This window comes from Hyalella azteca, unplaced genomic scaffold (genome assembly GCF_000764305.2).
Source record: "Hyalella azteca isolate HAZT.00-mixed unplaced genomic scaffold, Hazt_2.0.2 contig3653, whole genome shotgun sequence".
In the NCBI taxonomy this organism is placed as follows: Eukaryota; Metazoa; Arthropoda; class Malacostraca; order Amphipoda; family Hyalellidae; genus Hyalella; species Hyalella azteca.
Window position 1 is genome coordinate 358437 of NW_025933895.1, and position 258930 is coordinate 617366.

Here is a 258930-nt window from a genome sequence, read left to right on the forward strand (position 1 = left end):
ATTGTGGGTCTGTCTGAAGGAGAAACTGTAGCTATGTTTGAGAGTGTGAAGAGTTATTTGGAAAACGTCCGGAGGTTGGTGGAAGGTGGGAAAGCACAGGTGCTCGTACCGAATGTTTTAGTACATCGTTTCTGATTTTTGGATGTTGATAAGTATAACTGAACGTTTTAGTCTTTTAGGATTTTAGTGAATATACATATTAATTGATTTTTTCTTAGCAACTGTGAGGATTTAGTCATTTAAACTACAAAATAGCGGTTATCCCGACATTACGGATGTAACTTTATTGCGGACCGGAACTTACTACAGACGAGTTATTTTAGATATTAAGGTTGTTGACTTTACAATCTGTCTCTTTCTGATCCATATATCATTTGTACGTACTGATTGCCGCTGTAATAAAGATAATGTGGGAACTCGTGATCTACCTCCTGTGATGTGTCAAAGCTGATGTAGAACACAAAAGAATTACTACAGCTGCCGAGTGCGACGTGAACTTTTGATTTTTTCATGCAACGTGAACGATCTAAAGGTCTTGACCAGAGGTCAGCACGCAACCAATTCCAGCTAGCAAAGCAGTGGGGAGTTTCTACCGCTTATTCGCAGTAATTCTGTGACTAATGCAGCCACCATTGTGCGATTTGGACAATGCACGGTCTTTGGGAATGAACGATGACCCATGACAGGCACTCAGCTAGCAGCTTAGTAGGACCAAACTTTATCATGACTCGGAAAAGTTGGGTTGGCTGCAAGTGCGTTCGGCTAATTTTCTGCAAAAGTTTTTAATAGAGCTTGTTCGACCGATGAGAAAGTAGTCTGACATGTCTCTGACAAACATGACTCCACAGTTTAACCACAATTTCTGTCGAGTCTGGTTTGGCACGCTGCGGCTTTCTTTTTTGCATCATAAATGTCAAACTATTGTCGAACATTATCCATTGAACTTGACTTGTGCAGCAAATATAATTAAAGAGCTAAAAATATAATTAGTGTGATTATTATAAATACTAATATTAGGCTAGAAATAGTCCCAGAAATAGTTTATAAGGATGCATAGAATGTATACTATTGAATAGTGTCAGTCAAAATTGTTCGCTAACCTTCAATAAGGTATTTAATAGCGGGAAATTTCCAGCTCAAAATGTATTCGCTGTTGTGACTGCAATATTTCTTTTATGCACGTAATTTGAAATGGAATTCTATACCAGGATCATGAAATTATGTTCAATGTTTGAACGCAGTCCACATTTTAAGTAGCATTAGATTTCTCTAAATCTTTTTAAAGTCGCTGATTGTTGTCTAGCCTTGTGCGTGATTTCATTTATCCTTACAATGGTTGAACATTCTTGACTTGTTATCGTTAACATTTATGAAGAGTTTATATTTGCGTGAAATTATTTTATTAATGTTAAATCAAAGTAATGAGAAATTGCTCCATCGGTGCTCTGAAGACAATCTCAAGTTTTGGCTTATGTGATGATTTGTTAGCTCGGATACTCCAATTAAATAAAAAAAATAATTAAATTAAATGTGACAATCTCAAGTTAGCTCATTTGAAATAAAATAATGATTTTGTTTATTGTGTCAATATTTTAAATAAATAAAATCTCTCTTTCACAGTTAATTAAATAAAATCGCCGTTTCACTCAAGTTTCAGCAACTAACATTCCCATCCTCAAGACAAATGGGTAGTGGATCCATTTATCCACTTTCATCCACATTTAGTGGATGAAAGCTGTATATTTATTAACGTAAACAACAGATTTCCCTTCAGGATACAGGTCACCAAACCTCTTATCGAATTATTTGCGATGCCTTAATGAGAAACTTTGTATTTATATGCACAAAAATTACTGACATCAGAGAGTCGAGGCAACTTCTTTCAAGCCATCACTACGACTTTTACGCATTCATTTTAAAAATATTTCCTTTCGTAAATATGTCAAAATATTGACCTGAAATTATATATTTTGTTCAGCACAATTAGGAAATCGTGAGCATATTTGTGCATATTTTGTTTTGCTTAATTTTTGAATTGTGCTGCACAAAGTGTACAACTTCAGGTCAATATGTTTTCATATTTACGAAACGAAAAATTTGAAAATGAATTCGTAATTGTGCTGAAGAAAATATGCATTTTCACCTCAATATTTTTAACATTATAACAACCCACTTGCCGATCTAAGACAATTCTAATTTTGATTTATTTTAATTGACCTTACGGAGTTGGCCTGATTCATAAACAGACCTTTCTAAAAATTTTAAATTTTCAGATGGTTCTCTAGGGGCGTTTGCAGTGTAATGTTTTGCTAGTCGGACGGTAAATAGCCTGAATTTTTGAGAGTTATAATGATATCATCCAAACGAATACTTCTTCCATAGCTTCCGTCTAGATTGACGTCTCTGATGCCGAGAACTTTCTGATATTTTTAGTGCTGGAGTCTAGTGATTGGTTCATTAATGCTTTAACTCGGATACTCCTAATATTGAGAAATTTTCGGTTACAACGGAGAATGCAAACATGGTGATCATAACGCTGCTGACGGCCGCTATGCTTTCAGTGGTACAGGAAACTCAAGGCAGTTCCAGTGAATACATCTCAGTCCCTGTAGCTGTGGAAGAACTTCTTGCAATTGGCGTGGCATCGAAGAACTACTCTGGCATGAGTGCCATCCGCTGTGCCGGCGTGGCTGAACAGAGCGGCATCTCCGACCCAACTCTGTGCGTGCACAGGACCAGCGGGCAGTGCCTGCTGCTGAACACGGCTTACCCGGTCTTGTTCAACCGAACTTACTCGGGAACCAATAGTTACAAGTGTTACGTTCGTGAAGCCAATAATCATTCAGTAGGAGTTGGTAAGTTGAAGATACTCCGTCTTGCCTGTCATTTTCAATTTTTTTCAAGCCGCACATTAGGACGTATATACTTTTATCGGTTGTCTTTTTCACGAGATATACTTGATTTATGCTGCTGCGCTTACCATTAGGTCGATTTTTAAATTTTATAAGTTTTAATTCATTTGATAAGATTTAATTCATGAATTTAGAATTCTCAAAAAATTTTTCTTCAGATGACGGTAGATTAAAAGGCAAGGTTCAGGAAGTAATTCTTATATATTAACGACGTTTCGAATGCAACAAACATTCATTTTCAAGTTAAAGAAGCATTACAAATTGAAATTTTGATGGAAATAAGTACATAATATAAGTAAATAGGAAACAACATTAAAATTTTGGACCAAAAATTACTCGGAAAATTCTTTCAGAGTTCAGACAAATCCGGTAGTCAGAAAATAGATAGCTGGAGTCCAATCTGTAGAGATGAGGGGTTCAGCTATCGCCGGTCGGTTGTTGTCGGGCCACTGCTTGATCACGAAGCTGGTAAGTACCTTCAGAACAATGCGAGTGACGGTCTGGTTGTAAGCTTGTCTCGCGTGGTTCACCTGCCCTCCAGTTTGAAGGTAGCTAACGAGACAGCGGCTCGGTGTCTTTATTGTTAGTCCAACTTGTCCGATGTTGTCTAAAATATGAACAAGTCTACAACCTTCTTTAGAGCAAAATTTATCGACTACACCGGCCTTTCGGATAACTCCCGCGTTTTTGCAAGGGTCTTTGTTGCGTTTAGTTTGAAATTTGACATTGTTGTCAAGAGTGTCACAAAGCCTGTTGAATTCATCGACGATTTTGAGATGAACTTGCTTGTTAATAATGCTTTGAGACCTGGTATGGTAGTAAGCTTGTCTCTGGTAGGAGAAACGGCTGTTCAATGTCGCAGTCACTCCAATAACTCCAATGTAATCCATAACGCGAAGAAGTCTACAACCTTCTATGAAGTAAAATTTATAGAATACACCGGCCTCTTGGAGAACTCTCGCTTTTTTGCAGGAGCCGTTGTTCGGTATAGTCCGGGGTTTGACTTTGTTGCCAAGGGTGTCACGGAGCCATTCGAATTCATCGACGATCTTGACGTGATGCTGCTCGATTGTAATACTTTGAGACCTTGTCTGGTTTTGAGCTTGTCTCTGGTGGTAGGAGAAACGGCTGTCCAATGTCGTAGTTGTTGCTGCAATCACCCGAATGCAATCCAAATAATGAAGAAGTCTACAACCTTCTTTGGGGCAAAATTTAAAGATTACACCCGTCTCTCGCAGAACTCCCACTTCTTTGCAAAGGCCATTGCTCAGTATAGTCCGGGGTTTGACGTTGTGGTCATGGGTGTCATCTGAAGAAGAGTTCCACTCACTGATAATAGAAATCAACTAAGTCTCTGGTCATCGATCGCATATGTGTAAGCAAGTAAATCCTGCCATTTAATATTAATTTCTCAAAAAAAAAATATATATATATATTTATTTATTTGTGTTCCTACAAATGCGGAGTTCTAGCTTCCTTACTCTTCAATTATTTATATCGTTCAGTAGTCGCTCCAGACCAGATTTCGAACACTCAGGTCGAAACCACTATTTTACGACGCAGTCAAATTAAAAATTTATCGCCGACTTATCACTGATGTACTCTCTTCGTCTATAGGCTACCCAACAGTACCCTGTTCAAAAATATCGTTATTCTTTTGATCGGTTTAGTAGTAAGCAAATTTATAGTAGGAATCAGTAAGTGTAAATGAAATCAAGTAGACCCGGTTTTGAACAATTCAATTTAAGATCATGGTGTGAAAAGTAGCACTAAATAAATTCATACCGTGCATTCATTATTTTTTAAACTACTCACATGAATATAGCCAACGCAGCTAGCCGATGCCAACTTATCTTAACGTCTTTACTCGCAGCCCCACCCTGTCCGGCCACCTTCGACTGGGTTGCGGACGTCGGTTGTGTGGTTTTGGTAAGGAACAGCCTGACGTACAACGTCGCCCAGGCCTCGTGCCCTGGAGGCTCCCAGCTCGTCTCCCTCTACAGCGACAACTTCCAGAAGCTCGCTGACTACCTCTATCAAGAAACATTCGTGACAAGTATGGGATTATGCAATTTTTAGTGGCTTTTTCATAAAAAAAAAACGTTTGCGAATTTAGCTTCAATTAATTCTTAAGATAACCTAACATTTGAAATAAATTATAATTGTGCTTCCGTGTCAACTTTCTAGCTTTTTTTCATTTGACTGGAGGTGTAATTGATGGTACACTTGCAAATCGCAACATTCCGTTATGTGCAAGCTCAATTGTGAAACTCTTCAAAAGCATCTTAATATCATGTTTCTTTCATGACGGCCGGCATTCCAGCCGGCAGATACTACGTGGGGGTTCACCGCTACAACCTCGTGTGGACTTGGCGCACCGGCCAAGTCATGTCTGGCGTGCCTGGCACGGAACGATGGGGAGTCGGTGAACCCAACGAAAACTCGGACTGTGCAGACCTCGTGTTCCATTATTCTCGAATTCCTGAGTTCTGGGACATCCCATGTACAACGACCTCATGGTATGTGTGTGCACTGCAATGAAGAAATACAGTTGTCAAGTAATTCCAGGCATAGCTGTCCACTTTTTAGCGGTACCAAAGTGTTGCAGCGACCAATTAAACGAGACAGTTCTAGTAGTTACAATGGTGCGTCATTTATAGAGACAATAATGAAGTTTAAACATGAGCATAATTGGAGCAGACAAGTTCAAATATGCAAGAGGTTTGCGTAAAACATAGCTGTAGTGAGAGGAACACGAGCGTACAGACAGTTGAAGTAGTTTAGCTATGGCCGGGAAGATAGTGTTGTGATCATACACGCAAAAGTGCAAGTGAGTTAAGCCCAACAAGGGATAAGTGGCATGTACTATGTGCACATAACACTCACGTATCACTCATTTTTTGTAGTTTCAATAAGCTAATAACAGATACCGGTTTCCAAAAATGGCTGCTTCCTTCATTGAAGCAGTATCAGTAAGTGTAAAGGAGCGGTAATAGAAGATACAGTGCAACAGTGATTGAAGGTGACGCAAGTATAGTGTTGCGGTAATGAGAAGTGCAGTAATGCAGTAGCTACAGATCTTTACTGTGAGGGAGGAGCCACAGTGAGGGAGAACTCCGTCTAGTAGTAATCGCAGTACTTGCTTGAACTTGAGCTCCTGAGATACAGTAATGAAATGTTTCATGATGCAATTATAATTGACACAGGTAAAACCAGCCAAGTAGTAAGTTGTAGGAGCTGGTATACCATGTGGCACTAGGTGAGGTTGACAATTCTAAACCACTGTCATGCTTCCTGCGGATGAGAATGTGTAGCGTCTAGTATGATGCTGTTGGTTCTCTCCAGTAGGAACACGAGCCCACAGATAAGCTAGAATAGTTAAATAGTAGCATCAAGTTATCAGTTACGTGTGACTGCCTTCCGTCCTGACGACTGGGCGGCTATAGTACATGCTTCATATGTGTGTTTGGTTGCCCTGCCATAAGACGTAGCACATTTCGGCGTTGGCTTTACTTGCTGCATGAGCGCAGACGTTGCGGGATTTGCTCGGCCTGCTTTACAATTTATTGCTGTTGTTCATTAGATGTGATACTCCTACGTACTAGCAATAAGTTTAGTGTATGGAAACACTAGGTGAATGTGACCGGTCCTTCACTGTTTTGGTGCAATTACGAACTCGATGATCTTCTGGAAATTTCGTTCCCTCAATGAACTTCTCGAAATTTTGTTTACTCAATGAACTTCTCAAAATTTCGTTTACTCAATGAACTTCTCGTAATTTCGTTAACTCAATGAATTTCTTGAATCAAATATTACGTAAGAAGAGCAGCTACACCTACTATAGCCGCCTCTCCCATTATGGCATATTCCACTGTGTATCTGTACTGTTTACCCGTACTGTATACTGTTGCTTATATCCCCACTGTATTAGCACTTTACGTCTTTTATCTATATTAGTACTCCGTATCTACGCAAGCTTCATTACAACATATTTTTGCACTATTGTATCTGCACTGTTCAATAAAATATGTATCCGCATTGAACCTTTATTCTGGTGAACAACTCTGAACTTCGACGACATAGAAACGAAATTCATGATCAGGAGGCGTATACTCTACCGATCGATGACAGAGCGGAATATAAAAGATAATATCACTGTTATTTCTACAGTTACACTTCAGTTTTACCGTTTTTACCTCAGTCTCTAGAAGGTAAATTTCCAATCGAGTAGTTTATTTCGATTTGTTTCATCCTTCTCTTCCACTTCGAACAAGGCATCAGCATCACCACCTCCACTCAGAGTTAGATCGTGCTTGACTCACTTAGTTATGGTTCCCACTGTATCGAAAAATATTTTTGACGGGAATTGTAGAATTGAATTTAAATAAAATTAGTTAATTAGTATTAAAATTAATTTAATTGTTGAACTAAACTGAATTAAAATTAGTTAAAAAGTAATAAAAATTAATTGAATTGTTGAATTCAATTGAATTAGGATTAGTTAATTTGTATCAAAAATTGAATTTTTGAATTATAATTAGCATCAACGGATCAAAATACATTACAACGAACGTTGAATCCTTAAATCGATTTTTGATATCCCTTCGTGCCGATAAAATTCAGAAAAACATAATGATTACTCTGGAACGTCTTCGATAATATGTCAATCCTTTAACTTGTTGTAATACATAGAAACTATATTCCTCAATAATTCCTTGTTGCAGACTCAATATATATAGGGCACTGCCTTGAAAGGATTCGATCCATTATTGAAAATCTATGTTTTTCATACTTGAAATATAAATATCATCATCTTTTTCTATCAATTTCCTTCGATGCAAAGACAAATTATGGGAGGTGAAAAAAATGATATTGATTCTGGGTAATATTATACACTGTGCTCAAGATATTAATCAGTTCCAATTTGAAGTTCACTCGATTTATGTACATGCTTAATAAACTTTGATACTTTTATTCAAGAGTGCACTCTAATTTAGGAAAAGTGATTTCTACCATTCAAGTTTTAATTTTTCATGAACGGTATTAATATCAAAAAGTTATTTCATCACCTTTCGTGTTCGAGAGTTATCGATTCGATCTTTTAAACAGATTTTAACAGTAAAAATAAATTAATCTAATATAATTTGGGATCTAATTTAAATCTAATTTAAATAATATATTATTTGGGAATATGAAGGTTTTCAACACATTCCGGTGTATTAGTACTTTCTTATTTAAATCAAGCTTTCCGGTTAATTATAATCAGATTAATAATTAAATGACATTCGTTTAGAATCACTATATTATGCTCAAGAGCATTTACTCTGAGGTAAATATCAGCATTTGTTTTTGATAACCGCAATTGAGTGATATATTTCCAGTCTGATCAGTGTCAGTTCATGAAATTTTTCAGCATCCAATAATGTCGATCTTGTGAAATTTGTTACTTTTAATTTTCATTTTTTTGCCGGTGCCAAAATATTGTGTTTATATTTATCATTGTTTCTTCAAGAAAGTTATCTGGTTCAAAAATTTTTGTTTAATAATTACATGATATTTCATAAACTTCTTAAACACGTGTAAACCTCTGATGCAAGCTTATTCTGTTCACTCCAGTAAAGTGGAGAAACTTGAAATTGTTTCTAGAATAAATGTATAAAATCTTATAATCTTAATAAATAAATCTAAAAAAAGCCTAAAAATAGGGAATTTCTGAAGAAAACTATGAGTTAAGAGCTCCACTAAAAATTTGGGAAAATTATTATTATAAGCATTGAGCAAATGTCTAATGACACTCGAGTTCGTTTTTTAATTATGCTTTTTGGAGAGATTTTCCACCACCACACCCACAAATCCTCACGTTCATAATAAATCATGAAATATAAACTGAATGAGAAAGAAGAGCTTTTAGAGGCTTCAGGCCTCTTGCATGGCGAGTTAAAGGATAATTTTCTTGATGTTGTAGCGCTGTTATTTTCAAGTGTGGAGAAGCGCCAAATAACTAAATAGGAAGTAAAGGTGTACATATTTCTTGTTACTGTATTTTTATTTGTAGCTTGGTGGCCCTGAAAAAAAGCTCAAGACTCGGGCCTTCATATCGGCTAGCTGCCACGCAACACACGTTCATTAGAGAAGGTAGGAGGAGAGGAGTTTAGGAGGGTCAGGTAGGAGCAACATTGGTGCAGAGGTTAGAGGAGTGGGAAAGTTCGTGTTAAAGGGTAAAATGAAAATAGGGGAAAGTAAGGTTTAAGAGGGAATTTACTCGGTCTACATTGTTGTATCCCATTCATTGCACCGCCGTCTTTGAATTGTATCCGGAATAACTATCCACCGCTTATTACTCGTAATCACCATGCGCCGCATGACTCCGTGCTCTCCAATTCAACGTGAATAATAATTAATTATCATATTATTTATTTAGAAATATTTTCACCGATAGCCATTGAATGAATAATTTTTGTAGGTTCTGAACTGCCTCATGTTTAACTTACGCAAATATATGTGGTTGGCTGGTTGAAATCAACTGTATAAAACTTGCCAACACTATTAATAATATAAAGCTCATTTAAACGGTATAACACCATGAGATTCGTCGCAGCGTCATCGTTTTAAGCGTCATCCTATAAAAATCAACATAAGTGGCTACTCTAGAGTTAAGTTCAAAGATAATTTAATGTACTGATTATACTATTTATTTCGATATTTACACTTATATACATTTCATATTCCACCCATTCCTTTATAATATATACTATTTAATTATTTATTTCGTATTACCGCAATAACTTATTTCACTTCCGGGACCTGAACTGAAATAAAATAAAATAATCAACATTTGAAGATGATAGAATAGCATATAAATTAAAGATTCCACGCACCACGGCATTTAATACATTTAATAAAGAAAACATAAATCAGTGCTGGGCAGAATTTTTGTCATACTTTTAAAGTAATTTTTTTCCATGCTGAAAAAGTTCATCAGGGTCCAATGTCCATCAATGCACATCGAAGTTGTTACCGGAAAACACAATTTGAAAACAGACCAACTGTTTCCTCCGAAACTCGTGACCCTTTGAGCAGTTTGAATGGGCGTGAACGAACTTTTTGGGTCAGATGATATTCGGTGTAATCATGAAGCCCATCGCTGAACTGCAATTCTTAAACGGCTGAAGCATCATCTATAAAATTAATGTGGCCACCGCGCAGTTGGTAGGGGGGTGAGTGAATTGCTCGAGTAAGGAGAAATTTGATGTAGGGTCATGGAATTTATTACTTGAAATACAATTATGAAATGGCTGAATTGTTTCCCATCAAACTCATAGCCCCTTTCAAAAGTATCAATAAGAATAAAATTTTTGCTATAGAAGATGTTCGGTGTTGAATAGTACAAGTAAAAAATTATAAAAGTAATGCTTAAACAGCTGAACTAATATCTAGAAAACTTGTGTAGCCACAATTCAATCATTTGATATGTGGATAAATTGTTTGTTCCAGGTGATATTTTGTGTTGAAAATTATTACTAAAAACTAATAATAAACGGCTGAATGGACACCTTTGAAAATTGGAGCACTCAATTGTGAAATGGCTGAACGTCAATTACGCACCGATCTTGCAATCGCTGCGCAATTGGATGATGAATGCATTAATAGAGACGATTTGCAAGGGGCTGGCCTAAGAACAAGCGAATTAATCGATTGACGTCTCGTTCAAACAATCTAGCGTGTAGGTGTGTGAAGTACCAGCAATTCCGCTTGTCGACGTCTCTTTCTATAGAACAATATAGATAACAATAGATGAATATAGATGAATATCTATAGCTATAGATATATACATATATAAACATAAATATCTATGTAGAGATAAATAAATATCTAATCAGCATCATTTATTTACTTCTGCTCGATCGAATGATTCAGACACATTGATATGAACGTTGTAGTGTCGTGTCTTCACGTATATAACTTATTTGAGACCGATTCTACTGCCAACATGATTTGTAATACCATTGTATTTTGTGAACAATTGCTACAATTGTCTGGAAATATCCGAGTTGATGTTACCTTTATTAAGTTAATTTAATTATTATTGAAATTGAATCATTTAGTCCATAATTTATTGGATATACTCTCTTGCTGAGTGCAGTTTGTTCATTTTCCCAGCATTTCCAACTGTCGGGAAAAGTAATAAACTTATTCGTGGAGTTGCCGCCCCATCTGGCGCCCAAGATGTCTGACACCTCTGCCGATGAAGAGAATTAACTCCAAATAATTAACGCTTGATCTTAGTTACTGCGTTCAATGTTAGTAGGATGAAAATTTCACAGTTACCAACTGTTTAAAATTACAGAGTTGTCATCTAAAACCTGTTATTTTCAATGGTAATGCTTATTGAGGAACCTCCGTGATGGTTTCATGGCTGAATCTTCTTGTGATTTATTTGTTGGATTTCCAAATTAATAAGATTATTTATATTATTAGTCTGCTTATATCGCAAGTTCACAAGGAATTTAAAAGCAAAGAAAACGCCAAGAAAATTCACCATATCGATATTGAAAACGTTTCGGAGTCCAGCTCCATCATCAGTTCGACTAAACTAAGCATTAATAAAATCAATTTAAAAGTCAAAATTTAAAGACGGACATAAAACCTAAACAAGACCTAACATTATATCGAAATAATAAAATTATTATCGGAACTGGAAGGAAAAAAATAACTGACTTCTACGAGCTCGGCAATTTTGACAGTGAAATAATAACAAGTGATGAAAATATAATCAATTTCACGTCCCATAAGATAACCTCATAGCTACAAGCTTTTTTTGCACCATTCTGACCTGAGCTCTCATACGATACTCGTGTAATAATACACCATATTTCAATTAATAAATCTTAATCTTCCGCCCACCCATTCTTAACATCGTCAATGCTATACATATTAAAAATCTGGGAACTAAATTAAAGTCGTGATACAAAGGACGTCTGGCGCTGAGCCATTCGATCGTTACCTGTTGTCACGGTTATCGTGATAAACAAACTCAAACAATGGCAAATTTCAAACGATTCATCCACATAAAGTGTCGTACGCTCTGAATAATTTCTGTATACTTTGCCAACAGTGAGATATTATTCGCGTCAAATCGATGAATCAGGCTTATTTATGTGTGTTCAGGCCCATCATAAAGATAAATACTAATCCAAATCAACATAATTTTCTCAAGATTCATGATTGCAACAGTGCCACTAAACAACACTGTGCATTGATTTACGTGGTTTTCTGCCTTCTAATTGTCTAGTAGTATATGAGTTATCGGACAATCAGTGTTATTTTCGTTACCGAATGTCATGGTCATATATTTCCTGTATCCTATTTCATCCTCATTAGTTCCATGACTATTCTCAATATTTAAAACAATCGAGCTACATGTGTTTTTTATATAAGAGAACGCGTCAAAATTGAGTGATCAGTTCACTCGGACTTCCACCCGGACGCGGAGGCGTTCGTTATTATCACTATAAGACTGATTTTAATTCTCACACGGCGTGGTATGACAACACTTGGCGTGTCACTTCAATTTCATTATTTGCTATAAACGTATTCCAAGGCTATTTGTTGTTTCCGCTCTGAAATTTTTATATTAGTTATTAAAGCTATTATTCGCGTTTTAATTTATTTACTTATACAAAATAACTATAGCTAATATAATTGAATCTTGCATTATCATCATTCCGTTATGAGTGTAACTTTTCCTGAGATGTAACACATGCTTATTCATTTAAAATGCTTGAATCCGTTGCCAGACTTATGTTTGATGTTCCTTATTCACTGTTAGTCTCATTTAGTCGATGAAATAGTGCATTTTGATTGCCGTTCTGTATTTGCTGCATCTTAGTATTTCACCTTATTAGTTACACCTCTAGGTTAAAGGCCAATTAATGCAGTCCCTTCGTTAAACGGACAATCAATTTATTAAGTTAAACTTTCAAGTTCTTCACTCATTCCGTCAAATTGTAAACTCAGATTTTAAACAGGTATACGCACTCAATTCCGCTTATACGTTCACATTTTTTTCCATATAAATTCAAGGCAGCGATCACGAAGACCATAGCGTGATTTTATTGTAACAATTTTATAATTGTTCTTTTCAACCGTGCGATTTAGACTTTATCGAAGACTTGAAAATTCAAAGATGAAGTTTCTTAAAGATCACTTTAATATATATACGTATATATAAACCTAAAACTTAAAAACTGAGACATGGGGATGACAAATGGTATTGGATTTTACACGAAAATTGTAACCTGAAATTACTCTGAATATAATTTTAATTCACTGACAAATCCAGTGGTTTGCAATTGTTTTGACAAAGCTTGACTTGGTTTGATCAGTTTTCCAATAGCTTTGATGGGTTTGTAGACAGGATTTGATAGATTAACCCGGGAGTCTCCGTGATAGGTTGACGATGCTGGTGTAACATACGTGAGGTACCGCAAGACGATGCTGGTGAAAACTTGGGGTACCGCAAGACGATGTTGGTAAAAGCTTTCGTCGTCGGCTTGCAGTTTTGTTAGTCTGAGTGAGAATCATCTTATTTCGTCTTCATTTGTTAATTCGTTGCTGACGCTCAAGTCATTGTTGTCTGTCTGTTTTATTTCTGTCGTAATTGTAGAAAAAGTCGTAAATCTGTGATTGAGGAAGGTGGCGTCGATATCGTAATTGGCTTTCAGTGATTTGGAGAGAAAGGAACTGAATCCTTTCTCCTCTGGCAAGGCGGGCAATGTGTGCTTCAACGATTATTCTTCTCAGTTAGAGTATTGTGTTGGATTACATGTTCTCTTTGTTGCTGTTGTTTGTGTTGTTCTGTACATATTGTTCGTGTTTTCATTCGTTTGTCATTGGTGTCTTGGTTCATATATGAGTGGTGTCCTTATTTAGGTGGCGGGCTGTGTGGTAGTGGTGCATATAAGTGGACAAGGTGTTCTAAAAATTTGTAGCACTTGCTGCAGACGAGGATTCGAGTTACATTTTCGTGTTCCTACTGTTTGAATGTGATTCTGATTTTGCACATGGATGAACTGCCTTGTTATAGGATGCGCGATGCTAGCGAAGCATCAGTCAAAAATATTTCAAGATCTTGGATTCAACTTTTAATTTTAATCATGCTTCGCATTTAAATTGTGCTTATTAATCGTCGTAAGTGACAATTTTTTAAAAATAAATAAAATTTACAGCACCTAGACCTGCCAAAAAGCAGGTAGCAAAGTGTTAGATGTAAAGCTAGTTTTCCTTATCAGATGGCGTCGATCACTGCGAGTACATTTCTTGGGACGGTGTTCTAGAACTTTGTCTGTATTTGTCAGCTAAGTTTGTTTTATTGTCGTATCAAAAATTCAGAAGAAGTTATAAATAATTTTAATTAGTTACTTAGATAAAAGGCGTCGTATTGGAATCAAAGCAATGAAAGGCGATAGTATTTTAGCAGGAAACAAATATGACGAATTTTAAATTGAAGACCTATCTTTTCATTTAATTTAATATTTTTAATAGCAAAAAAGACTGATTAAAGATATATGTAATATCTACTGTTGACCTCTTCGCATATACTCTATGATAAAGCAAGCCCCATTGAAGATGGAAACTGTGGAAAAGTTGATCATGAAACTGCTGGCTTTCATCGTGCTTTCCGTAGTGAAGGAAACTCATGGGATTTCTAGTACTTACACCTCGGCCCCTGTGCCTGTGGAAGAACTTCTCGCACTTGGCGTGGCATCGAAGAACTACTCTGGCGTGAACGACGTCCTCTGCGCACTCCGGGCTGCTCTGGACGGCATCCCCTACCCAACTATGTGCGTGCACAGCACCAGCGTGCAGTGCCTGCTGCTGAACTCGACGTACCCGGCCTTGTTCAACCGAACTTATCCGGGTTCCAATAATTACAAGTGTTATGTTCGTGAAACTTCGTATCATTCAACAGGAGTTGGTAAGTTGAAGATACTTCGTCTTGCCGGTAACTTGCAATTTTTTTCAAGTCGCACGTTAGGATGTGTACGTCTATCGGTTGTCTTTTACATGAGATTTACTTGATTTATGCATTAAAAAAATGTTCATTAACATTAACATAAAAGTGCATTAACAAAAATAAATGTTGCTTGTTTAATTCCCAATCAATAAATGTGTTATTCGTTTTTTTGAATGCTGAATTTTATTATTCTGTTCGAAAAACACCGTAAAAAACGATCCCAACGGCGTTACAGTGAACGGCTACTTACCGTAAACTGAACGCTGGGAAAGTTTTTTGGGAGAAAACGGTGCGTCTGTTTTTTGTATTTATATAACCTTTTCATAAACGGATTCGTACTAAATAATCAGTTTTTTCGAAAGGCATAATAAACAACGAGAGAAATTAGGTCAAATATTGATTCACGGAATTCAACATGGAAATTGATACTACTAATATGGAAACGAACTTCAGCTTAAGGCGTCTTCCTAAGATGTCCAATGTTCGTCCGTGTTGGGTAAACATTAATAGCGATTATTTTTCAACAGAGTAGTTCTGGGTAGCCCTTAGATGAACAAGTTGTGACCATACAGTCGGTGATGAGTTTTTAATTTTGACTATGTGGTATAATCGAGCTTTCGACCTGAGTGCTCGTGATGTGGCCGACAAATGTTGGCCGTCAAATATTGCCATGATTGTCTCTCACCAGAGATTGCCATGATTGTGTCTTACCAAAGATTGCCATGATTTTGTCTCACCAAAGATTATCATGATTGTCTCTCACCAAAGATTGTCATGATTGCCTCTCACCAAAGATTGCCATGTTTTTGTCTCACCAAAGATACAAAAAATAAAACAGCGAAAAGAAAACATGTCAAGACATCGTAATGATTATGCAAAATGATCTTACTAAAATTTTGCGCAAGCACGATTTTAGCACATGTCACTGAATGTTCTATGAAACGCTTATGGCTACATGGATCTGTCTGATTTTTGGTGGAGAGATGCAAAAAAACATAGGAAACAAATCCTGTCCTTTCAATTTTTTTAACTCTATTACTTTTCGAGTAACAGCCATTCAAAGTTGAGTATCGTTTTTTTGGGACACCCTGTATAGGTGCATTACTCTGCATTATGGACAATTCATTGATGATTTTTAGATTAAAAAGTATTTGGTTATTGATAAATATATTTCTTGATTAGCTCTTTACAACTTTCAAATAAGGGATAAATGACAGCAACTTTAATGATTCTGTAGTTAATAATGATTTAATAAAATTTAAAGACACAAATTAACAATGCAGACATGTGATGAGATGCAGGAAATAAAATTATGTGTAGCCGTATATTACCAAAAATATTGTGGATAAATGTGTGTATCTGAAGTGAGACCATTGCTTTGACCATTGTATTCGAGATACATCCATAAAAACGAAGTCCCCAGCAATGTACGTCACTGCTATATCTCAACAACAAACACACAAACGATGTCAGCAACCCAGTCGAAGTTGTAGAGCTGCGCGGTGCGGTGGTGAAAGACTCTGTCTCGCGCATCCAGTGACCCAGGGTTTAAATCCTACTGAGGACAAGTTCTTTCGGGAACTCCACTCAAGGCTAGCTCAGCGAGTCAGTGTTAATGCACTTATGCAGGAAATAATATTTCGTCAAACGAGGCACTTGAGAAACTGAAGAGCTGGGGCAAATTCAGATCAATAAAAATGTGTTTCTGATTTGCTTGTGATCACACAAATAAAGGAATAAATATTTATTTGTAAAACATAAACAAATACACAGTGTATATATTATTACAGTCTCTTTCTCAGATATACATTTGCTCTGGAGAACTAAACGAAATTTTTTTTAATAACTTAACTCAGTTGATGTATTTTATTACATGAATTTTATGGGTCAAAACTTCAGCAATTATCACACAATTTGTTATTTGAATTTTATCCATATAATTATTCCATGGCCAATTACCCTATATTTCTAGTTTAGTATTTGAAATTCTATGATCCCATGATAGGTCGAAACGTTGGATGCTCTGAAACAAATTGAATCCACCCTTCCATGTGTGACACATTCAGCATTGTGTCCCCATCAGTCTTATCAAGCTACAATTGCTATTATTATTAATAATGAACATTTATTTGGGAATAATAATTTACATAAATATTGTCTATTAATCGTTCGGAGCTTTAAGTTTTGACGTACGATCAATTGGCCTAGCAGCCCTAATTGAGACATTGAAGGAGAGGGCTACTCCAGTTAAATAAAGAAGTGTTTAATCTATTGCTCTTTCGTGACTGAATGAGGTATTGCTTTATTAAAATATTAGTTGATTGGTAAATAATTTATTTATTATTAATTAAGCAATACATTCAACACTCATATTTATATAACTGAAGTAGCCTCTCCCTTTCAATGTCTCATGTATGGCTTGTATGCCAGTTGATGGTACATCAAAACCCAGAGAAACAATTAATCTCAGAACAATTAATAGAAAGTATTTATGTATATTAAAATTCCCAAATAAATATTCATCGTTAATAATATTGGTAGTTTTAGCATGATAAGTTTAATAGAGTAACAATTGAATGTTTCACACAAGGGAGAGCAGGAAAAATTTGTATCAGATCCCCAACATTTTCCTGTAACCTGTGATTACAGAATTTAAATTGATAGAGTAGAAATATTTACAGCCCTCAATAAAAACTATTTGAATGCCACAAAAATTGAAGCACCAGATCCTAAAATTAATACAATTTAAAAATGACAATTCGTTTCTCCTCAACCTCGGTGCTCAGTGTGAGGGGTCCATCCACATTACTGTAATAGACTTTTTCTTCAATACCGTCACTTTGTTCAGTGCTGGGTATCCTGAATAAAATTGTCGACCCTATTCTCCCACACTGAGCAGGTGAGCATATAAGCGTAGGGCAATATTTGTGTATTTGTGTAGCTTAGGATAAAACTATGGATGTTGGCATTTATGCTGATAAAATTTAACTAAGTGAAGACAGATCAATATAATTGCATAGTTATTAATTTGGGCTTGTTTCTTGAGCAGGTCAGATCTTTAGGACTGAACCTTATCCCACGAGTTCACATACTAATTTATATTCACGTATCCACTCGTATCAACTTACCTATTTATATTCACTTTGTACTATTGTCAATGATATTCCCTTGTATCCTATATACTTTAAGCCTGTAACGTTAACTGTAGTTTATAAATGCAACCTGCCTACTTGAATTTGATTTGCTTACCCCCTAAATATAATTTCGAACCGACGTTCCCTGACACTCAGAGTTCAGCAATTGTCTGATGTCAGTAATCGAACGACGCAACTCTGTCTCGAAATATCAACACTCAAAGAATATGACCATGGTTGAACTATATAAGGTTAACCCACGAGAAGTTCCGTCTTTCAGTTCAGTTTTCTCGTTACGTCACTGAGATCGAGAAACTTAAACAAACCCATCTTTCCCATGACAGATTGGTTGACTGGTTTGATCGCATTTCGGGGATTGGTTAATGCCCATGACGTCACTGAGATCAGTGACGTCACAGGCGAATAACGAACTACATCCGCCTAAATGGGCTTTTGAAGGGTCAACCTAGTTCAACCATGGAATATGACAACATACATTAGCAATTTAAGTGAATAACACACGATGCCTTATCGTTTGTACAAAGATTTCAGCCGAATACAAAAACTAGTATTAAGCTATTAACCAACATAATTTTTTTTAATTTAGCTCTTAAGCGATGTCTTCCACTCAAGACCTTCTAGATCACTAACAAATCGCCGTTATAACCATATTGTCCAGATTACGGTTAATAGCGCCAAAAAATTACTGGAGATGTTTTTCAACCGTTTTTCTAACAGTGCAGCTTTCTAATTCTTCAATTACGTAGTCATATTGTTCAGACCAAGGTATAAACGGCCAACATTTGTCGGCCACATCACGAGCACTCAGGTCGAAAGCGTGATTATACCCCATGGTCAAAATTAAAAACTTATCACCGACTGTATGATCACAACTTGTTCATCTAAGGGCTACCCAGAACTACTCTGTTGAAAAATAATCGCTATTAATTATCAGTTTAGAAGTAAGAAGATTTGTAGCCAGGATCGGTCAATGCAAATGCAGACATGCAAAATTGTTTTGTTAGATTCAATTAACAATCATGGGTGAAAAGCAGCACTAAAGTTCATACCAAGCATTCGATAATTTTTTGCTCTACGTACAATAAAATAGCCTACGCAGCTAGCCGATGACACTTTATCTCACCATCTTTACTAACACTCACCCTGACCGTATCCCTTCAACTGGGTTGGTATTGCCCAACCTGTGAGTGGCAGCTTGGGAAGGGAGTGGGTGATAATCGTTGGTCCCATTTTGATAGATAAATTTTTCTCAGCCAGTTCCACGACCATCACTGGCTCGATGACCTGCCAGGACCATTATATTGCATGACACAACACCCTGGACAAGCCAGGTATTCGTTTATCAACCAGAAATGAATGAATGGCTGAGCTAGCCAAGAGTTGAGTTACCGAAAGAACTTGTCCTCAGTGGGATTCGAACCCTGGGTCGCTGGATGCGAGAGACAGTCTCTCACCACCGCACCGCGCAGCTCTACAACTTCGACTGGGTTTCTGACATCGATTGTGTGTTTGTGGTTGAGATAGCTGTGACGGGCATTGCTGAAGGACTTCGTCTTTATGGCCATATCTCGAATACTGTCATACAATGGTCTCACTTCAGATACACACATTTATTCACAATATTTTTGGTAATATACGACTGCACAATTGCGTTGCTATCTTATAGTTTTATCTAGCCTGTCTTAAAAAAAGCATTAACAAAAAATTGAAGGGAGGAAAACCCGAAGTTCAGAAACGTCTGAACGAAAACAGAATACTTAAACGCAGTTGGCATAAACGCATTACTATGAATGATTTTTACTGTTTTGTATAAATTGATACTATTCCTTAACAACATTAACCTTTCCTCACCTAACCACAGCCCCACCCTGCCCGGCCTCCTTTGATTGGGTTGCGAACGTCGGCTGTGTGGTTGTCGTGGAGACCGCCGCGACATACGAGGTCGCAAAGGCTTCGTGCCCTGGGGGCGCCCAGCTCGTCTCCTTCTACAGCGACAACTTCCTCGAGCTCGCTGATTACGTCAAGCAAAAATCGTTCCTGCCAAGTATGGGATTACGATTTTTTTAATGGCTTTAGTGTAATTAGTCTGTGTGCGCGAACTTGGCTTCAATTTTTTCGTAAAATAACCTACCATTTGAAATAATTACAATTGTACTTCCATGTCCAACTTCCATGTCCATGTTTTCGTTTGACTGGAGGCGTAATTTATAGTGTGCTTTCAAATCGACACATTCCGTTGTGTGCGAGCTTAATAGTGAATCTCTTCGAAACCTTCCTAACATCATGATTTTTTCATGACAGCCGGCAGACCTTTTGGCAGCTACCAAGTGGGGGTTCACCGCTACAACCTCGTGTGGACTTGGCGCACCGGCCAAGTCATGTCCGGCGTGCCCGGAACGGAACCGTGGGGAGTGGGCGAACCCAACGAAAACTTGGACTGTGCATACCTCGGGTTCCAGTTTTCTCAAATTCCCCAGCTTTGGGACATGCCATGTACATCGATCTCATGGTATGTGTGTGCACTGCAATGAAGAGAAATGCAGTGGTCAAGTAATTCCAGGTTAGCGGCACCAAAGTGTTGCAGCGACCAATTAAACGAGGCAGTTCTTGTAGTTACAATGGTGCGTCATTTACAGAGACAATAATGAAGTTAAAGCAGGAACATAATTGTAGCAAAGACAAGTTCAAATATGCAGTAGTTGCTCGTAAAACTCATAGCAGTAGTGACAGGAACACGAGAGTACAGATAGTTGAAGTTGTTTAGCAATGGCCGGTAAGATAGTATTGCGAGCACACACGCAGAAGTGCAAGTGAGTTAAGCCGAACAAGGGATAAGTAGCATGTACTATGCGCTCATAACACTCACGTATCACTCATTTTTTGTAGTCGCAATAAGCTAATAACAGATACCGGTATCCAAAAATGGCTGCTTTATTGATGCAGTAACAGTAAGTATAATGGAGCGGTATTAGAAGATACAGTGCAACAGTGATTGGAGGTGACGCAATTGCATTGACGCAAGTTTAGTGCTGTGGTAATGAGAAGTGCAGTAATGCAGTAGCTACAGATCTTATAGCGTAGTCATTGGAGATTTAGTGTTGCCGTGAGGGAGGGCTCCGTCTAGTAGTCATCGCAGTACTTGCTTGAACTTGAGCTCCTGAGATACAGCAATGAAAGATTTCTTGAGGTAATCATAATTGAAACAGGTATTGCATCTCAGAGCTAGTATACCATGTGGCACTAGGTGAGGTTAACAATTCTAAACCACTGTCATGCTTCCTGCGGATGAGAATGTGCAGCGTCTAGTAAGATGCTGTTGGTTCTCTCCAGTAGGAACACGAGCCCACAGATAAGCTAGAATAGTATAATATAGTAGAATAGTAGAATTCTAATAGCATCAGCAATAGTAGCATCACGTTATCAGTTACGTGTGACTGCCTTCCGTCCTGACGACTGGGCGGCTATAGTGCATGCTTCATATGTGTGTTTGGTTGCCCTGCCATAAGACGTAGCACATTTCGGCGTTGGCTTTACTTGCTAAGCGCCGACACTGCGGGATTTGCCCGGCCTCCTCTACAATGTATTGCTGCTGTTCATTAGATGTGATATTCCTACGTACTAGCAATAGGTTTAGTGTACGGAAACACTATGTGAATGTGACCGGTCGTTCAATGTTTTGGTGCATTACGCACTCAATGAACTTTTCGAAATTTCGTTCACTCAATGAACTTCTCGAAATTTTGTTTGCTCAATGAACTTCTCAAATTATGTTTACTCAATGAAATTCTCGAAATTTCATTTACTCAATGAACTTCCCGAAATTTTGTTTACTCAATGAACTTCTCGAAATTTAATTTACTCAATGAACTTCCGTATTTTGTTTTCAGATTTTTCAGTAGACATTTTTATCAAGAATTAGCAATGCGGGACGAAATAATCGATCACATATTACGTAAGATGAGCAGCTACACTTACTAGCCGCCTCTCCACTGTATATCTGTCCTGAATATTTTTGAGTATTTCGGTACTGTTTTAAAACTCTTTTATATATATATTAGTACTCCATATCTACGCAAGCTTCACTAAAATTCCTTTTCACTATTGTATCTGCACTTTTCTGCACTATTCAATAAAATATGTATCCGCATCGATTCCTTATACTGGTGAATAATTCTCAACTTCGAAGCCATTGGAACGAAATTCTTGATCATGAGGCAAATCTTTTTCCAATCGATAACCGAGTCGAATATAAAAGATAATTTCACTGCTATTGGTACAGTTACACTCCAGTTTTAAAAATTTTCACCTCAGTCTCTCTAGAAAGTAAATTTCCCATGGATTACTTCATCTCGATTTGTTTCATCCTTCTCTTCCATTTCGAACAAGGCACGAGCATCAGCACCTCCACTCAGAGTTAGATCGTGCTTGGCTCCCTTGGTTATAATTCCCAATGTATCCAAAAGTATTTTTGACGGGAAATGCAGAATAATATTGAAATAAAATTAGTTGATTAGTTTTAAAATTAATTGAATTGTTGAACTAAACTGAATTAAAATTAGGTAAATAGTAATAAAAGTAATTGAATTGCTGAATTAAACTAAACTAAAATTAGTTAATTTGTATTAAAAATAATTGAATTTTTGAATTATAATTTGCATTAACGGATCAAAATACATTACAACGAACGTTGAATCCATAAATCAATTTTTAATATCCCTTCGTACCCATCTATAAGAAGAACATAATGATTACTCTGGAACTTCTTCGAAAATTTGTCAATTCTTTAACTTGTTGTAATACATAGATATCTATATCCCTCAATTCCTTATTTCACACTCAATATTATTAGATTTAGGTATAAGTGTATAGAAAACGAACAAAGAAAACGACGAATCTTTTATTCAGAAGTCCAGGCGAAGTGGTTAACATCGTCCAATAGTGAGAAGATAACGGCAGAGGTTGCAAATACTGTAGAATAAGAATAACATCACTATTGGAACGGTAATTGTAGGGCATATAAAACAATATTTGCTTTCAAATGGAATGAGTCACTAATACGAGATTTAGGCTCTCTCAAGTCTTACCGCAAAAGCGACGTTGCAGGATAACGTTATTTAGATTTATGTATGGAAAAAAGAACAAGTAGCAGGTTTCGAGTCAACTTACTTCGTAAGTTGAGGTGCGGTGATTCTTATCTGGTGAATATGAAAGGCTTGCTTAGTACAATATACCGAATAAAGTCTAGCTAATATCGCAGCTAATAAAAGTTTTAGCAAACACAATCAGGAATGAATTTATTAATACATACCTATTTGTTACCAAGGATGGCAACCATTGTAAGAGTTCTCTTGTTGAGAACAATAAGAAGTGAAAAAAGAGAAAATAGGGTAAGGAGTGTTCCCTCACAAGTCACGGTAATATAAGGGTGAAGTTAAGTTAAATGCATGCAAGCATGCAAGTTAAATCCCACAAAGGGCCTGAAGAATTAAGTCCATAAGCTCCACGGAGCCAAAACCTACGGGTTCAAAGAAGGCTCATAGCCAATAAGCAAATTGTGACGAGCGAACACAGGGGCGCAAACATGCAATTTAATAACTTAATAAAAGGAAAACACATTCGCACAAACACAAAATCAGAAAAAGACAAAAAGATTTCACGAATGAAGCAAACGGTTCCAGGATCTAATCCGCACAGTCGTAAGTCTAGTTCATCACTCTTAATGATAAGGCAGGAGGCAGACGACTTCGCCTACTTATAAATGACTGTCGACAAGCGTAATTATAATAAAGGTTTTAACAAGTAAATAAATTTTAACAATATGGCACTGTATTGAATGTATTTGTCCCATTATTGAAAATCTATGTTTCATCATGTTTGAAATTAAAAAGTGTTATCATCTTCTTTTATTGAATTTCCTTCGATGCAAAGACAAATTGAAGAAGGCGAAAGGATATGACATTGATTCTGAGTAATTATCTGGTTCCACTGTGCTCAAGGTATTAATCAGTTCCAATTTGAAGTTCATTGCCATGAGCTTAGATTTTGTACATACTTCATAAATTTTAATTCTTTGATTCAAGCGTGCGCTCTTATTCACAAAAAGTGATTATCACTATTCAAGTTTAATTTTTAATGATCTTGAGTGCGATCGAAAAGCTTTCTCTTCACCTTCCGTGCTCTGAAATTTTCGATTCCATCTGTTAAGCGGAAAGAGGTTAATTAAAAAGAGGTTAATCTAATATAACCTGTGATTAGTATAGAAATTCATAGTATCTCAAAATTGTTAATATATGTAGAACCGTTGAAGATTGATTGAAGCCGACGGTTTAAAATTCAAAACAAAGCGGGTGTAGGACGCCTCACGCGGGTAGCGAACGGGGCTATAAAAGGAGTGAGGTAGGAGAAGAGGCAGCTCAGTGCGAGTCGGCTAGCGTGCCGAGAAGACATCGTGTTGTGTGCGGAATTTAGATCACCCGAGTCTGTGCAGAAATCTCGTGTTGGAGATTTTCCAGGACAACAGGGATAGTAGGAGACGTGTTTGATAGCAACAAGAGAAGAATCAACCAACCGCGAAGAAACCTATTTCCGCCGAGATAGTTAGAGTGGAAGCTAAAGCCACGTATTACAAGAGAAAATTCACCCAACCGAAGAAACCTATGTCCGCCAAGATAGAGTTTTATTTCGGAAGCCAGTATCTACAGCAAGGAAGAACGCATCACCCCAAATAACACGCACACCAGGGAACGCGGACTGAAGAATTTCGATTGTTAATCTTCGCAGTCGCTTAGCCTTGGAAAACTCGCCATCCGCTGCGCCGTGGGCCCCACCATCTCCAAATTTTCGGTGATGTACTCCGGGAAACTGTTAGAAACTATCTTATTTTCCGTAGAGTCATAGAAATGAAATAACTGGGTAGATAGGTCGGGATAGGATATATTTTGAGCACAAATACTATATCGGGAAATTCCCCTGTGTAACTCTGTCTGAGCTGTATATTTTGGTGTGGCAGTATAGGACTATATTTCGTGTAAATCGTGTCTTAGCTTTGCCGACTGTCCGATTGTATTAGACTAGATTTTTCTATAATATAGTAACTATAGAATCTATCTCCATGTGTTGTCATTGCTCCTTTGCTAACTAGTTCGCTGTTCTGACCATGAGAACCGTAAATAATTGCGCCGTTTACCGCCACTCTGGCAAAAGTCAACCTGGCCAATTCCTAATTTATATCAGAAGATAGAAAATCGATGAGTTAACTCAATAAATTTAGGACGAAAAGTGGTATTTCAGATTTAAATTCGTGGCCAAGTAGAAATGATTAAAGATCTCGAAAAGAGGTAAATAATAGTGAGAATTAGGAAGTCTTCGACTTTATAACAAACTATTCACAAGTCAAACTATTCACCTGGATTACTGGTTGGCATTCTCTATAATTTTTTTAACATGGTTGAACGCTCAAATTAGTTGAATTCGTTGTGTAAACCACCCTTAAATACGGTCAATATACCTGTATAACACCAAAGCGGACAATTTTTGCATTAGAGGACATTAAATTCAGTATATTTGTTCTAGATGACAGTAAACCAACAGAGTACTTTGCCTATTGTGAGGATTGAAATAATCTATTATAGAGGGAAATGCAGGTTTATAACACAGCAGGAGAATTTTTTATTTTAAATATTTAATTAAGCCTTCCAGTTTATTTTGTAATTTAATTTTCATAAAATTTACCTTCAAACATAGTATTTAACTTTTTCCTTTTATCGTTTATCACAAAGCTGGTGCAATTCTTTGCTGGTTCAAGTTGTGCAATTTTTTTGCTAAAACAATTATAGTTTCTTATCATTATGAGTAGTAGATGGTATTGTGGACCAGAGAGACATTTCCCGTTATTGATCACAGTGCAGCTGCTTAATTGACCCCATGGCCTGATGCACGTACAGTGACGCACAATATTTCTTGTACAAACTGTAAGAAAAATTGAGTACACTGTGAGAAAAAAAACGGTCCCACTGGCGTTCTAGTGCCCGGCCACCCCGTGAAAAAAGTGTTTCGTCGTTTTTTCAGATGTTGTACGGATTTCTACTGTTAAATTGGAATAAAAACAGCGACGGTGTTTTTTCACACGCCGACCGGTAACTAAAACGCCGGTAATAACGTTTAATTAACGATGATTTTTCAAAGTATACGTTCTTTAACCTGCAAGTAACACGTTTGCATTGAAGGGCTCAATGGAAACTTATTAGAAATACGTTTTCAGGATAGAAAAAATATGTAATTAAATTATAATATATATACAATATTCGTGGTATAATAATGTACGAGATGTTTGAAGGCATAAAACATGTAGGAAAATGATATTATAATAAAGTTTCAACAGATTTGGTAATCACGTTACAACGATGTATGGTATTTGCCGCATGTTGTCTACATGTTTTACAAATTTACAAATATTTTGAAAATATTAAAAAAAAATTGCTTTCAAAATGTGGAAAAGTGCTGAAGATATATTTAAAAAATGAGAGCATGGAGAGTATTCTGAAATCTCTGCAATAGGCTAAAAATGCCATATTAAGTTTATAAAATAGATTGGAATGAATCCTCAGTCAACAAAATAACTTTTTCTGATTTAAGTTAATCTGGGTTCCAGGGCAATCATCATAGAACAAAATTTGGCCTGAAAAATAAACTTTCCCCACTTAATAATTAATTTCCTAATTTTCCCCACATAATAATTACTTTATTTACTTTCCCCACATAATAATTATTTTCCTAATTTTTCCACATTATAATTACTTTCCTTATTTTCCCCACATAAAATAATTATTTGCTAATTTTCCCACATAATGATTACTTTCCTAATTTTCAAGTTTTCATGACCTCCCCTTTAATTATTTTTGTGAGGAAAGTTTATTTTTCAGACTAAATTTAGTTCTATGATGATTGATCTGGAACCCAGATTAATTCAAATCAGAAAAACTATTTTGCTGCCTGAGGATTCATTCCAATCCATTCTAACAACTTTTTATAACATTTTTTAGCTGGTTAGCCATATCAGAGTCACTGAGTGGAGCGACAAAGATCTATATAATAGAAGTATTCGTGCCAGAACCTCGCCGTTAATTTAGGGTTTGTTGTATGATCAAGAACACTAAGCATAAAGTAGAAACTAATCGTGAGTGCAACATGTAGAAGGCTACATGTATACGTGTTGCGTGAGTGCAGCATGTAGAAGGCTACATGTATACGTGTTGCGTGAGTGCAGCATGTAGAAGGCTGCATGTATACGTGTTGCGTGAGTGAAGCATGTAGAAGGCTACATGTATACGTGATGCGTGAGTGAAGCATGTAGAAGGCTACATGTATACGTGTTGCATGAGTGCAGCATGTAGGAGGCTACATGTGTATGAGTTGCGTAAGTGCAGCATGTAGAAGGCTACATGCATACGTGTTGCGTGAGTGCAGAATTGAGAACAGTAGCCTCCATGAATGTACGTGTGTAGCGTTGTAGCGTGAAGGCAGCATGTATTATGCCTGTGATTGTAGCGTGTCGTGTAGAATGCATCAGACGAGATTATAGAATGAATTTTGTTATCTCCTAAGGAGAGGAATGCAAGCCCAGTCGGCATGTCATGTCACTGACTATTTCAATGTTCTTTTCATCGTATATCATGAATTTAAAATTATATAATGATTTGCATATATCATGAATTGCATCCTATAATGAAACCCAGTGGGCCCTAAATATGGCTAAAACACGGCAAGCAAAGAAAAACAAAACTTTATTCGTTAACAACCTTCTGATCTTCTTATGCATCGCTCTGAAGATATACAGCAGTGAAGGTGGAAGAACATTCTTTCGTGTTTGAACGTCGAGGAACTTTAGACGTCACGTAGTAGCTAGTTTTTACGATTCACAGAGCAAACGAACTCGGCCAACATTCGGTTGAATTCGAATGTATAGTCACCATAGATTGCCCGGAGACTAAATGACGTCTCAGGTACTTGCCCTCAACCCTTTGTTTGATCTAAGTTTTAAAATATAATGTCGGAATGACACCACAAAAAATTGGCGGGCAATATATAAATTCTGCTATGGTACGATCTGCATTTAATTCTGGTACGATCTGCATTTAACTGAGACAATCAATACATGAAACCAACCAGTTGGCGTGGGGCCAAGACGATGCCCAGAGCCAATGAATATCTAACTAAGCACGAACAGCAGTTTTTCTAGATATCCAGTGAATTTTAGGTCACAGCGTTGTCGCTTCACACATTTTTGCTGACAAGCGCATCAGTGTGTTTGAGGTCTCTACCGAACGAGGATGTCTTGTTTAGGATTTGGAAGATCCCCTTAGTTTTTTACGTTGGTCATAAATTATTATGTTTCACTACAAACCTAGTTTTAATGCAGCATGATGTCTATCAATTATTGTGTTAATACTTATGCTAACACTACTATAAGTACTTTCTACAATATCGATACACTCTTAGTTGAAAATCGGGCCAGTTGTGTCAGAAATTTTTGTAAGGATTAGACCGTCATGAAATCTGGCTTCTGTTGCGTCTATTAGTTGAAAATATCGTAGAAAAAATTGGCGATAAGAGTTCTTCTGAACTCTGCTTGGATGGTAATGTTTAAAGGCAGCTGAGTCAACTCTAATAATTCCAATCAGTACTGACATTCTATCGACTACTGACTTTTTACCAACTATTGATAATTTATCATTCATTTTTTATCAATCTTATTTGATAATGGCAGAGGTGACAAATAAAAATCCACTACAAATGGTCGATCTTTCTTTTATGTCTGTCGGTATTCTTAACTCAAACCACACGCGCAAAAAATTCTCTGAAAATAAGCCATGTCGTAGACTCAAGAATGTTTTGGTAGTTGAAATTACTTTACTTTTCTTCAGATACTCCCATGATGAGGGAAATTTCAGAGATGATGAAAAATTGGCAAATGATGCTCATAACTTTTCTGGTGCTTGTGACCCTCGCAGTGGTGGATGGAATTCTAGATTTTTCCACTAAGTTCACCTCCATAGCTGTACCTGTAGAGCAACTTCTGGGACTTGGCGTGGCATCGAAGAACTACACTGCCGCAACCGCCATCATCTGCGGGATGCGGTCAATGAAAAGTGGTACCGGATTTTTGACCATGTGCGTGCACAGGACCAGCGGGCAGTGCCTGCTGCTGAACTCGACGTACCCGGCCTTGTTCAACCGAACTTACTCGGGGTCGTCGGATTACAACTGCTACATTCGCGAACCTTTTGCCCGTTCCTTGGGTGTAGGTAAGTTTAAAAATGCTACGCTTAGTTTATTTCTCAAAATTTCGTATGCTTCCGACTGTTTGCACGCTATGAAAATTGTTATACGAGACTCACAATTTAACTTGATTTATTGGATAAAATTTCATATATGTTTACTTCAATTCAAGCAGTTTTTCCTCGTTTAATTCTTCGGCTAAAAATTGTAGAACTGGGTAAAATTTGACCAATATTTATAGATAAAATACATTCGTTTTAGCTCAAACAACTGAGGAGTTCTATCTCTCAGGGTTACTCCTCGAAACTTAAAGCTCAATTTGCTCAATGGCATTCCTCTAATTCTAATAGACACTACAAGGTGTTCTCGTCAGTTGCTAGTTTAGTTCGAAATTTGAAATCATGTAAAAAACCAAGTGAATTCGCCATAAATTCATAAAACGTCTCGGAAACCAGATCAATCACCAGTTGAAAAAAAATCTCACGAATACAAATATAATCAACAGTACAAATCAAAATATTCTATGAAAAATTGAAGTTATAAGAAAACAAAGGAACATTAAAGTCTAACGATTTACAATTTCAAGGGGATGATAACTATACGCGTTATTGAAACGATTAGGTTTCGGTTTAAAAAAATGCAGGGATTCTTAAATCTTAAAATTCAGTTGAGTTGCAACCCAGTATCTTGAAATTTCTCTCAGTCACACCCTATCAGAATTCGGGGGGTGGTGAGCTTCTGAAATAGACGCGCCTTACGCGCGCCCGGCGCGTAAACTAGCGGCTCTTTGTGAGCCCTGGTTATACGAGCGGAATAAGCGCCTGATTAGAATCTGGTCTATTCCTTGGCAGCCGTGGGTCGAATTCGGAGGTGGTTAGCTTCTGAATTAGACACGCCTGAAGCTCACCCGGCGCGGAGTGTTCCTGTGAAATTTTATGAAAAATTATGGATCTGAAGAATTGTGAAAGTATGAACTTAGGCAGTGTCGAAAAAGTGTTGGTAAACCCAAGCCATAATTCACACCAAAAACCGTGCTACTAGCATCATAATAGCCTTAATTGGCTAATAGCAATTAAGATAATACTCACCTTAATTTATATGCATGAAGTAAGATAATTATCACCTCAATTTAATTGGCTGAAGGTAAGATAATAACCTAATTGATTTAATTCCCTGAATACAAGGTAATTGTCACCTTTTTTAATTGGCTAATAATAAGGTAATACTAAAATTTTTTGTATTTGCTAGTAGAAAGGTAATAACCAATTTCCCACATTGAGCTAGGACCGAGGTAACAATCAATTTCGTACAAAGCATCAACGGTAAAGTCGTAATAAAGCAGAATATTCTCCATCATTATTATGCATTTGGTGCCGCTTAGGACAGACACGTCAATTGGCATGGGGGTCCGATTAAATTGGTACTTCTGATAATTTGAAGAGGTATGCCACTTGGTAGTTGATAGTATTTTAACGGGAGAAAATCCTCTGTTGCTAGGACTTATTTTCAATGTCTAAATAAGTCCTAAAAATTCTCAGTGCAGGAATTTATTTTTGACTGTTAATTTTTATTTTGAAATACTGCCATGTGGTACTGTCTGTTTCTGCAACACCGCATCCGCACCTCTAAATAATACAGTATTAAATTACTGTAACTACACGTCTATACTTTATACCATATATGATTCAATCACTTGACTCAAATAAATTCAAATTATGTCATGTGATCATTACGAAACCATTTCAATGTAAAATTATTGAATTCAATTTTTTCGATAAAAATTAAAACTTCACTAATATATTGGCCAGTAGCCAGTGTCGACGATTCATCGCTCAAATCCAACCTACAGCCCCACCCTGCCCGTCCACCTTCGACTGGGTTGCGGACGTCGGCTGTGTGGTTGTGGTTGAGAACAACGTGACGTACGACGTCGCCCAGGCCTCGTGCCCTAGAGGCTCCCAGCTCGTCTCTCTCAACACCGACAACTTCTTCAAGCTCGCTACCTACGTCGACCAAAAGTCCTTCCATCCATGTAAGGGATTGTGCAGAAAGTATCAATTTCATAATTGTGCTGTGAAACGCATAAGAACTTAGTTTGAATTTCAACACAAATTAACCTATGAAATTTCCGCACTTGAGCTTATTTTAATTAAATAATTTCTGGTCCAATTAATAAGCTTAGACTGATATAATTTTTGGTGAATGTTCAATTCGAAAAGTTCCTCTTCCTATGTGTTTTTTAATGAAACCCCTCCTAACTAGTGTAATAACTTACTTTTTCTGTGTCAGCTGCCAGACCGTATGCCTACTATCACCTGGGGGTTCACCGCTACAACCTCGTGTGGACTTGGCGCACCGGCCAAGTCATGTCCGGCGTGCCTGGCTCTGGAGTGTGGTGGACTAGCGACCCAAGTAAAAACTCGGACTGTGCAGTCATGAGCTTGAATGTGAATTTGAGCCCCAGCTTGGTAGACCTGGATTGCACCTGGCAACTTGGGTATGTGTGTGCACTGCAGTGATGACGAGAGTGCAATGGTAAACAAATGTCAGATACGACACCGCAGTGCACAGACACAGCACAGCTGGCAGATACATTAGTGCTGTAACTCCTGGTACTACAGTGTAGGCTGGTGCCGGAGCTTAGCGCAGTTTCCCCTCTCTACTTCTTTGGTCGATAATATCTGAGGTCCATTATCGTAATTTTTTTCATAATTGGTCATATATAATACAAATTTTCATTAGAGTGCAAACTTTCCTAGCAAGGTTTCTTGTTTTTCTTTTTGACCAATTCAAATTCGACGCGTAACTTAGTGTCGTTTTATCACTCGACATCTTGTCGTGTGTATCGTGTTTATCAGGCGACATCATGTCGTGTGTGACGCAATTATCAGGCAACATTGCGTCGTGTGTGGTGTATTTATCAGACGACATCGTGTCGTGTGTGACGTATTTATCAGGCGACATCGTGTCGTGTGTGACGTATTTATCAGACGACATCGTGTCGTGTGTGGTGTATATGTGTGACGTATTTATCAGGCGACATCGTGTAGAGGGTGACTTATTTATCAGGTGACATCGTGTCGTGTGTGACGTATTTATCAGGCGACATCGTTTCGTGTGTGACGTATTTATCAGACGACATCGTGTCGTGTGACGTATTTATCAGACGACATCGTGATGTGAGTGTCGGGCTTATTGTGCTACATCATATTGTAAAAAATGTTTTGGCTGTAAAAATAGTTACACTAAACTTGACAGGATAAATTAGTGAAATATAGCTGCATTCACAGGTTCAATGGTGCAGTTCTAAGCGGCATTAGTGATCTGAACCCCTTTTATTTTGAGGCAATAATGAAAGTACATTGGAAGAAAATCATTCTACCTTCAGTAATAGGAAGAAATATTGGCAGCAGTAACGTGTAAAATGAACGATAGTAATGGGAAGAAATATAAAACATTATAAAATGTGTAACTAAAGAGTAATGTCGTGTAACAGCAGCGTAACTGACGGTAAAGTATAGGAGAGTAGTAACATTGATTCAATACTGTATTATTTAAAGGTGCAGGAGCGGTGTTTCAGAAACAGAAAGTACCACATTGTAGAAAATTCAGATACTGCGTTGCGGTAATGCCAGATACCATGAAGGAACAATGAAAGAGACATTGGTGCACTGAGGACAAGTACCATCTAGCAGTTATTTGAAATTTAGTTAATCAATGGGAATAATTGCTAAGTCTCATAAATGAAGAAGATTCAGTAGAAGCAGATTCGATGGGGCAGTGATAATTGACCCTTTTATGTGGTAGAGGTTTATATATTTTGGCAGTTATAAACTTACTTCGTGTGGGAACGATTGGAAAAAACGAATTTAATGTGAAATCTATCCAGATTGATCGTTTCTAACTTTTTTAGACCTAGCATGCACAATTTTGAATTGCGTATACTCGCTAATTTTTTGCGTGTTCTATTTCATGTGTAGCTGTACTGAAGCCATCCCGTAGCGGGCAAAAAATACGCTAAAAGATACTGAAAAAATATTTCGTTAACAGATATTTATTTGTATCGAAATTCTCCGTCGTTAGCCACTTTTTTTCGTTAATCAATCGAAGCCTTCGCTATCCGAAGTTCCATGTATTTATATGATATTAAGCGGGTCGTATTACTATCGTGCTGCAGTAACAATTAGAGATAAAGAATCCGCCTGGCCATCCTCATGAATTATTGGTAAGAAAAGTACAAGAGCAGTTATAGTTCAATGTGCCGTATATAAAAATCAGTGCCACATATACAGAGCAGGCGTTGATATTCCCTGTGGTTGCTCCAGAAAGTCAATGTTGAATGGACCGTGTCAGTCGTTGATATTCGTTGCATTTGCTCCAGAAAATCAATGTTGAATGGACCGTGTCAGTCGTTGATATTCGTTGCATTTGCTCCAGAAAGTCAATGTTGAATGGACCGTGTCAGTTGTTGATATTCGTTGCATTTGCTTCAGAAAGTCAATGTTGAATGGACCGTGTCAGCCATTGATATTCGTTGCATTTGCTCCTGAAAGTCAATGTTGAATAGACCATGTCAGGCGTTGATACATCGCCTGGGCAGTTGGAAGGCAGGGTGGCTTCCTTCATATATTCTTACTATTATTGTTTGTGTTTCGGACGTGGCAGTCCCAGTCTATGACTACCGTGCATCTGCCCTCAGTTTTGCCAGCTGATGCACGGTGCTGTTGCTTGCTTCTTGTGTCCAGTAGCTTCAAGGCCACTTTCTGCTTCATTTCGTGTTGATACTGTTGAATTACTGCGATATTCCCTTGTATTCGGATGTAGGTATAATGTAAGGTAATGTTGTGTGAATTTGGTCACCACGTACTGCCTTTTTTAAGTTAGTACCATATTCCTCAAATGAAGATGCAGGTTCAGTGCCTGGTGACATGATAATAATGTAAACTAGTACTAATTTGTTCGCAAAACTGATTTTTGAACGGAACAAAAAAAAAAGGGTTTTGTGTGAACTTTTCGTCATTTCAATATGTGTACAATACATCAGTTAGGTACGATTCATGATCTGTGGATTGGATTGATTAGTCGATCTGAGTTGAAATTGGTGTTGTTGATGTTCCCCGAGTCCCGGTCACGCCGCGAAACCCGCGCCGCGCAGGAAAGCCGCCACCCAAACCAGCCCGGACCGAAGCAGCCAGTGGAGGACCGGTGAGGGACCGGTGTTTGCAGGTGGACCAGTGTTCGCAGTGGGGGACCGGGTTTGCAGGTGGACTTGCGGTGCGGATGAGTTGGTCAATGGGAGGCACAACGAGCAGCAGCAGTTGCTGGGATAATGTTTGAGCTTTGGAAGCGAGGTGCTTGAGTTTGGCTCGATGCCATCGAGCAGAAGGTAGAGTTACAGGGTTCTGGCAACCAGGTCTCCAGGTCCCCATCAGAAGAAAAAAGAACCGTTGGCCCAAGCCAACTGAGTAGCGCCACCCAGGACGCAACACCTGGGGAGCCATCTCTCCGCGAATACCTAGTGGGGTTGAAATGGGGGCTGTGTTGAATTTGCGAGGTTAAATAGACTTTAATGCTATTTTTTGTGTTGAACTTGTAATTCGAATATTTTGTAGATGTGACTACTACTGTTTGTCTAGTATTATTTCGCACAAAATATTTTTTCATATTTTTCTTGTTCAGAGCTTGTAACTTTATTCATGTTTCGCCCTTTTACTTTATAACCCGAAGGAAAATTTAGTTACGCTAGGTGCTCCAATTATTTGCGTGACAGTAGCCTTATAAAGGTGGTCCAACATAAAAATAGTGTATATAGTTGAAACAGCTATAGTTTTTGTCGGGGTCTTGTACAACTAATATACGACAATCAACCTTATGCACTTACAGAGAATTTTTTATAACATAATAGGATGTAATATGCAATAAATTCCTAGAGAGGATTCGTTTAAGAAATATTTGATCTGAATTTGTTAACGTCGATTCGGTGTTATTGTGTATTTTTAACTTTATTTACGTATATTTTTCATTTTTCAAATTGATTCTTGTAATTCTAGCACCTCAATTTCTATAGGTACTTCTAAAACACGCTCAGTAAACGCTCAATAAATATACTTGTTTTCCTAAAAGTTTATTACTGTCACCATTAACGAACTTGCACATGATCATTGAAGGCTTTTATTCTGAACAAAACTTTTGCATATACAAAAATAGTAGCTTATACGAAAATAGTTGCCTATACGAAAATAGTTGCCTATACGAAAATAGTTGCCTATACGAAAATAATTGCCTATACGAAAATAGTTGCCTATACGAAAATAATTGCCTATACGAAAATAGTTGCCTATACGAAAATAGTTGCCTATACTAAAATAGTTGCCTATACGAAAATAGTTGACTATACTAAAATAGTTGCCTATACGAAAATAGTTGCCTGTACGAAAATAGTTGCCTGTACAAAAATAGTTGCCTATACGAAAATAGTTGACTATACTAAAATAGTTGCCTATACGAAAATAGTTGCCTGTACGAAAATAGTTGCCTGTACAAAAATAGTTGCCTATACGAAAATAGTTGACTATACTAAAATAGTTGCCTATACGAAAATAGTTGCCTGTACGAAAATAGTTGCCTGTACAAAAATAGTTGCCTATACGAAAATAGTTGACTATACTAAAATAGTTGCCTATACGAAAATAGTTGCCTGTACGAAAATAGTTGCCTGTACAAAAATAGTTGCCTATACGAAAATAGTTGACTATACTAANACAAAACTGAAAATGTATGGTTTCATACAAAACAGAAAATATATGGTGTCATACAAAACTGAAAATGTATGGTTTCACACAAAACAGAAAATGTATGGTTTCATACAAAACAGAAAATGTATGGTTTCTCACAGAACAGAAAATGTATTGTGCCACACAGAACATAAATGTATGGTTGTTAGATTGGTGAGTTAGAGAACATTAATGCATGGAAATGGACTCCTCGCTTGATGTTTCATATACAATATATACGACCTCGTTCGACATTTTCGGCAAATTTCTATCGCCATTTACAATTTTCAACCTATTCGAGAAGAACAAAATTTAAATTCTTAAAAAATTTTGCATCATTTATACCATTCAAATCCATACGTATAGTGAAATTATGTGTTTTTGTAAGAGCCTTAATCAGCGAAAGTGGCTGCACGTCACTGCCCTGCACAAGTTATTTATGTCGTGCCGAAATCGCGGAATTGCCGGTTCTATGGAATCGGTAGCCAGTTTGCTGAATTTGTAGAATCAGCATTTCTATACCATAATAATGTGGGGTTAGGTCAGTCAGACAAGTTCTTTTCAGCGCATTTTCTCATTTATGGAAAAATACACTATTGTGCTAGCCATGTCTGTCCGTCTGTCTGTCCGTCAGTGACTTCACGTTTTCGTCGACGAGAAAATGCGCTCTCTGTCACTCACTGCGGTGAGTATGAGTTATATTTTTTCATATTTATATATAGAGAAACTTCACCGAACATGACCTAACCTTTTCTGACTCTAACTGTCGATTTATGTTCTATCTCTAACTCTAACTTCCAATTTTCTGAATCAGCAACGAAATGCTGATTCTACAGATTCGGCAAACTGGCTGTCGATTCCATAAAATCGGCAATTCCGCAATTTCGGCACGACATATTCAAGACGCTCTTCACAAAAGACTGTGTCGCACGGAGAAGCTTCGCTTCTCCGTGCGACACAGTCATCAAGCTAGGTCGTGCTATCTAAAAACCTATACCTCTAATCCCTGACTCCGTCAGCCAATCTCTGACAGCCAGCAGCTTATTAAGCTAAACCCACCAAACACAGACGAAAAATCATCGCTACGTGTGCTCAGGACTATGTGTACTTAGACTGCCACGTTTACTTGAGCCACGACATGCAATTAGGTCGCTACGTGTACTAAGGCTGCTACTTGGACTTAGGTTTCGACTTGTACATGGGCCGCTACATGTGCTTAGACTGCAACGTGTACTTAACCCACAACGTGTAATTAGTCCACTACGTGTACTATGCCCACTACGTGTAATTTGGCCGCTATGTGTACTACGTACGGCTGCTACGGGGCCTTGGGTTTCGACCTGAACTTAGGTCGCTACGTATCCTTAGGTCGCTACGTATCCTCAGGTCGCTACGTGTCTATAGGTCGCTACGTATCCTTAGGTCACTACGTATCCTTAGGTCGCTACGTGTCTATAGGTCGCTACGTGTCCTTAGGTCGCTACGTGTACCTAAGCGAGTTTTGAAAGTTTGGCTCCAGCCAATTTTTCCGTAACCTCATTTTTATTATTTAAATGATAATTCCCTTAATTTTATATGTTCACTACGGGCTCTTGCTTTAATATGGCGACATGCGTGTCAGGGAGTCGACGCTCAATTGACGCGCCCAAGACGACGGGTAAACTTCACCTTCTGGTATCATGGATACGAGACCCGTTGACTTTTTTGCACAGGTCAAAACGAGCAGTACAATCATGACTTGTGCTATATGCAGCACAATCACGACATGGGCTATATGCAGCACAATCATGACTTGTGCTATATGCAGCACAATCACGACCCGTGCTATATGCAGCACAATCACGACCCGTGCTATATGCAACACAATCACGACCCGTGCTATATGCAGCACAATCACGACTCGTGCTATATGCAGCACAATCACGACCCGTGCTATATGCAGCACAATCACGACTCGTGCTATATGCAGCACAATCACGACCCTTGCTATATGCAGTACAATCATGACTCATGCTATATGCAGCACAATGCTATTATCTTATAAATGCGTAGGTTAGGCACACGTAAAATATAAAACTGCAAAAACAAAAAGTGTTTAAACAAGCGATCGCCTATTATATTGATGAATGTATTACAGAATACACTGGGCTGCAGTTCGCACTTCGTATACCGTCGCTCTTATCAAGTTGCTGCCTAATTCTAATTGAAAAATTAGTATTGAAGCTTTGAACAAAAAATGAACAATTGACCTATGAACAAATATGAAGTGAGTCGCCGTGGAAGTGAGAGGCCTCTTCATTTTCTATTCATCCCTCCTCAAACAGTCAATTATTCTCACCGATCCAAGAACCGAGCCCCAAAAAATCATTTAACTATTGTCAAGAAGAAAAAATGATGACAATAACACAATAATCGTGATATTTTATTTATTTTCTAACTTATTTTTAAGAATATGAAATAGAACATATATATATCGGTCTGGAAGAATGACTTATATTAATTTTGTTCGGTAATAGTAGAATTGCACTCCTGTTAATTTTTTGAAAACTGACAGCGGAATTCAAAATAATTGAAATTTTAAATCGATAACTAAATCGGTAGCGGAAAACTCTCTAATTTTTTTCAAAAGTCATTGCCAGCCTAATGTCGAAAATATGGATTCTTTGAAGTGGACAAATTTCGATTGTAAGAATAATGTAAGCCGACTTCAAAATATTGCCAGTGAAATTTTCAAATTTAAGTTTCGATTATTAAATTCACGTGATACTTCTTAACTTAACTTCTTAAATTAAGGAAAATTCTCAATTTATAATCACGTTACTCAGTATTTGCGCAATGCATGCATTCACAACCTACCGAGGAGCCGGCACTCGAAGAGATGTAATGACTTCCGGGTCAAACAGACGTCACCCGTTCGAAGCGATAGAACATATACGCGTAAACGAACTCGTACAATCCTCGTTTAGAACGGCTCCAGTGCGATAATTTTTAACATTTATACATTTTAACATTTAATTCGCATATTTTAATTTCTTTAACGAGGATGTTGGTAGTTTTAGATAATTGATTAAGATTTGAAATTACTATAATGTCTATTTTTATACTCTAGACTGTTTTTGAATGAACGATTCTAATTAAACGAATTAGGTCTAGGCAGCGACGTCATTTTGCCGCCCTTGCCGAGTACGGCAAATATTTATACGGAACGACTCATGCCGTTTTATTTATACGGCACGACTCATGCCGTTTTATTTATACGGAACGACTCATGCCGTTAATAAATATGCCTAGCTGAGGCGGGCAAAATAAATAAGCCATGTTCATGACGGGAAAATTAATATGCCTGGTTAAGGACGGCAAAATAAATATGCCGTGCTGAGTACGACAAAATAAATATGCTTTGCTGAGGGCGGAAAATAAATATGCTTAGCATATTTGTTTATGCATTTGTTTTTTTTATTTATAAACGTCCACTTTTATTCGGTTTTCCATGTATTTCACGGGAAAATAAATAAAACGAGCTCTGGCTCCCTCTTTCTGTTCGTCTGAGCTCTGCTCCGGAAATACATGGATATGAACATGCAACAACATTCACTCGTTTCTGGAGAAACCACGAACGTTGGGCTGCCACCTCTCCTGGTTGCCTCGATACGCGTGGCAAACGAACACAGCCAATAGCGTGCCAATACATCGGAATGTTCCATCAGCGCTGAGCTTCCGATAGAAGACTTTCAGGTAATTTACCTCAGCTTTGCCAACAGATGCATTAACCGTTGTCATGCAAATTCTTTTCCGAATACCAGGCAGCTTTGGTTACTGTTATGATCTGAATTGAGGAAAATATTAAATCAAATGGCGTGAGCCAAGGTCAATACTATCCAGCAATTAAGCAAGCCAAATGTTTTAAGTCCCGAGAAATACTCCGTCAATGAAGCTAACCTGATGGTGTGTGACCATCTGTTTGAGACTGAGACCAATGGTATCAAGAAATGAATATCAAGCTGAGCACGAATATTGACTTAAAAAGATCTTCCGTTTAGCGATATCAACACACACATCGACTGATATATCGCCATTACCCTAAATACATTGCAGTTATTAAGCTGAACATTCCTTCGTGTCTGAAAAGATTGCAAACCACATATTTGAGGTCGCTTTACCTCCACTAGTTGTCATGATTCCCCAAAACTCCTTTGTGGCAAGGGTCACTGAGACACGGAATCATTTCTGACACGGAACAATGAAGCATTAAGTATCAGTGAAGTACAGGTCCCTTCCTGACGAAGACGTGCATGCTGTTTCTTGTTCGGATCAACGGCTTCCGTTTTTTTTGGCATTGAACCACGATAGATGATTTTTCAGATCATTTGTGTTCTGCTGCAATTTCATTTTAAAATGTGAATTTGGCGACACTCATTACATATTATCTCCTTGAGTTGACGGTTAATGAATTTACGGTTAATTTGACGACACTCATTCCATATGATTCCCTCCTTGAGTTAACGGTTAATGAGTTGACGGTTAATGTTATTTGCCCGTCTGTTAAGTGGACGATAATTATTGTCTGTCAAAAATATTATTTATTCATTAATCTTATATTATTATTTATTCTGGACGATGATTAATAGGGGCCTATATAGTTTAATGAGGTTGTAAAAAAAAGAATTTTGTATTAATAATCGGTGGAAAATATACACTGTGGGACAAGTAAGGCTTGAACATAAGCAAGCAAATTGCTTAAAATTTTTTTGGTTAAAAATTTGAACCTTTTTAATCAATAAAATTTTCATTGGAAAAATATTTTGAAAGTCATCTTACATCAAAATGTTTTTGAAGTAATTGGCGTTGTTGAAAAAAATGCCAAATGGGCAGTGTAAAATTGGAGGGATAAGTTTGGTATAGTTTTAAAGTACATAATAGTGAAATAAATGAGGGAGCAAACTGGCAAATATCAACAGTGAATAGAATCTGACCGGAATGTTTAAATATAACCATTAGTATCCAGTAATTATCGGGCTCTGTTGTAATTTTGGCATCAAACGAAGCGATCAAATTAAATTTAATATCAAAATAATCATTAAATAGAATATAAATTAATTGAATTGCATTAAACCTTGGAAGAGACGAATGACCTGCAGCGAAACCCAATGATAGGAATCGATAAGAAAACGCGAGCGAAAAATAAGCTGTAGTCACGTTCGATATATTGCTTATCCGTGATATAAATTGAGTGTAATTCACTAGTGACAGTAAGCCTTGATTCTCTCATTTAGTCTTGATTATCTTTTATTTGCTTTGATTATCTCAATGATGCCTTGATTATCCTTTAATTGTCTTGATTATCTCATTGATGCCCTGATTATAATTATCCTTTATCGCCTTGATTCTCTCATTTAGTCTTGATTATCTTTTATTTGCTTTGATTATCTCATTTTTGCCTTGATCATCCTTTATCGCCCTGCTTATCTCATTGATGTTGCTAATTCACAAAATTTGGCCATGCAACAATTTAAAATTTTCTCCAGGACAGTGGAAAAGTAGAAATTTTAAAAGATGTATTAGACACATGTGCAATGTAAGATTTATGTACAATTATTTTTACAATTATTATTTATTTATGATGTTATTGATGTACAATTGATGATATGATATCATTTATGTACAATTATTTTTTATGTTTTTATTTATGTACAATTAAATTTTAAAAATATGCTGATATGTGTTTAGATTCAATTTTAGATTTTGATCCAAATCGTTAAATTCGAATAATTGGGTGAAAACAACAGACATTCTTTTTGTTCATCTGACTTGTTACCGGCAGTGGTACCCAATAAAATTACGTAGACCTTGAAACATTTTTAATCTTTTTACAGCGGGTATCAGCAAGTATTAATATAATAATTGAACTAACTACACAAAAAAAATTCTGAAAACTACAGTACGATTTAGAAGTGATCATTGGTAAAATTGCTTGGACCCTCAATCTCTGTTCTGATATTGTACAATAAAAATGATTAGTGTTTTGGCGATGATGGAAAATATACGGTTGGTGATTATTTCGTTGCTGGTGTTTATGATACTTGCGTTGGTGGAAGAAACTCTGGGAATTTCCGCAAGGTACACCGGCATAGCTGTGTCAGTGGAAAAACTTCTCTCACTTGGCGTGGCATCAAAGAACTACTCAGCCGCAACCGCCATCTACTGCGCGGCGAGGGCAATGCTGAGCGGCACAGGCTTCCTAACTCTGTGCGTGCACAGCACCAGCGGGCAGTGCCTGCTGCTGAACTCCACGTACCCGGCCTTGTTCAACCGAACTTATCCGGCTTCTAAGGATTACAACTGCTACATCCGCGAGCCTTTTTCCCGTTCCGTAGGCGTAGGTATGTTTGACAAATCTACGTCTTGTACACGTCTCCAAATTTCGGTGATGTACTCCGGGAAACTGTTAGAAACTATCTTATAAAAACTGGGTGAATAGGTCGGGATAGGATTTTATGTGTACTCTGTATGAGCTACCTATTTTGGTGACAGTATAGGACTATATTTCGTGTAATCGTGCTCTGCCGACTGTCTCATTTGAATTAGACTAGATTTTTCCTATAATATAGTAACTATAGAATTTATCCCCATGTGTTGTCATTGTTCCTTTGCTAACTAGTTCGCTGTTCTGACTTTTGAGAACCGTAAATCACGCGCCGTTTACCGCCACTCTGGCATAAAGTCAACCTGGTCAATTCCTAATATTTATCAGAAGGTAGAAAGTCGATGAGTTAACTCAATAAATTTACGACGGAAAATGGTATTTCAGATTTAAATTCGTGGCCAAGTAGAAATTATTAACGATCTCGAAAAGAGATAAATAATAGTGAGAATTAGGAAGTCTTAGACTTTATAACAAACCTACAAACCAAGTTTTATTCAGGGGTGATAGGTTAGTTTTTTCCGGGCACTCGGTACCACTGGTAGTTCCACGACCATCATTGGCTCGCTGACCCGACAGAACCATTTGGTTGCATTACACAACACCCTGGACAAGCCAGGTACTCATTTATCAACCAGAGTTGGATGAATGGCTGAGTTGACCATGAGCTGAGCTTCCCGGTAGAACTTGTCCTCAGTGGGACTCGAACACGGGAGCTGGGTGCGAGAGACAGAGTCTCTCACCACTGCACCACACAGCTACTCTCTCTCTTCAATGGTGTAGCTGGAAACAAAATTTTGATGAGACAATTTTATTCAATTACTAAAATTTGCCCAATAATACTTCACAATCTCGTTTAGTATTTAATGGTTGATGGATATGAATAAGTCATTTTAATATAATTTCTCACCGCACACGAGCAAGCTAAATTTATCAAAGTGGATTTGATATAAGGAAACTTCAACGAATTAACGAACACCCTAATATTAGGACTTTTGATACTACGAACTGGAAATCTATTTGGTGGCCAGTACACCCTGTTGCTTGAATTACTTTGCATTATCATGCATATTGATTGCGATGACACAAGTATTTGGTCATATTTGTCGTTTTATATAACAAAATGACAGATAATTATGGTTTCGTCGCATGTGCTGTTGATTAATCCGACAATCCCTGCGCACAGCCCCACCCTGCCCGGCTTCCTTCGACTGGGTTGAGGACGTTGGTTGTGTGGTTGTGGTTGAGAACAACGTGACGTACGACTTCGCCCAGACCTCGTGCCCTGGATGCTCCCAGCTCGTCTCTCTCTACGCCGACAACTTCTTCAAGCTCGCTACCTACGTCGACCAAAAGTCCTTCCGGCCATGTAAGGGAGTCTACATGTTTCATCATAGCCAATGGCTGTAGAAGTGATTTTTAGAATGTCGAACTGATGATGGAGCTGGACTCCCGAACGTGTTCAATATCGAAATGGTGAATTTGCTTGCCGTTTTCTTGCTTTGAAATTGATTGTGAACTTGCGATTTAAGCAGACTGATAATATAAGTAATCATAGCCAATATATTACAGTTAAGCGTATAAAAACTCATGTTGCTGCTCTTACTTCTGTGTACTGTCAGCTGAGGTATGATTGACAGAAATTTAACGCTTTTTATAGTTTATCTGTACAAATATCATATTAAATTAATTAAATTACACTTTAAATGTCTCTTAATGTGTGAAAAACATTAATCATTACATTAAAACCATATTGAGACCTCTATCAATCGTTTTGCAATATCATTATGATATTTTCTCCTGAGCCAATTTACAAGCTACAAGATTGAGGGACACATCATTCGATTCGTAAAATAATACCTTTATAATGATTCTACAAGTCTTTTTTCTGATTTATACATTGTTTGGATTAAATATTGTAATAACTAGGGGGGATAAGGGAAAATGAAAAAAGTCTTTTAAAAAATAGAAAAAAAAATTTAAAGCCGCTATATATTTCCTTTATAAATTTCCTCTTGATGTTGTATATTTATATTTCCTCTTGATGTTGTAGCATGTAAATTGGGAGATAGATTTATACGGGTCCACTTTTATGCAGGTTTCTATGTATATTACGTTTTCTTTCATTTTTTCTAAAAAGTCATAGTATAAAAATGTTTGTCTTTTAATGATATACATATGCATGCAAAGTTTCTGAAAGATCGGTAATTTAGTTTGGGAGATAATTTCTAGGAGAACCCCCCTCCTTAAAGAGCCAATCTAACCCGCAGCTGACGGTAAATTAACTCCTTCAGCAGAATTTATTTCACGTATAATTCAATATCTTCCTGCAATCTTGTATTGCACAAGCGACGAACTCGTCGCTTATGCTTTTTGCATACGTTTGTGTTTGATTATTTTTTTTTATTCTTATCAGCTAATGGGCAATATACCTTCTACCACGTGGGGGTTCATCGCTACAACCGCGTGTGGACTTGGCGCACCGGCCAAGTCATGTCCGGCGTGCCCAGCTCAGAATTATGGTATCCTGGTGACCCCAACGAAAACACGGACTGTGGAGCCATCAAGTTTGATGTGGCCAAAAGATGTGGCCTCCATGATCGACGTAGCGTGTACGTCATCTGGTTGGTATCTATGTGCACTGCAGTAAAGGAAGGTTCAGTGGTAAAATAATATCAGGTACAATAGTGCGCGACGAGTGTTACATACATAAAATAAGGCAGTAATGTCAAGTCCAGCGAAAAAGCGCATAAATGACACATACAGTTCTGCAGTAATGCTGGACACTAACAGTGCAATAACTAGACACAAGTCGCGTGTTTATACACGAGATGTTTTCATGTGTTGAAAGCACCCAAAATTCGTTAATTCCTCCTAAATAGTGATAATTATACGATGAAAACATGATTGTCGAAGCCTCGAAGATGTTCTAATACAGCATGTTCCTGTACGAGGGACCTTTGAACGTGAAGTTGGTGCAATTCCAAAGGGATGGAATAATGATCAGGGGCCGAAATAAAGAAGACAATTAATTGCTAGTTTGTAACTCAGTCAGCCAATGACTGACCGCTTTGTAAACTAAACCCAACAATCAGACACAACAATCATCCCCTATGCTTATAGTTTGACCGCTATACATGAACCTAGGCCGCTAAATGTAGTTAGTCCACTATGTATACACAGGCTAATAAAATAAGGCCGGTAAATAAGGAAAGGTGAAGTGAAGTGGTGTCATGGTAGATCAATGGTGATACATGAAAAAGTAATGGGATCGAGAGAAGAAGTGACACCTGAAACAGTAAAGGGAGTAAGAGAAGAAGTGACACATGAGACAGTAATGACAGTAAGAGAAGCAGTGAAACATGAGACAGTAATGGCAGTAAGAGAAGCAGTGAAACATGAGACAGTAATGAGAGTAAGAGAAGCAGTGACACACGAGACAGTAATGGGAGTAAGAGAAGCAGTGAAACATGAGACAGTAATGGGAGTAAGAGAAGCAGTGACACATGAGACAGTAATGGGAGTAAGAGAAGCAGTGACACATGAGACAGTAATGGGAGTAAGAGAAGCAGTGACACATGAGACAGTAATGACAGTAAGAGAAGCAGTGACACATGAGACAGTATTGGGAGTAAACGCAGATTCGGGCGGGCATCCACAATTATTAGAGTGGATCACGTCAGCACAAGGTAAACCGGAGAAAGCGAGGATGTTCTGATGTGGGCGAGCTTCCAACATGCGGGAATATAGGCTATCCAAAAGGGATAATGAGGAAACAGGACAATTGATAATACAGTAATCGAAATTTCTATTTGCAAAAGGGTAGAAAGGATGAAACGCACGTGCATTGTTTAATAAATAGTGAAATGGAACAAAAAAATCATGAATATTGCAATAAATATGACTGACTATAAGTTAGACCTCTTTGACCAAAGATGAAGACAATTTGGTTCGGCTGGGCCCAACCGCTGGCGTTGTCGGCTTTAGTTCACATATTGGTAAGGCGGCCGGCCAACAAGACTAAGGAACTCAGGGTGTCACACACGTGAACCTAGCCAAGGAGCGCAGGACTGGTAGACACGCTGGAAATCATTATATCAAATGGCCCGCCAGGGGAAACATCCAGTCACGCTGGTAAACATTTTTTTATCATTCAACTTCCATGAACGATCGTCGAGGCGGAAGGCAGAGCTAGTGGCAGGACCTCTGGGTCTGCCGTACTCGGTTGACTCATCCGGCCAAGTTAGACGACCAGAGTAGCGATAATTCAGATCTTGGCGAGAAGATAACTGGCGGACTACAGTGCCGGAGGTGAATCCAAAGGGATGTCTCGACAGACCACCACATGACATCCGCGTCTAGCCACGCCCGTTAAGAGAGGCGGCTCAATCGAGAGTGAGCCGACCAAAGCTTCACGTTCAGTTTCAGCTTCGAGTAATGCGTCGGAATGAAAGAAACGCGAGGACAGTCAGAAATTAGGGCCGCTAGATTTCGAGTAGATTTATCATGATGAACTCACCATACGCAAGGCTATTCACCTACGATTGGCTTGAATTTAAAATTCAAGGCAAATTATTTGTTGTAATAATTAACATAAATCGTATACAATTAAATTCTTGTTAAATTTTCCACCTATCAGTAAGGTGGCGTTCTCACCTAGGAAGAAACTTTTGATAGAAAACAATGTCAATTAAGTAAAATAATTTGTTACCCAAATGTCAGGTATAATATGGAAGTCTATATATTTAGTGGTAATGGAAAGAATAGTTCATTGTTGACGTATAGTTTGATACAATGAAGCACTCATAAACAGGCTATAAATTAAAGAAGCATATAATCGTGCACAAACTATTTAAATGTACCGTTCAAAAAGTTTTTAACATAAAGCAAATAAAAAATTTCCAATTGCACGTGCCTGTTTTTCGGCATTTATTTTCCTCACTGGCACCTCTAACCACCATGAATTAGAGTTTCGGCAACGAAAGTTTATTCACGGCGTCCTAACGTTAAGGATTTCAATTTAGGCGGCTTTATTTGTTGTGTTTTATAGCTGTTTAGTTAGTGTGACATTCCTTTGTGTTATTTTACATGCCTAATAATTTAATGGTAAATGTTTATAAAGTATCTCAATTTAACCTATGTTTGACCTTTCATATGAGAACGTGCACAGTTCGAAAAAACACGCAAAAAGGGCGAGTTTTGTGTGAACTTCTCGGATTTTACCTACTAGCCATCAACCCATTAGTGACGTCTTAGACTCCACCTACTTAAGCCATGAACACATTATTGACGTCTCGGACTCCACCAATTTAAGCCATGAACCCATTAGTGACGTCTCGGACTCCACCTACTTAAGCCATGAACCCATTATTGACGTCTCGGACTCCACCTACTTAAGCCATGAACCCATTAGTGACGTCTCGGACTCCACCTACTTAAGCCATCGACCATTAGTGACGTTTGCTCGACCCATTAGTGACCCATCGACCCATTAGTGACATTTGCTCTTTAGCGCCTGGTTGACGCTCCAGGAATTTGAATTTTTAATTTACGTATAAGGTTCACGTTGTGATGAAAGACTGACAATTACGCTGCATTTGTAGACTTTGTGAGACTTTTTAGTTTATTGTATCTTTTTACTCTAAACTTCTTATATACCTGGTATACCTGAGTGCCCGTTTTAAATTTAATACGTTTTTTTTATAATTATGTTAATTATTTTAATCCTAATTATAATTATAAGATTAAAATTAAAATTTTATAATAATTATAAGATTTTAATACTTTCCCACTGGTTTTAGGAACTACACAGGGAGGAAATTGTCTTATCTCTTATGAAATGTTACAACTATCTACGCAAAATCACATGCTTTAACAATCGGTGTTAGAGGAAACGATTGAATATAATGTCGAGTGAATGACTTGTTGCACTTGTACTGCAGTTTTAATCATTACGGAAGGACCTGCTCATTAAATAAGATTTCCCTGATGTTTATTTATAGGAATTTCTTATTCGTGAGTAGATTCTACCTTTAGAGCACTAGTATTTTGTGGTATCTTATGTAATTATAATTTTGCAATCACTTAGTAAAGCTTCAAACTGTATGCTCGATTGTTTACGGAGAACACCCAATTTTTTACGACAAAATGAAACACGTGATGTTCGTAATTGTATACATTTATAATAAATAGACATCCCTTACTTTAAAACCTTTAATTTAGAACAAAATTTTAAAACAAAAACCGCGGCTTGTGGGATCACCGACTGAGAAAGTTATTGTATCGTGGACAAAAACACTTCAAGTTGCTGGTTAAGATAAGAAAATATGCCCGTGTCTTCGTTTGAATTGATACCGCGTTATTATTATTATTATTCCACGAAGAGATTGTCGTGGCGTCTTGTTCACATCGAACTTCGAGGGCACGTTACAAGCGGCTTAAAAAGACCCGAAAGGATAAAAACAGATGACGTCTATGCTAAAACAGAGGGCATGTGCCAAGACTGATGACGTCTATGCTAGAACAAACAACATCTATACCAAACCAGTAATATGCATGATAGATTAGATGACAGCTAGGCCTAAGATTCAAAGGCTCTACGGAAAAGTTCTGTTTTTAGGCGTCGACGAAACAACGGCAGCGAAGAAGCAGATGTCACCGATGCTGGCAGACCATTCCATGTTCTGGCCGCAGCGACCGGGAACGCTCTGTCGCCGACGGTGGACAGACGNCAAGGTCATGGGTTGGTAAAGTAACGTGACAGACCATGCCGAAGGCAGACAGCAGATCGTTCAGCTGACGCGCCCATTGGTCGTCGGCACGATCCAGTCGAACATTAAAATCACCAGTGATAAAAATGTGATCGGTGAGGGTCACAAGTCTAGTGAAAACATCGCTTAATTCAACAAAAAAATCACGTGTGAGAGCAACTGATCCGGGACGATAGATGACGACAGCAACACATGCGAACGAGCCGCAAGCGACCGTGACACAAAGCAGCTCAAAGGTGGTGGGTCGGGCGCCGATGTCGAGCCTGGTCAGTTTCACGCCGCAGGCGACGGTAGCCAGTCCGCCGTGATTCGTCACTAGGGTGTTGGGCTGCGCACGAGGCGTTCTGTACAGCCAAAATAATACCGTCAAACGGGGTTATAAGGGACGGTTTTGAGCATTTTTTGTTAATAACTTCTTAACATGAAAATTTTCATAAACGAGTTTGGGCTCATTTAAAGGTCTTTGAAAGGGCTATCGGATGGCATCTCCAAAAAATTCCATATGCTATTTGCAAGGTGCTAGAAGCAATATAAAATCTCCTGAATTGATCTGGAAACGGGGTAATAAGGGACACATGAAATAAAACTTAATTTTAAAACGTTTGAAACATGCAGAGTGTACTCATTTATTACTAACAGTACTCTAAAGTCCTCTTTCTTTGTAGATGATGTAATTGTAGGATAAATGACATTTTCTGTGATTTTTACTTGTTCTTTCTTTTTTATAGGATGTTACCTTATCCATACATTACCATATTATTGATGTGATATTACAATATTCATGGGCATGCCATTGAGCATTGACAACGACCTTGTCCACTGCATGCTTCATATTAGTAGCCATTTAGCAGTTCTTCTGTATCTGTAAGCTTGCAGGATGACTTTTAATTTTGCTCAATTTTAATCAAGTCAAGTGATTTCACTATAGCAAAAAAGATTGTAATAAACATACCTGGAACAGGAAGGAATATTTTAGTGACAACCATAATATTTTTGGAGAAATAAATCATAGTTTAGGATAATTACTTTTCATTCTTTGTTGCCCAGTGTTCAATTTTATTCGGTAGAGTTCTCCGACCTTACGGTCGACGCCGTAGCTTATTCCTCTGTATCGCAACTCTGTATTACCACCCCGTATACAAGATACGTTATCTGGACTGCTCTGTATTACCACCCCGTATACAAGATACGTTATCTGGACTGATGTGTCTTACTTATCCCTCACTACCTTAGTCACGTAACCAGATCCTCAGGTAGAGCGTAATATAATGAGTTCAATATCATAGTTTATAGTTAATTTACAACCTGTGATAGAGATCTAACTCCGTGAGCAAGAAGAGTCCTGACCGCACTTATTACGATCATAAGTGAGATTACAGCTAAAGTTGCATAGAGTAAAGAGACGTGCTTATGCAAAAACTTAAAAGCTTTTTAACCTATACATATAAAATAAGCAATCTCCGGTGAGAAATGTCTGCCTCTGCTCTAATATTTCAGGTATCGGCTGCAGTTCTAGGGAATAAAAGTAGCTGCATGAGCAGAGCTGGTCGGCTTCTACTCGGTCCTGGACGGTGCAATTCTATTCAATCTAACCAATTAATGCCTTTTTAATGAGACGAGCCACTCACGCAAATAAGTTCATTTATCCCCGCATAACTCCTTTTAGAATAATGATTTAAATCAATTCAATGTTTTACCGCTTATTGCAACGATTGAACTTCAATGTTACTCTAAAAGTTCGAAGCCCGCATAGGGTTTCCTAGTCTCCGGAGCATATGCTGGTTTTCATGCGCCGTAATGCAAACATTGCGCTCTCATGAAGCTCTATAGTATAGAAAGAATTAATTGATATCCTAGGAAGGAATATCCTCTTCAGTACGGAGGGAACGGATGAATAAATTTATATAATTCTTCAAGCCATTTAATTTCTAACTAACAAGAACTAACTACTAATCTTCCTATTTCCTTGAAATATTTTTGATCAACATGATCCGAATGTTACACATATTTTTTTTTGCTCGAATCGCATCCCCCTAAACGATATTCTTTGATATCTGCGTTTTTACTCGCATTGCTTCTCTACCAAAAACAATACAGCTTCGCTCGATGACATAAAAATTTTTCGATTTACGATCCCCAAATTCATTATTACCTCTTTTGATTAATTCATGTCTCCATTAGAAATAATCATCGCAATATTGAGTACTACTAATATCTAATAAATCATGATCATCTGACATCAAACGTCAACATTCCATTTATCTATACATAGTTTCATTCTGAATGAACTTTAGTTGTGACGACGTTTTACGAAAAAAGAGAGCTCAACGACTGCATGGAGAGATAAAGAATCATTTTCTCATTTTTAAAGACACTGAATAAATTACGAGTTTATTTTCATTTCGACCTGTTCGGAGCGGTCATAGACCCGGCGAGTAATTTAAATGGCAAACGTTCATCTTTAACTTATATTTAGAACGGGCGCCACGGGCTAACTTTCAGTAACTGGAATGAGATTAATGCACGAAAAAATATCCCATAGTAATCAAATAAAACAAAAAACCGATGAATAATTAAAGAATTTTGAAATTTAAACTCGCTTTCAATTGCCTATCTTAAGAATATTTTTAACGTGGAAACATTCTTTTAACAAGAACAAATACGTACGGACCTGCTGGTATACGCACTCTATATTAGTGAAGAATCGACAAATCTAATTTAATTTCCATCGCGTGTTTATAATTTTGCCACAACCATAAACAGTTTATGATATTGTTTTAAATTGTATTGAAGCATTTAGCGTCACCTGTCTGTACACAATTAGGTTAACACAGTTTAGGAACGCTGTTAAGTAAAATATTGTCAATCCCGAAGTTGTCAATAAACATGGAAAACAATTTTCTCATAGCTCTCCTACATTAAATCTCAAGCAGTTAAGTATGTAACCACTGGTGGCCCAGTGGTTACAGTTCAGAGTACCAAGATTGGCGCAGAGAGGCGCGGGTTCGATCCCAGCTCTGTGCGCCAGTTTCTGGTCAGACTCAGCGAGGAGGCCGGGCGGTTAAGCACAGCAGAATTGTAGCAGTGAGTTGCGATATATATATTATTTTTTAGATTGGAAGATTAAAGTAGACATTCATGTAGGGAAGGTGAAACATAAAAATAACTGTGTAAAAATAACTGTAAGCAAACTGAAACATGAAAAAAATACCCGTAAGTGGTAACTGGTAACAACTTAACAAGTAACAACTAACATGTTGACACTATTAACAGGCTGAGGTTGACAACATTACACCGAAATCTTTCGTACAGTTGTATTCTGTAATTTATATTATGTATGTATCATGCTGTTTTTAAATAATATTTAATACTATTAAGTAAAATCTAAAGGCTTTATATATAAATGTAGCGGTAGCGCTGTAGCAGCAAAATCTCGTATCGCTACTTAAATATGTAGCAGGCGCTACCGCTACAATTGCTTAAATGTAGCGCCGCTACGGCTACCGCTAATGAAAATGTAGCGGCCGCTACATGTAGCGCGCTACTGCCCACCTCTGACTATAGGAAGGCAACTGATGGGGTGGACCTTGTAGACCTTAAGAACCAGAGAAGCGGAATCAATGAACACACTCTTTAGGGCTATTGTGCTTCACGTGCAGTTTTCGCCAGCAAGTGCCGTTCATTGATTGCAGGAAGCCCTGCGAACTTTCACGCCACGGATCAGCTAGACGAGAGAGCTTGGATACTGCCGGATGTTGAGGCTCCAGGATCTGTACTCACTGGCGAAGAGATGGTAGATATTATCATACAGAACATAGGAAAGTTATAATCTGTCTAGCCAGAAACATTGTGAACAAGCCTTTTAGGATTACGATCTATTATAGCGGAACAAGAGGAAAACGTTGCTGAATTCTCACAATGTATACAAGGGCAGCGGCTCAAGAACAATTTCTGCGAGAGAAATCACGATTACTTTCCGTGACGGGATAAAGGCTGTTTACAGAGGTGGGCAGTAGCGCGCTACATGTAGCAGCCGCTAATAGCGGCCGCTACATTTTCATTAGCGGTAGCGGTAGCGGCGCTACATTTAAGCAATTATCGCGATAGCGATAGCGCCCGCTACATATTTAAGAAGCGATACGAGGTTTTGCCGCTACAGCGTTGCCACTACATTTATAGATAGAGCCTTTAGATTTTACCTGATAGTATTAAATATTATTTGAAAACCAGCATGATACATTCATAATATAAATTACAGAAGAAAACTGTACAAAAGATTTCGGTGTAATGTTGTCAACCTCAGCCTGTTACTAGTGTCAACATGTTAGTTGTACCAGAGGTGGGCAGTAGCGCGCTACATGTAGCGCTAGCGGTAGCGGCGCTACATTTAAGCAATTGTAGCGGTAGAGGTAGCGCCCGCTATATTTAGAGCATGTAGCAGTAGCGCTAGCGGCCGCTACATTTCAAAGTAGCGCTGCCCAGCTCTGCCTATAGTGAAGCCAATACGCTGCTGTGTGGCCACATGGCTTCGATACTCTTTGACACTCAGAAGGTCATGCAAAACTTACTTTTCTTTGAATTCCGTTCCGTCCTATGCCAGATAATGCATTGTGTTCCATCTTTAATTCAGCTGCGACTCCACAATTCAGTCTTTCAAACTTGGCTCCGTTGCATTTGGTTCACTCGGATCTAGTGACGTATTTCTGACAGGACTTCTTGCAATCTCCCTCACAATCCATCCTGTACTTAATCGTCATTAGTACCCTTATGTCGTCAGAAAACTACCATGATAAATTCGGCAATTTGAATGAGGAAGAGGATCAGATTTCTTATTCGGTTACTCCATTACTCATCTTCCCACTTGTCAGGAGGCACCATTAAGCGCCACCTGAATAATAATATTAGTTTAACCTGAGGACAGGGATTCGTTGAAGAGGTACGTGAGAGATAAATAAGATATGTAACAACTTATCGTGATACTGGGAGGTTATACCCGAGACTCATTACAGAGAAACATACAGGTATAGGCTAGGACATGGACCGTTAGGTCGGAATAGCTCTAACGAGTGTTACATGTCAGCGTGCTTGCTAACAACTGGTGGGGACTTATTAGAGTGCCCAGCCCTTTTATAGACTTCGTACTTCCGCCCACAGTGGGGTTCTTACTCACGCTGACTGCGCTGACTTACTACACAATAGTTATTACTATATAGACTATTACTCATGTCTAGTACTTTTCCATCAATCTCTATCACGTCTAGTAAATATTACGCCTCAATTACAGAAGATCCAATCTTAGAATATAATTATAATGAATAGAGTGGGACACCTGATTACTTCCTTACACACCCAGGAGTGAAAGCTTCCATGCATGCACTCTGTCTATTAGGAAGTTGTGAACTCACGCCAAAAACCTCCATTCAATTCCAGCAATCTCAATTTCTGAGAACCATGCCTTTACCATTTTTGACGAAGTCTACTGCACTAAATACTTGGTGCAAAATACTGATCCAAATACATGGCTATAAGCGTTCGTGGGTATTTTCCTTTCCACTGCATCTACGTATGTGAGGATCTGTGTCCTAAAATGAATAAACCGGTGTCTAGGTAAAACAATGTCCCGAAGCTGATTGCTTTAATTTCAGTTTTGTTTGCCTCTAAAAATTATCTACGGATTCACCTCTACTATTCTCCAAACAATTTTGAACTATTCGAGCCTAATTTTAGCTTCTAGATATAAATTTGCAAGTACATTTCCCTCTTTATAAATTTGTTCTCTATCGGTAAATTTCCCAATCGTTGCAATGTAAAGTGAGAAACAGAGATTTATGCGTCTTCGCACGAAAAGAGTTATTGAACTCTCGGCTGCCAGAAATGAATAGATGTTCTTGGAATTCAACCGTTAGGAGACGACGAGTCTAGAACCCTGTCACAGCCCTAATAATTCACGACTCTTTTATGAATAGCATTAATATAAATTCACCATGGGGCTGTCTTGTACAAAAAATCATTAATTTCCGGACTCAGAGCTGGCATAAGAAGTTGACTGCAACAAACAAGGGCCTGTAAAATTACGAGCCCGTTCTTCTTGATTATGTTTGCGTAGGCCTCTGTCTAGCGCGGGGCAATTTAATTTGGCGGATTTTTGTTAAGGTAATTAGCCGGCAGACAGATGCCCTATAAGTGAGGGCGCTTGACACGGAATAATTTCCTGTTTGATGATGGCATGGAGTTTTCGTACCATCATTGCTGATTCATAGGATTTTTTGTCCAATCAACGTTTAGTTTAAGGGGTTTGCGTGTCATCAATGTTGAGTTTCAGTAATTTTATTGCATCATTCTAGAGCTACTGAAATTTACGTGCCATCAATGTTGAGTTTAGCAAATTTTCATGACTCCAATGTTAGGCTTTTTAACTTTGCGTAATTACAATTTTTTGAAGTTCACATGACTTCAACGGCTATAGTTTTTAAAGTTTAACTCCGGTTAACAACGTCTGGTTAAACTTCAATGTAATGTTTATACCTCATCTCATTCGCGGAACGTTCGTGCTTGGCTATGTTCAAAGTTTATTGGCGACTAGATCCTTGTCCCTTAATACCGGGCTAGTCTCAGCAGTATCTTATTTGGGAAAGCAATTTATTTTTCAACAAGATTCTTGTTCATCGATTAAAACATACATTATATTCCTACATAGTAACTGTTTTTAAATTGAACATTCAGAATTCAGATATCTAAGTAATAGTTTGCGTTGCTTTCCCTCAAAAAACGCAATAAAGGAAAATTACGAAGCCATAAGTCCAGTAACCAACCAATCAGGCTTGCCTCTGAACCCGCCAATAACAATTGAGGTCGCAGAATTTCAACTCCTCTTATCTTCTACGATGACCATAACAACTTATGAGGCATCAGCCACCGCTCTATGGATTTATGGCCATCTCTAAGCCGTTGTTTTATCATGGGCTTAATGATGGACATAAGGAGCAGATAGTTGTCCACCGGTTGGCCATCTTCAAGTTCTTGGTGTAAATGCATGGGCTGATCGAGCGATAAATCTTGTATGCCGGCACGGGTTCCATTATATACAAACAACATTCCAAACCCGAAAAGAAAGCATGATGAATAATAAAAACTTTTTATTATCACATGAACAATACAAACATTTTAAACAGGGGGACCTAGTTAAACTAATGGTGTACAAAATTGCTGTGCAATTTAAAAACTTTTATATTAATACCAATGATCTTGTAAAGATTACAATTCCAAAAGCACTCCCACGCCGTGAATACAGCATACGCTTGAATGTTGTAATCGCGCCCATAGTAGGTTAGTAACTGATTACTGGCCAGTAGATTCCTAGACGCCACTCATCCCAGACCAGACCTATCGGTCTGCGCAGCACGGCCCATGGCAGCGTAGCAGTTTTGACTGGGGGGTAGCTCGATCGCACGTTAGGCTTGCTTTTATCATGGAATTTCTCTCCGTGTCCTGAGCGCATAGCACACACGCAAAGCAGCGCAGCCTTCTACAACGCAGCGCTTGGCCTGGCTTGTCACTTGACTAGGCGGTTGGCTATGGGGGAGCCGAGAAGTGGTGAGGGACGATCTGCGCACTGATGGCCTTTAGTTTAAGGTGAGAACACGGCACGGCTCCGGGAGTGCTATTGTTTCTCGTTCAGTATGGAATACTTTCCGATCTTCTGAGCACGATCCATTAAATTAAAAGCTTCATTTTCTGGTCAATTCACATTTACAATTTGGAATTCTAATCTAAATTTATTCTGTAAGATTCTTAATAGATCAGAACTCTTTATGTTTTATTTCTACAGACGTGAAGTGGCGCTAAAGGTGGAGGGTGCCTGGAGCGGAGTCTGAGTCAGGGACCTTGGAACTTGCCAAAGAACTCGATCTTTCAATAAACTGGTGCACTGTTTCGACTCTTAGTTTCACCTTCCCCATAAATTTAGTGCAAATGGATACAAAACAAAGAACCATGTTTGAGTCTCCATATCGGTTGCTACTTTAACACTTCCTATCAACACGATGATAGTGCGCTGCTTTTTTTGATAGTGCAGCAGTTGTGGCGTTAATTTATTTAATTTCTCAACTCATCACATTCCATTTAATGAATAAAAATATATTTGGAAAGATTGATTTAACCCATCATCAAATGCAATAATAACAGCTTCACAATATTAGATTCTGTACTAACTCACATCGATATTACTATGGTATAGAACCAAGCATTTATTGAGTTCAATTATGCGATTCGCTTTGAGTCATCAACTCAATTTTTCGATTTGAACGTTGACTTAGGATGAAAAAACTCTACGGAGAATAGATCCCGCATTTAATTTACATTGTCATCATGCGTTATGACTCCTTGGTCGCAACTGCTGTTAAGTTAGTTCATTTAATCAAAAAATTATGTTTCATTATATATGAATAAAGTTTTACTAGGAAAAGCCAAATGTAAATAATTGTGTTTGGTTTTTTGCTAGAAATTAAAAAACGTTTCACTGCCATTATATATTTCAATGCATTAGCGACAGTATCTTCAGTGTCGAAAATGGTAGATGAAAAATGAATCTCAAAAATTTTGAGTGGATTCTTCCTAAAGTTCTCCATTTCAAGTGGATTTTGTTTAAATCAATGCATCTCTAAAACCTTTTCCTTTTTTTATTTTCTTTTTTTTTCTAAAATAAATTAATTAGGACGGTTGGAATATGAAGCAATGGGTCTAACAATAAATTTCATGAAGCTATTTCCATCACACAAATTCTTCCGAAAACCACATGAAATTTCGAAAACCAGTTTGTATCGCTTAGGCATCTGATAGGCTGGGCAATATTTGGAGTTTTTCATTCACGCGCGCTGAAACGCAGAGCGTGGAACAGCCGCTGACAGCCCGAGCTTCAGAGAGAAATATTGCCGTGTATCGCGTACTGTGATATTGCAATGAGCTTGTCGGGACAATATCATACTTGCAATATACAGAGATAGAGTTGGTCTCATAAGGAAGTTGTTTTATTTGTGTAAGTGAAGAACTAGTAAAAATAGTACCCAGTAAATGGTGGATATGATGGCTGTTTGTCAGGAGATTCACCCACAACCTCTGAAAACTTACTCAAAAATCTTACACGAAAGACGTCTACGAAATGAATGTTTCTGTGAGTGAATATTGTAAAAATCTAATTAAGAATCACGAGACGAATATCAATAAAAAATTTACGGATGAGCAAACTAGGCCGGAAGTCATTATTGCGATATGACAGTGCGACATGTTAGAGAAAGAACATGAATGGAACCAGAAATATACATAGAAAAAAACGACGATGTCTGATATACATGTGAACTTATTAGTCTTACCATTCTATAGGTAAAATAAAACAATAATTCCGATGCCGTTACCAATTTTTATCAAAATAATTATTTATTTCGATAAAAATTTATTATTATTATTATTATTTGTATTTATTCTTAAAATGTTATACAAATATGTACATTTTTTATTTATATTTCTATATGTTACTTCTCATTATGATTTACTATAAACAGGCTCACCTTATTATCTTTTATTCAGATATTCAAATTACAACTAGTACTAAAAAATGCCACTCTGGCATGATGCACAACAAAGATGTTGAATCTCTTGCATAATGGCTGATATATTACAACTCTGGCATGACGCCATGGCAGAAATAAAATAACTCTGGATTATGTCATTGCTTATTCCCATAATCATCAAAGTGGTCCTCCCCAAATAAGTTCCAGTTGGCTGTTCGCCTATTATACAATAATTATTCATTAAATGTTTATTGAAATATAAGAAGCTGAGCTTACGGCAAAAATGTAGCAAGTTCGACCAACCTTTATCGCCAAAGCTTAGACATCAAGAATTTTGGTACACGAAGGTGGATTGATTTTTCTAATTAATGACCTGCCTCAGTTATTATGAACTATCATTGAATTCCTGTCAGACTATTTAAGATTAAAGGGAAACAATTTCCGCCAAAAAAACAGTAACCGTGAAAAAATTACTTGAACAGAAAATGTCTGGACATGGCATCAAGATAAAATTACGTGCACATAACATGAAAATCTGACTGTTTAAAAATTTTATCACATACACAGAGATACGAAAACGTAAAATACCGGCTATAATATAACTACATTTGCTCTGGGTATAATATAACTACATATACTGTAACTACTTCTACTATAAAATTCTCCACAAGCGTTGCTTAGCAGCTACGACGAAGAGAAAAGTCCAGCTGCGAACATGGAGAACAGTGAATTGAAGTGCTCGACTAGAAATTTTCTTAGAGCACGTAGTTTATATTTAAATCAAAAGTTTAAAGTTGACCCCATTTCCAGTTTTTTACAGTATTTTAATTTCTACTGTATTGTTCATAAGTAATATTCCCTACCGCAGTCTATGCCAGTACGCTACGTTGAGGGAAAAGTATGGACAGAACCGGCTCGGCTCTTGCACTGTAAAGACCTAATAACTACTGTTCCCATTATGGACCTGGCGACAGGACCTGTGAGTATTCTGTAATTAAATGTTTTACGCGTGACACCTCACGAATGAAAAATGAATATATTACCTTGATATCATTCTCTTGCATGTTGTGCACTAGGGCTATCTTGTTTCAGAATTTTGTATTTTCGTGAATAAAAGCTCTAAATAAGTCAATTCGAGTTTCGCTTACTACGCAAGTTATTTATTAAGAAAACATATATTTATTAGACAAGTCTAATTTTTGGAGCCTTGTGTAAAATCTACATTTGCTATTTCCAATACAAATTTTGAGACCAAGACCTAAGATACCTATTTCGGGTCCTTTATACAACATTCCCGAGCTCCTATTAATGCCTGTGTTTCAGGTGTGAATTTCATTGCTTTAGTTCGACGTCTCCATACAGCATTTGGCAACATCATAGCATTATTTGGATATTATATCACTTGAGTTATACACTTTAATCCTCCAGCTATACACTTTATTTATACAGCTGGACACTTAATTCCTTCATTATCTCACTTGATTCCTCCAGATGTACAAATGATTAGTACAGGTGGACACTAAGTCTTGATTCCTCCAGCCAGACGCCTGATTCCGCCAGCTGTACACTTGATTCCTCCAGTCTAACACTTGATACCTCCAGTCGTACACTTGATTCTTCCATCATCCAGCACGACTGCACGCGGATGGCATGGCTATTGTGAGACGGCCAAATTATAAACTTAATTACAAATATTTCCATTATTTGTATTATGTCATGGAAAAAACAGAAAAGTTGAGTGCAAGCTAATTGGTTGTTAATTGGTGCGATGAGTGCGTCAGATCCTTGTTCGCGTCCATGGTTACAAATATTTCAGCTATTTTGAAAGTGAAGCTTTCAAAATTGGCTTTGTTTTGAGAGTTTTCGCTCATTTAAATTCGTATCACAATTTTTGTGTTAATTATTTGCGTTATGTTATAAGTAGGGTAGTTATTATTATTCTGCAAGCAATAGAAGTTCTAATCTTTATTTTGTTCGCGATAAATATAATCTGAGACCGATCTTCCTCTCCAGCCTGATGCAGTTCGCAAAAGTTTGATACTGGACTTTTTGCCAGTGGTGACATGGCTTACTTACTGAAGTTGCCAGTGGTGACATGGCTTACTTACTGAAGTTGCCAGTGGTGACATGGCTTACTTACTGAAGTTGCCAGTGGTGACATGGCTTACTTACNGATGTTGCCAGCGTTGACAGGACCTACTTACTGATGTTGCCAGTGGTGACAGGACCTACTTACTGAAGTTGCCAGCGTTGACAGAACCTACTTACTGATGTTGCCAGTGGTGACAGGACCTACTTACTGATGTTGCCAGCGTTGACAGGACCTACTTACTGATGTTGCCAGTGGTGACAGGACCTACTTACTGAAGTTGCCAGCGTTGACAGAACCTACTTACTGATGTTGCCAGTGGTGACAGGACCTACTTACTGATGTTGCCAGCGTTGACAGGACCTACTTACTGATGTTGCCAGTGGTGACAGGACCTACTTACTGAAGTTGCCAGCGTTGACAGAACCTACTTACTGATGTTGCCAGTGGTGACAGGACCTACTTACTGATGTTGCCAGCGTTGACAGGACCTACTTACTGATGTTGCCAGTGGTGACAGGACCTACTTACTGATGTTGCCAGTGGTGACAGGACCTACTCACTGATGTTGCCAGTGTTGACAGGACCTACTTACTGATGTTGCCAGGATGTACAGTAACGCTGAGTGTCTGGCACTGGAAGTAACACTCAGGCGGAGGCTCCAGCGTCCAGGTTTTACTGCCACGAATTTGCGCTTGCCAGGACCGCTTGCCGACGTGGTCGATCTGAGCAGAAGAGAAAACGCTTTGCATTAAATAAAAATGTTTTTATAATCAATACAGCACAAGCACAACTCCGAGTACCTGTTTATTCCTGGAATAATCACAACCCGTCTGATCTGTTTAAAAAATTATAATTTGTTTGAATTTATTTCAAGTGAATTAGACTGTAATATGTCCTTTGGCGGACCTGTAAAGTTCCGAAACAGAAAACGCATTATATTATTTCTGATATTGAAGAATTTATAATTTTTAATGTTCCTAAATAGTAAGTCGTGGAAAAATAGCGTAATCCGTCATCGAAAATTCGATAATTTGGCTCAAAAGAAATGAGATTTTTAGGGAGTCTCTGAGACCACATGGGCCTTCACTGCGAGGCGGCAACCGCGCAGCTGTTGAACAACTTGCATACAAAGAATCTTTGGCGTCCATGCATACATTATTGATAGTTAAAGGAGTGAAAATAGATCTTTATTGAGTGATTTGATTTATCAGCTACATTGGAAATGATACCTAGGGAAAAAAAGTACATGGAGACAAGAAATTAAGATCAGAGACTCAATTATAATGCTCGGATTTCAAAATATGTAAGAAATCCACACAAATTTTGGTTCACGAGATTAGGCTGAACCTTAATCTACTCTTCAGATGTCGCAAGTATCCTAACTTTATCAAATGTTAAATATGAGAATCATCATAGTTAGCCATGCAGTGGCACGATCATTTTTATGTAATTATTTTGCGTACAGACAAGCTTGCGAGATCGCTTCATCTCTATAACGTAGGGAGAAATAATATAAAAGCTGGTAGCGGTCGGCTGTTCCATATTTTAGTGGCTGTCAAAACTGACATTCCGTCTTTTATAGCCTTCTAAATTTTGCTAAAAGTTGAAGTCATTATTTTTACGAGTAAAATTAGTTCACAGTTTCTCGTCTCAGCCGAAAATCGTACAAAAGAACTGCCTCGCTAATCCTAAAACTTTTGACATATATTAGAGGGAAATTCGTGCGAAACTAGTAGGCCTTGCGCTGTTCGGCCGTTTATTATAGGTCATCAAAGTCTGCAGAGTGGCCTGTTAAAAATTAAAATTATTGTTATTGGTCGTAATTTTTTATCTTGTTTGAAAAAATATAACTCTGTACTCACTGCAGTGAGTGACAGAGAGCACATTTTCGCGTCGACGAAAATGTGGTCACGGACTGACAGACGGACGGACGGACATGACGAGCACAATAGCGCCTTTTTTCCATAAATGAGAAAATGCGCTAAAAATTAATCTGGCACTACTTACAACTTAGCTGCTAGGCTTGTATCAAAAAAAATCTTTTGGTTGAAATTGCCATGATGGAAATAATTTTCTGTTGGCTTTCTCTTGAATGATTAATTCTGACTATCATGTCCGATGATTTACCACCCAATATGTAATTGGTCACCTTCAGGTCTTACCCATTATTTATAGAATAGTACAATATAGTTAACAGTTATTACAATATTGTTAAGAACAACAATCAAGTTTTCACTTCATTGATGTAGTAAATAGTCATTCTACAATTAATAAGTGCGGTGATTGAATTTATTATACAATAAATTGAAAAATTAGGTATACCTATATCTGTGAATTAGGACTTCTTCTGTAAAAAATGATACCAGATTTTTAACTGATTCGAAAGTTTTTCAGAATCGGTAACAATCTTTATTATAAACTATCAAATTAGCCCGGCGTTGCCCATTATATATAATCATATCAATTTGAGAATCGTGTTAATCTGAATTACGATATCACGGTTCCGGTCATCCTGAAACTTCGTCACCCCTAGTCCAATTTTTAATTTTGAAACTGAAGCAGCGTAGTCAAAGAAAACCCATTCAAACCTAACTCGAACCTTTTAAATTTCGAGTAAATTTTCACTCATCAGAGCAGAAATCTTCCATCAATAATGAAATTCCACCTAATCAGGCAAATTTATGTTTCCTTTGCCAGGCTTCAAATTCGCAAGAAAGACGCACACGCAAGAAACCTTATAAGAATGTAAGTAGCCAATGAATAGAAAAACGAGTACAAAATCTACATTTTACAAAGCCTAAGTGAATGCATCTCCCAGTTGGAAGCATCCTAAGGCCACATTATAAATTCGATGTCGAGTAATTGCTTATTTCAAGTTAGCTTGAATGGCTTATTTCAGGTTATCTTTAATTGCTTTTTTTTTGGGCATCTAGGTAACTTATAAACCCTAATTAAGATATTTTTAATGCAGTCATTAGTCAACGTCCCAAACAGCGCTGTATTAACCCGCTGTTTCATCATATAAAAAGCCTTTCAATGGACAAGATATTCATAATATTTCTAGAATAAAGCCGCAGCTCGTGGATTTTAGCGAGTTTTGACCTATAACATATGAATTTTTGTTTTTTATAGCCGGGAAGAAAGTGGCGTGAGCTCGCCTTTGTTCGAAGAGTTGGGGGGAAAGTCGGGCGACCTTGTCGACGTGCGTGACGTTGCGGCACATGGCGCAGTCCACGACGGGACGGAAGATGTCCTGGAAACGGTCCGGCAGCTCGATGGTGCACTGCAGGCATGAGAAGATAATTGATAAGTGAATAAATAATAATGGTGGTGAGTTGGGGCAGTTTTAATGAACTTCAAAATATTATTCATGGTTAGGAGAGTCTAAGAGTGTCGATGAAACGAATAGTGAGCTGAGTTTATATCTATGTTTCTGGTCAACCGATCATTACTACGTTGTGAGTGAGTAATGATAACTTGCTGAAGCACCGATCATTTCATAGCACAAGATGAGCACTTGAAAACTTAAGGTCAGGCAATTGTATGCATAAATTTATAGGGAGTTACGAGAAAACTCCCTTTCGAAATTACAACGTAAATATACAATTAATAGACAAAATATAAATAAATATATGTAAATATACATATAAAAAAAAAGCTTAGCTTGTAGGAACATTTCCCTCCGAATATTGAGTGCACCGTAAATATATTTCACAGCACTTAATATCTACCATACTCAGTGACTTGACAAAACCAGGATGTTCGGCCAATAAGCTTCCCATCCAATAGCCTTAATTTGAACTAAACGAATTGTAATGAGCTTAAGGCCATCAAAGTCGTCTTTTGATCACGAGCCTCCCTTACTGAAAACTAGAGCCGCGTCAGAGACGCTATCCTTGACTCACCTATAACTTACATGAGTCAGAACGACCCTGTCAGAGTTAGCCCTGTGCGCCAGCCGGTTTATTTAGTGGCTATCCATTCCATACCTCCACTTCAGATGAGTCAATTTAAAATACAGATTCTTTTTATTACTCCGATTTGAAAAAAATGCGCGGAAGAATGAATAACATAAGTGGTCTTGATGTATCATTCTCGTTTATGCCAAAATAGCTTATAAAATATGATGAATAACCTGAGTTATGAGAATCTTCTTATTCCGAATTTCGTTAATAATTTCAAATCAAATCAATCAAAATTGGAGGGAGTTTTTTTTTGGAAACATTATTTAACTCAAATGCCCTATTGGAAAGCTTCGAGAAAAGTTACGAATAAAATTTTTAAAGTTTTACAATTCTAGTTCTGGTTCCGTCTACATTTCTAAAAGGACTAAATTTTTTTAAGCCAACGTTTCCTGAAAATTTTTTATTTACCTACAAAACTCCACAGTATTATAAAGTATTGCACCAATAACTTGTGAAAAATCTAAATTTTTCCATGTTGTTAAATGTTGGACAATTTGAATTCGAGATCATGTTTACATTACTAGTTGCATAATTCAAGCCAGCTAACGATGTCATGCGTCCGCTCTCGACGCTCGTGTTCGGGTCACGGAAAATAGAATCATTATGACACTCATAAAGCGAGGGTGTCCCCTCGCAGTGCTTCTGGCAAGCCCCTCACAGATGCGTCCAATTTCCGGTGCCCTCGCATTACGCGGTACGCAAGTGCAACCCGGTACCTTCAGATGACGTGATACCCTCGCACAAAACGGTATTAATTAGGTTATAACCTCAGATGGCGTGGTACCCTCGAACCGCGCGGTACCTTCGTATTAATTAAGTTATACCCTCAGATGCCGTGGTACCCTCGAACAGCGCGGTACCCTTGCATTAATTAAGTTATACCCTCAGAGGCCGTGGTACCCTCGAACCGCGCAGTACCTTCGTATTAATTAAGTTATAACCTCAGATGCCGTGGTACCCTCGAACCGCGCGGTACCTTCGTATTAATTAGGTTATACCCTCAGATGCCGTGGTATTCTCATACAGCGAGTTCAAGTGCAAGAGGGTACCCTCAGATGCGAGGGAACCTTCATACTACGCGGTACCCGCAGAAAATGCGGTACTTTCGCACAAATAGGTATCTTCGCAAAGCGAGGTACATCCTAACCACGCGTTCCGTTAGCACCACGTGATGCCTTCCCTCAGGTGATGTATGTACCCTCACACGAAACGTTGCCCTCGCGCAGCGCGTTTTCCCCTTCACAATTTGAAGCCTCTGTGTGGACAGCTCGGCTTCTTCTTAATGCCGAATTTAATTTATGACGAAGCCAAGTTGCTATACAACAGGGGTGCCCCTTGATTCTTTAACCATTCCAAGCAATGGGTCCTTAGAATACTGATGCTGCCACTTCAGACAAACAACATTTATATTGATACAGCTAATCAAAGGAACTATTCGTGCTCATGATCTCCCACAGATTTTAAAAGAATCCATATTGAAAAGTATTTAGAATTCCATCGAATTAATTGACCTGTTTTATTTGTCGTGCGGCAGACATCGTAGAATATCAGTTTCGAATATTTACGGCAAATACTGTATAAAATTTTTGAAACTCCAGTTAGCAAAAATAACCTTCACATTCTAAACTATCTATGTTACATCATACAAAGTAAAGAAAAAATTAGTTTCTAATCTTAAATAGGTTATATAATCAGTATTAAATCTTGAGGCTGTCGCTACAAATTCATTCATACAGGCTTAAAGAGGAAATCATATCATTGTAAAGTTCTGAACCTAAATGCAAGGTATTTATGACTGGCTCGACGAACCGGTCTTATTGGATGCAATACTCAGCCTATTTCTTCGAATCCAAAAGCAGCGCCGGTCCGAATGGCAATTTTTGTTTGTTGGCCGTGAAACAAAGACGGAGTTGAATTTCCGGCTCGCGTAGTTTTTGAAATTTTTTAGCCATCTCATCTTCAGATGTTTACTTGCCATCACGAATCATCTTTAATTATCCTACGAATTTGAATTCTGGATCACGCCGTGGAACGGAGCCAAATTTCGCAGCTTTGTCTTTCCTTTGCCAAACAAGTCTCTTTAAAGCCAGCATATTCAGTTCTCGATGTTTAGTCATACAATTACGATGCTTTGTTGCAATTACAATTTAAAGAGTCTCATACAATTTAAAGAGTCTCATACAATTTAAATAGTTTCACATAATTTAAGGAGTCTCATACAATCTGATTAGTCTCATACAATTCAAAGAGTCACATACAATTTAATAAGTCTTATACAATTTAAAGAGCCTCTTACAATTAAGGAGTCTCATACAATTTAAAGAGTCTCATACAATTTAAAGAATCTCATATACTTTAAAAAGTCTCATACAATTTCAAGAGTTAAAAAAATATCAGAGCCATTATTGCTGTTTGGAGTGAGTATAAGTGCAGGGCGTCGATTAGTTGACTGACCATAATGAGTGTCAATTATAGGAACGAAATCAGCCATTGGTCAAAAATAACTGAAAAAAACGGAGCCGTTGAAATGTATGCAATGCCATAAACAATTTTAGCGATGCACTGAGAAAAGCTCATGATGTGTGCAAAATATAACTCAAAATTGCAGCGGTTCCGTAAATTTCTGTATGAATTATATCAAACTTATTCATTGGAAAATGATGTAATGAGTCAAGAAATTTTCGATGCATCGGGAATAAGAAATTAGGTAGATGTAATAACAGTATTAAAAATAGTTGTCGCTTAAAAAATGTTAAAAGCAATTTAGATATTTTTAATGGGTTCAAGTTGAAGTTGCATAAAAATACTAGTGGTAAATTGAATGTATTTCCGGCGAAGAGCTGATGAACAGAACCTGGCCAGCTAGCAAACGTGAAACCAGAGATAAAAAATGCTGATGCAGCAGTTGAGCGGAGCCAAGAATGCAAGCGATTCGCACGGTCGTAAATAAATTCGCCATTTTCAGCGAGGATTAAATGGAATGATGCGACCTGAGTGTCCATAGAAACAAAAAGAATGGAAATACGCAGACTAAGTTTCCCCGACAAGGAAAAAATAATTGTAACCTAGAAAAATCCCCGCGCTTGTCATGAGACATGATCTTTCAAAAATGATGCAGAAATTCGTTATCCGGTTCCGAGTTGTCCACTTAAATCTGGAAATAAAACAAATAAAACACATTATCTGATGCGCAAAATGAAGACGACACACGAAAATTGTCACTGAAAGCTACTCTGTTGGCCGCAACAAAACATGCATCAAAGTACAACCTTTGAATAAATAATTTTGTTAACGATTTGTGTGCTGAAAGCATTAATGAATAATCAGCGTATCAAAACTGAATAGAGGTAAAGTTTGAGAAAATAATCTAAATGCATTACTATAGGAACGAAAATCTGGAATTGCGATACTTCAAGAATCTTCCTATGCATCCTTTGTTGCTAACTTGTATGAACTTGATAAAGTTAGTTTAAAAATGTAAACCGCAATTTGAACGGTAATTCATTCTCTCTACACCTGAACTTTAATTTTAAATTTTTATTTTGAGAAACTAATATTCAATCAAAATAGTTATATAATTAAGAACTTAATTTTTTTTCTTGTAAAGATTAAAAGTTCGCATTCGAGTCATGGATCAGCCATCGCCACTCAGCAATTCATCCTCCAGGACCTGCGATGGAGTTATGTCCTGCAGACCCCTTTGTTCTCTCGCTTTAAAGACATTCATGCAGCGCTCATTTCGGCCTGCATTTCGAAGTGCCACCCGAGCTTCAGTGACAGCAACGCAATTTCAACAGCGAGCCATATTCATGGGAGGAATTCAGCTTTCATCGCAAAATTCCAACCCTTTTGATTTGAAACTCCCAACAAATGATTTACTCCAAATCCCGAAAATTCTTGATATTTCTGTTTGAATTATTACTTATCTAAAAATAGAATTAGAAATCCAGGACTGATTAATTTCTAAGAATGAATAATCTCAATAAATCTGAAGTGCCAATTCGAGTGCCAATTTCAGAGAGATACACAACAAGGGCACTTGCATGCTTCCGTTCTCACTAATGCTCGGACTTGAGAGCAGGAGCTGACATTTTTAATTCCTTTAGGCTGAATTATTCAACTGCTAAGCCGGACTAGGAGTTTCCATTAAGCAGGGAGAGCAGATTAGCATTAAGAATTCAGTCCCTTGGTTATGCTGCTCGACACTGCTGGCTCAATAATAAACGTGGAAACATCAAAACATTAAATGAATATTTAAATTAAACTACTGTATAAAGAGATACCTCAAATTATACCAGAAGCTACATTAAAGCCAAAAATGTACAGATGGGAAGCACTTTTAATTCATTCAATAATAGTTCAGAGAAATTTTAGTGCACATCGAATCCTTAATTTTACGGTAATTTCGCTCTTTGTCTACCGTCACCATTTGAGTGCAAAGACGCAGAGTTTGTTTATTACATGAATTTATTCGCTTCACAAAGCTCAGTCAAGGTGATTAAACGTCTGTCATTTTATGTAATGACGGACGCTAATTCTTTGCCTGTCTAAGCTTCTTATCAGCTTGAGCTCTTCACGGTTAGATGTAACAACTGCTTAATTCAAGCCGCTATACTACAACTCGTATTTCACGGCTACGATTGAGAGAAGAATGTGACTATAGATAAACCGAGTTTTCCTAATGAAGCCATCAACAAGTTACAAATTTGGTATTATTTAATAATATGAAAATATTAATAGAGGTGTAATAATATGGTGACTTTTCATCAAAAGGTTTTTATTGGATTTGTACAGTCAATTCTTCAAGACGAATTCATGTGATATATTTTAGGATTTGCCATATTTTGCTGCTATTTAGTAGATACTCTGAATGGTTCATGTTATCCGAATACTGAGGCACTTTCTACACGTAACACTGATAGACTCATTTACTGGGCAAAGTTGGCTCAGGATGACTCACATATATGGGCATAGAGTGCATCGATATTTGGGCAAAGTCTTTTGTACTCTGAGTGCAGGACTTGTGTGGTGTAGGACCCAGCGCCTGGTAGGAGTTTAACGATATCAAAAATTTATAATACAAGAGGATTGTCTTGAAGTATTTAATCAACAATTAGCGATGAAATAGTGTAATATGTTTTTCTTTTAGCAATATTTATGCTCATGGTAAAGTAAGTGCATGGCGTTCAAACGCACTATCTTCGACGTGCCTGCTTCGCATGTACGACATGTGGCGTCGTTGTGCAAAGGTTTCACCAACGAAACTTTTCTGATATTCGTCACGTTTCTTAGTTTCAACAACTAGTTTAAACACAGCGCAGCACGGAAGACGTTCCCAGTTTTCAGTATTTTGAAGGAAGCTCTTGCATAAGAAGCGAACTTATGATAAAGACTCGTGCTTCATATTGACACTGCCACTAATGGCGTATAATTTGAGCAGCAAATTCCATGCGAAATTTTATTTCTTATGAAACACATTTGATAAAAAAATTTAAAATAACAAAATAGTTATCGGTAAAATATCGACCACGGTAAATCGTTAAATAATGAAATCCTCGCCTTTGAATGGCGGGCAAAGCGATTTTGATCACGTGACGTCAACAAAACAAAAAATATTCATGTTTGACTTTATCGTAGCAGCTGGGATTGCATGGAGAAAAGCGCTATTAAAGTATTCTTAACTACTTCAAACTATAACTTATATATAGCAATACCACGTTGCAAAGTCAAGAAGCTTTCACAGAAGAAAAAATAGCAAAAAACATTTTATTGTTCAAGACGTATATCTGTGGGAGCCACCGCTGGCTGCGGTGGCTCCTTATCCCTGGCCCGATGTCCTTCACAAGTTAGAGAGCAAAGGGCTCCTAGTTTACACAGGAAGGCCACGCAAGGATCCCCGTGGGAAGTTGAGCCCACCCCCCCCCCTCGCGGCCTGGTTAATTGATGGCTGGGCGGATGCTGGTGCAAAAGAAACTCGCGAGTTTTTGAACATAGCAAACTAACATAAATTCAATGAGATTATGTTTAATGCGTTAAAAAATGAAAATTCGTTAATTTAATACGTTAAAATTCATATGCTACGAAGGCTGTTAGTTGATGACTTAAACCTACCTTAGCTGTAGCACTGCGCTACCTCTCAAGCTGAAATTTCTGCATGCAATTTATTTGAAAACGTGGGGTTTTGCCGGATCGAACAGGAAGACACATTCAATTATTTGGATATTATTGAAGAGAAGAGTGAGCTCACCGCTAGTTCAAAATGAAATTCAGATAACCTGCGTGGTGAGATAAAGAATATTTTGTGTCTAAAGCGTGGGCATAACCAAAACTCTAAGATATCTAGATAGGTAGTTTGCTGTGCTAGGGACTACCTCTTATCAATGTATCTTGATACGGCCGTGATAAGGTTCAATTCAGACAAAACACGAGTTCACACTATATTCAGCAAAACACGTAGGTATGTACAATTGCGTTGTGCCAGGTGGTATATAGTCCTTGCCAGCGCGTAACTAAAACATCAATCAATGAATCCCGGATATTTGCATAACCTAAAGTATGGAAAGCTCTAAATGAAAATGAAAAAATTGTTACTCTGAAATATGAATAAAAGTATACTATTCCCTAACAGCTGACACGCTGGTGCCTCAAGAGCAAGAGCTGTTATTATTGCTACTTTGGTCAAAATTAAGGATATTGATGGAGGAGTATTCCAGCTAATGTGCTATTTTACTAGATCTCCATCTAAATTGCAATTTTATTGTCAAATATTACGGCTTCGTTGTTTTGATGCGTCCTCAGAGAACTTTTCAAAATCGCATGATTGGAGTGAAATGTCAGACAGCTCCGATAAAGAGATTGAAATAAATTCATTGAATATTTAATTGATGAAATAAAGATGATGAATGAATGATGAATTAACTAATTTTTATTTGATTGTATGAGAATACTACTGAATCTGGTACAGGCTCCTCTTCCATTAATTTTTTTTATTACAATCATAAACTTCGCAGTTTTGATTGATTGACTGTAAGAATCCCTATTCATTTTAATAGCAGTTTAGCCGAAAATTTCAGACGATTTCCAGCCTACTAAACGGTCATTCATTCAAACTATTTCTACTAAGAGAATTAGGATATTATCTTGAAATATTCCTTTCATAGACTGTGAAGTGCTTAGGAAAAATGAAAAAATAATTAAAAGTAGAAATCATGAATCTTTCGACGAACGCTTACGTTAAATGAGTTTATCAAGTCCAAGATGAAATAAATTCTTAACCTACCATTTGATTGCATTTATAAGCCTTTTCCCATTTTTCAGGTTGTCTTGCTTGATTCGAAATATTTTCCATCCGAAGAGCCCAAAAGGAATAATGATTAATTTGCAAGCATCGATCATTATAACTGAACCAAAACACGATGATATATATGATTTGGATCATTGCAATGAAAAATATCCTGTTTTTGAAATTGTCTTTTTTCGATTTGAATAGAAAATTTCAAGTGTATTGCCAGCGAGTAAAATCCCATTTCAAAATTGTCTTTTCGGAAACATATTTCCGGTTTAATATTAACTTAGTGAAGAGAAACTACACGGATCGAAAATCTGTGTCGCAATGAATGCAAATGAATATTTGTATCGGTAGCCCGTCTACCCTTAGAAAATAATGCAAGCGACCGCAGATTTGAAGTGTTGCTGTTCGAGTAGCTGAACTTGGTCGCTAGCTGAACTTGGTGAAAACCAATGAAAGACTTGGAAGCTTGCTTGAACGTTGGGCAAAAAACATGCAAGCAAGTATGGCGTATAAAACAATACACTGCTCAGTAGAAAGCTATATACCGAGCAGTTGAGAGCACTGCAATACATATACATACAATAGAAAGCAGTATACCACACATGCCAATTAGAAAACAGTATACTGCACAGTAAATGCACAGTTTGCTGCAATAAAATGCAGAGTCGGTCACCTGCTGCGAACATAACCCGGGCAAGTGAATGGGTGAAAATGAATCGTCGGGAAAGGGTTTGGCATTTAAGACGTGCTCATGCAGGGCGACGTCACTCGACGCAGTGAACAGGTTTGGCATTTAAGAAGTGCTCAGGGCGACGTTAGGCGACGCAGTGAACAGGTCTGGCATTTAAGACGTGCTCAGGGCGACGTCAGGCGACGCAGTGAACAGGTCTGGCATTTAAGACGTGCTCAGGGCGACGTCAGGCGACGCAGTGAACAGGTCTGGCATTTAAGACGTGCTCATGCAGGGCGACGTCAGGCGACGCAGTGAATAGGTCTGGTATTTAAGACGTGCTCAGGGCGACGTCTCTAGCTCCGAATGCAGGGAAGGCGTTCCACAGCACGCAACGTACGATTTACGTAAGTACATAACCTACAACGGACGACGTCTTTTTAACGTATACGGCGAAAAAATATATCGTGCAACTTACGGAGTTGCCTTACGATCAACGTTTATTGACGTGCGGTGTACGGAGTCAACATAACATAAAATGTACGGAATTTATATACGAGAGGCGTCTTTTTAACGTGTAACATATTATTTATATATGTGCATTGCGTCTAAATCCTGAGTTAGAATGGAAAACAGCGTTCGTTTGTGTTTATAATTATTGCAATTACATCAACGATAAACGAAGCCTTGATATATGAAAATATCTATTGATTGTTCGGGAGTCCCTAACGAATATTTAATCTGAAGTATAAGTTAATATTTAATATTTAAGCGACTCAATTAATACGATGAAAGTCGTTATTCATCACGTGATTTTCGCCCATCACTCATCAGCACTTACAACGACCACTTTTTTAAATTGTTCATGTTTCACAGCGATGAATTTATTCAGTCTCTCTTGCGAATGCCTGTTCCTGGGAGTCCCCAAAGAAAGCTTATTACTCTCGGATGTTGGAAGAGCTTCCAGCAACGGCAATGCCATGCCTTCACTCACCGCAGATTACAATACAGATTAGTTTGACTGTGCAGCAATATAAGCTTCTTATATTTTTTGTATGAAAACTGAATTGAGTTTTCCTTTAATGCTTCGCAAAGACGCATCATTTTGCATCAGGAAAGTATTTGCTAACAGTACTTTGAATTTTTTCCACCCATGTAACTTATTTGAACCATGCTAATTTAAAGATGAAGTATGCATTGCATTATCAGTAATGTGAACCCAACCTTATTTTTTATGTAAAAAAATGTATGCGTTTTTAATTTTGAATTATACACGGAGGTGATCATTTGATGTCGCTTAGCAACGCACGTTCGAAGGGGTTGGGTTCATTGGTCCTTGGCAAGCTGTTAGAATCAGAGGTATAGATAGAAATTGGGATGCGGAAAATGCTACCTGATTCGTCCATATAAATTCAAATGAATGCCCGTTTTTATCTGAATGATATTCACAAAATACTTAAACTAAACTGCACTCCTTAATTAATTACTTTAGAATAACTTCTTGTGGTCTTGATACCGCTTCCGTAATCACGTCGCCAGGTCAGGATTTCATTGAAATTTCGCCTCCTTCATCTCAAGAAATTATAAAAATAAATTATTAAAATTACACATAATAAAAGACCAGTCGCTCTTCCAATTGTTAATTAAGCATCAATTCCTAAATAACAGTTGGTCTTAAGCCATTTAATAACGTTGAGGCAGGAAATTCACAAATTTAATTAAGAATATATGGGCGGCCAGAGGTGTTGTGTGAAGGCAATTTGCGGGCAGGCTGTATAGGAGGGAAGGCTGGTACTGAGGATAAGATGAAAGTTATCAAGTGAAGACCGTGTGCGTAAGGTTTTTGCAGTGAAAGACATTTAAAAATACGAGAATAATGGGATGCAGAATGGAAAGGCACAACTCAGGACATAATACGAAGCCGGTTTTTTGGTAGATATAAAAGAGTTGTATTATTCAGACACGATGCAAAGGAGAAGGGAAAGCTACATCCTCTTGAAACCCCAACTGTTTATCTGACTGAAGTCAGCGGTACTCTTACTGGAATCTAGAGGCGAATTATAGGAACCCATGAGTCGGCCGACGATGAACTGGCGATGACTCATCCCTGAATTTCCTCTAGGCACATTGACTAAGTTTCTCCTGCTAGTGGTTTCTACTTCGTGGAACCTTCATTGTTTGTTTATGAACGTGTTTTCTGTAACATATATTGTGATTTGGCTGTAGGAATTTGTATTCGGTTACAGAGTATTATAGTCTTAGTCTTCATCAGTCTGTTGTAATTTGTTTTCAACTAGCTGAATGATTGTATTTTTTTATGATGGATGATAATTCGAATATAGAAGCGTTTAGCACTTCGGCATGCGAAATGAAAAACGCCTATAATTGTATAACCTTATATTCGAATATAAAGAAATTTGCACTTCGGCATGCGAAATGTGCTCACATATTTGTACAGATTGAAGCGTTTAGTTCATTGCTTACCCCATAGAATTAAAGTTTGACCGATTCCTTTCAATGTTTCATTTAATAAATAAGCTACACGTCCAGATGAATCCTTGATTTAGTTGATTAAGTCTGCCTTGCATTTTCAATGTCTTTTAACGTTCGAAATTTTATTTTTTTTGCAAACGATCAATATAGAAATATTTTTGAACAGGCTAGTTAGAATTCCCATTTCACCCCAATGACACTAATAAAAATTTTGGACGTGCAAACATGGTCGTTGGTCTCAGGCGGCGGCAGAACAATTTGCTATCGAAAACCGATGCCCGATACCGAAATTGATCTGAATTTCGTTTTTACATTCGTTGCGAGACAACCGAATGAAGACCTCTATTGTGCATCACTTAGGAAAATGGGTAGTTTGATATATAAAGTCTAATGATACATTACATGGATTGAATAATTCTAAATTTTTTATTGTCTCATATTTTTGCAGTCTGAGCAACCTAGGAAATAATTTGATAATTATAAATTGGTCACGATTTTGATAGTGGCGAAATTTGTAAATTTTACAAATATTACGAGTGCCAGGAATACGCCTGAGAATCATCTGCTAAAATTTATCACATTTACCCACAGATCCAGATATATTGATAACAATATATCTGTAATATATCAATAACACCAATGTTTTATAAAAAATTGCATTAAAATCGTATTTATCCAGAATCCACAAAACGGGCTCAGGCGTGAATGATTGCACTTTTTCCCCCACTTTCAGAGGCTGTTCCCATTCATCATCCAGCGCGAGTACAGTTTTTTTATTCCCAAATTCTCGTAGTTTGCAAAACGGTGACGTCATCTATCACGAACGTGACTCCCGTGTGTGATCTGCCTCACGAACGTGACTCCCGTGTGTGATCTGCCTCACGAACGTGACTCCCGTGTGTGATCTGCCTGGTCTTTTCGCCATGTTAGCGTCGGAAGCGCGTATATTCAGCGGGATTAAAGATCCAAGTTCATCTCAAAACTGACATGATAACAATACGAATGACATGAATATGTATTATGTTTAAAAGCTTTTTATACAAAGTACTTTCCAACAACATAAATAACGTTTATAGAGCATGAATTTATTCTGCGAGAAGAAAGGGACATGATGCTGGTGGTGTCCGTGCAACTGAAAGCTGAGATACGACTTGGAACTCATCGGTTGAATCCCTGTATAGTATAATATTCAAAGGAACATTCAATTCGATTTAGAATAACTTGTCCGATTGATTATAAAATTTTGTACTCAGGTTGATAAATATAGCATCAATTTAAACACCTATGCTGAATAAAGATAAATAATTGAAAAAATTTAAGTAACGAAGATAATTGTTGGAGCTCCTGCTCATTGATAAAACACGCATGGGCTTAATTTTGAAAAATAATGTATATAGAAGATGCGACTTGAACAATATTAAATAAAATCACATATATAGGAAAACATTAACTTTAAAACTTTACTGTACGGTGGCTGGACATACAACCTCGCCCAAGTACACGTAGCGGCCGATTTCTAGCTTGTGATCGGTGGGTTTAGCTTGAAACGCTTGCAGTGATTGGCTGACGGAGTTAAAAACTCTTAACTTTTTATATTAACTTTTCTTAGTCTCAACTGTTTTTGATAACACGGCTCCTAAACAAAAAGCTGATTTGGCACCGGGTGTTGTAGGCCGTGGGCATGGCTCGTAAATGCTGTGAGGCGTTTAACACGACCTGACCTCCCAATATATAAGGCGTATTTCTTTACATATAAACAAACTCTATTTACTGCGCGCAGGTTTTTGATTTTTCAGGGAATTTTGGTTTTGTTGTTCGGAATAAATACAAATGGTTCCACACAAAACTTTATTGATTAAAATACTTATAATGGAAAATTAGGAGCTTATATGGATACATTTTTTAAATGTTGACTAAAATTAAAGTTTCGACACAATAATTTATTTTGACAATTGCCAGCAGGAATAATTTTCGGTTAATGGACCAAAATCGTTATTGCTACTAGGATTAACTAATTTCTAATGATAATTGTCTTCTTAACAATTATAACTTGTCTATTGCTCTTTAAAATGGTCTGATTGCCAACGTAAACTAATTCTTCAAGAAATAATAATAATGTGTTTTCAGAGCAAGTTATTTTCTTTATTTTTTACTTAAAATATATTAACGACATCTTGCGCTCGAATTGGGCGCTTCAGGAGCAAGTTGCTTAAAATCCGTGTGACTTAGTTGTTCCATCAACTTTGAGCTTGAAAGATAATAATTGACAAAGAAATTAGCATCATAGTTCACCCTGAGACCACCGTATGAAATATTTATCATTCAGTCTTCCAGCTGTCCAGTTCCCAATGTTAGTTCTCTATCTATATTCATTAGTTTCTTTTCTTTGGCAGTCACAAGAAATTAAAAATTTTCCGGAATTTTTTTCTGGACGACTTAATTAATGATTGCTTGCGGACATTTCAATTACCCGCCTCGAGTCAAACGCTGGCATTATTTAGTGAACTCGGAAAGTTTGTTGTTCTTTCGAGCCGGAAAGGCTAAAAATGTTGCCTCAGGTCAATTGATTTTGTGAGATAAATGAAATTGCAGTTTATTTCGTAATTTTTTGATTGGATAAATAATTATTCGAAGATACCAGGGAATACAAGTTTATTATCCAAGATGCCGTGAATTTACGATCATGATATATATAAATAAGAACTGTTTAAATTGATTATGAAATTTCGTGGTTCTTTCGAGATGATATTAGTGTGAAGAAGATAACATATAAAATTAAGATATAATTCTGCTCATAATGATTTTATCGTGGTGATATTGATCTAGTCATTCACTACAATTTCATGAAGATTTTCAGGTTAACATTATTGTTTCATTGTTAATCTGTGTAAGTATTATTGCATTTCGTTCTGCAGCATAACTTTTGAGAATTTTCCATATGAGTCAAATTTAACTGCACAAGTTTTTTTTGCTCATCCGCTTGTACTGAATATTTAGGAGCGATAGTGAGGACGAGACGAGATTCGCGGATGCATGGAAAATATTCGCTGCAAAAATGTGTCCGTGAGAGCGTGTCGGCCGCGGCGCCTGAATATTTCAGTCCCCCCCCCTAGGGTCGCTCGCGTCGGATTTGAGATGTTGGGTCAAAATTCGCGAGCGGCTCGAATTTGTCGCGCTTATTACTGCATAAATTGTTGCTCCCGGGAATGGACAGATTAATCAGTGACTGGCTGATTATATACGTCCTGCTAATGGGAAAATGCCCGAGGTGATTGTGGAATAGAAATGAGAAATTACGGGCTAATTGACTACCATTATTCATAGTATGAAACAGGATTAGAACTTCGGAGTGCAGAAGACTTCTTCATTTCATTGACTGTCAGCTCAGGTTTTTCTAAAGTGTGACTTAGTGGGAGCCTAAAATCTGCGTTACTGCAGAGTCAGGACAAAAAGAAAAACTATCGGAAACTCTGAAACTTAGCCTAGCTAAAGAAACAGCCATTAATTTCCTTGCAGTTCACTTTACAACCAGATTAAATTTGCCTCAACTTAGTGGTCTTTTAAATTATCTTGCAATTATTGTAGTTTTCTGATTAGGGAAGATAGCACGAGTAATTCTTCTTTACTGCATATAAACAAAATTTGTCTGAAATGGAAAATGTAGGTTTCCCAACTGAGTAGACGATAAAGATGTTGCACAGTCAGATGAGGAAAAATATACGTCTAGGGTTAATAAAAAGATCTCTTAATTTCATGGCAAATAAAAAATCTGCCACACGCCGGGTAATTGTAAATTGTCTCTCTCTCTCTCTCTCTCTCTCAGGGTAAATAAAAAGGTCTCTTTCTCCCAGGGTCCATCAAAATATCTTGCTTTTTCATTGCAAATTCTGTTTCAAATTTCAAAAGTTTCTGTTCAGGCATCAACCCCAACCTCTTTCTGAATAAAAACCATTCACTGCGTCCACGTTTGCTGCATTGCGACATGCTGCATGAGCCATTTTTTTTTTTGTTTCATCATCAGTTTGCAAGAAAATTCCGAGTAAAAACCTTGGAATTATACGCGCGTGTTGCAGGCAGGCAGCTCATATCTAGCCTTACAAAGCAACAGAGAAGAAGACGGATGTGTTGCTTAAGCGGTTAGGTTCCGACGCAAAAAGAAATATTGCTTCTGGTGAAGATAAGATAGCGTGTGGTATTTTTTCTAAACAAATTTTTAATGTATGGATTTATACAATTTGTGAGGAATTGCTTATAACATCAATAAGAGTTTTAATCTTTAGTAAGATAATCCACCACGAAGATTCCCACCAAGCTATTTAAATTAATATTATTGATTATCTAAACGGCAATTTTATCGTCGCTTCCATAATTTACTGAAAGTTATGTTCATTTAATATAGAATAAATCTATATTCATTCTTTTACTTTAAATACACACATCGGCCATTTTTCAGCTTCCTTTAAACATTCACCATTCATGCACAGGAAAAAGAATAGTGTAATTATAACATTTTGTTTTGGCTCATAAACATTTTGAAAAGTCATTTTCTTCTGCCGATTTAATTGATTTAAAAAAGGACGTGAGATTTATTCCTTCTTAAAACAAACATTTTCCATGACACTAATTCAGAAATAGAAGTAATAAAAGTAACAGAAGTAATGAAAGTAATAGAAGTAATAGAAGTAGTAATAGTATTATAAGTAACATGACTGCATTACCCAGCACTCACCACCTCAGCGTGCAACGCCACGTTCTCCCAGGTGAGCCAGAACCTCGAGAAGTAATAGAAGTAACAGAAGTAATAGAAGTAATAGAAGTAACAGAAGCAACAGAAGTAACAGAAGCAACAGAAGTAACAGAAGTAACAGAAGACAGAAGTAATAGAAGCAACAGAAGTAACAGAAGTAACAGAAGTAAAGTAATAGAAGCAATGAGTAGCATGACTGCATTACTGCACTCACCACCTCAGCGTGCAGGGCGACGTTCTCCCAGCTGAGCCAGAACCTCGAGAAGCCGTGATGGGTGAGCAGCTCGTGTTGGTGGATGAACAAGAAGATGAGAGCCACGCAACATCCTGTCATCCATGTGAGTACAGGACGAGATCTGCACGATGTGTCATGTGCACCACATGACAACTCACAATATCTTGCATTAGTTCCTTCAGTCTCACTTTCACTATCTGTTAAATTAGCACCGGCATCCTGTTTGCACTTTTGAGATTTGTTATCATGTTTGGAATTAACGTTTCTTTTTTTATTATTTTCAATAATATCGTTGACACCGCACTTGTCCTTATTGAGACTACTAGTCGCAGTTTTGTGCGTGTGATTAAGTCTCATTAATTTCCTATATCCCTTTAGCTTGCTAAGTTTTTCAACTTCGACGCCGCTGTCGGTGATGACAGAAAGGAGCGCAGCCACGCGCTCCTCCCCCGACGACATCGCGGCGTCAACTGAAGGAAAATTTCAGACCCGACGTCTCGTGATGCCGACGCGCCGTCGCGATTGCCAAGCGCCCAAACTGCCGGTGCCTTTACGACTGCTTCTTCACGCTAGTGCTTACATTAACTCATAAACGTATTTCGTATTTAACAATAATACAATACTTATCAAGTACACGCAGAAATCTATTTCACAATTAAAGATACGTCATATGACCTATGAATTCGTGTGTGAAGTTCATTCTTGTGATTTCACTTATGTCAACCTCTGAAACTTTATTGCCAACAGTAAAAAAAATGAAAAAGTTGAAAGAAAAGAATTTAGGTCTAAGAAAATTCGTTACTGATGTAAGAAAAAGTCTAAAATAAATCGTCCAAACAATAAGGTAATTCTGAGCGAAATGCGTGACAGAAAATGGAAGACGATAAAAGACAGATTGACCGTGTTAGGATTGACCTCAGGATAGACCTCCCTGAGCCGCAGGCCAGCAAGAAAATTCGTAAGCAGGTTGGCCAGTTGACTCGTGAGAGCAGGTTTAATAACAGGTCAGATGACAGGTTCAGGAGCTTGCAGGTCACCGCATTAACCAATGTTTACTATTTTTTGAAATTTTGAATGTATGTTAAACTAGTGGTTGTGGTAGTTTGTTCAACTAGTAGTTGTGGTAGTGTGCTCAACTAGTGGTTGTGGTAGTGTGTTGAACTAGTGGTTGTTAAAAAATATATGCGTTAAATAGTTGACATTGGGTTGAATTGCTGATGAGGAATCGTTGAAGTACTGAGGTGACACATGAAGGTTTTGAAAATTTTAGGTCTAGGGAATGGTTGATGGTGAGAGGGAATGGTTGAAGGTGCGAGGGAATGGTAAAAAGTGTAGTTAGCATTGGAGGTCAAGCGAGGTCATCTGGGGGTGCGTGCAGATGGAAACACACGAACGATTCATCAGTCAACAAGTTAGTTGAATTGTTATTTGTGTTATTTTTCATCAACTTCCACTAGTTTATTGCATATTTTCCCAAGTTTGAAATTACCGAGCTTATGATTCTTCTTCTTCCTGATAATATTGCTAAATTTGCTTGTATTACACCGTACACAATTAATGTATAAAAATTCAATGGACCAAAGTGAATATAATAATTACGTGCGTATCATTATATTTTCATATCCATTCCGGCTCAATAGTACACCACAATAAAAATTAATTAAACTGAAATGCCTGATGAACATTCTTATAAAATTTTAGTTAACATATTGTATGTGATCGGGTCCGTTGATTCTTGAAGTCCGCTGTCGCAATTGTAAGTATCAACCCAACAATGTTTTCGGTTGGTAGGGGCTAATAATTATATGTATTTATTTATGTTCTATCTATATTAATTTAGGTCTTCAATTTTGCTTGGTCTTCTATACTTGATTTTTCCAAGTAAAATGAGAATTTCCAGAAAGAAATAGTTTGCTTTAATATGTAAATAACGAATCCTTTTGCAAAGTGAGCAAGAATCGCAAGCAGAAATGTCTAAGATAAGCTGGTGTACAAAGGACATGAACTTGAACTCGTCCTCATTATATATTGTCTCAATATATGCATTGAATATGCTTCAATTTCACAAATAAACAATAATTAGAATAGCTAAATTTGTTCATTTAAACAAATTTGATTGGGTACCAGCAGGTCTACTGGCCGAATTATGGCACGTTTTTGGGCCAAATATTATTAACTTATCAATAAAACTCATTCACAGGCCTCCAATCAAAGTTTTTTAAATGAACAATACGTGTGTATTGCTTATACTCATCACCGCTGGCCTCCGGAGGTCCATTACAGGTCGCCTTGAGACCCTGCGAGCTGCCCCGCAACAAAACTGACGTGAACGCGATGGGAGAAATTTTAGAGCACGGGCGCCTGGATTCGGGAGTCAGGCGAGACTGAGACGTTAATGGGAGCCGTAATTGATGGAGGAGGTGATCATTCGGGAGTCAGGCGAGACTGAGACGTTGATGGGAGCCGTAATTGATGGAGGATGTGATCATTCGGGTGTCAGGCGAGACTGAGACGTTAATGGGTGACCGTAATTGATGGAGGAGGTGATCATTCGGGAGTCAGGCGAGACTGAGACGTTAATGGGCGACCGTAATTGATATGGAGGAGGTGATCATTCGGGAGTCAGGCGAGACTGAGTGACGGGTTGTTTAGAGAGAAAACTGTTTGAACTGAACGAATTCTCTACAGAAACTTCTATTGTTTAGTAAGGTAATTATTCAGATAACTAAAACGATTCGCTTAAGTATCAATGAATATTTTAGTATAATAATAATATAATAATAATAGAACTTTGTTTGGTCGTAGAACTTTGTAAAACTTTGTTGGTCGTAGCGCCTTGAAATTCTCCGTCTGTACGTAGAACTTTGTTGGTCTTAGCGCCTTAAAGTTCTACGTTTGTACTTAGAACTTTGTTGGTCGTAGTGCCATAAAGTTCTACGTTTGTACGTAAAACTTTGTTGGTCGTAGCGCCTTAAAGTTCTACGTTTCTACGTAGAACTTCGTTGGTCGTAGCGCCTTAAAGTTCCACGTTTGTACGTAGAACTTTGTTGGTCGTAGCGCATTAAAGTTCTACCTTCGTACGTAGAACTTAGTTGGTCGTAGCGTCACATGTAGAAGTTAACCTTAATCTAAGTACACATGCTATAGTGGTGCTGATTTGACGAACGTTGAAACATGTCAACATACCCACATCAATGGAGGGTAAAGTTTGAATTAATTCCATGGAACTATCAGACGTTGAACTTGGTAACTTTTTGTAGAATGATGCCTTTCGAACGTTGAATATTATCAGGCCTATAAAGAACTAGGCTCTGTAGCTATGTTCGGATCTTGTTGAGAAAAAGCACTCCAGTATGACCTTGTAAATAAAACGCAGCCTTGTATATCCTTGTTATTAAAACGCAATATATTTTTTTACACTGAATTGTGATTTAAAAAAAAGGTTTAAATAGACATAATTTCTTTGTATTATTCATTCAATTTACCTTGTTAAGAATACACACGTCAGTAATGTCTGGAGCGCTTATTCTTAACATGATCCCTTTTTCCAAAGGAATAAAATTGTTCCAAAGAAATTGTCGAGAACTTCAATCGTATGGAGTTATTGGCTTGTATTGAAAATGCAAAATAAATGGATGCAAGTCACGCCCGTTGAAAACCATTTGACCGAAGAGATTCAAACTCCACAAATTAAAAACTTGAAGCTTGTTCTTTAGACGGCAATATAATCAGATTGTTCCCGAACTCATCACGCACCCCAGGCTGTTTTTGGGCGGCTTTCCATCGGCCACTTTAGACCCTCCTATGATTTCCATTTATGAGTAACTATTGTGATTACTGGAGGACGTCTAATTTTTTTGACCTGCGGACTAACTACCATTTAAGTCGTGATGAATATCGTTCACTTCCTAATCTGGCCTCACACGCAGCGAAGAATTGTATTTTACGCGTGACACTGCAGTAAGTGCGATATATGTTAGATATGTAGTCTCTTAGTCATATACTGGCGCTCTCTGAGGAGGGAGCTGTGCTTGCGACGTTAGTTTGTTCTTCCTATGTTCACATTAATGCGTTAGTGTTGTTGGAGATTAGAGAAATATAATTATAATTTAAATGACGAACAAGTTATTTTATTTCAGTTGGAATGTTCTCGACATCACCGCCATCGAAAGGCAAGAAAATGTTAACATGTACGGTAGTGTTGGTTATATTTTAAGTTAGCAAACCAAAATGTGAATTACATACAAAAGAAATAAATGGAACGGAATAGTTGATTCCGGTAATTTTAGTTGAATATACAAATTATAACCTTTAATTACCTAAACTTTATACATGTAAGTAAAATTTTGTTTAAACTTGGTTTAAATGTGTTTGAGATGATCGCAGGTATAAATGTGAATATTGAACAGTTAGGGCAACATGGGGCAGCGCGCCCCCCCTTTATTGAAACTAAATTTTTGATGAAGTTTTAATTGATACGAGGTGGTTCTTTGTTTTGTTTAAAGGTACAACTAATGAGGAATGTATGAAGTGAATTAGACGCCTATAGAGTTATTCATTTTTAATGAAACACTATTTTGTAAAAAGTGTCAAAATGGGCCCATTGCCCCACCCCTGGGGCAATGGGCCCATGGGCTTGGGGCAAGGCGCCCACCCTTGGTCTCCTTACCACAATTGCACATTTTTCGTTTAAAAATGATAAAACAACACTTAACAGTTAAAATAATAAAAATTTAATAAAAAATATGACATTCATTCATTTATTAACAACTCAAAAAATCATATCCTTAACTTGAAAAAATATACTCTTGGCTTAAAAAATCTATCACTGACGTGAAGAAAAATATTTCATTACCATAAAAATAAATATCCTTGACTTGAAAAATATATCCTTGCGATAAAAAATTCGTCCTTGACATGAAAAAATGTATCCTTGACTAGAAAAAATATATTTAATTGATCAGAAAAAAACTTCGTTCCAAATTCATCCATAATCCAGATATTATGTGCAGAGAATTCGTACATAATCGTGATTTCAGCCAACACCATAAAAACTCATCAACTTTTGGCTCATTGGTGTTGACTGAAATCAACTTTTGGCAAGGCAGGAGTCAATAACTCGATAAAGGGTCATAAATACGCATAAAACAATTTGTCTCAATGACCTTTTCAAAACTATGACTAGCTTTTTGAATTACAAATTACAATTCATATTGCATGATTTTTTTTATTTGCCGCCTCAAGGCAGCACGTTTAGTTTCTAGTTATGCGTATTTATGACCCCTTATCGAGTTATTGACTCCTGCCTTGCCAAAAGTTGATTTCAGTCAACACCAATGAGCCAAAAGTTGATGAGTTTTTATGGTGTTGGCTGAAATCACGATTAGGTACGAATTCTCTGCACATAATATCTGGATTATGGACGAAACTGGAACGAAGTTTTTTCTGATCAACTAAATATATTTTTTCTAGTCAAGGATACATTTTTCATGTCAAGGACGAATTTTTTATCGCAAGGATATATTTTTCAAGTCAAGGATATATGTTTTTATGTCAATGAAATATTTTTTCTTCACGTCAGTGATAGATTTTTTAAGCCAAGAGTATATTTTTTCAAGTTAAGGATATGACTTTTTGAGTTGTTAATAAATGAATGAATGTCATATTTTTTATTAAATTTTTCTTATTTTAACTGTTAAGTGTTGTTTTATCATTATTAAACGAAAAATATGCAATTGTGGTAAAGGGACCAAGGGTGGACGCCTTGCCCCAAGCCCATGGGCCCATGGCCCCAGGGGTGGGGCAACGGGCCCATTTTGACACTTTTTACAAAATAGTGTTTCATTAAAAATTGAATAACTCTATAGGCGTCTAATTCACTTCATACATTCCTCATTAGTTGTACGTTTAAACAAAACAAAGAACCACTTCGTATCAATTAAAACTTCATCAAAAATTTAGTTTTAAAAAAGGGGGGCGCTGCCCCATGTTGCACTATCAATTTTCATTATCAAGCAAGTGAAGATTTATTACAACGCTTAAAATTGAAATTTGGACATGGCATAAGTTCATACAAAAAGTATCGTAGATACGGTTTAAATCGAAAGTTAAATTAATCCGCGAATAATTTCAACGGTCAGACGAATCCGGCGGTTTGTAAATTGATAGCAGGAGACTCGTCTTTGATGATGAGAGCCTCCGCTATCGACAGTCTCGTAGTGTCGGGGCACCGCATCGTCCGCATGCCGATGCTGGTGCAGGCCTCCAACGTGGCACGGGTGATGGTCTCGTTGTGGGCCTCCCGCATATGATTAACCATATCATACCAATGCATCGCATTCAGTATCATAACAAAGTTCTTTGATTTTACCACAAGAATTCTTGACCAATCAGAACAAGGGCCAATCATTCACAGTGAAATCAGCAATTTTTGTCATATGAACTACTGTCACGTCCGAGACTCATGTTAGTCTTATTGCGGATACAAAAGGATGATTTGTAGGTACAATGTTGGTTTTGAATGTGGAGAAAATGTGATGGTGCCATATAACCGAACGTGAAATTTGTGCATTGATAGTTGATCGCATATGATTTCCTCTTAGGTAGAATTTGACCCTTTAGTAACATGTTATCAAATACATGAACTTGAATTTTCTGCATTAAAAAACGCACCTCTCGTTTACTTGCGAGGCTACGTGAAGAAGGCTTGAAACTTGTCATGTTTTCTAGTGCTAGAGGCCAAAATGAAACGTTTTTGCATTTCTGCGAACGTTCTCTAACAGGTTAAAGCCACGTTTTATTTCGGATTAATCAGTTTGTGCTCCTAATTTAATTGTTTCAAGTGAAAAAAAGAAATTAGGAGACGCAAAGACATGTAAAGCCAATGAACTGTACACAAATGTCATCTGTGGAAAATGTTCGTCATAAAATTAAATCAATCCTCCGTTTTAAATAAAGCGTTCACTGACTATTCAAATTTAGCAGCGTTGAGCACAGGGCAAGCAATACTAGCACAAACCAGTGAAAAATTAGGTTTTCCTCCACTTCTACTTGTTGAAAGAAAGTGTGATCTTGGGAAATCCAAGAAAAACTCTTATTGGTGACTCAGGGCGCTCAGGGTGGCCCAGTGGTTAAAGTTCAGGGTACCAAGATTGGCGCAGAGAGGCGCGGGTTCGATCCCAGCTCTGTGCGCCAGTTTCTTGTCAGAATCGGCAAGGAGGCCGGGCGGTTAAGCACAGCAGAATTTAATCAGTGAGTTGTGAGTTCGAGACCGCAACAAGTTGTGGATGTTCTGCGATGTTAAGAATCGGCGACAGGCCTATGGCCTAATAAACGCCGAAACCGCTATTATATTATTATTATTATTATTGCTTCTGCGAAGTTGAAAAAGGTCAATTATAATTTTTTTCCAGGGTTATTCTATTAGATATTTTGTAATACTATCATTATACAATCCAAGGCAAATTTTCATAATAAACATGAAGATCAAACTTCTGATGACCGTCTTCGGAGCAGCGCAAGCGGCGATGTATGCGTTGGTTCCCAACGACAACGCGACGTTCATCAACGATTGTTTCTCAGGCTGCAGCGCTCCACGCACTGCGTTCTTGTCAAACCTTGTAATGTGCGCATCGTTCTGTAAGCAGAATGGCGGCGATCTCTTCAGCTTCGAAAATGGTTAGTGAAGGGAATAATATGATACTATAGGAATATTTTCTATTTTGCGCAGTAGAAGAAATATTGAACAAACGTTGAATCAATTATTATGAAGAAATTTCTTTAGCACTGCGATGGTATCTACATGGGATAGAGGGTGTCCAACGAAATTTATGTGCCTGAAAGCGGCTATGAATTATGTGAATACATATTTAATTAACTTGGAAGTCAATAGGAACGAAGTATCTGTATGGAAATTTTGATTAAGTTTTAGAAGGTGGCAATGATTAGAAGTGGTACATACATATAATAGACTAAATTAATGAGATGACAACAAAAGATGAGATCCTGCTCACCATTGTCATCACTATCTTTGAGTCAAATTTGTCTCGAAGTATTATAGTTTTCTACCGATAGAACTAAATTGTTTTATTTCGAAAATTTTATTAAAGCTGTTGATTAAAGTGATGATGAAGCCCGGTCCCAATTGTTTTGAATAGATATATAGTGAATTTATTTGTGGTTTTATATGATTTAAATTCTTGGTTAATTTGCAATTAAAGCAAGCTAATGATATAGGTGCATGCTCATTTACTTGCGCTAGTCATTAAAAAAATTATTTTTAATACTTATCAAATCCGTTATATAGGTGCCTATCTCGAGGACACGCATAAGCTTTAGCATGAACTTCTGAGATGTTAAGTAAATAATTCCCTTAAAGGTTCCGTTTTTATTCATTTCAACTGTTTTAATGTTGCCTTTTGAGTGTTAGCAAGCATTATATTCAGCATGGCCTTCCGATACTAATTAGCTCCTTCGGTTCTTCGAGTTCTGAAATTTTTTTTGCTCACTTGAGCTTTAATCCAAGTCCAAACTTAGTTAACCCTTATTTTCTGGCCGATGGTAGAATAAATAACCATGAATTAGCGCAGAAATTTCTAAGATGTCCCACTCTAGGATGTGACATGTTGGAATGCCTAATAAAAATGTCATAAAAAAAGAAGTTCCAGGGTTTAATGCAAAATACATTTGTAATCGCGTTAATGAATTTTTAAATTTAGTTTACGTGTAAACATGTTGCTTTTTTGTGTGTTTCCGCATTCCTGCCTAATTTATCGCTCGAGCAGATTCATTATTAGTAAACTCGTTGAAACCAAAGGTAGTAGTTGAAAGAAATGTCATACGATTTGTGGAACATAATCTTATGATAAGTTATTTATCTATATATGCAATTAGTAGCTTCAAATTTTGTATCGACGTTACAAACTAAACGAAAAAATGAAAAACGTCTCATCATAAATTTAAAGTCATCATTTGTTTCTCAAGCGCATCTTCTTCCAAATAATTATTTAGGCCGGAAAAGATCATATATATTTTGATGCTAGGTTGTTCCCACGTAGCCTGAAGCTATGCAAATATGAAGCATTTATGAATATATGCAGATATGAAGAATTTATTAAGCTGTGCAGATATGAAGCCTTTATGAAGCTATGCAGATATGAAGAATTTATTAAGCTGTGCAGATATTGTCTCTTATACACATCTAGANTATGCAGATATGAAGACTGTATAATGCTATGCAGATATGAAGACTTTATAAAGCTATGCAGATATGAAGACTTTATAAAACTATGCAGATATGAAGACTTTATAAAGCTATGCAGATATGAAGACTGCATAGAACTATGCAGATATGAAACATTTATGAAGACATGCAGAAACATACGTTTCGACTAGAAGCATCTCCTACCTCATAAATTGGTGGATGTTCAGCACCTGCTTAGCTTCAACGTCAGTTTTGAATGAATCTGGTCAAAAAACACTCCTCAGCTTCATGAGATAAGTCAAAGCATTATAAGAATCGGCGACATGCCATAATGACCTTAACTTAAACACCGATATTTCTATACATGGTTGCCAGATTCAGTTCTTTCAAAAAGTTTTCTATAAAAAATTTATAGGGCGCGTGCCGGAGCAACATTTCTCCACCCAAAACTAATCCGAGCGGACCTAACCTAACCTAATTGGATGCTGGACGTTAGAGAGGAGGGGCAAGTGATAAGGTAGAGCCAGTCATTGGCTGCAAGAAGGTTGTTAGTCGGGGCAGCGTGAATAGGTTAGGTCAGAAGAGGTTAGGCCAGAAGAGGTTAGGCCAGAAGAGGTTAGGCCATAGTAGATGAGGCCGAATGCAGAACTGCCTGCTTATGCGCGAGCATGCTGAAGTTTTGGCTGAAGACCAACGGCACTATTATCTTTAAGCAATGTTTTACTAGTGCGGATTACGAACGATGTTCCAGCGTAGACTGCGACTTTTATCACGGAGTTATCCCTGAGGCTGGGTAAAATTATTGCATGCTGGGGCTGAGCGTTGGCTCCATGTCTTATTTGAGAGATAAATTTGTTGTTCACGGCTGGGCCCCCAAATCTATGATATATTTCGTTATTATATTTTACAAAGTGCGTAAGAAATCATTTTTGCACCTTAATATGTGGGCCTCCTTTTGCACCTGAAATGTGGGCCCTTTTTGTATGCGAACTTGGTTGTTTTTTAGGCCATCTAGCAACCCAGTTTCTATGTTATGATATGCTGTCTGTAGTGAAATATTCATCTTATTTAATTAACCAGGTGAGTGCCGGTCTGCCACGGGCACCATGCCTACGAACGTCTCCGCAAATTTTGAGCGTCGGGTCAGCAAGGGCAGCAGGGAGGTGGCGCGGGGCAAACGCGTCTCAGCAGCGACACAATATTTGCCCTAGTGAGAAATTTTCGATGGTACGATAAAAAATATTGAAATTATAGGCGCTATACTTTTATAACGTAAAAATTGATGGTAAAATTAAAATATATACGCCTAATTTCTTTTTTCAAACCATAGCATTTTAAATTAAGGGGAGCGTCTGGGGTAAAATTTATCTCGGCTATTTACGGACGGATCACTCTGAAACTTGGTACACATATGTAAAACAGAAATCTAAGACTTCTATGTTCATGTGAAATTATCGAAAAAATGAAAGAAAACGTGAAATTTTTAGAAAACGACCAAAATAGGGGGTACCCAATTTATCCGGTTCTCCTCCTAGGATTTCCAAGGTACAAACATCGAGACACATATCACCCGATGCGTAAAGACCATATCTAAAAGTTGTAGAAGGCGTTTTTTGAAATTCTCATTTTTGTGGGTGTGGGAGCATTTTTCGGAAATTTTTCGATTTTACCCCCCCCCCCTTTTTGTGGAATAAAATCCAAACTATAATGAAATTGAAAAAACGCCCTCTACACTTTTTAGATCTTTCATTTGCGAATCGAATGGTATAAGGCTCATTGATGTAGCTTCGATTGCCGTGAGAGAGGTTATCAGCTTTGGCAACCTCTCAGTAGAGGCAAAAAATATAACTCAGTATTCACGGCAGTGAGTGACAGAGAGCGCATTTTCTCGTGCATAAATCAGTTTTCATTGCGATTAGTAAGTGCATTAGCGCTAGAGATGTCGTATCTTTGATACAGGCATGCCCGCTTCTTAAAATCGACGAAAACGTGAAGTCACGGAAGGACGGACGGACAGACAGACAGACGGACATGGCGAGCACAATAGTGCATTTTTTCTATAAAGAGAAAATGCGCTAAAAACCGCCGCGCGGCACGTAACGTAGCCTAGATACCGAAAGTAAGCGAGTTGAGTGAAGTTTCAGTCAGTAGCCACGTATCTCGGTGATTTACTTGTGGTAGGGCCGTGCTGTCTGTGATGTTACTGAGCTCTAGCCCAGTGGAGAGAATATTTTATAGTTAATTTCCCCCTTTGTAATTACTGAAGGCCCCCACCCCCTTCCCCCGTTAAGGATTATGTCGTGAACGCAAAAAAGAACGTAAAGAGATGGTTCTAGTACCGTTCGATGCAGCAGAGAGTAAGCTTTAAGATGAGTATAAGAACCGGAGAATGTCGTAATTGGCCGCTTTACGTCAGACGATCCCCTTTATGGTGCCCGGCCGGGTAATTTCCGCCTTAACTTTACTGAAGGGGCCCGGACACCTCCTCCCCTTACGGGATCCGTCGCGAACGCAAAAATCAACGTACAGAGATGATTTTAGTACCGTTCGATGCGTCAAAAAGTAAGCTTTAAAACGAGCCCAAAACGAAAAAAGTGAAAATTTTCGATTTTACCCCAGATGCTCCCCTTAATAGAGGACGTAAATTCATTTAAATACCGCAACTAACAGTTAGCTTTTCAATATTCTATGGAATTCTAACCTTTAGCCTGACTCAGTTATCCAGAATACTTGGTTGATGGAAATAACGACACCTATTACCACTCCACGAATGCACCCAACGCCTGGATCATGGTGGACCTGGGAGCTTGTTTTCCAGTCAGCAAAGTTCGTTTGCTGCCCAAAGCTGAAGAACAGAACTTCCGATTCGTAGATACTCAGGTGATGGGACATTGGAAAGCGCAGCAGCTTAAGATTAATAACAATTCTGAGGTGTGGTTTGTGGTGTGAGCAAGAAAATATTTCGTAACACTATAACTACCATTTAACTACCCCGAAATTTGACATATATACTACATATCAACAAAGTTCCATATACAATTACTTTGACAGAGCAAAATGCAAGTGTATTTATAAACTAATTCAACTCGAAGTTTTGTCATGAATGTTCTAACAAGATATTGGGTATTTGTGTAGCAATTTATTATATTTAGCCATTCGACGATAAAGATCAGTCTCGCTCGAGACGTATAGACCCTTTTCCAAGTCTCGTAGTGGAAAAAGGCCTTTAGAACTGCGCGGTCAAAGCTCACCAGATCGATTTTCAAATTCGTACTATACGACAGCAACAACTTTATGTTGCGTACCATGAACTTGCTTCGCACCGCACCTCGTCCGCTTACTGTAGAGATTTAACCCTAGTTGAATTAATACATATATTAATTCAACCATGGGTTTAACCTAGCCACACTACATAAGTAGGTGAATTTCTCTGACAACTGCACTTCAGAGAACATCTCTTTCTCCGCGAACTGCTCAGACAAGAATAATGGGCAACTGAAAAAATGAAGATTGAGTCTAAACTTTGGTTGATAATATCTCATTTTCATGAAATAAATAATCATAACGCATACAACGGCATACTTCACTGCAATGAGGAAACAAAGGAAACCTCCGAACATTAAATCAATAGACTGTACAAAATACGCAGAGACTCTAAAATTCATCCTTAAATTAGAGAAGTCAAATATACACCGATATATCCGAATGTCGTTGATTTTGATTTCCAGATACAACCTCATTCATGTAGCATATTATTTGATAGTATACTTCCACCGTTTCACTATGCCGAAACCAAAATGGACCAACGCAAACGAGGGCATTTGCTAGGCTAAAAGATGAACCCGTGAACACCAACAACATTTCACAAATTCATCTACTGGGTTCCACTACTCATCTTAATCTTGGAATTCTAATACTCGTAGCTTTACAAGTGTTATATGATTTGTAAACAAATCAATATTTCTTTTTTCAAGACTAAGAGTGCCTAACCACCAGATGTGCTGCATTACTATCTTAGCTGTTCTCAGAGCTGGGCAGCGCTACTTTGAAATGTAGCGGCGCTACCGCTACCGCTACATGCTCTAAATGTAGCGGGCGCTACCGCTACCGCTACACCCACTAGATTGTAGCGAGCGCTACCGCTACAGTAGAATGTAGCGCCGCTACAATAGCGGCTACAATGGCCAAAATTAATGGAAATCTCTAAATATTCATTGTTCTGCTATTGGGATTTACTCATAAACATTTAATGATGATAAAACATTTTCAGAACATATCAATGCAACTTTATTGCAATTAACCAAACCGAACTAGTACGGGTTAGATACAGTAAATAAAAGTTACAGTTATTTTAATGTTTTACCTTCCTTACATGGATGTCTGCTTTAATCTACCAATCTCAAAAATTATCCACATATACATATAAAAAATCAGTCTTGTTTGTATATATATGTGGATTATTTTTGAGATTGGTAGATTAAAGTAGACATCCATGTAGGGAAGGTGAAGCATAAAAATAACTGTGAAAAAAAACTGTAAGCAAACTGAAACTTGAAAAAATACCTGTAAGCGGTAACTGGTAACAACTCAACAAGTAACAACTAACATCTTGACACTATAGTAACAGGCTGAGGTTGACAACATTACACCGAAATCTTTCGTACAGTTTTATTCTGTAATTTATATTATTTATGTATCATGCTGGTTTTTTAATAATATTCAATACTATTAAGTAAAATTTGAAGGCTTTATCTATAAATTTAGCGGTAGCGCTGTAGCGACAAAACCTCGTATCGCTACTTAAATATGTAGCGGGCGCTACCGCTACCGCTACATTGCCTTAAATGTAGCGCCGCTACCGCTACATGTAGCGCGCTACTGCCCACCTCTGGCTGTTCTTAACTTTCATCCGAGCGCAGTTGGCATAACGTTTAAAAAAAATTAACAAAAAATGCTTCGAATTGGGTTTTACGGGCCTTAGAAGGATTTCATAGATGGATAAATGAAATATTCTTTTTCTATGATGAATTAAAATGCTTTGAACATAAATTTGTTGATAATTAGATATTTCTTGTAGAACAAAATGAATGAAAAAAATCTTCTGCATAACTTGTGAGTAAAATCAATTGCGACCGTCGCAATTTTATCCGAAACGATCTAATTTAATCGAGTGTAACATTCATCATTGATTTTTTCACCCATGTATAAGGTTCTGCTCGGTGACGCAGCGCCCCTGACACCTGGCGACTTCAACAACTTCGACGTCGTTGGCACCATCTATGGGCCGGTGCCGTATGCGCTGCAATGGATCGAGTTAGCCCTGCTACAGCCGCGCTGCTCCCGCTACGTGACCGTCTACAAATACGTCCCTAACACAGGCGAAGAGGGTTTCTTGGAAGTCCGTGAGCTGGAAGTTTGGACAAACGAGTAGATTTGAAAAAAATTAGATCAGTACTCACTGCAGTCAGTGACAGATATCGCATTTTCTCGTCCGTCCGTCCGTGAAGTCACGGACGGACGGACATAACGAGCACAATAGCGCCTTTTAAGCGCATTTTCTCATTTATGGAAAAAGGCGCTATTGTGCTCGCCGTGTCCGTCTGTCCGTCCGTCCGTCTGTCTGTCCGTCCGTGACTTCAAGTTTTCGTCGACGACAAAATGCGCTTTCTGTCACTCGCTGCAGTTAGTACTGAGTTATATTTTTTTCCATAAATGAGAAAATGCGCTAAAAGCTTGACGCTTGGTCACGGAAATATATAAACGAGTATTTTGTACGAGTGAGCTTTAAATCTAGCGGTGCGGAATTGAGTCCTTCCACGGCCGAAATAGTCGTTACCGTTTGTGACCCCACCGTTGTGTTCGCCAGCGTTTCAATTTAGTTTAGTACTTTTTCACAGTCCTTGCCATTTAAAGGTTATTCTCATTTACTCTCTCGGCTAGGTAATTATTTACCTTTATTATATTCTCTCGCGTTATTTAACGTTATTAGTAACGCTATTGGAGATTTATTATTAAATCTCCATTTTTTCATTTGTTGTGTCATTTAGAAGATTACAAATTCAAGAGTATAGAAAGAAAAACCAAAACTATTTTCCTTTCAAGCTTTGTTTGGGGTGTGTGGCGTGTAAACCTGGTTTAACTGAAGAATATGGGTGACCTTATCGGTGCTATGTGATGCACCGTGTAAATGAGTGAGTCATTGTAAAATGCCTATACAACTATATTAGACACTACAAACGAGAACAGCGAACATTGCACTGCTGCACCGATTTACTTCGTGCAAACTAGGTCAGGATGACCCACAGAAGAAAAAATGGTAGAAAATATTGCATCTCTTACTTGGAAATTATCTTTTTTTAAATTTCTAGGTGTGTAAATGGAGCAAGAAGTAGGTAAAGGTTTTCAACGAATCATTCATTCCTCTTGAACATATAAGCAGCTCATTGACAAATTTGTATTAGGTTGGTTATTGTGTGTCATACTTGTTCAAACACCGAACAGCCTTTGCGACTGGCTTTACTAAAATATAGGCAAGCGTCCTTAAAATTTGTAATAGTTTGTTGACAACTATTTACGTTTTTCATCACAAGTATTACTGAAGTAGATGAGGAAACACGAGAAATGAACGATGAATAATATTTATCTTTCATTGCGTACATTACAGTCGGTAGTTACCACGAATAAACTTTATTGAAATCATCGGACGAGTTTCTACATGGTATATATATCTTCTCCGTACTCGCTTGACTTTAAATGTCATATTATGTTGAATGTAATATAAGGTAAGGATCGTAAGATTATATATGCCGAGTGACAGAGTCTTGATGGGTAAAAACTGTACGTGATGGACAACCAGGCGCCATTGAGCTGAATGTTGGATGAAAACTCGTTGAATAATAATGAACTCAAAGCAATGGACATAGACAGATATCAACTACCAAATATCAACAACCGATATCGGCATATCCTAGCAATCTAGTCTGTCGGCTTCACTCTCACTGCTTGTTTCTTTCTATTTCATTTATGAGTGATCGCATATATAATCACTGAAAGATACTGTGTTTAATTCTATCAATAATCTAAGGTTTAGCAAAATAGTTTATCGTATAATAGTGTGGCATTTAATGTGCCAGATATTTGAAATGGGTAAAGTACTTGCCGCTAATAATATCGTCTAATATTTCCCGCGTGTAAGCACCTATAATGTTGTAAATCTCACGATGTGTAAAGTAAACATAGATTTTCAATGATACTGTCCGGTGATCTTCTATCACCATCTAGGTTATAATACGTCACCAGCTTAGCTAGTTCTGTACCCACATGGTACTGTAGAGTCACGCTCAGTGACGTCATCCCTGTTAACGACTATATATAGCACGGTCAGTGCACCGCTCGTCAGTTGCAGCGGGACTGCCTAGCCGTCATGATGTTAGTCCGCTCCTCCGGCACACACTTGTGCTGTACCTGTCAATTCCCGTCCTTCTGTACTCACTGAGCCAGTTTATTATTATAATAGAACTAGTGTTGCCATGTGTTTCACTTGTCTTGCCTTAGTCCTACTTGGAACTATAAAGTACCCTGACCCTCAGTTACAAATCCATCAGGTGGTCACAGAACCGACCACCTGGCAATACAAGGATGTACAAGTTTCATCACTCGCAATTATATCACATTCGAGAACGAAAATGAATTAATGTGCGTAGCAAATCTTGAGCAATGATGTCTCTAAACATTTGCAAATAAAATTGTTAGGTATGTTGTGATGGATCTGTTATATATACGTTAATGATACAAAATTAGACTTTGAACAAAATTTAAACTGTCTACTATACAATAGTTGAGAGCGATTACACGTGCATGCTGGGATGAAACGAACGGATCGACGGAAGTGTCAGTTACACTTTGTTTTATTGCGATATTCTAACTCTTCGCCTATGCTATTCTATTCACAATTTTTGCTCTAGTAACAATTTTTATTCACAAAAAATTGATAATTGTGCGAAAACTAATTAACGCAAATTCATAACTTGATCGTGATTGAAAGATGGCAAATTTCATTCACTTCTATCTGCCAAGATTATTAATTTAATTCACATTTGGATTAAGTTTAGTTAATTAGTGGTACTCGGCTGCGCTCCTGAGTCCCGACTTTTGTCTTTTGTATTCATCCAGGATTTCAGGGTTGAGCCAGATATCCAGGTTGGTGGTTTGGGCCACAACGGCGCTCTTGAGAAAGACTCATACAAAATAAAGCAGGGGTTTCGAACACGTTTCAATTATTTTTTCAATCTGATTACTATCGACTGGCTGACTTGAAGAATAAATTTAAAGCTATATATGCTATACGGGGTATATATATATATATATATATATATATATATATAAGACCCCAGCATTGATAAGAAAACTACATGACCCAGAATCTGACTTCATAATGAATGATTGATACATGCGAAACGTTGTTAAAGAAATAAAAAAAGTCCCTCGGTACTCTGATTTTTGATTTACCAGTGCCAACGAAATATTTTGTTCGATATATTGAAAAAAACTAATAAGAAAATTGACAATAAACGTGTTCTCTGGTCTTCAATATATAAATATAGAATTTGTTCTTTCAAGCAAGTTTCATTGATGACCAGAGAATCCGTTTTATTGACAATTTTCTTATTAGATTTTTCAATATATCGAATGTGAGGAATTATGTTTGGCTCACACAATCGGACAAATGATTAGATTATAGATTCAGCTGATATTTATTCAAATTGGTACGAATGTACAACTGGTATTGATTAGGCGGGTTGTAGATGGAAGCTGAATTCAAATTCTTATATACTGTAGTATATAGATCCAGGATGAGTTAAGCAGTTCGACAATTTTGGCAGATAGACAGTATCTATGAAGTGGTTGCGGTATTTTAAAAATTCCTTCTTGCCCCGACGAGTCCCAGATATTGAAATGAAAATGTTTCTACTCAATGAAATGAATTAATCGAATAATAACTATGTGCCAACCTACACTAACTTATGAATCAAATAATGACGTAAATAAATAAATACAGACCTAAGATTTTGGTGCATCTCAGTGTTTAATACAGTTAGAAGGCATACAAGAAAATTAGAGGAAATCAGTTTAAGGAAGGTACTCTAGACGGAAAATAGAAAAGGACAGTTCGAGATTTTGACTTTGGAAATTTGAAGATAACGTTATTAAATCGTGGGTCACAGCTAAGGAAACTAGTTCCTCTGCCACTATCAGAACCACGTTTACAAGTAATTTGAAGTTTGAGATATAAAAAATTGAATATTGATTTGTCTAGAGTACCATAGAATAATATTGCATGCAGAGCGTAAATAATTGAATGGAAAATAAAGCAACATTCACACCAACAAAAAGATAGTGAAAAAGTAACCAGGAAGATATCTAGAATCTGAAGGTCCTGTTGCTGTGCTGGATGAAGTGAAGGTAGGTCCAGAAGTGAATAACAGAGAACTGGCTGCGTTTGAGATAAGGCACGTAGCGAGATTGAACGTCTGAATGGTATGAATGCTTATGAAGGAGTCTCTCACCTAGCGGATACTGCTACCTACTTAAACTACGTAACTAAACTGAATACAACAAAACTGTGAATGCAACATGAACAGAAAACGACATATAGCCAACAAATTTACAAACAAATACAAAAATTATCAATGGTGGGAAAAATTTCCCACACGAACAATATTTTTCTTTTGAACTTTTAAATCGAAAATCAGGTTCCGATGGACATTTTTATTCCCTTAACGACGTTTCGAATGTATCAATCATTCATCATCAAGTTACAGGGCGCATTGAGTGATGGAATTTGGATCGACATAGGTATGAAATCATGTAAATAGGATACTACTCAAAAATCAAAATAGTTATAAATAATTACAAAATCACAAATATATGAAGATAATCAAGAATTTATATATAAATACCAAAAATCTCTCCGAAAATATCATGAATACTGGAATCAAAAACTTGAAAAACACTCAGTTTTAGAGCAAGAACATGTAAATTTTGGACAATTTTAGCAGTAAAAATTGAAAAGTTTTTGATGTCAAGCACTAAAGTGATTTTTCTTGGAATACTTCTCACCGGCATTCATGAACACGCAATATTGAGCTTTCAAGGTTTTGGCATGAATAGAAATTGCCAACTTGGGGTCATAGAAGGCATGAGCATGTTATATCAGCCACTAGTGTTCACATGCTCTAAGTTCTGATTTCTAATTCACAGCGACAGTTTGATCGATTTTCGCAACCTAAAGTAAGGCATTGCCAACAGTCGAATAAATTTTTGAAGCACGACCGCAGGTGCTCCATGCAGCAGTCTTCACCACTGCATGGGCCACTGGGCGTCGAAGCTAAACACGATCCAACAAATTGCAAAGCGTATCCTTCGGTAACCTAGTAGCACTTTTTCCGTTAATATGTGCTTTACTCCGTACTATCATCAGGTTTGTTGAGGTAGTCACATCGAGCTATAGCCAATGAAATGGATTATTTGCGAAGAACTAAAAATTTTATGCTGAGAGATTTCTGAAATTGCCATCGAGACATCACCGGAACAACTTATGAGCAAATTATCATCGATGCCACGGAGTGCATGTAGAAAGAAAATTTTAATGCAGGTCTTGCCTTGAATTTCTTTAACGCATACAATTCGTATTACTTTCAGTATTCCATAGCGCTCTGAATTGATAAATAGTTTACCACGTTTTCACCGAGCCATGTTGAAATGGTAACAAGTTGCAAAATTACTACTCCATGTACTAAAATTGAATTTGGTAGATTAGATACACAAGACTTATTGCTCGTGATTGTTGAAGTCTGATTGTTTCGAGAGAATGATTGGTACTGTTGAATGCGCTAAAATCTTTGCTTCTGTATAATTTTAATGAATATTTATAAATAAATAGTTGAATAAATAAGAAAGTATGCTTGGTACTGGTGAAAAAGAAAGAATCTTTGGTAGTGATAAATGTGAAATAATCTGCACACGTGAATGGCGTCACTGTGCCAGAAGCCGCCATGCAGGTATGTAAACTCTGATGGGGAGAATGGGAGGTGGATGAGCTAACTGGCAACCTAATGCAAGATATCACCAAGGAACCCAAGCTTCCTCGACCTTATCCACTTCGGAAGCGCCTAGAGACCGTGACGCTAATACAATAAATACAATATCAGCCCTCCTCCTTCTCGTGGGTGCGTCCCCTCCTTCTCCTCCTTCTCCAATGCCGCTCGTGGCACAGAGCGGCCGCAGTTTGTGTTCGCCGTCTGTAATATGAAAAGCTGGGCTCGCTTTTCCACTATTGCAACAAATTTCAGTTGTTAGATATCCTTGTCAAACTTTCTTCGTTCTTATTTCAGATCGTCATTCTGAATAGCAGGAGTGATGAACAGAAAATAGCCATTTTTTCAATCACAGCTTCATCTTGCACAAAAATTTCATCAGTGACAACGGAGTTTTCGTCAGTTTCTGTTATAAAGATTAAAGAAATAACTTATCTCATGTCTCCTGGTAGCTTTCGCTGTCTATGTTCACATTGCGTCAGGAATTTAGAGACAAAAGACACCTCAAGGCAATATCGGCGGCCATTTGTCAGCGCGGAGAGTGACGCCAAGCAAAGCTAAATAAGGAAAACATAGCTGCGGCTACACGCTATCCGTAGATATAAGAGCTATACTTACTTGGAAAGTCTAGTAGCAGAAAATTTTTAATTTTTAGCTACGTTGTTAGCTAGTTAAGTTAAGTTATTGTGGAAGGTGAATATTCAGGTTGACATCGATGAGGAAAAAGAGAGTGAGGAAGCGTCGAAAATGAAGTTTGGTGCGCGTAATTCAGGTGAAACAAATAAAATTATAGTATGTATTGGGTGCGTCTTAACTAGGAACCTGGTGTGGCGAGCGCTTTGTATTATAGCCACTCTAAATGATCAATATTAATTCAATTAACTAGAGTTTCGAGCCTTGTTCCATTAGTGAATGGCTTGCAGAGTGCAAGACAAAACTCATGAAGTACGCTTATGTACGGTCAGTGTGATATTCATAATAGCGTTGATGTACGGTCATAATGGCGTTGATGAAATACGCTTATGTACGCTCACTACAAATAACGTTAATGAAGTACGCTTATGTATGGCCATTACAAATAACGTTAATGAAGTACGCTTATGTACGGCCATTACAAATAACGTTAATGAAGTACGCTTATGTACGGCCATTACAAATAACGTTGATGAAGTACGCTTATGTACGGCCATTACTAATAACATTCATGAATCGCGCTTATGTACGGCCATTACTAATAACATTAATGAATCGCGCTTATGTACGGCCATTACTAATAACATTCATGAGTCGCGCGTATATACGGCCATTTAAGCGACATTATAGCGCTCGGTTAGACGGCTTGGCAAACATCAAAGCTTACAGGGGCTTAATTTTGGGACCCACGTCTGTTGCTCTCGTGTAGTTGGAAAAATAAAAAATCAAATTCAATGAAGCTGAAAAATAGAATAGATCAAATGTCTGAGCAGTTAGAAAAAAATCAACTCTTGCGCAGCTAGATGGGGAAAAGATCCATTTTCGTGAAGCAGGAAAATTGAAAAAATCAAATTCCCTGATGCTGGAAATAACAAATTATCTTTCATTAAGAGCAGAATGGAAAAAATTGAAGTCCAAAGAATTTAAAAAACCGTCATCGGTGCTAAGCTAAAACTACGTAATATCACCGGATTGGCTTTAATTAAACCAGCACTGCAAAAATTCGCACAAAAAAATAAACCGTTGCAGAAGAATATGCATTTTCCAAATCAATCAACGCTCGATAAAAAAAGCGACTGAACGAACTTGGCAAACAAAAATCAATGAAATCAAAATAATTGGAAAGGGGAAAAGTTGTAAAGCTTATTAATTGGGGCGTTTTAGTTTCTAATTAATTTTACTAGTTTGCGGTATTTATAAACAGTTCTTTTGTGGTGTTAATCAAAGTTAGGATATAACTCGCTAAAAAACTCCCTATTGTTTTATTAGTCATGATGTATATGCAATGAACGTTTTTAGTGTCATAAAAAAACGTTGCTCTAACAAAATTGCTGGGGATAATTTAAAATCAAAGAAGACAGTCAAAAAATTCATTATTTCTTATGAGAGAAAACGTTTCGGAGTCCAGTTCCATTGTCCGTTTAAAAAGCCTAGAACACAGTTACATCGTACAAACAATTAGCAAACTGAAATTCAAATTGAAGATATTAATATATAAATCAGCAAATGAAAACATATAAAAATGAAGCAAACATGAGCAGACAAAGCAATTTATTTACAATTTTGAGAGAATATGAACAGTAGGCGGCATTTAAACGCGACTTTTGTTTAAAAATATACAGGGACTCTAAAATCAGCAGGTCAGAAACACCGGTTGTGGAGGCTAAAATTCTAAAATGAACTCTAAAGCCGCGGCCTATTGGCATTTGAATCCGGTTTAGGTACCAGCCTTTTTAGCTTTAGTTCTTTTCATTTCAAATTGAATGGGATTCAAACGATAATAAACCATTATTTTAGATCTTTTTGCTCTACTTTCCATGCTATGCACTCTTAATTTGAATTTTCACGCGGTACCTTTTCATCAACTGGGTTTCCGTCGCAATTGGCATATATTTAAATTAAGAAATTAGAAGTTACGAATATTTTGAGGTTATTCCAAAGCTTTTAATATGAATGCTGCCTACTGTTCATTCCCTTATTTTGGTTACGCTTCGGAGACTATGGCTAAGGAGTTGAAACCTTGTTCTCTAAATACCTCCTGACAGTAAATCTTTAAATATTGCTGGTGAATAATTGTGAAATCGGTTCTTTTTTCATGCATAAAAATACACTCCTGTGCCTATACAATCGTCCCTAGTTTATCAATATAGTTGTGCGTAGTGCGCATCTACGTGTGTCGGTATGACATTACGCAATTTTTATAATAGGCTGACGGAGCCCAAATGAAGGAGTTTTAGAACAGGAAACCTGCTTGCCTATCCCCTCATTCAGCAGTACGCATTCATGTCGAGCAGTGCAATTTCCCGGTGTCCGATAGTGATTTAAGAGTTTTAACCTCCACATCCGTTGTTTCTGACCCGCTAATTTTAGAGTTCCTGTATATTTCTAAACAAAAGCCTAGTTTAAATGCCGCCCACAGTTGTTCATACACCCCCTCCCCCCTCGAAATTGTAAATACATGGGTCTGTCTGCTCATGTTTCCTTCATTTTTATTTGTTTTCGTTTGTTTTGATATCTTCAATGAGAATTTCAGTTTGCTAATTGTTTGTACTTGTCTTTTACGTTTTTTAATTGACAATAGAGCTAGACTCCGAAACGTTTTCGCTCATAATAAATAGGAAATTTTTTACTGTTTTCTTTACGTTTAAATTCTAGATAAACTTGCGATTTCAGCTATCAAATGAACTTAAAATAGGTAACTCATGAGCAGTTGCTTCCTAAAGAAATTTTTTAGCGAAAAACTAAGTAATTTACGTTTTTTTCAAATTTGTTTTTAGTAATTTAGTAATTTTTCGATTAGAAAAAGAGCGTTTCAGATTTTTCGCTAAGACGATTTCAGACAGTTTCACTAAGAGAATTTTCTTAATTTTCGCTCCTCCGACATCGAGGATGTTTAATTCGTGTAAGGATACTAGATCAAATAATAAATAAACCTCAGTTTAATTATCGGAAAAATACCTGATCGACTATCTCTCTATTATATTTAACAGTGTTTTCCGCTATGGCAATTCTGTCTGCGGACCACGGCATCATGGATTTTAGCATTGCAAACTCTTGAGTTGGTCGTCTCTTTTGTATTCACGAGAATCGTGCCGGGGGGGAAACGACGTTTTTTTTATTTATTTGTGATTTCGCTGATATCGCTGATTTCCCAATCAGCGCAGTTACAAATTTACAACATCTCCCATCCTCATATGAATAGCGTTTTTCCTATAATACGATAGCTTTGACATTCCTACAATAGCATTGACGGCATGGTGACCGAATTATCACCGGAGCAAGATCCAATTCTTTACAAACTTCAAATTTTTATATAGAAGATATCGACATATATATTATCGCGATAACTTTTCGGGTGGAGTGAAACAATAATAGCAACGAGATAATGATCTTTGTCACATTTCCCAATTCTAAATCTGGTAACATTTCTAACAACTTTTGACGATATTTTTTCTCCCTAAATTAGAAAAAAATGTCTTCAGATTTCATCAGGTCATTTGCAGCCTTCGAAGGTTACAAGTTACCTTAAAAATGTATCAGCCATATCACCTTAATTCTAGTTTGCTCCAGAACGTCTCCCAATTTCATGGATAGTAAAACGAGGCAAATGCCAGACTTCCAAATTACAGTGTAATTTCATCAAGCTTCTATATAGTTTCAGGAACGGAGAGGAGAGCTAGTCTTAAAGGTGGATAATATGACGATTTGATGATTATTTAAGTCGTGAGAGTTCGAACGAGAAGTTTGCTTCATTCATTTTACGTATATACAAAAATTAACATAAGAAAGTCCTTAATGTTCTGTGGTCACATCATTCTGATTAAGTCAGCGAGTTTTATCAGAAAAAATCAGAAGAAATCACTTTATAATAGTCTTAAAAATTATCGCGATCAATGGTGAGGTAATAAACTAATAAAAAATTGTTGGAGAACAATTATGAGGTAATAAACTAATAGAAGAATTTTTGGTGAACGATCATGAGGCAATTTAGTAATCTAAAAATTGTTGAAGAACAATAATGAGGCAATAAACTAATAAGAGAATTGTTGGCGAACGACTATGAGGCAATGTAGTAATCAAAAAATTATTTGTGAACGATTATGAGGCAATATACTAGCAAAAGAATTGTTGGTGAACGATTATGAGGCAATATACTGAAAAAATAATTGTTTGTGAGCAATTATGAGGCAATAACTGCGATGTGAGCAGACAGAATTACCTCGCAATGAGCAGCATGCAGGCAGCGGCAATATCAGCATCCTGGCAGTTTCATTATTTCTCAAATTACTACATGATGAATAAGCACGCGGATTAAGCCGCCACTTTACTCGGCATAATGGACTATTAAACTACGTTTCATGTGATCAAATAGTCATTTGTGCTCATTAGAGTAATCATGTTCTCATAATCTTGACTAATCAGTTTAATAATATTAAATATCATCAATTCCTAGTAATGAACAAAAGGTAATTAACACCAGGCTAACATCTTTGAAATCATTTTAGCTCGTATTTTAGTGAATATAAAATTTTTTTTAATTACACATCATAATATCATCAGGCAGGGTGGCCCAGTGGTTACAGCTCAGAGTATCAGGATTGGAGCAGAGAGGCGCGGGTTCGATCCCAGCTCTGTGCGCCAGTTTCTGGTCAGAATCGGCAAGGAGGCCGGGCGGTTAAGCACAGCAGAATGGGAGCAGTGAGTTGCGAGTTCGAGACCGCAACAAGCTGTGGATGTTCTGCGATGTTAAGAATCGGCGACAGGCCCATGGCCTAATAAACGCTGAAACCGCTATTACTATTACTATTACTATTACTATTACTATTATTATTACTATTACTATTACTATTACTATTACTATTACTATTACTATTACTATTACTATTACTATTACTATTACTATTACTTTATTCTTGGATTGAAAGGTTAACCTAACCAAAAGGACTTTACGCCATTTAATCCCCTATTGAAAACTATAGCCGTATTTGGACTGGCCTGCTGTAGGCCAAACAATAAAAACCTTTGATCTATATGCGTCATTCCTGCAGAGTTTGCTTGCCAAAGCTTATATGCTCATCCTGTTAGTTAAGAGAGAGCTGCTGTTCACAGTAAATGCGCAATGTGAACAATATTGTGCACGGTACACAATGTAATCCTGTTAGTTTAGAGAGCTGCTGTTCACAGTGAAATACGCAATGTGAACAATATTGTGAACGGTACACAATGTAATCCTGTTAGTTTAGAGAGCTGCTGTTCACAGTGAAATACGCAATGTGAACAATATTGTGCACGGTACACAATGTAATCCTGTTAGTTTAGAGAGCTGCTGTTCACAGTGAAATACGCAATGTGAACAATATTGTGCACGGTACACAATGTGACTAAATACAGTCCGTCGCATATGTTGCGCTCTTTCTGGCATTATTACTATAATTATCATTAATTTAACTATTTAATCTACTAATCATTCATGTATTCTATTATAATTATAAACAGCGCTATTTTATTGAAATTCTACTTTGTATGATTATTATTTTGTCCTTATTGATAGTAAATGCGAAGTTACCGTAGGCGTATCAGCGGCTTCTTGTAAGATTACATAATCGTAGATCATAAGATTTTTTAGGATCGTCGGTTTTCTTTTCTCCTTAACTCAAGTATTTAATGCCTGTTTATCAGGATTATTGGGATCTTAACAATTTCGTCATATATATTTCAATTGAATCACTCATGGAAGGCTTCAACTCTGATTAAAAATAGCTCATGCTCAAAATTTTACTTATGAATATAAATTTAGTACCATGAACCAGACAACAAGTATTATGAATTAATTAATAAATATATATATTTATAAATAATTAATTATCTGTCACCACGCCGATGGCGCTGAAAACTTCGCTCTCTCCCAATTTATAAAATCTATCAAAGTTATTGACAACTGCCGCAGCCTCAAGCTAGCAATTAAAGAAGGCGCCGACTTCAAAAGCAAAAGTTTTGCGAGAGAATTTCAATTTTTCTACAACCAATACCAAACGATAATATTTGTTCTGTATTTTATCGAATCAGTGAGTAGAGAACAAACTCAATTTGTGAAAGGGTATACACAGTATATTTGTACATGATCGTTATCAGTTTACGTTTATCGTCCAACACACGATAATGATGGTATTTCCTTCCAATGAGAAGAGACGCTCAGTGACGGGTAAAATCTAATTAAACTTTATGTAGTTATTTTAGTTTCCGTTTGCGTAAGTATTCCATTTACATCCCAAGATTTTTTAAGTAATAATGCAAACGGCTCAGCATCTAGAATCGCTTGCTGTTTCTCATCAGGCATCTCAAGCTAAAATAACATTATTTAAACGTTGTTCGGACGTTATTTACCTGGATGATTGGTAATAATGTAAGCTGCACAAGAAATGAATACTTGCCAGCGCTTAACTTCTAAGAACCAATTTCGTTGGAGCGCGTTTCTCAGCCACGGTACCCTCGCGACAAATTCTTGGTAGTGCCACGACAGCTTCTTGGTAGTGCCACGACAGCTTCTTGATAGTGCCACGACAGCTTCTTGGTAGTACCACGACAGCTTCATGGTAGTGCCACGACAGCTTCATGGTAGTGCCACGACAGCTTCTTGGTAGTGCCACGACAGCTTCTTGGTAGTGCCACGACAGCTTCTTGGTAGTCCCACGACAGCTCTTGGTAGTGCCACGACAGTTTCATGGTAGTGCCACGACAGCTTCTTGGTAGTGCCACGACAGCTTCATGGTAGTGCCACGACAGCTTCATGGTAATGCCACGACAGCTTCTTGGTAGTAGCTGCACGATTGACGACACTACTAGAAATTAGTCATGGATGAGCACCACGCGTTCGATCTTTGTTCAAACGGATGTCGTCTGCCTGAGTTCCCGCGTGACGGTAGCACCTCCTAACTTTATCCTGCCTTCAAAAAACGTGAGCTCTCCTCCAATCACTCTCCTAGTGACACAGTAAAAGGTAATTAAATACACAGGAATATTACGGGAAACGAAAACGAGCACTTAGAAGGACTTAGACTTAGAGCACTTAGACGACACTACTGGACGCGAATGATGCATCGACACGACTGGTTTGTTCTCCTACAAACCGAACGTCGTCTGCTTGAGTGCCCGCGCGACGGTTGCAGCATAAAACTTTATACTGCCTTCAAAAGAATTCTTCTTACTTACTACTAACACTACTAAACTGCATAATAAAATTTACAAACTCTAAATTCGAGTGCAAATGGACTATAGACAAGTCGTGACGTATCTCATAACTTAAAATTTCAGGCAATTCTAAAGAAATAAATTATCTAAATTAAAACTCGTGTAATTATATTAAATTATTTATAGATATTTACACAAATGATCGTATTTTGACACGAGATCATTAACAGTTGATCTCTACGTAACTCATTTTAGATAATGGTAACGGTGATAACATAATTAATTGTGATTATTAATCAGTAACATAATCAATTTTTATGTGCTTATTACAAGATCATGATTTTATTTTTAGCATATGGAAGTAAAATGTATATTAATTTCAGATTAATTAATCTAAAAGAATGAAAAGCTAACCGACAAGTTTTAAGATAATTATTTTTTCACTTTGTTTGTTGAGTTGCCTACTCTCATTTACTTCGATCATCAGCGATGAACCCACAGTCGAAAGTTCGCCGTGCATCTGTAAAGATTGTTTAGGGAAACTCGACTGCCAAACCATCGAGTGGGCGGATCTTCCGCGTTATGACATAACCCGCAATAATCGACGTCGTTGCCCACATTGCTGCTTGACTGGGAAGTGATGCAAGTCCTCCACGGTATCCAGCAGCCGCTGCCTCATTATTTTTTTGCAGTGCTTCAGAACAAATGATGTTGCCAGGCTTCTGCAGGAGGCGCGTATTTATGTTCAGCCGCATGACAAATGATGCTCTAAATGATACGCGAGAGCGCCGCAGTGATGCTCAGACACGGTAAGTTATACTGGAAAATGAAATGAAAGATGCACTTAAAAGTAAGCGAGGTTGTGGGAGAGTAATTGAGAGCCTGAACCGGGAAAATAAGATGCCCTCAAAAAGCAAATGATAATGTTTTAAAGCAGTTGATGCATGAACAGAGTAAAGAAGATATTTCGGAAAGTAGCTGATGCAGTGGTACGGTAGCTTAATAAGAGTGATATATGCAGGGACAGAGTAGAACAGATATGTTGAAAAACTAACTGCTGCTCTGGCAGAGCAGCTGGTGCGAGGCAGAAAATTAGGCTCTGTTGCCAGTTGAATTTTAGCAACTTTCATGTCTTTTTGCCATATTTTGTGTTAACAAACTTAAATATATCTCTGCGATGGATTTTTTCGACTGCAGGAAAACGACGAATATTTGATGTAATATCTCAAGCTGAAGCTCACATGATATAAATTCGTATTCGACCACTAGGAACTTAGTTTGCTTCAGTTAGGTAGGTTCCGTAGTTTTTACTAGGTTTTTTCATTCAGTTGCCAATAATCATTCTATTCGCTCAGCCAATTTTCGTCCAGCATTCATATACTGTACTAATAGCTCAAATCTCAATCATCCACTTTTGGGCGAATTACTGATCAACTACTTCTAGCACTGCACTTGCAGATCCACACGTTCTACCCTGTTTCATTATCGTTTTATCTGAATGAATGTGCTATTCATTCATTAAATATATTTACGCTCTAAATCATTCTTTAGTACTCTAGACAAATCAACGATTACTCATTCATTTCTCACGTCTCAACTTATTTCAGTTATTTGTAATCTTGGTCTCCAGTGTTGGCCGAGGAACCTGTTGCCTTAGCTACGACCAACGTTTCCTCACCTCTTTCTAAATTTATTCAAAGCCCAGTCTTCAACTATACACTTCTATTTTCCTTCTTGAAAACCTCCCTTCTACTGATTTCTTCTATGTTCTTAATATGCCACCTTCAAACAGCATTAACTCTTAGACGCATCCCAATCGAAGGATTGTGCATCTTTTTTGATTCATTCTCGCCAGTATTGGCTTCATATTCATAACTTGGTAATTTGTATACGTAAGATTATTCCAACAATTAGTGAACGGTGTTAATTTTACTTTACAGTATCGTGGACTCATCGCGGCAATGCCATTAAGTAACTTTTTTCTGCTGGAAACCACACTCTTGGAACAACCGCCTTTTCAAGATTGTAATCATATTGACCGTTCTGTTAATTAGACTCCAGTATCTATTCGAATTCAGCCGCCTCACGAGTCAGCCAAATTAAAGCTAGTAGCACTTGCTTATCATACATTTTCAATAAATATCAGCTGAACCCACACTTGCTTCTTTGCGTCCGATTGTGCGAGTCAATCATAATTCCTCACACATTCTGATCAAACTTACCTGAAAGTTTCTTATTAATACGCTGGGACTAATTCCCGTTTAACACTCGTGATACAAGTAGAGACCATAGAGAGAAAGCAAGTTTATTCAAGGCAGGTTTACAAGAGACTGACTCGTCGGTGAAGACGAGGCTTAGCTTAATGTACAATAGAAAACGTCCTATCTTATATTTACAGGGCTAACATTCGTGAATGTTTAAGCAATGGACTTCAGTATACAACAATACCACTTGATGTGCTGCGTCCCTGGCCATGCCACTTGATGTGTTGCGTCCCTGGCCATACCACTTGATGTGCTGCGACCCTGGCCATACCACTTGATGTGTTGCGTACCTGGCCATACCACTTAATGTGTTGCGTCCCTGGCCATACCACTTGATGTGCTGCGTCCCTGGCATTCCCTGGCCATACCACTTGATGTGTTGCGTCACTGGCCATACCACTTGATGTGTTGCGTCCCTGGCCATACCACTTGATGTGTTGCGTCACTGGCAATACCACTTGATGTGTTGCGTCCCTGGCAATACCACTTGATGTGTTGCGTCCCTGGCCATACCACTTGATGTGTTGCGTCCCTGGCCATACCACTTGATGTGCTGCGTCCCTGGCCATACCACTCTATGTGCTGCGTCACTGGCCTTAGCACTTGAAAAGCGATAGGGCAACATGGGGCAACGCGCCCCCCCCCCTTTTTTTAAATAATTTTTTGATAAAGTTTTAATTGATACGAGGTGGTTCTTTATTTTGTTTGAAAGTACAACTAATGAGGAATGTATGATGTGAATTAGACGCCTATAGAGTTATTCAATTTTTAATGAAACACTATTTTGCATAAAGTGTAAAAATGGACCCATTGCCCCACCCCTGGGGCAATGGGCCCATGGGCTTGGGGCAAGGCGCCCACCCTTGGTCGCTTCACCACAATTGCATATTTTTCTTTTAAAAATGATAAAACAACACTTTACAGTTAAAAATAAGAAACATGAAATAAAAAATATGATATTCATTCATTTATTAACAACTCAAAAATTCATATCCTTAACTTGAGAAAAAATATACTCTTGGCTTAAAAAAAACCTATCACTGACGTGAAGAAAAATATTTCATTGGCATAAAAATATATATCCTTGACATGAAAAAGATATCCTTGCGATAAAAAATTTGTCCTTGACATGAAAAAATGTATCCTTGACTAGAAAAAATATATTTAGTTGATCAGAAAAAAACTTCGTCCCAGTTTCGTCCATAAGCCAGATATTATGTTCAGAGAATTCGTACCTAATCGTTGATTTCAGCCAACACCATAAAAACTCATCAACTTTTGGCTCATTGGTGTTGACTGAAATAAACTTTTAGCAAGGCAAGAGTCAATAACTCGATAAGGGGTCATAAGTACGCATTACTAGAAACTAAACCTGGCGGCAAAACAAAAAATCGTGCAATATGAAGTGTAATTTGCAATTCAAAAAGCTGGTCATAGTTTTGAAAAGGTCATTGAGACAAATCTAATGATGTTATAACACAAGACTTCACCATGGGCGCTTTGCCCCGTGACAATCGTAGGCCCGTTGCCCCAAAAGATATCATTTCAATTTATATCGTGTCAACATTTTATTTTAAAAGCTAATAGTCTAAACTTGATCTCAAAATTATCCCTATAAATATTACTTTCAAAATATAATTCACAGTAATTTCAAAAGCTTCATCTACAGTAATCGAAAACAGTTTTATTTAGCAGCAAAAAATTTTTATCTGGGCTAAAACAGTTATTCACAAATGACTTAATAACGCAAATACTTAGCAAAACGTAAATCCGTACACTTCATCCCAGTGAAACTGTCGACCGGCGGTAGAGAACACGGACCAATATCTGCCATACTTAGCGAGAAACCCGCTATGGGCCCGTGACCCGCGTGGGCTCGCTGTCCCATGTTACCCTATCCCAGACGTGTCTGCTTCAGTTTTCTCGGCCGCGTTAACCTGAATTTTTCGCGCCGAAATTTCGCCTGAATTTCCGGCTTTCAAGTTTCGTATTCAATGAATGACGAGCAGAATATCCTGAGCCCACGACCGTATTTCTCATCTAATATTGATTACCTACTTTGGGCGGCTGGAACTGCAACTTTCTACGTGCGCTGGAAGATTTTGAAGCTGGAGTCTTGTTCACCAAGGCATCTCCTTTTTCACTGGGACTGTGGAAGTATTTTTTAACCCAGAAGCTTTTAACCTATTCTACAAAGCTATACAGTCTTGACCCTATTATACAGTTATAATTTATTATACCAGAAGCTTCACTATATTTAAAATAGCAATGTATGGCATTTTGGATTAAAGTCATGTCACTAAACAATGAGTGATAGCGAAATTTTAGATCCCCAATTCGACAAATATCGTTCAGTATGGGCAAAAGTTTCGTTATAGTGGAAATGCATTTGGGCCTCAACTTGAAACTTCCCGAAGCTGTAGGCGCTAGCGAAAAGTTTTTAAATTAGATGGGGAGCACTGACATCTGCAAGTGCATCTGCCGGAGACGAGTTGCTACATCAACAATAAAGCTTTCTAAAGTTTTGAGTTCCAATTAAAGTCTTTCTGCGTGCAATCTCTGCCAAATAGCTTTAAGTAAAGAATCGCTGCAGTCGTGTTCACCCAACAGAAACTTCTTATTGTATGTATATAGTTTCACTTACAGCATTGCTGAATCTCATGATGTTCGCCACTGGCAGACTGTATGAAGCCGGGTTTTTTGTTTGTTGCTTTAATATTTAGAGTTAGTATTCCATTTTAATTTTCTTTAGATTTAGTATTCCTTGGATAAAGATCATTGATGCGCCCTTATTCTTTATTTGAGTTGAAGTCTGGATGCCGGTGCTCCATCCCAAAGAAAAATTAAGGGTGGTGCATCGATGATTACGGATGGCAATGGTAAATTATAAGATGCGTAACGGTAGGTGGTCCCAATTGCCAAAAATTGACAGTAAAATGCCAATAAATGGATTGAGTTATGAGTATAGGTGGCAGTCATCGATTAACCATCAGTGATCTATAGTGCCAGAACCATCGATGGCGCATTGCTGGGAATCTCTTGTAAGCCACCGATATCAGTTTGCCCAAACTGTTCAGTGCACGAAGGAATTTACCACTGTAATTTATCCAACAAAGAAAGAAGGTATTACGTTTTGGGTACCAGATTCACAGAAAGAAGAAAGTTTTTCACAAATTTTCTAGCCAAAGTGAAGCCACTGGGCAAGAATCAGACTGCACCTGATATAAATTGTCCGAGAAACAATGGAAATTTTTTTTGCAAAATATACAGTTTTGTAAAAGATGATGGCGAAACCAATTTTTCATGTTCACCCGATGTATTGCGTGAATTTTTTGCGAATTTTACGTGTGAACCAACTTGCTGTGTTTAAAATATTATGATCAATTGAGGCAAATTTATTATATCATCAAGTATAAATTGTATGGCCGAATAGGTACGGGTTGTTTGTTGATATTGGGTAGGGGTGTGTGGTCAAATTAAACACGACAAAGGCATATTTTGAAAATGTAAAATTCAGACAATGGAATTTTTTAAAAATTAGAAATTGAATTAGAAAATGAGCAAAGAGCGTTATGTCATAAGCATTTCGATCCTTTACAAATTTGTTTTTGAGATATTTGAATTATTATAGGTGCCGAGAGTCTGCTTACTGCAGGTTAGTTTGGGTTACGATCTTGTATTACATAAATTATAAATGATTAGCAATTAATTAATATCAAATTAATTATATTATTAGTAAACTCATTGCATAGAAAAAACTATATTGGCATTATATATGACGATAATCGGGATTCAAAATTTCAAATATATAAAGATATATATTAAGAATTTATATAGATGTTGTTTTGGCTCCATCAATTCGACGTATCGCGCTCTAAAAGGCTTCCAGGAGGCTAAGCGTCAACTATATAAAAAATTTCTTCTTTCCGCTATTAATGATTATTTTTTTTTTATTTTAACGAAGTTAAAAAAGAAAAACAAGTATTTATTTTCTATATAAAATAAAAACTTAATCAAGTATTGTTAGATATCATTAATGATTATAGACTCAAGATAATATAAACTCAAATTCAACGGCGTTGTATTGTAACTTCAACGCTGCGTTGCAATGTAACGTCTACGCGGCGTTGCACTGTAACGTCTACGCGGCGTTGTTACGCTGCGTTGCACTGTAACGCATACGCCGCGTTGCACTGTAACGTCTACGCCGCGTTGCACTGTAACTTCAAGCCGGCTTTGTGTTGTAACTTCAACTCGGCGTTGCACTGTAACTTCAAGCCGGCTTTATACTGTAACTTCAACTCGGCGTTGCACTGTAACATCGAGGTGTTGTGCAGTGACGTAAATCATTAAGATAAAATATAACACAATACACACAAATGCAGGACGAGAGTCTAACTTTAACGTCCTCCCCACAAATGGGAATGACAGTAAATTTTATATTCATGTATTCACTCATATTCACAAACTTAACAAAGTTTAGGTCCGCAGTTCGCTTTGGCAGGGCTTTAAGTGTAGCCGTCACAATATCAGGACACACTTAATACAGCGATTTCAGCGTTTATTAGGCCGAATGGGTGTCGCCGATTTTCAACATCGTAGAACATCCACAGCTTGTTGCGGTCTCGAACGCGCAACTCACTGCTTCTATTTGCTTTGCTTATGGGGAGCATATCGGTCAAAATCTATTTTCTATATTAAGGGAAGGATCATCTCCAAACCTGGTACACATATATAAAATCAAAAATGACGACTATTTTGTTCATGTGAATTTTTCGAAAAATTGAAAGAAAACGTGAAATTCGTAGAAAACGACCAAAATGGTGGTACTTTAGAAAATGTAATGCATCATACAATTTACGTGCCCAACACTGTTTGACATATCATTCGATTGATAAAGACAATGTCTAGCGATTGTCGAGCCACTTTTTCAATTTTTTTCTTGGTTCTCTTGTTATGATGATTTTTCTGGAAAATTTTGAATTTTCGAAATTTACCCCCCAATCCCCCCATTGTGCAATATATCATCCAAACTAGATGAAATTGAAAAAAATGGCGCAACAATCGCTGGATCTTTTTATTACGAATCGAACGGTATATCTCTCATTGCTGTAGCTTCAAAACTCTAGGAGGAGATAGGTTTGCCGTGAGAGCAATAGGAGGTTTACAGGAGAACGGATGAACCGCCGACTGGCGGCGCGAGCGCTATGTAAAAGCATATAACGTAGCTTGGATACCAAATGTAAGCGTTATTTCACTCTGAAGTCACTCAGCGATGCAGAGAACGACTGCATGCCACCTTCCAGAATGACAGCTTTTTGTTAACTGAGCTGCGAGGCCACAGACTGCACATTTATAACATAGTGATGTCGGCGCTGAAGTGTAGGCCTGATGTGGCCTGTCGCCGGACGGAATTATAGACACCGGACGGAATTATTCTCATAGGGTTTTGTTAAGGGGCTCTGCCACCCCCCACTCTTCGCAATCTGTCGTTGACGCACAAAACAACGTACAGAGATGGTTTTCGTACCGTTGGATAGGTCAGAATGTCAGCTTTAAGATGAGACTAGAAACCGGAGAAGTCAAAATTTTCGATTTTGACCAGAAAATGACGCAAAGAGCTGGGATCGAACCCGTACCTCTCTGCTCCGATCTTGGTGCTGAACTGTAACCACTGGGCCAACCTGCCACTTGTCATACATTCAGGACACACTTATCATGCTCTCAGGACACACTTGTCATACATTAAGGACACATGTCATGCTCTCAGGACACACGTGTCATACTTTCACGACACACTTATCAAGTTATCATACTCTCATGACACACTTATCATACTCTCAGGACACACTTGTCATAAACCCAGGACACTTTTGTCATATTCTATGGACACACTTGTCATGAAAGCAGGACACACTTGTCGTAAACCCAGTACACACTTATCATAGTCTCAGGACACATTTGTCATAAACACAGGATATATTTGTTATGTTCTCTGGACCCTTTTCAGCCTCTCAGGACACACTTGTCACTCTCAGGACACACATGTCACGCTCTCAAGACACACTTGTGAGGCAGAGCTGGGCAGCGCTACTTTGAAATGTAGCGGTGCTACCGCTACCGCTACATGCTCTAAATGTAGCGGGCGCTACCGCTACCGCTAAACCCACTAGATTGTAGCGAGCGCTACCGCTACCGCTACAGTAAAATTTAGCGTCGCTACATTTGCCGCTACAATGGCCAAAATTATTGGAAATCTCTAAATATTTATAGTTCTGCTATTGGGATTTACTCATTACCATTTAATGATAATAAAACATTTTCAAAGCATATCAATGCAACTTTATTGCAATTAACCTAACCGAACTAGTACGGGTTAGATACAGTAAATAAAAGTTACAGTTATTTATATGTTTTACCTTCCCTACATGGATGTGTACTTTAATCTACCAATTTAAAAAATTATCCACATATACATATAAAAATCAGTCTTTTATTTGTATATATATGTGGACTATTTTTGAGATTGGTAGATTAAAGTAGACATCCGTGTAGGAAAGGTGAAACATAAAAATAACTCTGTAAAAATAACTGTAAGCAAACTGAAAGATGAAAAAATACCTGTAAGTGGTAACTGGTAACAACTTAACAAGTAACAACTAATATGTTGACACTAGTAACAGGCTGAGGTTGACAACATTACACCGAAATCTTTCGTACAGTTTTATTCTATAAATTATATTATGCATGTATCATGCTGGTTTTTTCAATAATATTTAATACTATTAAGTAAAATCTAAAGGCTTTATCTATAAATGTAGCGGTAGCGCTGTAGCGGCAAAACCTCGTATCGCTACTGAAATATGTAGCGGGCGCTACCGCTACCGCTACATTGCCTTAAATGTAGCGCCGCTACCGCTACTGAAAATGTAGCGCGCTACTGCCCACCTCTGCACTTGTCATACTCTCAGGCACACATTTCATACTCTCAGGACACACTTACCATACTCCCAGGACACACTTGTCATGCTCTCAGGACACACTTACCATATTCTCAGGACACACTTGTCATACTCTCAAGACATACATGTCATACTCTCAGGACACACTTTTCATACTTTCAGGACACACTTGTCATACTCTCAGGACACGCTTGTAATACTCTTAACACACACTTAATAGCGGTTTATAATAATAGCGGTTTCAGCGTTTATTAGGCCGTAGGCCTGTCGCCGATTCTTAACATCGCAGAACATTCACAGCATTTTGAGGTCTCGAACTCGCAACGCACTGCTACAATTCTGCTGCAACCGCCCGGCCTCCCTGCCGATTCTGACCAGAAACTTTCGCACAGAGCTGTGATCGAACCCGCGCCTCTCTAGTGCGTCAATCTTGGTACTCTGAACTTTAAAGCTGCTTATATTTTACGATACACTTGGATAATTGATGATAAAGCCGGTTAACCACTGAACCACCAGTAGGACACTTGTCCTACTTTCAGGACACATGCGAAACGTACCGGGCTATCCTTAGAAAAGAAGCCTTGAGGGGAAGGATTGTGCGAAACCAACAAAAATTAAGAAATCAATATTATGCTAGATGCTCCTTAATTACAATTTAAGTTAAGATGTTATACGCATCATTTAATTCAATGACAGAAATACTTTGTGGGGATAACCTCGTGCATGGCACAGTCTTGTAGCATAATAAGCCTTTCTTAAAACCAGACTTATATGCAGGTAAAACTAGCAATATCATAAAGTTGCCAGCAATTAATTCATATGCATATATGATATATAACAGAAAATTCGCTGATCGAAATTTTGATGTAATTAATATGGACATCTTAAACGCAGTGTCTACTCTGATTTAGAGTGATTGAATAATTCAAAAATATATATACATATTCATTCATATATTAATAAAAAAACAGCTCTCACTAATGAATTCTCAATAAAAAAAAAGCAAATTTCAGTCAATAGAGAAGTTCGGGATTTTTTATATGAAAGAATCATGGAGAATAAATAATAGACAGCTGATATAAGTAGATTCAAAATTTCACATCAGAAGAACCGACTAAACGTTTCAGCTTTAATTGCCATTACCTAAAAATTTCACGATATTTTCCGGAAATATTTCCGTGACTATGGAAAAGTCGATGTTATTTCTCTACCGGATTTTCTCCTTAATTGACAAAAAAAAAATTATTGTGATAGAAGGTAGTCAAAGTTGTTATTTTTGTTGTATTTTTTGAAAAATTTGGTATGAGTTCAATAACAGAAATATGTTCAAAGCTGAAATCTGAAGGCTGGTAAGTTACAGTGAGTTCATTCACAATTTAAAGCTTTCTAATAGGCTAACTAGTAATAAGTCAAGATGGTCAATCTGAGTTAGGTATCTGACTAGGCTAACTGTTAACTGACTTCTGAGTTAGAGCACAGGCACCAGCAAAATTGGAAAAGCTTTTACTAGACTTGTAGCTCTAAAGTAACAAATTTTAAATAATTTTGTAATCTTGTAAGTCAATCATGCTTTTCAAGTGTGGAATTTGGAAAACATCTACCTTTAGTCTAGTTTAGGCAATAGGCAGAGCTGGAAAAATCCTATTTTTTCTTAAATATTATGGCTCTAATATCATATAATTTCAGTAGGTGTGAAATCTTGTTGCTCTAATGTCATGTATTCTTTGTTAGATTGAAAAAATTGTGTTTTTCACTTTGCAAACATGTTGTTTCAACATCCAAAATGTTTCCTTGAGCTTGAAGATTGCGTAGCTGTGGACTGTGGTCATGTCAGTCATAAGAGCAAGCAGATTGCAATATCATGTGTTCATTTGCCACTCAAGTAAAGACAAATAGTAGTGTTGTTTGATGCCTGTTTTGATTGCCAGGGTAAAATTAGAGATTTGGGGTAACATGTGTATACAGTATAAGAGTTGAGACTTTGAAAATAAGCTTGCAGCTCATAAATAGATTTTTATGACATAAATGTAGAATTCACTGCTCAAAGAAATGGAATCATGTTTGGCAAGCCCATAAAACCAAGGCTCAAAAAATTCAGTTGTGGCTCGCCAAGCAGATATATTCCATGCCTGCCTTCCATGGTCAGGAAGATGTGTCAGGTGCGTGGGAATTTATTTTGTCATTTTAACGACCTGCGCGGTGCGCCGTACTACGTTGGTAAAAAAATGCGCCATGCGCCGTACTTTAGAAAGCTAAAATAGTTCTACTATTTTAGTGGACAATATACGCGAGTATATTGACTATGCGAGTCGAACTGACAATAATAAAATGTAAGACATGTCCGGGTTACTTCTGACTCTTCCGGTTGTCCGCATTGTCGGATACGGAACGTACGGTAATCGTAAACTAAGGCTGTTATACATACGAAATGTAAACAGATGGTGTTCAGTCTTGCCATATGACTTTGGAGAAAATTTCTTCTAAAATAAAGATGGCCGGGATTGCGCGAACACGTGCGCGAAGATAATCAATTTTCATTACATTGCGCCAACTGTGCACAGCAATAGCTTAAAAAAAGTGAAAATGCGCGGGAAAATTCACCGAAAACATACATCATCCTGAGTGTGGCCTGCCTTTAGGTTTAGGGCTATGACTAGAGCTTTCCCAATGTTTCCAGAACCGTGGAATTTCCGCCAGATGAATTACCTCCTATCTAATTGTTAACAAAAATGCATGATCGGGCTGCGAGATTCCAAACATATCTTAAATTTGTCACATGGGAGCTGACCAATTCTGGGAGCTGACCAGCTCATTCCAACTTGATTCAACTCAACTCAATTCAACCCAACCAAATTCAACCAAACTCCACTCAATTCAACCCGACATAATTTAAATCAAACTAATTCAATTTAACCCATATCACATCATTCCAGCCCAATTTAAGCAAACCTAATTCAATAAAATTGAGTACCTAGACTGAATTAGAAATTATTAGAATGCATCAGGTTTTATTTGATTGCACTAGATTTTATTACGATGCATTAGAATTCACTAGAATGCATTAAATAGAATTAGGGTACATTAGATTTCATTAGGTTACATTAGATTGCATTAGAACGCTTTTGATTGCATTAGAAAGTATCAGATTGAATTTGAATGTATTAAATTGCATTAGGTTACATTAGATTGCATTAGGTTAGATTAGATTGCATTAGAACGCTTAAGATTGCATTAGAAAGTATCAGATTGAATTGAATACATTAGATTGCATTTGGTTACATTAGATTGCATTAGGTTATATTAGATTGCATTAGGTTACATTAGACTGCATTAGGTTACATTAGACTTCATTAGGTTACATTAGACTGCATTAGGTTACATTACTAGACTGCATTAGGTTACAATAGATTGCATTAGATTACATGATATTGCCTTAGATTGCCTTAGGTTACATTAGAATTCAGGGTTGGCGATTTTTTTTATTTTTTTAAAAAAATCAAAAAAATCAAAAATCAATGATTTTTTTGATTTTTCACGATTTTTTTGATTTATTTGATTTTTTTGATTTTTTCAACTTTTTTGTCGTTTTGATGTGTTATTTTTTATGTTGCAATTAGCCTACTAACAATAACAGTATATGGATCATAATGGATGGCTAAAAAGGGCACTTATTGCCTTCAATAATGGCCAACAGGCCAAGGTGGTGTTAACCACTTAGGGATTTTTGGGTAAACAATTATTGGTACTATGTCTATTCATTAGCTTTGTAAAGTTTGTTTGGAGCAAGGTAATAAGCTAAATATTGACCATTTAACTGGCTTCAATATGCAAAAACACTTCAGGAATGCAGATCTTCTAAACATTGAAGAGTCACATAACAGATAGGTAGTTGATAGCACAGTGCACAGCACTATCAATAGATCTACTAGTTTTATGTCCTATAAATCTACCAGACTCTACCCTCTATACACTCCGACTAGTAGTGACTGAGTGACTGACTGCACTGTTCCCATTTAATTAAGACCAATAAACCAATACTAAACGTAAACTGAACGAGTACCAAACAAACCTCATAATAACACAAGACTTGAGTTATGAGAAAATCTAATACTGTTTGAAATAAACATGTGCACAATTCAAATATTTTATATCCATTCACTGCATTTAATTATTTTATATATAGTCTTATAATTGTAATTGCTTTGTTTCTAGTTTTAAATTCACATATTTAAAGATTGAAATTAAATATTTTAATTAGAATACTCGTATTAGGGTGGAAAATCTTTCTAATTGCCTAATAGGTCAATACAATCTCAACCTCTCAATATACAGGGTGGGGGAGAACCGATTGAGCAGTTTTGAGGTAAAATAAAAGAGTAATGGAGGTACATAAAGAAGAAAGTTCATTTTCCTAGAAGTTAGCATAACATACCATTTAGAATACTTATGTTTTGAAAACAATATCTGGAAGATGGGGGCTATTAGCTGCAACACACTGTTGGAGTCGTTTTCGTAGGAGGGAGTAACCGTGATAGTGAATTCCGATCGCTATGCTGCATTGTTGCAAAATTTCTTGCAGCCCAGGATGGAAAACATTGTTGAAAATGAAGCATTGCAAGACGTCACACTAAAGGCAACAAGTTTATATACCAATTTGTCATTTATAGTACATTTATACTAAACCATGAATAACAATACCTCAATATAAATTAAAGACTGCCACTCAATATATTTAAATATATGAAAAAATCAAAAAATCGAAAAAATCAAAAAAATCATGATTTTTTTATAAAAAAATCAAGTGATTTAATCACATGATTTAATCATTTTGATTTAATCATTGCCAACCCTGCATTAGATTGCTTTAGAACGCACAAGATCGCGTTAGAACGCAATAGATCGTGTTAGAACGCATCAGATTGCGTTAGAAAGCATCAGATCGCGTTCGAACGCATTAGATTGCGTTAGAATTTGATAGACCGCGTTAGAACGCAATAAATCGTGTTAGAACGCAATAGATCGCGTTAGAACGCAATAAATCATGTTAGAACGCAATAGATCGCGTTAGAACGCAATAGATCGCGTTAGAACGTAATAAATTGTGTTAGAACTCATTAGAATACACTAGAACGCATTAAAACATATTGAGGCATCATTTGCTTTCAACAAATTATGGAAACGGAGACGATTTTGTCAGCAGTAGCATTGGGCGCGCCATACGTATGCACATTATGATCGGGTGACAAATACAATCAATCAAACAAGCTGAAGATGCTCGCGGTGACGGCAAGGTTGATCAAGTAATCCATAGTTTATATATGCTGATTTAAGGTCGAGGTGGCTGATAGAGAGCTTGAAAAGAAGCTGATATCTCAAGCTGAAGGCCCTACTTTACAGCCTGGCATTGGAGTAGGTATTGAATTGACTATTGATGTTGAGGTACCTTCACCTGTTTGGCATTTTGCAAAAAACTGTTAACATAATTGGTGACATTAGCCTGACTTGTTAGAACTCCACCTCTATTGTGTAACCAGTAAACTGTGTTTGCTTGTAAAAGTATTGGTATAAGCACCTAGCCTATGTAGTGGAACAATTCTGAACCATGAGGTTGAAATAAATACAATTTTTTTTGGTTGGCACCCTAGTACATACCCATAACACTGTCATGTTTTTCTCATGATTTCATACTTGTCCTCTGTTTACAGGCGTGTGAGTGTACAGTCAATTGAGAAAGGGTTTGACTCCAGAGATGATGTAGCTGAATCCATTTTTCATTCATATAAGAGTCTCAAAGATCTTCTACTTGATGTGAGTATAATTAAAATTGCAGGTCATTTACTTTGATGCCTTTGTATAAATACAAATTAATTTGTTATTAATATGTAACTATATTTTGCCCATGAAGATTCAATTCTGAACAAAATTCTATATACGAATTAAAGTAGATTATCTGTGTAATTCTTGTGAGAATGGAAGTTTTGATTAGGATTTTACAGAATGACCCATGACATACCTACTGTAAACCACTTTTTATAACCCTTTTAAATTAATGATGTTTTTTTTCTTTTAATTTTATTTTCAAAGGCTGCATTTTGAATGAATTTACAAATTTTCTGGTCTAAAAAAATTATGTAGTATGTCATCATCATCAAATCTTCATTACCTACATTTCTCAGGTTGTTAAGATTTCTTATTCATCCCTACAGACCGACCTCAAGGATGTGGTAGACAAGAAAGTTTCTGATGAATCATCTTCTTCCAAAAAATCAAGCTCGGTGAGCTACTTGGCCTAGTGATGCAAAAGCTTCATATTTGGCCTTGGATTTGATCATTATTGGTACTTTTATTGTGTACAAGTTCAGCTAATTCTTTTTTATGGTGTTTGGTTCCTGCAATTTTCTTGTCTGGTCAAGGGAGGCCTGGTATGTACAAGCCAGCCTGTCATTTAGTAGGTATTGAAAAGAATAGTTAAATTTATGAAAATTTTTGGCACTTTTCTATTAAGAACTGACTTATTAGAAAGAGTATATGTACCTAGTTTTTGTTCTAAGAAAATTTATTTCAGCCTTGCTACCTATCCACCATAATATTAAAATTTCTCTTCTTTCTGTATAGTAAAACATTTGCTATTGATGTCTGGCCACATATAATTTCCCTGAAGTCATTTTCATAGCAGGTATATGGAGTACTGAATAACATTATTATGCTATTTAGGTAACAGGCCCGCTGGTGGTGCAAGTGTGCAGCATACGCAACATTTGTGTTCCTAGAACTGCTGAAGGTGGAGATGCTGTCTCTGGACGCCTCCTGCGCCTCACGCTAACAGACGGCCTGGCAATTCATCATGCGCTAGAATACCAGCCCTGTCCAGTTCTGAGGTTTGTGGAAGATAATAAATTATAAATAATTATTTATATTTTTTTTCATTACAATCACCTACAATGTCTAATCACTAACTGAAATAGAATAGGTATATTTTCTCTTATAGAAAATAATGCTTCTTTTTAGACTAACCATCAGCTTAACCCGTCTTTACCCTGGATATATAATTATACCTGAGGATTCTATCCTCCAAAACCCAGTCGGAATTCCATTCAGTTATCCCAAGTCCCATCACCCCCGATCCCGCCACCCCCGATCCCGCTACCTGCGATCCCGTCACTTCAAATCCTAGGAAGAACTCCCATTCTTTCTAGGAATTTGTTCTCATATATGCGAAAATGATTTCAGTTCTTGTGAATTTAATATACATGTACCAATTACAAAATCAATTTTCAGTTCCTGGTCAAGCAGCTCTTAACGTTTTACGATTCCTAAACATTGTCTCTCTCTATATATAAAATTCCAACTCCAGGTCATATCGCTACACGAAAAGTGTCCTGGATAGGCGTGCTAACAGCCCCCATGTATATTTCTGGCCCCGGCTTCAAACAAATGAAAGCACTAACTTTGGCACACATTTCATAGATTTGCTGAAGTATGGAACCAACATTTAAATATTTTGTCCCCCAGACCTGACACTGCTCCTGGTACCAACTCCACCATTTCAATTTTTTGTCCCCCAGACCTGACACTGCGCCTGGTACCAACTACACCATTTCAATTTTTCGTCCCCCAGACCTGACACTGCGCCTGGTACCAACTCCACCATTTCAATTTTTCGTCCCCCAGACCTGACACTGTTCCTGGTACCAACTCCACCATTTCAATTTTTCGTCCCCCAGACCTGACACTGCGCCTGGCACCAAGCTCCTGCTCATTGGTAAAGTGCCAGCTGCTGGAGGTTTTCTTCTGCTTGCTCCAAAGCACATCACTCATCTGGGTGGCCGAGTGGATGCCTTATATGAACGATGGAAGCTTACTGAGGTTAGTACTCTAACTTATCCTCTCTAGAATTTGCCTGCCAGATAGTCGATCGGGATAAAACATTTTTGTTCCAATTACTGCTCCTAATTTGTTCCTTACATCTGTAATATTGTGGTAATTTCAGTTTCTTCAATTTGTGTATCAACATTTAGCAAGAGAGCAATGCTTATTAACAATTTTCTGACTTTTCTATTTTGCAAACCTGGCCTGGAAGGATTTGAAAATTCAAATGTAGGATTCCTAATTCAGATATTATTACGTGCGAATTACACATTACTTATTATCAGGTAAAACTAAAATTATGCATGGTTTTAAATTTAAATTTCTAAGTGCAGTAATTGAAAGCATTTAGAGATTATACATAAGTATACAACTGCAAAATTAAAATAAAAAATTAATTTGAAAGTAATTTTGATGTCCCGATAAATTAAGTGATTAGTACCTAACTGGTAGCTGGCGACTCATACTTAATGACAAGGATCTTAATTTTATCATCATTTCCAGAGCATCTACTCATCTACACGCCCTGCTGCAGTCACCAACCTCGACGGCTCCAGTCCTCCACCATGGATTCCATTTGGCAAAGGTGACGCAGGCGGTGCGGTGAACGGCAGCCTGCGCGGCTTCAAGGCCCTCAAGACCGTCGTCAAAGAGACTGAGGATAACAAGGATGCATTCACCGTGCACCGCAAGCACACTGTGCAGGAGATCGTCAAAGGATCAGCTGGCGGAAAGGTAATTGTCAGTCAAAGTCACTAAACGTGATGGAGGGATCACGGAAATTACCAATGAAGATTTGTTTGAATTAAAGCGAAATGAGTGTAGGCGCCTGATTTGTCAATAAAAGTGACTGAAAATTAATATTTCGCAAGGGATTGACATGTCAGCCAGCAAGCATGTAGCTGGCAAGATTAATTACGAGCAGATCAGCATTAAAAAATGGCTAACCAGGAAATTCAGAAATAATTTGGAACTGGCAAGTAAACTGAACTGGAATGACTCAGAAAATATAAGTTTGGAAATCACCTTACAATATTCTGCTAATAATAATATGACTGTTACGTATATTCGTTACGAAGGATTTTGAATACACAATATTCGCCGTTCACTCTTATTAAAATTGGTATCATAAAGAATGATAAAAATGGTAAACTTGACTTAGAATTGCACTCAATTATGACAAACAAGCAAATTATTTATTTCCAATACAGGTACATAATAACAGTTGTATACATTGTCATTTGAATCTTCAGAATTAAAATGTGCGTACCAAATATTTGTTTCTCCTTAATCCAAAGCCAGCACCAAACTAAAACTTAGGATGCTATCTAAATGGTTATGGGTGCATAAACTATTATGTGTGCATTGTATAAAAAGTTAATTTGACAAGAAAGAATTTGCTTGAGATTTTGAGAAGAAAAACCTTGACTATCAATAGTTTAGTTTCAGGGAAACTAGTCGCCACAGGAAAGGGTTATTATTTTTTAGTTTCTTACATGATCAGTAATTTTCAAGCCATAAAATTTCCCCTAACTCGATTAAAAACAGCTCTCTAACACAACTCTCTAACACAACTTTCTAACACAACTCACTACCCGCTCGCACATTTTATTCATACTCTCACTTCAAATTGTACTTGCACTTTCAATCATACCTCCTCTTTCCTTAGTATTTGCACTCCAAGTCATACCCTCGCTTGCAACTGTACTTACAATTTTTAATCACTCTCTCTCACCTGCAACTACACCAACAGTTTAGTTACCCCTACAACCACCGTCACGCATTGTCCTTGTGGTGCAGGTGTTCGGTGGCGGACGACAAATGGCCAACTACACCAGCAGTTTAGTTACCCCTACAACCACCGTCACGCATTGTCCTTGTGGTGCAGGTGTTCGGTGGCGGACGATAAATGGCCAACTACACCAATAGTTTAGTTACCCTTACAGCCACCGTCACTCATCGTCCTTGTGCTGCAGGTGTTCGGTGGCGGAAGACAAATGGCCAACTACAGCAACAGTTTAGTTACCCCTACAGCCACCGTCACTCATTGTCCTTGTGGTGCAGGTGTTCGGTGGGGGAAGACAAATGGCCAACTACACCAATAGTTTAGTTACCCCTACAGCCACCGTCACTCATTGTCCTTGTGGTGCAGGTGTTCGGTGGCGGACGACAAATGGCCAACTCCTCAGTGGCGCGGGTGGTGGCCGCCGGCTTCCCTGCCGACGTTGCCAAGTGGGCGCTGGACAACAACCGACAGGACGTGGGCGCTGCTATCAGGGAGCTTAAAGCCGTGAGCTCATATAGAATTTTTTTTAATTTAACTTTAAAATCTGTGACATTGAATGAAGACATTTTCTGTTTTCCTTGCTTTATTTAATTTTTATTTTGATAAAATTGCCAGACCAAATTTTCTGTATGATGTCCGCTGACAAATCAGGTTGTCTCTTGCTGCGTAATTTATTTGCGTCAATTGTCAAATTTTGTTGTCCTAATTAATCGATTCATGTCCCAAGTAAGATTATTACTAAACTGCTAATTTAATGGTAAGTCTGTAGATCGTTTAGGCTGATCTAAACCTAAATTTTTTCATCAATTATTTTAATTGATTCTGATTCGATATGTACAAAATCATTATGACATTTTCATGTCAATAGATTAAAACTTAAGTTTTAATTTCTATAGTGTATACATATATGGATTTTCACTATACTGATAGTACTTGTACGTATTTTCTAAAACTTTTTTAACTGACGATGGAGCTCTTATCTGAAATGTTTTCATGAAGATATGGTGAATCTAATTGGTTTTTTCTTTGCTTTCAAATTCTTAATGTGCATCATAGTTGTGATGTCATTATTTCCCACATCTCTATTTTGATGTCTATAGTGCATTGATGTCTATAGTGCATTGATGTCTATAGTGCATTGATGTCTATAGTGCATTGATGTCTATAGTGCATTGATGTCTATATTGCATTGTTGCCATTAAGTAACTCCGTGATATTTTCATCAGGCCGCCACAGGCCAGCCGCTGCCGGCCCCGCCTCGTCGTGAGCCTCTCTCGTCAGGAGGCGGCGGCTCGACGTCCCGAGGACGAGGCAGAGGCCGTGGTCGTCGTGGTCGTGGAGGACGAGCAGGAGACTCTGACGATGAGGATGACTACGAAGCCATGCGTGACGCTCCCAGACCGTCAGGGCCCGCCTCGCTTTTTGACTTCTTCGATGCTAAACTTGCCGAGCGCAACGGTGACTTATATATATATATATATTATATTACTGTAATTGAAATTATATATTATTATTATTATTATTATTATTATTATTATTATTATTGATATTTACATTAGAATTACAATTTTATTATAGTCGTCATTCTACTCCGTCTACGGTATATATAGGTATATATGGTACTTTAGTTATCATGGCAAGCGCTAATTTCCGCTAATGAGTAGGTTATTAGTTGAGTAAATTACTTCTTATTTCCAAAGCTGCGACCACGTGTAGTAACTTTGTCACGTTGCATTAGTGTCTCAATATCCTTATCTTTAACAGTAACCTATAGAAAACTATTACTTGTTAAAAGTGTTACTATTTTCCCATGGTTAGGTATTTATTTCGTCATGATTTGTCTTAGTGTTGCATTGATTTTATTTTTTGTAATATTTTTTTTAGTTATGTTTTCATGGTAGGACGGCAGTCCTACTTAGACGGTACAAAAAACATGGATTAACGCACTACTAAATTGTAATTGAGAACTTAATTCAAGATAGGTCCTCGTAGGAGTTATATATACTACTACCTACATTCATGACAGCCTTTAAATTTATCAATTATAGCGTTGAAGAAAGGTTTCGATTGTCAGGTTGTGAAGTCGCCTTAAGTTTAGCAGATAATTTCGAATAAAACTCGTACGCCTCTAGGATCACCACCGACTTTAGGGCGATTGGTTTCGTGCCGCGAATATAAAGGTTAAATTGCACTCAGTAATTTTTTCATCGAATTCATTCATGTTCTTCCGTACTCAATCTTTTTTGTACTCAATGTTCATTTGAATATTGCACATTGTAAATTTATCCACTGGCCAGTATATTTATTTATTATCGTATTTTAACTATCCTTATCATAACAAAACATTTTCTGTGCAGAAACCATTCAGTTCGTTGAGCCTCTCAGTGACGTTAGAGGCGTGATGTACGAAGGCCGCAACACTGACAACAACAACAGGAATGACAGCAACAGAAACAACAGCCGTGGCACCGACCCTCGAGGGCGACGTGGTCGAGGAAGTCGGGGCTTTGGGAGCGCTAGAAACACGGCGCCCCGAGACAGGTGAGCGGGGACAGCTTTTTTCCATGGTAATGTGAATAATTTTTTTCTTGAGTCATTGAATGGCCCCTAATGTTTCTAAGTGTCATGTCCGTAGCTGTTCATCCTATGATAACTGTTTAAAATTTTACTATGAAATTTAAGTTTTAAAATATTTTTGAATATAACTTCAAATACAATGTTGCAGGTACGTTAGTCTTGTTCTGTTGATTTTTCTTACTATATTACCTGTGCCCGTGTGCCTGGAACTTGAACGTGTATGTAGAATTACTTTTAATTAATATACCATTCAATATGGGTCCTGAAGAATTGTTGTTTCTGGATAACCCTTCAATAATAATTTTTTCAGTCCACCCCCTGATCTGAGCAACCCCATGGCTTGGCCGGCCCCTGGGGAGGAGGTTCAGAAGCCGCGCCTGGACACGAAGACTTCGTACCTGCAGAGCAAAGCTCGCCAGGAGGACCTAGAGGAGCAGGAGCGCGAGCTTGAGCGCATCGCGCGCGAGGAAAAAATGCGCGCAGCGAGAGAGAGGAAGGGAGAATTGCCCATCACTCTGCGCAGGGGGGAAGGAAGGGGAAGGGAGAACTGGAATGAGAGCTACAGAGGGGGAAGAGGTGGAGGCCCTAGAGGAGGTAGAAATGAAAGGGGAAGTGAATATTCGATGAGAGGTGAACGGGAACACCTGCGAGGCAAAGGAGATCGAGGAACAAATTTTCGAGCTGATGAAAGTGATAACGCCAAAGCAAAATTAAGTTATAACGTAAGGGGAAGTGGAATGTATGATACATCACTGAATAGGAGAAATGACAGAGAAGGAGGATTCGACAACCATGTTGCTAAAAGTGGAAAAGATGCCAGTGGAAACAACTCTTTTCGGGGCCAAGTTAACAATAAATTCAGTGACCGCGCTGAAAAAAATGAAGTCAACGAAAGCTCAACGTCTCGAGACGACGGGCGTTCGGACCAAAACAATTCTGCCGGCGGCCGGTATGGCTCGTACAACCAAAATCCACCACAACACAATTCTTACGATAACTCGCGCTCACAGCAATACCATGAACACGACCAAACAACCTCAAATTATTATGGTTACTCGCAAAATAAGTCACGGAACGGCTTTAAAGGAGATCGAGGTTCCCATGGTGGTGCTCCAGGATACCGCGGAAGCTTTGGCGGACAGGAACTTGATAAGAATGCGCATGGACGCCAACAAGGATCGTTCAGAAGCGGTCAGGGCAACCAAGGAGGACCACGAGAACCCTATGGGGGCTTCCAAGATCCATATGGCGGAGCTTTCCAAGATTCCTACACGAGTTCACGCAAGTCTCAAGGCGGGGATAATGGCTCATATGATAATTCCCAAGGCTATTCCTACCGCGACAATCACGCTGCAATAAACAGGGAACCTTACGGGGATTCTAGAGCGCCGTACTACAATTCTGGTCCTCGCGAGGGCTATAATCCTGGTGGGCACCGAGGAGGTTCGTATCGTGGATCCTACGATGGAAAATACGGCGAGTCCAGGAGCTCATATAACCTGCACGACGGAGGTTCGAGTGATGGCACTCGTGGTGCCAGAGATCCCAATTCAAATCAGAGCCAAAAGCGCGGCTTCGGAGGCTTTTATCAAGGTTTGTATCACGGATGGCTACGATGGAAGCAATTTGGTTCATAAATTTTTTTAAGTTTAAAATCAAAGCAAATGTTTTGTTGCTGACATTAGGGCATGATAGATTATACTAAGTTTAATGAAAGGTATGTTCTTGCAGTTGCAATGCTAAAGTTTAAGAAACGAGTGCTCATTTTTTATCATGGCACTATTTCATGTTTGTGATGCTTCTTCCGGTAATTGGGAGCCGTCGAACATTATGATGAAATTATGTGAGATGAACAGTTGGACCATCACTGAAAATGGTCTTTTTTATATCAAGAGTTAGCTTTTCTCTAATGGTGTCAAGCAATACATCCATATGTTATTATCATCCATGGTTATTATTTATATTATGGAGAGCAAATGAATATGTCTTCAATGCAGGAGGTGGCAGTTACGGTGGCAGCACTGCAGGAGGTGGCAGTTACGGTGGCAGCACTGCAGGAGGTGGCAGCACTGCCGGAGGTGGCAGCTATGGTGGAAGCACTGCAGGAGGTGGAAGCACTGCAGGAGGTGGCAGCTATGGTGGCAGCAGTGCAGGAGGTGGCAACACTGCTGGAGGAGGCAGCTACGGTGGCAGCACAGCAGGAAGTGGCAGCGCTTCTGACAGTGCTCGCTACACGCGTGATCAAGAGCAGCTTATAGAGCAGTTCAAGATGAGCGTTCAGCTTCAGGGCTACACCGGCTACTCTGAGGTCAGAGTCCTGGACGATAACTGTTTTATGTTGAATATAATAGTATATAATTCAATATAATTATAATATATAATCATATTGAATATTGTACTAAGACAGATATAACTAAAACTGATAAAGATTATGTAGTACTAAGATCTGAGTTGTATTTACAGTAGAGTAATGTTTACATTTAAAAATTTAGAGGGCTACAGCAGTAGAAACATCTTTTCCACTAATATGATATTAAAATAAAGTCTCTTTTGTTATTTACCACTGAAATTTCGAATATCTCCATTAAAAATTTGTATATTGCTGCTTGTATACTTCCTCAAAGCCGCTCAAAAATCATACCCAACCAACTATTTAATAAATTTTTCATAGTTTTCAGCGTATGATTTGTTGTCATAGTAGTGTTGTTGATAGTAACACCAATGACAATGGTCTAGCAAAGCATTTGGACGTGTTTTCGCTGTTTTTCTAAAGAACGATTAATGAATAAATTTTGAATAGAACGATGGATATTTCTTAAAGAAAAATAAATATTTTTTAAAGAAATATGTATCGGTCAATGGTTAGCAAGTTGCTTGTTCAAATTTGTTGTCATGGGTGACCGAAGCGCTAGAGTTTATTGAATATGTTTTACTCTAGAGTTTCCTGATATTTTTGTGTTGAGCTCGCACTAGAACTTGTTGACTCTAAGGACGTTGACAAAATGTTCTATTTTTCAGATACAGGATCACCGACCACACAGCTCTCGCGGATCCCGAGGTATTTTTATTATGGATTATTTGTGAAGGTTTTATTTAATTTCACACCTTTACGTGCAGGTTTTCCGTGACATTAGTTGGTGTACACGCATCGCTCGACATCTGTAGTTCTTGGTCACCTTACCAAGTGGAATTTATTTGTTTGTTTCACTGATTTATGGCAGTTCAATTGGAAGCAATTTCGAATTGTGTTATCTGATCTGAAATTATGAACACATATATTAATTATAGTTATTAGATTTATCTGTCCTACCTGTCTTCGAATGATGTATGCAGATCACAGTGATTAGATTGGGTGTAGAATTGTGTGTTTCTACATTAAGGAATGTTAGAGCGTAGAGAAATGTTAGAGTGCAGAGGAATGTTTGATTGTAGAGGAATGTTAGAGCGCAAAGGAAATAACAAACAAAATAACTTCCGCTAATAAATCTAATGTATGCAATAGAAGGTGCAGTTTGAAACTAAGATATATGTCGATCTTGCTGTAAAAGTTGTCCTATTATCCAATTAACATTTCGCATAAATCCATGTTAAGCGTAAATTCATTGATTTATTGGAACTCATTTATTATGCTAGATTGTTGTCTTATGCCCAAATCTTTCTAATGACAGTTATTAATTCATGACGATCGAAATTTTAATTAAAAGCACAAGCCATGCAAGACATTATTCAGCGCGTGCTAGGCATGCTCTATAACATCGAATTTTTATTATGTAATATGCAATAATGAATATATATTTATGTTATACCGTAATGTGTGATAATGAAATTATATCTGTTATAATTTAATGTATGGAAATAACATACGTCTATGTTATAATGTAATGTTTAGCAATGTACAATGGCTTAATCCCCTCCCTTCCTCAGGCACGTTGGAGTTTCGTCGTGGGGGATATCGAGGCTACGGTAACCTCCACCCCTAACGCTGTGACGTTGTGGTGTCGACGTTATGACGTGGCGGTCGTAACGCTGTGACGTTGTGGTGTCGACGTTATGACGTGGTGGTCGTAACGCTGTGACGCTACAGTGTATCGGTTATAACGCTATAACGTACACCAAAGCTGGTTGCCTGTAATTAATTCATCACAGTTTCTTTCTGATAAATGTATAGACCAACCAGTTTGTCATAGACGCTAACTTTAATGCATACCCTCAATTTCCTTGATGCCATGGCGACCGCATTCTTACTATTCAAAGTAATTTGTTTTTCAAAGGACCATGGTTGCCTGGTTGCCATATTTTTCGCAATATTATTTAGAAACTTCTCGATCTCAGTCAGTACCCTATTTCAACTTTCTTTCATCCTCAGGTCATTTTTCTCAATTTCAGCTCGATCACAAAGATACCTAGCCTATAAGTAATTATGCTATACCGTCTAAGGCCATGTCAATGCCTCAGACTACCGGGTAACATTTTGCGTAATTTCCAATGCAATGTAACTTTTAGTTAATGAAATTAGTTAACTAGTTCGCTATCTTTACTACTACACTTCGTTTGCTACCTGCCTGCCGAGTAGCTCATGCCTTACAGCAAGCACTTAACTAACTTGTATGCAGAACAGGTTCAACTAAAATGATACTTTCATTGAAACTGTTCCTTTTACAAAAATTTATTGTCGCGCTTGGATTACATAACGGAAGCTTAATAACGGCTTGCCTACTTAACACGTCCCGTGTACATTGCTTTCTGTGAAGAGTTTGTTTTTGCTTGTATTTCATTTCGATTGTCATTTAATCTCCAATGCAGGAGATTTGCTCTGTACGACTGCTTGTAAAATATTGTTAATTTATTGGAATTTCATTCCATCTGCAATCATTTTTGATCTGTAACTTCCTTTAATCTAACATTGTGTTTAAAAAGCAGTGCTTTGTGCCGATATTTATGAGATTTTTATTGATAACTTTTTGTCTCAATATACTCAGTGGCACCTTATCCATTCTCACTCTTCTTGATCATTCGGCTATAGCCCCTAAACTTTTTATATGTTTGAAAGGCGAAGTCAGGTTTAACGGGCGACAACTAAATTTTGCCCATAAGAAATCACTCCGGAAAGTTTGTATACGATTTTCGCACGATTGTTGTTTAATCGTTACGAAACTAATTCGGGGGTATAAAACACGAGCTTGAATGAGGCCCACTTAAAGATGCCGCACAAACCTTTGTATGTGTTCAGTAAAATATCAATTTTCTGTATTCGTTATCATTCTTCCTTGATGTCGCAAACAATTCGTTTCTAACAATTGTTATAGCGCAGCCCAATTGTCAGCTAATTTAGGTCTATGGGCGCTGGAAATGATATGCATGTCCAAGTGTGCAGTATTATGTGACAATACAGATTCCGAGCCAAAAATTTAAATTATGAATGTAAAAGGTAAAAATCGTTGGATTTAAGTTTTTCATAAAAAAATCAACGAATAAATGGGAACTGTTTGCTGCCTGCGACGAGGCGACGCTCGTGTCATGACGAACAGCGCCTAATGAGAGTGATGGATTCCTGCAGCGTCTTTTTGGTGACAAACTAAACCATTTCTGATCCACACGACGTTCCCAGCTGAGCATATCCTTATTTCTCTGAATTTAGAAGCCATAGCATCAGGTTTGAGGGAAGGGGGAACAATTCACCCCAATATTCGAACGAGGATATAAAACTTCATATTTTACGTATGTTCGATTTGATGCTTTGAGAAGGTGTTTTACTAAAAAAAATAGCTCAACGATGTTTTTTTCTGCTAGCGTTGGGAGATCAAAATGCTGGTTTCCGAAAGTCCTTTTCATACATTTAAGAAAATTTGGGCGTTAAGTACGTCAGAATGTATATTCTCTATATTTCAAACCTTTTTGTCATTTGATAATGAACGTTGCTACATCCGAAGCGTCAGCAATATACCTAATAAAATGTCTTTCGAGAACATCTTTTTGATTTTCCAATGTCAGAACAACATCGTTGGACTACTTGAAAACAAATACTTCAGAAATGCAATCTCTTTTCTTCAATTGCAACTCGTATAAAAGTACAATTACTGCATCTCCTACTAAAAAATCTTAATCTATGAATAATTTAGAGTATGGATTCTACTAAATATTTTGCTTATATGCTCTATAGCCTTTTTCGGCTGCCGAGTAATCATTTTTCTTGCATTTTGTCCCTAGCATATGTTTATTAAGCTGCTTAATATGAATTTAGAGGCTCTCTTAATACAAAACTTGCAGATTTGACCATCACGACGTTCAGTTCGTTCTTTTTAACGACTGTCATCAATGATTGTCTGGTGAAAGTGCGACGCATTCGTACACTTGATGACGTTCAATAACACCTTCATCAACTGCAGAGTTGGTGGTGCGCTTCGTTGTATACTCAATGAAATGAGTGAGTTGAGGTGACTCGCCGGGGGGCCAAGGCTTGTCTTAACATCTACAAAGTCTAGTAAATCTCACATGAGTACGTCTCGATTCGGCTCATTAATTATTCAAGTGTGGTAATTGTAAATCGAATTGGTGCGAAATTCAATCGCAAGTGTGTCAGAACGAGGCATTAAAGTGAATGGCTGCGTTCTGCGTCAAGTGAGTCAGGTTCATTAGAGTGTTGCTGAAAATACAATACACTTAATATATCATGGTATGATTCATACAATAATTTCATCTACGACCTATGCTATGCAGAAAATTATAATTATTCAGAAATTGCCTCCACTTCCAAAACAATTTCATTCGCCCGGTAAAACTAAATTTCTTCGACGTTAATTAAAAAGTTCAAAGTTTTAGTTCAAAGTTCCGTTACTTCATAAGTCCCGCTTACATTTTCTCTTGCATTTATCTAGATTAGTTTTATATTTAGTAACTTTTAATTTAGTGATTTTCTCATTTGCGTCTCAATCTCGTGCGCAGTTGCATTCAGTTGTGTTACTACAAAGCAGTTGGGATCCTCATGCGCCATTACCTACATTGAAAAATTTATGGGAAGCGCTTAAAAAGCCAAACACATATGGTTTTAAGGGTTTTTCATTTTTTTAATGCAGCACGTATAGACCATAGTCTTAATTTGTGACCTCTGTTACTGCAAACAATGAATGCTATAAACTAAGTGTTACTTTGTGGAAAAGTATAGCATAATTATCTCTCATACTTCCTTGTCGTTGGTTTAAGATCATTACTGAATGTTATCTCACTAACGAGTTGTTATCGCAAAGGTTTGGTTGCGTTCAGTGATATAAAATTCAAATTGAAAGGCTTCTTTTTTGTCCATTACGACCTGCTAAAAAAACATGAATGGAATGGAGCCTTCTTTTCGTTGGTTTTCTTTTTCTTCTTCAATTTAATTGAAATTTTTATTTGCCCTCGTTTAATGCAGCCAATTCATGAGGTAGAAAGAAAATTATCATCATAATTCTCAAGGTGCATTAAAAAATTGAATAAGATTGAGTTCCAATCCTGACTCCTTTGCGTTCTGTTAAACGCTTCACTGGATACGTCGTTACCTAAACAAAATGCAAGCCAAATTGATTTACTTAACAAAGGTGGGCAAAAAAATCCAGGAAACTCCATTGCATATAGGGCACGTTCACCGCCTCGCTCGAGCGAGAGTTGTATTGACTCACACATTTTTGTGAGTGACATGGTTGAGCTGGTCTCGGTGCTACGCATGCCGTGCCATCAATAATAAGGCAGCAGTTAACCCGGCCGTGTCAGTCTCACTGTCTTCGATTCTCTGCAAATTCTATGAAAAAGCGAAGGGTCAGAGCCGCGACCGTGGGAACTACGCCACCTGCTCGTGCCAACACTTAGCAGATGTGTCATGTGCATGTGCTAAAATACGTACATGTTAGTGTCAAGTGCCTGTGCTAAACTACGTTCACGTTCGTGTAATGTACTTGTGCTAAACTACGTACATGTTCGTGTCATGTACCTGTGCTAAACTACGTACACGTTCGTGTCATGTACTTGTGCTAAACTACGTACATGTTCGTGTAATGTACTTGCGTTAAACTACGTACATGTTCGTGTCATGTACCTGTGCTAAATTACGTACATGTTCGTGTCTCGTACCTGCAGCGCGTGCTCGTATAAATAAATTTTTCTTAGTTTTCAATACAGGCATTGAAGCATGGAGGAAATACATAGTTTATTACACGTTCTCAATACGTTATTCGTACGTGTGCCATGTCAGGAAAGTAAATGTGAATATCACTACAGTACATTTGTCATATGGACAGTTTCAAAATTTTTTTTAAAAACAATAAAGCTTAATATCTATTAATATTTAAAGAAAGCTAATACTAACACTTTGAGCAGCCAAAACAATGACAGCAGAATCAATGTGAGATAATAAGTAACGTATTAGGTACGTAGTGAAGGTTTTGAAGACTATCAAAACAAGAGTTAACTTCAACTACACATTCAGCCATATCGATTGTTAACATACATTAATATTATATTAATAATAAATTCCGCGTATTAAACGTGAGTAGATACAGAGATTTCTAATATTGTGGTACGATTTTTCAGCGCATCTGATGAAAAATTAGTTCACTGTTAATACGCTATTCATACCTGACGATATAAAAATCTCAACTTTATCTAAGCTCAGCTTTGTTCAATTTAAGCTAAGTTTTTTTTTACTTTTTAATGTGTGATGTGACTTTCGTTGGGCGAATGTGCTTCCATTGTTACTCACGATGCATGACCATCGATCTAATATGCTAGCTAATATTCGATCTAATTTTAGATCGAAGGTTCGATCATGTTTGCATTATCGAAATGTTAACCCGCTATTTTTTGGTGGCTCGCTTTTTCAATAAGCTATTGAAATGGGTGTATCCGAATAAGATTTTAAAATATCTACAATAGATATAAAATTCCCTGAAAAATTACTCCACCAATATTTGACACCAATTTGTAAATGAGCCGTTATCTAATATACTTACTTGATATTCACACACAAAGCAGCATTAATAATCAAAATATAACGTCACGTCGCTTGCACAAAAATCTTCGCTGTATCGATAATAACAACAGAAGGCAGCACCAAGTCTCTGGTCGAGCACGGCTTGACTCGTAATAATAATTCTATTTCAACACGGCACCACAATTACAAGTGACAAAGGACAAATATGTGCCCCATTGAGTGAATGAATCACGCTGGCCTTTTGGCAAGGGTCGCCACGTAAACATGGCTTCCCGCTCCATGAAAAGGCGAACTGAGGCACAACATTTGTTAGGTCAATATACGTTCAATAGAACCATTGCAAAGCGGAAATATAATCATCAATAGTAACTGAACTGAATGGGACAAGCTTCATTGCTGTGTGTTCAACACAGTTGCTGTTCGCATCGGGAGCAATATTTGCCACCGTCTATTACCAAATTTTAGACGCGCAAACTCTTTACAAAAGCTTTCGGGAGTCACCGACAGCGTTGTGATTTCTAAAGAATTTCGTTAACTATTAATTCATTGCCTCGAATTCAGTAAAGAGTCCATGAATATTTCGCCTCAACTAAACGATGTGTTTTCTGCTGAAATTATAATCTGCATTTCTGTGGCCGACAGATTTTAGATCGCAATCTTACTGCCTTTCCACTGAAATTCCTGCATGCTCGCCTATTGATCGTTTTCAGTTCGCGAACTTCTTGAAAACGCATGCATAAACACACGCACGTTTTATTGCACATTATTTCACTGCAGAAATGTTATACTGCCACTCTCAAAAGTTAAATAATTCAAATATTCTTCTAAAAACACGTTGCTGTTCACACCGACTATACTCCAGTTGTCACACAAATGAAGACAGTTAACGACTAAGGTATAACGATTATCAATAAATCCGTAATTTATTTTCTGTGACTTTGGCCTCCTATAACATTAATTCATCAAGCAGAACGTCAATGTCATATTAATCGGCCTCACAAATAAACTTCTGAAAATATTGACCTAATTCATTACGCTTTAAATTCTCTCAGATACAGTACTTACAGATTCAGCAATGTTATTCATCGAAGGTTTAAGCTTTCGATGATTTTTTTCTTGCGTTGATATTCATGATACAGAAGTTCGTATTGCTCCCTAAGTTTACTGTTCTCAAGTTGCAGTACCACAGTTTTGATCGCGATGCGGTCTTCCTTCTCCCTCCTCGCATCTCTCGACTTCTTGGCCGCTTCGTTGTTACGTTTCCGTTTGGCTTCTGTTGCGTCATCCGAAGTAACGTCGCTGCCGTCAACACTCACTGGGCTCGAAGGTGACGCTGCTATGTACGTCAGATTCACGTGCTTTTGCATCAGATTATCTGGCTTTTGTACTTCACTTTCTCCTACTTTTGTGTCGCACTGGACGACATTTGAGACAAGAGAGGAATCTGAGGTTGCGTTTACTGGTGGCAGCAGCAGTGGAGGGAATCCTTCCCCAAGCCACGATGGAAACAGGGGATGAAAATTATGAAATGGGAGCGCCGGCAAAATCGGACGGTAATTTGGCGTTACGTTTTCCGTTTTCACGACGGAGAACCGGCTTTGTCCCGAGCGAGCTTGATTAAAATTCGGGAAAATCATTGGCGGCATCTCCGAGTTCCCACTGGAACTCAGTGGCAATCTCAAACACCTGTTGTCGCTAATTTTTTTGGAGGGAAAGGTTTCTTCGGAATGCTGATATCCCATTCCTCTATCTCGATTAAAAGATGGAAAAGAAAGGGGAAAGAAACTGTTAAACTTTGTGGCGTTTAACTCTGTGGATTCGCACTTTGAAGCGTCGAACTTGGTGGCATCGAACTTGGTTGCGTCAAACTTGTTGATGTCGAACTTGGTGGCATCGAACTTGGTAGCATCGAACTTGGTAGCGTCAAACTTGTTGATGTCGAACTTGGTGGCATCGAACTTGGTAGCTTCAAGCTTGTTGATGTCGAACTTGGTGGCATCGAACTTGGTAGAGTCAAACTTGTTGGTGTCGAACTTGGTGGCATCGAACTTGGTAGCGTCAAACTTGTTGGTGTCGAACTTGGTGGCATCGAACTTGGAAGCGTCAAATTTAGTGGCATCAAACTTGGTAGCGTCAAATGAAGTGGCGTCGAATTTGTTTTTCTCGATGTCTTCGTGAAACCGACGTTTATTTGATTTTTTTGGTACAACTTCATCCTCCTCCGGCGCTAGCTGCGCGCTCTTCGTCTCTTCGCGTTTCCATCCCAACTCAGAATGTTTAGTCAAAGTTTCTGGGTCCATAAATAAAATGTTCAGTAGCAGCGGATCAAAATTCATCTAGATATTTATCTTGCTCTCCTCACTCTTGACACAGGCTTGCAATTTGGACCGCTGAACTGTAAATTATAAATATCATGTCAGTTACATTGCCATATATACCATTTTACCCTATACTCAAACCATACAATCATACATAAACATTACCATATATGTTCTCACGCTGTGTTGCTGACACTGAAATTCAATTTCAAAAATTCCAAAAGTCACGTTGGATGTGCATACCATTTTTATTCGTACATGAAACATGATCAAACTATCGATGACTTGTCAATCCGAATTAATTGTATGTTTAATGATCATTTGAGATTTTAATTAACCATTAACCGTATGGTGGCATTAATCATACGCATTGGAGGTTATGATACCAGTTATATATAGCACGGTAGCTAGGACTCGAATTTAGTTACATTGATTCGGGTACAATTTTACATGAGCGCTAAATTTGCAATTTTTTATCATGCAGTAAACTATGAAAAAGTTTAGAAATGCGTGGTAATTAATTGGAAGCAAAAAAATTGCATTTATTTCTGTTGTCTATATTTTTTTATTTTCTTTTAAGGAGTGTGTTAGCTGCTTGCGACTATCTTGAGTAAGCTTTACAATGGCGGGAGGCTATAAATGAAATTCATGTTATTTAAACATGACAGCAATCCATGAGTTTTATGTTCATGATATATTCGCGTCAAGTTCAGACTGATGTTTCTCGTTGTCTATTCAATCTTCGCTCGCTATCAAATTATAATGGCCATTTTTTCTTCCCACTTCGAAAAGCATAGCTCTTGCTCATAGCGAAAAGCATAAACTCTTGAATTAATGAAAATAATGACTGACTTCAAGGATATAATCACGATAGGATATCAAGGATAGCATTCAGGCCCGAGCTACGAGTTTGTTATCATAAAGAAAAGAAGCCCAGGCGCTTCAAATCCAGCGTCATAATTATCCTGCATTAAGTTGAACTTTACGAACCCTGAGACAGCCAGCGCTCGAGACTGAAAAATGAATGTTTATTGTGGGCTTACGAAGTCCATTAAGTCGAGCGACAATTCTTGCAGCGATGATAACTCTGACCTCGCTATCTCAGGACAAATGTTAGTTTGCATTTCTTTGTGCTTGATAACAAGGCACCTTGGAGCCCTGAATTGTATACAACATTAGGTACAAATTAGGGACAGTAAATTTTAATTGTAAGTAAGTTGTCACTCACGGTAATTTGCATTTACAATAATATGACCAGAATGGAAAGCTAGTGTTAATTTGAACTTCTAGAACCGTTATTGATGATTTAGTTTATTGATTGTCGCTTCTTGATTAATTTTGTTTAGACATTACAACCCGGAATGAAAAGCATGTTTACCGAAACCAAAATAAAGCCTTCCAAGCGTATCGTCAATATTTTAAATTGTACAAGGGCTAAAACAAGCCAAATAATTTACTGCTGTAACAATGCACGGCACACTCCATAAATAAGTTAGCCATGTACTTAAATTCACTTTCAGTCTGTCGTATTTCAGAATTTTTTTAACATATTTAATGTTACGAAAAGGCGCAGTGAAATATTTCGTCTCTCATATTAATAATTTTAAGCATCTCACCTTACATGCAAACTCCTTACATCGAATTCTAGAATTTTTCGATAGCTTTGAAGTTCGTAACACACACAGAGGCCACTGAAGCACCACCCTCGTGTCATGACCTCCCAGCCCTTAATGACCGGCCAATCCGGACTCAGGCTGCGCTTGTTGACCGCAGAGGCGCCGTAGCGAGGCTGACCTCGTAGACGCGTGAGTGAACACGGCCGCATTCAGCCATCAGCTGACTTTTATTCAGGTAGCTTGAATGAAAACTTCCTGTCGTTTCTTTTCAAATAGCGTAATTCTTATGCTTGTGAATTCTACTATAACTTATGAAACAATTTTTGAAAATTTTTGAAGTCAGATGAATTTGTGAATATTTCCGGAACCAGCCTTGGAACAAACAAACGTGCAAATAACTCCAAATTCACATTCTGAAAAATATGATGGCTATCCAAGCACGTTTATATATTCGTCAAAAATTCTTCGTAATTAAACACATTTCAATTAGTTGAGATTTCACCTCCATTTCCTGATTTTATAAACAAATAGTTCCACTCTTTTTACGGATAGATCTTCGCAAACCTCAACGTGCCTACAGGCAGTAACACTACATTTTGCCTCTCAAACTTTTCCGCTTCATATTCTTGCAATCGAAATTGGGTTAAATACACTGATTAAGCTCATATGGCCGTAGAACTTTATAAATAATTGCACCGTTGTAGGTCCTTCGTATCATGCAAGTTACAGAATTCTACAGAATAACGTATCAAAGTATCCTGATCCGCTGATATGAAATCTTGCACTTTTCAACGCTGCTGAATTCAGGATTTTAGTAAACAACGGTGCTCCTGACGATTTACCCTAACAATTTTCTGTCGCCTACTGATGAATTTAACCACCGAAATTTTGTTAAAAATCCAATATGAGTGACAGGCAATTCAAGTTCATAGTTTACTCTCAATCTAACTGCGATCGTACAACGTATTGCTTTTTTTATTTTTCTAATCATTTGAATTCATTTTCACAGTAGACCGCCAACGTACACGCGATGAACCCTAATCACGTGAATGATGAAACAGCTCAAGGAAGCAACTGCATTTCTAAAAATCAAATTTTGTTTCGATGCAGCAAACGACTTTCAATTTTGAAATCTGAATAGGTTAAAGAAGATGACCCATGAGACTGTGGTAATTCTCTGAATGGCGTATGTTAAATGAATAATTGGAATAAATGTGAATAATTTATTCCAAAGATCTATTGTCTAAGGATATATTTTCGACTTTCTAGGCTAGTAACACGACTTCCGCCAATAGATGAATGATCGCAATACCTATAATCAAAAATACGTCCCGGCAAATTAAGTTCAAGGGTGGAATGCGAACGTTTATCCCAATATTCTCTAACACTTAGAACTAAGGATACATAACTGCAAGTCTTCACACGCGTATAAATCTGAAGTGGTCTACCCCTAGACTCATAAGCATGCTTTTCATTGATCAAATCCTATTAATTTCCACCTATAATTTGTCTGTGAATCGGTCAATCATGACCGATTATCTAATTCATATCCAAGCAATGCAGCATGAATTAGAGCAAATTTTTGAAACTCGCAAAAATTAAATTTATGCATTAGCAAGCAAGGTATTTAGGAAGGCCCGTATTTCCATGAGAAGTGACTCGTCCAAACCAATAGATTTGAAGTCTTTAAACTGTGCAGACCTGCGCGTTTGTTCAAGGTATTCTTCAACCGCGTGAGTATATTCTTCGTTAACCAAAAACTCACAACACATTTTCTTGAAAACTCTGTAGATCTCCCAGGCGTCTTCTTGGTTAGAACTTTTACCGTGGCTTTTGTTGCTTTCAATGAGGGGCCAAAAGGGCCATAATTGACTTGCTGAAATCACTTCCTTTACTTCAGACTCCGAAGCTGAAGTTCCTACTTGGTTTGCGCTAGTGAATGATGGACTGGAGGCTAGAGGTGGTGTTGTGGGTGAAGGTCCGCTTGATGTAAGAAGCTCTACTAACTTATTTTGATCCAAATATAGACCCAGCGACCTTGCACTAGTTGGACCTGTAATAAATGCCAAAGTTTGTTCGAGATTGAAAAATAAGAAAGGAAATTTGACTCAGTTTTTCACTGATTAGGTCAAAGAATATAATTGTTCGTAGCAATCGTCCGATGAACATTTATTAAAATTATTTTGTGTTTAAAAATAGCCAAAATTTTGAACCAAGATACCTCGCTTCCCAAGGAAGTTGCAAGCATTCTATTAATTCTCTTGCAATCGTTCATTTGAATAAGATTACGTGTTCAATTTTTAATCATGAAATTTGGAAGGTACGGAAATTTCGTCGCATTTAATCGATGATCAAAGTGTTGGTATTACTGTCGATTATTAGAAGTTGGTCCGACTATGGCAATCGTGTACACGTCCAAGTTTTAACTAATTACTGTGGAGCAAATGTTATAAAAAATATTTAAATAAGTAATAAAAATGAGGTAGAAAAATTCCAAATTTGCACCTCTACTGGTTTAAACCTTGCAAGTATTTCTGCACTATAAAACATATTAGATGTTGCACAAATAATATCAAAAGATATAAAATGCTTTTTCATCGGTAATCTCATTTTAATTAATTGATCGATGATCACTTGATACAAATATGATTTATAAACTATACATTTTAAAACTAATTCTAAATTCATACAAAATTAAATAGCATGCTGATCATTTCCACCAATTTTTCCCTCGTGCGCAACATTGCGTGACGCACACATGACGTGTGATGACGTTTACCAATAAGAAGGCCGTCTTCAACAGTGTGAACAATTTTCATAACCATGGCAAAATATTTGCTATGATAACGCGCAAAAACTTTCACATTTCTATATCAAAGGAAGAACTTCCGTGTAAATGCCACTAATAAAGCAAACTGAATAAAGGACATCATATTTTAGCAGCAAGGATTATCGCCGTTAGATTCGTCGCCAGTTAATAATGTAATGAGAATATTAATTAACAGCAGCCACATGCATAATGGCTAAATGACCTAGCAGGCTAGCGCGTAAAATCTGTGTTCACACTTCGAAGTTTAAATTTCATTTTGGCTGAAGTCACTGTTCAGTTAGTTTGATTGTTGAGAGAAGAAGATCTTATTCTAGAACGAAATTATGTCTTACCGAAAAGCGATACGAAGCTCATTAATAACAGCAGATTATTTCTCTTAGGAACGATCGCGTGCACCATCGTAGCGGTTTCCAACGCTCTTCTCAGCTGATCGTAATTTGGGTCATCGTTGTGCTTTGTCCTCCCTTCTTTCCGTCAAATCCTAATGTCCAAATTTTCACGTCTTACTTTTTTTCGTTTCATTTTAGCATGTTCAAAAGGAATATTTAACGACTCAAATATTGTTCAGACATTCTCCGAATGACATTCGTGTTTCTCTAATTTACGATTTTTAAAAATTCACATTTTCTTCATTTGTTTTATTACAATCATCTTTTTTACCGTTATAGCAGAGCGTTAAAGATAAAAAAACTGGCAGACTATGTTGAGTGCATGGAAGCTAAAACGACGTACTCGGCTTTTAGTTCAAACGAATAATACTCCTTTTAAGGTCTATATTTAGAACTACTTAAAGCAGTGTGAAGCAATTGAGAAGGCCCATTCCAACACCCTTGTCTTGAGCAACTTGTTGCCATAATTACTGATTTCTACGAGGGCAATTCTTTCCAAATTATTGCTTGGTATCCATATATAGTATAATTAATCGGATGTAGCAGCCCTAGGCCACGCTTGCACGCCACTTCCATTGTTTCAGTGTTTCATGGTTTGATTTAATATGGTGTTTCAGGTATTCATTTATTATTGCAATTTATCATATTCGCTGTGTAGTAAGGATTACTTAACAACAGATTTGAAGAGTGGAAGTATTTTATTAAGAGTAGATTGAAAATCTTTTTGGCGAGAATTGCTAACAATTCTGCCTGCCACTTTTATTTCTCAAATTATTCATGAGTTGAACTTTATAGCTTATTCTTGTATTCGAGCTTCTTCCGAGACCACAGTTTCTCTCTAGTGGTTTATCTCGAAATTTCTCTGACTTCGAGGCTCCATATTGAAAAAGTTTGCCATATGATTGCCATGACCGAGATTTGCGTACCTCATATTCCGAAAATAACTTTTGTTTATTGGATAGTAACGTTGCAAAGTTTTTTAATGTACCGTGATTATATTTCATGATGATAATTTCAATAAAGGGCTTCTATAATACCAAGATATGAGTTCTTTAAAAATTATCTTTGTTCTTGATGACCATGCAATTAAAAGTTTGAACAAAAATTTGAAGTTGTGCAGAAATTTGCATTATTTTAAAGTTTATAAAATTTAGATAAATTTTTATGCTAAAAAAACGTTATTTTAATACAGCGGGATTTAACCTGACAACCTTTAAAGAAATTAAATCCTGGATTTTTTTTTTAATTTGTCATTTTTTGACAGGCTCGTCAATGAATCCATCAGAGGCCTTAACCAACATGGTCTGGATCAGCCACAAGCGTTGTTTACGCCTCCTCAGAAACTGCGTGAGATGAAGCTGTGGCAGGCGAGCAGGCGAGTCTGTGTCAACACAGGCGGAAAAATTGTGTACATGATCCATGCAGATCCTGCGGGGCCCTAGTCGGCTTTGGCCTCTAATGGCCGTGCTTGTGGGGCCACGAACTGCATTAATTATTATGGTGCATAACAGCGGCCACGAGTTCAATGCATAATAGAGAGCAGCGAGACCGACCACCGGTTCAGCCTGTGGTTGTGAGGAAAAATCATAATTGGGGAAAACGAATCAGGAGAAGATAATAACATCAGCTAAATTCGTACAATAGTCAAAATAATTTCATGCAAAGATGATAAGTAGCTAATTGTGCATGCAAGCGCAAAGTTCAAAATGTTAAATTTTTATTGCAGTCGAATTTCCAGTTCGAAATGTGATGGCACAACATGAAATATAAAATTAATTGAACGATTTATAAGGTGCACAACATAACAGCTTTATGCCTTTATTGTCCAAATAATCTAAGCTTGTTTATATTTCTAAATCTTGTTTTTATCTCATGTACACTATCATCTGAAGAATTTAACTCCTGGTAACTTTTCAACCTAAATAAACTCGAGAGAAAGGCGCATGTCGGTACCGAAAATTGTTGCTGTGTTTCCACTCAAAATTTCTGCACATTACTTACTGCAGTCAAAGCTAGCACTCAAAAACGAGCACCGGTAATTTTATGCAAAAAGTTTCGCCTTAGCTTGGAAGTTTGGAGGGCAGGTGGGCGCCAGAAACTATATAAAGCCGCCGCCCGGCAGTTCCCTGGCTCAGTCACAGTCCGGAAGTCTGGACAAGCGCGACTTGCTTGCATGCTCCTCGCAGTCCTTCTCACACCGCTGCGTATCCTCCAGCAGAGCTATTTAAACGTTAACTATTTTAATTATTTTCCAAAAGGGCTGGAAAACTGTTGATGCTTAACTGTTTTCAAATTTTTATAGAAATTTTGCCAAAAACTTAAGGATATTTCCCGCGCACAATTCACGGAATTTTTTTATTCGCGTTCACACATTTTTTGCAAGACAGGTCATTAAAAATGCGGGTTCAAAGTCTCATTTGCGTCGTACTGCTCGGCCTGTCTCTGCACAGTGCTGCTCTCAAGGTAAGTTACACTCTAATAATGTTGAGAAATTATCAACATACATTGAGTCTTTGATTTTAATTTTTAAATGTTCATAGAATCACAAATTCCGTTATTATTTCGTTGCCAAATCGAATTAAAGTTATTATGTATTTTCAATTAATGGCATTGTGTTTAGTGCAATTTTTCATTATTTTTCCAAGTTCCGAGCCTTCGCGTTTTTATTCATAAAATGTATTCTCTTTCAAAGCATGGAAAATATAAACAAGATGAGGAAGAAGATTGCGAAAAAACGCAGGTCATACTATTACAAATTATGCTTTTGTCAGCGTTTTTCACTAACGCAATCCTATTTTGCGAATTATGATAAATTAAAACAACATTTTGAATAAAATCAACGTGTAATTCGAAGGGAAGCGAATAATTAGCATTTATATTAAAATTATACCGAGCCACTCATTAATATTTATTGTGTGGTTACTTAAAATTAACTTAAAGGTAAGATTTTAAAGACGTGATTTCAAGTTTAAATGATATGAGCTGCAGCAAACTTCAAATAAAATACGGGAATGAGTCGGAATTTTTTTTTTATTGGTCCTGTTGTCTTCGAAATTTTGTTTTCTCTCTTTTTGTTATTATATTTCTTAGCAATAATTGGGAGTATTTAACTTATTACAATTAACTTGGACATTTCATTTTGGATGTCCGGTAAATTTTCCTTTTCAAACTTCAGTAAAATCTCACGATAATTCCGTCTCGGTTTTGATCCCAACCTCCATCTTAGTAATGATCGTAATCTCCGTATGAAATAAGTCATCATGAAGTAAAATCAATGAATATCAATTATCGTGATCTCCGCATGAAATAAGTCATCTTGAATTAAAATAAGTTAATTTCAACTATTCTAATCTCCGCTTGAAATAAGTCATCTTGACGTAAAATCCATAAATTTCAATGATCATAATCTCCGCATGAAATAAGTCATCTTGGAGTAAAATCAATGAATATCAATGATCGTGATCTCCACATGAAACAAGTCATCATGAAGTAAAGTCAATGAATTTCAATTTTCAATCCTGCGGATCCGAATCCAGCAGTAGATGTAACCCGACCAGCCAGATTGCTCCGGCGAGATTGCGCCTGTTGCGTATGTTGACGCGTGAATTTTTGCGTCACCTGCGCTCTTATATCGGTCGAGTTTATATAGCAACTGAACGTCAACAACCGATTAATTAATCGCCAGAAATGCCAGAAATCGCCAGATTTCTGGAGAATCGCCCGAAATCGCCAGAAATTTTTTTTCCGCAAATGGACGACGTTTTAAGAGCATATAATTTCTCGAATTATTGTAAATTATTGGGGTTTTGTTCAAGCGTTAAAACGGAGTTGATAGATTGGAATAAATAAATATTTTAATATTTAGATATATATTGAATATATTTTTAATATATTGCAGCATCGAAGGCAAAAGATGAGCATAGAAGGATGTGCTAGAGTAGCGGAGAATTGCAGGATTCGGACGGCGTTTGAGTTTTAGAAGATATAAGAAGAATTGGAGGATTAGAGGACAGTGATGGTGTCGGTTTGTTGGATGATATTGAATAGTATAGTGATATATTAGTGTATAAATAATAGTACAAGATTATGGGGAGAAATGGGAAAGCATAGAAGTATTAAATGAAATAAGAGTTTAGAAATTTTATGGGATATTACAGAGTATCCGAGTGAAGAATGATAACATAAAATCTCTAAGATTAGTTTGGGAAGAATCTCGAATCAGTTTCGAATTTCTAATTTCAATTTCCCTCTGTTTACTATTCTATAAAATGGCCTCTTTAACTTGGGCATTTTTGTGAGCTATTTAGCGCAAACCTGGTGTCAAATTTAGCTTGAAGTTTATACTGAAGAAACCCCCTATAACGTTATTTAAAAATCTTAGAACAACAAAATTGAACCATTTAAATTACTGTTAAACTGAAAGTTAATGAAAATAAAACTACTCCAATATAAGTTGGATTTAATTTTTTAACATTATTGCAAGCTTATAATGGTTAATCTTGCAAGTAAACAAATTTGTATAATTGAATTCATCTTTGCTGCTCGGTGAGCGTGTATACTTATTGAATTCCAAGGATAAATGCGGAGTTCTCAATACAAACCTGTAAAAGTTACCAAGTGAAATTACGGTCAAAGCTAAGCGATTAAGTCAAACCAAGTTTGTAACAAATAAATATCTTCGCTCCCATTATGGCCCGAAATCCTTGGACTCTCTTTTTCGAATGGCTCCATTCCCGAAAGCAATAAATTGACTTATATTTCCTGTCATGACGTGACTCGAGTCGACCGTTTCTTTTTCGTGCCCTGTCAGATTTTGTCATCAGACATAACGCAATTTATTACCTTTTCTGACACAGAAAAGATTCCATCGCCACAATCACTGGCTATTTGATACCAAGAATAGAATTACTCAGTCTCCTAAATACATCTAACGATATTATTTGACCAAAATTTAGCTTTTCTGTCGGATCACCGATATTTTTTGTATCTGAATGAGTTGCTAAATTTCCCAGAAAATTGAATCTTCACGTACTGCATTAATGACGAAAATTTACCCGTTAATAATTTTTAATTTTAAAAACCTGTGTATAGCCTTCATTTCCCCCCTACGATCGTTTTGCTGATCCCGAATGTACTAAACAAGTTCGGCAAACATACTATTCGTTATTTAGAAATTATTAACTCTACCTTCTTTAAACTATTAGTTAAGACACGAGATGCATCCGAATAATACTTTTTGCCGTCATAATTAAGTGAATATGTGGAATACATCTGTATACTTTGTATGCAGTTAATACTTTTCTTTCATAAGGAAATGAGTGAAATAATACTTGTCAATATTTTGTATCTTTGTATCCAATTGCTGCTATTAAGCGTCATAAGAAAGTAAGGAAAAGCACAAAGTTTTGAATCTCACACCGGAGACTGCTTTGTCTAGGAAAATTAAAATCCCGTTTCAAAAGAAGCTTTGAATATTTTTGTCCAGGATAGTTTGATGCTTCCAGAATTTGTGCGCCTTAAATTCTCATCTTGAAAAAAATATATATCTATATTCCTGCTATCATCCGAAATTTCACTCCTGTGGGAATACGCTATGAAATTTTTTTAACGTTGAAAGATGTTCAAAATATGCCATTTCAGACTTCAAAATATGCCCTGCGATACCTAAGATTTAGAAATTATTTGGTGTAAAATTGCTCCCACGAGTCTTGTCTGTACATCATAACTGATAAATCTTTAGTATTTATGAACATCAGGTAAAACGTATTTTTCGTGTTTCAAAATTTTACAAAATTTCTTTACTGAAGGAAAATTGAAATAAGGCCAATATTGGATAATTTAACGTTGAAGGCTCTCAAAAAAACGTTAATACTGAATCAGTTCATTTTTTAATACTATTGATTATTCTATCAACATCTAGGCTACCATTCTTATGGTAAAAACTTGTCCAGTCATCGCTGATCTTAAATGTCATCACTTTTGATTTTTAATGTGTATGATTAAAAATCCTCATCCCTCGATACAGTTATGTATGTCCTTGTGCTGTATCAATGTTATTGTGTTAAGTTTTCTTCAGTCCTTCATTTTATTCCGTAAGTTTTTCCGTATATTCAGAGAAGTCGCAGAATTCTTGGCGTGCTACGTATTAGCTCTGCAAAACTGCCTGCTCAAGGGAAATCCACTATGCTGGCCTCGATGAGAATTAGATTGTTTTAGCAGGCGCCTTTGAAATTGAAAGGCTATGTATAAGTTTCCAGGGCCCTATTAGAACTATTACCTACTCGAAATTGGATTAAATAGAATTTATTTAAAATGTCAGAACTGTCTGTGAAAGCAGACCAATTATGGAAATATACGACAACAGTATCTTTGCCTCTGTTTCTCATGCTCGTGCAACTCACTTATGTGGTGTCATGCAGTTATGTATTAATACACACGGTGAGTTTGTACCCTCACCGTGCGGTGTCTCAGCCCTCACACGATCACACATAAAAATTGAATGACTGAATCCAGAAATGACAGAAAATGCGGTAAACTCTAGCCTTAAAATGAAATAATTTCTACTAATGAACATAAGATAATAATGATATGATATATAATCAATTAATTTCATTTGATTCCCTGACAACAGCTAGTGTCTAGAAAGAGCATATTACTTTGCTGGCAATTTTTTTGCATTCACAAATGAAAATTTTCATGACATTTATTTCTCAAAATTTTGAGGCTGCAGATTGTTCTTTCCGTCTCGGTGCCGAACGTCTTGCTTTTGCGCTTCGCTGTGACAGGCCAATTAGCGATCAGACGACAATCATGCTTGATTGTCACGCGGATTGTTATTGTTTTGATTGTCGTGCGTGCAGCTCTGAAGCAAATTCTTCTATGATAAACTGAGTTTAGATTTGGTTTGTTACGAGTTTTTTGTGCTTTCGGTTGCGTAATACTAACGATATATTTCGCCTGCAGTTACACGAAAAAAATAGCGCCGTGAAAAATTCATCATTTTCTGTTGCCTAATCTTAAACTGATATTTTAATGATGTTCAAGGCATTTTGCTTTCAACTTCAAATCTAAGTTATGGCTGAATTATGACGAAGTCTTAACCTGTGTAGGTGAACGATACTCGAGTTCCAAATAACTATCTTCCTTCGTCATGGTTAACTTATAAATATTTTTAAACTCGCGGAGTTCAACACGACTATTGATTAACTTAATATGAACTTCATTGTTAAATCACAATAAATTTGTATTCATTCATCATTAATTTCCTATCGTTGCAGAATGAATGTTACATACAATTATAATTTCACTACGAAAAAAAGCGAGACTACGTCTAAATAATGATACACTTTTAGTCTTTGGGTGGGTCATCCTGACCCATTTTGGCCCGGTAAAAAGCTGTATAAGAGCTTCGTTCAAAAAGTATGACTGCTACTTAAAAAATATGACTCGTCCATTTTCCTGAATAAATTCGAACAGAATTACGTAAGGTTCATGCCCTTTCATACATCACAAAACACTTTGATTTTAATATTTCAAAAGTGCCAACAAATTCTGTATATAATGTGAACTCGTCATAAACCTCTTTTTACAATACACTCTCATCCAGAATTTTTCGAAGTTGTTTATAGACGGTTTATTGCCAATGTTACTCGATGTTTGATTCAAAGATTCTCAATACCTTGCAACAAATTACAAATCATAAATAATTGCATGACTGAAGAATTGGTTTCTTATGTTTATTTACTATTTGGCCTCAAACAATTGTTTTTTACGCTATCATTTGGGATTTGTTATTGGAGCTATCAAATCCATCGCCGCAAAATGTTTTTCATGAATATTCAAGAAGTGGCCGAAAAATTGGTTGGAAATGCCTCCGCTAAAGTTGTGGATCTTGGAAACTTTGAAGTTCTCCTCTACTCATCCATATGCTAATGAGCTTCTTAATGACTAAGTCGCTAATTCTTGGGATTATATATAACTTCTTCTTACTCCCGAACTTCTTCAAATGTTATTAACTTAATCATTTCACTCGTATTTAATATTTATCACTTATTTGTATTTCCATAAAAACTCTTCTGTGTGTCAGTAGCGTCAGTAGCGTTCTTTAATGGCTTCAGAGGAAATCATTCATACCTGAGGCTATATCGTTCATAATATATGAGCGTCTCTAAACGTTTCCCTCGTCTCACTGTAAAAGTAATGTTTCTACGACATAATGATCAAAGAGGTCCCCAGAGCAATGTTTTGTGTGAGTGTTTTAACGATATATTCAGTGTTTTCTCAATAGGCTTTCGATCGCTTTTCTTTCTTGTCTTAGGAACAAAGGATACAAGGCAAAGACTCTTTTCGTAGAGAATTAACTTACTAACAAATGGGAAAATTTAAATGACTATGTATCTCATTCCATCGGGACGAAAGAAATAGAACCTGCGACCATCACGCACGCTATTAACGAGGTAGTTACGCAGCAGTGCTGTTTGCTCTGCTCTGTTTGAACAGAGTTGTTACCCTGGTGACTGAAAGCCTCCTGTTTGTCTGGGGCTTGTCTGGCTATCTCAATCCCGAGGCAACGCACGCCCCGCTATTGAAAGTCTATTTCCCCCTCCTGGACGTAACGTTAAGTCCTCGAAGTTGTTTACTTTGAAGAAGCTCTGGAGCCTAAATTCTGTATTATTTTTGGAGTGATTGCATTTACCAATTTACTTGAAGTATTAATATCACGTCCCTAGTATTATTGTATTGCATAGAGGAAAAATAAACATATAATTTCCAGCGACTTCACCTCCTCACAAGACTATACAAACTTTTGAGGTTTTCGAAGTGAAATCAAATGTTATTCAATTTTCTAGCATCATACAGCCATGGTAATCATAGCTAAAAGACAAACGTGGCACATTCTCAAGTGCTTCGTCCGCAAAGTTCTCATATTGATTAAATTATTCGAATTAAATCATCTGCATGAGATAACCGTAAACATTGCTCATGGAAAATGATTCCGAGGACCGGCACCGCATAAAACGACTCGCATGGCTTCAGCAATTAGCATTTTAATTAAGTCCTTAACGTTCTGTTGATGACACAAGATCCCAAGTGCGCGACATCACCAGACGCGAATTAAAGCGTCGTTAATGCCGGCTTATCGCAGGCCATTCTTAGGCCACCCATAAGCAGACTCGGGCTCAGCCGAACCTGACTCTGGATTCGGTCCAGTATTTTTTTCTAGTATTATTTTTTCAGAATTATTACTTAATTTATTTTCATGCTAAGTAATAAGAAGTAATGTATTCTGCACTACATCGTTCTAGCTCGCGATGCGGAGGAACTTTTTATCAGTACACTTGAAGTTTTATTAAGTTCATATTTATTCATTGTGTTTTTTTGATTTACGAGATGAATTGCCATGTATTATTGCACTCTTTATTTTTTCGTTCATTATTATTTTTATACTTAATCCGGATATTTTTGGTGAAAAAATAATTATCACAATTAATTTATATTTTAAAAATCGGATATAACTCATTTCTTAGTTCAAATGACGCAGATAATTTGTTCACAACGCCATGACTTCATGCGAGTTTTCTGTTCTCGTTCTCCTGACAGAAAAATATACGACTCCTTTGCAAATAAAACACAATGCACATTTAAATGAAAGCTACTTGGTACTCAATGTTTTAATATATATATTAACAGTGAACTTCATTGCGGTGTATATGTAAATTAAATATTCTTTGTAAACTCCGTAGACTTTAGCAGACACCACAACACTGTTCAGACCAAGCCTATAATTTCACAATACCTTTCTATACTTACAATAACGTCTGAATGATCCTTATTATTACGTTATCATTCGCGTTGCATATAAATTATTCTACATGCGCAAGTTGGTTTATCGAAACATTAGGTGTCATTTATGAAAGATCCGACATTTTGTAGTTGGTTGAGTACACACTTTTTATGGGATCACCTGCACCAAAAAGCTGTGAAACTTCCATAATATTTTTATTTCTGAAACAAACCATTGCTTTCTTCTTCGTTTAAAAGTAATGGGATGAACAATTGAAGCTGAGTTACATTCATTGCATCATATCATGCCACGATGAGCGCTTGCATTGTGTTAAATGCGTCTTATATAGTAATTTGTTGGTATAATTCAGAAGCTTACATTTTTGCTGCAGACCTAGGAATAGAGCCAGATTCTCAAAAGTTTATTATAAGACTTTTCTTTTTTATCCTAACCTTAGTTTATTCATGTTCAGTCAGCATCTTTTAATGTGACAATAATAATGAATAGTTAAAGTTTTATGACACCGCACTTTATGTTTGTACCTTAACCTGTATGTGTTCGTTTCACTAAACAGTAAATTAACTTCGGCTGTAGAGCAAAAAATTTTCAAACTAATTTTAAATTCCGATCAATACTTAAAACGCACCTGAACATATTTGCAGCGGCACCATATCGCATGCTGCAGCTGCTCATGGAGCTCTATTTTTAGCCCTAATAGACTAGGGAATGATTTTTTTTAGAACCTGTTGGCCTAGTTCTGCTCCGGATGTGTGTTATCCATTATTCTGGATTTTTTTTTCTATTTTAGAACTTAAACATTAGCAGAGTTTGAACGCTTTAGGAATTTTCAGGAGTTCCTAAAACCTGTAGCCTAAGTATACTATAATCATTTTGAATGTTGAAATGTTTCCTATAATAGAAATGTGTCATAATTTCATTTCAGTTGATAGCACGGCTTTCTAGGCTTTAACAATGTTTCTTCATATCTCTAATTTACTATAATATTTTTATTCGTGTCAAGTATCATACCAATTACTATAAATGTTTCGGGACATTTTTCATAATGAATATCTCTGCCATGTCAACTGAATTATAATTTTCTGATTTGTAACAGCTTGTCCCTAGAAATCATTGGCGCTATGATTGACTTCTAAAAATTTTCAGAGTAGTAAATTTTTCAATGTTTTCCTCTATAACAATTATGTTTCTCTTGCTTAGTTTATTCAATAAACATCAGTACACTTTTGGTTTCTGTATTATGTGCTTCATTGTGGCATAATACGAATTTTTGAAATTCGGACGGGTGACTTTTACATTCATGGTCGTAATCGTGAATTTTGTCTTTACAAGAGGCTTATTTCTTCCATCAATTTCTTCATTTCACTGCACTTCACGCACTTTATCTATAATTAAATTAAAATTCCAATTAATTTGAATTCCTCCAATTAAAGCATCATTTTGCCTAGAAACCGTTTTCTCGTGGCTGGAAGTTCATTTACCATTCACGTTCTTCCATTCATGTTTCATCTATTTTGTATGCAAAGCAAACGAAGTTCGTAAAGTTTTTTATGTATTGAAGTTTCTCTGCGAATTCGTTATCGTGTCTTAGCTGTAAACTGAAATTGAGACACCAGATTGTCTCCAGTCTCGAAGTCGTGTCCGGAACAAGCTGTCAGGATCGATCGCGTTAAACTAGACAGGCGAAGAGAAATAGCTTCTTGTCAATGCATAGCAGGAGCCTTGTCGTCCCGTAACTTTGTCTCAGTTTACTCAAAGGACATCAATTGAATTAACACACTTCAATGGCATGAACCGATCACGAGAAATGCATGCTGGCCCAAATTTGGAGTCGTGTAGTAAAATGAGTTCGATAAAGAACTACCTCTTTACTACTAGAGTGTTATGCTACTCCATGTTGATTTAATTTATATTTAATTATTTGAGTTGTGTTCAAAACTAGGGTGCACTGCAGCCAATGATGGCCTCCTTTGATCCCAGGTTCTGTATCCGCTGCAATCAGTGCAGAAGAAATCATGAAACGAGTTTTGTGCTTCCAGATGTACAAGCTGAAGAGGTCTGATTCAAAGGAGTTATCGTAACGGTTTTCATCGTCTTGTTTTAGTCAGAATTTGAGACAAAACCTACTTCTCTCTTTGTTCCAGGCAATGCTCAGCCTCTTTATTCATTTCCATTGATGCATCAAGACGCTCGCTTGCAGTGAGCATCAGAGATGGATCCTTGCATTGACCCTAACAAAGTAACATGTTTATATGAATCAATCATACTTGGTGGGGTAATTAACTTTCTTATTAAAGTCAGCGCAACCGTAGTTGAGTAAATTATTTATTAGAGTCCGTGCCACGGAAGCGGGGTAACTTGTTTATTAAATCATTGACACAGAAGTGTTGTAACTTAATTATTCGTCAACGACGCAGTGGAAGGGTAATTTTTTAGTTCGAATCTACCCCACACTAGTAGAGTAACTAAAATAATACAGTCAGCGCACAGTAGTGGGCGCTTCGATCACCATCGACTCGCGCGAGATTTGCCAACATTGTACAGGTTATTTGAATAATCTGCGGGCACCTCGATCAAGGGAAATTTGACTCAGTCGTTATGTAGAAGCAATTCGGTTGAATGGGCATTACAAATGACGATAATTCCGGAAGCAGACTAATTTGGAGTTAACAAGAAACGAATAATTCTAATATCCATAGTAGAGTACTCACGTATTACTCAATATACAGACAAAATTTGGTTCTCGAAAAAAATACAATTTATGTGTGAAGACAAAATTACACATAGTATGTTAGCTTTACAATAGTGCGATCACTCCGGCGTGGGTGACAACTTGAGTTTCCACTTAGCGGGATTGGTGTTGTGTTGAGTCAATCAACACTAGCGGGTGTGTCCGGCAGATGGCAACATTTGTGTCAACACCTGCGCATAGTTGATAATTTTATGATATAAGGTGGGCCGCTCTCTGGAGAATTTAACAGAGATCTTTAGGTAACCCATGTAGTGAATTTACTAATGGCTATTCCTAAAATGTGATTGTTTTTCGCGGACGTGATTAATTTGAGATTACATTGCGATCGTTAAAGGATTCAATCGCTTTTTTCATGCAGTTAACAAATTGGACTTTTACCTTGGTAAGAAATAACAACGAGATTCTTTCAAATACACACAGTAGGAATAATGCAATAGAAATAATGTAATAATGTGAAGGAAGATACAATCATTTAAACGAAATTTTACCAACATTTGACATTTTTATTTACTTTACACGTATTTAGGCTCACTCTGTCCCTCGTGGCTCGTAGTTAGGTTCACTCTGTCCCTCGTGGCTCATATTTAGGCTCACTCTGTCTGAAGTCAATCTGTTATGTCAGTTCTCGACATCGCTGCTTGTTTTTCGTCAAAAAATGGGATGTTTATCTCTCACAATTGCATTAGATCGGCATACACGGCCTTTGTTTCTGACTAACTGGTAAACGTTTTTATATAAATTACTTAAACACAGATTTTTCAATCCATCAATATGCAATGAACCGGTTATTCAGCACCCACTCCTTATACAAACGAAATTAAACCAGTTTGATTCACTGGTGATTATTTTAAGGAGCAGCAACACTCCAATTTTTTAAGCGGTAAGAGTGGCGAGGCAATCAACCTGACCTCCTCATTAGTAATGGAAATTAACGCGAAGTGATAGGAGTAACATTTTCGACCCTCATCAACCTTGCGATGTTTTCCAAGGTGTTCGAATGATAATCAGTCTTTACATTCCACAATTACTTGCAAATGAGCTGAAGGATTTTTGGGAACCTTGTCGTGTAGTTGAACGAAAGTTTTATGTTAATTTTAATTGCTCGAGTAAAAAAGCAATTTTCATAGTAATTATAAGTGGTTACATTTATGGTCATTGTTGCTCACAAACATTGTAACAAGATCTGAGTTTGATCGTAAATTTATATTCTATTTTGCAATAAATAGATAAAATTTCTGACATAGAATCCAAATTTACGTTCGTCGTAACCCCATTTGGGTATCTGTTATGGCGGTGAAGATGTTATAGCTGCCTGGCGTTAGGGAAATAGAGGCTTGCAGAACGCCGATCAAACTTACCTCATTGAATTTCCTTGCAGCATGAAAATTTAATGGAAAACTCAGCCCGTTAATAAAGCCAAAAGAGCCAACCCTTCCCTAGGCAGATCATCGGGCCACCGCATAGATTGCCAATTTTGGAGCGAGTAAAAATTTAACGAAGGATATGAATAAATGGTTCTCTGAACCCCGAACTAATTTGGTGGTCTAGAGCTGCAGACCGGAATAACTTTGCCCTCTCTGGAACATTGTGATAGCTTTGAATTTTTTTTAAATAGTTATGGTCGTTATACATGAACTCTTCACTTAACTTAGTCAATCTGCTTAGAGCTGAAGTTATAAGTCCTAGTCTTTCCGGTCAAGTTTGAGTTGCCTAAGCACGTAAGCCACTTTGAGGATCTTATTGAGGCAGAGACTGACATTATGGAGCGATGCCTGAAATTCGTGTAAAAATTTTCTCGCAAAATATTCGAAAAAAAATTCCGGTCGAACTAACAACGGTCGACAAGGAAAATAAATTTAAGGTGAGTCATGATCATCGAGTATTTTGTAAAAATCTTTCCAGGAATGTTAGATTCCCCTGCTTGATACTAGTACAAACTTGCGATCAATAATGCATCAATGTAATGCACTCAAAATGATGATTTAAGATGAAATTTCAGAATTTAGTTTCAGCAACACTTCAAATTTAGAGAACATAGAAGAAAATATAACTTGAAAAACGAGCAAGTTATTTTTATAACCCAGAAATAGTATTTCGAGTACTTATTGTGAAAACTTAAGGTGCAGTTTCAAGATTTAGATTACGATGCGAAGACAAATTTAGAAGAAATTTTTAGAATATACCTCGCAAAAAGAGCTGAAGTTATCAATACCCAGGAATAATAAATGGAAGACGGGAGCTAATGCTTTCGAAAATATATGTAATATAAGTACTTAAATCATCAGTCTGCTTAAATTTCAAGTTCATAAGGAATATAAAAGCAAAGAAAACGCCAAGCAAATTCACCATATCGATATTGCAAACGTTTCGGAGTCCAGCCCCATCGTCAGGTTGACAACCTAAAAAACTAAAAATAATTATTTTATAATTCAAAATTCTAAGTCAGCCATTAAAACCTAAAAAATATAACTCAGTACTCACAGCAGTGAGTGACAGAAAGCGCATTTTCTCGTCGACTAAAACATGAAGTCACGGGCAGACAGACGGACAGACAGACGGACATGACGAGCACAAATGGGCATTTTTCCATAAATGAGAAAATGCGCTAAAAAGAAAAATAGAATGCACAACAACCTTATATATAAAAACAAGCGCTCGCAGAACACTGAGTCTTGAGAGACACGAAAAGATTACTACATAGGAAAAACACTAGAACATTAAAGCTTAGCGATTGAATTGTGTGCATTATTGAGACACACTTTCCGTTCGAAGATATGTAGAGACTCCAAAATCCTCTTGTCCGATTAGCCAGAAGTGGAACCGAGTATCCGAAATCACTCTCAGTTACAGCCACGTCGCACTGTTCAGCATGGAGGCGCACTTAAAATTTTGAATTATAAAATGATTGTATTTATTTTTTATACTCCAAAGCGTTTTCAATATCGATATGGTGAATTTTCTTGCCTTTTTTACTTTTAAATTCCGTATATTTTATATCTAATATCCATCAGCTAAATAATTACTTCGGCGACATATTTTCAACAAATTTATTGAAAATATATATCAATCGCGTGCCCTTCATGTTCGTAAATTCATAATCTGGAATTTTATAGAGTCGTGAAACGTCACAAATCCATTACATTCCAACTTGACCTGTGTCGCAAACCAGGAATATATGTTCATCACTGGATTTTGGCTTAAGGAACGAAAATATTTCAAATAGGTTCTCCAGGCAGCGTCCATTTAAAAGCAACACATCCAATACAATTTGTGCTAAATGTCTTGCACAAATTATATTATATTATTGCATGATATTATAATTATAATATTCCAAATATTATATTATGTCGAGTAATTGGACTATTAATTAGCAGCAACAAGAAATATGATTCAATTGATGTACTCTGAGCTAATAAAATTTCTCCATGAATTTTATCGTATTGAGACAAAGTTCCTACTCAAATCTGTTGATAATATGCGAGAAAATGTTAAATTCAAGTCTCATCCAATGCTTAAAAACAGCTATTCTGAATGAAACCCAATTCCGTTTGAGGTCCATAGCGGAAGATAGCAAGCCTTGAATGCGTGTTTACGCGACCCTTCCTCGGTCCTCAGATGACCTTTTTTACATTAGTTCCAAAGGGCACTGATAGATCACTGCGAAGTTATTCAAAAAATTCAATTGACAAACCAGATCAAGGAATTCTGGATAACTCTTTTCATCCCTCCGATAGATATCCCTCACGAGACTGTCGTGGTTGGCTGTATTGGTCAAAGCAAATGTCTATTTGTGGATTCCAATGCTAATAAATTGGGTTTTTAATCAAATAAATCCTTGAGCGATCAGAAACATTCATCAAACGAACGCATCAACGGTTGGCCAAAAACTGTATCTATAGTGAACGGATCGCTTATCCTTCACTGAAATGAAGAGTGTTCATAAGCTTTGTAATGAAGGTTTTATGCACGCTACGGTTACATTATGTTCCGTTGCTGCGTTAGGAGTAAATCTAAAACCTGACATTATTTTTAATGAAATAATTTATATTGAAACATTTAGCTCCCAGCATCGATAGCCCTGAACTTAATTACTATTAGCAAATAATTTGTGAAGGACTTATTGCAAAAATGTATCGCATGCTTTTTATTGAACGTACCTATTGGGTAATACGACAAATGCGTAATGAAAGTTACGAGAAGTACTGGTAAAATCTAAAACCATTCAAGAATATATTTTCAACCTCAGAAAATATCTTCAACTCTCGTAAATTTAATTTTGATTTCATGCATTTTATTCCATTGCAAAAGTGCACGTTTTTTTTGAAGGTCGAGCAGCATTCGACGGATGAATTGCGTGCAATTCAACCAATTTACTATTCGAGTTCTTGCATTCATTTTTAAAATCTATGCCTCTGATCCTATAATAATATTTTTAAAATGGTTTATGCTTGCGTAAAAGCTGAGGATAGATTTCGCATGGTTGATAAAAATTCAGGCTAGAAATGTGAGGATTAAAAATTCTTACTATGGAAATGGCTCTGATACGAAAAAACTCTAAGTTTTAATTTTGAAATTTTCACTGCATTGATTAAAAAACGATCTTTGTCTGCTCATGTGTACGAAATCAGTTTTTGTTTTTGATTTTATACATGAATTCCATTGATTTCAGTGCAGGAAGATAAAGAGATAATTTTTCCTGAAAAATATTTTTTCGTACACTGCTCTCTTAAAACTGAATAAATTCCTATTGTCGTGTTAATATTATAATAATATAGCAGGCAAAGGACTGCTTCAGAGCAAAAGCAACAATTAGAAGTAACTTTTTATTCATAACTAATGTAATATACATGGTTCGACCATTATTTTATCGCTAAGAAATAACAAAGAATTAAATTATTTAAATTAAATTTTTTCTTACATATTTTGGTCCCTTGAATGTGCGTGCACTCATGTCGCCCCATGCTGCCAGGAAGACTGAAGGGCTGAGCGCTTCTCATCGAATCAAAATTGCGAAAGTAGTTTTTCTGCTCTACAGGCAAACTGCATTCGTTGTTTTGCGCACGGACTGATTTGAAGTATTTTAGGATCGAAATCTTGCAAATCCATGGATTTCAGACGTTCCAGATATGCCTCACCAAAATTGATTTACAATTCGCACTTGGTTTTCATGTTGCAGTTGCTCAGGTGAACAAAACTCGATTCTACACATGGAATACTGTCAGGAATTGCGGCGAATTCCTTGCAAATTCGTTTACAGATCAGCAGAAAAATTCACTCCAAAAATGACGTGCAACAAAACCAAAGAAATAATTTATTATAAAAATAAATATTTCCTCTTAACAAACCATTCTATAAGACGGAATAAGGATATTTAATTTCCCGGATTCGAGAATTAAAAATCAATGATGATCAATTTCAAAATATGATAATATAGAATTTCGGTTTGAATTCTTCATTTTGTTATTAATTACATTAAATTCATTACATCGTACTTGACGTTATTAACAAGTTTTTCGTATGAAAAAGGTTTCGTGAATTAATTGTATGTGTTCATGCACTGATAATGGCGTTGTAGCTAGCTCAACTTTACCTGTACAGCTGCCAACCACCAGACATGTAATGTTGAATCAATGCTGAATTAACGTTGATTCAACCAAATGACGTTTAATTCGACGTTGAATCAAAATCAACTGTATGGTGGGCATACATATCGAGCCAATAAAAACTTCCATCGTTCCGCCTCCACCTGATGCTCTGAGCATCTCAAACGACGCTCATGTCAACATTTGTCTGTGCTACCAAAATATCGTCATTTAAGCGATGAAAGCTTATTAGTCAAGCTTGGCAACTATTCAAATAATCAATTGTGTGATCCAAAATGAAATCAATGAACCTAAATTTAATCAATTAACGCCGTTGGGGCAGTAACGAACTTTCAGTTTTTATTATTCAAAAGAATATCAATTTTCCTAAAACCCGTCAATTAACCTCGTTGAGGTGGAGCAAAACAGTCTGAAAACAGTTCTGCGAGCCAAATTTAAATAAAATTAACTAACTACTGTCAATTAACCCTGCTAAGGCCGAGAAAAGAGGCTGTTAATTGTTTATCTTCTTCTACAATTTTATCTTCTACATTAAACTAATGTAGAAGATTAAACTACATTAAACTTGTAATGTATGAAGTTACGCGCGTGAAAGGTGGGAAGAACACGGCAGCACGGAACAGGCTTTATTGGAACCAACATAATGAACATGAAACAGGAACGAAGGCGTACGGAGCACGACTTCTAAAACGTGCTTCTTCTTAGCGGCTAGTTGAATACAGGAAACGTTATATGCTACAAAACTAATTTAGAAGAACTACATTAAACTAATTTATCTTCTACGTTAAAACAATTAAGCTAATGATTGCTTTTGAGGAACTGTTTGACTGAGTCTTGACCGGCAGTCAAGACTCAGTCAAACAGTTCCTGTTGAGCTGAGTTACAAATAAGTTTAAACAGTTGTTCCCTGTCAATCCTGTTTGGTCTACACTAGCAATTTATGTTTTTATGATAATAAAGTCAACCAACACTTACGACGCCTATTGCACTACTTAGGGCCAACCTAAAACATTCACAATCGTGCTAAGGACAAAATCATTTTTTGGATACAATTGGAAACAACTCGTCTTCACCTTACCGAACTGTTTGCTGGTCAGACAGCCTGCCTGAGGCTCTCGCTCTAAGCTCATGCCACTCAGAGGCAAGATCTGCTCCTAATGTTGAGATTTGGGGATTTGGTTGATCTCTGGAATCCCTTCTAGTGTGGCTTGGGAAGTGGATTGGGGGTTGTAGTTAGGCTTGGATTTGATTTGCATACTTTGGTGCCATTTGGATGCCAAAGACAACCGTTGCATCTGCAGAGAAAAAACGGTCGATATTTTCAAACTTCTGACGCTTGGTGCTTCTAACGCTTTCATATACTGATATATTATATGAATATACGCTTAGTGCTTCATATTTGTATCTTCCTTACAGGGTGATTCACAGAAACATCCTTATTTGAAAGCTCAATAAAAAATAATCATCAAAGATATCTTTACATAATTAATTTTGTTGAAAATGCAATGCCTGAATTTTTCTATCACGTTGTTTCAAAAATGACATCAGACAAATGAATAGAATCAGACCCCCATTGTCAATGCATTCTGTTAGTCGATTTTTAAAGTTCCGTTCAACTCTTTGAAGCATACTGACGGATATGTTGGCGATGGCTTGGCGTGTATTATTCTTCAAATGCAGTAGGGTCATTGGACTGTCATTATGAACAATTAATTTAAGATAACCCCATGAAAAAATCACATGGAGCCAAATGAAGAAGGTCACCAAAGACGGTCACCTCTCAAGGAGATGAGGCACTCTGCAAAAAGTTGTCTCGGAAAGTGTGAAGAACGCAGAAACACCCGCCTGTGTAATTCTCGTAACTTTTTTTCGCATGTTGTGACAGTCCGTTGACCTCCCGACCCTCTTACATTCACACTTCCACTTACTCTAACTGTGTTCACCCACGTAACAATCAATTTCCGATCAGAAAACCGATCTGACGTACGAATACCGAACCGCCTACGGAATGCTCGTTGAATAGCTATAATGGAACAGCCATTATTAATGTACACCGTGACAGCAAGCGCACGCTGCTCACTTGTCCAATGTATAGTGGCAAGTGACCAAGCATGAAATAAAACTCCATGACCTTGCTTTTTATATTAAATATTCCCCGCTTTTTTCCTACATCTGTCTGTTTGGTGTGAAATATAAAACAGGAAGTTTCCGCGTGAATCCTGTATAATTTTCGGACTTTGACTATTAACCATTTAAATAATTTTGTCTATAGTCGCTATTGATATTCTTTTAAAATCTTGCAATTTTACTCAATGTTAATCAACAGATGTCAATTGGAACTTGGAACGTTCTAAATAAACGTCAAAATTCTGCAAAAATTTAGAAGTTTGGACCTCATTTGATCCAGTGGAGTTGATCACAAATTTACGAATGCATGCATCGTATTCAGCAAGATTTTCAAACTCATTTTGGATCGATTGGGATTATTCAACATTATCTATTAAACACGGCTTTCAAAGTTCCACACTCTAATTTACAAACAAACATTAACAGTTTGAAAAAACTTGACCTCTGTTCCTAAAAAATAGTCTTCATTTCAACTTGTTCTTGATAATATAATCACATTTTGATTTTTCGTGCTGTCTTAACGTACCCGCTGAGTTGTAAACTAACACTGAACTGAAAGTTTTGTTCCTCTCCTCCGAGCACATTTTCAACATGGCGGTAAAGCAAGGCTGTTATTCCAGTCATTGTCAGCTAGTGAAGCATTTACCCAACCCCTGAGTACGGCCAACCCGACACTGGCCTTTTAAGGTAGCAGTTTCGGACGTGTTTGGTCAGTTTTCCTTTCAGCGCAATGGCTGCCTTTTTTATTCTGAGTGATTGTAAGTTTCGCGGTAATTTTAAATCATGGTGTGACAATTGTAACGAAAGAATGGCGATTCTAATGTAAAACGTTTCTTATGGAAATTAGATGGTGCAAATTCTTGAGAATTTCTGGCTTAGAGACTTACTTGCATTTTCGCTGAACCCAAAAATGCGAACTTCACTATGCGACTCCAGTGTACAAGCATCACGCGTGAGAATTATGAAAACGGTTGCGTTTGCACTCTTTTCACAATTTTTGGTTTGCCATTTTCATTTCCATATTGATGAAAAAACGCATGGGCTTGAAAATAATGCCCAGATTTCGGTCGAGTTTAATGATCAACGAAGATGATTATTTAAATGGTTTATTTACAAAATAAATTGAATCGCATTTAAAATCCCGAAAGATGCTTGTTCTACAAAATTTGAAAAACTTTCGTGCAGAAATGGACTTAAATGGGAATTTCACATTTCCTTTCTTAAGGAAATGGGAATAGAACATTAGTTGATTATTGATGCCTAAAATTTGCTTATGGAGAAAAGTAATAATATGTATAATATCTAAGTAAAATCTCAAAGTACTAATTGTTCCAATCCACCTCAACTTGACAATATAACAAATACTGTTTGATGAGTAAATGCAATCACAATTTCATATTTTTTGTAAACATTTATGTTCCGACCTTTAGTTGAATTTTTTCTTAGTACCGAAGTTTACTTGACACTTCACACTGACATCGAAGTTTACTTGACATTGCATTCAGCGCATACCTGCTGTAGGAGAGAATTATTTCGGTAAGTTAGTTTTACTATCCTACCATTTATTCATGAATTATTGTCTTAAATAGTCTAGCTAACATTTTGAACCGAAATGTTTAGATTATGGAATTCTTCACCTATATCTTGCATTGAAATGTTTAAATTATTAGATTCGTTGCTAATATCTGTATTCAAATTACAGAAACTATACATCGTAATTACATGTTAACCGAAAATTCTGAATATAACCATTTGAAAGCACATATGTTGATATTCCTCCTGAACTTCATAATACTAGGAGGCGAAATATCTATACTATATTCACTATACTGAACTTGGAGGCAATACGGCTTACACTAAATTTTACATCTGTAACTGTAGGAACGACTGGTCTCTTGACGATACTCGCTTGGCATGCGATGAATATGTACAGATAATACAGCTTGAAGTTATCTTGAAAGCGCATGTGGTATGTGACAGGATAATTATGCTTTTTAAATTAAATTTTCTCATAAAAGCAGTCTGTCTATATGATTTTCATACTGCTTATCCAACTACTATCACTTTTTTAATATAACCGGATCATATCCTCCTTGGCTCCCGTCAGCGAGGCAGCTTCATCCCAAAGAACCTGGTTATGCTTTTACCAGAAACTCTTCAGTCTTTATTCATGAGGTAGCGATGCCCTGCGATGTCCTAGAGAAATCTCCTGAAAGTGCCATTAGGTGGAGGATGATCGCACACAATGCCTCTAAAGTCCTTCGAGGTCCATACCGGCACATCCTTCGGTCGTTAGTAGAGGATGAGTAAACAAATTATGCATTCTTCATCTGAGCGTTTAGCTTAGGAAGTGCCTTCCCACGTGGAAGAATGTGTTTACTAAGAACTCCTTCACTTCCTCGATGCACGTTGAATCACCTTTGACAGTAAATTCAACGCTCACGTCTGTTTAATATCAGTATCAAGCTTTATTGTTCTTGATTCCTTAAAGAATTTACGATACCATGGTGAAGATTTTCTATGCTCGCAAGTATTTTAAGTCACGTCCTACAATCCATCCTAAATGGTAACGATGCTCTGTTAAGGTGTTATATCTAAATGAGTGCTTCTTTGCCAGTAACAGTTTAGCATGACCGAAACGCGTTCCAGTTATTTACCGGGAAGAAGATAAGCAGTACAATATCCGTTTTAACCACCATCATTTACGAGTATCTACTCCTCTGAACCGCGTAAAACTTGGTAGCTCCGTAGGCAACCCTTGCTGTTCCGGGCCTACGTGAGATGACTGAGCTGATGAGGTTACAGAGGCTGTTATGGCCTAACGCAAGCTTCCTGTAACAAAGGAAAATTAAACGCGTGTCATCAACAGCCAGCGTTTCTAACATATACTGACCTTTGGACATACATATTCAAGAATGTGGACTCAAAAGAAGAATGCTATTGGTTGGTACCAAATTTATTTAGGTCATAATTGCATTCATACAATGTAACTGTACGCCTGCAGTACTGCACTATGCGGAAGCGAATGTGAAGAATGACTTTATAATGTAAAAAATTTGCTGTATTATTATGCGCTTTATTTTCTATTGTGGCAGCTGATATTTTTTATTTGCTTCTTTTCCATCAATAATTATTTGTCCGCTAGTGTACTTTTTTTCTCAAATTAGTCTTGACCATAAACTAATCATGATCAAAAGTTATCTGTGCATGATTTTAAAGTCATTTTCAAGTGGTAAACTGAATTTACCAAACACACGCTCTTCTTAATTTGATGCGTACTCATATTTTATATGTAACTACACTGATCATTTATATAAAAAATATTACATAGTATATAAATAAATTTCGTATATGTTCCATTGCATTCTTTGGTCATCTAAATTGTTAACAATTCTCTGTATTCCTTTGAAACCGTAAACTCTGGCCGAGGACACCATATATATAGCTCGTAGATATATACTTTCAACAACCCAAAGATGATTTCAACATCGCGAAGATGATTTCAATATCGCAAAAATTATTTCAACATCACGAAAATGATTTCAACACTGCGAAAATAATTTCAACATTGCGAAAATAATTTCAACATCGCGAAAATTATTTCAACATCGCGAAAATGATTTCAACATTGCGAACATAATTTCAACATCGCGAAAATTATTTCAGCATCGAAAATAATTTCAATATCGCAAAAATTATTTTAACATCGCAAAAATTATTTCAACATTGCGAAAATAATTTAAAGATCACAAAAATACTTTCAATGCCATGAACTTGTGCCTGATGGTTGAGGTTGTGTGTGCAGGTGTCGAGCAGCGCCAGCCTAAGCCAGCTGCGTGGCTTGCAGTCCCTCAGATCCAAGCGGTCTTCGCAGCTCATCAAAGGTAAGAAGAGAAGCCAATTTATATGATCCATCTGGATCAGCCATAACAAGGCGATTGCTGCTGGATAAGAGCCACTGTAGAAGTGTGGGGACCTTATTAGTGGTCTTTAAAAGCTCAGCTTGCGCGACCGAAGAGTTATAAAAGACATTTTTGTATAGTTATAAACTCTTTCAGTTCACTTTTATATCCTTAAAGATTCGTTAGACTAAGCTTGATGACCTTGTATTAGCCATTGAATAATAGAACAAAATCTCCTCACGTTCATAACAGCCCTGTTCCATGTTGTATTAACGACACCATTATAAAGAGTGTTAATGAACGATAATTGATTGTTCAAACATTTAACCAAACTCAAGTGGAAAAATGAAATGTTCTTTAAAATCTTACACAATTTTATTAATTGAGTATCGTAATTGCCCGATTTTATAATCTAATGTTATTTCATAAGAAACAATACTACTATCAGCACCATAATTTTATAAACTAATGTTATGTCATAAGAAACAATACTACTATCGGCACCATAATTTTATAAACGCATGCTATGTCGTAAGAAACAATACTACTATCAGCACAATAATTTCATAATTTCATAAACTTATGTTATGTCATAAGAAACAATACTTCTATCAGCAACATAATTTCATAAACTTATGTTATGTCGTAAGAAACAATACAACTATCAGCAACACAATTTTATAACTAATGCTATGTCGAAAGCCAAATTTGTTACTTCTTTTCGTTTAAAAACCGTTGGACGAAACGTCACGAGGCATTTGGCGCAAATCTTTTGCTAGAATTGCCATCTATCACTTCAAATAAAATAGAAGACCTGGTAATTTTATTTGATTGTCAATCCAATTAACAACAATTTTTTTCACATTTCGCATGAATTGACTTCATGACATTTGTTAATAGTGAGTAATCACCGACCTTTGTTCTATTTAAAATTGATTAATGATCTATTTATTCAGGTTCTTATATTAGTTTAATTGTATTAAACGCATTTATTGTGAGACGCTGCGGCTCCAGACATATACATACGTAATGCACTATTTTATACATACTTATTAGGTTTCTTAATTAAATACATAGTATTCATTTCAGCTGGATATTGCATTCGATCTACTATCCTTTTCTCGCATTAAGATAATAACACGATATTCCATCAAAACTTTATTGCCGTATGTCCAGACATGTTCATGCGTTATGCTGTCTTATATAACCAATCCATAATTCTTTTCATTTAATACATAGTTTAAAGTTTTCTTATTCACATCCCATAATTTTTTTAATCGAATAAAAATTGTTCATTACAAACATCCCATTGCATTACAACCCATTACATCCCATTATAATTATTTTATATACGCGCATCCCGATACGATTATTACACCCTTTCAATACGGCGTTAACCACATATCATATATCAAATACCATATATCATATACCATACACCACATACCATATAGCATATACCATATCTGTATTTAACAATATTACCCGATGCGCGGCCAGACTGCATCGCCGTAGGGCTGGAGGAGGGCAGCTACTACCACAAGAGCAGCGGTGACGCGACGGTGTGCGGGGTCTACGTCGCGGGGGCGGCGAACCAGCGTGTGCAGCTCACGCTAGACTACGTCGACGTCGACTGTGAGAGTGGCGGCCTCATCAGCGTGAGTTGTGAGGGTATAAGCGTGAGCTGTGAGGGTATAAGCGTGAGTTGTGAGGACATCTGCGTTAGAGAGATATGGGGCATCAGCCTGAGTTGTGGGATTTGGGTTCTGGGGTATCAGCTTGAGTTACCAGTGCTTTAGAGTGATAATTGTAGGCAGGAACAAGAGTTTGATGTGTACCCGATTTTGAGGTGTCTGTATCCCTGTCCCTATACGGATACATCAGCTGTCTCGAACGCTATATTTATTGAGCTAGCTTTACTAAAAAGTAATTAACGTTCCTGTTAGAAGACAAATGGATAATTATCATAATTACTTTACGAAAAAAAAAGATTCTTGGTTCATGAATGGCATTATTAAAATTACGGACCAGGCAATAAGTCCAGCAGCTATCTCAATCAATCGTCAGTTATGGAGAGATCGGGTTCCAAAGGCCGGATCCATTGTGAATCAAGTCACGAAAAATTCAAGAATCGGCAACAGGCCATGGGCCTATTTCTTCAGTGCCGACACTTCTATTCTATTCTATTAACTATCGTAAATACTTGGATTTAGCCATCATCAAATGTGGAATAGTCTTATAAAGGACTAGTCCAAAAAATATAAATATAAAGGACTAGTCCGTCACATAGTCCGATAAATTCCTAAAAAGTCCTATAAAGGAATATTTCACATAGTCCTATAAAGTCCTAAAAATTTCTATATAGGACTATTTCACATTGTCCTATAAAGTCCTAAATAGTCCTAATAAAAATAGTCCTAATAACTACTACTACTCCTAATAACTACTACTAATAACTACTAAATAGTCCTAATAACTACTCCATTTCCCATTCACATCCGCCACAACAGAATAATTTCATGCAGTAGTTCGGGTGCCAAAACTGGATGGGTCCCAAATGTTGTTGAAGAATTTTAAGTCCTTCGTTTACCTTGGCATGAAGCGAATAAATATAATAACTAATTTTGTAGGTGCACATTTCGTGATCATATAATAATTTGTTGCAATAACTCGACGACTTCTTTAGGCGTATATACTGTAAATCAGCCTCTTTTGAAGATCAGAGCTTCAGATTATTCTGATTTTGTCTCATACCTGATAAGGCATCTTATATCTGATTTTGTTGTCTAAAAGAAGAGACTAAATCACTAAAGGCTCCAAGAGATAGCCGGAAATTTTAGTCTGCCAAATTATGGCCTTAACTCTGAGACACTCCTGCACAAGGCTCTCAGTTACGTTCACTTTCCTAATGTTTTTAGAGTTTCAGAATGTTCAAGAGAGAATATTTTTCAAGTGCTCATCAGAGCTGAGCTTCAGTGAATAATTATGGCACAAGTTTTTAGTGCAAACTTTTCGGATCTGCCTCCATCCGGCTTTCCGAACAAAGAACTTTTCAGCTCCACTATAAAGTTAGCACTAAAAAGTAATATAATTCCGTAGCTACATATACTGTATGTAAATTATAACGCAGGTGCTTAGACTCAATCTTATTTATATTTCCTTTCCTTGTTTATTAAGCAATAATAAGTTTGGTTTTATATGAAAAGTTTGAAGGTTAACATAATACTCAGATTTTATTGGATTAATTATTGTCAGGCGCTTTCATGCATTCTAATTTAAGGCGGAAAAGTGTATACATTTTGCTCAGAGATTAAATGTAATAATTTTAATTTATTTTGAGATATGATGGTAAAGAAACTAATTTAGCGCAGTTGCCGTCTCTGCTGATTGAATGAGGCCTATGCTAATTCATAAATGTATTCACTGGGAACTTAATAAGTGTCTTGACGAACGATTAAAAGCTATTCAAGTTTTCTATTAAGTGTTTCCTTGTCAGGGAAGAATCTAAAACAAATTAAACTTTTACTAGCCTCAAGATGAATGATTCGGCAACAAAAGAGAAGTTGGTTCCCTCTAAATTCTTACATCGAAACAGGAGCACTTCTTCAGCCGGACTTAAATGTAAACAGTTTTAGACTTCATATATATAATATTTCCTAATAACAATTTGGGCTAGCTATTTTGCGCATGCAATGTACTATCAAAAGTTTATTTGACGTCAGTAAAAGAAATTGATCAATGCTGGATTGTGAATGATAAATGCTAGGCCATGGCCTGTATATGATGAAAATAAGTTAAAGTTTATGCCTAAATTTCCCCCTAAGAATTCGTCAATAGTAGCATCATATAAGAATAAATATTAATGGCGTACATTATTTAACTTACGGTAGAGAGAATTATCCTGTTTACTAATCATTTAAATACTTCTATTATTTAACGGGAAATCTGAGTAAGAATTAAAATTCTTTTTGCATATCAATCATGTGGAGCTTTGATTTCTCTTACCTGCATCTTTAATCGGCGAACATTTTGAGATCCTTATTTGCGTAATCGACAAATAATAATATACAAATATAATCTTTAATATATATACATATATTTAATATTTAATATAAAAATACAAATCTTTTCATAAAAATCCCTTAGACGATGTAGTCATCGCTACAAGAATACGCCTGGCATGGCCCAAAAAACATTAAATAAACAATTGAGTGGACAAACAAGCCAATAAATTTTAGAATACCTAAAAAACATTCATTGAGTAAAAATATTTTAATGAAATTATATTAGGCAAAAAAAAACTGCCCAAGGTATTTTCTTTTCATTTCAAGTTTTTGTTTCAACAAAACAGCTATTCACTAGTGATCGTGATCTGTAATTCACTTCCACTAATTAAAGTTTCTTTCAATATAAGTGAAAATGTTGAAAATCAACCGTGCTTTTTAACAAGATTCGGCACATCAATTATTATTATTATTAAAAGGTCGGCACATCACTTATGACATAAAGCCGGCGACATAATTAAGTGATGTAGCATTAACCGTAGAAATCCTTTAGTTGTTATTACTCTACGAATCAATTGTCGTGGCGTCTCGTCCAACTGAACTCTGAGGACACGGTACAAAAAGGCACGAGACAGGATAAGAAGGTATAAAAATATCTATGTTCAACATTGAAAATCTCTACGATAAATCTCCATATTGAAGCAGTTTCTGGACGGGTGGGAGCTGAATGGTGAAGTGTTCCCGCCGGTGGGCGACGCCCCCCTGGAGGGGCGGGTAGAGGAGCTGTGTGGGCGCCATCAGAGGAAGGTGTTCCTGAGCACGTCCAACGCTGCGTCGCTGCTCTACTCGTTACCGCGACGTGGCGACGTGTTTAAGATCTCCGTCAAGTTCATCAAACATCCTACACGTCAGTTATTTATTTTAATAAAATAATTTTAAATAAGTCTCAAAATAGCAGCAGGCCATATGTTTTTTTCGGGAAAGGTTTTAGTTTCACATTAAACTTTTTGTTTGAAGTATTTTTATTACTTGAAGAATAAATTTTTAAGTACCAATATTTATTGAATTTGATTCATTACGTATCAAATTTATGATGTTAAATGATATATTGTACATTTTTTGTTTGTCACTTTCCATTCCTGTACATAATTTAAAACTTACAGATCAATTGACGTTAATTAATTTAAAATTTTTTCTCTCATATCATTTATAGTAGCTAAAAATTATGACTAAATTCAGGTGCTCGAAAGCTTATCCTACAAACAAGTTCAGAGCCCAAAACGTTAAGAAATTCTTCAAGATTCCATTTTATGAGACCTGCAAACATTATTAATTCATCAATTAAGATATATAGCATTCTTTAATTTATCTATTTTACAACTTGTCCATGTACATTTAACGAGAAAGTTTTCCAGATATTACAGAGTTAGTGATGAATAAAACCTATAACCATCTACTACCAAAATGTATAAATCCACATTCAATAAATTATTTCTAGAACCCGGGCAGATTTAGTGCGAGATCCAATATCAGAGTCAGGGATTAGGTCCGCATTGAAGCTGTCGCCAGCATTTTGATCTCGTGAATAAAAAAAACTTCACGACAGATAAAAGTATTTGAATGATCGTCCGTTAATTAGCAGCAATCAATTGAGATCGCTCAAGAGCATTTATTCACCCGAATTAAATGGGGACGACTTACTAGTTTCCGAATGACGTGTTCGGGAGAAGTTATTTCTGAAGCAAAGAGACTTTTTCCGAGCCTGGATCATTGACATTTTTGTAAGAAATTTAAAAAATGAGCCTCATTTATCAGGAAAGTCTGCCTGTTTTAAGATTGCCAACGTAATCGTTTATATATGCATTAGTTATTCCAAATCAAAGAGTCAGAATTTAGCAAAGTTATCCCTACACCAGTTATTGGTATGGTCGATTCTGAAAACCATGCGATAAATAAATAATTCATGCCATAGCAACTGCAGGTGCAAACAAAAAAAAAAGGCTCGAGACTTTATTGGGTAACTTAAGCAGCGCGAATTTCTTAAACACTCAGCGAAGTATCGAATTGAAGGCGCTAAATTTGAAAAAAATCCTCTATGTTCATAATTAGATTCGAAAATCGTCGTAATCGATATACTCCATTATTTAACTGCATTTTTCGCCCATTTTTGCCCCTTCAAACTGTATTCCAAACGAGCAGGCAGTTGCCAAACGTAAGAAAAATGTTGTTACTTCCAACATGTGACGATATGCTTCATCATGTCATCGCTTCCGATAGGAGCGATTATTCTGACAATTCTTTTTATGATATATTTATGAACGTTATTATATATTCCAGAAATTCTTTTTATTTCATATATTAAATCATCTGAATTTTCTTGAAAAATCTCGTCTGTTGATTCGAAATCCGTTTATTTCAAAGGAATATAGAACAAGCATTGTCATAACATTAAAGTACGATGAATCATGCAGAAACTCGATCTTACAAATCTCAAATTAGGGCTTCAATTATTAACAAAATTTTTGTGAAATAACATATGCAAATCGGAAGAGCTAATTTTTATAGCATTCGATGTTCCACTTTTTTAAGAACCCTATTTTCTAAGATCATATTTGAACTGTCCACATGTACTAGCGCAGACATTTGTTTGTTGTTGTGGTAGAGTTTGGACCGTTTGTTAAAGCATTGCTAACTTTGTAAGTGACCATAAAATATTGATAAAAATACCATAAATAAATTTTTTTGCATGTATATAAATATTCACCATAAACTAATTAATTTTGATTTATATCTCGCGTCTCGCCCTCGCCCCTTTCAAACTGTATTCCAAACGAGCGGTCATAAAATAATTAATTTTTATCCATATCTCGCGTTTCGCCCTCGCCCCTTTCAAACTGTATTCCAAACGAGCGGACATAAAATAATTAATTTTTACCCATATCTCGCGTCTCGTCCTCGCCCCTTTCAAACTGTATTCCAAACGAGCGGTCATAAAATAATTAATCTTTATCCATATCTCGCGTGTCGCCCTCAGCGTGCAACATCCTAGTGAGCGGCGACAGCGGCGTGTTCACGCTGCGTAACCACGGCACGCGCAGCAACTGCTCNGTCATGCATCGGGTGAGTGGGCGTCATGCATCGGGTGAGTAGGCGTCATGTATCGGGGGAGTGGGGCAGGACACTCAAGTGAATGAGTCATCGCCCAGGTCACGGGTGACTCAACACGGGAAACCGTTGTTGGTCAGAGTCATGGTTAGTGAAGTTAGCCTGCTGAGTCAAGACTTGCCACAAAATCGTGATTTTTTCGTGTGATATTGTTTTGTGTACTGAAATTTCAATAATAGTCATTCGAACAGTAAATGAGCAGGTATATGAACTAAAAAAAACTACCGATAAGATGAGAAGCTTATCGCTAGATTGTATGGTTATCGCCATTATTCACTATTCGTGAATAATGAAGCACTGAATGAGTTTTTATATTTTAATTAAATGCGCGTAATCGCGGCTTTAATTTTGGATTGTGAAATTTCGCGAGAATTTACCTTCTGTTTCCTCGCTATGGAAATACTATCAATTTAAATAAATTTGTTATTCATCTAAAATTTCTAGCCATCCTCAATCCCTCATTCGTATCGATAAATCTCCGTGTTTTTTTCAAATATGAATCTATCAAATACGATCTTGAATCTCATGAAACTTAAAATATCAAATTAGATATGATATTTTCATTTGCAAAATAATTCAAAAGCATAAGCAAAATTCGACGTAAGTTTTTGCATGGAAACACTAGAATTAAACATCAGAGTCCAGCCCTGAATATTACAGCCTGAGCAGCCAGAGTTTTATGATGTGAATATTAACATATTTCACCTGCCAGGAGCAAATCTCTCTGAAAACATTTTTCTGACAGGTCCTGAGTTCAGACTCCCCTAAAGCGAACCCGAGAACAATTTCCTTCCAGCCTAAGCCTGCTAAACGGCTAGGATCCTACGATGACAGCCTCAAGATAAAAGTCCCATTTTGTGAAGCGATTAGCAGAATTATTGTTTTAAAGTATATAGTATTCACTTCACGTTTTATTTCGTAGCGTGGCAGTTGTTAAAGCTTTTAAATTTTACGAGAGAAAATTATTAGAGCTTCCTACATCATAGATGAGAATATTAATGATAATTATTGATACTCCGCGTAATGATAATTAATTCTGCACCACGTGAAATCTTTGTCATAATTGGTCACCGAATAAGAGCTCTGATGCGTGGAGCACTGGCGAAACTCATTGAAAATTCAGAAGTTCCCAGTTATTTTGTACGATTTAAGTTCATGTTGACATTTATGCCATATGCTGACCGCTAAGCTCAACTTAAGCAAGTTCGAATTATTTCGTTGAATTTAGTTTCTAAGATTTGAATCCATTAATGAAATGAAGGTTCTAATGTTTATTCTTCAGAAATCAATATCGCGTTGAATGTTTATGGCATTAATGTAACGGCTGTTGTATTCATACAACAACTCTTCATTGGAGGCATAAAATTTCTGTTGGTTTAAGTGAACGATCGATACAGCGTCGGGCTTCCGATAATATTATTTTTACAAATGTTGTGCTCTGGCTGCTGGAAAAATCTTTTCCTGATCAATCATTCCAATGAGGATTTGACTTGAAGATTTTTCCATCAAAGCAATTCAATTGATGGAATATTTCATCATCATTTAAGTGATTGAGATGAAGCACTGTGTAGCATCTCGTTACTTTTTCAGTTAAAACTCTAATACCTTCAAGCTTATAAATTGCATTTTGTTTCGCCACAATATTTTTAATAACCTCGCCCAAACGAAACTTTTCATCTGATGCAATACATTTTTCGATTTTAACTAAATTCTCCGGGACATATTAGAAGTCCTGCAACTTACCGAAGTTAAGTTGAAAGTTTCTTCGTGGCGTCGTGCCTGCGGTGCATTTCTTAACGACAAATCGACCTCGCCGAATGAAAGTATTTCGATTTCAAAAAACTTCGGAACTTTTAAATGCACAATAAATTAAGTTGTTTATTTTCCTCTTCGTTTGTTCAATCTTACAATATTCCTGCCATCAATTCAGTTAAATTAATTGTTAACCGGTTATATCAGGCTGCCTAATTTTATTTCTATATTTTTCTTTGGTATTCAATCTTTTACGTTTGTGATCATATTGTTTTCTGTTCATATATAGCACTTATAAAGGACTTTCTTGTTGGCTAGTCCTTTGGGAACGTTTGCTGAACTATTCTAAGACGCGCCATCATGGCAGGGTAAAAAACGAGTATTCCATGATGTACGGTTTCTAGAAAGAAAATGACAAATATACATAAGATAAATATACAAGAAAAAGGATACGCTAATTACATGAAATAATAATATATGAAGCAAGATTAGACAATAATTAAACAGGATAATCAATAATGCACGAAAACAAACGATAAATCGAACGAACCGAATAGCTTGGTTCCCCTGGTAGTGCAGGCATCCGTATATCAAGGGCTAACAATGATTGCTGTGACGCTTGAGAAATCAACTGCGCCGAGTAGGCTTATATTCTATTGCTACAAGTTTCAGAAAAAGGGAAAATGGCGGCTACAGCACTTGTTATGTCGCGTAAAATATATTTAGCACATAATTCAGCGTGTTTTTATTTAGAATATTTTATTTTATTTGCATATCAGTGCTCGAAACGCGGCCTAGAAGACGAGGTCGTGGTGGGCGGCGCCCTCGGTCTCGACGTCTCAAATATGCTCGTGGAGGATGACATCTGTGGGCTGGACTCGAACCCGCGTGAGTTATAACTTAGAGTTGATTTCTGCATGTGTGTTGTGTTTATGTATGTTCATATCTGCATGTGTGTTGTATTCCTGATTGATGATATCTGCATGTGAGTTGTAGAGAGGTGGGCAGTAGCGCGATACATGTAGCGGCCGGTACGAGCGGCCGCTACATTTTCAGAAGCGGTAGCGGTGCTACATTTAAGGCTATGTAGCGGTAGCGGTAGCGCCCGCTACATATTTAAGTAGCGATACAAGGTTTTGCCGTTACAGCGCTACCGCTACATTTATAGATAAAGCCTTAAAATTTTATTTAATAGTATTAAATATTATTTAATAACCAACATGCTACATACATAGTATAAATTACAGAATAATATTGTACGAAAGATTTCAGTATAATGTTGTCAACCTCAGCCTGTTACTAGTGTCAACATGTTAGTTGTTACCAGACGTGGACAGTAGCGCGCTACATGTAGCGGCCGCTACATTTTCAGTAGCGGTAGCGGCGCTACATTTCAGCAATTGTAGCGGTAGCGGTAGCGCCCGCTACATATAGAGCGTGTAGCGGTAGCGGTAGGTGTTGTATTTATGCATGTTGAAATGTGCATGTGTTTTGTATTTAAGTTTGATGATATCTGCATGTATTTTGTTGTATTTACCTTTTGGTTCCTGTCAGTATGAGTTTCGACGCGGATCTTAAACTTATATTCGACCCTCTATGTAAATTTAAATTGAAATGTTGAATTAATCTGTTGCTGGTCTTCTTCCAATATTAATTTAAACCTATATTTTCTAGAGGAAATAATTTTTTTCTTGACTCAACTAAGTTCGCTTGTTGTATGGAAAATATTTAATTTTCTCGCTTAATGTGATTGAACTTCCTGCTTTTTACTTTCCTTCTGAAATGACTTCAGATTGTGCTAATCGTGAACTAACGCATTTTACTGTAAAGCTGAAATTCTCGTTTGCCACCCTAAATTAAATAATTCCACTGATTTAAAATTCGAGATGACTAAATTCCAAACTTTAGTTGTTTGAGCCATTTTTTTACGCTCGCTGAAGTTGCTTCCAAACTAAAACAAAATCATATATATGCAAAATCAAGATACAAAGCAAAAAAAATTTTAAAAATATATATATATGTTTATAAATGTCTTGCGAATACATGTAAAAAATTTGTATTAGGACCAATTTCTGTCGATCTCGTTGTTCATTAATTATTCTGTCCTATAATCCTGTTCATATTCTTAAATGACATCAAACATCACTTCTTGCCAGCCTGTGACATCACACTGTTAATATATAACCATCGGGCCTCGCGGCTGATTCTGATTATTTAGAATCATTATTAAAATGCTGTAACAACTCATGAAGATCCTCAATCTTGTTTTTCAAGCAAAACATTTGATAAACTGAATAATTAAAGTTTTTTACGCGCTCCCGGGGACATATCTACGTACGTCTTTTACAGAACTGAGCTCATCAAAATTGATCGTATTTTAAAGCTAAATTTACGAATCGTGCGTGACACAGTATTTTTTCCGATACATTCATGCGAAGAGAAATAGAGCTAAGTAAATATCTACATGGAACTAGTGAATATGGTTCATGTAGGTTGTGTTTAACATACGGGTATGTATTTAAATACAAATTGCTATGGCTCAAGTGACGGAGAAACTCTTTGTGAGACTTCATAGTTAGCAGTGTGAAATTTTATTATTTAGTGAAATTGTGAAAGATTTGTTATCGTCCTACTGATGGCTATCAAAACTATGTCCATTATACAGAGACGAATGTTTGAGTTGAATCTCAAAACAATGTCCATTATGCAGAGAAGAGTGTTTGAGTTGAATCTGAAGACTATGTCCACAATACAGAGGCGAGACTTTGAGTTGGATAAACTCCTCAGTTGAATTCTTCCAACACAAATTTGAATTTTTCAAGCCTCCTTCGACCAAATTCATTTTAAATTTCAAGTTGTAGTATCTCTTAAAAAGTTTCATTTTTTAGTATTACGAGCGAGTTTTTGTTGAAAAGTTCAAGTGTTTTTCACTATAGAAAGTTTGAAGAAGTTCTCTTCAGCACGCATGTCTCACCGTTCCGTTATGCAAATTATAGTCAACTGAGAAATTGTTCGCTTTGCAGCAGAACTTTCAAACTAATTTTTACACTCATGGCGTGTCATTTTAATTACACATTTTATTTATTTAATTTGTAATTACACTTAATGTGGGTGTAATTTTTACACTCATTATTACTCTCTTGTCATATATTTAGGTATTATCATTTTTGCTCTGAATTACTCCAAGTGATATAATATCAACTAAATATAAATTTTCAGATATCTAACAAATAAATTTTCATTTGCGAAAGATTATTTCATTAACGGGGGTTAGTATATTGAAGCGCATCTTTCCTTATAGCTGAAACTAGAAATAAAAACTAAATTTACTCATGTGCACACAATAAATATTTTGGACGACGATGAGAAAACCACAGAGTACTTAAATCAATTGTTAATATATAAATTTCTTCGAATGGATGGCATTTAAGTAAATAGATATCTACTAGCTAAATTTCTATCTGGCATGAATATTGGTTTTGATTCAAGCTGTTGCTAATGTGAACATCATTTCACATTAATGCCGTTGCTTCTCATATTCAGAAACAAAATACTGGATGATCAATTTACAGCAATTCAATCATATTCTATCAACAGTACACTGCGGATGAAGACACTTAAGTCCCTTGTGCAAAGTTTCCATAATTGTGAAAAGTGGGCATTTTGTGAACGTATAAAATTATCATTTATTATTATTATCATGATAGATATTATTATTGAAGTTGCAAAAGAAAGTTAAAAATTGTATTTCATAAGTAACAAAATCAATCTATGAACTTAATTGTAATTAATTCGCACCAGAAGCAACTCGTACATCCACAAGAGAATTGCTTAATCCGATCGTAAGCTGCAGCGCAAGCTGGCACCGTCTGAAGCTGTTCGATAGGCCCACAATAGCTTGATCTGCCCAGTGAGGTAGAATTGTCCAGAAGAGCTAGAGCTCCCTAGTACGGTAGAATTGAATTGTCCAGAATAGCTAGAGCTCCCTAGTACGGTAGAATTGTCCAGAATAGCTAGAGCTCCCTAGTGCGGTAGAATTGAATTGTCCAGAAGAGCTAGAGCTCCATAGTACGGTAGAATTGAATTGTCCAGAATAGCTAGAGCTCCATAGTACGGTAGAATTGTCCAGAATAGCTAGAGCTCCATAGTACGGTAGAATTGTCCAGAATAGCTAGAGCTCCATAGGAAGGTAGAATTTCTGTCGTATAAATTCTATCTTACTCAATGCCATTTTACAACATTCTTTCATCGAGTATTTTAATTACTTACTCTGATACATCTATACAAAAATTGAAACGCTGAAATTTACCTTTGTTTTTAATTCATCCAAAAATTTGAAAACGCAGAAAAGTCAAGTAATTTGAAATGACATACGTCTTGGAGTCGAGCTTCATCGTCATTTGAAAAATAATTAATAACATAAATAAAATTAACAGTTTCTTGTGAAGAAGCTGGTCTCTGAAGCGATTTTAATGAATATATGTAGAATTTATTCGGCATTTTCTACGCTTTCAAATTCTACGTTAATTTTTGGTTTAAGCTAACTTATGTTAATAACACTCAATTTTATTATCATGAGCTACACTTTATCATTCATATATCTATTTCGAAAATAAATTCTGTTGAGTTTATATTGCATGTACACTAACACAGTTTTCGTTAAATATTGTTTCTGTTGAGTTTACATTGTGTTTACAATAACACAGTTTTCGTTGAATATTGTTCCTGTTGAGTTTACATTGTGTTTACAATAACAAAGTTTTCGTTGCCTAACGTTGTTGTAGAGGTTACATTTCATGCACACCAGCACAGTTTTCATTGCCTAAATTAGTTCTTAAGTTCATATTTGTTATGCAGGAGCGCGGCCATCAGCGGTGCTGTGCGAGGTGTCGGTGGTGCGGCTGATCTCGTCCGGCAACACAGAGAACTCCGTCACCGTCGCTCTCTCGCAGATACAAGTCGAGGACCCGAACTTCTTGCCCACCACTGTCTGCCCCGTCCCCATGTGAGTGTTCGGTGCACGTGTGAGTGGCCGATGCATGTGTGAGTGGCCGATGCACGTGTGGGTGTGCGATGCACGTGTGAGTGGCCAGTGCACGTGTGAGTGGTTGGTGCACGTGCTGTCTCTTANTAGTGCTGTGAGGGATGTTAGTGCTGTGAGGGATGTTAGTGCTGTGAGGGATGTTAGTGTCGTGAGGGATGTTAGTGTCGTGAGGGATGTTAGTGTCGTGAAGGATGTTAGTGTCGTGAGGGATGTTAGTGTCGTGAGGGATGTTTGTGTCGTGAGGGATGTTAGTGTCGTGAGGAATATTAGTGCCATTACAGTCACCGTTAGCAACGATTCATTAAATCATCTATATAATCATATTACATAATTATTATTCATAATGATAGTTATTATTGTGACCAATACTCTATATATTCATTGTTTGTATCACATTTCATAATCACGATCAATAGCAATAATACAGTCCAATACTTCAGCTACTCCTATTTATAATAATATTTTTTCAACAGGCAAGAAGCGTAATCTGGTCCGCTGTCCGCCAGCTTCCATCACTTCGCCTGAAGATCGCAATGAAATTAACTGCCAACTGATCGCTGGCTTCATATGTTGATACAACAAACTTGTATTGGGTATAATTGTGTACATAATCACAAGGGAACTACACACATACTTGGATATTGAAGAGTTCATTTACAATGAGGCATCAATGATGACAAATCTTTTATTTTTATGTATCAATGATGATTTAAAAAAACATGGTATTAAAGAGTGAAATCAAGTTTTCAAGTAGAAACAAAATGGATGCGCGAAACAAGCCGGGCATATCAATTTATTTTAATTAAGAATCCTGTATAAGGCAAACTCTAATAATATTCTAGAAATGGCTTGACTTGCACTAGAATTACTAGAATTACTCGGTCTAGTAATGATCAGTTGTATCAAAAGATAGCCCGCGAGATACCTCTTCGCTGGAAATAAGGCACAACTCAGCTTGATCCATATATTTTATTTTTAAATATAGCTGGAAAAGGCGAATTTGTTTTATTTCCATAAAACTACATGTAGATTCGAAGTCTAGACTGCTTATTTCATATAATTTCAGATAGAAGTCCCAGTTATTGGCTGATTTTGCAGAAGTGACTGGCAAAAAACTGATCGTCCTCAAAGCCCTAATCCAATGCTTTGAAAGTTGTAGATGATTAACAAAAAATTTCCAAATGAGTAGAAAACTTAATATACTTGGGATTATACCTAGTACAATCTTCTTGAAGATCTGGGGTGCTATTTCTTGGAAATACGGCGAACCAATAGATGATTTCTCTACAAGGAAGAATCAACAGTCGTGACCATTTAAGAATTTTGGAAGACCAAGTTCATCCAATGGTTCAAGCACAGTTTCCGGAGGGGCACAGTTTCCGCCAACTTTCAAGATGATAATGCCCAGATCCATACAGCTGGAATTGTTAATAATGGCACGACGAATAATATAATGAAGTTGAGCATCTCATTTGCCACCACAATCACTAGATCTGAATATAATCGAACATTTAGGGTCAATTTTAGAGATGCAAGTCAGAAATTGGTTCCTGTCGCCATCGTCTTTTAAAAGATCTGGAGGGATTTTAACTGAATAATGGGTTAAAATTCCTAAGGAAACAATTCACAATTTGCATGAAGTTGTAGAATTGAGGCTGTAATTGCCTCAAACAGGTGGACCTACTCCATACTAAAATGTATTTTGTGGATATCTCAGGTGTTTCCCTTATTTTGTCTAACCCCTGTACCTGTCGCCTCCTGTCATTCCCATTCACAATTCGCTAAGTGGCAAAGGACCGGACTACGTAGGTGATAAGTTATTACCACGCCAGTCTTTATTTACAGAAGTTGGACTGTGGTCAGCCAAATAGGAAGATTCATATCAGACATGAAAAGGATGTGGGGCTTTCCAAGCATAGGGGAGTGATGGCTTACTTGTGGAATGCACGATAAATTTTTCATTTTACATTTTTACTTGAATACTAAAGTTCTGTTTCATTTTTTGGTGTTTTCTAGTGTATTTATAAAACTAACCATTATTTAAAGAGTGTTTTAGAATACTTTTTTGTGTGTTTATAAAACTAAAGTTCTATTTCATTTTTTATATTGTACAATAACGGGTGCTTGTATTCTGAAAAATTTAAGATTGCACCAATCCGATGCCACGCAGTCTGATTGGTTCGCGTCGTTGATTAAGTTCTTTTAATAACGGAACCATTTTTGGGTTCTCTGTCTCTATTCCTGGACACCCAACATGAGTAAAATATTAATATTTTTGTTAACTTTTTCCATTGTATTTCATGTTCAATTCAAATGGAAAAGTTATATTAATCCATTAATTTAGAAACAATCGATCTGCTCTTTACTGTATTGATTATCAAAATTTCAATAGTAATGAAGGTGTTGGCAATAAACTAAAGTGTGAGGTTTTGGTTTGAAGTTAGGAGTAAAATTTCTGTGACATAGCGCTGTTGAAATGTGACAGCGCTGCTTAGATGAAAAATCATATTAACGTGCTCATCTTATATGATTAAGTTCTATTCTTTGCTTTGACCTCTTGATGTTCTTTTTTTAAGGCACCTACTGGCTATTACTGCAGTGATGCACCTGTTGCTGCAGTGATGCACCTGTTGCTGCAGTGATGCACCTGTTGCTGCAGTGATGCACCTGTTGCTGCAGTGATGCACCTGTTGCTGCAGTGATGCACATGTTGCTATGACACACAAATATGTCATTTTCGGCAGAGAAATCTTTATTTAATTCCATTTACATTTTATTCATAAAAGGAAATTAAAAATAACAAAGCTATACTAATGAACTCTTCGAAACTATTCTAAGTGACGAAACTCTACGTCCAGCTCAGATTCTCGTATGAAATTGCTAACTGATTAATTGAGGTGGTAAACATGATATCACGCATTAATTAAACACTCAACAAAATATTCCTGGGGCTGTGAGCTTATGGCCGATCTGTTTCAAAAATTAACACCGAGTGCCATGAAGCGGAAGGGAGCACTGAGCCGCCTGAGCATCAATGGGACTCAATGTATGTCTCGGCATTAATATAATATATAATAATATAGCAACCTACATTTTAATCCTAATTATTTTTAAAATTTGCAATGTAATGTGCATCCATCCGGAATATGTATTCACTCGTATGACTGCCGCAGAGCACCTCTAATGCTCTATTATGCTGACCAGGAATAAGTACATCTGGAACTATGCCAAAAAATTTATTGAAATCATGAGCAATACCCCACATTGTGAATTTTCAGATACAAAAGCGCGCAATAAGGAAACAATACAGGACAACTAAGCTCTGAACTCGACTTCACGTACGAATTGAGTACCGTAAATTCTGAGTTAGATGTGCTCGCTGATTCATCAACCTTAACATTGATCACGAACAGTCCACTTATGTGGCATAAATTATAAGGACAAAACTTTTTGCATTTACATGCACAACGGCGGTTCCTTCGCAGCACATAGCCACATCGAACTATGCCCACTTGAAGAAATAACTGCGGCCAAATTTAAACCGCGTGCAGGACTATCCATGTTTGTAACGCTGTGGACCCGTCACACCGAATGTGGGAAGCCATGTCTGTTACGTTTCCATAGTTTTTAACACACAGTCAAGAAATATGAGGAAGCGAGCAATCGCATTTTACAACTTTCTATTTGTGTACGTATAAGTCACTAAAATTTTTCTTCATTCCTACTTTGGCTCACGCGTCTGAAGAATTGTTAATAAATTAGTCCAGAGCACGAACTAAAGTAGGTATCACAGATAAACTACTAAATATTTTTTGTGGACACTCAATTCGTCTCTGATTTTTCTCGCAGCCAAACGAGAAGAAGTAAGGCTACATTTACTTACGGGCTGCATATTTGCCTGTAAGTATGCATTTTATAGGTCAATTATAGGATCCAGTCTCATTATAGAGGTTACGAATAGAGTTTAAGGCCTCCATTTATAGTGCAACGAATAGTAATTCACCTCGGTAAGCTTACAGTATGAAAAGAAATGGTTGCAATAAGAGGTGACGATTAAAAAGTCGACGTCGACAGTAGAAAAAGATCTGGGAGTTCATGTCAGCAAGGAGTGGAAATTTTCTTAGCATATTGAAACGCAAGTTCATAAATCCGGTAAACTTCTTGGACTGACCAGTGATCAGACACGCTTTTCAGAGTCCATGATGTACCTATAAGCGATTTGTCGCAATCGAGCGCCCGCACCTAAAGTATGGAAACGTCGTGTGGTCACCGAAACTAGAAAACTACAAAACTTTAGTCGAGAGTGTTCGAAGACGTGCCACAATGATATTTGCAGACAAAGTGCAAGTCTTATGAAGGGAAATTAAACATTATGAAGCATCCTAGGCTTTGTTATCGATGTCTGTCTGCGTGCTGACCTCATTGAAGTTTACGAGTATACTCATGGTTTGTATGAAGTCTCCCGAAAGGCTCCTAGAATTTGAAACAAGAACCAACATCAGGGGCCACGACTATGGACTAAAAAACTGCGGTGCAACTCATCAAGGCGACTACACTTCTCGCTTCGAGTAATCAACTAGTTCTGTGGTACCCAAAGTGGGCGATATCGCCCCCTGTGGGCGGTGAAAGATCTGGGGGGGGGGGGCGGTGAGGAAGAAAGGGGCAGGAGGGGGGAGGCAGTCCCCAAAGTCGAAGTCAGAAGTTCGTTCGTTTGTTTAACGATTTGTACACAACACATGCAGAACATGACTCTGACTGGAATGAATTTTTTCGAGCTAAAAACCACTATTTGGTGGTTAGGAATTTATATTTATACTTCCGTTCGAATCTGTTCAGTAGTTTGGAAGAAATTCTTTGATCACTGCGAATTTCGGCTAGTATCGCCTTATAACTCCTAAATGAAGGTGAAATTTAAAAATTGTTCACGGGCTAAACATCACCGTTAGGCCCTAATGAATACGTGCTCCAAGTTTTATCGAGCTGCATTATTAGGTTTGGGAGATATTCCTTGGTCACTGAATTCGGAGATTGGCCGTGAGACCGGCTGCAAGACCAGCCATAAGTCCGGCCATAAATTTACCCGAGCCGTCTTGAATTTCTAGTGCTGAAACAGTTAAAAATGTAAAAATTTATATTGGTATACTAAATGGGGTTCTATTTGTGAAATACACATTTGTGCTTAACCTATCTCTTTTAAAATTGCAGCATACCAAATAACTAGAAAGAGGCGTTTGTTTTTATATGTGTCTGTCGGGAGGAGAGAGGGGGGGGGCACTAGAGATTCACTGGGCAGCCAAAGGGAGCGCCAGCCTGAAAAATTCTGGGAACCACTGAACCAGTTGAACAGTTATCATCGTTAGCGCTCCGACTGTGAACGCGTCAAAGAAAAGACCAGGTAAAGTTATCAGCCGTATTTGTTCAGTCTAGAAAGGCCTTGCATCTTTTACACCTGGTAAAAGTACAGTAGTTATTTTAATTCAACGTTTGTTTTAAAAACAACTATCAAAAAGACTAGTATTTAGATATGCGAACAAGTCACGAAAAGTACGATGATCAGCGACTGGCCAAACTTTGCCTTCAGCGCCGACATTGCTATACTATGCTACGCTTACTCTATACTATGATGCTAATAAATATTTTAGGAAAACATGTGTCAGTAGCTTGAAAGATTGTATCCTATTAATAATTGAAGTATTAGAATTTTAGGCGTTTGCCACCGATAATACGTACTCATATCATTGGCTCCCATTTTTTGTGCATGTGCTCACTTAGAGAGTTCGGAATGATATAATTTATCTATTTTAGCAATTTTAGTGCACGTATGTTCTATTGCAATGTTGAAAAAACTGTATATCGGCAACCTTATCTTCGAGTAATTATTGAAGGCCACTTGTCTTGCTTGCAACAGTGCCCGGTCATCTTCCAGTGACCGTGAAGTATAATGTTGGTGCGCCGCTTGAGCAGAGCACTGCTTGTCAATAGAAGTTTTCTGTCTTCCTTCAACTCGTGAGTAAGAAAATTGAGGCAACTTTTCTATGGGTATGCTCACTAAGCTGTTTCTTCATTCACTTGCATTTTGAATCGAATCTATGACAGTCAGTGCACTTAGCATGAGTATTATTGAATATTCAATGTTGACTCGAAACAGCAAAAGTTTTCTATGAAATCGCGTCTTAATGGTTTTCTGTTGGTAATAAGTGTAACTGATATAAATTGGCTCCCACCGTCTCTTTTTTTTTACGAGTGTAAAGTTTTTATTCGCTCAAATATGTTGCCAATAGCCTATTATTATCACTTTTTATGACAGTAAAACCATTATACTTTGCTTTACGGTCTAGTTACAGGCTACTTGCTACTAGCTTACATACATATACATTGTTCCAGAGACGGCAGTTATTCTACGTGAAACTTTTTTTTGCGGTTATCATGTCACTTTTCAAAAATTACCATTTACACGTGACGCTACCGAATGACATGTTGAAATGGATCTGTGCACGAAGCCCGGATGTAAATTATGCTCATATATAAAACCTTAATTTTAATTATTTACTGGTATCTTCTTTTCTACCTGTGAGGAAGATTTACATGTTCTGTTATTTTTATTTATTTTATGTCATATATTGGTTAAATCACGATCTCTCACCGCGGTATCCGCCGGTATGCATAAAAATCTTGTTCAATAGTAAAAATAATATATTTTTTTATTATGTAAAAGTTTGATGTGAAGTCCTGCGAAATCATTAAATACTAAAATGTCTCGTGGAAATCTGCTTTTAAATTTACAAAGGACTACCTACCTAGGTAGCCCAAAGATTCGTTCGGCTATTTGAAAAAAAAAATGAACAAGACAAATGCTAATTGGTAGTGCTTGCTTGGTAGTAGTTGCTTTAATCTTCGATCGAATTTGTATGTTTTTATTGTGAAGTTTTTCCGAACGTTTAATCATTTTTGCTACAAATAAGAACCGTCATACCTACATTATTAGTAGGCAAGACATTTTATTGGGCCAGAACTATTCCAACAATACTCAATAGTGGTTGATTCGAATCATTTCGAGGCTCGCTGACTTCTCAGTCGGGCGCTGCCAACTCCGTCTAGCACTCGCCTCTTGCCGACACGCTCCCTAAATCGTTCGAAAACTTCATGTGTTCGTCTGTAATTACGTTCCATAAATTAATTTCTACTATCCGCAAAAGAAATCTCGATCGACAGTAACGTGCTGACAACTTGGTGGTAAGGAGACAAAATAATTTAGCGTGATGAGCTGATTAGAAATAAAAGCCTAATTTAGGATCTCGCAGCTCGGTGCCGTGTCGTCTGATTGGTTTACTTCTTCGAGTTTACCTGTACCTAATACATCTTTCTATAATCTAACCATCAATTTATATTGATTATTTCTGTGATCGTTCTGCATTCTGAAATGATCTTAAAACTCGGTGTTAATTTTTTTTTGTCACTTTTTCTTTTTTAAACTTCAAATTTTGAAATCATTCATCTTTTCTAAGCTTTATTCATTATCAAACTTCTAATTTCAATATAATTTAACTTGTTGACAGTAAATTAAAATTATAGGTTTTACTTCAAATTGTCACAACTGTAATTCTTGTGATATAGTCACGTGCGGTGACGTTTAGATGAAGAATTGCGTAAGCGTATTCATTATTTCGGTAATGTATCTTATATCAATTGCTAAGCCATGATTCTGATGTAGAAACACTTGAGACAGAGCACCCAATGTCGCGATGGTGCACCTGTTGTCGCACTGACGCAGCTGTTGTCGCACTGACGCAGCTGTTGCCGCAACGACGCACCTGTTGCCGCAATAACGCGCCTGTTGCTGTAACTTTGCACGAGTTTTCGTGATAGTCACATATAACTGTCACCGCACGTCGCCGTAGAAGTAAAAGTTCATGTGCCTTCGTTAATTTTTTGCATGCTGCCGTAATGTAAACATGTCTCCGTAAATATAAACACGTCTCCGTAACTATGACACATCCATAAGAGCCTGTCGCCCCTCAGATCAGGACGACAAGAAGGCGCTGTGGACGGCATGGACGGCGACGGGTCGTCCCCAACACCACAGCAGCTGCTGGCTGCCGTCGGGGCCATCATACCACCCATGTCGCCCTCCGCCCATAAGGTTCAGTTGCCCTCCGCCAATAAGGTTCAGTTGCCCTAAGGTTCAAGTGTGCCATATTTGCACTACACATCGATATACATGTAATGCACAGCCATGCCTCTGTCTGTGACCACTACACTATCGCTGTACATGTACTGCACCAGCCATGCCCCTGTATGTGACCACCACACTATCGCTGTACATGTACTGCACCAGCCATGCCCCTGTATGTGACCACCACACTATCGCTGTACATGTACTGCACAGCCATGCCCCTGTATGTGACCACCACACTATCGCTGTACATGTACTGCACCAGCCATGCCTCTGTATGTGACTACTACACTATCGATGTAGATGTACTGCACCAGCCATGCCCCTGTATGTGACCACCACATCATCGCTGTACATGTACTGCACAGCCATGCCCCTGTATGTGACCACCACATCATCGCTGTACGTGTACTGCACCAGTACACGTATGTAACCCACTACTGGCATGCAGGGCCAGGCAGGGCGGGTGGGCGTGGTGGGAGGGTCGCTCGAGTACACCGGAGCGCCGTACTTCGCCGCCACCACGGCGCTGCGCTGCGGTGCTGACCTCGCGCATGTCTTCTGCGCACGAGACGCCGCGGCGCCCATCAAAGTGAGCCCAATATTATATATTCTTTCTGAGGAATCAGTCATGCGTTTTGTATTAATATACTTATTTCACTCATTAAAGAAAAAAAATAATGCTAGTTTTCTTGAAGGATTGCTTCATCCAAGTCGCTAGAATAATCGTGAAAGTTCACTAAACCTATCTTGAGTAACGCCTAACTATGTTCATATTTTCTTTGCTGCTACTGCCACTTGTATAGTATTGGTTTAGAATCGTTCAGGTTAACAAATTATCAGTAATTTGTCAGTTCACCGACGAATTCAAAATGCGTTTTGATAAAATCTGTTGATAAAATTTAGTAAAATTTATTTCAAGAATAACGTTTATAACTAGGTAATTAATATGATAACTTTGAACATAACGCGCATAAATATGTTAAACCATATTCATGTGATGTACAAGTATAATTAAGTGCACCATGAACAGGCGTACTCCCCTGAACTGATCGTGCACCCAGCCCTGGACTGCCCTGACCCCATGTCGGAGATCAGCGTTTGGTTGCCACGTCTGCACTCCCTCCTGCTGGGGCCAGGCTTGGGGCGCCGTCCTCAGATCTTTGCTACCCTCAACCACATCATCCAGGACGCCATCGACAAGCAGATCCCAATGGTATTTGACGCCGATGCTTTATTTTACCTCAATGATAACTTCGATGTTTTGAAGGGATACAGAAACGTGATTCTTACGCCCAACCGCGTCGAGTTCGCTCGGCTCTACCGCAGTGTTTTGAAGCGCGACCTGCGAGCAGACGACATCGAGGTCGAGAACATCGAGCAGCTCGCCAAGCACTTGGGGGTTACGATTCTGTGCAAAGGGCAGACAGACATCATCGTGGGGGATGACGTCATCCTCACCTGTAACGTCACGGGCGCCCCAAGACGGTGTGGAGGACAAGGCGACGTTTTGTCAGGAGCCACAGCCCTGTTTTATTATTGGGCCCACGGGACATCAGTGGCCTGCCATAACACGCCCCTGCCTCTGCCTGCTGGCCCGTTGGCAGCCTGGGCAGCGGCGGCTCTCACTCGCACCGCCATGAAAATTGCCTTCAAAAACACGGGTCGCGGTACCCTGACCAACGACGTCCTCAGCATCGTGCCTGCCGCGTTCTCGGCTCTCTTCGGCAACAAGTAGCCGACGCTTCATTGTAGCCTCTTCTACCGTCACACATTTCATCTCCACAAGAAGTATAAACTATATCTAAATACTTCTTGTGCATACAAACCTATTCCTTTGATTAACAAATTTATGAATTAAAAATACAAATACAGCGTTCATTTGACCTCTAATCGACGTTCTGCTTCACTAGATTGCAAGATGGGATTAGCCGAGCAAAATCGCTGCTTCGTATAAGAAATGAAGCATAAATAATAAAAAATTGTAATTTATTGTCTTATGAAGTTTTGAAGCATGAAATCTCTAATGAAAGGCGATGAAATAAGAGGCTGAATGTCGTGAAAAATTTTTATGCCATGTTTTATGAACGGGTAAAAAATTTTTTTTCAATATACTGAATCAAAGTATTTCTTAATGTAAATGTAAAAATAGGAAATTTGTTAGTCCTATCAACATTACTGAACAATATAGTAACATACCGTTTTAGAAACGTTGAGCGCACCTGATTCAAATAACGTATCAAATAACGTAAATAACGTCAAATTCAAATAACGTAAATAACGTATAATTAAACCGGCGTCGTTAATCCGACAAATAAGATTACGGTTGGAAGACAGACTAATAATTATCAACGGGCATCGCTTTGATGAGTGGTTACCCACGAATAATCTATTACTCAAGTAATTGACCTGAACGGGGCCATGATAAGGTTTATCAGTTGTCACTATCATTATCTTGCATTAAGAGATAATAAACTTTATTAATTGACATCATTTGGGATAATTCTAAAACAACCGTCAATAAAGTTGAAGAAACTATGGACGTAGACAAAATGAGGCAGTTCGTAAGAAGTATATAGCAGCAGAGATAAAGCCTGCTGTCATTCACCCTGCATATCTCCATAAAGAATCCATCGTCATTCGTGGATAGTACATCTATTCATGAATGCATCATTCCTTTCAATAGAGAAGACGCACTGAATAAATTTACTACGTTGTGGCATTGAATGAATAGCTATGAATTTTGCAGACAAAAATATGATGGTAAAAACTTGAGTCGTTCAAATTACATACACTATTCGGGTAACGAAAGAATCGTGAATATATCGATAATAAGCCATCATCCTCGAGTTAATACCAATAATAAGTTATAATCCCCGATGATTCAAGATCAGGATTCGTATGATCACCACAAAATTTTCAAGGCATCACCTTCGGATCGCAAGAGCACCGTAATAATCTACTCGCATCGCACTGCTGTGCGCAGCATAACCAATATACGCATCACATGACCAGTACTCTCATCATGGGACCAATATTAGTCTTACATAACCAGTAGTCGCAGCATGGGACCAATATTAGCCTCACATGACCAGTACTCGCATCATGGATCCAATATTAGTCTCACATAACCAGTACTTGCATCATAGGACCAATATTAGCCTCACATGACCAGTACTCGCATCATGGATCCAATATTCGCCTCACATAACCAGTACTTGCATCATGGGACCAAATATTAGCATGGCATGGGCAATATTCGCCACACAGGACCAAAATTGTCACCACCAGACCCGCAACAGACCCTGCCATCATGTCATCACTCCGTGGCGTTGGCATCGTAAGACTTGGCCCCCTCCTTGGCGAGCTGGTCTGCTCGCTCGTTGCCGTGCAGGCCGCTGTGGCCCTTCACGTGGTTCTGTCAAAAAACATAAAACGTGAATAATAGTTACTACCGGAACAAATTTTCTAGTTTTTACAGCATTAAATTCAAGATTCGAGTACATAAAACTGAGGATGTTACAGTATAAAATATTAAGACTTCGGAAATTAGGAAATAAAAATCAAGGACAGAACTTCACGGTCATCACATTAGTGTGTGAAATATTTTTGCTGAACAGCAATAAACTCACGAATCATTTATAACTTGGATAAAACCACGAGCAGTTTTAGCAGACTGAATGAATGCCTGCGATCGGTCCAATTAACTGACTTGCAACATTGAAAGTCTTTCAACAAAAATTAATTTATTGTATATTTAAAGCCGCTTCCTCACTTTTACCTCAACGCTTATTTTATGTTTGATGCCATCAACAGAACTGCCAAATCGGCATAGCAACAGTGACAAATGAAAAGAATTCAGCACATTTGTAAGCGAGTTTTCCGCGCCAGGTAACTTGGATGTGTAATGAAGAAATTGCATTTCATTCATAGGTCAATAAGGATTCATATTTTGACATTAAACCACAATAGTGCCCAAAATTACAGCTATGACTTCGTGGCTCATAAAGACTAGAGGCAGCCAAGGCAGCTAAATGCTGCGTTCAGAGTTATAGTCTACCGCCCCAACGCATGTTTGTATCCTAAGCAATCGTTCATCAGCACATGTTTGCTTCAGAAACAAACGTTCACTCCAGAAATAAACGTTTGCTTCATAAACACACATATCTTCAAAAACAAATGTTTCCTTCAGAAACACACGTTTCCTTCATAAACAAACGTTCACTTCAGAAACACGTTCATTTCAAGAACACATGTTTGCTTCAGAAACAAACATTTCCCTCAGGAAAAACATTCCCTTCAGAAACAAAAGAAATACGTGTTTATTTCAGAAACAAAGGCTTGCTTAAAAAAAATTTACTACCTACGCAGATAAATATTTTCACTAAATTTTTTTATGAATACGGAATTGCTGCCCATAGAGTGCCGCCCATCAACGCACATATTTGACCATGAGTCCATCGGACGCCCGGTCGAGGTCGATGAGATCCTCCTTGTTGATGACTTCACTGCCGTCGCTCTTCTTCCAGCCTCGCTTCTTCCAGCCGCTCAGCCACGACGTCATGCAGTTGATCACAAACTGCGAGTCTGTGTTGATCACTGCCTTGTCAAAGCCTGTAACGAGGGATCAGTGATATGCAGTTGATCACAAACTGCGAGTCTGTGTTGATCACTGCCTTGTCAAAGCCTGTAATGAGGGATCAGTGATATGCAGTTGACCACAAACTGCAAAGCCCAGCTGGATGTGAAATCAGACAATGTCTAGAATCAGCAACAGGCAGGACAATAACAGTTATCGCTGTAGTATTATATCAAGGCATACATTTCATATATATTTTGTATCAAAGACACGGGAAGTTTTTGAACACATTTTTGCTACCTGCTCTCTTGATCAGCTCCAGGGCATATGTGATGGCCTGGATTTCAGCAGTGTTGTTTGTCGCGCGACCACGCACTGGCTCTGACACATTCCTGCAAAACATGTAAATTGTCTAAAAAATCGTAGATTTTATGAAAGGCATTGATTTTTCTGAAACAAACTTCTTGAACTTCTGAGAAAAGTCATAGCTTTGTAAAGTGATGTCCACACAAATGGCAACATTCATTTTTAATAAAATTAATAATTGAATTTACTCAAATTTAGGTTTGTGAACATGCAAAGGACAATGCAAATGTTAGGTATGCAGGAAAAAAACAGTTAGGGAAGCATTAGAAGGGTTCTACCTAAATTCATTTCATATTAACTTAAAACTCTTTTGTCGCAAAATTTACAGTTCTTGATAAATGAACTAAGGTCCAAATAATGAACAACTAATCAAGTTTCCTGGACATTACTTTAATCACCAAAGTAGTTTATAGAGAAATAGCACAAATAGTTTTGTCCACATATTCTTGTAGAGAGCATTGTATTTAGGTAGGTATTGAATTCATTGACCAATAGAAATATAAAACACACGGAATTTTATTCACCAAAATTTATCCCACTATTCATAATTGATAATAAGCATTCTCATACATATTCTCTCTATCCTCACCCTTATTGCAATTGAGAAAAATATTGATTCAAGATAAAAACATACATTGGGTTTTCTTCACCAAAATAGACACCAATGCCAGCTCTGGCACCATGCCTGCCATTCATCTCACAGCAGCCGTCGGTGTACACCACAACATTGCCATCTTCATCCAGTTGAAAAAGTTTCTGCACAGATACAACAAATTATTACAATCCAAATAAGACGAAGGAAAATATTTTTACTGTTGTTTTACCATTCCTCCATCAGAATTTACTAAGAAAATAAATTTAGATATTCAAATTAAATTAATTGTTGAATAGATTTTCTAAGCATTCCATCCACTTAAAATGTAGCACACACCTTATCAGGTATAGGCTTAGCCAACACTCTCTTCTTGATGCCACTGTCGCCTTTGTAAGGAGCTGCCTCCTTTTCTTGCTCCTCACTGCTGAGGGCTCTCTTCTTCCCCTTGCTTTTTTGAGGCTCAGGCTCTGATTTGCCTTCATGCCCAGTCACAGCTGCAACATATTTGTCGAATCGGTCATGCAGCTGTGACAACTCACGCTGCATTCTTCTCAAATCTTGCCTTAAGGACAGCAGTTCAGGAGGCAAGCAAGTGTCTGTATTGCCTGATGTGTTTCAAGTAACATTCAAGGCAGGGTGCCACAATGTCAAAAGGAATGAAGCATTAGTAGAGCATGCAAGGATTTGAATATTAATCACTGCAATGGTTATCAATTATATTTATGAAGCATTAGTAGAGCATGCGATGATTTTAATATTGATAACAGCAATACTTAAAAGGTTATACAGCTGGTCAAGAAGCAAGAAATAATTCCCCATTTAATATATTTAGAACAGTCAGAATAATAAGAGAAGCAAGGTGGTGTGCAGTGTTATTGAACACCCTTAAAAATGGTAGGTAATGATTAGTGCCTATTCAGATTCAATTTCCAGTTTAGGCTGAGTTTCCAGACTTTTTTTGCAAAAAATTTGTATGTTATGATGTAGGTAGGTTTACATCATCATACTCAGATGACCAAGTTGAAGACATTGTTTAAAACTAATTTTTATGATACAAGAAACTCAAGATTAAAAAATTGCATTCTAATGAGTATTAGGTAGTGACCATATATCTAGAAAGATTTTCAACTTTCACACTAAGACCATTCAAAGACCATAACCATTCAACTTTGCCTGAAAAAATATATCTTCAATACAGATATGGTACCTCATGAAACTTGGTCTATGGAATCTTTCATTGGAAATTATTTAGATTTTTAACCAAATAGGAGATACTTCTGCAATTTTTTGTGGTTCACTTACAGGAAATGGCACAAATGGCAATTTTCTTGGTTTTCTCAAATCCCCCCCCCCCAAAAAAAATTTAACAGTATACATTTAATTCTGCATTATTTAAGCAAAGCCAATCAAATGTATAAGGCAAATCACATGTCATGAAGAAGTTCAATTGATCAAATTTACTGTGTATTAACATAGTCTCAAAAGTTAGTTTACAACTGTAAGGTATTTCTCAAAGTAGGTACCTGATCCATCATCAATTTTCTTCTTCTTGGCTGGTTTTTCTTTAGAAGTAGATTCACCATCATTTGACTTAGATGATTCAGAGTCTTGCTTTTCGCTAAGAACTCCAGCCTTCCTCTTGTCTACTACCCCGCCAGTTCGCAGGGCAATGAATTCTTCAGCCTCTTCTTGAGTATCAAATTTCTTGAATTGTGGGCCTCGAAATCCTTGCACTTGTTTCTGACACGTGGGCCTGCACACAGCAACAGTACTTGTTAGATGACATTCCACAAATTAATATGAAGCTTTGTCCAATGCGGTTACAGCATTAAAAATAGTGTTTCTACAAAGATATTAGAGAACAGGACATCTCAAATTCAGGTATAGTGATTGAAATCAAAATCTGCCAGCTCTAAAGTAAAATATTTTGTTTAAATATGACATGGTTCTAAACGCATTAGAACATTGTTTTTTTCCTCTTAAATCTGCAGAATAGAAAATTTTAATTTTAACAGTCAAACAATCTAGTTGTAATGATTTAAATATAGGCAATGTAATTCATATATGCTTAAACTAAAATATGCTTAAACTAAAAATACTCTCCAAGTAAAATGGAAGGTCAGTTTCATGTCTAATGATTTAACAAGAGATATGCATCTGATTATGTAAAAACTTCATCAAATTCCACCCTGCAAATGAAAAGTTTTAATATGTATCTAACATAAAGCAATTTAATAGTACTTATGCAAGTCATAGTAGTAGGTATTAGGCCTTGTATGATTGATTAACTACTAACACAAAATGTAATGGAAAACCAATTATAAGAAGTATGAATTATTGGCAATGACAATCAAGTTACCATTGTATATACCTACCATCAAACGGGGGAATGAGGGATGAGCAGGATAAATCAGGACGGTTGTCCCACATTTCGTAGAAATGTTGTAGCAATTAAACTAAAATATTGCAGAACTAAAAATGGTGGCATTAAGTTTCAACAGTTTTCCTAACTATGTAGCATAAAGCAAGTTAAGAAATCATACATTTGCTACCTCTGAAAAATCCCTCAAAAAAGTGTGAAAAATGAGATTTTAGAAGATTACCTCTGTAAGGTCTGTACCGTACCCTAGTAAAAAAATTTTTTTTGCTGCATTAAAAAACTTTTACTTACATAAAAGTTGCACACTGGTGTTGGCTTAAAAACATGATTGACAGAATTTGCATAGCTCATCCCCCAAAAAATGGTGGCCATTTCTGCAAGATGGGGTAATAAGGGATACCCCTAAAAATGCATTTTCAGTATAACCTTGGTTAGCTAAGACTTCATTAATAAAAAAATCAGTTAAAAACAAAGGATTTTGATTACATTTACCTTGTTCAGCAGAAAAAATTTCAGTCAACAAAAAATTAATGCATTTTTGGTCATCAGAAAATTGTGCATAGAATGACATAGATAGATTGTGCACTGGTCAAAATAGAATGAAAAGAAATTAACCTTAACTATGATTTATTTCTCCATAAAATATGATAGTTGTCACTAAAATAGTATTCCTTTCTGTTTCAGGTATGTTTTTAATAATCTTTTTCTTTGTTATAGACTTTTAGTGAATTCACTTGAACCAATTAAAATGGTGCAAAATTACAAGCCATCCTGTAAGCTTACAGATACAGAAGAAATGCTATATGGCTGATGATATGAAGCTTGCAGTGGACAAGGTTGTTGTCAACTCAATGCTCAATGGCATATTGGCCATGTCTATGGATACAGTATATATATAATATCACATCAATAATACAATAGGTAATGTATGGCAATGGTAAATTGGTAATATATCAATAATAAAGTAAAAACAAGTAAAAATTGCAGAAAATTTCATTTATTCTACATCTACATCATCTAAGAAGGAAAAGGAGGAGGAGATCATGAGTACACTCATGAAGAAGAGGAGGAGATCATGAGTAAACTCTGCATAAGTTTTATTTCAAGTGTCCTGGATTACCCCAGTCCCAGGGGCAATTAGGGATGCTTTTATTTTGTGTCTGGCACCTACGAAGAGCATATGGAATTGCTCCAAATGCTGTCGGCCTGCTTGCGGTTGGAGCGCGGCCCGGATACGGGCCCAAATCGACAGCAAATCTCTCCCCGTCCCCCGAAAGGGGGACCCGAAGCCCATGTTTTTTGGTGCTGCCGGCCTGATGCCCTGAAATGCCCACATCCCTGTCGGTGGGTGACCTTTGGTCGGACCCTGTAAACGCTGCAGGGCTGCTGGCCCGCTGGGGCGACCGACTTGGCTGGCCCCAGAACTGGGTCTAGGCCCCGCCTCGCGCCATGAAGCGAGGCGGGGAGGGTCAACAACAACAACAACAGCATATGGAATTTTTTCAGTAATACCACATGATAGCCCTTGCAAAGGCCTTTAAAATGAGCCCAAACTTGTTTATGAACAAGTGAAACCATTAAGCATTTCTTCAGAATGAAAACGTTTTGGTGTCCAGCTCCATCATCAGTTCAAAAGTTCAAAACCTATAAGGAAAGCAGAAACAATTATAAAACTAAATTCTCATCAAAGATAAAATGTAAATTGACAAAATAAAAACAAATACACATAAGGTGACAGGCCTATTTATTTACAATTTCAAGGGGTTTGGAGCTGAAGGCTGCATTTAAACTTGGTTTCTGTTTAAAAATATACAGGGATTCTAAAATATTTAGGTCTGCAACACCAGTCATGTAAGCCAGAGCTCTAAAATCACTATCGAACACCGGAACATTGCACTGCTTGGCATGGACGCGCACAGCTGAATGAGGAGGATGTGCAAGTAATGTTCCCGTCATAAAACTTCTGCCCTTATGCTCTGCCACCCTTGCGTAAAAATAGCAAGACGTCATACTGACATATGCTGATGTGCACAACTGTATCCATATCCTTTCAGTACCTACCCCCTACACCCAGACAAATTGCCAACACTCCATAGTCCATACAACTACTATCTCACAATAACTAATTCCATACCTCCACCCACAGACCCAGCCAACTTCATTAAACACATACACACAGTCACGTACACCTAACCTGGAACGCACTCTTGAATCTACCAATTAACAGCATCATTGATGACATACCGCCAGACATCAGCCATACAGAACAGCAGTTGAGCCGTGCAGACAGGGTGCACCTCAACATACTCTGCTGCGGTCACCATCCCTTACTAAACTCTTACAAACACCGCCTGGACAGCACTCAAACAGACCTGCGCCCCCAATTTCATTCACTCCCCCACACTGTCAAGCATCTTCTGCTCGAGTGCCTGGAGCTGGCAGCACCCAGGCTCCAGGCAGGCATAACATCCATCATGCAGTTATGGTCCAAGCCAGCTCGGAGGTCGGCTTTCTTGCACGGCGTGGGCTTCCAGGCCGCAGGCTTGACCAGAACTTGGGGAACATCAACAGCAACTGTACCGTATCCATATACTAGAGTCTTAGAGATGAATGCATAAAAAGACGAAGAGCATCTTTATACTTGATGAACAAGCTGATTTTGAAGTTATTCACCAATATCACTTACAAATTAAAATTTGGAAGATATTTATATATATATATATTGATCAAAACTTTCAATTCCTTAACCATAGTCTCAGATACTTTACCAAAGTAGGGAAAAGAATAATAAATCAGGTTCCTACCGCTACTGTCACAATCAGAAGCAACTTCATTATATTGCCTAGACATGAATTTCTTAATTAGATGTAGGGTAAACGCGGTATATTCCGACATCGTGGGTAATTTCGTCACCTCTCCAGCTTTTCCTTTATATTAAGCTTTGTTTTAGTTCCATGCGTTTGTTGATGGTTGAAATGGTGACGTCATACATTTACGCATCAAAATACTGCCAAAACACTAGGTCTTGGCCATCTAGTGGGAAAATATTGAGATCCAAAGAGAGACAATGCATGCCACCTGGTGAGATCATTNAAATAATAGCTTTTTTTTGTGGGTCACATTTTTAATTTTTTAACCTATTAGATATGCAAATTTTTTAGATCTTTCTATTGTGTTATGTAGCCTCAGTATTAGGCCTTTAATGCCCATCAACAAAATTTTTCTATGTCAAATAGTTTTTGAGTTGTGGGGGTTTTTGTTAAAAAAACGAAAAGTGGTCTAAGTTACCCCGCCGGTCTAAGTTACCCCATTTTACGGTACTTGCGCATCCTCCTCATTCAGTTGAGCATGTCCATGCCAAATTGCCAAGCACTCAGCAGGAGCAGTGCAATGTTCCAGTTTTCCGATAGTGATTTTAGAGTTTTAGCTTACACAACCCGTGACAACCGGATCCGGAAGTGACCGGGACCAGTGTTGCTGATCTAAGGATTTTAAAATCTCTGTATATTTTTTAACGGAAGCCAAGTTTAAATGCAGCAAGCACCACCCCGCACCGGGCAGCCTTCAGCAGTTCAGCTCCTATCCCTTTGAAAATGTAAATAGCCATAGGTAGATACTAGATAGGCCTGTCAACAGTCAACTTATGTGTATTTGTTTTTTATTTTGTCAATTTAGGTATCTTTTTATCTTTGATGTGAATTTAGTTTTCTAATTGATTCTGCTTTTCTTATAGGTTACCTATAAACTTTTGAACTGCTGAACTGGCAATGGAGCTGGTCCAGCTGGACTCCAAAACGTTTCATTCATTCTTAAGAAATTGTTAATATTCTGGCTATTTACTTTGCTTTTAGTTTTAAATTCCTGTCAGTGTCAGTACACAATAGTAATTCAGTCTTTTTAATGACATGCAGTCAAATTTGGAATGAGAATTCAGTATTTAACTTATTCAAACTATATATATGGTTCAATACAAGGGCATACTAAGTAAAAATTGATAGTAAAACAATGCGACTGTCGACTGACAGACATCCACCCTTTCAGTGAAACTGAGTTTCAGCGTGTTTAAACTTACCAGTCGGTGTAAATACCAGGAACCACACCTTTTGCAACAGCATAAAAAGGCATTTTCTGTAATAATTTCAGATTGCACAAAGAAATAGGGCTTTGACGCCGAGCTAATAACCCAATGATCAAATTGTAGCTCACTCTCCCACAGCTCGCAAATATCACCATAGTATCATCGCTATTTTTAGCGGCTTACTTTGCCTAAGCTTTCACAGCAGCGTATCCGCATGCCTGAGTCTGACGCTAATGCGAAACCCAAGCCACTTTGTTCGATTACAGTGCTCTGTGTTAAATTTGAAAGTATTAGGAATGAAATAAATTTTGTATAGCTGATTTGACGATTAAAAATGATCAACATCAATGAAATGTTAATAAAATGTTGGAGTTATCGGTGACCAATTTCTCAAATAGGAATTTCGGTGAACTTGTAAAAAATAAGACTTCGTTTCTGAATCCGGTATCCGAACTCATTTACCGCTAACATGAAATAACATGTTTTAATATTTGCGAATATCTTGTAAAATTTTTGAATGTAAATAATTTATTTCCTTCATTCCAGTGCTATATTTTTGTAATTGATAGATAGGTGCGAATGAAATAAGAAAGAAAGATTTGAATAGCAGTATTTTATCATCGTAACAAATATCATTTATACATAAAGTTTCTAACTCATGGCATAAGGGCAATATCAAAGTCCTAGCATCGCATTTTAGGTCCATTTCAAAAGCATTTCGCAAATTAGGCACAAGCATCGAGACACGTTACATTTGTTAACTGCATTTTACCGCTAGGATTTTTACGTCTCGGACAAATTTACGACCGGTCTCCCCAAATTCAGTGAGCAAGGAATATCTCCCGAAGAAATGAACGTAGCTCGATGAAACTTGGTAAACATATTCATTAAGACCTAACGGTGATGTCTAGCTGGTAAAAATTGTTCAAATTTCATCTTCAATCGTAAGTTATATAACGATAAGTGCCGAAATTTGCAGTGAGCACGACATTTACCTTCAAGAGTACCTTCAAGGAAAGAAGAATGAGAGCAGTTTTGAGGTATAAAGTGAGACTGGAGCGAATGGATGATGAACGTTGGGCTCGAAAGATGTATATATGGAACATGAAGGTGAGCAAATGGGCACGCAGATGTCGGGCAGTGGTGCGTAAGTGTGGCATGCATGAAGCATGGGTGCGCCAAAGGCCCGCTGGGCCAAAGGACGAATGGGTGGTGACAGTACGGGGTGCGATTGGGATAGAGTGGGATGAAAGAGTGGAAAAGAGAAATAAATGAGCGAGTGAAAGACTATAGGCTGAAGGTATGGAAGCAAGGAATGGAGGGAAAGGACTCTCTAAGACTGTATCAGATGAAAGCGATGCCAAAATATGAATGTATGTATGATGGTAGTAGAGGTGGGGACCTTCTGTTTTGTGTTAGGGCAGGCGCGCTAGGTGTGAATGGACGTACATACAGGTGGAATGAAAGGAGAAGGTGGGGCATGAGAGAACAAGCGATGAGTGGATGGCGATAATTACGGGTCTGTCTGAGGGAGCAACTGCGGCTATGTTTGAGAGTGTGAAGAGATATTTGGAAAACGTGTGGAGGATGAGGGAGAGGAGGAGGATGAGGGAGAGGAGGAGGATGAGGGAGAGGAGGAGGATGATAAGAGTGGATTCTTGAGGAATGGAGGGTTGAGAGAGGGGAGGGTGGGAAGACGTGTGAACGTGCCGAATTGTTTTAGTACGTGGTTTTAATTTTTTGCGATTGTCAAATTTTTATATTTTTTCTTAGGACAGCTGTGAATATGGTATATTTGAATTTTTTTGTTAACATAAGAGTGTGAACTTTTAATTTTTTTTGATGCTAGTAAAAGTTTTTTAGGCAGCGTGTATGACCAATTTAAAGGTCGTGACCGTAGGTCACCACGCATCCCAATTCCAATTTCTTCTAAATTACTGTACAGATTTGAACGAAACTTTGAATATAGAAATCTAAACTCCCAATGGTGATGATTAGTGAAACTCCCACAGTGGCAGGGTGGCCCAGTGGTTAAAGTTCAGAGAACCAAGATTGGCGCAGAGAGGTGCGGGTTCGATCCCAGCTCTGTGCGCCAGTTTCTGGTCAGAATCGGCGAGGAGGCCGGGCGGTTAAGCACAGCAGAATTGGAGCAGTGAGTTGTGTGTTCGAGACCACATGAAGCTGTGAACGTTCTGCGATGTTAAGAATCGGCGACAGGCCTACGGCCTAATTAACGCTGAAACCGCTATTATATTATATTATATATTATATTATTATATTAGCTCGTGGCAATTTTTTTAATTTTGCCTTCGTTTGCAATTTTTTTCATTTTTCCAACATTCGTGATTTAAACAGCAATACATGCTCAAATTTGTAGTGAGCATAGAATTTCTCCTAAAATACTGAACAGATTCGAACGAAACTTCGTATTTGAAAACCTAACCTCCCAACAATGATGTTTAGCTCGACAATTTTTTTCGATTTCGCCTTCGTTTGCCAGTTATACGGATATATAGAGGAACGACCGGTATTTCTCAGGCCAATTTTTAACCCTAATCGCCACGGGTTTTCGTGTCCCGCTACAACCGGGAGCGCAGCCGTGCACCACAAATTTTGTGCACCAATAAGCCCTTAATCGAACGCCTTGGATCTCTCCGGACCTACACTACACCAATCAGCCGTGCACCACTCGGCTTTGTCCTCTTCCGGCCTTGACCACCACCTTCCGTGCACCACCAGGCCGCGGATCGAATATGAATTCCAGGCATCGTTATATTACGTAATTTTACGTTCGCCGCATCACACGTTAGGTTTCATATAGCATATATGACGGGATGCTTATTTCGTGGCATATTTGTTGTTTACTTGTACGTTCTATTAATCCTGTGCTAGGTTAGTGACTAGTCAATTGTTGTAACATTTATTTTGTGACTGCAACAAGGAATCTCATGATCGAATATGAATTCCAGGCATCGTTATATTACGTAATTTTACGTTCGCCGCATCTGACGTTAGGTTTCAGATAGCATATATGACGGGATGCTTATTTCGTGGTATATTTTTTGTTTACTTGTACGTTCTATTAATCCTGTGCTAGGTTAGTGACTAGTCAATTGTTGTAACATTTATTTTGTGACTGCAACAAGGAATCTCATTTAACTGTGATATTATTTCATTAACTAAAGGGTATAATTTATTTATGACTAAGCAATGTGTAAACGAATATTTATTTCGCGACCGTAATATGGAATCTCGTCTAGCTGTGGTGTTTGTAGGATTTAGTTAGTGTCTTGGGACGAGACAAGGTGTAGCTCCAACGTGATTGGTTGAGCCGCTCCTAACCTCGTTATAACGCGCGCTAGGTAGTCGTGAACGATGGAGAGTTTGGTCTCTTTGGAATTAGTTTAAGATTATTAGATTTTTAACTGTGATTAGATTGCCAAATGATTGCAAATATGTTGACTTTATTGTATTATATTATATTATCTATTTTTTGCACTTAGGAAGTGTTTACAGTCAGTTTTGTACATTGTAAACGGGGTGTTGAGGTAAGCTCATTTTGGATGAGTTACCCCCTCGTTGTGTGCGCTCGGAAGTTGTGTGTGCTCAGTGGTGCTGGGTTGGGGTGACACGGTTTCGACTCGAATAAGGCTGAGCCAAATTTGTGCTTCCATGAATAAACTCCACCGCAGTTCTGGGCATAACTCTTAATGAGTTCCTCTAACGGACTAATAACGGCGTAGGTGGAGTTCTTGGATAGTTCCAGGTTTTGGCTGTGTTGGGCAGTTAACAGCCGTTCAATTCGCACCCTCGAGGTAGAGGCTAATAACCTCTGCGCTCGAGTAAATTGTCAGCGGCTTATTGGAGGCTCGTACCCTGCAATAGTCGTGCTTTTGATGCGTAACTGCCACCCCGGTTCTGTGTTCTGGGCAGTGCATTAGGGCTCGAACCCCTGATCATTGCGTTGGTTGTCGGCATTGTGATACGGCTCGTACCCGTATCCTTGCTGTCCACCCCTGTAAGGTTGTCAGTTTTGTGGTGCGGCTCGTACCCGTATCCTTGCTTTCCACTCCTATGAGGTCAATTTTGTGGGCGGCTCGTACCCGTATCCTTGCTGTCCACTCCTGTGAGGTTGTCAGTTTTGTGGTGCGGCTCGTACCCGTATCCTTGCTGTCCACTCCTGTGAGGTTGTCAGTTTTGTGGTGCGGCTCGTACCCGTATCCTTGCTGTACACTCCTGTGAGGTCGTCAGTTTTGTGGTGCGGCTCGTACCCGTATCCTTGCTGTCCGCTTTTGTGGTCCTCAATAGTTTATTAGGATTCCTCGACGTAGTATCCCTGAGGTTGAGACCCTGTTTCCCGGAGCTTTTGGACCTAATAAATTGTGTGCCTTGTACAGAGGAATTGTGTATCGCCCGAAGATCACCAATATATTAAGAAAAGTTCCTCGTCTTTATTTCTCCTCTCTCCAAACGCAAGGGAATTTAGAGCCGGACCAAAGAGCGACTCTTTAGCCCTTGTGTTAAAACCAATACGCAAGTCACCATCAAGTCGGCACGCTACTCATAACTATTGCGACTTCGCAGCGGTCAGTGAGCGGTGTTTCCGGTCACACAAGAGAAGTAAAGAATTTTGGTGGCGACGATGGGATTGGAGTGTCTTCCATCGGCGCTCCAAAGCAGTGAAACAAACTTTCCTGCTTTTATATACCGGACGGACCCACAACCTTCGGCGTTATGGCTGAGGCTCAGCAGCAACTGCTGGGGGGAGCTGGAGCACATCAAGTCATCCCTCCAAGGCGCCGTTACGAGATCAAGTTTGAGGCGCGACCTCAACGTGAATAAGAAAAATTAGAAGATTATGTAAAATACTACGAAAACTGCTGTGCTGCTGTCGACATTGATGAAAATGAGCAAGTTCGCCTCTTCAGAGCTCTTTTGAACGTGTCTTCGCGACGACGACTGAGGATGATCTACAGAGAGATACTGACTTGGCGCGATGTGCGCGTACATCTATTACGACAAGCGAGTACTGAGGAGAGGAACCAGGCTCGACGTAGACTGAGTCAGCGCACTTGGGGTCCCAAAGAAGAATTGATGAACTTTGCCTCCGATTGCTGTAGTCTAGCGCACAAGGCATGGCCGGGCGACAGAAGAGAGGCCGAGGCGATGGCGATTGACGCTTTTGTTGGAGGACTCCCCCCGGAATTTAGAGATAGGGCAGAGCAGCGAGACTCAGACGACCTCAGGGAGCTAGCTCAATATGTCACCGACCAGTATGAGAAAATGTGCACGAGGGGGAGAAATTTGAAGCCGACTGAGGATACCACTCGGTTCTAAAGAGTCGAACATGCAGCATTTCAGCAGAGACCTGCCGGAGTCCCTTACGGGGGAAATTTGATTTGTCAGTCTTGTGGCGGACAAGGTCACTTGGCTCGAGATTGCAGAAGGACGGCATGTAATCACGAAAATAGAGCGCCGGGGCGACGCCCCTCGAACAATGTGGGACCCTGTTTTAGATACGGGGAACCAGGGCACTTCGCACGACAGTGCAATGCTCCCCCACCACATCGTGACTCGTCCAATCCTGAGCTGAGAAGGTTCAGAAGTAATCGCGTTGCAGGTGAAAAACGTCGCATGGAGGAAGTCCAGGCACCTCGGGAGTCCGCTGCTGCAAACGAAGACTCTCCGGGAGAGACAGACCAAGGCTCGTCGATTCTGGACCGCGAGGCTATCGCTAAAATAGTAAAAGAAATTGTGCGTCGGGAACTGAATGCTCACTCGAGGAAAGAGACCTCCGAATTCGTAGAATCCAAAACTACGCCACCTGACGTAGCGTCGAAGAATTTAAACCAGATTGAGCTCGTTGTGTCTATCGGTGGGCATGACGTGTCCTGTGTCGTTGACACTGGTGCAATGGTCTCGGTAATACCGTCGACGGTCTATCAGACTGCGCGACCAGCTGCCCAGGCGCGAACCCTGCCGTGTTCGTCTCTGTGGCGTGTTGTGGAAGGAGGTAGTGACACAAGGGGTTTTGCGTGACGTTGTCACAAGTTATGGCACCGGCAGGTGCGAGGCTGACTGGTACGTCATCGAGGGACGCCGTGAAACTCTTCTCGGAATGAACGTACTCAATGCACTAGGGATGGTGATTGAGGTGGGGGCCAAGTCCGTGAAAGTCAGAACTGACCTGCTTCTCAAGGATTGTAAGAGAAAATGGAAAACTGAGGTCTCATTAGGCCAGTTGACCGAGGCGGAAATCCCTGCACGACATCAGATGATGGTTCCCTTGCGAGGCGTTGAGTCAGACGACGGCTCCTACCTGATCATCCGGGCACAAGAGTTGCCTCAAGGGTTGGTGATTGCTAGAAGTCTCTGCTCGGCGGGGAACCCAGTTGCCAAAATTATTAACGGTACTGAGGAAGACCTTCGTATCAAACCGACCCAAGGGGTGTGGGCCGATATCCTGCGAGTGGAAGATGTTGAGATCGAATCGCCGCTCAAAAGGGAAGAGGCCAAAGTTTGCCGGTTACCTGATTGTCAGAGTGATGACCTGTCGGAAGTACAGCGAGAGGAACTTGAAGCCGTTGTCGGGGCGTTTGTCGACGTATTTGCAGTCGATGATTCGGAACTGGGAGTTACTCCGTACGGGGAGCACCGTATCGAAACCGGAGACCACATGCCGATCAAACAAACAACGCATCGAAAGAGTCCAAGTGTAGTGAAGAAGGAAAGAGAGATGGTCGAAGAAATGCTCTCCAAGGGGATTGTTGTGCCCAGCAATAGCCCGTGGTGTGCCAATACTGTGTTGGTGCGGAAGAAGGACGGTTCCGCAAGATTTTGTGTCGACTAGCGCGCCTTAAATGCTATCACTGTGAAGGACGCTTTCCCATTGCCTAGAATTGACGATATCTTGGATGCGTTGTCAGGGGCAGTCTACTTTTCGACCCTGGACATGCGAAGTGGATATTGGCAGGTGAAGTTGAGAGACGAGGATCGCGCCAAAACCGCTTTCGCTGCGGGAGGGAATTTATACGAGTTCACGGTTATGCCGTTCGGAGTCACCGGAGGCGTTGCGACGTTTTCACGTATTATGGAACTCGTCATGGCGGGTCTCACATGGGTGGACTGCTTGGTATTCCTGGACGATGTCATCGTCTTCGGAAAAACCTGGGGTGAGCACTTGAACCGATTGGCGCTAGTACTTAGCCGCATTCGGGAGGCGAACCTGAAGCTAAAGCCTTCAAAATGTGTGCTCGCCAAAAATAAGATCAAATTTTTGGGACATATCGTCTCCAACGATGGCGTCGCCGTTGATCCGGATAAAATAAGGTCAATCCAGGAGATCCCGACTCCACGAACTCCAAAGCAGGTCCGAAGTTTTATCGGCCTGTGTTCGTACTACAGACGTTTTATCAAGGGCTTCGCTCAGATCGCGTTGCCATTGCATCAATTAACCAGCAAGGCGAAAACGTTCCATTGGACTGAAGCGTGTGAAAACGCGTTCAGAAGCTTGAAGAAAGCGTTGGCGTCGACCTCTGTCGTTCGCCATCCAGACTTCGAACGGGAATTCATCTTGTGCACAGATGCCTCCTCGGAAGGTATAGGAGCGGTTCTTTCACAGAAAGATGACAGCGGTGTAGAAAGACCTGTGGCTTTTGCAAGTAAATCATTAAACCCTGCACAAAAGGACTATAGTGTCACAAAAAAAGAATGTCTGGCCCTGGTCTATGGAGTAAAAAAATTCCGTCACCACCTTATGGGCAGACGGTTTATTGTGGAAACGGATCACTATTCCTTGCAGTACTTGCAAAACACCAAGGATAAATCCTCAATGATGAGTCGATGGTCAATGGCCCTGTCGGAGTATGACTTTGTTGTTCGCTACCGGCCGGGAACTAAAATCTCTCACGCTGATGGGTTGTCGAGACTACCGACCGCTGAAAGCGATCAATTAAGCAATGAAGTAGAAGACGATGTCGCAGTCTTGGGACGAATAGCGCATGGACCAAGTGACGAAGATCTCAAAAGAATGTTAGAAAATGCAGAAGGGGACGTGGGTAAACTCAAGAGTTCAGATGAGCCCTTCTTAAAAGCACTAGTTAAGGTGAATCTGCAGCGAAACGAAGATGGCCTTGGTTGGCGGTGCGGCGAAAGGCGCTTGATGTTCCCCAAAGAAGCGGCCAGGGTGATGATTCGGCTGCATGCTGACCCAGCTTGCGAAGCACACTTGGGACGTGATCGGCTCTTGCATCAGTTCCGAGAAAGATTTTTCTGTCCTGTGGACTATAAATTGGCTTCAAAGGTGTGTGCAACTTGTTCCGTCTGTCAGGCGAATAAATCTACGGAGCCCAGAATCGCGAACCCATGGTTTCCGTCCGTTCTACCAGGCCCTGGGAACTGATGACGCTGGATGTAATGGGACCTTTGGAAAAGACGCCGTCTGGCAACACCTATGTCCTCACCGTAGTAGACCACTTTACGAAGTACCTGGTGGCCGTCCCTATGAAACAAGCGAATACCGAGAGCATCGTGAGCGGCCTTATGCAACAAGCCATCTATCCGCTGGGGGTCCCGGAAGCATTACTGACGGATCGTGGGACTCCGTTCCAGTCGAAGCTATTCACGGATTGGTGTACAGGGTGGGGAATCGAGAAACGTCAGACGTCATGGCATCCTCAGACTAACGGAACCAATGAGAGAATCCATCGGACGATCATTCGGACCCTCAGAAACCTCTTCCGTTCAAACCTGCAAGAGGATCAACCATGGGATATGGTGATTGGGTCACTGTCGTTGGCTTACAATTCGACCTTGAATGAGACGACTGGCTTCACGCCTCATGAATTGAAGTTTGGTCGTCGACCTCGCATCGCCCTGGATCGCGAGCTGGGGGTGTCTGCAGCTGATTACCCTTGTCAGTTCGAGTACGCTCGTGATCTGTTCGATCGGACTCAACAGAAGATCAACGAGGCTTGGAAAAACACCGAGAAATCTCAAGAGAAACAGCGAAGACAGTACGACAAAAATGCTAAGAAAAGTAACTACGAAAATGGGAACTGCTCTGGATGGCATCCCCACCCGCGAAGAAGAAGTCACTGGGAAGCTTGTGGAAGGGCCCGTTCAGGGTAATCTCTGATCACGGTGCCGTTGTGACGCTTGAAGTAGATGGGAGGCCGTATCTTATTCACAAAAACCGCGTAAAGCGGTATGTGCCACCAATAACTTCGACTCCTGAGGATAGCGGTTCTTCACAGGAGGACGAAAGGAAGAAAGGAAATTCGGGTTTAGTTATAACGGGCAAATTGGATAGTTCGGGGGTTGAGACGTCTGGAGAGGAGTTATCGAGTAGCTCTACTTCGGAAGTCGAGTCAATGTATAATCTCAGGTCGCGTGCTAATCTTTGTCTCCCCGTTCGTTTCAGGTAAAATTTTGTTCATTTAGTCCAAGTTTTGTTAGCAGTAATGAGTGCGTTTTCAGAAAGCGTGCTCCTTGGATCAGAGCAAGAGCTGATGAATGTACAGGTGACGGTCGAGGAAGAGGAGTTATTGTTACGGAGCCTTAGGAGCACCAAGAGGAAGGCGAAGTTGAAGAAACTATTTGAAGAGCTCTTCGGTCCCGAGGACGATGAAAAAGCGAATAAACCCAGAAAGAAGAGAGTGAAGGGGCGGAGAGAACGTTCCCGGGTCTCGTAGAGGGAAGAATGAGGTCAGCGGTGATCCAACTGACTTGGAGAATAGTAGAGGGAAGGAGGGCTCTGGAGCAGACAAAAGCCCCTTTCACACAGGGCAGTAGATACTGCGCGCGTCAAAAATGCCGCGGCAGTATTTACATCGCAATCTTTCACACGAGGCGCTTTTTACTGCTGGGATCTATCAGTCTTGCAGTGCTTTATGCTTCATCAGTCCATCTCTATGTTTGTGTAACAATATTTCTATATGGAAATCTATCTCTACGTGAGAATAATGTAAATACATCTCTATGGAAATACCTATATATTTTATGGAAAATATATCTTATATGAAATATATCTCTATCACTTCAAGGATATATATATTTATCAACGTATATTTTTATGTTTATGTAACATTATTTATGTTCCGATATTTATGTAATAATATTATGCTATAATCTATGTCATGCAGTGCTGTTTATTATGAACCTAAAATACGGCACCACTGTCTGCTAGGATGTGGCGTCAAAAACCGCCCAGTGTGAAAGATTACATTGAATACCATTGCAAGCTAACTGTCGCGGCAAATCTACCGCCGCAGTTTTAGCGCGACACACGCTGACGTCAGGCGTCAAGTTCTACGCCGCAGTAAATGCAGTCGTGTGGGAACAGCAGTGCACATTTCGTATGTCCACTAAGGTTCGGCAGTAAATACTGTCGGACGCTGGCAGTATTTACTGCCCTGTGTGAAAGGGGCCAAAGTGCATGATGAGGAGCGAAGAAGACGGCGGGAGGAAGAAAGGGCTCTCGCCAGGATCAGCCGAAACCTCGAGATGGCAGAGGCGTGTCAGCAAAGAAGGGCCGTGGGGGTGGTGAACCCGATGGATGTGGACGTGATGGAGGTGGAGAAGAACCCGGTGGATGTGGAGGTGATGGAAGTAGAGAAGAACTCGGTGGAGGTGGAGCTGATGGAGGTGGAGCGTCTCAGCGAGCCGGTCTCGTACGGACCTTTGAAGTTGCTTCCCATTGACTTTACTAAAGAAACAGCGAGTGTAGGATCGCAAACTGACGCTCCTGATTTTTCGTCGACGTTTGGGATCCCCTCGGTTAACCCAAAATTAAGTGATGAAGAGAAGGCTCGGCAGCGACGGCGATGCGTCGTTTTGGCGGCGCGGGGACTACAGGATCAGCGAACTCAGACCCCAAACATCTCTGCGCTGAGCGCGGTATCGGACCGGATCAGGGAGCGTGCTATTTATCAAGCGAGGGCGCTTGACGCTTGAGTAGGGGGCCGTATGACGGGATGCTTATTTTGTGGTATATTTTTTTGTTTACTTGTACGTTCTATTAATCCTGTGCTAGGTTAGTGACTGAGTGGACGTGGAAAGGAAGTCTGTACCCAAGTCTGTACACAAGTCACTACACAAGTCTATACACATGTCTGGATAAAAGTTCGAATAGAAGTCTTTAGATAAGTCTGCAGGTGCATGTACGTTACGCAAAGACGTTGTGGCAACTTGAGCGTTATTTAGCGACGTTATATTGTAACTTTAAAGTTTAAACGCTTTATAACGACATTATGGTAGTTCTGAACGTATGGAATGACGTTAGAATAGAATAGAATAGAAGTGTCGGCGTTGAAGAAATAGGCCCATGGCCTGTTGCCGATTCTTGAACTTTTCGTGACTTGATTCACAAGGGATCCGGCCTTTGGAACCCGATCTTTCAAGATCACCAATATATTAAGAAAAGTTCCTCGTGTTTATTCCTCCTCTCTCCAAACGCAAGGGAATTTAGAGCCGGACCAAAGAGCGACTCTTTAGCCCTTGTGTTAAAACCAATACGCAAGTCACCGTCAAGTCGGCACGCTACTCATAATTATTTCAACTTCGCGGCGGTGTTTCCGGTCACACAAGTCAACAAGAGCTTGAAGCTCAGAACGCTTGTTGAGTAAGCTGTCGGCGTTGGTGTATATACAAGTACACGGCTTCCTGCCATGAACAAAGGTGTGAACAACATTTGAAGAACTGTCTTTTGTACAGCTATTTACACTTTTCATTACAGTGTTTTTTCTTGCCGTTTCGCTTACTCCTCTTCTCGTGGGTACTGACCCACGTTTATTACTTTGCCGTTCCTGCCGGCCTATTTGTCCGAGACATGGGTCCGGAGTAGTGACGATTCGGTTGATACGGTGGATTCGGGCAAAAGTGTCGATTCGGTGAAAGTCAGCACGCTCCCAAATACCAATTCGATCGCATCAGCTCTGATTCAACCATGGTTTCATTCGTTTTTTTCGATTCGGTTATGTTTTTCTGCATATTTGCACGCATTTGTGCTGAGTTAGCTTATTAAGCATACCATATACTGTAGAATATATATTTTTTGGTTTCTACGATTAAACTACTAATCTTATTACCAAGCTTAGTAACTAAATTTATTTAATCGTAAACTTAGAAATTTGTTGCGTGATTATTTAGCTAAGTTTTTTTTACAACCTACAATATTAGTGATATGAATTAATCAAATTAAACGAATGATGTGGAATTAAATAAATTGTCTTCTTTTATATTTTTGCTTCGGTAAAATTCTGTTTAAACGGCGTTTTCACGTCGATTAAACCATGGTTGAACTAGTATATGGTTCAACCATGGATTAAAAGTTTAAAACTGCAGTCTTCCTTTGGGCCGACGCGGAACTATATCAGATGCGCTTCCGACTTCCGAGTGAGGCATGTTTGTGTGGTAGCTTTGTGCCCTTGTCCGTGTTGCGTCCTTGAAATTATAAATACTGCGATCTAATAATTATTTATTGATGCTTTTGATCAAAATTTGAACTATCGAAGCAAGTCCTACGCTCACTGGCTCATTACGCTGCATTTGCATGAAGAGTAAAGGCTGTAAAGCTGAACTGCGGAAGTTGCAAAATTAAAGAAGAAAAGAACTATATATTTTATTTGCTAATATATGATATGACGAGTTGACGCCTGTCGACTGACGTCAGATTCAAAGTGCTTGCAATAATAAAACAACTTTTAATGCATCAATTTTTTGTTAAATAGATGCATTACGCAGTTAATGTGACCTTTTTGTTTACAGATCATCAGATGTAATTTATCACTCAAAAAGTTTAAATAAAAGTACTGGTTGGAACTTGGAAAGCAATTAGCCTCATTAGGGGATGAGATACCGATTACCAAGTTCTCTTCTTTTTTCTCATTAATTCAAATCACAAATTCTGGATCTGGAGGGATGTATGCAGCTGATCAAATGTCTGATTACTTATCTTTTTTGGTTGTTTTATTGTTTAACTTTCTTGCTAGCTAGAAATCCTAGAATTTTTATGTTCTGTACCTAGCAGTCTACCTAGCACCATCCCATCCTATCAGGCTTGCCCTTGCAACAATCAAACTGATCAAAGTTCACTATTTTATATTACCTTAAATTCTTAAAAATGGATCGAGAAATTAACTTTTCATACCCTAATCATTACACCTTGTACTTGTCATTTATTTCTCGTATTCCTTTTCTTTTTATTATGGATGAAATTTTAAAAGTCTCTTTTGGATTAGTTCCAGTTCCTGCAACAAATGATCAGTAAGTAAAAAATGTTTCATTGTCTTCTTGAATGCCTCACTCAGAAAAAAAAGCTTTTTAAGTTGAGTTGTAAAATATTGGTATTGCTCAAAGTTATTCTTGATCATTTTAAAGTTATAAAGAGTATAAATATAGATATTGAATATATTTACTTTTTAATCCAGCTTTTCTGCCATTTATGGAGCTGCTAGATTCTTGCTAGCTGAATTATAACCTATCTAATTCAAAATTTATAAAAATGGTAGGATAAACGCGGTATATTCCGACACATTAAGGACGCATCGAGAAATGAAAAACTAAAAAAAAAAACGTATGCGTTACGTAAGTTCTGTTGCCTTCACATGACTCTCAAAACACTTCACAAATATAAAGGAAAAGCTGGAGAGGTGACGGAATTACCTACGATGTCGGAATATACCGCGTTTACCCTAGTAAAAATTTGGAATTTTAAAATGTTGTATAAGTATCAAAATGCAAAGCAAATTTATGTTTAAAAGGCAAAATTTTGGTTAACTAGTCTCATTCAAACAAACAATCACAATAAATCTTGCTTTAATATCTATGTGCAAGTTTTAATATTTAATTTCTTATAGAAACCATTGTGCAATAATGGGCAGAATTAAAAAAAAATATGGTTAATGGAAGGCATTTTGTGGGTAATTTTTGAGAATCAAAGACAAAAATATGCTGTTTTTCCTAATTATTATAAACAAAATAAGTTGGAGGCCATAAGAACAAATGCAATTGACCAGACCACAGTTAAGGGATTTTGGTCTCATTGAGTGAATCATTGACAAGTAGTTTCTGTCCAATTATATCAATTTGGTTAAGTAATAACTAGGCTATATTTTCACAGTTGGTCCAACTGCTGCAACTGCATAGTGGCAAATGAGAGATTTTTTAAATCAGTTCATTTTTAATTTCCTTGTCTACTCAAGATTCAAACCAATATCTAATGTATTATAATGTTGGTTTTGATTGTACTTTTCTGGTCTACTCATAGGAGTAGGACTCAAACATGAACTTGAGGATGAGTCTAAAATTGTCCCTGCTTTGCCACTATACCTATACATCCAAGTCTCTGGTATGGACAAAGTATTGGGTGCATCAGCTGATGTTACACAGGTGCAGGAGCACCTTTACAAAATAAAAAGTCATATTACATGAAAGTTGGTAAAGGGAAAATTTTTAAAATACTGTGCACATTCATGTAAGTCTCTTGGCCTCTGGACTGGAACATAAAGAATTATATGTATGTATATAAATAATAATTTCAAATATAAATTAATAGTTGAATGATGGTTGTCAATGATGTTCAATTTACCTGATAAAGACTGATATTAATCATTCATCATAAATTGTTATCAATTATCTGGTGTGATCTGTTAAGGGGACCGACCTGGCTAAAATTTTCAATTTTGGCGTTTTCCACTTTTTGGGCTCATCTTAAAGCTTACTTTTTGACGCATCCAACGGTGCCAGAATCATCCCTCTACGTCGAAAAATGATTTCGTGACAGCTTCCCAAAGAAGGGCAACCCCTTTTTAGCCGTTTTCTATGAATTTCACGTTTTCTATCAATTTTTTCGAAAAATTCATACGAGCAAAATGTTTTTCTTTTTACATTTTAAGTATGTATGTGAAGTTTCATGATGATCGGATAATAACTGTAGAAGTTTCTCCGGGGGCAGCCCGGTCCCCTTAAAAAACAAACTGCCTCATTAGTTATCTAAAACAAAAAGTAATGCATTGGAGAGAGAGAATGGTAACAAGAAGATGAAAAATAAAAAGCTATTCCAGTGTGCAGGGTGCATACCAATATTGAGAAAAAATCTAGGACTTTTCCAGGACTCTCCCTGATCATCAGTATAATTTTTCAGGACTTGTATTATTGTATATGACAGGTTTAGCATGAATGAAAGGGTAACTGTGCATGTTCTATCATCTCCTATACCTAGTTGATAACTAGAACACGTGTAAATGCATAGAGCAGGCAGACACAGAGGATCAAAAATGACAAATCCGGAAATCAAGCCCACACTTTTATTATGAATTCAATAGTGTCAAATCACAACAAATATTGAGTAATGCATGCAATATTGCACATGATAATGTCAATACAGTCCAGAACACGATTCAACACTACTACCCTAACATTAAACTGGCAGCTATTTCATCAACTTTTTCTTTAATATTCAGTTCAAGAGTGTCTAGCTCCTGTTGCTCTGTTTTCAAAGATCACCTCATGGCGTTGAACTTTGTGATGATTTTCAAATCCCCCTTTCTCTCCAATGCTTCTGCATATTCATCTGCTGCTTGCTCAAGCACCTTGCCCTCCTCCTTATGCCTTTTCTTCTTCTTCAGTTCATCTAGCTCATCCAACAGAGCCTTCCTCTTCTGGGTTTTCTGGGCCTTTGCATTCTGCTCTTTCTCTTCTGCCAAATAAGTATTGTAGGCTGTTTTAGCACTACCAGCTGCAAGCAGCATCTTTTTGGTGATGGTCATCTTGTCCAGGCCACTAACATGTGCAACATGATCAACCACAGCATGCAGGACAACCAACGTTTGCTCTTTCATGTTGTGCGCCATGATTTCCTTGTTGAACAAAAACCCTCTTTCAACCGTGGCTTGGCCATGAGACAGGAGCATGAGCATCTGCACTACATTCCAGAGCTTCTTGTAGGTGCTCTTTGACAGGGTGGCATGCCAAAAAGTGTCTGTCCAAGTTGAAAATGCTTGAAGCTGTACCTTCAATTCACTGCAATGTTGTGATTCATCTCTAAATTTGCACATCTCATCCACAACACCATCCAAATCTGTGTTAGGGAATCTCTTGGCATCAACAAGCAAATTGAGACAGTTCTTTAACTGTGTCTTGTTGGCTTCCGTACAGTCCTTCTTCCCACTCCACTATTCAAGCTTTGCGCTCCGCTACTCAAGCTTTGCGCTCCGCTAATGCGTTTCATTTCATGCAGTTCTTTCAATGGTGGGCAATGATGTCACAGACAATGAGATAAAAAAACTATAGGAACAAAGAAACTGAGAGAAACTAGTGATGAGGATGCAGGAGGTGCACCAGTGCTGAAGCTGCACATGCACCAGCGATAAATATGCACGTGTTCTCAGTCACATGCACACGTGAATGACTTACAGTCTCCTCCCCATGGTTAACATAGACACAAGTTCGAGCGGTTGGAGTTGTTGTAAACGGAGATGGCTCTGCTTGAGGCCAGAAATTCAGTTCATTCTCATAATTTTCAAAAATGGATTGGAGTTCACAATTGTGCATTTGAAGACTGCATTTGATAGGAAACAATCTATATTAATGCCTGGTAAAATAATCACAGTGTATGTATAATAGAAGACACCTAAAAAAGACTTAACAAAATTAAGAGCAGATACCTATCATTTGCACCCAAGGTTGTTGCGTGACATGACAACCCATGGCGATTAGGGTTAACACGCGCAGCACAGAAAAATGCTTCCTTTTTTATTTATTTGCAAATGCCAGTATTTTCCATAATCTGAAATGAAATTCCAGTAATTTTTAGGCCCGGAAAATGAAAAATTAAATTCCAGGACATTCCAGATTTTCTATGATCGGTACGCACCCTGAGTGTGGAATTCTAGATCGGTATTAAATTAACCAGTACACATGGCATATTGGAAAGGCCATCAAACAATCAATCACAGTCTGAAGATGGACATGCATCAGTCCAAAGATGACAGAAACTCTATGCTTTATCCTAGACTGCCACACTGTTCTATTCCCTCACGTTATCAACTGAACCCATTATAGATCTTGAAATAATCCTGTTTGCAGAGAGTTGTTTTCATAAGCATTATTCAGAAGACATATTTTGACTGATAGTATGAAATTTGGGATATTTTTGAGTTATTTTCAACTTGATTCTTGTTCTATGTTCTCAATAAATGTATTTGTCAACCTGGAATTATTCTTGAAAATTCATTTCAATGTATGAAACATTATCAGGATTACAGTTGGACTATAATTAAAAAAATATCACTCATATGAATATTAAAAAAATCTTATCGGTCCATAATGACTGAACTGAACATTATGCCTGCTCAATGTCACTGATTTTATTCAAATACTATTAAAAATTCAATCAAATATGTTGCTATAGACATATATTATTTTGTAACCTATGTTATGGTTTATGATAAATAAGCATAAAACGGTTTTTCTTTGCTGAAGACACAAAATTTATTTCAAGTTAAATCTTTGTAGAATCTGGATATTTATAAGCAATGTGAAATGGTCTTATCATGTGGCTAGCAAAATTTCTAATATTAAATAATTGGTAATTTTCTGGCTATAGGTTATGTTACAGAGTTTTTCAAGCCTGAAAGACAACAGTATAACTTAATTTTTCAGCCCTAGAGTATATATTAATATTGAAGCCCTTAAATACATTTGCACCATCAGTTTCTAATCATTCATGTTGATTTCAGAAATGACAGCTCAGTGCTTGAAGAGGGAAGCCTCCAGAACATTCATGAGGCTTTCCCCACCAACTCAGTGGATGTGTCAAGCTATGGGCAGACATATGGCAGAGAGGGGATGGACCTAGAGAGAAGCATACTAAAAGTCTTCAGTGATGCAACTCACGAGTATTTCTTCATCCCTGGGAACACCATACAGGAGCCTCTACTTATGTCCATGGCGGCAACACCACTTGTGCCGCTCCTTTTTAAGATATCACTGTTTATTCTAGGTGAGCATCCTAGTTGTAAATTAGAGTTAAGAACCTTAGGTAAGCGCTTTGCATGTAAAATACATAGTTACAAATATCTGGACTGAGAACCTACTATACCTAAGCTGACTGCCTGATATCTGAACATAGTGCTGCTAGACTATACCTGAAAACTGAGTGAATGCCGGGACCTCAGCTGAATGTCTGGACCTCGGCTGAATGCCTGATATCTAACCTAAGTGCCTGATACCTTAGCTGAAACCTGGATATCTTAACTAATAGCCTGGTATCTTAGCCGAGTGCCTTATATCTAAGCTGGATGTTTTATATCTAAGCTGAGTGCATGTTATCTAAGTTGAGTGCCTGATATCTAAACTGAGTGCCTGATATCTAAGCTGGATGTCTGATATCTAAGCTGAGTGTCTGACATCATTGGCTTGATTGATTTCTAAGCGAGTTTATTTTTTTGCAGTGTTCCTGAATAGTTTCATTGCTTTCATGCTGAGCTGGGAACACCTGAAGATGTTGTACAACATTTTTAGTTGCGGGGTGTGCATTGCACTCAGCTACCACATCAACTGTTCAGCCGTGCACCTCTTCTTCAACGAGTCCCTGGACGGTGACGCGCCATCAGGTCTCGAGAACCTCCTGAGATTAGGAGGCACTGAAATCGCCCCTGCTCACGTTGTAGTTCTCGTCACCAACTACATCATTCAAGCGCTGCTGTGTCTCTCCTTCATCCACCTACAGCTAGGGATAGACGACATGCTCATCCTGAAAGCTGTCATGATCTGGGCTTTCCTTTTACCCTCTGGTTCCATGCTTGTAACTTTCTCTGAGAATATAACTTTATCTGTAGCCTTTGTTGGGGCGCTTATCCCACTGACCCGTCTCGTGTTCACGGTCATCTCGAGCTTGCCTCAGGCTTTTCTTGTACTCGAGGATGCCATTTCTTATGCTAAGGTGGTAATTCCTGATGGCGGATTGCACACACTCATCGAGTTAGAATGGAAGAGAATAAATGTCCCCTTCGTTCTCAGAATATTTTGGAGCGTGAGAGTTGCAAATTTTGTAGCTTACTTCTTGGCTGCTCACTTGCAGGAGCTGAATACCTATAACGTTCTCATGTTGCTTAGTCCTTCAATGTGCTACAGACTCTTCAAGTCAACTATGACATACGGCTGCGATACCATCATTGCTCTATTAGGCATGACAAGTATTGTTTCCTACATTTGTCATTATGTCGAGGAGTTCTTTCAAAACATTCTCCTTGCGGATGACCGCGATGACCGAAGTATGGGAACGGTGAGCGCTATCCTATTTTTTGTTCTTGCAGAGCAAAGTGGCCTCACTATTCTTGAGGATGAAAAGCGCTTCGTACGTCTATGCAGGAATTTCTGCTTGTTGTTCACTGCGATGTTGTACCTCGTGCACAACATGGTTAGTCCCGTGCTGATGAACCTCGGCGCCTCACGGAACCCGTCGCTCAGCCGTCATGTTCGTGCTCTCGTTGTGTGTGCCGTGCTGCTGCTCTTGCCTGCCTCGCTCCTCTATGTTCTCTGGTCGATTTTCGAGCTCTCTACTTGGCTGCTTGCCGTTTCCACTTTCTCTTTCCAGGTCATCATCAAAACGCTAGTTACGGTATTCATTTATGGAATTTTCATAGCAGATTCATATTACAGTCTCTTTTGGGAAAACTTAGATGACTATGTGTACTATATCAAAGCCTTTGGTAACACTGTTGAATTCCTCTTTGGTATTGTGCTCTTTTTCAATGGATTATGGATATACTTCTTCGAGTCTGGAGGCGCGATTCGCGCACTCATGATGTGCATACATGCGTATGTGAATCTCTGGTGCGAAGCCAGGAATGGCTGGTCAGCGTTCATTAAACGCAGGAACGCGGTCAGAAGAATTGCTTCTATTCCAAATGCCACAAGGCGACAACTTGAAGAACATGATGATGTCTGCACGATTTGCTTCCAAAGGCTTAACTCGGCAAAGATAACGGGATGCAATCACTTCTACCACGAGCTATGCTTGCGCAAGTGGCTGTACGTACAGGATTCGTGTCCGCTCTGCCATAAGGTTCTCTACAACAATGACCCGGTAGAGGAAAACGCCGGCGGTGGTATCATGGCACTAGGCGGGCTAGTGGAGGACATGGACCATGCTCCTCGTGCTGCCCTCCAGCCTCGCCGGGTTATGGAAGTTCCTCCAGCATTTGAGGGGAACAGACTTGCTGCAGCGGAGCCTGGTGGTATCATGGCACTAGGTGGACTAGTGGAAGACATGGACCATGTTCCTCGTGCTGCCCTCCAGCCTCGCCGGGTTATGGAAGTTCCTACAGCATTGAAGGGGAACAGACTTGCTGCAGCGGACCCTGCCAACCATACAGAACATCACGAAACGAACTCAGCCAAGTCGAGCGATTCCAATTATTCTCCGCAAGTCTTACTGCTTCAGGGAGTGTCAACAAATGACATGACGCACGAAAACAGCACAGAAGCTAGAACCTCAAGTGCTAACCACGAGTCTAAAGCCCAAACATCACAAAGAAACTGCGATGGAGTTACGACCGATGTGGACACTGGTCCCCCTGATATGCTTGACGACTCACCAAATACAACTAGTCCACGGAGAAGTAATCGATTAATGACGCGCGATCATTTTTCTAGGGAAGATCCCGGTATCATACTAGATACGTAATTGTGTTAGGACAAGCATAGGAAAGCATTCGAAAAGCACTATTCTGTGAACATGACGCGTAATACGACAAAATTGTGAAGAGTCAGTCTCCCAAAACTGTTTAAAGAGGAAATTCGATTAAGATACAGGATGTAAGCAAGGTAGATTTTTTCACTATTTTTTCTTGTACCTTCGTGCGCACTAAACGGAAGTTCAACTATTGTAAATAAGGTTAATTTATGACAACTTATTTTTTTGTGCAAAAATAGAGACCAGTAACAAAGCGGTACGCTTAGTCTCAATTTGTCTTGTTGTAAGCATTGTACAGTAGGTTTTATGTCCTGGAAGTCCGGCAATTGACCAATCTTAATTGTGTTTTGTTCATGTAATGGTATTAAATTTAAAAAATGGAACAATTCATTTTGAACATATTTTGTTTTATTAACTCTTCGTGATGGAACTACCATCCAAGTTAGATACATTTCATAGTTTCATACAGCTATTTCTGGTCATTTGCTGATTACTTACGCTAACTTGAACTTCAATATCATGTGATTGTGCATGGAAGCTAATCACAATAGGTAGACGTCCAGTTCATCAAGTTTTGTAACCTGAATCCAAGATAATTCAAGTCGATAATTTTTTTTACTTTCCTGCTACACGTCGCTTCATATTTATTGACCTTCTACCACCTGACATGAGTAACCGGGGCAATATTGTCACAAGCTTACTTTCAAAAAAGAATACGTTCTAGTAAGCGCAAAATGACTTGCACTGATGGTTGCCGCCACGTACGACAACTTTAAAATGTTCACTATTGCGTACTAACGTCCTCAGGTTGCCACACCCAATAGTTTACGTATAATTCAAGTTAAAAGTTTTGTTCCCGGAGAGTGACATGCGGCGGTGGTGGGTTAACGGTACCTTACATACTTCACTGGGTTTATCTCATGAGAACTCATGGGGTTTATCTTTATCTCATGGACACGAAATGTTACCAAATGCAAACTTATTTCGAGTGGTTGGGCATAATCCTGCAGGGATAATCTAGTTGTGTCACTGCAAAAAGTTTAGAAGGTCGTTACACGCTTACTATGATCTCCGGCCAAGAACCAGTGTAGCAGTGGCGAGGAGAAAGTTCGGTTAAGTACGTTAATATGAATTTATATTTCATGATGCTTGCAGTACAAATCAATGAACAAGAAACGTAGATGTTCAAATTCAAAGAATCTTCAAATAAGAAAAAATCTATTTGTCTGATCGTCTCACGAATGATTCTCCGTCAAACGGGGTAATAAGGCACGGGCGGGGTGAATCGGGAAGTTCCTCCGCCACGGCGTAAAAATGTTATAGCAGCGAAATTAATTTAAATATTGCAAAACTAACAATAGTGGCGTAAACTTCAACATTTTTACTATGTATGTAGCATAATTGAAATTAAGAAATCATAGATTTACTAGCTCTAAAAAAATCCACGGAAAAAATGTCAAAAAGTGAGATTTTGAAATCGTACTTCTGTTTTGTAGTAAAAAATATTGCCCGTATTAAAAAATTTCGCTAAAATAATACTTGCAGACTGTTGTTGGCTTTAAAACTTTATAACCGAATTTGAGCATCTCAATATAAAACAAAATGGTGGCCATTTCCGCAAGATGGGTTATGAAGGGACACCCCCCGAGGGTAATACGGGACACCTCTAAAAAAGCATTTACAGCAGAACCTTGGTTAGGAAAGGCTTTGGTTAAAAAAAAATCGGTTAACGACAAAGAATTTTGATTAAATTTACCTCTCTCAGTAAAAAATATCACGTAACGAAAAATTAATGCATCACCGATCATCACAAAATTGGGCATATAATGTCATAGATAGATTGGGCACCGGGCAACATAGAATGAAAAGTAATTAACCTAAACTATGATTTATTTCTCAAAAAAATATGATAGTCACTAAAATATTCCTTTCTACTTCAGGTGTTTTTTTACGATATATACATATTTTTTTGGTTTAGGTATTGTTCTTCATTGGTTCAAGGCAGTTTGAGTTGACCCCGGTCACTTCGGCATCCCGTATCATCACTCAAACAAATAAACGCTCGCTCGAGTTAGCAGTGAAGTGATCAGTAACTGCAGAGCGCCTGCTTATCTCGTTGCCGGACACGTCTCATGCGCGCTATGCAGTCCGCCTCTTGCTCCTGCAACGCTGCTCGCTGCCGCTCAAACTCTTCTGCACAAACCAAAGCACCGTACTCAATATTGTAAAAGTTAAAGTAATACTTATAAGTAATACTCAATATTATAAAAGTTAATGATGAACAACGTGCACGACAAATTTCGCTTGCATACATCTCAAAATGGCGGATGAATTTGTCTTTGTTGGAGGCTGAGAATTTTATTAACAATGATGCTCAGATTCGAAATTGTGATGCATATCAATCAAAAGTGAATAACATATAAAAATGACAGTTCAATTTCATAGAGCCCTTCAAAAGAAAAAAAAAAGAATCTGATGTTATTGAATCTTTAATTGAAGGAATTGAAGATAAATAATTATTTACTCTATTGCTTCCTCGGACGCAGGAACAATTATTAGCAAATTCTCTTTGACAAACATCAATTCTCTTGCAGCACTTACACAAATAAAACTCAAAAATAGCTTTAAATCATCGCAGCATTTGCGCTAATCAATAAATTATTTCCATAAAAAACGGTACGAAAATCACGCAATAATTCCACGTAAACTCAACAAGGATTTGCATCAACAAAATTTAGCGTGTCAAACCTTCATCCAGAGACCAGCCAAGGCTCTGCAGGAAGCCTCCTTCGCCCACAGCATTAGTCAACTGCACAAATTTAATTCAAATAATTCTGGACATAATTTTATCACGAGATTTCATATACCATAAGAATATGCTTTGACGTTGTTAAGAAGCACTGACATGTTAACCCATTAATGCCGAGAATTATTTTCTGTATTTTTCTTTGGTTTCCTGTGAAAATATTATCACTTGTGATGGTAATAAATGAAAAATATGTTCAAATATTCATTTTTCATTGTATGTGAAAAATTATAGCTTGGCCCCATTTGGAGCCGGGCTATATATTTCATGATCTAAATGACTTTAGAAACATTGTATCACGCAATACCTCAATACAGCATTGAAAGTACTCACTTTATCGATAAAATTCTGCATCTGACTCAAAAATAATATATTTTTGGAATAAATTACTCATCTTTCTCCGCTATGATATCAAGCCGTCCTGTCTAACACTTGGTTCTTATAATCTTTGAATGTTAGCTAAGCAGGGAGTAGTCGGCGCAGCAGAGCCAAACATTGCCAGAACATGTACAAGATGTGTATCAAACCTACGCATCCACTTGTATATTTATTTGATCATTCGATTTTATCATGAATCCATTTTTCCCGCTGGTTCCAAAGGGAACCGCTCAGCATTAATGGGTTAACATGAATATTTTTTAGCGGTTTTTGTTCATTCATTCATTAAAAAGGAACAGTTTTCACTCTGCTTGATGTGCTAGGATTTATATTCACAATAAATGCCTTCAATCTACGTTTGGAGATCAAATTAACCAGAAAAGAGCCCATAACCTTATTTCCTAAACAAGATTCGCTATCATGACTGAGGAGAGCTCAGGAGCCGCTAAGTTGTAATTAGCCACTAAGTGACGACTTGTCATGACATGGAGCTTCAGTTATTGCAGGGCAGTGCATTATAGTTGCGAGAATGCAGGTAGACAATGAAGCATACCTGCATGTCAGGTATGCTGTCGAAGATGGGCAGTCCGTCTCGAGGGTACTCAGAAATGTGGTCCAGTTTGAGCAGGAGTTCCTCGTCCAGCTGCATGCTTCTGTGCAATTCCGTTGCCTTCTTCAGCACGCACCGCAGAGGCACGTACGACTCCTGGTTGTACAAAGTCTGCAACAGAGGGAACAGAATTTCTAGAGAAATAAAGGACACAAAAAGCCTACTGCCAGGACGAATTAAAACCGGTACAAAGGAAGGTGTAATATAATGGATACAATAGCCTAGCCTTGCGAATCAAGCTAGCTGGCGCTGTGAGTAGAAACTCGTCGCCGACGCAGTAGGATGGTCAAATTGTTTGTGTAAATCATAATAATTCTTCACCAACAAGAGTTGGCAGATGGAAAATAGCAAGCGAGCAAGAATAAGCCAGCGGTTATATGCCAGGAAGAAGATAAGAAACAGCACACCGGACAAGACACTCGTACCAGAGGTTACTCATACGAGATGACAGCTATAGTGAGGCAGAGAAATTAACATAAGAAGAGGGACAGAGAAAGTAATAGAAGAACTATGCAAGAAATGCCGCAACACAACAACCTAGCCCCACCACTGAGACCTGCAGTCAGACACTACGAGGTTCGAGGGCAAGGCGCTCAAGAACCATGCCAATGGGAACATCGAAAATTTCGAATAGGAAAAATATTAAAAAATTGAAGAATACATTAATCTTTAAAATTTAATTCCGTAGTAGATTAGCAGGATAAATTTTAGATGAGACAATGCTTATTAGTTGCTCAATAACTTGGTTTGCGTTAAAAAAAAATTAGTTCGTCACTAACAAGCACACGTTATAAGCTGTGTATGTGTGTGGCACGGTAACAATGTTATTTGCATCGACATCATAGTTCGGATCAACCTCCGCAACATATGAACGAAGTAACATGTATAATGGAATAAGTAATTGACCCAACAAGGAAACGACCATATGAAGTTGGTTATCATAGATCACCCATGAAATGAAGGCGTGTACAGAAAAAACGTTAAACTACGTTTCTGTAAAGCCGTCACCAGCTCCATACGTGAAGCACAAAACATCAGCAAAGGAAATAATAGCCTTCATTTCTTGCATTAAGTAAAGATTATGATTAAATAATGCACCTCAATCTGATGAGGGTGCGACGCAGCGGCGGTGATGGAGGGCGCGAGACAGAGGCTGAAGGCGGCGGTGAAGCAGAGGAGGTACGAGGGGGACTCGCACAGCAGATGGTCCCAGGCCACCAGCCAGTCCTCAGCGGAGAGCACCTGTCCAATATTGTGGCACTTACCAACACTGCATTGTAATTAATAAGACACCCTAATAGCTCACTAAGCTCAGTAACTCATTCCATGAACGTACATGGATTTGATAACGGTTTGATTTTAGAAAATGTTAGCATTTAATAGAAATCCGTTGCTCTGTATTATACAACAAAAAAGGACCAATTATAAAAACCCTTTCTTCAATTTCGGAATTTGATTTACGAAAATTTAAAAATAAAAAGTAAACTTGTAAATTAATCAAACGACTTAGACTAGATATAATTTCGTAACGAGTCAACTTATACAGCAAAATATTCACGTCCAGGATAAAATAATTCAATGTTTTAAGAACATAGTCCCGGCGCACACGACTTGCAATAAACAGTAATTTAATATTACTGTAAATAAACACGAAACAAGCGATATTAAGAACCCCACAAAATACTGGACACAAATATTGTACTCCAAGCGGGCACCTGCGAGAAGGCGGAGGAGAGCAGCGGCCACGCGTACGTGGCGGCCGTGACGCGCGCGTGCAGGAACGCTGCCATGAGCCGCGGCGACGCGTTGCAGACGAGCGCCTCGACGACGTTGAGGGCGACACACGCGACCTTGTCAGGTGCTGGCGAGAACCACAGCCGGCACCACGACACTGCAACACAGACATGTGTTACTGGCAACACACACGACTTTGTCAGGAGCTGGCGAGAACCACAGCCGGCACCACGACACTGCAACACAGACATGTGTTACTGGCAACACACACGACTTTGTCAGGAGCTGGCGAGAACCACAGCCGGCACCACGACACTGCAACACAGACATGTGTTACTGGCAACACACGCGACCTTGACAGGTGCTGGCGAGAACCACAGCCGGCACCACGACACTGCAACACAGACATGTGTTACTGGCAACACACGCGACCTTGTCAGGTGCTGGTGAGAACCACAGCCGGCACCACGACACTGCAACACAGACATGTGCTACTGGCAACACACACGACCTTGTCATGTGCTGGTGAGAACCACAGCCGGCACCACGACACTGCAACACAAACATGTGCTACTGGCAATACACACGACATCGGACCAGCATAAAAGTACAATCAGACAACACCTGCATTCAAAGAACCGAACAAATCAGACATGACATACTGATGAGGGCAACGCAAAGCTCGAAGCAGATGAGAGGGGCGTGCTGGAGGCTCTTGACGAAGGGGAACACGAAGCTTGGCACCCAAGAGTAAGAGACGAGCTGCGGCGCCCAGTAGTACAGGCACGACAAACTTCTGCACACACAAGTGACCAACGTTGCTTTGCGTTACTTTGCTATTAATTTTTTTGATGGTGCTATAATTCTTGGCCTTTCCGTCATACGATTTTATTTTTAATAAATTACTTATTGCTATGAGCAGACTAGATCGATATAGAATTAACTAGCTCAACTTGAATAATCCAGATTTCATCTTGAACATCAAACTATTAACTGATTAATGAACCCAAACTATGCCAAGACGATATAAAGATGTCAATACAAGTGAGATGCCTCACTGAAGGGTGAACACATTAGAAGGAATAGTGGGCATGGCGGAGGCACCTTCTGAAGGAGTCTCTGAGACGCTTGTCGGCCATGGCCTCATACTCGGGCACTTGAGGATGCATGGCTTTGCCACAAAGGTTGGTGTGGATGGCGGAGCAGCGCGGCAGGGCCAGCAGTCCGCACCAGATGGCAGCGCGCTCCTCGTGCGGGAAGCTACCAAACTCCGCCAGCATTCGTCGCCAGGCAGGGTGCGATGTGGCACGCTTGGAAAAGAAATTCCAAAGGAGAATGCATGGCGCATAAAATATTGAGCTTGAAGAGCTGAAACTAGACTAGTGTAAACGAATTAATTTAAATCTGGTTCGGGAGACCAAGCCTGGGTTTTGCCAAGGCATGAAATATGAGCAATTTACTTAGACAGTATCACCATTGGAAATGGTAGCAATTTGTTGTGATTCAACTAGTTTAAGATACTCAACCAATATGTCCTCGAAGAAATTCACGAAATTTCCTCGTATAAGAATTTACAAAATTCTCCAGTGCCACTGAGCGGCACTGGGGAATGTTCAGGTAGAGAAAGATTATAGAGAACGAACTCTTCACCGAGATAAGAATTTCAGTGCATTTGCTAGACCAAGGCGTTGATGGGAGGTTTCCGACTCCTCATAGCATTGGATAAAAAAATTTAGTAATTTAAAATAACAATGAGCATCCGAAGACGAAACTGAATAATAGCAGACAGAGTAAATAGTGTGTGTCTCTGGTCTATTGCAGGGCTGTTAGTAAAATGGATTGTAGTTTAATGAGACTTTCAATCACTAGGTGACAGGACCAAAACCATGGAACGAGATGCTGGATTAAAAACATAACAAATTACAAGGCTGCTTATCCTTACCTCAATTTTTTTAAGACAACTTTTCCTGCGATGTGGATCAGGAGGGCGAGATGCAGTCACAACTTTGGAGTCTTCATCAAAGTGAACCGCACACACTCTTGCAGCCTCGCCACTGCGGATATCTGACACAAGACATGTCACCAGTTCACTCTCATACACGAAGATTATGGAATGTTCCGCTTCAAGTCTGAGCAGCACCCTTCTGGGACTTTATTAAATTAATTTTTATGCTATGATCTCCCTGTCTTGTATGTTTAGCACTCTAATAAAATCCTGTACATGCAGGTTTCGACACAGAAATGTAAGGAAACACTGATTAAGTCTTGAGCTTCATTTCCACCTTATGCAATTCGCACATCACACAGCTCCCGAACTGAGACGAGTAGAATAATTTAGGAGCCGTTACAAGCACAATGATGGCTGATGTCTCAACCATAATAAGCTGATGTCTCAACCATGATAGCTGATGTCTCAAATATGATAGCGGATGTCTCAAGTATGATAGCGGATGTCTCAAGTATAATAGCAAGCACAATGATGGCTGATGTCTCAACTATGATGGCAAACATAGTGATGGCTGATGTCTCAACTATGATAGCAAGCATTATGATGAATGATGTGTACATTTTTCTTAAGTAATTAAGGTTTATTAAAGCAACGACTCCTAAAGTCGCAGGTTCCACTTTTCTCAGCTGTCAAATGGCTACCATGCTTCATGATTCGTCTAAGCCACAAAATGGCCTGGTAGAGTCAACGCGATGCCAGAAAGCCTTGAGGCCAAAGTGAACAGTGAAATCTGCTTAGAATTACCCGCAGACTTCAATGGAAGCTTCTGGAGGAGGTTGCAGATGCGGTAGAGCTTTGTCGTGTGGTTGTTGTAAGATAGGCTGAGCAGTTCACCGTTCTTGCTTGTGCTGAAGCTTTCTGGTGGACGAGAGGCGATGCTGAGAATACTTCAAATTGACCAAGTCAAATTCGCAGTCTTGCCTCGCAAGCAAAGGAATTTATAATTAAAGGCCACTTCATAATTATTACTACATTTAGAGTACCGCTGGCGAATCTATGTAGTATGGTACTGTGTGAGTTCATCGGATAATTGACTCGAAAGTTGAAAAAGTGAGCCTCATGGAGCATTACAAGATGGACATGGTGCTGCGGTGTCACCCCACCTATCCTAAGTTACAAGGTTGACGTGGTGCTGCAGTGTCACCCCACCTATCCTAAGTTACAAGGTAGACCTGGTGCTGCAGTGTCACCCCACCTATCCTAAGTTACAAGGTAGACCTGGTGCTGCAGTGTCACCCCACCTATCCTAAGTCACAAGGTTGACCTGGTGCTGCAGTGTCGCCCCACCTATCCTAAGTTACAAGGTGACCTGGTGCTGCAGTGTCACCCCACCTATCCTAAGTCACAAGGTTGACCTGGTGCTGCAGTGTCGCCCCACCTATCCTAAGTTACAAGGTTGACGTGGTGCTGCAGTGTCGCCCCACCTATCCTAAGTTACAAGGTTGACGTGGTGCTGCAGTGTCACCCCACCTATCCTAAGTCACAAGGATGACGTGGTGCTGCAGTGTCGCCCCACCTATCCTAAGTTACAAGGATGACGTGGTGCTGCAGTGTCATCCCACCTATCCTAAGTGAGGGCGACCGTAGAGTTTTAATGCAGGTCCAGGACTGCGCGTCGTAGACCAGCACCCGGCCAGCCGTGTCCAGCACCAGCAGCAACTGCCCACGGCGGCTGAGAGTCAAACGAGCCTTCAAACTTCTCACTACAATTAATTATAATCAAGCATTAGTTCTTACTAGTACTCGAGTAGCTGAGAACCATTTCTAGTTACAAATTATATTGCATCATGTTAGATATCATCACTTTCTGAGTATTGCTACAGTCGTGAACTAGCAAAACTAATCAAGTTAATAAATGTTCCCATTAAATCTCTGTAAGTAACAAAAGTTCTTATTCTTCCTGCACATTCGCTTTAGAAAGAACATCAACTTCATGTCATACCATTCTCGACTCAGGTAAGAATAGCATTGTAAGACAACCAATCAACATTAGTGAGCATAAAAAATCATGCTAAACATGTTAAATTTAGCAGCAAGAGGCTCCAAATTTCGGTGCCAAACATATAACTTTGGAATGAATCAAGAATTGATAAGCAAAGAAAATTACAAAAACTTCTTCATATTTTCCTTAGAATGTTGTATAGTCCAGCTACATCATCAATTCAAAAATTCAACGCTGTACTACTACAATTTTTCGTTGAAAATTGTATATTGAGTTTTTGTGATATTCAATTCTTGTTTAGTTTGAGATCTAATCAATAAAATGATTTATATACATGCATAAGGTAGACAAATACAGCTATGAGCTGCCATTGTTCCTTGTAAATCACAGTCACCTCGCTGTATGTGGTGAGTTTAGACTAAACAAATATTCTTGTTTAGTTTGATTTAATAGAGATTTAATCAATGAAATGATATAAATACATGCATAAGGTAGGCAAAACATAGCAAACAGCCGCCATTGTTCCTTGTAACTGACAGGTCTCAGTCACCTCGCTGCATGTCTCATGCCGCACCCCGACGGCGGTCACGGCACACACGGCAGCACCGCTGACGTCAGGAGCGTCACGAGGAGCCTCCAGCGCCACCACACTGGACGAGGCGTGCGCTAAGCTGCACACCACCACACGCATGTGGCGGAGGGCCACCACCACCACCCTCCCGCACCTGCACGTAGCAATAGTCAACTGAAACATCGAACTAAATCTCTTTGTTCAACAAATACAAAACGTTTCAAAATTAAGAAAGAAATTGGGATTACAGCAGATCAAATTACTCACACTGTTGTGTATTTGCGTTTTAGACACAGAGATATCATAAGCAGAGATAAAAAATGCAAGAGATAAAAAATGAGATAAAAACTCGGAGATAAAAAATGCAAGAGTCTGTTGGTATATGTTGCCCTTATCCTTATGATTCTTGGTTGGTTCTAATCAAGGACCTTATCCTATAGCCAAAGCATTTTTTAGCACAGAGAAACAACGATACAAAGAACTCAAATCCTTCCATGATACACTCAGCGTACGTCTTTTACCTAATCCGTATACAAAAACTTTTGATTTAATAAATCTTTTGCCTCTCAATTGAAGACAGAAGACACCCACGGCATAAGAGTGACGCCGACGACAGGTAAAAATGAGGCCGCTCCTGTTGGTGGAGGGATTACCGCCGACAGAGCTTGCGGCGATGTGGAAGAACCAGCAGCAGCACTACCAGCAGTGGTAGCGGCAGCACTACCAGTAGTTGAAGCCAACCTACTAGCAGCAGCAGCACCTCCTCTAGCACTTGATTGGCTACCACCAGCTGCCAGACTCCAGAACTGCACGCCAGCGTCCATGAGCACCACGACCACACAGTCGCTCGCCGGCACAGCCTAGACACAACAAACTCTACTCACACTTCTGAAACTTCACTACAACAACGAAACAATCGTATTATTCTCATTGTAAATGCAGGGCCTTATTTTCCTTCAGCTTGTAAACAGTACGCATGAGCGTTGAATGTATTAAAGAAATGAAAGATGATTGCAAGACTGACCCATGCAAGATGGTCCACCACGAGGCGCTGGGAGGGGGCGGCAGACTGGAACACGACGATCTCGTTTTCAGTGAAGCCAAGAACAGGCGAGAGACTGGCCTTCTTTACGTCACCTATAATGTAAAATAAAATATCTAATAAAATAAAATACGGAATAATAAAAAATAAATACAAATAATCCAATAAAATAATATGAATAATCAGTAATTATTAATAATATTATTGATAATTGCTAGTGAATTAGCAAAACTAACTATTTGTAACGAAAAATTGACTAAAATAGAGGCACAGAATCTATATGTTTTATTTATATCAGACATACTTATACTGAATTATTCATTCATCATACACAAAATTTCCACTAAGTCTTTTTCTACATCTTTGGATGTTAAATAATAAGCAAGAACATTATTTCATTATCCACTAATTTAATAAAAGATACTAATAATTTCACACAAAATACACTGTAGGTACTCTTCCCTACACTCCCCTTCTGATTGTAACGCATGCTTGCAATGATAAAAGAAATGTAGTACAAGAGATTTCGCATACTTAATGACTAGGTCGATGTAAAGATGTTAACTCTAATATCTTGGTTTTTACACTCGATGTGTAAACCAACTAACAACGAGACATCGTCGATCATAAGTAAAATACAAGGAAGGAGAGGAGGTATACAGTGTGTATCTTTACAGTGTATATGTATACAACTGCACATGTGTGTGCAGTATCATGTATAAGCTGAGTAGAACTAGCTAGAGTTTAGTACAGACTTACCACGTGAAGCGGACACTGCATCGCTGCCTTCGCATGACACAGGACGATCTGGGGAGCTCGGCAGCCACTGCATTCCTACCAGCCCATGCAATATGTTGCTGAACTCAATGACCTCACAGCAAGTTCCAAGTTCTGAAGGTAAAAATATTTAATCTGTTAGAATGCGCATACAAGAGTTTAATTATAACAAGCAACTCTAAATTACTACAGTCTTACAAGTGAAAAGCTACATTCAAGCTTGAACATTTTATGATAGAAACTCAATATTCAGTTTTGTTGTCAAGACCGCAACTTTTTTGCATCGGTGTGGCTGTCTTGATTTTTTGGATCATTGAAGCAAATTTGTTTCACGTGATCAAAATTGTTGACTTTTATATGTCTCATTTGTCTTATTTGAAAGCTCAACTTTGTATAGGACATACTTGTTATCAAGTCATTTCACTACAAGCTAACAAAATAATAATGCTCTGTTGCACTGAAGTTAAGAATTGTATAATAGTGACTTTTCGGTCGTTTGATTACAATGATAAAATATAAGCTCTAACATGTGTGCCTGCATGAAACTCGGTGTAGGTGTGGATTAAGTTTTAATTGTTTAATGTGTGTTGATGCGATTTCACATCAACAGTTCCACAAGCTATAAGTTTTCCATAAAAATGCTATCGAATCTCAACTAAACAGTGTATGGAAATCTGTTAATCAATAAAATAAGCCAGGATATTGAAAAATGCCTAGGCATTCTAATGCTGCCTCTTAAAACTAGAGTAAGACTGAATCAGAAGGATGATATAGTATGTGCATGGCGAGGCAGCAGTCTAGCAGCATATGGCACGTCTGTGATTTGACACAGCAGTTGAAAAATATAGGTATTCCCACAGAAATGAACTATCACCAGCCGTCTGTGGAGATTGCAACTCCTACAGGAAATCTTCATTGGCTTACTACAAATAAGAGTTCACTACAAATTTGAGTTCACAGCTCCAGAACGTTTCTATCGTGAATTTTTCACTTGTTTATCTCGAGTCACTTTGTCAGAAAAAAAATGTCCCGTCTACTTCAGGAAGCATGAGGAATGCTGGTGGTGACTGCAATGCTACACAGAAGACTGCTCATGAATTGAACTTAGTCATCGACTGTCCAAAGACTTAATTAAGTTGTAACCAAAAGTGATGCAGTGCCAGTTCACCTACCTACCAGGTAGTTGCACTCAATCGAAAGTTTTTTCTAATAAACTTCTAAAAGAAGCAACTGATCCAGACACAAGCAACTACTACACACAGCTACCCATTACTATTGACATCAAATTGATTTGCTAATAAACCTTTCAGCACAAGAACTGCTGAGTAACCGGAGAGTTGTGTGAGATGTCCTCTGTTATGTGACTTCTGTGCTACCTTCCCAATCAAACACTGATACTTGGGCCCCATAATTTGAATTATTAAAAGTGAAAAAAATTGATGATTAAAAACTATGAATTAAGATACTAATCTCAACCCTAAATACAACTTGTATAATTTCAGATACTTGAATGTGTTATGGCAGATCTCTTAATTACTTTCAATAATTCTAAAGAATAACTTTTCTGCACAAGACTTTACACATGGGAGTCTGTTTGATATGAAACCAGAAAAAAATTGTTGGCCACCCATGTGAGGAAGCTAAAATTTATCATCAATGATTATATTTAACAAGACCGAGTGAAGTGACCTGTGTGGAACACGTGGATGCGGTATGGAGGCTGCAGTACAGCCAAAAGTGGAGCGCTGGGGCAGAAGTGAGCTGCATTGCACCGACCTTGCAGGAGGCCCAAATTGCTGCATCTGTCAATAGATTAAACAAATGTTATTATATTTAGAAGATCACAGTGATTGTATAAATAGAACTAGAGTATATAGTTTGTAATAACATTGTTGCAGGAAGGTATAAGTCTTCAGCCTAACCATGTGCTCTTACTCCTGTATTGCTAATTAGTTATACTAGTTCTATTATATAGGTACGTAATCATTTTCTTTGTTCTTTGTAGCCAGTAGTCATGATAAATCCTAATCTCGATTGATGATGGCAATATGGATTAAATGCAGAGCAACTGAAGCTTAGAATTACTTACAATGTGGATTGCTAAGTAAAAAGCTGCTGCAGGTGTTGGTGATTGCAAGTAGTTTTGCTGCCTTCACATGCCATATATTCTGGTTGTGAGTCTCATATAATTGTGATTCATGCGAATCAAGCTAATCAACTTCGTTTGTGCTTCACTTGCTACTCACTATTCATTACAGTTATCAGCCCAACTGCTATTTACTTTCCATTTGTTCTTACATATTTTGCTTGATTATGCATAGGAATTTATAGTGCAAGTGCAACTTATACAAATTACCAAGTCCATTTATTGATTCAGTTTTACTCTGCAGTGAGTACACCAATTTTAGTTTGATTCATTGTAGGTGTGTTCAAAACATTTAAACAATTCATTGTTGGTGCGTTCCACACTTTTTCCATGTAGGTATACATTGGAAGTCTATAACTAAGTGTAGCCTATAACTAAATGACATTCTGTACCCTAAAAATTTGCAATTAACTATTCTACAGTGTATAATACTCAATTTTAATGATATAAATAATGGTATGATAAATAATAATGATATAAATAATGATATGTATAACAGAGCAAGTCTCTCATTCACAATAAACTAGGGTTGTTGTCACAACTAACTAGAAATTAGGTACAAAGTTACTTCTCCCACATAGTGTGACTTGCAAATATATACCTATAAACAAATATATATATTATTATTTTATAACATGGCAGAATTTTTTTGTTTACATGCATACAATGAATGACCAGAAAATGCATTGGATCAAAGATCTTTTGAGTGAAAATCAAATATCTTTAGCCAACAAGAATATTTCGGACTCCATTGAAGTAATTGGACTGCCAACCACAGTATTATTATACTAAAAACCAATTTCATTTCAAGATCACTGATGAATTTAACAGGCTTGCTGACACCCTTGACAACAATGTTGAACTCCTGAGTATTTTCAACAATGGTCCCTGCCAAAGAGCGGAAGTTCCCCCAGAGGCTGGTGTAGTCTATAAATTTTGCTTCAAATAAGGTTGTAGGCTCCATCGCTTGGACTACATTGGAGTAACACTAACAGCCACAACATCAAGACCGTCTCACCTGCCCTCTTCAGTCTAGAGGGCAGAGAAGCTCCTTGAGACAAACTCACAGAACCATCACTTGCACTGTGCTGGAGAAGCCACCAGCATTGTCATCATGCAGAGGTGCACAACATTAACCGATCAAGGACTGCTGGAACCCTCGTCATTTTGTCCTGGACCTCAGCTATCTATTTCCAAAATACCGGATTTGTCTAAATTTCATGATATGATAGTTTATGTCAAAACTTTCTGGCTCAAAATTTTTGTGTGGTTTCCCATATACCTATATATTATATATTATGTACTAGTGTCCAACAAAATTCAATTATTCAATGCTTAACATAATATAAATGTTGTTACATATGCAATGTTGTTAATATATCATTATTACTTGCTAAATCTGCTTTTTGATCTACCAACGTGATTTAAAGAATTGTTAGACTCCTTGAAAATTGTAATGCATTCTCTGGTCATTATTTCATTCATTTTTGTGATAGTGCGTCTTATAAAAGCTTTGAGAAGAAGCAAGAAATCTGAGAGCATCTACAAGTAATCTGAGTGTCTCAACAAAAAATCTGCATATATCAACAAAGAATCTGAGAGCATCAACAAATAAACTCATTTTATCAACAATGAATCTGAACATATCAACAAGAAAACTAAAATCTTACCTTCCACTGTCTAAATTGACAGTGAATATGCCGGTGTTTACTTTCTTCTTTTTGCAGGGATGATGATGACCCTGAGAAGTACCTTGATGTATGGGAGTTTGATGCAGTTTATCAGGAATATTGACAAGCTCCTGCAACACTTGTGTGTTGGCTTGCTCATCCTGATACTCTAAGAGGGCCAAGTGCTCCCCTGCGTCATCAAGCACACACAAATGCTGACTTCTGCCCCGCAATTGCACCAATGAACTGAAAACATGAAAAGCGATTACAGAATTCATCACTTGAAATAAATCCAATATTATAGCATCTTAACATAGAAATAATGCAATGATACATAAATAAACAAGTCTGATTAACTAGGTTGTCAAGTTTTAACCCCAAGGTAGGAGAGTAGCCATACATTTTTCATTTACTTGTGAAAGGAAATTTTATTATCAACAAAATACCAGGAACTTTCAATCAAACAACTACATGAGATGATTATCACTGATATTCTATTTCAAAAATATGGTTTTAATATTAACAATTAATCAAAATATTACCTTATTCTTGATGAATTTCTTTGAAACTTTATGGACTGAAACTTATTGTTGATGATAGCAGCACCATTTAAAATCTGAATAACATTTTTTCTTGATTCCATCTTGTCATCTCAAGTTTTGTTTAGATGAGGCCAATTTAGTGGGATACTAATTATACATTTCATGCTCACAGCAATCATGGGGAAATAGATAGCAATTTGAATAAAGTTTTTCGCCATTCAGACTAAAATCTAAGTTCATGCACTTCATTTAATTGATATTTGTTTAGTAGTTAGAGAGAATCTTGGCCACTAAACACACTATGAATGTTTAGATCAATTGCAAGACTTGCTCCTGGAATATGCAATAAATACTCTGTACTTCAGGATAAGAAACTCGTGAATGAAGCAATAATTGAGAAATTTCTCATGAGCTAAATATGAGCAGAATGTTAGTATACCGTCAAACAGGGTATTAAAACATTCAGCGTATTAAAAAATTTTACTTACATAAAAATTGCAGACAGGTGTTGGCTTAAAAACATGATTGACAGAATTTGCAAATCACATCCCCCTAAAAAATGGCAGCCATTTCTGCAAGATGGGGTAATAGGGTACAACCCCCCCTGGGGTAATAAGGGACATCCCTATAAACACATTTACAGTAGAATCTTGGGCTAGCAAAGGCTTCAGTTGATGGATAAATCAATTAAAAACAAATAATTTTGATTACTTTTGCCTTGCTCAGCAAATAAATTTCATTTAGCTAAAAATCAATATATCATTGGTCATCACAAAATTGGGCATATAATGTCAGATAGAATTGTGCACCAGGCAACATAGAATGAAAAGTAATTTACCTAAACTATGATTTATTTTTCCCAAAATTTTGATGGTTTTCACTAAAATATTCTTTTCTGTTTCAGGTATCTTTTTGCAATCTTTTTTCGTTATAGTGAATTCACTGTAGCCAATTAAAACGACCCAATGTGAAATTACAAGCCATCCTGTAAGCTTACAGATACAGAAGAAATGCTATATGGCTGCTGATACGAAGCTTGCAGTGGACAAGGTTGTTGTAAATGCTTACTGGCATGTCCATGGATGCAGTAATATCACATCAATAATATGGTAATGTATGGATATGGTAATATCATATCAATAAAGGAAAAACATGTAAAAATCACAGAAAATGTCATTTATTCTACATCTACATCATCTACAAAGGTAGAGGACTTAAGAGTATTGTTAGTAATCGATAAGTACACTCTGCTTGCTTCAAATACTTATAAATTAAGTTTTATTTCAAGTGTCCCTTATTGCCCTGTCCCTGGGGTAATTTAGGAGGCTTTTACTTTGCATCTGGCACCTTACCAATAAATTATGGAATTTTTTCAGAGATACCATACCATAGTTCTTGCAAAGACCTTCAAAATGAGCCTCAACTTGTTTATGATATGTTTCATGGAGAGAAGTTATTACCAAAAAATGCTCAAAACCATCCTTCATTACCTCGTTTGAGGGTAGATTCAACAATTAACATCAGGGTGAGCCAGTCTGTAGAGTATGGTGTTTTAGCTCGAGATATTGGCATCTTTAGAAAATCTTTCTCGGCCATCTCGATCTTACATTGGCGTCTTTTGAGTATCTTCATCAGCCATCTCGACCATACATCGGCCTCCCGTCGCGGTCGCAGCAGTCTGGGAGGTGCGGCGCATGCACCGGATGCCCATTTTGGGATGTAAGCCAGCACGCCAGCAAAGAAAGTTGCCAGTTTGCTAGAAAAACGAAAGTGCATCTCTGGCTGATGCTTGATGATCGATACTGACGCGCACTTTACAATCAATTCCGCCGATGCTCGATGACCGACAATGATGCACGCACTTGCACGATCGATGCGGCTGTTGCTCAATGATCGACATAGATGCCCACGCTACACAATCAATGATCGACCAAGATGCCTGCGCTTTACGATCAATGATCAACACACATGCACGCATTGTACAATCGATGTGGCCGGTGCTCAAGGATTGATTCCGACCCTCACGCTTCGCGAACGAGGCGGCATAATTGACATAGATGCATGCATATAACGATCGATGTAGCCTATGCCCAATGATCGATTCTGACGCTCCGAGAACGATGCAGCATGATCAACGCGGCTACACGCATTTTACGATTGATGTGACCGATGCCCAATTATCGATTCTGACGTTCATGATTCGCAAACGATGCGGCATGATTGACATGGATGTACTCATTTTATGATTGATGTGGCCGATGCCCAATGATTGATTCCGACGTTCATGATTCACGAATGATGAGGAATGATTGACATGGATGCACGCATTGTACGATCAAAGTGGCCGATGCCCGATGATCGATTCCAACACTCACAATTCGCGAATAATGTGGCATGATTGACGTTGTAGTGGTGTGGCTTGTGTATCATTATCTATGTCACTGCACCATGCATTCTGTCCACTCACCTGTGTCCTCTCTTTCCAGACTCATGAATGTGGATTATTGGTTAGCTAGGCTTTTCAGACCTAATGCATGTACTTTGATGAGTCTTGTTATGTCCTGCTGCATCCTGGTCTCTGGAGCTAACATAAGTCTCGCAATATTTCCCTAAGCTCTGTGCAGGTGGTTTCAGTAGCCTTACATGCCAGTCTTGTCCACCGCTGTACCATCCACCTCTTTAATATAAATATTAAACTTACCGGGGCTGAACGCCTCCCCTTACATTTTTGGTGCCCAGACTTGTGGTTGAGGTGTTCAGGTTTGGTGGGTCTGTGCATCTTGTGGTATTTTTGGGTTGCATCTTCTGTTTCCTTTAAGCTGAGCGCTATGAGTGTCAGGATGGATATGGTTCTCTCGACAAATGGTGGGTTGCTGGATGAAGCAACAGGCGGGAAGTATCAAGATGATGAGTGCATGATGCAGTCGGTGAAACCAAAGAGACCCCATAAGCATGGTGGCCTTCTGTCTCAGGTGCGGGATGGAGTAGTTGATGCTCCCTGATGCTCCATTGCATTTGGCTGCTGGCAGTCAAGTTGGAGATGATCAAGTTTATATTGTCAAGGAAATGTGTGATCAGGTATATAGGATAATGGGTAGCCTAACACCATCACGAATTGAAAAGCTTTCAGCTGAGTCACAGAGAGCTGTCAGTGAGATGAAAAGCAGGATGGTGCTTTTTGCCAGTTCAGGTAACACTCAGTCTTGAATGATGCCAGTGATTCTGATGATCCATCTTCAGATTGTGAAACATCATCAAATAGCTCTGGTATTGACAGGAAAGTAAAGCATCCAGTGTTGGCAGGTAAGAGGGCTGCATGTTCGGCAGTGGGAGCTGGTTCCAGTCATGGGATGGAAGATCGGTTCATTAGTATGTTGGAACGTCTTGACAATCGCTCAATACCCGAGCCAGAGCCTTACTGTCATGAGAGGGGAGAATCCCTTGCTGAGTACTTGGCAGAATATGAAGAATATTGCATGAATGCATTCAAAGGTCCTAAATCTGCTTGGGTCTGAGAGTTGGGTAACTTCCTGTCAGCTAGTGCTCATCAGGCATTTATAGCCCATCGTGCCCCGGTGACTTTTATGAGGCAGTAAAGAAAAAGCTGCTGGATTGGTATGCTGAGTCTAGGGAACGACATGAGTCCAGTAGTAAGACTATTTTTGCCAAGGCTTGTAGAGAGACTAATGAGCAGATTAGGCTTTTTGCCCCTTGTCTTGCCAACCTGTTCATAATTGCTTACCCAAAGAAGAATATTCAAAACAGTGAGACATTACGTGAAAAGTTATTGAAATCTATTCCTTGAAAGTACAGGAAACACATCTGTGGATCTATGAGTCTAGTGAAATCAATGGGACAAGAGCAAATGAAATGGTCCCAGATTGTGGCCTTGGTTGGCGCTTATGAAGGAGCCGTTACTACAGATGATTCATCTGATGGGGAAAAACTTTCAGCTTGGACTGTAGCTTGGGTAAGTTCTCCAGGGCCTTTTAGCTATATCCCTGGGCGCCCATACTCCCTTGGAGGGAGGTCGCCAGTCAGTGCCATGACTAGAAACTCAGGCTTTGGAGCTGCTGGCCGGAGAAGTCAGCCTATGCAGCATAGTCGGGAAGCCTCTGGACAGTTTTTCCGACCTAGCGAGCAGGACAGGAGTCTTGCTTTTCAGTGTCATTATTGCGGAAACCTGGGACACATAAAAAGTAACTGCCATCGTTTCTTGGGCCAGTGTCTGCTCTGTGGCTCTGCTGAACATTATCTGCATGCTTGTCCACACTGTGGAGGGGACCAACAAAATAAATTAGGTTTTCAGACAGTTGCGGATGGCTCAGTGAGGAAGAGTGCAGGGAAGCGTGTACAATTCCAAAGTAAGGAAAATGCTGCAAGTGAGAGGAGCAACATGGACAAGTATGCACATCAGTCATCCCAATTGGGAAACTAGCACGTTCTGAAGTGGTGGGCGACACTTTAGAATGTAGAAATCAGGAGCCCAACTATACCAAAAAGAGTGACCATAATATACCCTGGGATGTGGAAGTCAATTGTGCAGCTTCACAGCCGGCACCTTTATTGATAGTTGATATTTCTGTTGGTGGTAGTACAATCAAAGCCTTGGTGGATTCGGGGACATCATCAAGCTTGATTCGAGCATCTTGTGTTGCACCAGATGTTGTGGTGGATGAAAATGTCCAAGAAATTGTTGGTCTTGGGGGTGCTGTTTGGTCACGGGGTTCATTCTCTTGTTTGGTTGTTGTGTCCGGTTTGAGGGAAGTGCATGCTAGTTTTGTAGTGGTTGGTAACTTAGATTTGGGGTATGCTGCTGTGTTGGGAAGCAATTTTCTTGTTCAGGGCCAGATAACTGTTGACATGAGCAGGTCACGCCTGAGTCAACCTTTACTGACCGGGTTCTGTGAAGTGTACCTCAACAACAATGGAGCATTGCAGCATGTGGTTTATAGAAGCATTCCAGCTTATTCTTCAGAGGAAATTGAAATTAACAGAAATGAGTTGGCATTAGTGCCCATTTTATTTCTTGAAGTGAAGAGTGGCGATTACCTTTTTGAGGGGAACATCATGGTGAAGGGAAAGCATTTCAGTGCAGCAGATGGGGTTTTGTCTTTTCAGGGTGGTCAAAGTTACGTGGCAGTCTATTGTAGAAGTGATAGTAGGAATGAGACTGAAATCCTTCCTAAGGGCACATTGATGGGCACTGTGTCAACTGTGATTGATTTGGAAGTCAATTTTGAAGATGTAGATCTGGGGGCAGGGAATGGGCCAGAATGGACAATGGAGCGCATAGTAGTTGCAGAAGTAATATTAGGAGATCTTGACATGGACCAGACTTTCCTTGTACGAAACATGCTGGCAAGCTGACATAGGGTGCTTAGTAGGAAGCATGGATGTGGGAAAGGCAGCCGTCACCAAGCACAAAATTGAAGTGTGTGATGAGACTCCTATCCGGCAGAAGCCAAGGAGGTTCCCTGAACCAAGTGTGGAAGCAATCAAGGAGCAGTGTTGTGAATTGGAATTGTTAGATATAATTGAACACAGCAAAAGCCAATGGTAATCACCTGTTGAACCAATCAGGAAGAAGGATGGAACCATACGTCTGTGTGTTGACTATTGGAAGTTGAATGCAGTTACAAAAGCAGATTGGTTCCTGATGCCCCATCTTGGTGACCTGGTGTTCAGTTTGCATGGCATGAAATATTTTTCAACCCTGGACCTGGTCAAGGGATACTACCAGGTCCCACTTGAGGAATCTTCTAAAGAACTCACAGCATTCCCAACAACTAGGAATCACTACCAGTTTAAGAGGCTTAGTTTTGGGTTAAGGAATGCCCCCTGCTGCATTCCAGCATGAAATGCAGGAAGTGTTGAAGGCCTTTCCCAGTAAACAAGTGGTGGTCTACATTTACGATGTCCTAATTATGTCACGTTCATTCCAGGAGCATCTGGAGTTGGTCAACCGAGTGTTAGGTACCCTAGAACGCTATGGTATTAAGATCAAACCAGATAAGTGCAACTGGTTTAAAGAGTGTCCCATTCTTGGGACATATAGTTGGACGAACGGGTCTGACAAAGAGCTCTGAATGTGTAGAACAGGTTACAAACTTTCCAAAGCCATCAACTGTGACACAATTATGGCAGTTCCTGGGACTAGTGAATTTTCAGAGAAAGTTCATACCAAACTGTTCAGTCATTGCCCAGCCCCTGTCATGCTTAACAGGAGGGCCAAAGAAGAGAAGGATCGAATGGACAGATCAAATGAATATAGCATTTGAGAAGCTCAAGGAACTTACCAGAAGGGAGCTCTTGTTGTCATACCCTGATTATGGTGCATCAGCTGCAAAGCTTGAATTGTATGTGGATGCCTCAGGTTATGGTGCCGGGGAATGTCTGATGCAGCAACAGGGTGGCATTGCTATGATTATTGCTCACAATTCAATGTCATTCAACCCAGCTCAACGTAGTTACTCTACCATTGATTGAGAGCTGGCTGCTATTCGGTGGGGGGTTAAGGTCTTTAGACCATTTTTGTATGGGGTTCCCTTCACACTCTACACAGATCACTGACCTCTGACCTACATGAAGAACATGGCTTGTGAGAACTCACGAATAAGCAGAACCCTCCATGAGTTGGGGGAATATGACTTTGAGATTTGGTATATAAAGGGAGAGGATAATTCAGCAGCAGATAAGTCTTTCTCATCTCCCTGGATTTGATAAAGGCAAGGAAATCACACCCTTTGGAACTGGGTACCTTCGAAGAGGCCTGGATGTGTTGCAGGTGGAATGTGTTGCAGGCCTGGATGTGTTGCAGTGAATGGTGGAGGTGATTCAATGGTGGAAAGTCTGTTCCTTCTGCTTAAACACCGTCAGACCGGGTCACCGTCAGAAAATTCCTTGACACTAGGTGTCCTTGGTTACTTCCTTATAGGCAGGATGATCAGAAATAAATGTAGGAGGCAAGTTATAGGCACGGAGTTGTGAATGGTGTGCTCTAACTACCTGCTCAGTCATCTGGTCTAAAAGCTGATAGGTGAGACCATTCTCATTGGCCTTAAGGGGAGCGTCTGGGGTAAATTTTATCTCGGTTATTTACAGACGGATAGATTTGAAATTTGGTACACATGTGTAAACCCTAAAATAAGGCAGGTTTTATTCCTGTCAATTTTTTGAAAAATTTAAAGAAAACGTGAAATTCTTAGAAAACAGCAAAAAAGAGGTACTTTAGAAAACCTGTCTCCTACGATTTTCAAGCTACAACATTGAAACACATATCATTCAATGCGTAAAGACCATATCTACAAACTGATGGTAGGGTTTTTCGAATTTCTCATTTTTGTTGGTGTGGGAGCATTTTGTCCAAAATTTTTTGATTTTACCTTCATTTGCCCCCCCTTTTTGCAAAATAAAATCCAAACTATAACAAACTTGGAAAAAGCCCACCATCAGTTTGTAGACCTTTTCTTTGCAAATCGAATGGTATATGTCTCATTGCTGTAACTTCAAAACTCTAGGAGTAGATAGGTTTGCACTGACAATAAGTGTGAATGTTCAGGAGAGCGCGACAAAGTCCCACGCACATCGGAATAGACACTCAATGTAGCAGGGATACAAAACTAAACGTTACTGCAGCTTGATTCCAGTCAAGGATGGTGGGAGTGAAGACACGCAACCCCTCCCGTACAACTGCTGGCGGGTTACTAAAGCACATCATATGTGGACTAGCTATTTATGCATGCAACCGCGAATTATCGCCCACCTGAAATGTGAAAGAACCCCCCTGACACCCCCCTTTTGCAAGCTGTCGTGAATGCATAAATCAACGTACAGAGATGATTTTGGTACCATTAGATAGAGCAGAATGTCAGCTTTAAGATGAGACTAAAAACCGGTAAAGCCAAAATTAAAAATTTTACCCCAGATGCTCCCCATAATACGTTGACTACGTATTGGTACATATGGGTACCACGAAATGTATTTCTCCAAGAGGTAGTGGTACATAATTCAGGTTGCCTAAAATCGGACAAATCCGAGAACAAAAAAGGCCAAAAAAGGCCGATAATTCAATATATATTTTCCTAAAATTGGCCAAATCCGAGAACAAAAAAGGCCAAAAAAGGCCGATAATTCAATGTTTATGTAATGTTTATGTTTATGTCAACTAGTTTATTTGTAGGTTCCGCTATAAAAATTTCATTCATTTTCTTCTTGCAGTATTTAAAATTTAATTAGGAAGTACCCCTATCATAAATTTTAGCCGGCCAACGCAACTGAGAAAAACTAAATCACGGAATTTGACCGGAAAAAATGACCGTCTGGCAACCCTGCTTAAAAAAAGTACAAAAAATGAAATAATAGTACGAGATGAAGCAATCGTAGTCAACGTGTTAAACACTTGTAATGGGCCCTTGAAGGTAGGAGACAACTTATTAACATTGAGAAAACCTTTGTGATGAACCTTCATAAGAACTAACTGCCCCACCTCAAAATTGAGAAACTTAGGGTGACCTAGCCTCCAGTCCACTCTGCAATGGAGGTTCAGCTGCAGCTCTGTGTGCTTTAGACAAGAGGTACATGGATGGAGACATTTTCAACTCAGAATGATAAGTACTATTATAGACAATTAATGCATTAGACAATGATTCAGCCCAAGATGATGATTCATCTGAAAGGCTACGTAGAAAATTCACAATGGTGCGGATCACCCTCTCCACGGCTCTGTTGCTTGACGAACGATATGGGGTGGTAAGTTTATGGTGAACATTTGAGGAAATAAGAATTTCAGTAAACCTGTTGACATTTAGTCAACAGGTTGACAGGTTGATTTAGTCAACATTACCTGTTTAGTCAACATTACCTGTTGACAAATTAGTGGGCATACATGGTAGATATGGAAAAATTCTGTGTGCAAAAGCATTATTGATGGTTGAGCTAGTTTTGTTCTCAATAGGAACAGCTGTCACCCACTTGTAGTAGTGGTCAACTGCCACTAAACAGCCAATATACCCTTCAGAGGTTCTTGGTAGAGATACAATATCAGCTGCCATCAGTTCAAATGGATAATTAGAATTAATCCTAATGGTAGGTGGAATGAGTTGAGTTAAATATTCCTTCTGGATTTGACAATGGTGACAAATTGCAAAGGTCTTTAACTATTTGATACCAGGATGGGTGCCACGCAAGGTCCCGAAGCAAGTCAAGCAACTTATCCCTGCCAATATGTGCAAGATTGAAGTGAAACACAATTGAAAGTTCAACTGTACAACTAAATTGAATAACCACTAAACTCAATATCCATTGTGCAAACAGTAAATGGAGTTGGATTATTAAAATTTTTTGTTTAATGCACTGTGCCTATGTAGTTAAACAAATCTGGACTATGTGACCAGCAGAAATCCAAATTTTTTTTGGTTTGCACCCTAATATTGGTCCCTGGATTGGGATTTGCTGGAAAATAAGCAACCATATTGTCAATTTTTCTATTGAATTTTGATATAAATTTTGTAATTTCCTCATAGATTTGTTTTCTCCTCTAGCTAAAGTGTAAGTGGAAAATTGGGCAGAAGCCACCATGACTCAGTTTGACAAGTGTCGTTTGCAAGGTAATGGAATCTGTTATGAGGGATGGATTGATAGATCATCTGACTGCTAATAATCTCCTATCAGACTGTCAACATGGCTTTATTGCCGGGAGATCCTGCACCACTAACCTTTTGTCGACTCTGAACAAATGGACCCGCCTGCTGGACGAAAGGGAGCCAGTAGATGCAGTGTACCTCGATTTTGCCAAGGCATTTGACAGTGTCCCACATGAGCGGCTGTTGCGTAAATTGAAGTCTTTGGGAATTGAGAGATGGATCAGAGATTATCTCAAATGGATCAGAGATTATCTAGTAGGGAGGTGACAACGTTTCAGTATTAATGGGTCCATATCAGACTGGGCTTCAGTGCGCAGCGGCGTGCCACAAGGAAGTGTTCTCAGGCCTATTCTATTCGTTGCGTTTATAAACGATCTGCCAGAAGCTGTGTCTAGCATTTGCTCGATGTATGCTGAGGACACAAAAATTTATAATACAGTGAAGAATATGTTGCAAAAAGTACAGTTGCAAGGTGATCTTGACAGGCTGGTTGACTGGGCTGATAAGTGGCAGCTGCGTTTTAACGCTGACAAATGTAAAGTTATCCACCTTGGCAAGAATAATGAACAGCAAGATTACAGTATGAGAAGACACGGTTGCAACAACAGAGTGATGATGTTGAAGTCAACAATGGAAAAGGATTTAGGAGTTAATATTGACAATGAGTTGAAATTTTCTAAGCATATTGAAGGTCAAGTTAATAAAGCCAATAAAAAATTTGGACTGATCAGACGCTATTTCGAGTTTTTAGATGCAGAAACAATGAAGCAGTTGTTTGTTGCTGTCGCGCGCACAAACCTAGAGTTTGGAAACGCCGTATGGTCACCAAAATTTGAAAAGGACAGAAATTTGTTGGAGAGTGTTCAAAGACGTGCAACAAGAATAGTTCCGGGCTTGAAAGGCAAGTCCTTTGAGGAAAGATTAAAGATTATGATGCTTCCAAGCCTCAGTTATCAATGTTTTCGTGGGGACCTCATTGAAGTATACAAGTATACTCATGGCTTATACAAGGTCCCAGAAGGATTACTAGAATTTGAAACAAGAACCAACACCAGGGGCCACGGCTATAAACTAAAAAAACAGCATTGGAACACATCCATGCGACAACATTTCTTCTTGCTTCAAGTCACCGACATGTGGAATAGCCTCCCTGATAGCATCGTTGACGCTCCGAGTATGAACATCTTCAAAAACAGACTAGACAAAGCTATGCAGGAGCATATGTTCAGTCTTAAAATGCCTACCAAATTACGGACCCGGCGATAAGTCCAGCAGCTATCTCAATCAATCGTCAGCTACGGAAAGATCGGGTTCCAAAGGCCGGATCCCTTGTGAATCAAGTCACGAAAAGTTCAAGAGCCATGGGCCTATTTCTTCAAAGCCAACACTTCTATTCTATGACTTGGACAAAGTCACCAGTGAATCTGTCAAATTTTATTTATTCTCATCACCCTTTTTCTACTTTATTCACTAAGAAATGAGGAAAATGGTCTAATTTTAATTAATTTAAAACTGCCAATTTTTTAAAATCACAGTCATTTTTACCAGCAAATTGAGGAAACTCCTTCCCAATATTCAAAATCTGTCCTTAAGTGGTTATCCCTGGAATAAACAACATTGTCTCCTAGTCTTCTATATCTGCTTCATAATCCATATATCAGAAATTTATATGTTTTAAATGCTTTAGATTATTACCCATCCTTAATTTGAGAGGAGCTGGTATCAACACTTGAAGCAGGTGGCCTTAGTGAGTGCCCTATGCTCAACTCTCAAGGCTTCAACATGTAGCCAACCCAGAATCAGACAAAAACACCCCTGAAATTGGTAAATTTCTCATATTCCTGTGGCTCTTTTTTTGGAATTTCTTCAGTAAAACGTTTGAAAAATAGCATTTCTACCTGCAATTTCCAAAAATCACACTTGAAATGATTGTTTTTTTTACCTGCGCTTGTATAAAAATTCTGCACAAAATTCCAGATGGGATGTAGGTACAGGAGAGGGGGGAGCTTGGCTTCCTTGAAAACAAGCAGGGCCCACTCTATGAATAATTTCATACAATTGCATATTTATTCAAGGCAGAAAAGTAAATATAACATTGAGAAAATTTTTTGAATTTAGTAGCCTGAACATTGAATTTAAGCTTGAAATCTTCATTGTTGAAATTCTGGAACCAGGACGGTTTCAATTGCGCCAATGTAAAGCTAAGAGATAGTGAATGGCTGGAACCACGTCAAGTGAAGTACATCGGCAACAGCTAGGTTAGTTGTGGCTGCTGCTCTGCCACCAGCTATGCGCCAGGTTTGCGGTTCATACTTTGGAAATTAAGTTCCTTTGAATGTAAAGATCATTGATAAGGTAAAAATCACAAAGTAATCTAAAGCAGTAAATTTAAATGAGGTTATAGCAAACTGAATGTAATCACCTGAGATTAAATGCCACTCAATGTGCTAATGCACTTTTTGGTTGAATTGAATTGGATGAAAAAAGAATAAATCATTTGAAGGTGGATGCTTCAGACAGATTAAAGTTGGAATAGTTGAAGATTGGTGCATTGAAGTAAAAATTAAGGTAGAGCAATTTGGCCAGAACTACTAAAATAGAGCTCAATTTGAAGCCTCATCTACTTGAAGTTGATTTATTAAAGTTGAATTGGAATAAATTAAACAACTGAAGTCTGAAGCATTGCACACGTTAATTAATCATAGATTTGAGTGAACTAAACAAAACAAAAGAATATCAGACACTCAAACCAAGGAATAGATATATCACAGAACAAGGAAGAAATTTAGACTTTTTCTTGAATGCTGGTGAAGTAGCGGCGGCAAATGACAGGCTGGCTGGAGATCACATAATTTGGTGTGGCTATAGTGGTGTATCAGTGCAAACTCATTCTTTCGGAAAATTGAGTCTGACCTAAATTACCCTAACTAATCTTACTCTAGAACAATTTTAATATAATCCCAACATAAAATATAACTAAATTCAGTTTAAAAGAGTAGAAATTTAATGAACGGTGGGAAATTTCCCACAACTCATCTGCTGTCTTGTAAAGTTGGAAGAGATGGTAGAAAAATGAATTGTTTCCTTATAAGCCTAACTAGATAATTGAGTGGCTAATAATGTGAATAGAACAAAGATGTCCACAGTCAATTTGATCTGTTCTGCTGTTCATATGGCTCCTGACTAATGTTCATAGAAGTTATGAAAATTAAGTCATAGTAAAAGTTATGAAAATTTCTTTATATGATTTTTTTTACCTACAATTTATAGAACATTCTGCCCAATGGCCTAGATGGCTTAGAAAGTGGGGCCCTATGTGGCCAAATCAGGGCCTGACTCAAGCCATGATTTGGCATCAAGTTCAAGCCCATAAAAGCTACTCAGGCCTTACAGATATGAGACAAGCCCATAAAAGCTAATCTTAGGCCGCCTGGGAGTAGCTTTCATGGGTTTGTCTTTGAAAGGCACGGAGACAATGGTAAAGGAGTTGAAGGGCTACTACAGCCCAAATGTAAAATTATGTTGGTGATGGCTAATGGCCAGCATGATTTTGTTGCATTCTGAAAAACACTGATGTCACATGCAGGGTTTGACTGTGAACTGGCTTGATTAGCTGTGCAATATTGCTGTGAAGTCATACTCTATTAAGTTTTTTTTTTTTGTACATGATGAATTAACTGCATTAAAAAAAAGTTGTTTGACTGTTGCTATTACCATTTTTCACCACAAATCTAATTTGTTCATTATATGTAGTATTAAATTACAGTATTAATTAGGTTAAAATTTTTTGATCATCCTCTTCTGAGGAAATGATTTGCAAGTGTAGGATTAAAAAATGTATTTTTAGTGCGTATCAGCTAGTACTATTGAACAAGTTCAAAATCATATGTTGCAATGAATAAAACTTTGATTATGAATTCAATCCTGAAATTGATTCAGATTTGATCTGAAGTGACTTCAAATAATAAGGTGAGTTGTGTCTTGGTATAAATATTCATACTAATTTAGCAGGTTTGTGAATGTTTTTATCCAATATTTCAGTATACATTATTGATTATTTTTAGTGCCTAGTACTTATTACACTTATTATAGTTTTTTTATGATTTATGTTTCTTGGCCGCATAAGCCCAGTTTTTTGTATCATAATCATGTGAACCTATCAAAATTCAGATCACTTCAACTTGGTCAGGTTCATTTTGATTGTCAATAATATCTTGCCTTCCCACACATAACTATATTGATGTAAGTTCATAACTACATTCAGCCAACCCAGGTAAAAATAAACTTTGGGAAATTAAAGGAAACATCAGCACATTGCTGGGAAAGTTAAGCTCTCAGTCAAATAAATTTTTGTCAAAGTCTTTGTGATGGAAGCAAATTCTGCTATCCTATTGCAAGAATTTTGAAATTCTTTAGGCTTCTTGTCAAGCTGGTCGAATCTGATGCTCCCTTTAAGTATTAAAATTAAATTTCCTCTATTATAATTTCTTGTACTATTTTAGTCTATTAAGCATAGTTGGTCTTTGAACCTCCTGAATAATGATGAGCATTATATCAATAAATTTTCAATGAGCCTCCACCAGCAACATCCATTAAACAGTCTCATCTCATTTAATATTCATAAAGTATCAAATTAATTAAAACAATAAGTCATATAAATTATGCAATCTTTACAATTTTCAGAATGTAAATAATTTTTACAAAATTTATTTATTTACTGCCCGATTTTCAGTATTTGAGCACTAGCAACACTAGTTGAGGTATAGAAAGCATCTATGATTATCTACATGAAAATTCCTAGCATTAAAGATATTATTGAGTAGCTTGAACTTGTCTGTCCACAGGGAATCATGGCAGCAATTATCTCCAGGGAGTTCCTTCCAAACAACGCACAGTGGGCGGTAACGGGAGAGGATGAGGCTCAGACAGCCCTCAAGACCCAAATCAAGGACACTCGGACTTCAACTTCATATCCCATGGGCGAGGGCAAAAGTATTTGTGTAAAATTTATTTGTTGATGCTGAAATAATCAATGAATATGTGGTTCAGATAATTTTTCCCAACTATTATGGTGTCTTGATGAATTAACCAATAGAAAAGTAGCTGTTGTCACTTGGTGCATTTAGACCCAGCACAAAATTGCTCCCTCTGACAGCCCCCTTTGGAATTTGTGTGCATAACTCAGTGAATATTGTTCAGTAAAAGATTTATTCTAATAAGAATAATTATTCAACAAGCCACAATTTAATAACGTTAACTTTACATTTAAAGAAATTGGGTATCAACCCTTAGAAAGATGGCTCCCACAGTGAACCAATGAATATATGATTAATGATCAATTGCACACATGTTGTGTACCTTTTTCATGAAGTTTTTCATGCCTTAATTTGTGTGGGGCTCTAGGAAGTGAATTAATAGATCACTCTATATTCCATCTTCTACTGCGGAGTTAAAGGTTACTGAGAGAATATAAATGTTTGTACGCTTATAAAACAAATAAAAAGCTGTAGTTAGAGGCGACTCTGCTGCTTCTCAAGAATTTGACTTGACTGCATGAGCAGTTCTACATCAAGCTCTAAATGTAGCGGGCGCTACCGCTACAGCTACCATTGCTTAAATGTAGTGCCACTACCGCTACTGAAAATGTAGCGGCCGCTACATGTAGCGCAATACTGCCCACCTCTGGGTGCAACATATACCGTTACCTAAAGTAGTACTGAATTAACGATGTATAAACTTCACGATTTACCTATGCTTGGAAAACTGCAGTTCATTCACAGACGTAGTGCCGCCTTTGCAAGCCAATTGAATCGAGATTAGTTTGTGATATAGATCTCTTTTACTCACCATTGCCTGTATTTTTGTATGTGTAGGAAGAATACGAGTTTACTGATATAGGTATATTAGATCATCGCAAGTGACTGATGCTCGTGATTAGTTACGAAAATAATTTTTAATTTCCAGGTTGCTATGTTTGTTAATTTCTAAAATATTGATTTGTAGTTCAGTCAATCGTTTTTATGTATTAAGCTTTCGGCCCATTATATAATGGTTGTTTCGAATTATTTTTCTTAAGCAACATTGGATATGAAACCGACCGCGCCGGAAGCGGGTAAAATGCTGCAAGATTTTTATTAATAATATTTGTAGGTTCAAAAACGTCATATGCCCGTTCCCTCACGGCATCTAGCCTGCCGTTTGCGGTGCAGCTACGGCATAAATATTGCATCAAATTTTTAATTTGAAACGATAAAAAATATTCATAAACGTCTCCTAATCGGCTGCAAAGCTGGAATAGGATAAAAAAATCTAGTACTTTCTAGTACCAACGGCATAGAAGCCTACCCGCCAACATTGCGGGTAGTCCATAGAAGTCCATCCGTCAACATTGCCTTCCATGTGCGCAGCTTAAGGGTATTTTCTCTGCTCGTCAATAACGAATTTTCATCTATAGGGATTTTCCATTGAGAAAGAAATAATTTACTTTTGTTTTTGGCTATATAGTGCCTAGAAAACTCGGTTCAAGCCAGACTGTGCCTACTGCCTGGAATGTGATATACTCTTGAATCTTGATCAACGAGATATAAGTGCTGGAGGATGATATTCACACTAGAAACGGGTCACTCTAATCCGCCTTCAAGGTTCATGACTATAATCAATTTAACAGCTGTTGAAAAGTGTCAGCTTAACTTTTCAAAGATCGAAGCAAGTAATTGTTTATTTTCGGTGGCAATGTGGAGAAATGTGGCCTGTTCTAATGTGACTAAAATCGTAATAAATAATCGCAGTAGCCAAAAGCACACTGAAGCCATTAAAGGGCTATCTTAGCTTAGCGCAAATTGAAAAGGTCGATCGATACTCGGATGCCATGCTTAATGCTGTCATGTGATTCCCATTAACAGTCCAAGGATTTATGTTCTCTTCTCAAATTAATTTAATTTCAGAAGAAATCGATAAGCGTACTCGCCTAACGCATTTTCATTAATGACGAAATGACCCAGCATTTGATTACCATGCTCACCTAACGTATTATAATTCGTGGAGGTCAGATGCAAGTTACGGCTGTTCTATGGGCACCTCGAGGCCGCGGCACTGCAGTCTATGCCGGCGCTGAAGTACATAGGCCTGCGCCTGGAGTCCGCAACGGACGTGGAGGTTGTCAACTCTGCCAAGTGCCGCTACCGAGGCAAGGGGTGATGGGTTCAGACACGAGTGTCGTAGAGAGCTGTGGTGGGGCTATGTCAATAGTACCCCTCAGGAGGGACTTCTGACGGGTGTCTGTGCTCGTCAGAAGTCCTATGGGATTTCGCGTTCCTAGGGGGATTGTTCCTGAGCGCCCCACCGCTGAGCTCGCGGTGTCTGACTGTAGGTCTCAGTTGTGGGGTTAAGTTATTATGTAGTTAGAATTCCTTACATTTCCCTTCTCTGTCTCTCTCGTGCGGGCGGCCGACGTCCCGTGTAAGCGACCTCTTGTTCGAGTGTCTTAGTTTCTGTTTCTTTTCACCTGTCCCTCCTTGTCACTTCGTCTCTTTGAGATGCTAACGCTGCTTCTTTCGAGCCAGCTTCAGCGGGCTGGACAATTAAGACCTTCCGCCCCTTGTGGGTGATGAATAATTGAGGCCTTCCACCTCTATGGTGATGTTCATCTTGATTTTTGGTGCGAGATAGCTAAATAGCTGAAGCGCTAGTAAACATTTGGCCACTAAACTAACTAACTAACTAACTAACTGTAGTGCACATGTCAGTGGCAGTAGTGTACATGTCAGTGGCAGTAGTGCACATGTCAGTGGCAGTAGTGCACATGTCAGTGGCAGTAGTGCACATGTCAGTGGCAGCAGTGCACATGTCAGTGGCAGTAGTGCACATGTCAGTGGCAGTAGTGCACATGTCAGTGGCAGTAGTGTACATGTT

General features: G+C 38.1%; 8 protein-coding genes across 15 annotated transcripts; 4 read left to right on the forward strand and 4 right to left on the reverse strand.

Moving 5' to 3' along the window:
- Window positions 1–58837: 58837 nt before the first annotated feature.
- On the reverse strand, window positions 58838–80842 carry LOC108681876. Its single transcript, XM_018170950.2, has 4 exons — window positions 80363–80842; window positions 64141–64265; window positions 61575–61704; window positions 58838–60525 (listed from the first exon to the last, which is right to left on the reverse strand). The coding sequence occupies exons 1-4, from the start codon at window positions 80840–80842 to the stop codon at window positions 60394–60396; spliced, it is 867 nt and encodes a 288-aa protein (XP_018026439.1). The 3' UTR covers window positions 58838–60393.
- Window positions 80843–119039: 38197 nt separating this feature from the next.
- LOC108681882 (hornerin) lies at window positions 119040–135263 on the forward strand. Of its 2 annotated transcripts, none has more exons than XM_018170958.2 (13): window positions 119040–119137; window positions 123494–123596; window positions 123995–124063; window positions 124503–124666; window positions 125513–125654; window positions 126159–126389; window positions 127807–127944; window positions 128667–128898; window positions 129798–129981; window positions 130328–131610; window positions 132015–132325; window positions 133036–133075; window positions 133942–135263. In XM_018170958.2, exons 1-13 carry the CDS (start codon window positions 119091–119093, stop codon window positions 133995–133997), a joined length of 3000 nt encoding a protein of 999 aa, XP_018026447.1. In that variant the 5' UTR covers window positions 119040–119090; the 3' UTR covers window positions 133998–135263. The 2 variants fall into 2 exon arrangements, with proteins under 2 accessions (XP_018026447.1, XP_047735680.1); XM_047879724.1 differs by having other exon boundaries at window positions 132045–132325.
- Window positions 135264–138181: 2918 nt separating this feature from the next.
- Window positions 138182–146252, reverse strand: LOC108681861. 5 transcript variants are annotated; one of them, XM_047879728.1, is made up of 3 exons: window positions 146073–146252; window positions 142911–144953; window positions 138182–141371 (listed from the first exon to the last, which is right to left on the reverse strand). In XM_047879728.1, exon 3 carries the CDS (start codon window positions 141310–141312, stop codon window positions 140059–140061), a length of 1254 nt encoding a protein of 417 aa, XP_047735684.1. In that variant the 5' UTR covers window positions 141313–141371; window positions 142911–144953; window positions 146073–146252; the 3' UTR covers window positions 138182–140058. The 5 variants fall into 5 exon arrangements, with proteins under 5 accessions (XP_047735684.1, XP_047735683.1, XP_047735682.1 ...); XM_047879727.1 differs by having other exon boundaries at window positions 142931–144963; XM_047879726.1 differs by having other exon boundaries at window positions 142916–144963.
- A 2025-nt stretch (window positions 146253–148277) lies between these two features.
- On the forward strand, window positions 148278–185276 carry LOC108681873 (corticotropin-releasing factor-binding protein). The gene is made up of 9 exons (XM_047879721.1): window positions 148278–148592; window positions 170219–170297; window positions 171816–171973; window positions 175025–175226; window positions 177354–177418; window positions 177450–177461; window positions 180016–180124; window positions 184094–184241; window positions 184754–185276. Exons 1-9 carry the CDS (start codon window positions 148527–148529, stop codon window positions 184764–184766), a joined length of 852 nt encoding a protein of 283 aa, XP_047735677.1. The 5' UTR covers window positions 148278–148526; the 3' UTR covers window positions 184767–185276.
- A 4929-nt stretch (window positions 185277–190205) lies between these two features.
- On the forward strand, window positions 190206–194317 carry LOC108681880 (ATP-dependent (S)-NAD(P)H-hydrate dehydratase). Of its 3 annotated transcripts, none has more exons than XM_018170954.2 (4): window positions 190206–190286; window positions 192300–192420; window positions 192905–193045; window positions 193487–194317. In XM_018170954.2, exons 1-4 carry the CDS (start codon window positions 190222–190224, stop codon window positions 194189–194191), a joined length of 1032 nt encoding a protein of 343 aa, XP_018026443.1. In that variant the 5' UTR covers window positions 190206–190221; the 3' UTR covers window positions 194192–194317. The 3 variants fall into 3 exon arrangements, with proteins under 3 accessions (XP_018026443.1, XP_018026445.1, XP_018026444.1); XM_018170956.2 differs by having other exon boundaries at window positions 190229–190290; XM_018170955.2 differs by lacking the exon at window positions 190206–190286 and adding an exon at window positions 191341–191513.
- Window positions 194318–194739: 422 nt separating this feature from the next.
- LOC108681875 (ribonuclease H1) lies at window positions 194740–204701 on the reverse strand. The gene is made up of 7 exons (XM_047879717.1): window positions 204446–204701; window positions 199517–199746; window positions 198330–198598; window positions 198033–198154; window positions 197333–197424; window positions 196895–197067; window positions 194740–195871 (listed from the first exon to the last, which is right to left on the reverse strand). The coding sequence occupies exons 1-7, from the start codon at window positions 204604–204606 to the stop codon at window positions 195773–195775; spliced, it is 1146 nt and encodes a 381-aa protein (XP_047735673.1). The 5' UTR covers window positions 204607–204701; the 3' UTR covers window positions 194740–195772.
- Window positions 204702–217122: 12421 nt separating this feature from the next.
- On the forward strand, window positions 217123–225758 carry LOC108681881 (protein TRC8 homolog). The gene is made up of 3 exons (XM_018170957.2): window positions 217123–217714; window positions 222190–222452; window positions 222904–225758. The coding sequence occupies exons 1-3, from the start codon at window positions 217572–217574 to the stop codon at window positions 225138–225140; spliced, it is 2643 nt and encodes an 880-aa protein (XP_018026446.1). The 5' UTR covers window positions 217123–217571; the 3' UTR covers window positions 225141–225758.
- A 1320-nt stretch (window positions 225759–227078) lies between these two features.
- On the reverse strand, window positions 227079–241724 carry LOC108681862 (TBC1 domain family member 31). Its single transcript, XM_018170937.2, has 17 exons — window positions 241376–241724; window positions 240834–241079; window positions 238707–238819; window positions 237000–237131; window positions 236223–236335; window positions 235790–236058; window positions 235178–235352; window positions 234248–234344; window positions 233430–233543; window positions 232620–232741; window positions 231782–231987; window positions 231340–231473; window positions 230659–230834; window positions 230042–230185; window positions 228887–229054; window positions 227898–227958; window positions 227079–227342 (listed from the first exon to the last, which is right to left on the reverse strand). Exons 1-17 carry the CDS (start codon window positions 241474–241476, stop codon window positions 227236–227238), a joined length of 2478 nt encoding a protein of 825 aa, XP_018026426.1. The 5' UTR covers window positions 241477–241724; the 3' UTR covers window positions 227079–227235.
- Between the last annotated feature and the right edge of the window lie 17206 nt (window positions 241725–258930).

Bases quoted from the DNA above. Each gene is read 5' to 3' on its own strand.
- LOC108681881 (XM_018170957.2), top strand. From the start codon at position 217,572: ATGGATCGAGAAATTAACTTTTCATACCCTAATCATTACACCTTGTAC. The intron at 217,715-222,189 runs GTAAGTAAAAAA...TGTTGATTTCAG, and splicing joins GTTCCTGCAACAAATGATCA to AAATGACAGCTCAGTGCTTG. The intron at 222,453-222,903 runs GTGAGCATCCTA...ATTTTTTTGCAG, and splicing joins GATATCACTGTTTATTCTAG to TGTTCCTGAATAGTTTCATT.
- LOC108681873 (XM_047879721.1), top strand. From the start codon at position 148,527: ATGCGGGTTCAAAGTCTCATTTGCGTCGTACTGCTCGGCCTGTCTCTG. The intron at 171,974-175,024 runs GTGAGTTGTGAG...ATATTGAAGCAG, and splicing joins AGAGTGGCGGCCTCATCAGC to TTTCTGGACGGGTGGGAGCT. The intron at 180,125-184,093 runs GTGAGTTATAAC...TTTGTTATGCAG, and splicing joins TGGGCTGGACTCGAACCCGC to GAGCGCGGCCATCAGCGGTG.
- LOC108681875 (XM_047879717.1), bottom strand. From the start codon at position 204,606: ATGGTGATATTTGCGAGCTGTGGGAGAGTGAGCTACAATTTGATCATT. The intron at 197,425-198,032 runs GTATGTTTTTAT...CATGTTTTGCAG, and splicing joins TTTGGTGAAGAAAACCCAAT to GAATGTGTCAGAGCCAGTGC. The intron at 195,872-196,894 runs GTGCGTTGATGG...GTTTTTTGACAG, and splicing joins ATGGACTCATGGTCAAATAT to AACCACGTGAAGGGCCACAG.
- LOC108681880 (XM_018170954.2), top strand. From the start codon at position 190,222: ATGTTGGTGCGCCGCTTGAGCAGAGCACTGCTTGTCAATAGAAGTTTT. The intron at 190,287-192,299 runs GTGAGTAAGAAA...GTCGCCCCTCAG, and splicing joins TTTCTGTCTTCCTTCAACTC to ATCAGGACGACAAGAAGGCG. The intron at 193,046-193,486 runs GTGAGCCCAATA...CACCATGAACAG, and splicing joins ACGCCGCGGCGCCCATCAAA to GCGTACTCCCCTGAACTGAT.
- LOC108681882 (XM_018170958.2), top strand. From the start codon at position 119,091: ATGAGTTCAATAACAGAAATATGTTCAAAGCTGAAATCTGAAGGCTG. The intron at 124,064-124,502 runs GTGAGCTACTTG...TATGCTATTTAG, and splicing joins CTTCCAAAAAATCAAGCTCG to GTAACAGGCCCGCTGGTGGT. The intron at 124,667-125,512 runs GTTTGTGGAAGA...TTCGTCCCCCAG, and splicing joins CAGCCCTGTCCAGTTCTGAG to ACCTGACACTGCGCCTGGCA.
- LOC108681861 (XM_018170936.2), bottom strand. From the start codon at position 141,312: ATGAATTTTGATCCGCTGCTACTGAACATTTTATTTATGGACCCAGAA.
- LOC108681876 (XM_018170950.2), bottom strand. From the start codon at position 80,842: ATGTCGTCGGGGGAGGAGCGCGTGGCTGCGCTCCTTTCTGTCATCACC. The intron at 61,705-64,140 runs GCGAGCTCACGC...TCTTCTGCTCAG, and splicing joins CCCCAACTCTTCGAACAAAG to ATCGACCACGTCGGCAAGCG. The intron at 60,526-61,574 runs GTAAGTAGGTCC...ATCCGCGTGCAG, and splicing joins TGTACATCCTGGCAACATCA to TCGTGCTGGATGATGGAAGA.
- LOC108681862 (XM_018170937.2), bottom strand. From the start codon at position 241,476: ATGGAATCAAGAAAAAATGTTATTCAGATTTTAAATGGTGCTGCTATC. The intron at 231,474-231,781 runs GTGCCTCCGCCA...TTGTGTGTGCAG, and splicing joins CTCAGAGACTCCTTCAGAAG to AAGTTTGTCGTGCCTGTACT. The intron at 229,055-230,041 runs GTGCATTATTTA...CCTCTGTTGCAG, and splicing joins CGCACCCTCATCAGATTGAG to ACTTTGTACAACCAGGAGTC.